The sequence below is a fragment of the Antechinus flavipes genome, chromosome 4, assembly GCF_016432865.1.
Source record: "Antechinus flavipes isolate AdamAnt ecotype Samford, QLD, Australia chromosome 4, AdamAnt_v2, whole genome shotgun sequence".
Classification (NCBI taxonomy): Eukaryota; Metazoa; Chordata; class Mammalia; order Dasyuromorphia; family Dasyuridae; genus Antechinus; species Antechinus flavipes.
The window spans coordinates 337,981,650-338,270,007 of NC_067401.1; the positions used below are offsets into that span (position 1 = coordinate 337,981,650).

The 288,358-nt window shown below is 34.4% G+C and overlaps 4 protein-coding genes across 8 annotated transcripts; 1 reads left to right on the forward strand and 3 right to left on the reverse strand.

Annotated features, from left to right (window-relative positions):
* Positions 1 to 17,798: 17,798 nt before the first annotated feature.
* On the reverse strand, positions 17,799 to 61,478 carry LATS1 (large tumor suppressor kinase 1). The gene is made up of 8 exons (XM_051997925.1): positions 61,262 to 61,478; positions 34,867 to 35,375; positions 30,022 to 30,172; positions 27,710 to 29,229; positions 24,851 to 25,433; positions 22,992 to 23,174; positions 22,639 to 22,745; positions 17,799 to 21,776 (listed from the first exon to the last, which is right to left on the reverse strand). Exons 2-8 carry the CDS (start codon positions 35,215 to 35,217, stop codon positions 21,267 to 21,269), a joined length of 3,405 nt encoding a protein of 1,134 aa, XP_051853885.1. The 5' UTR covers positions 35,218 to 35,375; positions 61,262 to 61,478; the 3' UTR covers positions 17,799 to 21,266.
* Positions 61,479 to 61,631: 153 nt separating this feature from the next.
* On the forward strand, positions 61,632 to 155,015 carry PCMT1 (protein-L-isoaspartate (D-aspartate) O-methyltransferase). 4 transcript variants are annotated; one of them, XM_051997932.1, is made up of 8 exons: positions 61,632 to 61,837; positions 130,524 to 130,628; positions 131,989 to 132,020; positions 138,531 to 138,635; positions 141,357 to 141,477; positions 143,622 to 143,707; positions 148,760 to 148,929; positions 154,172 to 155,015. In XM_051997932.1, the coding sequence occupies exons 1-8, from the start codon at positions 61,795 to 61,797 to the stop codon at positions 154,182 to 154,184; spliced, it is 675 nt and encodes a 224-aa protein (XP_051853892.1). In that variant the 5' UTR covers positions 61,632 to 61,794; the 3' UTR covers positions 154,185 to 155,015. The 4 variants fall into 4 exon arrangements, 3 of the variants coding, with proteins under 3 accessions (XP_051853892.1, XP_051853890.1, XP_051853891.1); XM_051997930.1 differs by lacking the exon at positions 61,632 to 61,837 and adding an exon at positions 108,471 to 108,899; XR_007953653.1 differs by lacking the exon at positions 61,632 to 61,837 and adding an exon at positions 108,473 to 108,899 and having other exon boundaries at positions 148,760 to 152,591.
* Positions 72,318 to 99,244, reverse strand: NUP43 (nucleoporin 43). The gene is made up of 8 exons (XM_051997929.1): positions 98,716 to 99,244; positions 95,482 to 95,604; positions 95,004 to 95,081; positions 93,366 to 93,546; positions 85,766 to 85,901; positions 79,258 to 79,409; positions 77,176 to 77,298; positions 72,318 to 74,151 (listed from the first exon to the last, which is right to left on the reverse strand). Exons 1-8 carry the CDS (start codon positions 98,833 to 98,835, stop codon positions 73,922 to 73,924), a joined length of 1,143 nt encoding a protein of 380 aa, XP_051853889.1. The 5' UTR covers positions 98,836 to 99,244; the 3' UTR covers positions 72,318 to 73,921.
* Positions 155,016 to 163,948: 8,933 nt separating the features above from the next.
* On the reverse strand, positions 163,949 to 258,374 carry LRP11 (LDL receptor related protein 11). 2 transcript variants are annotated; one of them, XM_051997927.1, is made up of 8 exons: positions 257,576 to 258,374; positions 229,223 to 229,380; positions 199,221 to 199,362; positions 193,387 to 193,512; positions 190,824 to 191,033; positions 177,058 to 177,114; positions 171,412 to 171,510; positions 163,949 to 166,102 (listed from the first exon to the last, which is right to left on the reverse strand). In XM_051997927.1, the coding sequence occupies exons 1-8, from the start codon at positions 258,285 to 258,287 to the stop codon at positions 165,948 to 165,950; spliced, it is 1,659 nt and encodes a 552-aa protein (XP_051853887.1). In that variant the 5' UTR covers positions 258,288 to 258,374; the 3' UTR covers positions 163,949 to 165,947. The 2 variants fall into 2 exon arrangements, with proteins under 2 accessions (XP_051853887.1, XP_051853888.1); XM_051997928.1 differs by lacking the exon at positions 177,058 to 177,114.
* Between the last annotated feature and the right edge of the window lie 29,984 nt (positions 258,375 to 288,358).

Sequence of the window (288,358 nt, forward strand, 5' to 3'; positions counted from 1 at the left end):
GGGACGCTGTGACTCCTTTCTGCAAGGCGAAAAAAAAAGCTGTATGAATATGGAGAGACAGAAGCGATGGAAAGGAGTCTAAACAAACGCATGCCCTCACTCATTCAACCGTGGAGCCCAAAAGTCTTAGTGCTGTTTTAATGTAGTACAAACACACACGGGATCCCAAAGGTATTAGAGCAATTTTAATACATTCTGTACAACATAGAGTCCCAAAAGTCTTAGTGCAATTTTAATAGATATATTCTGTGTACACACACACGGTCTCAAAAGTGTTTGTGCAATTTTAATAGATTTGGGTTACACGTGTGTACAGGGAGTCCCAAAAGTCTTGGGGCAGTTTTAAACTTTAATAGTTTTTGGGACAATAGTATGTGCATACATGTATGTAGGATATGTTCTTTATCACAGAGCAAATTCTTGACAGTAGCTACATTCATAGTACTTTTAAGATTTGCAAAGCATTTACAAATATTTTCTCACTTCATCGTGACTACAATCCCCCTGGAGGTAGGTCATATTGTTATCTCCATTTTATAGGTGAAGGAGCTGAGGCAGAGGTTGACTAACTCAGATTCACACAGCTAGTATCTGAGAGCAAATTTGAACTCAAGTCTTCCTGACACCAGGTCCAATACTCTATCCACTGTGCCACCTGGGATGTAGGTTGTGTTCTGTCCGGTTTGGGGGCTTGCCAAGCCCTTTACAGGGCTGCTTTCCTCCTTTGGTGTCCACCTGATCCACCTAGCTTTCACCTGTGGCTCCAAGAAACTGTAGCAGACACAATGGCCATACCCTGGTAGACCATTTTGGCAGTCTCAAACCCTATAGTGATCTAGGGTGTGTCTACCCCATGCATGTAAAGACTTCCCTTGATGGAAAGGGTAGATGAGAATAATTTATTCCAATGGCCATGAAGGCAGGTGAAGCAGTGTTGTGGAGCACTTAAGGCTTCATTACATAATGAAGACACCAAGGTTGTTCACTGCATCTCGAGTCAACTCTAGTAGTCTTGATACTGTCTTGTCACTGAACAATGATAACTGGAAGACGGAGTGAGGCAGATCATTTAGTGCAACTCTATCTCATTTAAATCCAATTTACCTTTAAATCAACATTCTCCACACCATTTTATCTTTTCTATCTATTTCAAAGCCCTGGGGCAATGGGCTGGTGATGAAGCTATCTATTTCAAAGCCCTGGGGCAATGCGCTGGTGATGAAGCTATCTATTTCAAAGCCCTGGGGCAATGCGCTGGTGATGAAGCTATAGGTGCAGATGTACTGGCAGCTTAGTCACGACTCTGTACACAAGTGGCTCAGACCATGGGGTCGTTTTTCTCACTGGGAGCAGCAGTGGGATTCAGGCAGCAGCCCTGGGTGTCTGAGCAGCCTTTTAAGGATCATACTGCTCACCTTCAGATGTGAGGAAAGGCCTAGAAAAGGTGCCCTAAAAATTGTCTGCTTATCCAACTCTAGCCTGATTACCATGGCAAATGGGGATTCACCCTGTGTCAAAACACTAAAAAATGTACACAGGGTGTTTGTTTCTTAATAACTTTAGAATTGATTTATGAGATGGGAGACACTGACACAACATGCCCTTATCAGAGAAGGTGCTGTGCCCTAAGAGCAAGGCAGAATTGAATTAGCTCAAAAGAAATTCGAGATGGGCAAATTTAAGAGAAGCCACCCCAAATGTTCATAGGGACTATTTGTGTCTGACCTGTGGCAGAGCATTCTGAGCTCGTATTGGTCTGATCAAGCCACAGTCAGACACACCATACTCAATTTTAATATATTGATGTCATTTTGGTCCTTTTTGAGAATGAAGAACAACCACCAAAGAACATATATGTATATATGTGTGTACATGTGTATGCATATGTCACAAACATATGTGTGTATATAATTATATTCCTGGAATAGTTATGATTTAATTTGGTTTTGCTATATATGCATTTAATTATACTTAGCATGCATACAATATGCATTGTGTACATATATAATGTCCATCAGATACATACTTATCTTAAAAGTTATTAAAACTTTAAACTGCCCTAAAACTTTTGGTTCATTGTATTATTGTATGTTTCTCCCATATTCACCTCAGATTCACCTTTTCAGAATTAGCTTCCTTTATTCTATTTAATAGGATAGATAATATATAATTTATGTTATCTCATTCAATTCTCATGACAACCCTATGAATGAGATTAATATCCCCTTTTTGCAGATGAAGAACTGACTTTTATGGAGTCACATAGCTAAGGATACACAGAAAGATATGAACTAATGTTTTCCTGTCAGCACTGAGTACTGTTTCAAGGAGCTGCGTTTTACTAGTTTACCAGTTGTTGCTAAACTATTCTCTGCACTTTCCCGTCTTCAGGTACCTCTCCCCATCCACTTAAAATGCTCTCACCTTGACTTACATCTCATTGAAAAAATTGAGGCCATTACCTGAGAGCTCTTTTCTTCTCCTATCACCCAGATGCCTTTTGCTACTATCTCCTCATTCATCCATCTCACACAATGAAATGACCCTTCTCCTTGCCATGGCAAACATCTCTACAAATAAAAGCTTTCTAAAACAGATTTCCTCCTTTATCAACTCTACTCTCATTTATCTTCTATCTCTCTTATTCTACTGACTGCTTCCCTAGTCCCTACAAACATGCCCACATCTCCACCATCCTCAAAAAAACCCTCCTTGATCTGTTTATTTCCACTAGTTATCATCCTTAATAAGGCTCTCTATAATCAATGCCTCACCTTTTTTTTTTTTTTCCTTTCCACTTTCTTCTTAATTCTTTATAGTCTGGCTTCAGAGATCCTCATTCAACCAAATCTGATCTCAACAAAGTTAGCAATGATCACTTAATTGCCAAAAAATATAATGGCTGATTTGTTGTTTAGACAAAATTTCAGTTGTTCAGTAAAAAGTACTTTGTTCAGTTGCTTTTCAGTGCTGTCTTACTCTTCATGATCCCATTTGGAGTTGTCTTGGCAAAGATATTAGAGTGGTTTGCCATTTCCTTCTCCAGCTCATTTTATAGTTGAAAAAACCAAGACAAAGTTAAGTGACTTGCTCAGGACCAAAAAATAGTAAGTATCTGAGGCCAGATTCGAACTCAAGAAAAAGGAGTCTCTCAGCACCTGACTCCAGGTCAGAAACTCTAAACACTATATGTTCCATATAGTGATAAATATAGTCTACACAAACACACACACATACACACACACACGTTTAGGACCCTCTGTGTATGTGTATGTACAAAATATATCTATTTAAATTGCACTGATATTTTTGGGATCCTCTGTATGTGTCTATGTAGACCATATTAAAACTGTACTAAGACTGTAAATGAATGAGAAAGACAGAGAGACAAAGAGAAACAGAGACAGAGACAGAGAGACAGAGACACAGAGAGAGAATGTGTGTGTGTATCTCTCTGTGTGTGTGTGTGTGTGTGTGTGTGTGCAGACTCACCTATTTCCTCTCTCTGTCTGCCTCTCCATATACGTCTAGCAAATCTCAGAATGAGTTGAAGTGGTGAAGAACATTAATGACAATAAAACTTGCTAAACTTTATTTCCTTTTTTGATAATTGTTAAACTAATAGGTCAAGGGAATACTAGAGACATAATTTATCCAGATTATAGCCAGGCATGATGGAAAGGGTAGATGAGAATAATTTATTCCAATGGCCATGAAGGCAGGTGAAGCAGTGTTGTGGAGCACTTAAGGCTTCATTACATAATGAAGACACCAAGGTTGTTCACTGCATCTCGAGTCAACTCTAGTAGTCTTGATACTGTCTTGTCACTGAACAATGATAACTGGAAGACGGAGTGAGGCAGATCATTTAGTGCAACTCTATCTCATTTAAATCCAATTTACCTTTAAATCAACATTCTCCACACCATTTTATCAAATATCTCATGCTATTCTTGTGAAAAAGATGAAGTGACAAAGCTTGATGATAGATGAATTTAGAACATACTGACTAGGCAAAATTATAGAGTAGTCCTTACTGGTTCCATCAACTAGAAAGAGGATTTCTTGTAGAACAACCCTAAGAAACCTGATTATTAAATATTTTTTGTGAGTGACTTGATAAAGATAAATAAAGATGGTATGTTGTTGGAATCCTTACTAACTGCTAACTAATTAGAGTTGATCTAATCTTACAAGAAGATGTTTTGGGCAGAACCTGAAACAAGATACTAAGTAGAACTAATTAATACAAGGCTTGTGTTCACACCTTTACTCATTGGAGTTCAATGAGTTCACACCTCCCTTGAAGCTCTTTGGGCCAGAGAGCACTATGGGAGAAAACCCACAATCCCTCTCTTGAAGGAGCATAAATAGAGCTTCAATGGGCCAGTCAAAGAAGTTCTTCAGAGTGAAGAAGCTACAAGTCGAGATTTCACCGGAATGACATGAAGAGTGGTGCTGGCTCTGGAGGCTGAAGAAAGCAGAGGCAGAAGCAAAGGACAAAGCAGCAAGAGCTCTTGGAACCAAGCAGAGAGATAGGCCTCTAAGCTAACCAGGCTATATTGGAGATAATAAAAGATCTGAACTTTTATCACCTGGCTGAATTTTGAGAAGAAAAAACTTACCACATTTTGGTGCCCGAACAGGGACCGACAAAATCCTGATTCCAGGGAAGGCACCCAGAGAGAACTTTTATAATATTTTAAAGAAGAACAAGAACTCAACATTTGAACTCCAACAGTATGTTAATCATATTTCAAATTGGCACAAAGCTAGAAATATAATGAGTGACAGTCAGAATACAAAAAAATCTTTATAGTCTAGAATTTGGCTGAATCTAATGAAATTAATTCAATAGGGATCAGTTTTTAAAAATCAGCTTCACAAGTGTAACCTTGCCTCAAAGGCCAGGTTAGTCATTAGTATATCTGAGAAAGATCTGGGAATATTTAAGGATCACAAACAATATAACAAGATAATATGACAACCCAAAAAGTGAATTTTTGGCTGCATTGAGCTACATAGATTACAGAAATAAGGAGATAGAACCAATGTACTCTGTCTTGGTCAGATTATATCTAGAATTGGGCTTCTTAAATTTTTTCCACTCATGATCCCTTGTGAAGACCGAGTTAGCACCCTGAATACCTTAGACTCAGCCGGAGTCAGAATAAGCAAAAGTCGTTGGTCTTTATTCTTGGTCTTTAGGGGTTGAAGTTAAGGGAATGGACACAGGAAACTTCACATCTCTCCTCTTCATCTCCTACTCAAAAGTGATTCTGGCTAGTCTTACTCCACCTCCTAGTCCCTCCTACAATTCTCTGTATACATCAATTATCGAGCCAGCACAGGATAACAGGAAGGGCCATTTTCCAATCATATGCTCATAGAGTATTGTCCAATTGGTAATTAGCCTTAAGTGCTGGGTTGTCCGACCTCAGTGTATCAACTCGAGTTTCAGCCCTTTACAATCCCTTTTCGCCTGAGAAATTTTTATATAATCCTGAGAATATAAGTATATAAAATAGGCATGAAAACCAAACATTTACTGATAATAAATCATCATTTTGCAACCCCCACAATCTATTACATGACCCTATTTGGAGTTGCAACCCACAATTTAAGAAGCTTTGATCTGCAGTAAGGTGTACAGTTCTAAGCATCACAGTTAAAGAAGGATATTGATAAGCTGGAAAGTGTCCAGAAGATGAAAGGCTTCAAGTCCACATTAATATGAGAGTTGGTGGAAGGAACTAGGAATGTTTAGCACAGTGAAGAACAAAGTTGGAGAGACATGATAGTTATTTAAGGATTTGAAGGGCTGTCATATGTAGAACAGATTTTTTTTTTTTGGTCCCAGAAGACCAAATTAGAAGCAATGGGTAGAAATTGACAAGAAGAAAACTTATTTGATTAAAGGAAATAATAATTAACATTTGGAGTTATGCAAAAACAATTAGACTACCTGAAGAGAAACTAGGTTCCCATTCATGGAAGGTCATTAAAAAAGAGATTAGATCACCATTTATCAGGTCTCATAGATTCTTTTTAAAAAAATATGATTTGGATTAGTGGAATCTGAAGTTCTTGTTCCTTTCCATTTTGGAAAATCTGGGATTCTAGGTATTTATGTCTTTAGCCTGAAGATTTGTTCCCTTTCAAAAATGCTCTGAAGTGTATATTACTACCACTTCATAAAATACATTGAGCATCTTCAAGGAAAACTTTTGCCCTAAAAAGGTGTTTGATTTGTTCCTCTATTCTAAATGCAGTAATATGTTTCATAAAGTATGGTTTCACTATATATATATATACATACACACACACACACACATATATATTTCATATTAGGTTTGCAACTGACAGTTAATTTGGTGACTGAACTTAAAATAGTAGTTTTAACAGATCAGAGTCCTTTCTTCCACATGATCCATCAAAAGGACTGTTGCACTTAAATACCATTAATTTGTACTTTGATGCTTGGTGAATTCAGTGCTGAAGCAGTCATGATTGAAGACAGTGAAAATCATGTTGAAAAATACAGCTTTCTTATTGCCTAAAAACATGATCATGTCTCTACAATTCTCAAAAAAACCTCACACTTGATCCACCATTCCTTCTAGCTATCATCTAATATCTCTCTTCCCTTTTGTAGTTAATCAACTTGAGAAAGAATGCTAAATATGTAGGTACTTCCACTTCTCTTCCTCTTGGTTTCTTCTTAACTCTACAATCTGACTTCTGGCATCATTATTCAACTGAAAGTTACCAGTGATCTCTTAATTACCGAATTTAATGAACTCTTCTCAGAGCTCATTCCTTTTGACCTCTCAAGACACTATCACCCTCTTCTCTTTGATAATCTCTTCTCTTTAGGCTTTCATACACTAACCTATCTCATTTCTTTTTCTACCTGACTGATCTTTTGCAGTATTCTTTGTTGGATCTTCATCCAGGTTGTACCTGATAATTATGGCTGTCTCCCAAGGCTCAGTGTTGGACCTTCTTCTTTTCTCCCTCCATTCTATTTCTCTTGATGATCTCATCAGCTCCCATGGATTCAATTATTATCTCTATGATGATAGATGATTCTCAGAGCCATTTATCTAGCCCTAACCTCTCTCCTGACCTTCAGTTCCACATTTCCAACTGTCCATTGGATAGTTTGTATTGGATATCTCTCATTCAATACTTCACAGACATCATAAATGCAACATGTCTCCCTGCTTCAAGTCTCTCCTTGTTCCAAATTCATCTTTAAAACATATCTGACATGTCACACATATACCCCTCCCTTTCAATAAACTCCAGGAACAAGTATAGAAAATTCCATTTATATTTTAAAGATCTTTTATAATATATATGTATCAATATATAAATATAAATAATATAACCTGTCCTTCTTCCAGGCTTCTTATACTTTACCTTCCTCCACATACTGTACAATTCAGCAACCCTGGTCTTCTTCCTATTCCTCACTCAAGATTCTCAATCTCTTTATTCCATCTTTCTCACTAGTTGTCTCCCATGCCAGAGAATTCTCTCCCTCTTCATCTCTATTTCCTGATTGCCCTGCTTCTTTTTAAGTCTTGATTAAAATCCTTCCTTATGGAAACTTCCCCCCAAAATTTTCCTAATTCTTCTTAATATTAGTGACTTCTGTCTGAAATCACCTCTTTATACTGTATACATCTTCTTTTATACAATTATTTTCATGTTGCTAGACTGTAAGCTCCTTGAGAGCAACAATTATCTTTTACCTTTCTTTTTATCCTCCAGAGGTTAAATCAATATTTGGCACACAGAAGGCACTTAATAAATCCTTGTTGAAAATCTGGGGAGTTAAGAGACCAAGGGATTGTTTTAGATTACTTAGGAACACCAGGTTACCATATATGCTTTCTTCAGGAAAAGAGTAAGAAAACATTGGATGTAGTTAGTATTGAGTATTGTCACATAAAATGAAATTGACTATATCTTCACAGATAGGAAAGAACTGATGACCATCTAATAATTTCAAAATCATGTCTGTGCAATCAGATCAAAGACTAAATAAAAACAACACCCTAAATAAGTCTCTGACAACTTAAAAAAAAATAAAATGACAAGATACTGTATGATCATGGAAGCTTCACTCTGACTTTGTTAAATGAGATATAGACTCTGAAAAATAGAAAAGAGACAAATAGTAAATCCATTAACTCTTATCAGCATTTCTTTGGTAAGTATTATTTAATGAAAAGTAGTTACCTCTAAGACAACTCTGAGATACCACTACACACCTCTCAGATTGGCTAAGATGACAGGAAAAAATAATGATGAATGTTGGAGGGGATGCGGGAAAACTGGGACACTGATACATTGTTGGTGGAGTTGTGAACAAATCCAACCATTCAGAGCAATCTGGAATTAAGCCCAAAAAGTTATCAAACTGTGCATACCCTTTGATCCAGCAGTGTTTCTACTGGGCTTATACCCCAAAGAGATACTAAAGAAGGGAAAGGGACCTGTATGTGCCAAAATGTTTGTGGCAGCCCCGTTTGTAGTGGCTAGAAACTGGATGGTTTTATAATATATATGTATCAATATATAAATATAAATAATATAACCTGTCCTTTTTCCAGGCTTCTTATACTTTACCTTCCTCCACATACTGTGCAATTCAGCAACCCTGGTCTTCCTTGGACTGGAGAATGGCTGGGTAAATTGTGGTATATGAATGTTATGGAATATTATTGTTCTGTAAGAAATGACCAGCAGGAGGAATACAGAGAGGCTTGGAGAAACTTACATGAACTGATACTAAGTGAAATGAGCAGAACCAGGAGATCATTATACACTTCGACAATGATACTGTATGAGGACATATTTTGATGGAAGTGGATTTCTTTGACAAAGAGACCTAATTGAGTTTCAATTGATAAATGATGGACAGAAGCAGCTACATCCAAAGAAAGAACACTGGGAAATGAATGTGAACTATTTGCATTTTTGTTTTTCTTCCCGGGTTATTTTTTCCTTCTGAATCCAATTCTCCCTTTGCAACAAGAGAACTGTTTGGTTCTGCAAACATATATTGTATCTAGGATATACTGCAACATATCTAACATATATAGGACTGTTTGCCATCTAGGGGAAGGGGTGGAGGGAGGAAGGGGAAAAATCGGAACAGAAGCGAGTGCAAGAGATAATGTTGTAAAAAAAATTACCCTGGCATGGATTCTGTCAATATAAAGTTATTATTAAATAAAATAAAAATTAAAAAAAAAGAAAGAAAATAAATTATTTGATTCTTAAAAAAAAAAAAAGAAAAGTAGTTACCTCAATAAGGAGGCCAAAAGAACAGAAATTATTTAGGGCAGCATACTTAGTCTTCCAAAGCTGAATATATGTCAATCAAAGTCAGTATCAATTGCAAAATATTATATAGAGAAGAAAGAGAATAGAAGATTATGACAAGAAAAGAATGAAAGGATTATTAAAGATTAAACTAGAAGGACAACAGGAACAAGTAGGATCCATATAAGGACATTTTTATAGTCATTTGTGATAATCAATGATGATAAAGGAATGACTGTATCTGAATTCTACCACCTTAAGAAACACATGCTGAAAGCAATACAGTTTCAAAACTGTTTTCAGAATATCTCAAAAGAGAAAAAATCATTTAATAAACAGTGGAGAAAAACAAATTACATGATGATATGAAGAAGGTTTTGTGAGCAGAACCAAGAGAACATTGTACACAATAACAAGATTTATGTGATGATCCCAACTATAACATTTACCTCTTCTCAACAATGTGGTGATTCAAGGCAATTCTAATAGACTTGGGATAGAAAATGCTGTTCGCCAGAGAACTAGGGAGACTGAATACAGATCAAAACATTGTTTTTTCACTTTTTTGTTTTTATTTTTTTTTCCTTCTCATGGCTTTTTATCCCTTTATGTCTGATTTTTCTCACACAACATGACAAATATGGAAATATATTTAAAAGGATTGCATTATTTAACTTAATATGAGATTACTTGCTGTTTGGGGGAAGAGAGAGGTAAAGAAGGGAGGGAGAAAAATTTGGACATAGTCATAAAAATGGGTGCTGAAAATTATCTTTACATGAATTTGGAAAAATAAAAAATACTACTGAAAATTTAATTTTAAAAATGATAAAAAAGAGAGAAAGAGATGGCTTTGGCATGAAGAGATCAGGAATGGCTGCATAGAAGAAGAAGTCACTGAAGTGGTTTAAAAAGGAGTAATTTTAATCAATAAACAAAGATGCATTAAGCAGTACCTACTAAACCAAGCATTGGAAACACAGATAGAAAAAATGAGATAGAACTTGCTTACAATGATCTTATATTCAATTAAGAAGATTCAACACATTCTTAGAAAAGTGAGTTTAAAATCAGTTCCAATTGAACAGAATGAATTGAACCAGCTACACCCAGTGAAAGAACTCAGGGAAATGAGTGTGAACCATTACATAGAATTCCCAATTCCTCTATTTTTGTCCGCCTGAATTTTTGATTTCCTTCACAGGTTAATGGTACACTATTTCAAAGTCCGATTCTTCTTGTGCAGCGAAATAACTATATGGAAATGTATACATATATTGTATTTAACATATACTTGAACATATTTAACATGTATTGGTCTACCTGCCATCTGGGAGAGGGGGTGGGGGGAAGGAGGGGAAAAACTGGAACAAAAGGTTTTGCAACTGTCAATAATGAAAAATTACCCATGCATATATCTTGTAAATAAAAAATTATAATTAAAAAAAGTGAGTTTAGGCTATATTCAAAATGCGAAGTGGTTTGAAAGAAGGAGTAGAGTAACAACCAAAATATTAGGAAAAGTGGCCTGAAGGAGGTAATACTTGAACTGAGTTTTAAATGGAGCCAGGAGTTCCTAGAAGTAGAAATGAAGAGGAAATGGATTCAGGTAAAGACAAAAGTTCAGAAGTAGGAGATACAATATAGGGGATGGGTAATTTCAAAGTATCAGATTTAGAGGTGGCAACAACCACAGAAGCCATCTAGTTTAAGCCTCTCATTTAAAAAAAAAAGTTTTCATTGATGTCATTTTGTTTCTTACATTATTTTAATTTTCCCCAGAATCCCTCCCACTCCCATAAAGTCATCTTATATAATAAATAGTATTTTTTAAACAAAAAAAAAAAAAAAAAGAGGGAACAGTATCAACCACATGGAAAAAGTTCAAAAACTTTCAAAGTGCAATACATGTGGACCTCCCACCTATCCTTGTTTATATGTAGATTTTCTTTCAATGTTTATTCTTCATAATTTTGCAACATTCACCTTTGATTTTTGTATATGTGGTTATTCTCTCCATTTACAGTGTTACAGTAATTATGTGTATTTTTTCTTGACCTTGCTTACTTCACTCACTTTACTCATTTCACATCATCAGTTCATGTAGGTCTTTCCATGTTTTCTCTATATTCATTACATTCATTGTTTCTTATGGCACAATAATATCCCATTTTTTCATGTATCATAATTTGTTTAGCCATTCTCCAATCAATGGATAGCTATTTCTTTGCTATTAGCAAAACTTCTAGCAAAAATATTTTGTATAGATGGAAACTTTCTTATATATGGTTTCCTTGGAATAGGAACTAAGTAATGAAATTTCTAGGTCAGAAAGCATGAACATTTTAGTAAATTTATTTACATAATTCCAAATTGCTTTCCAGAATGCCTGTGCCAAGTCATAGCTCCACCAGCAATGCAATAGTGTGCCTAGCTTCCCACAACTTCTAGCATTTTGTTTACATATCTTAGATATATATATATCTTAGACCCTTATCAGATAAATGTGATATAAAATATTTTTCCCTTTTTGACTACTTCCCTTCTTGCTATGTACATTAATTTTGTCAGTGCAGAGGTTTTTCTCTTTCTTGTATTAAGAATTTTTATCCTTTGTAATTGACTCTATCTCTTGTTTGGTTAAAAATACATCTCCTACCCATAGCTGTGAGAAGCATATTATTTGATTATCTTCTATTTCAGTATGAACTTTATTATAAAAGCCACACATCTATTTAGAATGTATTATGAAATGTTACTTGTCCTTCATTCTCAAAGAGGACCATATCAGGGAAGTGATGCTATGAAATGCAAATGAATTAGATTTGAGGGAGGGAGGACTGTGCAAGGTCATCTTTCCCTTCCAGAGCCATCTCAGTCCAGTGGAAAGATACAGATCAGGATGACTGGAGATGGCCCTGGATGCAATGGAAACTTTGGCTTTTTTAAGCTAAGATCTTCTGTAAAGGGCGGAACTCTGGAGAAGTATACTTGAAACAAGGTGTTAACTCAATGGAATTGATGAGATGATGGTTCTCTAGTTCACATATACTTAGTATGATGATGTAATGGTTCTCTAGTTCACACATATTCAGTATGCTCTAATGATGTAACTGTACTAAGGTATATAAGGGCTGAGAAGGACTGGAAATGAAACTTGTATCTTTGACCATCCTCGTGGCTCTCCTGCCTCCTCCACTAAGACCAAGGACTCAGGCTGGTCCTGAGATCCTCTAGAAAAGCTAGCCAGAATAACAGTCTTCCACAAATTTCATTTTGACTGAGGTTGCACCTATTCTGTGATTAAAGCTAGGTAGCAGTTGAGGCAAAAGAAAAATCTTTTTTATCTAGTCAAAATTATTTTAAAATTAGATATTGTTCAGTATAGGATATTGGACTAAGTCTAATTTCTGGAAGACTTTTCCAATTTTCCCAGCAGTTTTTAATCAAATAGAATTAATTCTTAGGTAATTTATGTTTTCCAATTTATTAAACACTGGATAAGTGAGTTTCATTGTTTTTGATTCTTTCCTGTCTAATTTATTTCTCATCATATAATCTTGTTGCTGTGTACAATGTTCTCCTGGCTCTACTCACTTCATTTAGCACCAGTTCATGTCAGTCTTTCCCGGCCTCTCTGAAATCATCCTGCTGATTGTTTCTTATAGAACAATATGCCATAACATTCATACACCATAACTTATTCAGCCATTCCCTAACAGGCATACAGTGAAGATTTTTGATTACACATGGCATGAAAATGGAACATTAGATAAATTATTCAGATAGTAGTGTGTAGAGGAATTAAAAAAGCAATAGAATGGGACAAAAAAAGTTAGGAAGCTGTTATAATACTCTAAACAAGAGATGATTTAAACAATGTTGTAGGGGGAGTAGAAAGTTAGGAGATACAAGAAGAGGTAGAATTGGCAGGATTAGGAAACCATTTGGATGTGGCAAGTGAGGGAAAGGATACACTTAAGAGATTACCAAGGGTTTAATCTAGAGTAAATGAGATTCTGATGCTATTAATAGAAATAAACATTAGAATGTAAGCTCCTTGCAAAAAATATTCTTTCATTATTTATCCATGTAACCCTATCACCTATTATCACAGTAGGTTTTTAATAAATGCTTGTTAAGTGATAACTTCATAGGATCACTGATCTAGAGTTGGAACAGTCTTTAAGAGGAAATTAGTTCAATCCCCTCATTTTTACAGATGTACTCATTGAGATTTGGGATTAGGTTTCAATTCAAGTTCTTTTATTCCAAATTCAGTACTTTTTTTGAGGGAGAGATAGAGAAGATAATGGATTTAAATTTTGAGCAGGCTGAATTCAGAGTCCTGGCTGGATATCATAATACAGGGAAATTTTGGATAAATGCCACTTTGGAAATCATTTCCATAAAGCACATAATGGAAGTCATGATTGTTAATGAGATCACCAAAGGAGAAGAGAAGTACTGATTTTTGAGGATATTCATTTTTAAGCAGTTGGAAGGAGATAAGAAGTTAGCAAAAATAGGAATTGTCAGAAGGATCAGAAAACAAAGTGAAATTGTGGAAGCTACAGGAGAACCAGATGTCAATAAGCATTGGGTGGTAATATTAATCAACAGTGTTATTTCTGACTTAACGTGAACTGATGCTGAGTGAAGTGAGCAAAACCAAGAGAACACTGTACAAAGTAATGGCAAGAAAATGGAAAATGGATAATTTTGATTACATTTAATTACAAACAAACCAATGCAACCCAGATTAGAAGGGAAGCAGAAAACTGGTAAAAAAAATTTTTTTTTTTTACAGGCAGTGTTTCTGATGAAGGTCTCATTTCTAAAACATATAGAGAATTGACTCAAAATTATAAGAATGCAAGTCATTCCCCAATTGATAAATGACCAAAGTATATGGACAGGCAATCTTTCAGCCGAAGAAATTAAAGTCATTTCTAGTGTATGAAGAAATGAACTAAATCACTATTGATTGGAGAAATGCAAATTAAAACAACTCTGAGATACCACTACACACCTCTCAGATTGGCTAAGACGACAGGAAAAGATAATAAATGTTGGAGGGAATGTGGGAAAGCTGGGACACTAATGCATTGTTGGTGGAGTTGTGAAGTGATCCAACAATTCTGGAGAGCAATTTAATCTCACTGTTGAAAAGAATCAAGTCTATCACAGTTGATCATCACATAATCTTGTTACTGTGTACAATATTCTCTTAGTTGTTATTGTGTACAATGTCCTTGTGGTTCTGCTCACTTCCCTTAGCATCTGTTCATGTAAGTTTTTCCAGGGTTTTCTGAAATCAGTTTGCTTATCATTTATTATAGAACAATAATATTCCATTACTAACATAACTTATTCAGTCATTCCCCAAATGGTAAGTATCCACTCAATTTCCAATTTCTTGCCATTATCAAAAGGTTGCTACAAACATTTTTGTACATATGGGTCCTTTTCCCTCTAAGATCTCTTTGGATGTAGACACAATAGAAACACTGCTGGATCAAAAGGTATACACAGTTCTAGAACCCTTTGGGCATGGTACCAGATTACGCTCCAAAAATGGTTAGATTAGTTTACAATTCCACTAACAGTAATGTTCCAATCTTTCCACATCCACTCCAACATATCATTTTCTCCTATAATTTTAACCTGATAGGTATGAGATATCTCAAAGTTGTTTTAATTTGCATTTCTCATTTCATTTTAACAATGATTTAGAGCATTTTTTCATTACATGTAATTTTTGATTTCAACAAAACACTGTTGTATCCTTTGACCATTATCAATTAATGACTCATAATCTTATAAATTTGGCAAAGTTTTCTAAATATTTGAGATGTGACTTTTATCCAAGAAATGTATCTAGAAAATCTACCTTCCCAAGTTTTTGTTTTTTCAATCTTGGCTCCATTAATTTTATTAGTACAAAACTTTTAAAATTTAATGTAATCAAAATTATCCATTTTATATTTCATAAGGCTCTCTATCTCATTCATTCATAAGTTCTTTTATCCTTCATTCTGATTGGTAATGTGTTCCATGATTCAGTTTTATTATTCCTTTTATATCTAGATCAAGTATCTATTTTGATCTTATCCTGGTAAAGATATTGATCTATACCTAATTTCTGTTGGACTGCTTGCTAGTTTTCCCAATAATTTTTACCAAGTAATGTTTCTCTAAAAGTTCAAATCTTTACATTTGCCAAACACAAGGTAACTCGAATCACTTGCAACTATATATTGTATATCTATGCTATTCCACTAATCCATGCATTTAGTTTTGATAATTACTCTTATAAGATCTGATATTGCTAATATTCCTTACTTTACTTTTTTCGTTGATATACTTGATATTTTGTTCTTGCAAATGAATTTTTTATAGCTCAATAATTTTAGGGAGCAATCTATTGGGATGACATTGAATTAGTTTAATTTTTATATTGGCTCTGCCCACCCATGAGCAATTCATATTTTTCCAAAGATTTAAATATGACATTAAAGCATTTTATAATTATGTTCATGTAGTTTCAGGGTTTTGCTTGGCAGGTACACTCCCAAGCACTTTATATAGTCTACAGTTATTCTAAATAGAGCATCTTTTATCTCTTCTTGCAAGGCTTCATTGGTAATATGTAGAAATACTGATTTGGGTTTATTTTCTATCTTGCTTCTTTATTAAAATTGTTTCAAACACTTTTAAAATTGAATCTCCAGGATTTTCTAACTATACAATATCTCCTGCAAAAGAAGTTTTATCAACTCAGTGCCTACTCTGATTCCTTCAGTCTTTTTCTGCTTTATTGCTAACATTTCTAATACTGAAAAATAGTGGTGATAATGGAAGTCTCTGACTCACTCCTGATCCTACTGGGAAGTCGTCTAACTTATTTTCCTTCCAAATAATGCTTCTTGATTTAGGTAGCAGCTTCTCATCATTTTTAAAGAAACAACCACTTTTAACTATACTTTCAAGTATTTGTAGTAAAAAATGAGTGTTATGTTTAGGCATGTATTGACAATCATGATTTATGTTATTGATACAATCAATTATATTAATAGTTTTCTGCGTTAAACTATGCCTGTATTCCTGGTAGAAATATCACTTGGTCACTATGTATATATAATCTTTATATATATTATTATGGTCTCTTGGGTATTGTTTTATTTAGAATTTTTGCATCTATATTCATTAATGAGATTGGAATATTGGTAATAACGTTCTGGTTTGGTTTTCATGGTTTAGGTATCAGTGTCATACCTGTTTCATAAGGTAGAACTGCACACTGCTTTTCAACAACATTGGTACTTTCCCAATAATGCTACATGGGCATGATGGGACAGCATGATCTCAGCAAGAGCAAAATTACAAACAATCCAAAGGGCATTGCAAGCACATATGTACATGAAACAAGGAACAAGAGACATAGTTAATATGTATGACCAGAAATGTAGGACAATCAGAATGAGAGTCAAGGGAGAACCCAAAAATGCCACTGGTGGCACCAAGACAGTTTTAAAAACAGAGAAATGTTTTCAATATAATGAAAGGATTTTGTATGGAAATTTTAACGAAAAGTACAGAAAAAGACATCATAAAAAAAAAAGAAGATATGAAAGGACTATTATCCACACCAAGGAAATCACACATCCCAGTATTGAAACTTCTATAGAAGACCATATTAGTATTTTTTCCTTGGCTGTAGTAAAATTGATTTGATATTACAGTCACATACTTGTCATCTTTGAGCAATCTTTATTGAACTCATGGTAATATGTATGAACTAGAAATGATGTCACCTGTTGCAATAAAAGAACTGCCATTTGTGACTTCAAGCACAAATGTTTACTACTTTGAATCTTGGGGGAACAGAGTTAATTCTTAAACAATGGATATGCAAAATCATTCTTAAAACTTTATAGTTTGCTAGGATCTGCTATCACTCCACCAGTATTAAAATTTGAGAACCCAAGGCTTTTCATTTTCATGTCACAATGACTAAGGTTTTCTTTGAGGAATAAATTTAACCATGATTATTACATGTAATAATCAAATATATTCACCAGTGAAAAGAATATTTTAAATGAGAATTTTAAAATAATGGATATTTGGAACATTTCACTGAGTAATTAAAGGATGATGATAAACTGAAAGGATGAAAAACGATAAAGACATTTTAGATTGAAAGATGAGAAACCAGAAAAAATCAAGACGATATACATGTTTTAAAAAGTAAAAAGAATTTAAATTAGGATTAATTTGTTTGTAATGAATGAGCTGTATACATACTAAATATTTAGCTAAACAAAATATAACTTTATCACTATAAATTTATTTTACTAAGAAAAAATGATTAATGAACTTTAGAACAAAGTGTTCTGCATTATATTTATGTAGCAGCATAACAATAGTTAAATTTCCAAACATATTACAGAGGAAAAGATTTTTATATTGGTTTTTATTATCCCAGTAGATGTTACACTAGAGAAAATGATTGAGAAAATACAAAGAGATTCATAAAACAGTCAAAAATGTCACTGATTACTGGAAGAAACTATTACATTCAGAAATATTCAAAGAATTTGGTATTGCAAGGCTGCAATTCCTTCTAACAAAGAATAATTTTATAAAACTGCAGTGTTATAAGAAGAACATTTTTAATACAAAATACATATATACACAATACAATATAAAAGTAAACTGGTATAGTGCCTTCCACACAGGAACTTCTTTTAAGGCGCTTCACAAATATTAAACTAATGTTGACCCAAATTATTCTTTGCTTTGAATAATTAAAGCAAACTAAATGCTTTACTTTACACACCAAAGACATACTTTTTCTAAGGAAGGAAGGAGAGATTGAAAGGAAAAAAAAAGAAAGGGAGGGAAGGAAGGAAGAAGAGTGTTTAATGGTACCTTGGGATAACAACAGCAGCATTATCTATGAATCCATCCACTGCATTTTCTAACATCTTAAACATTATTACTGAAATCAGAAGAAACCATTTCCACTCACAGTTTTGCACTTTGCAACAGTAGAAGGAAACTTGTTTTTAAAGTCAGTCTCAAAGTGACTTTCTAGTCATACATTCTCTAGTTTCTATTACAAATATGAAGGTAGAAAAGATACAGCAAGAGGGCCTGCCTTGGAAAGAATGTCATTGAATAATACATAACAATATTTACAATTACATGATTATAGAACACATTTTATAAATACAATTTATATGAATAAATGGGCAAGTTAAAGAAAGACTAAAATCCTTTTTTCTAACTGGAAAATTTATGTCTCTCAGCTGCTGTTTGTGAACAACTTTGTGGCCCTCCCTCCCACCCCCTAGATGTACCACTGTCTACAATGAATCAATATAAACTGAATTTGGCATAAGACTTAAAAATTAAAGTTAATCTGTAGTATAAAGTATTAGAATTGTAGATAATAAAAGTCTAGAAATGGTTCATAACCCAAATATGGAATGTATACTGCTGTGAGGATATTTCTAGAAAACAATGGTTGCATAATTCCCCAAATTGGGAAATTATAGGCATTATAAATGTTTTCTTTCTTTTGGGGAGGTAGGGGACTAATGGATAGGAGCAAAGGGAAAAGAGAGGAAAGAAGAGAGGTAAGTATCTGTTTTTGTGAGAAATTAACAAAGCTAGTTCTGCCCTGTATTGCACCAGAGATCCAGAAGCAAAAGAATTTTAACAAGAGAACTAAACAACCTAGACTGTAAATTGAGAATTTTAGAGATTTACTTATATGAAGAAGCAAGAGCTGAACTGGAAATTCTTTTACCAGCTAATTTGTTTTGCATAGAGTTTTATGGGAATAACTGTTCCATTAAGTGAACAATGTTATCCCATTAAAATTAATTTTCATACACCTCTCTGAGCAAATGTGCCTTAGAAAGAAACTTATCAACAGCCTACAAAAATACAACTTAAGCATTTTTCTTCAGGTAATCTCCTCCTACACCAAAGCTCAACAAAACAAAGTGGTGGGAGTTTCAAACTTGGATCACCAGAAAGGCAAATATGAGGATAACAGAATGTATCATACAGACCTTTTCTATCATACAATAATAGAAATGCCTTGAGCTAAATCTTGGTGAAACAACTTAAAACAAGTTTTACTGTGTCATTCTATCACAAAGGGAATTTTGAGCTTCTTCATGTTTATGCATATGAATTAAATTTTAAATTAAGATTTAATATAATATAATTCTACTTTATTGGTGCTTAAGGAAAAAAAAGTAAATAAAAAATGGCAATTTTAACTGGCACCCTGCTAATACTCTCCATCTGCCCCTTACCTCCAGAGCTAAGCTAAACATATTTTGGGCAGAATTAACCACTAGGTTTTTTTTTGAAAACTAACCATTACACACAATAAGGATGATGAAATAAGTTATATATTAATGAAAATTAAATAAGTTAGTGGAAATTCATTTTACACAAAGTATAAAATAATTTCTTAGCAATTAACTCCCCATCCCACCCCAAAGAACTACAAACATTCATATCCTTTCACCAAAGTTAAGTAGGTCTTAAAGGATTAATACAGTCAAATACATTTTTCTTTTATAGATAATGTTTTTCTAATGAAGTACTATTCTGAACGAGTTCTGGTTTGACAAATAAACCTTATGATATTCTTGAAATTCCCTAAATCAAATAATCTGCTGCATATATATAAAGGAGGATTTCCTGGCTTTTCTGCCTTTAAAGCCCAACACAAATATTATTTCCTCCATGAGGCCTTTCCTTATTCCTGTCAGCAGTGATCTTCCCCTTTGGATATTGTATATTGTACACCATTTTGTACTTCAAATGCACTTATTATATATTATAGTTATCTTTGTCTTTTTATCCCCATATGAAGACCGTAAGCTCTGTAGCAAGAGGGACAGTCTTCTCTAAACTTTGTATTTCTCTGAGTGTTCTGCACATAGTAGGCACTTGGTAAATGTTTGCTGAACAGGATATTCAAAGATAGTAGTGTCAAAAAACCCTAAACCACAGAAACTTGAAAATAAGTTTGCAACTTTGATCAAAACTACAAAAAAACCCATGAACAAATGATAAAAATATTAATCTAAAAGATCTTTTGTATGGCAGCTGTTTCCTTTTAAACATGGAAATATATAAAAAGCATGTAGTAAAATGAAAGGAAAAATTGGTAGTGCTATAACTTTCTAAAGTTTCTAAGCTTTAAAAATATTTTGAATATACTATTAGATAGATGGACTACAATTATTCTCCCCTCCCCCCCAAAAAATTTAACTATTATTTTCACCTCCTTCTGATAAACAATTGTTGCAACCCTGTATTTCCTATTTCCAGGATGTGAATTATCCACATTATCATCAGCCCAGGGAACACACACTGACCAGATGGCTTAATTTTTCTAGCTTATATTGTAGCAAAGAACCAGAAACACCTAGCTTTGTATCAAAACCAAGGTTATGAAAAGAAATCTGTAAAAGTGGGATATATTTCATATTTGGTTAAAAGCAAAGTTAAACTGTTTTTCCAAAATTCCAAAAGTTTTTTTTAATTTTAAAATTACTTAGTATATGTACAAATAGATAACAGGCATCTCCTTTTAAACAAATCACTATTTCCTTATTTTAAGTACTTAAAGTACCAAGAACTGATTACAAAATCCAGTTCATAATTTAATTTTCCTTATAACACTTTTTCCTAAATTACTGATTAACAATGCTGGAATAAATTAATAGTTCAAATAAATTTCCTAAAATTCCAGAAATAAAATAATGCACACAGAGCAGAAATAAATAGCTCTGTCATGTTTGCATAATTTTTGTCTTGAAACCTCATAATAAGTTGAGGTCTTTTTGCAAAATAACTGCCATAGAAATGCAGTTTAATTACTTTCCAGTGTGCTAAACATAAACTAAATCACCATTTTTGACCCCTGTGCCTGTGTGTTGATCATCTTCATCTGACTGTTGCTCCGAGCTTTGTAAATTATTGTACTCATATTCAATAGGCTTGGGATAATTATATGGATAGCCATTATCATCAAAAAATCTTCGAAAAGTAAATTCATAGAAAGCATGCTCAGGATGCTTTCCATTCTTATACCATCCATTAAGAGTGTCATTTATATTCCCTTCATCATTATCCTCACTCCATAATTTATCTGGATCAACTGGGTCAAAATTTGATGTATCTGTTGGGTGTGTGATTTTAGGAATGTATGAAGCAGACTGCTGTCTCAGATCACTAGAGAAATCAATTGCTTTAAAAAATGGATGAGCTTTTATTTCATCGGCACCATTCTTCCCTAAACGGTCTTCTGGTCCTCGACAAAGTTTAATAATTAGGTCAGAGGCTTCTGGACTCAGTTTGGCTTGTTGTGGAATGTGAAGAGCTGTTTGCCAGTTGATAACCTTGAAATATAAGAAAAACAAAGAAACTACTTCAGACAAAAACTTTTATTAAAAAAAAAAACATAACTGAAATACAATTGATAATTGTTGTTGATAATACATCAGCTGAACTCAAAGAAAAAATTCTACAAAAACCTGAGAGCAAAATGTGATGCATTTTATATGTAATGAAACTCAACAATATTGAAATTTTAGTCAGATATTTCCAACCTTTCTCAGTCCTGCCTCTTTACCCTAAGATTTATTTTTTTTTAAGTTTTCAATCATTCAAAAGCTGAGGCCACACTTCTAATAATGATCTTCTCCATAGTTAGCCAACAGTTAGGTGAGGTGGCTACTTGGCGCAGTGTACAGAACATGATTCAGCCACCTTCCCTCTCTCACCCTGGGAATCAGGAAGAAATTAGTTTAAATTCAGCTTCAGGCACTTACTATGTGACTCTGGCAACTCATTTAACTTCCATCACTCATTCTCTGTTTTCTCAACTTTAAAACAGAATAATAATAGCAACTACCTAACCTTCCATGGCTGTTCTGAGGACCAAATGATATAATATTTGTACAGTGCCCTGAAAACTTAAACTGTATATAAATGCTAACTTCTTGTTCTTTACAATGATCCTTGAACAAAAGAACTCTAATCCATTATCAGACTCCCAACTCAGAGAGAAAAATGAGAACTTTATATTTAATGTCCTCTATTAAATTATTCAATCTTTTATTCCTCCTCTTGACTTATTGCTACTATTATGAACTTGGAAACAAAAAAACCCAAGCACATTAGGAAATACTGAACAAGACTTGACTGGATATACAGGTTGACATGCAATAAGATAATTTTTTATAGACCCATTTACTTTACCTTCATTTGTGTTTCCAATGGTGTCTGTGCCAGGAAGGGAGGCTGCCCCACCAACATTTCAAAGAGAATTACACCAACACTCCACCAATCACACAACTGTGTATAGCCTAAAATAAAATGCCAGCATACTACATTAAAGGAAAGTCATACGTATACAGATCCAACAATAGTAATAATTTAGAAATAAATATCATTAAGCACAAGAACATTAAGTTATAAAAATGTTTTATTATTCAGATTTCAATAACACAAACATTTTTATTATATATCTGATAAGGTAAGGTATGTTCTAAAATGGGTTGTTTATTCTACATAGATGTAAACTCATAAATAAATAACAAAAATCATGGTACCTGTTCGTAACAATACTTCTGGAGCAATATAATTGGGAGTCCCAACCAACGAATGGGCCAGACAACGTTGATGTTGGCGTGCTGCTCTTCTCTCTAGAGGTTTCAGTCGGTCACCACAGCGACAGTTGGCTGGGTCACCCCATTCATTACTAAAGTCCATGCTATCTTGACGTGGATGGTCACCTATATGATAAGATTAAAAATATACAGGAAGTTACTAGGTAATAAAGATAAGAATTAAATGAATGAATTGAACTAAACTTTTCAATTTTATAGTTCTGGTTCTAATTCCACCCTTGATGCTTATGACTTAAATGACCTATGCCAAATCACTTATGCTTCTTAGGCGACAGTTTTGTCAACTCTAAAATGAGAAGTAGAGAATAAGGCCCAAGCCAGAACTCTGGAGTACACCATGCCTACATTGGATGGATGAGTAATGGTCACAGAATACCCACAAGGCTATTGTTGCCTACACTTTGGGCCTAGGTTTCTTGCTAATCGTTTTTTTCAACCTTCAGATTTGTCCTTGAACTTCAATTTGGGGAACACTAACATCATTAAAGAGTATAATCAGTGTCAGTGTCTAGCCATTACTTTTGAATTGGCAAGCATTGTGTCTTCTCTTAAACTGATACTTGAAATGACAAATATTGAGTGTAGGTTTATAAATCCTGTACTAGAAGTGCCTTCAGAGACCATATAGTCAAAACTTCTCATTTTAGAGTTGACAAAACTGTTTAAAGACCAAAAAAATATATATCTTCGGATCTATGCTTTAGTGATGTCCATCTGGCAGCTGTGCAGAAAGAGCTTTTTTCCCTGTCCAAAAAGATTCAGTGACTAACTTTTGCCTTTAGGAGAAATACAAAATTTTTTTTTTTGATCTTTGAACTCTTCATTTTTTGCTCCTACTTGTCACAGAACAATCTCACGATATTCTACTTGACAAATTGTGCATTACACACAAACCAGCCTGCTTTGTTCCCCCATGTGACTCTCTATTTCAAATAAATTTATGTATTTTCATGTAGGTTGTTTTGGATATATTTCCTCAACTGCAGTTCACTAAATCCCTAGGTTTTTCCAAAATTCAGCTTAATTGCTACATCCCTTAGGAAGCTTATGTTGATGCTTCCAACTGCTAGTGTCCTAACCTTAGGAAAAATTTAAAATTTATTTTTTTATTTAATTTTGTTTAGAAATTCCATTCACACCTACCTTGCCAAGAAAGAAAGAAGAGGGGGAAGGGAGGAAGGGAGGGAAGGAAGGAAGAAAGGAAAGAAGAAAGAAAAGAGGAAGGAAGAAGGGGAGAGAGGGAAAGAAGGGAAAGAGGAAAAGAAGGGGGGAAAAGGGAAGGAAGAAAAGAGGGAGGAAGAAGCAAAGGACATAGTGATAAAAATAATAATTTTAATATAATAATTCTCCAGTACAATCCAAACTCTTCAGTGTCTTTGATGAGGAACTGAAACCTTTAGAGGAGTTAAATGATTAGCACTGAACTTGTGAGTCAGAAGGTAGGGGTGTGTGTGTGTGTGTGTGTGTGTGTGTGTGTGTGTGTTTAAAAGACCCATTTATTAGTACTTAGCCCTAAACATTTTACTTTTTTGGTGTCTTAGTTTTTTCAGGAATATAATACTTGCATATTACCTACCTTACAGTGTTGCTGTGAGTACTATGTAAATGTAAGTAGTTATTAAGATGACAGTTATTATTATCATTTAAAGTTATAAGGCAGAGACAGGACTAGAACCCAGGGCCTTCGCTACCAATTTTTTAATCTTTCCACTTTATCACCCTGATTTACCAGTCCATATCAATACAGATGAAGGAAAATAGTTTTTATGACTTTTACTTACCACTCTGATAATATTTAGAATCATGTGTCCATCGAAAGCCTGTACAGAGGCCAAAATCAGTCAGTTTAATATGACCATCACGATCAATCAAAATGTTATCAGGTTTAATATCCCTATGAATGAAGCCCATTTTATGAACACTTTCAACAGCACAGGTAAGTTCTGCTATGTAGAACCTTGCCAAATTTTCTGGAAAGATACCCATTCTAATTAGCAGGCTCATCATATCACCTCCAGGAATGTAGTCCATTACAAAGTACAAATTGTCCTTATCTTGGAATGAATAGTACAGGCGAACTACCCATTCATTGTCAGCTTCTGCAAGGATATCTCGCTCAGCTTTGACATGGGCAACTTGATTTCGAAGCAGCACATCTTTCTTTCTCAGAGTTTTTGTTGCATATAAAGCATTAGTATCCACTTTCCTTGCTAGGCAAACTTCACCAAATGCACCTATTCCTAGTGTCTTTATCTTCACAAACATGGATTTGTCCATTTTAGCCCTTTTAAGACGGATGTAATTAGACTCCTTCTGGCAAAGCATCTTTCTCATTTGATCCTGAGCATCTTGGGATAACCCAACCTAATCAAAATAAATAAATAAATTATTAGGTACTGAAAGTGAAAGATTTCCCCCCTACTATTTTTGTTATACATTTAGAAATACACAGAAAAATCAGGCATGTAACTTGAAGGTTAAATGTGGAGTAATTTTTAATAAAGCATGTTAGAATTCTATAAGACACAAGAAAAAAATTAAATGTCAGATGTGCATTTCAAGAAATAGTTAAAACAGGATTTACAAGGTGAGTGTGCTCACAAGATTCTGCTATTAGGAACAAGGACAGGATAATGATGGTCAGCTTCCTTACCCTCCTTAAAGCACTCGCACAAACTAAAACGGTCCATGTGCTAAGCCCCACAAAAGACATCTTTTGACATGCATTCTCATCTGCCCCTCCATGCATATTCCATCCCAAATCATGACTAAACTGTGAGAGACACTCACCCTCCATAAAATGCCCCCAACTTTGAAGTGTGGCTAAGCCCTCAAATACCCCTCTCCTCTCTCTTATTTGAGGTGGCCCATTTTGCCTTTCTATCCAATGCTGTGAAACAGGTGGTGGTGGTGGCTTTTCCTATGTTCTCCTCCTCCAATGAAGAAAAAAATTAGTTTCACCCCAGCTTGGCTGATTCTTCTGCAACTAATGTATTAAGAATGAAAGCAGGTAGCTTCTCCCAGCCTAACCATCTATTTTAATCACCACTTTGAAAGAGAAACAAGACAACAATTTTTAATAGTCAGCTTTCTCCTTTATCTTCCTAGGGAACTAAAACAGGGATGATCTTGACGGTTCTTTATTAAAGTATAATGGAAGAAATACTTCTTTCCTGATGAAAAAGGATGTTTTGGGTTTTTACTTTAGGCTCATTCACTAACAAATATTGTAAAACAATATGCAATCCAACACAAGATTTTATAGAAAGGGAAAGCAGAAAAGATCAGCTAAAAACTTAAAAAAAAAAAAAAAAAAAGAACTTATTAGATGGAGAATTTAAGAGGGAATGACAACTTTTTTCTCCACTAATAAAATAATTAAAAGTTCTATAGAGAAATGGAATTAAATTTTAAAAATTAGAAGAAAATTTAAGACTAAACACTAGTTAAAATATAGCAACCTCATGCTTCTGTTATGATGCATATTTTCATGCAGTTTTAAAAAGGGCGTCATGCTAGTCTTAATATAGAACTGTTGCTCTGAAGTCTTACTTGCCTACACAGTAATGGAGGCTACAGAAGTCAGCAAAGCTTCCAACACCTTAATAGTTTAAATCAGCTATTAGTGAAAGTGAAGAGGAAAAAGGAAAAATAAACTAAGAAAATAAACCTAGATAGACTTTAGTAAGAAATCTTACATAAAGGTCAAAAACATTTTAAAGGCATTTACCAAAACAACAAAATTCAAATGATAAAATTAATATAAATACTGTGAAATTCACAGATTTAAAAATATAACTTAAAGCAAATGGCTTGATCAAGTTAGGTGAAAGTGTTCCTATTTCCATATAGCTGTAATTTAAAGACATAAAACCTCATGAAGGAACTATTTCAGTAAATTCAAAACACATCACAGAGTTTCAATATTAAAACTATAATAAAGGCACAGAGAAATTTATATGCCCAAGCTATAATGATTATCAACATATGTACAAAAAAACTAATTGAATTAGAAGCAGAAAACCACAAACTATATCTCTAGAGTAAGTGGTATCTCTTCATGAGAAAATAAAGTTATTGGTACTAAAAATACAGCAGTTTTATTTTTCTGTAACTAATAAATTATACATGCTATATTGAATCTTTCTAATAAATTGACTGTGAGATGAAAAATAAACAAAAGGATTTTCCTTGTCAAACTTTCAAATGAAATTTAATAAATTCTAACAAGGTCAATTCCAAAAATTTACTAATTCTATTAACTGCTTAATAATGCAAAAGGGAAAAGAATCTTTATGTTTACGGTTTTTAAACACAGCACACTATCATGCAAAATTCTAAAAAAATAATCTTACCAATTTCCATAGTTTAAAATCATGTAAAACCTATATAATGTAATGACTTCAAATTGATGCAAGCCAAAATTCATGAAAGACTGTACCATATGAATAATAAATACAAAATTAAAATGCTATGAAGTTTGTGATAATGCTCAGAAGACTAAAGCTAATCAAAATCAATTTGTGTTATTTTTATATGTCAATAATTTGAAATGTAAATATGCTGGCAATATAATTTTTAAGTAAACATGTATTTATATATTCGCACAATTTCAAAAGAGATTTAAAAAAATTCTTTACCCGCATCATTTCATTTTCTAGTTGTTTCTTACGATGAAGACGTTGGTGATGAGACTTGAGTATGTTTTCCACATGCTGCTCCATGAAGAATTTAAATGCCTGAGGAGAATAACTCTGAATACGAGATTCCCTTCTCTCTTCATCTCTCTTATTTTTCCTAACAGGGACAGGTGAAGTTGTAATCTGTTTCTTTTCTTTATCTCCACTATCAGTATTTTCATAATTCTTTTCCCCTTCATCTTCCTTCGGTGAACAAGGTTGATCCTCTTTACTAGGTTTGGGTACTGATTCATATGGAGGAACAGAGGAATTCTGGTGTAGTAAATGTTTTGGATATGGTGGTGGAGGGCCTTGATAATTTGGAGCCTCAGCAACAGGGGGCATAACTGCCATAGTTGAGGATGGACCCTCAGAAAAAGCGACTGACTGTGTGGTTTGAATTGGTTGTGGAATCCAAGAAGGATGGGTAGGTGCTAAAGCAGTCTGGAGTTCTGGTTTTAAGACACGCATGCTTTTCACTGGTTGCTGAATAGGGGCTGGTGTAATAGCAGTTACTGTTGTAGCTGAAGGCTGAGAATTAGCAGAGTGGGTTGATCTATTTCCTAATGGATTATTGAAAGAATTTGATCTTACTGGAATGTTAGGTTGCCATGCAGGGATCTCATGTCCACTACTAGGTGATGACTGAGGTGGAGCAGATGATGACTGAGGCCAGGATGTTTGTAATGCAGGTACAGTTATATTATAAAGTTCCATATTGTGACTGTTTCTATTTGGCACCATCATAGATGAAGGAATGTTTCCGTTTGTATATGGTGAAGAATTAGCAGGTCCCCCAGGTTGTATCTGTAAAGTACAAGGACTCTGCCCATTGGTTGGAGACAAAGGATATGGAGGGGGAGGCTGACGACTCACAGAGCCACCAGGAACAACATTCTGGTGCATCATAAAATCATTCTGACCACTGCCATTTTGAATTCCAGGTCTTCCCGAAGGAAAGTTAAATTTGTTGTTAGAGCTTTGCATGATGATTGGTTGTCTGCCAACAGGAACAGAATTAATGCCTCTCTGTCCCTGACTAGAAGGATTCAATGGGGAAGTGTTTAGAGGTGGTGGAGGGTAGTTATCCTGCCACGTGCCAGGTGGCACTGGAGAAATACGAGAAATCATATAGTCCATGTTCCCAGAATAACGTTTGGTTTGAGAATTTGGTTCCCATGATGAGGGAGGTGTACCTTTTGGAGGGGGAGTCTGGCCCCTTGGAGGTGGTGGAGGAGGGGTAATACTCCTTACTTGTGGAGGTGGTGGGGGGTTCACTCTCTGTCCATTGCCAGGATGACCCTGAGAAAATGCTGCTATACCAGATCCTGATAAAGGTCTTCCTACATCTGTCTGAGAGTTAGGACTTTCAGAGCGGAAAACTACACTTTCTCCCAGTGGTGGGCCATGTCTTTGAGGGACCAAAGATTCTTTAGAGCCTTTCCAGCTTTGTTTCCGGTTAACTGATTGCTGTACATTCCCTGATTAAGAAAGAGAGAAAGAGAGAGAGAGAGATAAAAAGCCATAGAATTTTTGTAAATTTTGGTCCAAAAATACTGTGACTATTAACTAAAATTTACTTTTTTTCAAATTATGACTGGTAACAGTGACATTAATACAATTCAGTTCATACTTAAGAGAAAAGAGAACAAATGATAATAGCTAGGCACCGAATAAAATTAGAATTTTGCAATTACAAATTAGTAAAATAAAAAACAAAAAATTTATGAAAGAATAGTTTAAAAGAGACTTAATGATTGAAGAAAAAAGCCTTTAAGTCAATCACAGCATCACCCAGTAGTAGCATTTCTGGTACATTATAACTTCCCTTTAGCCTTTAAAAACCCATAATTTCATTGATGTGAGTATTCCTGACATCAGAATAGATTATAATTTTTTAGGCTTCAGTAAACAGTGCTAAAGAATTGTTATGGCTGCAAACCATTCACCTAAGTGTCAGCATTGTAACACTCTCTGTATCCTTAAATGAAAGATGCAGCACCACTGCCAGGCCAATACTCACAATTTAAATTCCCTTGGTATTGCCTTTGAGAATTCGATGTTATGATGACAAATTATAGAGTAAAATTTAATAGAAAAATTTATTACAAAGTTATTCTAAATCATGCTTATCAATTTCTAGAATCATAAAAAAGAAATTCCTTTCTAAAAGCAAAGAAGAAAACTTAAAACAAGTACTTATGTGATAATGGAAGCTACTTGATTAGCTTATATTGTCTTGAAATAATACAGAGAAAAATGGATTAACATACCTGGTGGTTTGGGGCCTGCATTAACAGGTCTGGCAGCAGCTGCAGCCATTTGTTCTCTTCGAGGATCTTGGTAACTCATTTTACTAATAAATTCAATCGCTGCTTCTATACTTTTATTATTAGTTTGCCGAAGTGCTCGTATAACCATATCCTATGTGGAAGTTTACAAAGAGGGAAAGAATTGAATTCTTCTAAATTGTTGAGGAAAAATTTATTGTTTGAAATGTCCTAGATACGACCGTAATTTTAAACACAAGGACCTAATCACAGAAAATGGTCTATTAAAAAACTATATAATCTCCTAATTTAAAAAAAACTCTTGAACCATATTTGAATTTTTTAATATCACTTGTTAAACTCTCTCTTCTAAAATGAACTGCTTTGTTCTTAATTACATTATTTCTATTGCTTTTACTTCATATATAAAGATGCAATATATGTGATTTCATCAATTTGGTAAACTTTCAGTATAGTAATTCCCTCTTCCACATTCCCATATTGGATTTGCTTGAAACAAAGATAGAAGAATTAGCCAGGGCAGAGCATTATATAGGTGTCAGATATCGGATATGAATCCTAATCTTCCCAATTCCAATCCAGCACTCTATTCACTTTGTTATACTATTTCATATTGATATAAAAAACTTAATGTAGTTAATAATAAGATCTTAAGGTAATTATTTAACTTGCTGGAGGTTTTTTTCAGAAGTAAGGTATTTTTATTAAATACCTTCACCATCAAGAACATTTATTAAATATTTAATTGAACATGGCACTATACAGAAAGAACTACATTGTTTTGGTATATCTTGGAGCTTACAACCAAATATACTAATGTAGCTAAAGAAATAAAGACAATAGAAGAAAAATGTGAAAATGATGCATTAAAGAACACTCCTGAATAATCCAGGGGTAGTTGCTGGGGGGCCAAAGCTGAGGATTTTAGTCATGGAATTCTCATTTTAAATCGAGTGATATACACTGGGATACAGAATTGAATTCTGAAAAATATCTTGAGTACCAACAATGTTAAAGGCCTTTTTAAGATAACAAAAGCTAATTAAGTGGTAGACTATACTGGAACTTTTAGATCTATAGACCCTTAAAGTTCTTGCCATATATCAAAATGTCTCAGTCAGTTCTGTTTAATCTAGAATGGTTTCATATTAGAGATATTATTTCATAAGTAAAATGTGATGAAAAAATACTTGCGGTAACATGTAAAGATTGCTACCAAAGAAGACTTAGAATAGCTTTGTTTGAGATAAGCAGAAGGAATGGGCTTGTATTGCAGCATACAAAATTATAAAAATAAGTCCAGAAGACATAAAGTAATTTGAAGAAAACTGAAGAGTATCAACAAGAAAAAAACCTTGTAGAAGTAAGTAGTATTTAGGCAGACTGTTAGGCATCTGTGAAGTAAAAGGTAATGAAGGGATATATTCCAACCAAGATGAAAAGCATATGCAAAGGCATAGAAATGAGAGATAGGTCATGAAGAAGGAACATCTAGCAGTTCAGTTTGAATTAGATAGAGGATAATGATTAAACTAGAGGAGAGTAATCTAAGCCAAGTCTGGAAAGACAGGTTGGATTCAGAGTGTGAAAGGCTTTATGTGCCAAATAAAGAAGTTGCTATTTTATCCCAGAGGCAATATGGAATCACTGAAGCTTCTTGGGAGGTAGGATGACATGGTCCAATCTGTGCTTTAGGAATAGTAATTGGAGAAAGCAGAGAATGGTAGAGACCAATTATAAAATTTTATAAGTTAGACTGATTAGGAAGGCTTTCTTGCTTGCAATTTCCAGGTAAGAAATGATAATCACCTGAACCAAGGATAGCTATATGAGTAATAAAAAGGGGATGATGAATGCAATAGATGCTGCCAAGGTAAAAATCAACATGACTGGATTTGACTAGCCAATTTTTGAAGTGCAGGATATTTGTAAAGTTAATGAATTTTCATAATTCAAAGCACTACACATATGAAATGTGATCTTATTAACATTGTTATGGAGATGATGCTGATGATGACACTATGAAAATTCACATTTATATAGCACATTATAGAAAAAAGAATCTTATTTTTTCTGAATTGTTTACAAAATAAGGGATGTTATCCATGTCTTAAGTTAGAAATAAAGACTATCTTTAATTACAGAAAAAAACTTGATCGGATTTCTTTATTTCTTATTTGGATTCTTTGAACATTTGGCAGAATTTACTTGTAAATTCATCTGGTCATGTTTTTTCTCCCTTTTTAGAGTTCATTCATAGCTTGTTCAATTTTTCAATGAGACTGGATTATTTAAAAAACTATTTCTTGTTCTATGAATTTGGTTATTAACAGTTTTATTTCTTTCAAATATCCACTCATTTCATTTATACTCTGAATTTTTTTAGGCATATAATTGAGCAAAAGTTTTTACTAATTTGTTTCTTCATTTCCCTTTTCAATTTTCCTTAACATTTCTTTAACAATGTGTTTTTTTTTCCTTTCAAAAGAAAAAGATAGGACCAGTTGATGTTTTATGGGTTGTTTTTTATAAATTTATTTCCCCTCTGAAATTCCTAGGTTTTACTGATTTCTTACTTGATTTTCAAAAATTCTATTTTTTGCATTGAATTGAGTTTTCTTGATTTGTTGTTTTTCTATTTTTTAAAAATGTGTATCTACTTCCTTGATCAGTTCTTTCTGATGAAAGTATTTAGAGATATAAATTTTACCCTGGGGATTATTTTGGATATACCCCAAAGTTCTGTCATGTTGTTTCACTGTTGTCACTTTCTTTGATTACAAAATATCCATTCAGCTCTATTACTTCTTTGACTCACTTTTTTTTTTTTAAAGGATTAAATTATTTAATAGCATTTATATTGAACCCTATTCTTCAAAAGAACTATGTCAATGGAAAATTTTTGTGTTATGGTCCATAAAGCATGTGTTTCATTTTTCTATTTTCCATATTATTTTGAGATTTTTATGCTCTAGCAAGAGTTTGGAAAACTATATATGGAAAGAGGACCAAAACTACATCTTCTTCCATTTCCTCTAGCTAAGAATGGCTTTTGCCTTCTTAAATATAATAAAACTTAAATTTAAAATGTAAAACCATTCTTAGCTCGGGGGATGTCTGAAAACAACTGCCAAGTTGGCTTTAGCCTGCATTAGTTTGCTGAACCAACCCCTAGTAAAAAATTTTATAAAGATACCACATATAGCTAAAAAAATACACACAAATCATTTTGATTCCTAAATTGCCAAAGACCTATCACATCTAATTTTTCTAAAATTCTAAAATTCTTAACATTCTTTTGGCTCATCTTTTTGGTTAAATTTATCTAGTTCTGAAAGGGATATTACATTGAAATCCTCAACCATTTAGTTTTGCTATCTATTTTCCCGTGTCCTTTAAACACATTTTCCTTTAAATATTTTAATCAGCCACGTGTTTCTATGCAAATATTCACAATTCCCCCAGCAACATGCATTAAAAAAAAAAAAATCCTTAGATCATCAGAGTATTTTTTAAAATCACTTTTCCCTTTAATCATTATTGGATTAAAAATGCACTATTCTGTAAATTCTGTAAATTACCTAATTAACAAAAACTCAAAAACTATGAGGTATGAACTATATATAAAACAGCAATAACTAGACAAATAACAAGTAGAATAAACTGTTTCTTCTTTATAGTTTGGTGATAAACTTGACTTCACAATTAATTAATACTTAACAATTTTGTTTTTAAAAATTAAAATCAAATCTTGACTATTACAATCTATTGTGGTAATATTCATGGTCAAATTTAATACAATCTCTTTATTTCCTCCAATGTTTCCAATCAAAGTGTATAATAAGGAAATAGGAGAAAATTTAATATAAACCTAAACAAAAGAAATCTAGGTGTAGGAAAAGCTATAAAAGAGATTCTCAGTATTAATAATAAAGATTATGATGTAACAACTGAATTAACTATACTTTTTAAAAATAATAACATGGATGAAAGCTGCCCATCAATGAAAATTTATAATTCCTGAGTACTGAACATACCACTTGACTTCCTCATATATTATTGTAAATTCCCTCCCCCCCCTTGCCATTGCCTTATAAAGATAGACATTTTTACATCATCCTTCATATTCACACAATCAACTCTCCTTCCTCAAACCCTGTACCTGTGGCTGTACAAAATTTTTTTGACTGAAGACTCTGTCCTTTGGATTCCTAGGCTACTCCAGGTAGAATAGAATAAGTCTGTGATCCTTTTTTTTTGTTTGTTTTTTTGTTTTTATTGTATTTAGATGCCAAGGTATTAGGTTCATGGAAATGAATAAATGGTATGAGGACTACAAAAAATTTTTGTGGGTGACAGGAAAAAAATATATATATATATACACACACACACACACCTCAACTAATATTCATGCTTCAGATTCAAATCATTTTTCTATCAAAGTAAATCTTTTGTTTAGAAGGCAATTCAAAAAGAATTTAGCATAACCTATAGTTAATCTTGTAAATATACTTAAACTTGTTAAAAAAAAAAAAAACTGATCTTAAATCCACTTTGAATGAGCCTCTGACATACTGGCTGTTTGACCCTGATCAGGCACTTAACCTCCTGGTGCACTAAGCCAGGAGTCAACAAACTCCTTAGGCAACTCTAAGACTGTAAATTGTAGAGAAGATAAACAATCTTATTGATAGAAGGACTTTTCCTATCTGGAATTTTTCCAAATTAATGAAATTACAGCTCTAATTTCTATCCTTATCCTTGGTTCTACATAAATTTTGGGTCAACATAAATGAAATATTTTAGTGTGTTTTTAAAGGTTCTTACCTCATCAAATCCAGCAATTTGCATATCTTGTAGCATTTGTCGATTGACTTCTGAAGCACTCCTGGTGGATGAACTGGCTTCATTTGCAAATGGGAGTAGAGAGTTTCTTATTTCTTGCAAAGCTTTATGATATGTCACAAATTTGGGTGGATTCCGACCTTGTCGAGGATCTTCAGTTGTCATTTTGCTCATACTGTGCTCAGCTTTTGCAGCATCTGATGGTTTAGGTAAATTTCTAAGAGACTCCCGTATTTCTTGCAACATTTGCCTGCTACTGCCAGTGTAGTTACTGGCAGGAAAGGTCTTAGGCCTCATTTGTCTATACCCTTCCGGCTTTTCCCCTCTCTTCATGAAAACATCTATCTGTTAACCTTCACAAAGGATTCATTTACACAAATATCTGTCAAAACTACTTGGTAGTTTCAGAATTCTCTCAAGCAAAAGGTGAAAATGGTACTTCATAAAGCCTTGAGGTCTGCTGGGTTCTTCCCGGCTGAAATGGTTCAACTCTAAAAATAACGAAAAATTACAGCTATAATTGATTACAATGAAAAGAGGATTGAATCTAGTCAGAAATGAATTATTGTGGGCCTGGAAAAATCACAAGCTCTTCATATTTCATTTTCTTTACTTTAAATGTACAGAAATGTTGCAAGGATCAGTGAGTAAATTAACTTTGAAAAATATAAAGTATAATGCAAATATATCAATAAATTTGCAGTGGAATATCACCAACAAACAATTATTAAGTAGTTAATATATGTCAAGTACTGTACTAAGCAATGGAAATAAATATAAAGGTAAAAAATATTCTTTACCCTCAAGAAGCTTATATTCTAATGGAGAAGACAACAGGTAAATAATTAATATAAATTACAAATAGGGTAAGTAATCAATTAACAAATCAATAGACATTTCTTAAACATCAATTATGTATCAAATACTATATAGGTGCTGAGGATAAAAAGGGACAAAAGGGATTCTCTGCCTTCAAGGAGTGTACATTTTAAGATAAAAACAAATATCTACAAAGCAAGCTATATACCGAATAGAAAATAATTAACAGAGAAAAGACACTGGAATTAAAAGGATTGGAGAAGGCTTGCTGTAAAATGTGGGATTTTAGTTTAGTTGGAATTTAAAGGAAGCCAAAGAGGTCAGTAGTCAGGATGAAGGAGAAAGAGCGTTCAAGGAATAGGGAGGGTACAGTCAGAGAAAATGCCAGGAGGCAAGATGGAGTATCTTATTTGTGGAGCTAGTGTTACTGGATGGAAGAATATGTGTTAGAGACTAAGGTGTAACAAGATTGGAAAGATGGAAGGGGACTAGGTTATAAAGGGTTTTGGATGCTAAAAACCATTTAGTATTTAATTCTGGAAGCAAGAGGAAGCCATCAGTTTACTAAGGGGGAGGGGGAGGGAATAACATGACCTGTATTTTAGGAAAATCACTTTAGTGCCTGAAGGGAAGATGGACCTGGAATGAAAACAGATTTGAGGGAGGGAGGCTCATGAGCCAACTATTGTAATACTCCAATCATGAGATGATGAGGGTCTACAGCAGAATAGTGCTGCAGAAGAAGGGAGCATATTTGAGAGATGTTGCAAAGGTGAAATGAATTGCTGGGCAACAGCTTGGAAATGGATTGGAAATGGAAGGGGGGCGGGGTGAAGATGAGAGAGAGAATGAGAAATTTAGGATGACTCCTGGCCTGACAGCCTGAGGGACTGGAAGGATGGTGCTGCCCTATTTATAATAATACAGAAGATAGGAAGGGAGCAAGGTTTAGAGAAATAGATAATGAGTTTGGAATTAGACATGTTGAAGGTCAGTTGTCTATTGGACATTTAGTTCCAAATGTCTGAAAGACAGTTGGAAAAGAAAGCTTGGAGGTCAGTAGGAAGAATGTGGCAGGAAAGATAAGTTTGAGAATCATCAGTATAGAAGTGGTAATTAAATCCATGGCAGTTGACGAGATGGTGCACCAAATGAAGTAGTAAAGAAGGAGAAGAGAAGAGAACCCAGGGTAAAACGCTATGGTACACTTTTGGTTAGACAGTATGTTCTGGACGAAGATCTAGCAAATGAGACCAAGAATGAGTGATCATACAGGTAGGAGAAAAACCAGGAGAGTGGTATTCTGAAAACCTACAAAATGAGAATTTTAATGACGAGAAAGTGATCAAGTGTTGAAGGCTGCAGAGAGGTGAAGGAAAATTAGGAATGAAAAAGGGCCACTGAATATGGCAACTAGAGCTCATTAGTAACTCTGGAGAGTAGTTTTGGTGGAAAGATAAGATCAGAAGACAGATTGTAAGGTGTTAAGAGAGCAGAGAAAGTGGAAACACCTATTATAGATGGCCTGTTTTTGAATTGAGGCACAAGAGATTGAATAGCAGGGATGGAAAGGGTCAAGTGAGGGTTTTTTCAGATACTGGAGACACAGCATGTTTGCAAGCAATAGGAAATGAGTCAATAAAGACGCAGAGTTTGAAAATAAGTGAAAGAGTGGAGATGACAGAAGGGACAGTCTGTTGAAGGAAATGGAATTGCCTGAACAAGTGGAGGGGTTAGGCTTGTTAGGGAGTAAAGCCACTTCATTATGTGAGTCATGTGATGGAGGAGAAAATGGCAAAAGATACCTAAATGATAGGAAATGAAGAGAAGAGAAGAGGGAATAAAATTTGGCAAGGTTCTCGGTTGAGAGTAGAGATTGGGAAAAGAGGATCCTTGGGAGCTTGAGGAGGATGAAAAGGTTTGGAAGAGCTGCTATGGATAGTGCTAGAGGTAGATAAATATAGGGATATAGGTATATAGATAATAGAGGTATAATAGGATTGCCTACCATAATAATGAAGCCCCAGATGAGGTTCAGAGAGCCACATGAATGAGTATGGAAGGACATCACTAGAAAAAAACCTTTTGCAGAAAATGAGTATTGAAGCAAGCCAAGCAACTGATAAGGCAGAAAAGCATTCCTGGATATATATTGCAGTCAATACAAGTGCTAAGCCTGGAGTCAGGAAGACAAGTTCAAATCCAACCTCAGACACTTTAGGTTGCTATAAGTCACTTAATCTCTATTTAGGATCTCAGTTCCCCCACTTGTTCAATGAGGGTAAGAATAGTTCCTACCACCCAGGTTATTGTGAGGATCAAAAGGGATGATAAATATAAAGTGCTTAGCATAGTGCTTGACATAGCAATTACTGGAGCTGTTCAGTCATTTCAGTCATGTCCAACTCTTTGTGACCCAATTTGAGGTTTTCTTGGCAAAGATATTAGAAAGATTTAACATTTTCTTCTCCAGATCAGTCGAGGCAAATTGAGCAAACAGGATGAAGTAATTTGTCCAAGATTCCACAGCTAGTAAGAATCTGGGGTTGGATTTAAACTCGGGTCTTCCTGAGTTAGACCTTTTGTTTTATCCACTGTGCTGACCTGGAAAATAGTAAGCACTACAAAAATGTTACCTATTATTCCAAGCACAGGGGGCAATCAGGTCAAAAGAAAAGAAAAAGGAGATGATGTGTCACATGCAAAGAAAAGCAAATGGGTCAACTTAGATGGATTGGAGACTATATGGAGGTAAGAACAGTGTAACAAGATTGGAAAGTTAGGATCCAGGTAGTAAAAAGCTTTAAATGCCAAACCAGAGAACTTTATATTTCATTCTGGAGACAAGGAGGAGATAAGACAAAGTAGCCAGGTAACAAGGTACCCATTCACTATTCTTTACATTCAATATTTAGCAACATTAAATACAGTCAGTTCTCATCTTTTGCAGTAGTCATCTTCAATAAATTCACAGCAAAAACAAAATTAGACAGTACTGAACCACTTCTCCTAAGGAAACTACATGTTTAGGTTCTTGTGAATCTCAGGTCACATTTATTTTTAACACTTTCTGAACTGACCTCACCTACAAATTAATGAGGTTCTCTTCCTTTTTCTGGATGTACCATATTGCTGATTCATTAACACTGAACTCACAGCCAACAGCCCATAATTCATGCCTGAATGAACCTTATCTAACACTTGCATTTTCTCCAAAGGCATATTAGTCATCAGTGTAGTACCATGCTTGGGGATCATTTTTAAACAGTAAAATCATTACCCCAAAAAAGAGTTCCCCCCCAAAAGGGACACTAAGTATATTATGCAAAAGACACTTTTTTTCCTTGTAATATTTGTTATTTTTAATCTTTGCTTTGGCCACTAAAAAACAAACAAAAACTCCCAAAACTTAACCAAAAACTTAGAACAGAATCAAATTCTCAGTTCTTGCTCTCCTTAGTTTCCACTAGCACTCCCAAGCAAGGCTGTGGGGAGAATGAAACACGAAGAGAGAAGAAACCCATAATACACACCAGAGAGGAATAGTCAAGAGAATGAATTGCATCTCCAGGGTCAGAGTGGTTACATGAGGAAATGGGAGGAGAAAAGGAGTTCTCCTTAATAAGTAAAAAAGCCAATTCAGCATTCTAGAGAGAAGCTGAAAGTCCCTCCAAATGAGATGATTCTGGACCCATTTCATGTAGTCTGTCCTTTCATTTTTCAAAATTCTTTATAGTAGTTGAATACTAAACTCTGAACTAGGGATCAGGAGAGTATTAGAAAAAGCAAATTCTGACATCAGCACAAACCAAAGCTTCCCCAGGCTCCAAAATACCTATACCAACAGTGTAGGTGCCTTAGTGATTGAATTAAGGGCAGGTCATTAAAGTGAATGGAGAAATGGCATATAAAATTATTAAAACTTAAGGGATCAAAGGAGGGAGAATGAACCTCCCATGGCACAGGGATAGGTATCAGGGTCTAGAACCCACAGCATATAGACAGACACACAGATAAACATACCTGGAAATAGAACTAAAAATTAATAAAAACCCTAAAGAGGAGAACCTCTTATGGATGTTCCAGCCACCTAGCTTGGTCCTCCACTCACACATGTTTATAATATGAGAGCAGAAATCAGAAAGCAAAACACCACTTTGTTCAACCTTAACTGAGCCCATGAATATTATGCTACTCAAATTTTTGGCTGCTTTGCACAGAGGTTGATTTTGTCATTACAAGTAAATTCTAGTGAACAGGAACATAAATAAAAACAGATCTTTCTTTAATAAAATTAATAGTATCTATTTAACACCAACAGGGATAAGCTAGAGGCTTTCCAATAAAATCATGAGTGACACAACGCAATTGTAGAAATGCTAACTCTAGAAATAAGGAAAGAAAAGGCAATTAAAGGAATAAGCACAGATAAAGTACCAGGAAAATTACTTTTCACAAATTATATAATAGTTTATCATCAGTCTTTCTATATATTATCTATAAAACCCAGGAGGAAGAGATAAATTCCATTTAAAGCAACTACAATTAAAAAACAATACTATGTAAAACAGTTGGAAATGTACCTGTCAAGAAATACATGGCAACTATATGAATACAACCATTAAAAAAAAATCACTATAAAAATAAAGGCAGCATGGAAAAAAATTGAAGAAACACTAATTCCTCATAGGTAGATCAAGGCATATGATAGTACTGCCTAAATTTGTTTAATGTTATATCAATTAAACTTCTAAAACATTACTTGATACCTAGAAAAAACAATAATCAAATTTATTTGGAAGAATAAAAGGTAAAAAAATCTCCAGGGAATGAAAAAATGGGCGGGGAGTGGAAAGGAAGGGATCCCAACTATTTCAGATTTCACACTACATTACTAACTAGTAATTAATAAAATAATTTGGTACTAGTTAAGAAATATGTTTATCAGATTATGTACACAATTTCTTTTCAGTCATATCTGAGTTTTTGTGACCCTATTTGGCATGCATTCTTGGCAAGCTATGCTCAAAAAGTTACTAAATTGTGTATATCCATTAACACAAGCAATACTACTACTTGGTCTACATGTCAAAGAGATCAACTATGGAGGAAAATGACCTATGTGCAAAGATATTTATAGCAGCTCTTTTTTATAATAATAACAAACTGGAAACTAAAAGGTTAGCCATGAATTGGCAATAAAATTGATAAATCTTTGGTAAATCTGATTAGAAAAAGGAGAGAGGGAAATCAAATTGGCAGTCTTAAAAATGAAAAAGGAGAACTTTCCACTGATGAAGAGGAAATTAAAGAAATAATAAGGGGTTACTTTGCCCAACTTTATGCCAATAAATTGGATAACCTAAGCGAAATGGATGACTACCTCCAAAAATATAGGCTTCCCAGATTATCAGAGGAGGAAGTAAATTGCTTAAATAGTCCCATTTCAGAAAAAGAAATAGAACAAGCTATTAATCAACTCCCTAAAAAAAAATCCCCAGGACCAGATGGATTTACATGTGAATTCTACCAAACATTCAAAGAACAATTAGCCCCAATGCTTTATAAACTATTTGAAAAAATAGGGAATGAAGGAGTCCTACCAAACTCCTTTTATGACACAGACATGGTACTGATATCTAAACCAGGTAGGTTGAAAACAGAAAAAAAAAAAAAATTATAGACCAATCTCCCTAATGAATATTGATGCTAAAATCTTAAATAAGATATTAGCAAAAACTACAGAAAATCATCCCCAGGATAATACACCACGATCAAGTAGGATTTATACCAGGAATGCAGAGCTGGTTCAATATTAGGAAAACTATCAGTATAACTGGCCATATTAATAATCAAATTAACAAAAACCATATGATCATCTCAATAGATGCAGAAAAAGCATTTGATAAAATCCAACATCCATTCCTATTAAAAACTCTTGAGAGTATAGGAATAAATGGACTTTTCCTTAAAATAATCAGTAGCATCTATTTAAAACCAGCAGTAAGCATCATATGTAACAGGGACAAACTGCAACCATTCCCAATAAGATCAGTTGTAAAACAAGGTTGCCTACTATCACCGTTACTATTTAATATTGTATTAGAAATGCTAGCTTTGGCAATAAGAGTTGAGAAAGAGATTCAAGGAATAAGAATAGGCAATGAGGAAACCAAATTATCACTCTTTGCTGATGATATGATGGTATACTTAAGAGAACCCCAGAGACTCTACCAAAAAGTTATTAGAAACAATCCACACCTTCAGCAAAGTTGCAGGAAACAATCCACACCTTCAGCAAAGTTGCAGGAAACAATCCACACCTTCAGCAAAGTTGCAGGATACAAAATAAACCCACATCATCAGCATTATTATATATCACTAACAAAACCCAACAGTTAGAGTTACAAAAAGAAATTCCATTTAAAGTAACTACTGAGTGAATTTCAAGGGAATTAATGAAAAAAAAAATCAAATGAAGGTGGCCTAACTGTACTAGATCTAAAATTATATTATAAAGCAGCAGTTACTAAAACCATCTGGTATTGGCTAAGAAATAGACTAGTTGATCAATGGAATAGGTTAGGTTCAAAGGACAAAACAGCCAATAACTTTAATAATATAGTGTTTGACAAACCCAAAGACCCCAGTTTCTGGGATAAGAATGCATTATTTGACAAAAATTGCTGGGAAAATTGGAAATTAGTATGGCAGAAACTAGGCATTGACCCACAGTTAACACCATACACCAAGATAAGATCAAAATGGGTTCATGACCTAGGCATAAAGAATGAGATTATAAATAAATTGAAAGAGCATAAGATAGTTTACCTCACAGACCTGTGGAAGAGGGAGGAATTTATGACCAAAGAAGAACTAGAGATCACTATTAACCAAAAAATAGAAGATTTTGATTATATCAAATTGAAAAGTTTTTGTACAAACAAAACAATTGCAGACAAGATTAAAAGGGAAACAATAAACTGGGAAAACATTTTTATAATCAAAGGTTCTGATAAAGGCCTCATTTTCAAAATATATAGAGAATTGACTCTAATTTATAAGAAATCAAACCATTCTCCAATTGATAAATGGTCAAAGGGTGTGAACAGACAATTCTCAGATGAAGAAATTGAAACTATTTATAGATATATGAAAATATGCTCCAAATCATTATTAATCAGAGAAATGCAAATTAAGACAACTCTGAGATACCATTACACACCTGTCAGATTGGCTAGAATGACAGGGAAAGACAATGTGGAATGTTGGAGGGGATGTGGGAAAACAGGGATGCTGATACATTGTTGGAATTGTGAATACATCCAGCCATTCTGGAGAGCAATCTGGAACTATGCTCAAAAAGTTATCAAACTGTGCATACCTTTGATCCAGCAGTGTTTCTACTGGGCTTATACCTCAAAGAGATACTAAAAAAAGGAAAGGGACCTGTATGTGCCAAAATGTTTGTGGCAGCCCTGTTTGTAGTGGCTAGAAGCTGGAAAATGAAAGGATGCCCATCAATTGGAGAATGGTTGAGTAAATTGTGGTATATGAATGTTATGGAATATTATTGTTCTGTAAAGAATGACCAGCAGGATGAATACAGAGAGGACTAGCGAGACTTACATGAACTGATGCTAAGTGAAACGAGCAGAACCAGGAGATCATTATATACCTCAACAACGATACTGTTTGAGGATGTATTCTGATGGAAGTCGATCTCTTCGTTACAGAGAGCTTTAATTGATCAAAGATGGACAGAAGCAACTACACCCCAAGAAAGAACACTGGGAAATGAATATAAACTGCTTGCATTTTTGTTTTTCTTCCCGGGTTATTTATACCTTCTGAATTCAATTCTCCCTGTGCAACATGAAAATTGTTTGGTTCTGCACACATATATTGTATCTAGGATATACTGTAACCTATTCAACATGTAAAGGACTGCTTGCCATCTAGAGGAGGGGGTAGAGGGAGGGAGGGGAAAAATCGGAACAGAAGTGAATGCAAGGGATAATGCTGTAAAAAATTACCGGCATGGGTTCTATCAATAAAAAAGTTATTTAAAAAAATAAAAGGTTAGCCATGAATTGGGGAATGTTTTAATAAATTATGGTATATGAATATAGTGAAATCCTATTATGCTCTAAGAATGATCAAGAAATCCAGGAATATTTGTATGAACTGATCCAAAATCAAACAGAAAGAACTATTTATGGAATACTTTAAAGAACTATGGTGAATGACCATGATTCCAGAGGACTCATAATGTAACATGCTACCTACTTCCTGTCAGAGAAATGATGGACTCAGTACAATATAGATCTTTTCTCCTCCCTTTCCCTATGTGAGGGGAATAGTGGTGGTAGAAAGGAAGGCATAGTCCCCTCAGGGCACTTCACGGGAATAGGATGTACTAAAGGTCTTCCATTCTTCATTATAAGGTAATCCAATCTATTCTCCTCATAGGGTTTCTTGTCAAGTACTCAGATACAATAAAGAGAGATCCTTGAGTTTCAGCTGTGGTGACTTCCTTTGGGACCATATTAAGATACCCACTTCCAAATTCAACTCTTTGTCAAAGTAGAGTTCTATATTTATTATATCTTCTGGTAAAGTAGCTGGGAGCTAAGGGTGAAGAAGGGCTAGACCACATCTACAAATTCAACTCCCATACTCCTCAACAGTGGAAACCAGGATAAAGGATGATAGTATTCATATATTCATTAATTTAACATGAATAAAGCTGTTATCAATTTTGTTAGTTTTTATCTTTTTGAAATCTGTCACTATTGTATATGGCCCTTTTAAAGAGTTTAGCAACAAAAGAGAGAAATAAATATGTTGACAGACAAATCTAGTGAGGGTTTTTTCAGTATGAAGGAGACATCATTATGTTTGAGAAGCAGCCAATAGAGAAAGAAATTAATGACATTAATTAAACAATAGGGATGACGAATGGGCAGTCTGTTAGAAAAAGTGAGGATAGAATGCTAATATCTGTGCATGTAAGAAGAGTTTATCTTGTTCAGGAGAATGACCATTTTTTCAGTCATGTGAGTGATGTCTAATGAGAAAAAAGAAAAGAAAGATCTTTTTTGAAGGGCCTAAATTTTTTTCAGCAAATATGAGATAAGGTTCCCTGTGGAGAAGATGAGTGAAAGGGGAGTCATACAAAGTTTGAGGTTTGAAAAACTCCCCAAAATAAGCATAATGTAGTGAATTGATTCACTAAGGATCAAGATGGGAAGTATAGCCAAGTGCAGAGATGATGGCATAAGAACTACAGGTTGAGGGACTAGAAATCAGTAAGGAAAAAGAAAAGTTTGGAATTCCAAGGCAGAGGATGTGACTATATGACAACAGATTATGATCAGATGAAGGAATTTCAGAGTTCATGAAAAGAGATAGTGGATCAAAGACATGACTACTCTATGTATAGATGTGGTGAGATGGAGGAGTACATCATGAAAAATGAATAAATTGAGGAATTAGAAGGTTAGAATGTTGGAAGGGAAAGGAATATACAGAAGTACACAGAAGTCCCCTACTAAAAGAAAAAAAAACTGGGAGGAAAATAAGATGTGAGCCAGGTACTGAATAAGAAGGAAGGAGAATGTCCTAGAGGTCTGTAGACAAAAGCTAGAAGCATCTTTTTCCCCAAAATATTTTTTCCCAATTACATATATAAACAACTTAAAACACTTGTTTCTTAAAATTTTAAGTTCTAAATTCTCTTATTCTCTCCTCCCTCTGCACACCCCTCAATGAAAATGCAAGCAATTTGACATAGATCATACATGTGTAATCATGCAAAACATTTCCATAATAAATCATGTTGTGAAAGGAAATAGATCAAAAAACATATTGTTACTGTTATTTAAATAGAATTTATCTTTCTATCTCATTTCTGGGCTTTGTTGGTAATGTATGGAAATGCTGATAATTTAAGTGGGCTTATTTTATATCCTGAAACTTTGCTAAAGTTATTATTTCAATAGCTTTTTAGTTGATTCCTTTATATCAATATGTATATTGTCCACAAAGAGTTATAGTTATTTCGTCTAGTTTATTTCCTTCAATTTTTTCTTCTTTCATTTCTACAGCTAGTATTTCTAATATTATACTGAACATTTACTCCTATGCTTTCTATTGTATTTACTAGAAATGAGTGTTGTATTTTATCAAAAGCCTTTTCTATTTATGTTGAGATAATCATGTGACTTTTTTTTTTGTTTTGTTATTGATATGGTCAATATCCTGATAGTTTTCCAAATACTGAACTAGCCATGATATCTTTCTAGTATAAGTCCCACCTAGTATAATGTATGACCTTTGTAATAAATTGCTGTAATATCCTTGCTAGTATTTTATTTTATTTTTGCTGAGGCAACTGGAGTTAAGTGACTTGCCCAGACATTGTTAAGTGTCTGAGACCACATTTGAACTCAGGTCCTCCTGACTTCAGGACTGATACTCTTTCCACTGCACCACTTTTGCTAGTATTTTATTTAAAATTTTTGTATCAATATTCATGAGGAAAATTGGACTATAGTTGTTGAGCCTATAGTTTTTGTTGTTGTTATTCTTCCTGGTTTTGGCATCAGCACATATTTGTGTCATAAAAAGAATTCAAGAGGACTTCTTTGCCTATTTTTCCAAATAGTTTATATAGTATTGGGATTAATGGGTCTTTAAATGTTTGATAGAATGTATTACATAACTATAACCAAAAATAAACAAGAAAGAAGTTGAGATGAATAGATTTTAGAAAAGATATGATAGACATTTCCTTAACTTCTTTCTTGCTTAATTTTTGGTTATAATTATCTAGTTCTTAGAGGGGAAAAGTTGAGGTCCTTCACTATTATAGATTCACGGCCTATTCCTGTAACTCCTTTAAGAATCTGGATGCTACACCATTTGGTGCATTTATGTGTAGTACTGATATTACTTCACTGTTTATGGTAACTTTTGGCATATCTCATATTTAGATCTATTTTTGCTTCTGTTTTGTGTGAGATGATGATCACTACTCTTGCTTTCATTAACTTCAGCTGAAGTATTTATAATAGATTCTGTTCCAGCACCTTGCTTTTACTTTGCATCTCTGTTTCAATTTTTTTTTTTGTAAACATGTTGTAGGATGCTGGTTTTTAATACACTTTTCTATCAGTTTCTGTTTTAAGTTCATCCCATTCATATTTGCAGATATGATTACCAGGAGTTTCCCCTCCACCTTATTTCACCCCCCATCTTTACCCTTCTCTCTCTCCTTTCATCCTGTTCCTCCTCAAAAAATGTTTTACCTTTCATTACTCCACTAATCTTGCTTTCCCTTCTATTAGTACTCCCCCATTCTTTTGTCCCCTTCACATTCATGTTCTCTGTCTATGTATATTTCTTCAAACTACTCTAATAATGAGAAAATTCTTAGGGGTTATCAATTTCCCATGTAACCACCAGTATCTTGATTGGGTGATAGATGTGAATTAAATTAACTTCCAAGTGGCAGAGGTTACTAGATAATGATGGAAGAAGAAAAACCTGAACGTCTCAATGGGGAGCAAAGAGTTATCTAACTATCCAACCATGTTTAGTAAGTAGCAGGATATGAATGAAAGTATGAATAGCATAGTCAGGGAAACTGTGCCAAAAGGGAGTCAAGTCTCAGTCAAGGGCAAAAACATAGAGAAAGGAAAAATTTTAAGATGAAATCTGGTTTACTGAAGAAACAGGCATTTGAAAAAGCACAATGGAGATACCTTTAGCAACTATGAGTAGATTAAAGTCACGAGCAGACAAAGGATAAAGAAAGACAAAAGCCAATTATGATTATATAAAATTGAAGTTTTCCACCAACAAAATCAATGTTGTTAAAATTAAAAGAGAAATACAAATTCCTCTGATATCCAAGATATACAACATTCCCCAAATGATAGTCAAAGGCTTGAAAAGATAGTTGGTCCTCAGTGAAAGAAAAAAAGATGATTAATAATCACGTGAAAGAATGCTTCAAATCACAATGAAGGAAATGCAAATTAAAAAATCTCTGAAGTTCATCTCACACTTATCAGAATGGTAAAGAAGATTTAAATCAACTACTTGGAAGACTAATACACTGTTGGTGGATCTGTGAGTTGGCAAATCTATTCCAGAAAGCAATGTGAAACTCTGCTCCAAAAGTCACTAAACTCTGTATAATCCTCTGACTCAGTGATATATTACTACAATACATTTAAAAAATTATAAAAGTATCCAAAGGGATAAAAAATTTAGAATTTTTTATTGTAGGAAAAGTACTGGAAATAAAATGGATGCCAATCAACTAAGATACAGAAAAATAAATGATGGTATGAATGTAATAGAATACTACTATGCCATATGACAAAAGGAATGGTGTCAGAGAAACTTGGATTGACTTGTATGAACTGATGTACAATTTAGTAAGTCAAACCTAGAAAACAATTTTTAAGACAACACAGTAAAACAAATAAACAAACAAAACCCAATTAGGAAAGATTTAAGAACTCTAATCAGTGCAATGACAAGCCAGAGAATTCATGAAGTAATACTACCCACCTCCTGATAAAAGGGTGATGGGCCCAGAATGTAGAAAAAGACATACATTTTTTGTATGTGGCAAATGTGAGAGTTTGGTTTTTCTTGTACAACTATGTCTGTATGTTATTAGTTTACATTTTTTCTTCTGTTATTTGAGGGAGGATTTGGAGAGGAATGAGGAACACTGCCTCTTTCAAAAGGGTTGCTAGAACTTTTTTTTTTAATGCAAAGCTCATAAAGAATTTTTTGGGTAAAGGCATGCACAAAAGCTTTGAAATAAGATGAAATTATGATATACAGAAGTCTTTTAGAAAGTTGTATATAATAGACATGTAATTTCACATATACTTTTTTGGTTCTACTTTGTATATGGAAACATGTAGAGGACTGTATTGCAACAGAAATATTCTCTCTTTTTGGTATATAAATTCAGAATATAACATTTTTTAAGAAGTATAATATAAAAAGTAATAAAAAATTCACAAAACATTCAATTTAATAGAGAAAACACTGTTTTCAAGGATCACTTCTAAAAAGGTCTCTCATTCACATATCAAAATTATCCAAAATTCCAGGAAAGATTTAACAACAAAGATAACTGTTCAACAATTTTCTATTTATCAATATACGCTTTAATTAATACTGCATATGGTGGTGGGGTGGAAGACACCAAGATGATCAGTAGATTCTAAATAGAAGGGGAATTTCCTAAAGTTGCGGAGGGCATCTGAATTCTACTATTTGAAGATAATTGGTTAAGTGCAGCAAGCCCCGGATTACTATAGTCTCCTGTGAAACTCCATAACTACTCAAACACATTTTTGAAGGAGAAACAGCCTAAAGGACATCAAAGCAATGTATAGACCAAAAAAAGAGATGGAGTAATTACATGGGGACAGGAAACACTAACTGATGGCACTTTATTTGAATTTTCATCATGTCAAAAATCAAGAGAAGTCTACACACTGGATGGATAAGAGCTGCACAGGAACTTCATGCATATATGGGCATGATTAATAACATTTGAGGAAATATACATGTTGATAAGATCACAGATGTTTGAATGTCTGGATATGCCAGCTGTTCCTCATTCTTGAAGCCTATGCCCAATCTCTGGCAGAACTTATAAAACTTGAAAGAGTTCATTTGGCCGGGCAGTGAATTATCTACTGTCCAAGAATCAGACTACTCTGAATTTCAACAACAAAGATGATGTTGTTCAGTTGTTTTAGTCACATGTCTCTTCATGACCCCTAAGATACCAGAGTGGTTTGCCATTTCCTTCTCCAGCTGAGGCAAACAGAGGTCACACAGCAACAGTGTCTGAGGCTGGACTTGAACTGAGGTGTTCCTGATTTAAGCCTGACATTCAATCTACTTTGCCTTCTAGCTGCCCATCCAAGAATAAAGAAATAGATATAAAATAACTAAAAGTGTGTAATCAATCCAACTCATTAAATGTGAAAGGGTAATGATCTCCTTAGATATAGAAAGTATTCACATACATAGCTTTTGACCAGTGATCAGAACAAGATTTAAAAATGACTAATCCTGTTGATTCTAAGCGTATTTGTAATTATTTGCACTATCAAAATATTGGCCTTGCATTATCTGGTTATAATCTAAATATTTTTTCAGGCAATCTTCTTTTAATTTATTTGGGTCTTTCAAATGGTCACAATCTAATTGTACAATCTAGAGTTTAGTTTTGTTTCAGTTATATGAAAACAGAGTATTTTCTACAGTACTGGAAGATCTTTTAAGTCATAATTTAGGTCATGCCTAAATGGTAACATTTTACTTAAAAAGGATTAAATTCCATCTAAGATTGTAGCTGTTAAATTAGACTATTGAAGTCACATTTTTCTAATAAAAAAAAGCTTCAAAAAATATTTTCAGAAAATCATTTGTAAGATTATGAATAGATTTAGGAACTATGGCATTGCTACAATGTGGTCTTAAAAGTTCATGCAATCAAACCATTATATGAATGAGAGTTAACAAAGTTTAGAAGAACCTTTGGCTTTATCTACTAAGTAATCAGGGAGATTGAATCTAGGGCTCTTTATTAAATGTTTATCTTTACTTTCTGGATTTTATATCTTCTCATTTTAAGAAAAAAAAATTGACAAAATACTTCTCTGTAATGATATATGGTTTCTTTCCTTTCCCTTTTCCTTATTCTCAATAGTTTCCCCAGCTTCTACCCTCAGCTTTTTTTTCTTCCTATTATACATTCATTCCCTTGGTAATCTCATTCATTCCCAATAAATTCCTAACAATTATCTCATGAAGTCCACATCTCATCTACCAAGTTTTAGGCTATCACTTCTTGAGGGTACCACAAACACTGCAATGTCCAAAACTGAACTGAATGTTTCTCAAAATGTTTCTGATTAAATAATAATTTACATTTACATACTGTTTCTTCTCAATGTGCCTGGGAAGTGAAAAAGGTTTAGAAATATTTCTTCTCATTTTACAAATGAGGAAAATGGAGTTTAGAAAGATTAAATGATTTGCCCAAGATCAAGAATCACAGCCAAGATTAAACACAGAGTGGATTCTAATGCCAATTTTCCCATTTATGTGACTATCTCCACCATTCATCTCATCTCCCACATTTGAATTTCTTAACATTTTCTTTTTTCCTCAGGTTTCAATCAATTTCCAAACCTAATCAATTCTACATTCTGGTTCTCCAGCAGCTAGTAGCTTCCATTATGAGATCCCTTCCATTTACTCTGTTTATAAGGTGTATGTACCAAATTACTTCCACCTTAACTTCCACATTGGAATATGAGTTTAAAAAAAAAAAAAAAAAAAGCAAGGACTGTTTCTGCTATACATCATAGCCTTAGAACTTAGCATAGTGCCTAACATATATTAAGTGCTTATTAAATGCTTTCCCCCTCTTCTCTGCCCCCCCACCCCCACTGTAATCCTGGAATTGTAATTTAACTTCTTTGAGCTTTAGTTTCTTCATGAGCAAAAGGAGAATATAGTTCCTACTTTACAGTTTACTATTAGAATGATGTGACATGTTGAAAAACCTTAAATGTTGGATAGAAACACTAAGCACACAAATAAACAAATAAATAAATGAAATAAACAAAATGAATACAAAATAATTTCAGGGGCAGTCATGAGAAGGGCAATAATGTGTATTAGCAATTGTGAGATCATCATCATATAGGATATGGAACTTGAGCCAAATTATGAAGGAAGTTAAGAGTTTTAGGAAGTCAGAGGTGAAAAGAATATCCTCTAGATATAGGGGGACAACCCAAAGGCAAAGAGATAGGGTTTTCAATGTCACATTAAAAAGAAGAGCAAATAGTGTGTGAAGGAGAGTAATATAAGTCTGGAAGTGCAGGCTGGATTTAAAATGTCAAATATATATATATTTTAATCTTAGAAGCAATAAGGAACCTATTTTTTTGAGCAGAGAAGTGATAGGATTAGATCTGTGTTTTAGGAACAGTAATTTGAGCCTCTGTATAGAGAATGGATTAGATAAGAGAGACTGGATACAGGGAGATCAATTAAAGGTTACCACAACAGATGAGGTGGAAAATGTTGGAAAAGCTGGATTACCATAGTGATCATTTGGGAGAAGGGAAAAGTTGCAAGAGATGTTATGGAGTTAGAATTGTCAAGATCTGGTCAGATTTGAGAAATCGAAGAGAGAAAAGTCAAGGATGACTGAGGTGGCAAAGCTGGTTGCCAGAGGCAGAAATGAGGAAATTAAGAGGTAAGAACCTTAAGGAAAAGATAATGCGATCTGTTTTAGACATGAGTTTGATATGCCTAAAATACAACAATTTGGAGACATTTAGCCAGAAACTGGTTAAAACCAGGGACTGGACCTGGAGAAAGAAAGGGTTGGATATATACACCAGCATTTTTTTTTTTTTTAATATTGGGATGACAAGTGATCACTCATTTGCTGATCTCATCAGAGAACATGAAGCTTCAAAGTACCTCTTAAATCCATTAAATCTTAAGATCCAGTAGGATAAAATAATGCCCTCAAAAGCCATACACAAAGCTCCAAAACTTAGCAAACATAAGGAAACTAGACTATGTCCTAATACAAGGTAGCAAATTTAACCTACATGTATCCCTAAGATTTTATGGAATGAAATTAGGTCTAGAAAATGTAACTAGATAAATACACTATGTTCAAAAGAAATGACAGGTAAAAAGGAGAATGAGGAAGCACTATATAAAAAAGAGAGTAGACATTTCCAAAATATATAGAGGATTGACTCTAATTTATAAGAAATCAAGCCATTCTCCAATTGATAAATAGTCAAAGGATATGAACAGACAATTCTCAGATGAAGAAATTGAAACTATTTTTAGCCATATGAAAAGATGCTCCAAGTCATTATTAATCAGAGAAATGTAAATTAAGACAACTCTGAGATATCACTACACACCTGTCAGATTGGCTAGAATGACAGGGAAAGATAATGCGGAATGTTGGAGGGGATGTGGGAAAACTGGGACACTGATACATTGTTGGTGGAATTGTGAATACATCCAGCCATTCTGGAGAGTGATTTGGAACTATACTCAAAAAGTTATCAAACTGTGAATACCCTTTGATCCAGTAGTGTTATTACTGGGCTTATATCCCAAAGAGATCTTAAAGAAGAGAAAGGGACCTCTATGTGCGAGAATGTTTGTGACAGCCCTCTTTATAGTGGCCAGAAACTGGAAACTGAGTGGATGCCCATAAATTGGAGAATGGCTGAATAAATTATGGTATATGAATGTTATGGAATATTATTGTTCTGTAAGAAATGATCAGCAAGATGATTTCAGAAAGGCCTGGAAAGATGAAATGAACTGATGCTGAGTGAAATGAGCAGGGCCAGGAGATCATTATATACTTCAACAACAATACTATATGATGATCAATTCTGATAGACGTGGCCATTTCCAACAAAGTTTTTTTTAAAAGGGAAAGAGGGAAAAACCCACAGCAAAAAATAAATACAGAGAAAAAGTCTGAAAATATATGCAATGTTTCTAACTCATAAACATCTCATTTCTCACCAGGCTGTACTCCCCTGATCACTACCAAGGCCCAGAAATCTCTTCATTCTGGAAGCTCTAAAAATGACACCTCAGAAGTACCTTCTGCCCCCGAGGACCATTCCTTTGATTGGATGACCCTCCATTTAAGGAGGGCACTAAGATTAACTATCTCTTCGTTTTCTACTAGGCTGTACTCCTTGAAATTTTTATGCTGATTATTTTTCTTCCTCTTTTCAGTTTTATTTTATGTATGGTCTTTCCTATTAGAATATAAGGTCCTTAAAAGCAAGGACTCTCTTTATATTGGTATTCTTGGAACTTAGCACAGTGTTTGGCACACACAATGGATTTAAATTTTTGGTGATTGACCTTTTACTTTTTTGTAAACGAGTAGGGGAATATGTGTTCTCAAACTTCTTCTTTGTGGTTATGTTTATTTTAATTTTGTAATAACTTTTGATTTTTTTTGGTGGTGATTGTTCTTTTCATTTACATTCATAAAGACTCATCTTCTTGAGTTCAAATCTGGCCTCAGACTCTTACTAGTTGTGTGACCCTGGGTATGTCACTTAACCCTGTCTGCCTCATCTGTAAAATAATCCGAAGAAGGAAATGTCAAACAACTTCAGTATCTTTGCAAAAAAAAAAAAAAACAAAAAAAAACAAAAAAAAAAACACCCCACCAAATGAATTCACAAAGAGTCAGAGTCAGACATGACTAAACAGAACCACAATAAATCATTGTATGTGCGTGCACGCGCACACATACAATTTGGCTCTACTTACTTCACTTTGCAACAAGTACATGTAAATCTTTCAATGCTTTTCTGCATTCATCATAGTTTGTTTCTTGTAGCACAGTAATATTCTATCATGTTCATGTAACATAAGTCAATTGATGGGCATCTACTTTGTTTTTAATTTTTTGCTACTACAAAAATTGATGTTATAAATATTTCAATAAAGGACTTTTCTTTTTTAAAAATAAATTAGTTTCCTATGATGACTTAATCTTCAATTCTTACTATGTTTTTCTGATGCCTTTTGAACTAAAAAGAAATGACATTAAAAAATGATTAATAGCTAATAAATAAGAAGACAATAGAACTAGAGATCCTTGATGAATTCAAATTATCTGACCCAAATAAACATAATCTGCAGGCTCTAAAACAACTAGCAAATGTGATTTCTAAGCCACTGTGAGCAATCTTTGAAAGATAATGGAAAATGGGAAGAGATTAAGAGCCTGCAAATTCTAAACCAGTGAGTTTGACTTCAATTCCTAGGAAAATTCTAGAAGATATGATTAAAAAGGCAGTACTATCTTTAATAATAATAGTTCCTAACCCCTTCACACTTAAACAGAAAAATCTTCACTTGTTATTCTAACAATAAACAATTGCTAACTGGAATTCAATCTTCCTTCTGGTGTCAAATACCAATGAATTTCCCCAGATTTGTCCTCAGATGATATGCTCAGCTAATTAGGACTTGCCAGAACTTAAATTTGATCTAACATATTCAGTCTTTGAAAACATGCATACTGCAATGAAGCATGAGAGTAAAACTTTAAGACTGAGATTAAATTACTATTTTAAAAATGCCTAGATACAAATGTATGGAATTTATAAATTCCTTTTCAAAAGCTCACAGATTTCACATTAAATGACGGGTTATACAACCTACATGTCCGTGTCCACTCTCCTCCATAAATACTGTTAAAACTTCAGTCACATACAAAGAAGATCATAACCTTAAATCTTGCCATCATCACTCCAAAAATGAACATCTTCAAGTTCAAAAATTCTGAAATTCTCTTATCTGACCATAACTTACTGGCTGTTTACCTCTGACTCTGTCTTCTCCTACCAAATGTAATTTTTTCACTCACAACTTACTCTCTAATCTCTTGACCCCTCAATCATTTCTGAAACCACTTCTTATGTTCTAGCCACTAGGTTAACGCTATATGTTCCTCTACCAGAGTCCCGTATCATTTCACCAATCCAGTCTGCCAAGCTTTGGTAACTCCTATCATTCACTACACACTATCTTTATTCCTATACAAATGCTGAAAAAAAGGGGAAAAAATTATGCACTATTCTGATTAGATCCACTATACATTTATGTTAAACAACCTCAACTAGATCCTTATTGCTAATGGACAATCTCACTATATCTCCTTCATGCATTCACTATCATGTTCTTCACAGCAGCCCTACTCTATTTATCTCTTCCCACTTCTCTCATGAGACCCCTGCTCCGCATATTTTAAAAATAATAAGGTAATGCTCCATGAGCTCCCTGCTTTCTTCTCTTCCGCATTCCATATGCCTTTTATCACTATTGTTTACCTTCACATGACGAAGGTCTTTTTATCAAAGCTAAGAAGATCCCAGTCCATCCTGTCTCCTAACAGACTGCCTGTTAGGCACTTTTTTAATAGCCTTTTATTTTTCAAAATACATGCAAAGATAGTTCTTACATTCACCTTTGCAAAACCTTGGGTTCCAAATTTTTTTCCCTCTCTCTCCACCTCCCCTAGACAGCAAGTAATCCAATATAGATTAAACATGTACAATTCTTCTAAACATATTTCCACATTTATTTTGCTGCACAAGAAAAATTAGATCAAAAGGGGAAAAATTAACAAAGAAAAAAACAAGTAAACAACAAAAAAAGATGAAAATATTATGTTGTGATCCACATTAGTTCCTAGTCCTTTCTCTGGATGCAAATGGCTCTTTGTACCACAAGTCTATTAGAATTGGCCTGAATCACCTCACTGCTGAAATGAGTCAAGTCCATCCTAGTTGATCATCACATAATCTTCTTGTTGCTTGTAAAATGTCACTTCGTTTTGTCTCTTCATTTAGCATCAGTTCATGTAAGTTCTCCAGACCTTTCTGAAATCATCCTGCTGATCATTTCTTATGGAACAATAATATTCTATTATATCCATAAAACATAATTTATTCAGTCATTCTCCAAGTGATGGGCATCTACTCAGTTTCTACTTTCTTGCCACTACAAAACATTTTTGCACAGGTCCTTTTATCTTTTTTATTATCTCTTTGGGATACAAAAGCCCACTAGAAACACTGTCAGATCAAAGGGTATGCACAATTTGATGGCCCTTTGGGCATAGTTCCAAATTGCTCCCCAGAATGGTTGGATCAGTTCACAATTCCACCAACAATGTATCAGTGTCCCAGTTTTTCCACATCCCCCTCCAACATTTATCATTATCTTTTCCTGTCATCTTAACCAATCTGAGAGCTGCTATCACTTATTTTCAATCTCTCCCTCTCCACTGGCTGCTTCCCTACTGCCCATAAATACATCCATATTTCTCCTGTCCTCAAAAAATCCTCATTTGATCCTTCTATCTCCTGCTAACTACCATCCTATCTCTCCTGCTCTTTGTGGTTAAACTTGAAAAGGCCATCATCTACAATAAGTACCCTCACTTTTTTTTTTTTTTAATTAACACCTTACAATCTAGCTGGAATTTATCATTCCATCAAAATTGCTCTCTCCAAAGTTACCATTAATAATCTCTTAATTGCCAAATCCAATGGTTGTTTCTCAGTTCTCATTCTCTTCTCTTTCTTCTACCTTTTACATTGTTGATCAACTCTCCTCCTTGACACTCTCTTTTTTGTGGTTTTTTTCTACCACCATTCTTTCCTGGTTTCCCTCCTATCTATCTAACCACTTTTTTGTTTTCTTTACTGGATCCTCATCCTCATTACACTCCCTAAACCAAGTGTCCCATGAGGTTCTATTTTAGGCCCTCTTCTGTTTTTTCATTATACTGTTTTATTTGGTAATTTCATCAGCATTAATGGATTTAATTACTATCTCTATGGCTGATGATTCTCAAATCTACCCAGCCTGCCTCATTCTCTCTATTGATTTCTAATCTTCAATTGACATTCAGTTATGATGAACTGGATGCCAAGCAGACATCTTAACACATCCAACACTAAATATCTTTCCCTTTTCCTAACTTCCTTATTACTGTGGAGGACAACACTATCTTTTAAAGTCACCCAGGATGCCGCATAGTTCTCATCACTGATTCCTCATTATCTCTCACTCTCTATCTCCAATCTATTGCCAAGAGAGCTGTTGATGTCACTTTTACATCTCTCCAAAACTCTTCCTTCTCCTCCTTTGACATTGCCACTACTTTGTAGATGCTTACCACCTCACAACTGGACTAATGCAATGGTTTGATGGTCTGCCTCCCCCAAAGCTCTCTCCTATCCTCTCCATCCCTCATTCAGCCACTAAAGTAAATCAATGATTTTGTCAACCTCTACTGAAAAAACTATTATCACCTCCAGGATTAAATATTAAATGCTCTGTTTAGCATTCAAAGCCCTTCATAAATTAGTCCCCTTCTACATTAAAATTTTCTTATCCCTTACTCCCTATTATGTACTTTTTGATTCAATGATGTCTGTAAAAAAAAAAAAAAAGGCAGTACATCTCTCAGCTCTGACTGTCCCCGTTTTTTTCATGTATAAAATGAAAATAATAACAACAACAATAAGGATTGTATGAAGGTTGTAGTTTTAAGAAAAACATCTTTATAAACCATAAAGCATTATATAAGATTATCACTAATGATAATTGAAAAAAAATCAATAGTATTGTCACAGATACTACACTACACAAAAATTTCTGAGAGCTATAGAAATCTATCTCAGGTTCTGTCAGGCTTTGTACTGAGCTTATTCTTAATTAAAACTTGAATGGCAAGTGTCTCAATTTCTTTTTAGGACAAAATCCTCACTCTCATCACCTGATCAGCCTACCTTTTCTTTCTATCATTCAATTCTTTGATTGTATTCTTTAAAGTTATCCTTCAGAATTCTTCTTTAGCAATATGTTGTTACCTGTTCATATCCATAATGCATCTTTCCTTTAAACTGTGTGATGTTCACCTTTAGTTTGTTTGATTTTTTTTCCCCCCAGAGGAAGTTATGATCATTCTTTTCAAAGAGACAAAAATCTTCATGGTGTAATTGTCTCAATTACAATATTACAATAGTCTATACATTACAAGTATTGTAATTCTTTTCATTCATTTTCAAATAACTGACTGGGTTTTAATTTTATTATGTTAGATATAAACAAAATCTCTAAAGACAAGCACAGATGAATCACTGTAAATTATTCTCATGCTGAAAACAAAATAGGATTGCCATTTCTATTAAGACTCTAACTAAACATATTTCTATATTTAAAAAAAATTCTTAGTACTTAGGCTATCTAAAGTAGGTATATAATCGGCTAGCTAAGTAATCAAAGCTGACATTGCTACAAAAATATAATCATAAAATATTAGAGCTAGAAGAAAAGTCATGGGTAAGTTAAACCCACAAAAGAATCCAAAAATCCCACATACACATGTGGTCGAAGCTTGTCCATGGGATTTTGAACAATGGCAAGACATGTTCAATCAACATTCACCCATCAGAAAGAATGCGCCTTACCCAGCATGTGCCATGACCTAGTTTCCTACAGTAGTGGCTGATCTGAGGAGTACAATGCCACTTCCTTTACTGTTAAGTCACTAAAATTCCTTCATTGCCTTAGGGAGTCAGGCAACCCATTTACCTGTCAAATTTTTAAAGGAAAAAACAACCCTGCTTACAGATAGAAATTACAAATGTGGGCATTTTAGTATGAAGTAAGTATTCAAACTACAACTTCTTTTCTTCTACTTTTCCATGAAAGTGAAAAATGTTTGGAAATCTATCTTTTAGTTCAAAAACACCCTACTAAAATGAATAATTTTGGAGATTTGATCACCTTTCGTAATCTCATCAAAACATACAAATCAAATATTAATCTGCTAAATTTTACAAAGATGGCATTTTTTGATAACTGGGGACCTTAAACTGGGGATATCAAATAAAATTAGCAAAGTTATTAGAGCAAAAATCAATCAGATTGACTAGGATAGTCTTCAGCACTAATCTAATAAAAGAAAAAGGAAGTAAGCTGGGGAACTATTATGATCCTGAGATACTCAAGAATTTAAAAAAAGGTTATAACCAGATCTTATTTACTCTGCTCTTTACTAAAGAAGGTATTAGGTAGACACACATTCCCAAATGTCCTTTACAAAATCATGCCTGAATTAAAGGAGTAGGAGTTTTTAGGGAGGTGAATTTCAGCTCAAAATAAAGAAATGTTTAACAATTAGAGCTGTTCATCAATAAAACTGGCTAGTATGACAAGTCTATATAAAAAAAATAAAAAGTAACAATGTACTCTCTGGTGTACAAGTCCCCTTTCCTCACAAAACTCTCTTAAGTTATATTTTTATTTGCACTTCACAAACAAGAGAAACTTAAATTTACATTAGTGAAATAATTTGTCCATGTTCTCATAGCGAATTATAAAATTAGGAATAACGTTTAGGATTCTAATTCCCAAGTCCCATATTCTTTATACTACACTCCCTCCTCACTCAAAGTGTTCAAACGGAGCCTGGACTGACCACCTAAAAAGGAATGCAAAAGAGCAAAAGTTTTTAATCTCGTTTGTATCATAGATCCTTTTGGTAGTGTAGTGATACCTACAGACCCTTCTCAAAAAAATATTTTTAAATGCACAAAGTAAAAAATATATATAAAAAAAACCCAAACACACTGAGAATATAGCTAACAAAACATTACAAAAAAAATTTTATAGTCCTTAGGAGAAGAACTTGCCAGAGGATTCTTGCACAGGGTACAAACTGAATTTTACAATTCATTCGAGTTCTGAAAATCTGGAAGAACTACCAATTTCCACAGAAACTTTATTGCATGGACTATTTCAGGTTCACATGTATACAAAAAGTCATAATGAATGTATGTTAAAATTTATATTCTATTTTATTCCTTTTTAGATGGGAACCCCAAAAGAAATATTTATTGTGTCCCTAACTGGAAAAGCCAATAGAAAAGGATGACGTAATGTTACTGTAATTGTACTTCTACTGAAATGTAGTCTTTTATATCTAAGAGGAAAAGAGGATTATCCAATATTCTTTTAACCCTCCTTCCTTCGCCTTTTTATTCAGTTGCTTTAATCTTTACCATCAGTTCCCAGATGTTAAAAGTAACCCAACATTACAGAAGTTTTCACGATATTATTTGTAACTCAACATTATAGAACTTTCAAAAAGTTCCACCCAAATAGACTTTCAAGGATTCTTTAATGTGAAGAAAGTGTTTTTAAGGTGAGGAGGTTCTTAGGCTACCATTTCCAATACGAAATACTTCCTAAAAGACAGAAGGGAAAATTACACTGGGTGTAGTACACTTTGTGATAGGGAGGAGCAATTCATAAAGTTCAAAATATTATTTATTGGAGCCCGGGGGAGGGATGAGAGAATTCTTGGTGGTATCCCAGGCACATGAGCTTTAGAGATTCTTATCAAGGGAGCTTTCCTGGGGGAAGGTCCTAGATGGCTATCACGAGGCGATAACGGGACTCAGACCAGATGCCGAAGATGCTCCAGGAAGATGCACTGAGTCAGTCTCTCAGAGGTCCCGGGGCCCCAAGCACGAAGAGATGGGCAGTCTCCCGTCACTACTGTTCTCTGCCAGGATCCAGGGGACGGTTCTGCGTGAGTCCGTCTTCCCGGCCTCTCCTTAGCCTCGGACCCAGAGGCCTCCTTCAGGCACCGAGCTAGACTCAAATTCACATCTTCCTTCACATTCACATTTCACATCACAGCTTGAGTCAATGTAACCCGGCCAAGCCAGGCCCGAGCCGGGTAGCCTTACCCATACCCTCCCGCCGGCGGCTGTGGCCCCTGGACCCCCGCCAGCCTCGATGGGCGTGGGCCGCCGCAGCCACCGCCCCGCCGGCCTGGGCCTCAGGCGGAGGAAAAAGCAGGCCCCACCCGCGCGGCCAGCCCCGCTGGACCTACCTGCAGAGAAGCGGGACTCCAAGGTGGTGATGTCCACGGGCTGGAGGCCCGCTCGGGCTGAGGTTCGAACCCGTGCCGGGACCCTCAGGGTCCGAATTGCGCAGGGACCGGGAGCAGAAGGGGCGCCGCCGGCCAACGCGGCAGGTAGCGGGGTGAGGGAGGGGCCCCGAGGACCGGACTCTCCCCTCAGCGCCGGGCCGCCACCGGCGCCGCCGCCATTTTGTCTTCCGCTCCGTGTCGCCGCCGCCGCTGCTGCGGCCGCACTCCGCTCCAGGTTTCCCGGATGTGGGCATTTCCCGGCGTCGCTTGCGCGCGGCGTGGAGGGGGCGGAGAGGGGGGGGGGGAAGAAGAAGGGTTAAGAGAAAAGAGGGCGGGGGCCCAAAGCACTTGGGGCTTTTCATGAACTCTTCTCTAGGCTCACTGTCCCTCTGCTCCCTAGGCGGGAATGGGGCTCAGCCGGCTATCGACCTTTTGGCCTTCTGGTCGCTCGCAGGGTGGAAAAAGGAGCCTGCCGCGCTCTCTTCTACGCTTCAATGCAGAGACAGGACTTTGACTGCCTCGCTCGGATTCTCGCAGGTGTGCTCCATTCCTCTGATTCCCCACTTCCCCACCTCCTGCTCGGGTCACTGTGAACATCTTTTTATTGAGCGGCAGCTAGGCGCCTCTTACCCCGCTAGGTGCTGCAACAGCACAAACGCCGAAGAAGACTTAGTCCGGTCTTGGAGTCAAGAAAGACTTGACACAAGAATGTCGCTTTGGAGGCGGTCTGATTAAGCCAATCATTTTTAAAATGAGGAAACAGCCCTTAACAAGTTGTCAATTTCCCCAGAGTAGCACAGCTCATAAGAGACAGAGCGGGGCAGAACCTGATGCCAAATCCAGAAGTTTGTTCCCCTGCATCACACTCGATGCCTCTCAAATGGTATTATTCGTTTTGATAGGAAAGTTGAATTCCGAATTAAAAAAAAAAATGACAAAAATCTTGCAAACGCCTAGAGCAAGTATTGATTGCATTGACCCACAAATAGATTTCAGAGATCTTTAAGTGCTAAGCGTAAAAATGGGAGAATGGGTTTTCAGGGAATGGAGACTAAAAGGGAGAATAGGGTACCAGAAATTACCCTGACAGTATAATAGATTTGGGGGAGAGCTAGAGTGGCTGCAGAGATAGCAGTAAAGAAGCAGCAGCTGTGTAGTCATACAGTAGCTGCAGGAGGAAGTCAAGAGTGTACACAAGATTTAAAGGGGAGAAGAGTGGGAGGATAAAAATGCTTCAGCAAAGAGAATCTGTGAAGATGCTAGGAACAACTACAGAAAAAGAAGGCATTGAGAAAGCACGCCTCTCTGTGAAGAGAGTGAATACGAGAAATCATTTAGCTGGAATAGAATGTTATTTGAATATTATGAAACAAAAAAAAAAATGCTGTAAGTGTGCGCAAGGTGGGTAAGTTTTCTCTTTGTACTCACTGCTTGGTCCCAAAGAGCAAGAGAAAAGGTGTGGGGGGCGGGGGAGAGGGTATTATTCATAAGTGCATGAGAACACTTGTCAAAGAAACAGCCTGAGGAGGGGAGAGAAACAAATACTTGGATGCACAGTACCGTCAAGAAGTGTGTTTACAAAGGAGTGTAAAGGAAAAGAGAAAGTGAATTAGATGAGTCAGAAGAGGAACTGGATTTCTGTGCGAATAATCCTGGCAACTGTGACTTGAGGTAGACAGCTGAGCATGAAAGTGAAAGGGCATCCTGTAATGGGTCATCACTGTGCTCTAAGATTACCAAGATACTCCCTAGACATTAGTGATCATTATTTGACGTGGCAGAGTTTTGCCCTATGTGTTTGTGAAAGTGAGTATAGAATGGAGTGCAAATAAAGGAGAATGGACAGTTCTGTGATTGATTTGTAGGAATGACTGAGTGAGGATCCTTTAGTAGTTTGATGGGTGTTTTTGTCTAGCTTCGGATGCCTAGGTAGAATTTTCTACTAGCCTCGATCTTGGTTCATTAAAAGGTTCTTCTGCTTCAGGAATTAGGTTTAGACTAATGTACTTCATTGGTATTTTATGCCTGGAACTCGGTCCCAGTATCTTTCTTAGCAGTGATTCTGCATTTAAAGAACAATGAAGAGAGCTTTATCAAAAGAACTATTCAATCCATTTTTGGTTTTTAATGGCAGTGAATCCAGAACTTTGGCAAATGATTAAGATTAATTCAAGTACCATAACAGATTGGGATTTGCTGCTTGAGAAGGTACAGGGGATTAGGTGTCAGTGACATGTGTGAGAGGGGGTTGGCCTCCGCTGGCCTTCACCATGTGTAGTGATTTCAGAATTGCGGAGCTGCTGTTATAAAGCCTGGCCTTATTCATTTTGTATTGTCTACATATCCCGTAGATGTTCCTGAGGTTCTTGGAGTTTCTCCACAGTAAATTTGGAGAGTATAGGACACAAAAGGGAACCAAACACAGAACAAAAGTGACAATCAATTTGAATGAGAATATCTTAATAATCAGTCACTTCTTTGGTTATTTTGCACTGCTCACTCAACATTGCATTTTTCTCCACTAAAACTTCAATCAGCTCTCCCAAGCTTTTCTTTTTCTTGTATATATTTTTTCTCAAATTAAAAAGTTCCATCAGTTTCAGTACAGATGAGAAGTTGGGGAGAGAGCAAGGCAAGAGATAAATTTAAATGAATATTCTATATGTTTAACTCAGCAAAGATGCAAGCTTTCAAAATTATTTGTCCCAAAGAGCATAATGAAAACAACAGAGCACTTGAGTGCTCACTAAACTCTGTTGACTGGACCTAAATAAACACAGGCATCTCTGAAGGATTTGGCAAAGAATTAAATTACCTTACCACTTTCAGTTCTTAAAGTAGACATAGGTTCATCTATTATGAAACCAGTTTGAAATGCTGGCAAAGGAGCATAATTGTGCATGCAGCAAGATGAATTGAGTCGAAAAACATTTGGTATTGGCTAAGAAAGAATTGGTGAATCAGTGAAATAGTTTAGATACACATGACATAATCAATGACTATAGTAATCTATTTACTATCTGATAAGCTTCCAAACTCTTAACTTCTGGGATAAAAACTCACTATTTCACAAAAATTTCTGGGAAAACTGGAAAATACTATCAGAAACTTAGCATAGACCTACATCTCATACCCCATACCAAAATAAGGTCAAAATAGGTATATGATTTGGGCATAAGTATAGTAGGAGAATAAGGAATAGTTTACATATTCTTTTGGAGAAGGGAGGAATTTATGACCAAACAAAAACGAGAGAACATTATGAAATGAAAAATGGACAACTTTAATTACATTAAATTAAAAAGGTTTTGCACAAACAAAACTAACACATACAAGATTAAAAGGGAAGTACGAGGCTGAGAAAAAAAATTATAGCCAGTGTTTCTGATAAAGATCTCATTTCTAAAATATATAAAGAACTGTATCAAATTTATTATACTTAAAAGCCATTCCCCAATTGAGAAATGGTCAAAGGATATGAACAATTTTCAGATGATGAAATTAAAGCCATCCATGTTCACAGAAAAAATGCTCTCAATCACTATTGATTAGAAATGCCAATTAAAACAACTTTGAGGTACTTCACATCTCGCAGATTGGTTTAAAATGACAGGAAAAGATAATAAATGTTAGAGAGGATGTGGGAAAATTGGGACAATAATGCATTATTGGTTGAGTTGTGAAATGATTCTACCATTCTGGAGAACAATTTGGAACTACACCCACAGGGCTATAAAACTGTGCATATCTTTTGATCCAGCAGTGCCACTAAGGCCAGCAGAGCTTTAGGATCTGAATCCTAAGAAAATCATAAAAGAACCCATAGGTGCAAAAATGTTTGTAGCAGCACTCTTTGTGGTGGCAAAGAATTGGAAAATAAGAAGATGCTCATCAATTGGGAATGGCTAAATGTTATAGTATATGAAAGTAATGGAATATTCTATAAAAAATGATTAACAAGCTGATTTTAGAAAGGTCTAAAAAGTTTGGCAAAAAGCAGAACCAGGAATATATTATACACAATAACAGCAAGAATATGTGATAATCAACTACGAAAGACTTGGTTCTCAGTGGTTCAATGAATATGCTATGTTCACTTTTTTCCCCCCGGCTTTTTTTTCTCTTGTGGCTTTTCCTTTTCTAATTTTTCTCTCTCAACATGATTCATGTGTATTTTAAAAAATAATGTATATGTATAACCAGAAAAAATAAAACTGTTATTTAAAAAAAAAAAAGATGAACTGAATCACTCTAGCAGGTAGAGCCATCTAAGTATGCATTCACCATGGACCTAAAATGGCAAAGTGGCAGTTCAAGTTCTGTAGACAGGAGTTGTTGAAGGTATGGGATGATATAAAATGAGAAAAATTATGTTAGTATCAAATTATCACAGAAATACAAAAGAAAAATCAAACTTAACAGACCACATCAAAGTGAATGTTAGGGAACCAAGTATCCACTTCAGCTAATGCAAGTTGGTACAGAGGATTTTCTGATTCTTTGAGGTCTGTGTCAATGTAGACAGCTACTCCTTCAGGTTATTATTAATAACACTTGGATTTTATACTTGGTAAATACATCCTTTTATTAGCCTTACATTTGTTTATGTTCTATACATTTATATACTTGTGTATGTGTGTACACACACACATACACACACACTTCTTGTCTCCCTCTTCTCACTCTAGTCTGAAAGCTTTGTAAACGGGGATTGTTTCACTTTGTATTTGTATCTCAGTGCTTGGAAAATGCTAAATACATAATATTTACTGGTCTCTACTGTTTATTCTAGATATAGAGTGTTATATAAGTTGTATAGAGTAGGGTTTTTTTACACTTTTTTCACTCTCAACCTCTTTTCAACCAAGAAATTTTTATGTGACTTTGGGTATGTATATATATAAAATAGGGATAAAATCAAAATATTATCAATATTAATTTAATAATTAACATTAATGTTATTTTCCAAAACACATGCATAGATAATTCTGTAACAGCCCTTGCAAAGGGCTTGTGTTCAGTTTCCTTCCTATTCCTCCCCCCCCCCCCCCCAATGGCAAGTAGTCCAGTATGTTAAACATGGTAGAAATGTTAAATCCAATATATGCATACATATTTATACAATTATATTGCTGTACAAGAAAAATCTAATCAAACCAGAAAAGAAAATGATAGAGAAAATAAAATGCAAGCAAACACAAGAGTGAGAATGTTATGTTGTGAATCACACTCAGTTCCCACAGTGGTATAGATGGCTTTTTTAATCACAAGACCATTGGAACTGGTCTGAATCATTTCGTTGTTTTTGTTTGTTTGTTTTAGATTGATAAAAGAGGTTTATTATGGGGTTTGGAAGTAAGGTTAAAGTATAGTTAAGGAAATAGGTAAAGGTAGGAATAAGAAGAGCACTGGACACAGAGTTCCAATGGACAGAGGGTCCTGACATGCCAGGCGTAAGACTGGAACCTCTGCAAAGAGGAGATCCCAGCTTGGCCCCTTTTATAATGGGAAATTTAACTAGGGGGCCTGTGGGTGTAACCCCAAGCTGGCTCAGATCTGGTGGGGCTGGAACAGGTCCGGATCTTCTATTGGAATTCAAAGGGACCAGGTGAATCATCTCATTATTGAAGAGAACCACGTCCATCAGAATGGGTCATCCTAAAATATTGCTGTTGCCATGGTCAATGACCTTACAGTTCTGCTCATTTCACTTAGCAGCAGTTCATGTAGGTTTCTCCAGGGCTCTCTGAAATCATTCTGCTCACCTATAGAACAATAATATTCCATAGCATTCATATACTATAACTTATTCAACCATTCTCTAACTAATGGGCATCCACGCAGCTTCCAGTTTCTTGCCACTACAAAAAGGGATGCCACGAACATTTTTGCAGATGTGGGTCCCTTTCCCTCCCGTAACATCTCTTTGGAACATAAGCTCAATAGAAATACTCACAGCCCACAATTTAAAAAGCTTTGCTTCTCTGTTCATTTGGATGCATGGTGAAATCCAGGACAAAAATATTCTTCATTTATTTGCTCTTTCTGTGTAGATGGACAGGCCAAATTCTGGGTCATTACAAATCACTTCCAGGAAGCATCTTAGATCCTGATGCGATCTCAACATAATATTACTCTCAAATAAAATCATTTGTAGTATCTCACCATTCATAGAGAGAGTCCCTCTCTGAATTAATTCTGCACTGCTTTTCCTCTATCACAGGAGTAACTTTTGGCAAACCTCCATTTCCATTTTATGTCCTGTTGGTTTATTGTCAGTCATTTGACAATGTAATTTATTATATCTACAAAGGAATTTTGAATTATCTTATATATGAATGTTATGTGTTTAAGATGTGATTATTTTTACTGAGTCAAATGCTTTTTTTAATAAGCAAAATGAAATCATATTTGCTACATATTTTAGTCAATTATGAAATATTAGAGATGTAGTCCACTATTAAATATATCTAAAAATCTCATTAAAGATGGCTTCAATTTGTGTATATATAATTCTCATAAATGTTTCAGATGGGAAAATAAGCATTCAGGTTTGTAGTTAGTGAATTCATTTGGTCACCTTTTTTAGTTATAAACAAGATTTTGAGATTTTTTTTCCCCTTATTTTTGGGATCCTTTTTTCCTTTGATGTTTTCAGTGTTGTATCACTTTCAGCAGGGAGGTGATATGTACTTGATCCTCTCTATATATTTGATCTGAATCAGTTACTTTTCTCAATTTTTTAAAGATCCGTTTCTTTTTCTCTAAGCATTTCAAGTACTATGTTATTGGAGTCTAAGTGTGATGAAAACAGTTTATTGAAACGATTTTTGCAAATCTTTTCCATTTTTTGTGTTTGTAGCACTTTTCTACTTCATCCTTGGGGTGTTTTTGTTTGTGAAGCTTTATTTGGCTGCCAAAGGCAATAGGCAATTCATCATAAAACTCTTATGAAAGCCAGGCATGGTAGCACATACCTGTAATACTAGCTACCAGAGAGGTTAAGGCTGGTGGATCTCTTGAGCTTAGGAGCTGGGAACTACAGTGGGCCAAATTAGATATCTACACTAAGTTTAGGATCAATGTGCTAGTCTTTGGGAAGAAGAGCAAGAAGTTTGCACAAAATGGAACAGGTCAGACCTTCTATCCTGAACTAGATCTATAAATAGCCCTCATACTTTGAGATTGGGAGACCAAATTGTTTGCTATTTTATTTTTAATTAAAAAAAATTATAATCGACAATTAGTAGCAGTACTAATAGGAGAGGATAAAACAGTCAAAGAATATTGAAGGAAAATAACAGTTGAATAAATCTCATTTCTTTCTAGTATCTATTATCCGTACCCATTCTGAACAAAAATCCTACCTTTTTTGTCTTTACCTTCATATATAATTCCTTTCTTATGAAGAGAGAGCAATTTAGCCTCACTCTTCATATTGTTGATGCTATATTCCCATAATCATTTCCACTTCTTTAAGTTTTTACCTCTCTACTGGTCCATTTGCTGTATTTACAAACATGTTCAGGTCTCTCCCTTTCTTAAAAAAACAAAAACAAAAACGTCATTCAATCCGCTTTCCCAAACTCCCAGAAAAAGCTGTTACTACCACTTTAATTTACTTCTTGGGCTCTTGAAATCTGACTTCATTACTCAATTAAAACTATTCTCCTTAAAGTTATCAGTGATTTCTAATTAACCAATCCTAACAGTTCTTGCTCATTCTTCATCCTGTCTGCAGCATTTAGCACTATTGGCCCTTCTCTTCCCTTGGATATTTATTCCTTTCAAGTTTTCAGGACACTATTCTGTTTCTCTTTTGTCTCTTCTCACTTCTTGCTAGGTGATTAGCCTCTTAATTGTTCTCCCAGTTTCAAGTGTCTTCCCTTTCCAATGCATCCTCCATGCACCTGCCAAAGTGATTTTTCTGAAGCACAGATCCATGTTTGTCTACTGCTCAATAAATTAAAGTCGCTTATTACCATAAGAATCAAATACAAACTCCTTCCATTTGTCTTTCATCTCCTGTGCTCATCTCCTTTTTATCAAGTTCCCTGTAGGTGTACAATAATTTTCTTTCTTTACATTGTTCATAGTTCTAAAGAAAACTTCATCAGAATAATTGTCATTTTTGAAGCTTTTTCTTAGTCTTGGGGTGACTTCCCCTGTATAATTTTAAACTATAATATCCCTCCTATTTTTCTTTGAACTCTGAAATTTGATCTTCCAAAAGCTCAAGTAAATATCTGACTAAATCTATTTCCTCTCTATTATAAATTCTGTGATGGAATAGTCATCTCTCCATCCCTCCTATTTCCCTTTCACTCCTCCCCACCACCCCTCTTTTGGTCACAAGTTCAAAACAGCAATACTCCTTATTTTCCACATTTTAAAAATGAAACTATCAAAAAGGCAACTGAAACATTTATCAGCTGTTTTACTTTTAGTTTTAATAAATGCCTATAAAATTGAAATCCTTAATCACGATTTCAAAATCAACATTTCATACACAGAACTTATCTTCCACTACCAAACTTACCTTTCATCCTTAATTCCTTATTTGAGGATATCACTGTTCTTCAACAAACTAGGTACATAATTTGTCATCCTTGACTGTTCCCTCTCCTTTACCTTCCTATCTACTCAGATGCCAAGCCTTGTCAATTATTGCTCCAGCTCTTGTGTCTGAGATTCATTACTTATGTAGCCACTAGAAGAACAGCAAATGCTTTGGTTGCAGGCTCCTGAAATTTGGGTGGAAGTGAACCCATATTGTACCTTATCCTTTTGTTTTAAGAGGGTCTACATTTAAGTGGAAATGGTGGCCCAAGTGCTGCACTTGTAAATGCATTCTATTATTATTGCTATTATCATTGACTATTATATTTGTTCATTGGACAAGGAAATTTTTTACTGACTCAAGTTTCTTGTCTTTTTTGTTCTTATAACAACTGATTTACATAGTTTAAATTTCTTAGCACTTATTTACTTTGCACTCATGGCACTTGGTTGTTATTATGGTTGAGCCACAGGGCTGTAGCCAAGCTTGCTACCCAGCCCGTGGTACCACTCTCTTGTGGGTAGCTTCTCCCCAGTAAAGGCAGTAGAGCACAGGACTGTCAGGTGGGAGCCCATGGTGCTGAAGGTTGCATGCTTCTGCAGAAAAATGGGCAAGGCCCTTCCTGCAGTATGATGTAGCTGCAGCATAGAGTCCCTCCCAGCTGCCAAACAGTAGTACTGGAAGGGCACAGAGTAGTTGGTGAATTTAGCAGGAAGAGAAATAGCAGGAGCAGCAGTGGCAATGGTGATGTGAGCAGCAATAGCCAGAGCACAGATGAAGGTGGTGGGGCCCCAGGACTCTTGGCAACCTCAGGGGCCATCCCATAGCTTCCCTCTCCACATCCATTCCTCTCCAGGAAGCCTGGATGATGTGGGGTCAAGGGAGAGTATAAAGGTGTCAGTTCCCCTCTGGAAGTGAATTGGGTCAAGGAAGGGAGGAATCCAGCTGGGTTAGGCTGGTTTATTTCTTTGCCGCTGGAAGGCCCCACTTGCCCCTTTGAGGAATTGGGTAGGGAAAAAATAGTTAGACTAAGATGTACTCTTTATGGAAAAATTTGTTCGGTACTCACTCATCATTTTGCCCAGTTGTCGTGCCTCTGGAATTAACTAATAATGAACTTTGAGGTACCATTATACCCTTTTTTATGTACTCTTAAATTCTTAATTTTTCTGAAGAAGGTATTCATGATAGGTATGCTATGCCTCTTTAGGTCTCTATAGCCTACAATCACCTGGGTTTTTAAACTATTAAACTTTATTTTTCAACTTATTTTTCATTTAATTCCTCTATGTTCAATTCTGCCTTAATTACTAAGTATCAAAATGCATATAGAATTCATATGGACAGTTTTAACCCGTTCAAGAAATCTGTCTACTTTCTTAGCCTCTGCAACAATTGTGGCATAAGATGAAATTACTTTGTTATAATTTTGCACTTTTCACAGGCACTACAAGACAACCACATCCATACAGCCTGTGAAATTTTCTTGTTGCCAAATCAATTTATATAAGGACCTCATAATATAATTTCCTCTAAATTTTTTTTTATTTACTAATACAGTGCTATTTCAATAAGTCACTAAGTAAAAGTAACTTCTTTTTCCTTTCACATGAAAAATAAAGTATCAAGTTTATTATTAAAACTACACATAATTTTGGAACTTTGCATAGTTTAGTTTTGTAACAATCAGTCTCTCATTTCTATAGTTGTGTGGCTGTTATTTCATCTCTGCCCTAATATTCTTATTTTTGAAATGTTAATAATAATGATGATGATGATGATGACTGCCAGGATATCTATGTAACACATCATAGTTTGCAAAGTACATTACTTGTTATCTCATTTGATCCTCAACAACAACCCTATAAGGTAGGTGGCTAATATAAGGATGAGAACATCTGCCCCACTTACCTATGAAAATAGATGATTTTACATGAATACATGAAAGCATTTTGAAAAAATGTAAAACTCAATACAAATGCAGTTTTATTAATAATTAAGTTTGTAATGACATATACCTGAACACTTCACTAACATAGTAATGAAAAAAGCAGTCATGAAAAAGGTTCAAATTTTTAAAAGATATTTAAAAGATGCTCTAAGGCAAAATTTGGTTTTGTTCTGAAAAGATTGGCAGATTAATTATAAGAATCAGAAAACTTTTCATTTATGTACAAGTGCTAAAAATAAACCATTAAAAACTTCATAAATAATAAACTTCTGTGCAAATATACCCTACTATCATGCTTGACTGGTTTCATGCAAATATGATATTAGGTGAAGCAAAATTATAAATGGCAATTAGTTATACATAAATACTGAGGAGGTAGGATGATTGGAAAATATTTTTCTGTATGGCAAACTCTTCTCTGTTCTCTGGAATAAGAGTTAAAAGGAGATTTCACCTAATGTAAGAGAAAATATTGCTAAGAATTTAATGAATACTAAATTAATAAATTATGATTAAGAACATACCTTTATTATATTCAAATACATTTATACTTTCAGAAGAGTTGTCAGGACTGGATACCTGATATAAAATATAAGACTTAAAAAAAATATAAGACTTGAGGGGTTCAAATACAAATTTATTAACTGATGGCCATTACTGTTCTCTAATGAAGAGATTGTCTTAGTTCAAATAATTAACTTCAGTAATTAAAAAGAGAATGGTGATTCATACACTGAACTCTTCTTTCTTCTTCAGTATTATTAGTATTCTAATCTAACATCTCTTTATTCAGATTACTTCATACATGTCTTTAAACAAATTAATGCTCATACTTCATAGAAAAAAGTAGATGTATTCAACTGTTAAGTTTTATTACAAAAATAAATGAAAGATAAAGCAATACTAAAACAACTAAAAATCTGATGAAAATATTTATTTGAATAGAAAAGCTAAATAAAATTTTTTTTCATGAAATGCTAAGGTAAATATATAGTTCTATTATGTCAACATAATAGACTATGACTTAATTCTGAATACTGTTTCATGAAAACTTCTGACTTAATAAACTTTGACAACAAATTTTCATTAGTGTCCTATAATGTTTCACACTGAGAACCCATCAGGTAACCAAATTCATTACTTTTATATATACATTACTCATTGACAAAGAAATTGAGCTTAATAAATTTCCTAACCGCATTAAATGTCTTTGTACAAAATCAGGTCAGGATTTTTTAAATCAAGAAAGTTTAGAATTTTTTAGTAGAAAAAAATGTAAAATATTCAAAAAAAATAAATTTTGTTTTAAATACATGTCAAAACATTACTAAACAAACTAGATTTTCTCATCTTTTTAAAATACTGACATTCCAGATTATAAGACTTTAAAGATAATGCTTATTCCATTAGTTCCAACTAACATTCTTTTTTTCTCAGAAAGCAGACACATTTCATATAGGAAAACCAATGCTGAATAAATGAATAACAGAATAAAACAAGATGTCACTGGCCAGTGATTCCAAAAGAAACAAGAAACTGTTATACTACTCAACAGAAGAATTCCTCTATTACTAGCACAGGTTTGTTAGTTTTAGGTCTAGGATAGTGCCCTTCTGAATGTTTGTTGGATATTTGTTCCATGTACATCAAAATGAAGGACAGGAGGTCTTTTCAGTTGTTAAGGGAAAAGGTAGGACAACTGGAGTTACTTTTTTGACCTCTTTTCACCACTGTTCTCACAATGAAAAATCTTAACATGCCAAATCTTAGAAAATTAGTTTATCTATGCTCATAATTACTTCTTAAACATTACCATAATGTAATATGAAAATTACTGCAAGTAAATTTTTAAAATAAAAGAATTTTTAAAGCATTAACAGTAACCCAAAGATATCTTTGATACTCTTTCAAATGTTCCATCCAAGTCTTACAATTAAGTAACAAGTACACTCAACTATCAAAATCAAAAACTTTTTTTTTCATTCATTTACTAATGATTCCATATTAGAATAAAGGTTCCCATTGAGAAGTTTACATACAAATTGGGATTCAAAAAGTACAATACTGTCAAAATACAGGCAAATCAAAATTCAGAAGTGAGACTTAACATTCATGAGAAAAGTTGTCTAGTAACATAAATTGCTTCTGCATCAGTTCCACAAAGAAGACAAGATCCTAAAACGTCCAAACTGTTGACTGACAGTGTCCTATTTGGCAATAAGCTAGTGATCTCAATACGATCTTTTGCAGGATCCGTGCTGAGCCAAGAACTTATAAGAGATTGGTTAACATTAAGCTGGTTACTTGAAGGATGAGCTAATAATGTACTATTTCTTCCACCTGTGAAAAACATAGTTAACAACTTTTGTAAATGAATATTACATTTGTGACCTTTTCAAATAATATGTATATTTATATTTGAAAGGTATTTGCTATGTGTGTGTGTGTGTGTGTGTGTGTGTGTGTGTGTGTGTATTTTTTTTTGGGGGGGGACATTGGGGTTAAGTGACTTGCCCAGGGTCACACAACTAGGAAGTGTTAAGTGTCTGAGAGCATATTTGAACTCAGGTCTGACTTCAGGACTGGTGTTCTATTCACTACGCCACCTAGTTGCCCCTATTTGTATTTCTTTAATGCTCAAAATATATTAGATTGATAATTCTATCACCCCAAAACATGAACAAGGAAGGGACTTATGGAAATGTACAAATTGCCTGACAATTAATTTGATTAATCTCAAGTACCCATAAGATCACCTTTAAATCTTTATCATAGCAGACATTTTAAACTTTTAGTCATATCAGCCTTTTCCTGAAAATCTACTAATACTAAAATTATCCAAAAAACAAACAAAAATTTCTTAAAAACTAGAGCTTGAAATTATCCACTATGAAATATGTTTAAAAGAACTGCACTTTTAACCATTGTTAGATTACTTGCTGTTTAGGGGAGGAGTTGAAAGGAAGAAAGGGAGAAAAATTTGGAATACAAGGTTTTTCAAGGGTGAATGTTGAAAACTATCTTTGCATATATATATTTAGAAATGAGAAAGCTATTATTAAAATTTTTTTTTACAAATTATCCACTATGGAGTTATTTCATTCTAATCTTTTTTGAAAGGTTTGAGACAGACTGGTCCTAGGACAAATTGTTATCCAAAGATTATTCCTTTATATCCACTGTTTTATATTCTATGAAATAACCGATTTTATAATCTGATAAAAGCATTAGAATGTAAGTTCATCCTATTCAGGAAAGTATTCTCAATACAATAGGGCTATTTACCTCATGTTGTTTTAACATGACTTTGATATTCATGATTAGATCCTTATAGTTTCAATCTTTTTATTCCACATAGTTTGGAGACAATGAATATTTAATATAGTGACATCTGTTGAAAATGTGGTTTTTAAGCTTTTATTAATTAATGTTATATCCAATATCCAACGATTTAGTCTGATAATGGTATGGTTTCAAGATAGCTTATCTCCAGGTTATTTTGAGAGCTGTATTTATGTAAGGGTATTTGTTATTTTTCATCATTTAAGAAAGCAAACTTGTAATGTGTATATTTATAGGCACCAGATCATTTCTTCCTTAAGTATTCAGTAGGCAATAAACTCTCACAGCAGCAGTTTTCACCATTTCCTTGCACAATCTACATTTACTAAATCCAGTTACTTAATGATAATCCTTTTGTGATTTCTGATGGTGATACTCTAATCCTGAATAACCCTCCATAAACCCTTCCACTTCCCAAACAAACCTTAAGTAGCTGGATTTAGTAAATGTAGATTGTGCAAAGAATGGTGGATTTGTAAAGTATCTTCAAAAGGAGTTTGCTTATAGATGAACTTTATTAAATTATTAAGAAGCAGAATTTAAAGGCCCTTCATTGATCATATTTGCAAGAACCCTACCAATAATATGTCAACAGAGAAGAAACTTAACAAGTTCAGTGATGTATACCTATTACCAATCTCTACTATTGTTTGGTAAAGTGATATTACTTATTCCAAAACTATTTTTGTATAATTTTGACTTTTCCATTTTGTCCTTTATGAGTATCTATTGATCTGTTTCCTAATTCTTAACATGGAAATGCTAAGTTTTCGAAAGCTGCCTCAGGATAATGAACCATGTTTTGTTAATATTGTGATTTGGTATATTTATCAAAATACTTTCCAAATCCATTTTGGTGTATTTTACAGCTCTAAAGATATATATCAATATCTACATTGCATTGATGTTAATTACTTCCAATTTATAACTTTAATTTCAGGATGCCAGTAAACTTCTTACTATATCCAGTCATAGCCTTATTGATATCTTTATCCTCAATATGTCTTGCCTGGAGATCAAATTCTTCTCATCCTTCTAAAGCATCCTTCACTCTGCAGACAGACTTATACTTCCATATAGAGATTTAGTCCTGTCCTTCCATAAAATGCCCTAAAACATTTCTTTACTGATGACAATTTGAAGTTCATACTAATGATTTAATATTGAAGGCTCTCTATAGTCAATATACACTATTTTTTTTCAACTTTATCTTAAACTATTCCCTTCCATGTACATTGTTACAGCTAATTTAGATTATCTCTAGTTTTCCCTACTCCACACATATTACATACTTTCCACCTCTAAGTCTCTGTTTATGTTGTTTACTCTGGCTAGAATGTCCTCTATTCTCCCTACCCATCAAGATCAAATGCCTCTTCTTCTATAAAGCTCACTGGAAATGATTCCTTTTGTACTGTATTGAAGATAGTGCTTAAATCTCTTATGCTTTTATCACATTATTTTGAATTAAAGTTGTCTAGAACAACTGTACATAGCTGATAATTAATGTTTAACAGAAGGTATATGCTCCTTTTCACAAACATAATTCCTGATTTTCTTCTACTCCTCCATGACTAATTGGGAAGCAGAATAAATGTGAATTGAGATGATCTGACCAAAAAATCAAAAGCTTATTAACATGTTCTGTATCTCTTCCCCTCTTCCCTTTCATCTTTTCTGATAAGATCGTTAACACCTGTCCAACAGTATGGGGGGAAGAAGCCAATAAAACATAAAAAAGAGCCTGAAGTGTCTAATACTAACCTGCATTATGGAATTTCCTATGAAATTGCTACCAGAAATGTTTAGCTTTGCCCCAAGAATAACGATATATCTATATGTATATAGATATAGATAATATCTATATATCATCTCTCCACATGAAAGGAAAATGAAAGTGATTTCCCTAATGATGAAGATACACATTTTTTCATTTGGCATGGAACAGAAGCAGTTTCATGAGACCATGAAAAAGTCCATGACAAAAGCTCGTGACAAAAGTCTTTCCCCAAGGCTTCTTACCTTGGTGAAAAAGTGATGATTTTTCAGGAACCTCAGTGGAGGCATCCCAATGCCAAAGAGATCCATCTTCAGAGCAAGTAAATAGATGATCTGGGTTGGATGGGTGGAAGTGAACTTCCCACACTACACAAGAAGAGCAGAATAAGTTTTATTTTTGGATAGGCTAGTTCAATAAAAATACTTTACAGCTCTATTGGAATACACTTAATTATTTGTGCAAAAAACTGCTAGAACACAGAGAAAATAACAATCAAAAAATTCTTTGCTTTGGGCCTGGACAGAATGGCAATAAAGGCTATTTGTGGAATAATTCTTGCTAACAGATAAGTGCTTTTAGGCTTGTGATATGCGAATCAAATTAGGGAGGGCTCAAAGATGAAAGTTGTATTACTGAAATGCCCTAGAGTACAGTAAAATGTAATATAATAATTTAAGTTGGCTCACTAGGTGTATATTGCCTATATCAGTATAATTTCAGGAAAATATAAGCTTCTTGAGGAGAAAAATTGTTTCCTTTTTTTGTACTTTCATTTTTTTGTACATTCAGCTACTTTGTAGCTTTGAGCACAATGCCTGGCAAGTAGAGAGGACTTAATAAATACTTGAGGATTGATTAGTTTATTACAAGATTGTGAAATGCTTAAATATCTGGAATTTTCCAGAGATAATTTAAGCTAAGTTCAGGTCCAGGGCTATTAAAAAAACAAGGGGAAACAGAGCCCAAATAGAATTCAATTCAGAAGATACTTTAAGTAACAAGTGGCTTTCTGGAACCAAGAACAGAACTGAGCCTCTAAAAGATAAATTAGCTACAATTAGCTATACTTCGGTTCAAACAAGCCAACCTATGCCTGGATCAAAGACTTGGGCTTTCTAAGACACTAGGTAGGATAACCCACTTGTCAGAGTAATTATACAAATGGTAGCATTAGATACATTCTTGGTATAATGAAAAAGACTGAAGACACAAGAATGTTACTCTTCCAAAAGAAGAAACTGTTCTAAAATACATTTACAAATAACTGCACGATAGGTCTGGAATAAAAATGATAGGGAACAGACTTAAGATTTCATTAAAATTCCTTCTGCCTGGCAGAGTGGGTTGGCATTGTCTCTGCAATTTATTGCCTTAAGAGAACAGCTTAGTGCACTGAAAAGATAAGTGATTTGCCAGTTATGATGTGCCAGAGACAGTCCTTGACCTCAGGTCTTCATGGCTTTAGGGCCAGTTCTATCTGCTTTATCATGTTGCTTCTCACACAGATCTGGTAGATATTCTAATCCTAATTTTCCCAAAACAAAACTAAAGCCCAAATATTCTACTATTTGAAACAATGCCCTACCTCTAGGAATAGAAGGAATGAATTGCTAAATTCTAACTAAATTCTGTTTAGAAGGTTTAGTGTTTATATATTTTCTTTACTAAGACAGGCGACAATTATAAAAAGGGAAATGAGAAAAAAATCTAAAGGTCTGAATGATCACATTCATCTCTTCCTGGGTAAACCAAAACCTTAAAACTTGGAGATGTAACAAGCTGTCTCTTTTCCTTCTAGGAAGGCTATACAGAAAAAAGCCAACCCTTTGATTTCTTTCCTGGGAATAAATATGGCTACAAATAATTTATTATTTCATAGTAGTACTACTAAAAATACAATGAAAGAAATTGTTGTTATTCACTTGTGTATGATTCTTTGTGAGCCCATATGGAGTTTCTTGGCAGATACTGGAGGGTTTATCATTTTTTTCTCCAGCTTATTTTACAGATGAGAGAACGGAGGCAAACAGGGTTAGGTGACTTGCCCAGGATTACACAATTCACGAGTGTCTAAGGCTGGGTTTGAACTAAAATTTTCCTGACTCCAGGCCTGGCACTCCATCTGTTGTGTCATCTAGCAGGCCCGGAAAGAAGGAGCCCTCAATATTTCATGTCCTTTTGTACATATTCTTAGAAAAGTTTTGTTTCTGAAATATATATATAACACAAATGTAAAATGTGGAAAATAGCACAGACTATCTAAAAACAATCTTTTAAAATTATTATGCAAGTCATTAATGGCTTGTTTCTCCAAGAATACTTACTTTCAGCTTCATGAGCTTTCAGCAGAGATACTGGCATGCTACCTTGTCTAACATCCCAAATGCTCAACATTCCATCCTGACCACCTGTGGCTACAACATGTTGTTGGTTGGGATGTCTATCAACACAGTGGAGTGGAACTCTGTCTCCAGTGCTTTTGAAGAAAACACAAAAGAAAAATGCAGTTATATTAGCTTTTTCCCTCTTCATTTCATTTTAAAACACTGACGAAAATTATTTCAAGTGCAAGTCAACTATAAATTATAATTGGTCCCTCTATCTTTAGTAGCCTAAAGTTGCCACTTTCAAGGATTTTCATTTTCTTTGAACAACAAAACCAGCACAGAATATGAGGTGGAAGGGAAATCAGAAGTCATCTACTTGTATCCTCACCTAACAACATATTCTACAATATACTTCACAAATGGTCATTCAGCTTTTGCTTCAGCAAGTAGGAATCTTTATGAGGATTGCTCTAATTGTCAAAGTTTTCTCTTTACCTCAAACCAAAATGGGCTCCTAATTTCCTAACAACTAACTCTACCAAAGTAATTCCAAAATTTGATTAGACGTTCCTTTTAAAATATCTAGAAAACCTGGGGGGGGGGGGGTTAGTGGAATGCACAGTTATTCAGGAAACTTGTTAACTGGTCATTAACATACATCATAGTAACATTTTAGTTTCTGATGCTTCTGTATCTATACTTTTCACACATTCTGTGCACCAGCTCTTTAAAAAGCCTTTTAATTAGTCTGCTCTTCTTAACATAAATTTAAAGTTCTGCTCAGAATCAAGAAATACACTGAAAAAGTAAATTGGACAAGAAATCTTTAAAATATCTGTTAAGTGGTTCAAAATTACTAATGAAATTTCTCGAACTTAACCACTTCTTATTAAATGATACATAAAGTAAAATACACACACACACACACACACACACACACACACACACATATATATATATTTTTTTTTGCCTAAAACCATATGGATTATTTTGGTCAGCAAATTATTCTGTATGTGTAGAAAGATGTAGATATACACACAACATATATTTTGCAGTAATTACCAATTCAAAATGATTTGCAGAAAGAATCCTAAATTAATTATGATATAACTCTCAAAGATATTTATTGAATTGTTTCCCTCTGAAATATCTTGAAATGTAGTTAAAGCTCAATTTTATGTCTCCATGTTCTTCTCAAATTTCTTCTGTATTCAGATCTAGCTATTCTTCTGAACCTCAGGTTAACTGCTATTTTCACATGCTAATTTAATATTTTAGGTATTGTCACAATTTTAACTTAACATTTCCTATAACAATAAAAATGCTAACAAATTACTATGAAAACTCTGAAAACTGTTTTGTACTTCATTATTTATTTACATGCTTATTAATAAGTATTTTATTATCAAACAAGGCACCAGGATACAAAGACAAAAACAAAACAACAAACAACAAAAAACCAAAACTTAAGTGCCTGCCCTCAAGAAAGTTCCATTCCATTAGGGAAAATAAATCTCCATAGTCTACTTGGGGAAATAAGTTCTCATATAAGTAATATACATGAGACTATGTGCAGAATAAATTAAAACAAATATAAGGTACTTAAATGGAAAATAGAGAGAACACTAACAATTGGAGGAATTAGGAAAGGCTTTGTGTACAAAGTAGTATTTGAGCTATGTCTTAAAAGTTAAGAGCTCTGAGTTAGAGGTGAAAAGAGAATGCATTTGAGGATGGGGGACAGTTAATGAGGAGTCCAGTTGACAGGAGGGAGGGCTATTGTGAGAGGAAGAGAAATCCAGTTTGGTTGGACTGTAGAGTACATGAAAGGTAATAATATGTAGTAAGTCTAAAAGGACAGGTTGGGGTCAAGTGTGAAGGGTTCTTAAGAGCCAAATATGTAGTTTATACTTTATTTTAAGACAATGTTTATTAAATAAGGAAGTGACACTTAAGGAAAATAAATTTATGGAGGTTGGATTAGAGAGGCAAGGAAACTTGAGGGGTCACTGAAATAGACCAGATAAGAAGTGATAAGGAACTGAACTTAGGTTGTGCCTACATGAGCAGAAAGGATTTGGTGTGAAATGTTATTAGAGGATTTGGAGTTACTGTTTTGTTAATGTTGAACCTGAGATTTCTTTAGAACATTCAGTTAAAAATCTCCACTATTTGGTGATGCTCAGAGACAGAACTTGGTCTGTATATATAGATGAGTCATCTTCAAAAATTGATAATTAAACGTAGAAGTGATGAGGTCACCAAAAAAGAACATGTAGAGACAGAAAAGGGCCCAGAACACACCCATTATTTTGCAAAGTAGATTACCCCAGAAAAGACAATGCCAAACTTGGATTGAAGACAACCTGAATTTGGTTGCTATTTGGTGATATAGTGTTTTTATATTTAAAGTTCTATTCGAGAATCAAGATAGATGTTGATTTTGTTTATAGAATTAAAGATTTATAGCTGGAAAAGAATATTCAAAGTCTTTCACATTATAGACCAGGAAACTAAAGTAAAGAATGGGTAGTGACACCTGTCAGATTGGCTAAGATGACAGGAAAAAATAATGATGAATGTTGGAGGGGATGCGGGAAAACGGGGACACTGATGCATTGTTGGTGGAGTTGTGAACGAATCCAGCCATTCTGGAGAGCGATCTGGAATTATGCCCAAAAAGTTATCAAACTGTGCATACCCTTTGATCCAGCAGTGTTTCTATTGGGCTTATACCCCAAAGAGATACTAAAAAAGGGAGGGGGACCTGTATGTGCCAAAATGTTTGTAGCAGCCCTGTTTGTAGTGGCTAGAAACTGGAAAATGAATGGATGCCCATCAATTGGAGAATGGCTGGGTAAATTGTGGTATATGAATGTTATGGAATATTATTGCTCTGTAAGGAATGACCAGCAGGATGAATACAGAGAGGCTTGGAGAGACCTACATGGACTGATGCTAAGTGAAATGAGCAGAACCAGGAGATCATTATACACTTCGACAACGATATTGTATGAGGATGTATTCTGATGGAAATGGATTTCTCTGACAAAGAGACTTAACTGAGTTTCATTGGAGAAATGATGGACAGAAACAGCTATACCCAAAGAAGGAATACTGGGAAATGAATGTGAACTATTTGCATTTTTGATTTTTTTCCCGAGTTATTTTTACCTTCTGAATCCAATTCTCCCTGTGCAACAAGAGAACTGTTCGGTTCTGCAAATATGTATTATATCTAGGATATACTGCAACATATTTAACATATATAGGACTGCTTGCCATCCTGGGGGGGGGGAGGAGGGAGGGAAGGGAAAAAACGAAACATAAGTGAATGCAAGGGATAATGTCGTGTAAAAATTATCCTGGCATGGATTCTGTCAATACAAAGTTATTATTAAATAAAATTAAATTAAAAAAAAAAAAAAAAAAAAGAATGGGTAGTGACTTGCTTAGTGTAAAGCAAGAATAAAGAGCTAGGGTTTGATTCCAGATCTTCTGATCTGGATCCAGTGATCTTTCCTCTACACCAAAAATTTTGTCAACTTATAGAACTTTTTTATTTTGTTATCCTCTATAGCAAATGCTGTGATACCAGTTTCTCTTATCTTCACTGGATTCTTTATGTTCTTTATTAGCAGTACATGAGGAAATGCCCAAGAAACCACGAACTATTTATTGTCTTAGGGGATACAATTCTAGCAATTCCTTTATTCACTTCTCTGAAGTGAATCTGTGAGATATCTTTGTATTCAGGTACACTTCTTGTTTTTTTCTAGTTTCACCTATAACCATGTTGTGATTTAGTCTCTTCTGGTAGTATATTAAATTACAAGTCAATGGACAAATCTCTCGTATTATTACTACAAAGGAGGTTTGCACAGGACTAAGACCATTTTAAATTTTTATCTGTTTCATTTAATTTAAAAAAATTTTTTTGTCTCATTGCTATTAGCAGAAAGATCCAACATCTACTGATCAACCTGTGAGTGATGAACCCATCCGAATTTAATTAGTTTTGTCCTTGGACAGCAGACCGTCTATCTCAAAGATCTTCAACTTAGTAAAACCAACCAGAGCTTTCATTCCACTAACATAACTGTAGACAATCTATATTTATTCCTATACCACAACAAAGCATTAAAGTAGGACTTACATGGAAGAAACAATTAAAAACAATTCTTAGTCCCATTTGATTCTTTTGCTTTTGCAGTGCAGAGACAAAGTGGCAAAAAAAAAAAAAAAAAAAAGGTAGAGCTTGCTAAGAATAACAATTTTTAGACTATTTATAAATATTTACTCTAAATATAAGAAATCTGTCTAATAACAAAACATACTTTTAAGAGAAATTAACCAAATCAATATTGATGTTACTCTTAAATAAAACCAGAAAGCATATTGAAACTGTGGCTAAAGAGAAGAAAGCCTTGAAGGTCATTCTTGGAGAGGGATAAAGAAGAAAGCCTTGAAGGTCATTCTTGGAGAGGGATAAAAAGGAAAGCCTTGAAGGTCATTCTTGGAGAGGGACAAAGAAGCTGCCAAAACTGGTTTCAACATATACATACAAAATTAAAAACATTGAAATTATTATTCTTTTTTGCCACTTTGTCTCTGCCACTGCAAAAGCGTAAGAGCCAAATAGTACTATTCAGAAACCTTATGACTGGTCTATTTTCATAGATTTCTTTCAAGAAGAGAATCACAAGATGCTAGAGAGGTGAGCAAAAAAATATCATGACCCAAAATAAAACTATCCCTATCTTAACAGACTGGTTACTGACATGGGAACACTAGATTCTTTTTTTAGTGTTATATTTATTTTTCTTTAAGGCAATTAAATCCTTCCTTACAGGAAGGAAAATGGGGAGGTAAATAACTATTTAAGGATAGAAGATGTAGAGAGGCAAAATTACCCTGGAGACTTAGAGATACAAGAAAACGGACAAGTTGACTTCAGCCCCCTGCCACACTACAAGATAAACAATACAGGCATACCTAGGAAATACTTAAGTTACAATAAAGTGAATCACATCAATTTTTTGGTTTCCTAGTATATAAAGACATTACCTATATTTGGCTCTTTTCAACAATGAGGTAATTTAAGGTAAGTCCAATAGATGTGTGATGGAAAGTGTTATCCATATTCAGAACTATGGAGACTGAATGTGGATCAAAGCATAATGCTTTCACCTCTTCTTTTTCTATTGTTGTTGTTTGTTTGCTTAGGTTTTTTTCCCTTTTGATCTGATTTTTTTTTTTTTTTTGCTTAGAATGATGAATATGGAATATGTTTGGAAGAATTACACATATTTAACTTATATCACATCACAGTGCTTGCTGTTTTGTCCAGGGAGAGGGAGAAAAATCTGGAACACAAGGTTTTGTGAAGGTGAATGTTGAAAACTCTTTGCTTGTATTTGGAAAAATAAAATACTAATTAAAAAAAAAAGAAATGAGAAACCTTTGTCAGCAGGCCTTTTTAACACAATTAGGGAGTGGCCTTATGGTGAGTAGTATAAATGTGCTGCTTTTAAGCCAGTTTCCTATTATCTTCTCACTCTATTGTAATCATTTAAACCCACAACACTATTTTTAAAAAAATAATTATGTATATATTTGGTAAAATGGTTATCTGACATGGCTATGCAGGTTGAATGATTCATCAGCACAGTATGGAAATCAGACCAGCAACTAGAAATAGCAGAAATTAAAATCAGTAAAATCATCTTTCTTCCACAAAAGTTTTCTTCCTAATTTCTTTATTACTGGGAGCAGCACCATCCTAGTTATTCAGGCGCTAAACTTAGGTGCCACCCATGACTTCTCATTCTCTTTATATTCAAGCACTTACAGAGTCTTGTCAATTTTAGATCTGTAATATTTCTTAAATACCATCTCTTCTCTCTTCTGAAATTACTACTTTCGGGGTGCAGACTCTTATTATCGTATATCTACCTAGATGGTTCTACTAACTTACTAGTTGGATCCTCTGCCTTAAGTCTTACTCCATTCCAACCCATCATCCATTCAGCTATAAAAGCAATCTTTCTAAATTACAGATTTCTCCATGTCACTTCCCATTCAAAATATTGTGGTGACACTTTATCATCTCCATGATCAAATATAAAACCCTATTTGGTATTTAAAAGTCCTTCATAAGCTGACCCCATACTACTTTTCAAATATTCTCTCCTACTCTTTCCAAAAATACTTTGTAATAATGTAACATTGGCCTCCCCTTTGTTCATGAACAATTATTATTATTATTATTATTACTTAGTAGACAATTTATTGGTTGAGCTTCTGTGTAGTTAGGCTGGTTTTCTGATTATAGTCTAGTGCCAGGTACAAAAATGAAGCCTTTCCATTTTTGTAAAGCTTTAGACTATTTTATGCTGACAGTCTTCAGAAATCCAAGATCATCCACTACGACAATGTAGCCCCAGGGTAGGGTTTTGGGAGAGGGAAATAAGGAGCAGAAAACAAAATGTATAACAAAACTTACAGTGACAGTATCTGAGAAGGTTCGTTTCCTTGTTGTCTGAAATCCCATATCTTTAACTGTCCAATTGAATTTACTGTAAGAATCTCAGGAGTTCTAAGGAAAGTCACTGCATGGAGTGTACTGCTGTCTGCATTATCTAAAATTTAAAAAATTGCACATCAGTAGTTATTTTTATAAAAAAAAAAACAAAAAACACAAAGCTTGAATGTACATTTCTTCTATTGATTTAAAGATGAAATTCATACTAAATATTCAAACAATTAGGGGTATTATTAGTAAAAGAAGATTTTGAAGCCTTTGATTAAATATATTAAAATATGTTAATATTCTTTTTAATAGTTAATGAAATTTTTTAAAGTGGTAATGCTGGATTTTTAATTTCTTGTATCCCTTTTATTTTTTTAATGTCCTGCAACTGAAAGTTGATCATGGTTTCATAGGCTAGCATAATGTGATTCTTAAGATTTTCTAGAATTTGCCTCCCCCTATTTAATTTAATAACTGTTATTCCTTTAAGTCGGGTCACTCTCCTTGTCTTGTCAACAATAACAAAAAAAATCTTCATCCCTACCCAATATTATTCATCCTCACATTCTTCATTCTTTAAACTCCAGTTCAATTTCAGTTTCTCCCATCAAGATTTTAATGACTCCAATCTTTACATTTGTCCTTTTCAATTCCCTTATTAATTATAGCCAATATCAACAATTTAGTATTTCATTAAGTTTTTTATGAGCAAATACAAATTTTTTAAGATGCATAATTCTTCTATATACCTAGAATCTAAATTTTATCAGAATAAGAATTGTGTCCCTCATAACATCCAGAATAGTTCCAAGCACAGAAGAAATGCTTAAAAAATACTTGCTGAAACTATGCCCAAAGGGTTATCAAACTGTGTGCATCCTTTGACCCAGCAGTGTTTTTACTGGGCTTATATCCCAAAAAGAACTTAAAAGAGGGAAAGGAACCCATATGTGCAAAAATGTTTGTGGCAGCCCTTTTTGTAGTGGTGAGAAACTGGAAATTGGAGATGCCCATCAATTGGAGGATGGCTGAATAAATTATGGTATATGAATATTATGGAATGTTATTGTTCTGTAAGAAATGACCAGCAAGATGATTTCAGAGAGGCCTGGAGAGACTTACATGAACTAATACTAAGTGAAATGAGCAAAACCAGAAGATCATTGTACATGGCAACAATAAGATTATAGAATGATCAATTCTGATGGATGTGGCTCTTTTCAACAATGAGATGATTCAGACCAATTTCAATGCTCTCGTGATGAAGAGAGCCATCTACATCGAGAGAGGACTAAGGAAACTGCATGTGGATCACAATATAGCATTTTCACTCTTTTGTTGTTGCTTGCTTGCATTTTATTTTCTTTCTCATTTTTTCCCTTTTTTGATTTGATTGTTCTTGTGCAGCAAGATAATTATGTAAATATGTATGCTTATATTGGATTTAACATATATTGGATTATTTGCCAGGTGAGGGAAGGAGTAGGGGGGAAAGGAGTGGGAAATTGGAGGTTTAATGTGAGTCAATGTTGAAAAATTGTCCATACAGGTTTTGAACATAAAAAACTTAAAAAAAAAAATGCTGACTGATAAAAATAGGAATGATGTTTATTGTAATGTGACCAAGATTCTTCTTTATATAAAGCTAATTGATTTACAAAAGGATTACTTTAATAGCCATGTTCCATTATAAGCTGAAAACTAAGACATTAGATTAGTGGTCAGCAAATTCCAACATGTGGGATTCTGGTTCACCCTCTTTTTTTTGTACCTCCAGTAAGTTTAGAATGGTTTTTACATTTTCTTTCTTTTTTAAAAAAAATTAAAGCATTTTTTATTTTCAAAAGACATGCATGGATAACTCTCAACTTGCCAAACCTTGTGTTCTAAATTTTCTCTTTCCCTTCTCTCCATCCCTTCCCTAGATAGCAAGTAATCCAATATAAGTTAAACATGTGCAATTTTTCTATAGATCTTTCCACAATTATCGTTCCGCACAAGAAAAACCAGATCAAAAAGGAAAAAATTAGAAAGAAAACAAAATGCAAGCAAACAACAAAAAGAGCGAAAATGCTATTTTGTGATCCACACTCAGTTTCCACAGTCCTCTCTCTGGGTGTAAATGGCTCTCTTCCTCAATGAACAAGTGGACATGCTTTGAATCATTTCATTGTTGAAGAGAGATCCATCAGAATTGATCATTGTATAATCTTGCTTTTGCCATATACACTGATCTCTGGGTTCTACTCACTTCACTCAGCAACAGTTCATGCATCAGTTCTCCAGGCCTCTATCAAATCATCCTGTTGGTTGTTTCTTATAGAATAATAATATTCCATAACTTTCATATACCCTAACTTATTCAGTCATTCTCTAACTAATGGTGATTTTCCAGTTTCTTGCCATTACAAAGAGGGCTGCCACAAACATTTTTGCACATGTGGGTCCCTTTCCCTTTTAAGATCTCTTTGGGATATAATCCCAGTAGAAACACTGATGGATCAAAGGGTATGCACAGTTTGATAACTTTGAGCATAGTTCCAAACTGCTCTCCAGAAAGATTGGATCAGTTCACAATTCCACCAACAATGTATCAGTGTCCCAGTTTTCCCACATTCCCTCCAAAATTTATCATCGTCTTTTCCTGTCATCTTAGCCAATCTGACAGGTGTGTAATGGTACCTCAGAGTTGTCTTAATTTGCATTTTTTCTGATCAATAGTGATTTGGAGCACCTTTTCATATGACTAGAAATAGTTTCCATTTCTTTATCTTTAAAGTGTCTGTTCATATCTTCTGACTATTTATCAACTGGAGAAATTTGAGTCAATTCTCTATATATTTTAGAAATGAGGTCTTTCCCTCTTCAACAATGAGATGAACCAAATCAATTCCAATGGAGCAGCTACATCCAGTGAAAAAACTCTGGGAGATGACTATGAACCACTACATAGAATTCCCAATCCCTCTATTTTTGTCCACCTGCATTTTGGATTTCCTTCACAGGCTAATGGTACACTATTTCAAAGTCCAATTCTTTTTGTACAGCAAAATAACTATGGACATATATACAAACATTGTATTTAACTTATACTTTAACATATTTAACATGTATTGGTCAACCTGCTATCTGGGGGAAGGAGTGGGGGGAAGGAGGGGAAAAGTTGGAACAAAAGGTTTTGCAATTGTCAACACTGAAAAATTACTCATGCATATATCTGTAAATAAAAAGCTCTTAAAAAGAAAGAAAGAAATAAAGCCTTTATCAGAACCCTTAAATGTAAAATTTTCCCCAGTTTATTACTTCTCTTCTAATCTTGTCTGCATTGATTTTGTTTGTACAAAAACTCTTTAACTTAATATAATCAAAATTATCCATTTTGTATCTAATAATGTACTCCACTTCTTTGGCCACAAAATCCTTCCTTTTCCACAGATCTGAAAGGTAAACTATCTATCCTTTATTCTTCTAATATGCTTATAATATCACTCTGTCTTAAATCATGAATCCATTTGGGTTCTTGGTATAAGGTATTAGGTGTGGATTAATGCCTAGTTTCTTCCATACTAATTTCTAATTTTCCAAGCACTTTTTGTCAAATAGTTCTTATCCTAAAAGCTGGAGTCTTTGAATTTGTCAAACACTAGATTACTATAGTTTTTGACTATTTTGCCTGTGAACCTAACCTATTCCACTGATTGACTACTCTATTTCTTAGCCAATATGAAATGTTTTTGTACTGCTTTATAATATAGTTTTAGCTTTGTTACAGCTAGGCCGTCTTCATTTGCATTTTTTCCTTAATTCCCTTTAAATTCTTAAGGGGATGTGGGAATACTGGGACACTAATATATTAGTGGAGTTGCAAACTAATCCAACCATTCTGGAGAGCAATTTGGAAGTATACCCAAAAGGCTATCAAAAAACTTGCATACCCTTTGATCTAATAGTTTTTCTATTGGGTCTGTATCCCAAAGAGGTCATTAAAAAAAAAGGAAAAGTAGCCACATATACAAAAATGTTTGTCATAATCCCTTTTGTAGTGGGAATGAACTAGAAACCGAGTGAATGTCCATCAGCTGGGGAATGGCTGAATAAGTTATGGCAAATTAATGTAATGGAATACTATGGTTCTATAAGAAATGAAGCCTGGAGAGGACTTACATGAATGATGCTAAGTGAAATGAGCAGAACCAGGAGATCATTGTACAAAGCAAAAAGAATATATGATGGGCAACTATAATGGCCTTGACACTTTTCAACAATGAGGTGATATCAGCAGACTAATTCCAACAGACTTTTGATAGAGAAAGCCATCTGCATCCGGAGAGAGGACTATGGGGACTGAATATGGATACTATGTTGTGACACAGTATTTTCACCTTTGTGCTTGTTTGCTTGCTTTTTTCCCTTTCTTTTTGATCTGATTCTTCTTGTGCAGCATGATAAATGTGAAAGTACATTTATTTTTTTTTTAAACTTTTTATTGACAGAACCCATGCCAGAGTAATTTTTTACAGCATTATCCCTTGCATTCACTTCTGTTCCAATTTTTCCCTTCCCTCCCTTTACCCCCTCCCGCAGATGGCAAGCAGTCCTTTATATGTTAAGTAGGTTATAGTATATCCTAGATACAATATATGTGTGCAGAACTGAACAGTTCTCTTGTTGTACAGAGAGAATTGGATTCAGAAGGTATAAATAACCTGGGAAGAAAAACAAAAATGCAAGCAGTTTATATTCATTTCCCATCGTTCTTTCTTTGGGTGTAGCTGCTTCAGTCCATCCTTGATCAATTGAAACTGAATTAGCTCTCTTTATCAAAGAGATCCATTTCCATCAGAATACATCCTCAAACAGTATCATTGTTGAGGTATATAATGATCTCCTGGTTCTGCTCATTTCACTCAGCATCAGTTCATGTAAGTCTTGCCAGTCCTCTCTGTATTCATCCTGCTGGTCATTTCTTACAGAACAATAATATTCTATAACATTCATATACCACAATTTAGTCAACCATTCTCCAATTGATGGGCATCCATTCATTTTCCAGCTTCCAGCCACTACAAACAGGGCTGCCACAAACATTTTGGCACATACAAGTCCCTTTCCCTTCTTTAGTATCTCTTTGGGGCATAAACCCAGTAGAAACACTGCTGGATCAAGGGTATGCACAGTTTGATAACTTTTTGAGCATTGTTCCAAATTGTTCTCTAGAATGGCTGGATGTATTCACAATTCCACCAATAATGTATCAGTGTCCCTGTTTTCCCACATCCCCTCCAACATTCCACATTATCTTTCCTGTCATTCTAGCCAATCTGACAGGTGTGTAGTGGTATCTCAGAGTTGTCTTAATTTGCATTTCTCTAATTAACAATGATTTGGAGCATATTTTCATATGGCTATAAATAGTTTTAATTTCTTCATCTAAGAATTGTCTGTTCATATCCTTTGACCATTTATCAATTGGAGAATGGCTTGATTTCTTATAAATTAGAGTTAGTTCTCTATATATTTTGGAAATGAGCCCTTTATAGAACCTCTGACTGTAAAAATGTTTTCCCAGTTTATTGTTTCCCTTCTAATCTTGTCTGCATTAGTTTTCTGCAAAGTCTGCAAACTTTTCAATTTGATATAATCAAAATTTGTGGAAGTACATTTAGAAAAATTGTACATGTTTAACCTAGACTTGCTGTCTAGGGGAGAGGAATAGGGGAAAGAAAGGAAGAAAAATTTGGAACACAAGGTTTTGCAAGGATGAATGTTGACAACTATCTTTGCATGTATTTTGAAAATAAAGCCATTATTAAAACATTTCTTTAAAAAACAAGAAAAATAAGTTATAAAGGAAAAAGAATATTTAGTGTTAAGTATAGGGAATTAATAACAGATTACAGCACTGCCTACTTTTTTACATGTTTTCTTCTAACATGTCATCCACTTTAATTATCACCTGTATATCCAGTCATCCCTTTCACATCACAATTTTCCCCATTATAATTCTTTTTTTTTTTTTCATTTTTATTTAATGATTACTTTATATTGACAACATTATCCCTTGCACTCGTTTCTTTTCCGATTTTTTTTTCCCCCTCCTTCCCTCCACCCCCTCCCCTAGATGGCAAGCAGTCCTTTATATGTTTCCCCATTATAATTCTGATATAGTGAAACCTAGCACAAGAAATTAAATGGGAATCTTGCAGAAGTTGCAGATAACATTCAAAGATCAGCCAATACAGAAAAAGTTTAAAAACTCAAATGCAAAAAATACATGTACAATATTTTATAATAACCCAAATTTTACAATAAGGTACCGTAAACACCCTATAAAAGAAAAAAATTAGATTTTTCTGGTACAAAGATGGTAGGGCATGGGACAAAATTTTTATGCTGATTCTCCAGATTAGGTATTAAGTGCCACATGGCTAACCCCCAAAAGTGGAAAGAATAACTAAGTCCAAGAAATGTACCTCTAAGTCCTTAGGTTTCCCGTGGTCCAATTCCAATTCTAAGATCCAACTTCACTCCTAATCACCTCATATACTCTAAACTACACACACATAATCCCCAAATCCTCTTAAGCTAGCCTATTAGGATCATAAGATCATAGATTCAGAGTTAGAAAGAGCTTTCAAGATCATTGAATTTAACTTGTTTCCTATAGATAAAGAAACTGAAACCCAGTGAAATGATTTGCCTAGTCACACACATAAATAGCAGAGCCAGAACAGGATCCTGCGCTTCCAAATCAAGAGATCTTTCTCATTACACACATTACTGCATCCTCATTTCTTCTCTATCTCTGTTGATATCACAACAATTCAGCAAGGCCCAAAGCTCTGAAGAGATCTTTGTCTCTTTCTCGTCCTTCAACATTCCTGATGCTCACCGCTCTCAGCCTGGTTAAGTCTTTCTTCCCAAAGTCTTTTATATATGTTCTTTGCTTTTTATTACTATTCTCATTACCATAGTTCAGTCATCTCATTTCTGGACTTCTGCAATAACATTCTGTTCTGTCCCCAAATTCTTCCCCTTCAAATTCTTTTGAAACATTCCTGCCAAATTAATAAAAGCATCACTCTGTAGCCTTCTCTAGCTAATTCATCTTTGGCTTGGCATTGTTTCCCCCAAACTACCTTCCTTTATCTTATGTTACATCTCTAATATTCTGAACTACAATTTCTCAAACACACACTGTGCTTTCTGGCTTCTGCCTGTGGTTCAAGCTATTCTTACTGCCTGTAAACTCTCCTATTTATCTCTATCAAGATATCACTCATTCTTCAAATTCCAGCTCAAAACAATCTCCTCCATGAAGTCTTACTAGATTATCTCAAATAAAAACATGTTGTCATTCCTTTGCATCCTTAAAGCATTTAATTTATATCATTCATATAATATCTTTAATTGAAGTTATTAGTTTACATGGTTTAACTCCCATACTGCAACAATGAGTCCTTTAAGGACAGATTTTCTTGTACATCATTAAATTTCTCATAGCACAGTAGTTCACAGAAACAGGTGACTAACACTTACTGGCCTAAGAATATGAACCAATCATTTCTCTTACCTATAGTCCGCACAGCTTCCTTGTAATCAACTCTGAAGAGATTGATTCTACCATCTTCTCCAACAGTAACAATCTCTGGACTGTTGCATACAATACCAGTACACGGTGCACTCCTATAGGAAGGACTACCTGGGCCAATGTGGTAGTGGGCTCCTACCCATTCTTGGCTGACTGAAAGAGTCTATGTATGATGAAGAAGAGTGAAGAAAAATACCTTTAAAGACATTTGGCAATACAAAAGATCAAAAGCTATCAGATAACAAAACTGTAGCAAATTTTTCTTCCCATGACCTAGTACTTCTAGGTTTGAAGGAAATTAAAATGTCTTAAGTAATCAAAGGCACAAAATGCTTTTTTCTATTTCTCTTCATAGAAACCCTCTTTCTGTACTTTATATTCCACAGAAAATGTAATACTAATGACTAGGAAACACACTTTACAAACCTCTAAAGAAATGTTTTAAAATGATAAAGTAGCATATTTTTCATCATGGAATACCTCTTATTACCAAAGTGGCTAAAAAGCCCTTATGCAAATAAGATTTCCAAAATACTGTACATAAATTTCCGTACATAATATTTCCATTTACTTTATTTGTCTTTCTTTTAAAGAAACAGTTATTGGTTATCCAAGATTACTGTGTTCAAAAATAAGTAACTTTTTTCATCGTGTTGTTCCTGGAAATTACATGATTTCCTGTAAATGATGTCATCAAGAAAATAAAAGTCATAGTTTACATTATTTAAATATATTTCACTCTTTACTTTACTAAATTTGCCTATCATTAAGATGACTTGCATAGGAAGAACAAAAATCAATAGGCTTTTTTTTCTACCTAAAACTTGTACAAGTCTATGCTATTATATGAAGCTACAAGATTTTCCTCCTCAAAGTGCCCTTTATTATTTTCTGAAGGCCAACAAAGTTGGGTCAGATTTCTTAAAGGGGCATTTTGTATGAAGGTTTGCCACTGTCTCAACTTCTACCCCTCAAAGTAAAAATCTAGATGCTACTAGTAGAACCAAATAGATCTTTCCATCCTTTATAGCAAGATGCTCCTATTTTCTTTGAAAAAGAAAGATAGGAACTATAAAGGCAAACTATTGTAGTTATTGACTAAAATGACATATTACTAGGTCTATATTAATAAAATTTTCACTACTTCATGGTAAAGATTATTTAAAAAAAAAAAAGACTGAGTTTCCCTATTTGAACTAGACTGGAAATGCAAGAACTAGCTATGGGCCCAGTATCACTTTTATTGGCATTAGAGTTTAAATCTGCTTTGTTTCCTACTTAGGCCAGTTTGTCTCCCCCCTTATACAACTTGATACCGCCTTTATTTAATGCCAAACTTAGTTTGTACACTCAAACAGTTTAGCCCAATGCATTTCAAAACTCTAAAGTTCAAGCCACCTGCCAGCCTTAGCTTTCTTGGTAGCTGAGAACCACCATATCAAAGAATATTAACTGATCAGAATAGTCTACAATAATATGAACATTTTATAATTTTGATGCCATTCTGGTTTTAGGATTATAAAGTGTAACTTCTTAATTTGTAAGGAAATATTTACATATTAACCTATAAACCTTAGGAACAATTTTATGAATTCAATTTTTGTATAAAATGCTATTTACCTGATTATTTGGATGGTGAAGAAAAATTGTTACACATCCTGTTGATGAAGCAGCTACAATTCTTTCCTGGTCCAAAAACTAAGCAGTAGAAAAATCCTGCTTATTACAGATTCAAAATATTAGTAAAGGATCATACAATTTTACCTAGTGATAAACACAACCACAATTTTAAAGTTAAAATATTATATATTATATGAAACCAAAAATCTTCCATTGTCTATTTCAATTGTATCCTATTCCGTCTTATTTGAAACTATTACACATTGCTTTTCTTTATCAGTAAATGCAAAATAATGAAAGTACTTTAAAAATTACTGTACACACAAAAATATTAAACATAATAAATATTTACATAAATTTGGATTATGCTATTCCTGACCTCAGAAGAGTGAATAATAGAGTAACTCTGGGCTATTTGAATATATTTTTAGAGAAATAATATTTTATAATATTTTAAGTCTTAAAATATCTAGGTTACCTGCAAATCCATTACATCACCATGATGTTTGATGTCACACAATAGCTGATGATCACCTTCAAATCCTCCATCAGAACTCAAATTACCAAAATCTCCAATACACCAGAGTGAAACACTGTTTTCCTGTAAATTAATAATATTTCTCTTATATCAAATTAAGTCCATTTTATAAAATAACAATCTTCATTCACTTCAAATATCCACTATAATTTCTGGTTATCAATTATTTGATAAGTTTAAACCATTCAAATCGTTTCCAATCTGTAGGAACCCTAAGAGTTGGAGGGTAAGGAAGAAGGCAAGTAACTATTTCAATAGGTCCACTAATACATATAGGCATTATTTATTATTATCATTATATATTGTCTCAGATAAGAACACTTATCATGGAAGCACCATATAGGTACCATTTATTATTATCATTATGTATTGTCTCAAATAAGAACACTATTATCATAGAGGCATCAAATTTTTAGAATTCATGAAAAGGTTTTCATTCATTTAAAAGGACCATTAAGCATCTTTATTAAATGAGGGCATTAAGTCTATTAAGTAATAGACTAGGAGCAAAAACAATAGAGATAACAAAATAAGAACTCATAAATGCTTTCAGATTTGTTTGGGATCACACATATAGAAAAATAACCATAAAAAACAGAGTAAGTATATAATAAAGTTATTATTAAAACAAACACAATTGATGGAGCTAAGAACTGGTCCAGCCATTCAAGAATACAATTTAGAATTATTAAAGAGTTAAGAAACTGTGCATATCTTTTATCTAGGGATAACACTAATAGTCTTATATGCAAAAATATTTATAGCTGCTATTTTCATGGTAACCTAAAACTAGAAATTAAGGAGTGTCTATCAATTGGGAAATGACTTAAATTATAGTGTAAGAAATAAGAAATGATGGCCAGTTTAGTAGAAATTCAGAAGACTTTGATATAAAATAAAGTGAAGAATCAGAAAAACAATTTATACAATAGGGTTTGTTTGCTTTTTTAAATATATAAAAACTAACTATTTGAAAGGCAAGAATTCTTATTAAGTAATCATTCACCATGTTTCAAAGGATCAGTGATGAAAAATGTATTTCTCTTCTGAGATATGATAGATTACATGTGCAGAATGAACACATTTTAGAAGTTGAAAAGACATGAATTTGTTTTGCTTGACAATGCATATTAATTACAATTAATTCTTCCTCCTGCTTCTACCTCTACCTCCAGCGGGAGGTAGGAGAGAAAATAAATGCTTACGGAAAAAATCATATTTTAAAAAGTCATGAATAAATTGCAGTGAAAATTCATTGAAAAAAGGGACCATTTTTGGATAGAAGATTTAGGGAAAGCTTTATGAAAGAAAAGGCCTTCAAACAACTCATATTTGGTTCACAAAACACTTTCTTCGCAAACCCTACAAGCTAGCTAAGGCAGGGGTCAGCATGTGAGTGAAACAAATGCTATAATAAGACTTGGTGAATACTTAGTATAACTATCCCTATGCTAGGTCTTAGGGAAATAAAATTAACCCCTCTATAACCCTTATAATGGAGGTTGCATATACAGAAATAACTACATACAAAGCAGCTACATAATGTAGTAGTGTGTGTTCATCTTGAATGCCTGTGAGACCTAGACAATATATCAACACCATGCCAGGAAACTGCATAGCTTCCATTTGCATTGTCTTAGGAAAATTCTAAAGATTACCTGGCAGGACAAAATACCAGACCCTGACAGGGTCCTTTCTCAAACTAAACTGCCAAGCATTCCAACTCTACTGCAAAGAACACTGTCTATTCCCAGCATTTAGCATTTAGTGCCTGGCACTTACTAAATATTTTATCATCTATCTCTTTTCATTTATTCTTTCTCTTCCTTCTATTCCTTTTGTCCTCCATCCCTTCCTTTGTTCAACCTCCTTGCCTCCCTGTTCCTTCCTTCTTCTCTCCTTTCTTTCCTCTCTTCCTTTCCTTCTCTTTTCCTCCCTTTTTTCTTTTTTCCTTTCCTCCTTTTTTCTCTCCTCCCTTCCTTCATCAAATGAGTAATGAAATGATAATCACAAAAACTGCACAAGGAAGTCTGGAAGAGAATTATAAGAATAAGGTTGGGAATTTCAGCTGCTATATAGAGGTTGCTTGGTTTACCAAATTTGGACTTAAATTTGACCAGCAATGAGAAATGATCAAAAACTTTCAAACAGTGTTGTAGCTCAAAGATCAGCTGCTGATTTGAGGGAATCTCTCTCACAAAGGGACTGGCCTGACACAGACTCCTTCAAGTATTCAGTGTCCAGAATGGATTACCGTAGGAAACTTAAGATAACAGATTCTCTTCATTATACAAGTGAGATCCAAAAAACCAAAGTCACATTAAGTGAGCAAGCATTAGAAGAACCCTGCCCTCCCCTCAAGGAGACCTCTAGAAGTCTTGCTATATACCAGACACTGTACTGGTATACTGGGAATACACACACAACATAAAATATATCCACATAAAAACACACATACATACACAAATATATACCTGCATACATATACCCACTATATACACACACACACACACACACACACACACACACACACACACACACACAAAACAAAAAACCACACAAAACCCTCAGTCCCTGCCCTTCAGGGGCTCACATATTCTAATGAAGGTGACAACAGACAAACAACTTTTTACAAGCAAGATAAGTGAAAGATAAATTTTAAGTAATCTCAGAGGGAAGGTATAGGAAGGTCTAGAAGAGGAACCCTGAAGAGCAGAGCTAGATAATTGGTCCTCAGGGGACTCCCCTCATTAGTAAAAGGGAGTTGAGATAAAGACCACTCCAGAATTTATACATATTTATTATCAAACAAATATTGAAAGGTGGCCAGGACAGCGCAGAGAAAGGAATCACTCCGCAGAAGTGTGGTGTAACGTAAAGACTAGAGTTTATTCTTGTGTGACTGGGACAAGAAACCTAACCTCTCTGGGCCTCAGTTTCTTCATTTATAAAGACAGAAGAATTAGAGCGGATGATAACATCCCTCCTAACTTCGTTATCAATGACCAGCAGCAGGGGAAGCTTTAAGCATGGCTTCAAAGCAGGGAACGGGAAGCTCGCGGGGATACTCCGCGTGTGTAAGCAAGGCGGGGAAGGACGGCTGACTCGATGGAGATGCAGCCTGATGGGAGGAGGGAGAGCGCTTTGCGGCAACCTGGCACCAAGGGGAATTACCTCATTGTCCCAAGAGCCAGTGACGAAGGTCTCGGCCGGCTGCAGACTCCCGGGGGGCACCGGCCGCCAGCGAGTTTTACTGATCTTCTGAGACACAAATTTGGCAAAAATCTCTTCCATGGCGGAGAGGTCGTAACTCTACAACGCGCCCAATCCTTGGGCCCGCCTCTTTCAGCCTGCTAGCCACCTGCCCAGCATCCCGATTGGCTAAGAAAAGATACCCGAGATAAGGCAACCGAGGAGAGACAAATTTCTTTTGGTACGCTGCAAAAGTCTTTCGATTTCTGAAGTGTGCTAAAGTGCTGGAATTCTTGAGGGTTTGGGGTGGGACAAAGTGACTGAAGATCCTGGCGCTACCCTTCGGTTTTCCACTCTCCTCTTGAACTTTCTAATGGAACTTCATACCCATGGTCAATATTGTGAATTTAAGAAAGCCCTCCTCTTCATCCCTTAGCCCCATATACCCCATTCTCACTTAGGATCTGTCATTGTAACAATTTACATTTTAATTAAAGCACGATGATAATTAAAATCCAGGAATGATTGGGTGTTTCTGAAAGTAAATGCCAATTTATAGCAAATTTCCAAATTATGTCTTTATAAATTTTAGTTCCTTTTTGTGCTTATACTTTGCTGTTCACCTTCAAAAAACAACTCCCCCCAAAACTGGAAGAAAAGGTCCTCCACTGTTTATTTAATAAACTCAACCTTCCGTGGCTTTCTATTAGTTACAAGAGAAAGCACAGTTCGCTTACTTGGACTTCCCCTTTTGCTTCAAACTGCTATTTTAACCATCTGGGTTGGACTCTCTTACAAGCATCCTTTGCATTAAAAAGACTGATTTGCTTAATATCCCCTTGCATCTCTCTCCTTTCTTTCTCACCTAATTCTACCCTTTCTCACAACTGCCTAACAGGATCTGTTCCATCCTTTAAGAAACAGAACTGTTGGAGTCTAATGTCCCAACATAAATGAAGAGATATTAATACACTACTTGCTCTTATTTCCTTAAGGCAGTAAAATCAGATGAACCACCTCAGGTTACTGAAAAAACTGGTGAGTTCAACTACTGAGATTAGTCAACAACCTTTGCAAAATTGTGAAGTATGGAAGAAGTCCTGGAGGAATGGAGGATAAATGTTCCTTAATCTTCAAAGGAAATGAAAGGATAGAATCTGCTAAGAGGCTAGCAAACTTGACTTAATAGCTCACATTTATGTAGTGCTTATAGGTTTACAAAATACTTTGCAACTATCTCATTTGAGCCTAACAAAAATCCTCTGAGGTAGCTACCATTACCTCATTATAGTTGAGGAAATTGAGTCAGACAAAGATCAATCACTTATTCAGGGTCACACAGCTACTAAGGCTCTGAGCCTGAATTTGAATTTACATTCTTGTTCCAGAGCTCTATCCATTGTACTATCTAGCTGCCCAGGTGACTTTAACTCCTGACCCAGTTCTAAAATATATTATTGAAAGAAGTGTTGACATGTAAAAAAGAAAGTAGAGACCATAAAAAGCCTGCTTTGATTTATCTAGGTCATTCCACATTAATGACAGTTACCAGACTGGTAAGTCAGAGAAAAGTTATAGATTTCAGCAAAACATACAACAAAGATTCTTATGCTAATCTTATAGACATAGTGGAAATATGAAGAATAATTATATAAGTGAAGTGAATTGGCAACTGTTTTAATAATCCAACAAGAAAAGGGGAGTTATTTATATGTCATTTTTATCACTGAGTTGGATAAAGAGATAGATGGCATGCTTATTATATAATTTGCAGATGGCAGAAAGTTAGAAAAGATAGCTAACAGTGAATGAATCGTCAACATCCAGAGTGGTCTTGATCATCTAGAATATTGAACTTAATCTAAGATGGAATTTAATAGGATAAATGTAAAGACATTTGATATTTAAAAAAAAACAATTTCACAAGTTAAGAGTAGAAGAGGCATAATTAGACATCAATACATCTGCAAGAGATCTGCAAGCTCAGTAAGAGTCAATAGCAGTGTGGCTGCCAAGAAAGCTAATACAATCTCAAGCTTTATAGAGTGGCATAGGATGTAGAACTAGGAAAGTAATAGTCTCACTGTACTCTGCCCTAGCAGACAGCATTAAATGTTCTGGGTGCCACATTTTAGAGTGGACATTAATTAAGATAGAGAGTATTTTGAGGAAAACAGCCAGAGTAATGAAAAACCTTGAGATCACCACACTCCAGAGGTAAAAACTGTGAGGAGGGTTAGTCTGAAGAAGAAAAGATTTAAAGGGATTTTGAAAGCTGTTAACAAATATTTGAAGTGCCATCATGGGGAAAAAGGTTTAAATTTGGTCTTGGTCCCACAGGACAGAATATGCAGCAATGGATAGAAGATGTAAGAGAGGAAAATTTAGACTTGACGTAAGGAGAATCCTCCTAATAAAGTTATATAAAAGTGGATGTAGATAGGAGATATTCCTTGTCCCTTGGAGGTCTCCAAACAAATGGTAATTGAATATGTTCAGAGTGAGAAGGGATTCTCATTCAAGTACAGATTGGATTAAATAATCTCTGAGAATACTATTCTATGGTGCCAATTCCGATGTCTCCATGGAAGCTTTTCTTTTTATAAATTTTCAAGTGAAATTATATACAGAATGTAAATTATTTGTAGTTTCATTTAACACACACATAAATGTGAATGACAGGGCTACTGAAGCTCCTATAGTGACAAAAACATAGCTCTCCCATCCTAATGAAAATAAAAATCCTCAGGAAAAATTAAGTTAAAAAGAAAAACATAGAGATAGAGAGAATGCTTCAATCTGTATGCAGATACAAGCAATTTCTCCTCTGGGTATGGATAGGATTTTTTATCCTGAGTCCTTCAGAGTAGGTGTGGATGATTGTACTACTGAGAATAGCAAAGTCATTTACAGCTGGTCATCCCCAGAACATTGCTATTACTTTGTATACAGTACATTTCACTTAGCTTGGGTTCATGGAAGACTTTTCAGTAAAACCAATTATGAAGGAAGCCAGATTCTAAACAGCAGAGATGAGAAAGAAGAGCATTCCTAGTTTTGAGGTTGAGAGACAGTCATTGCAAAGGCACTGATATAAGAGATGAAGTATGATGCAAAGAACAGTAAGGAAGCTAATTGACTAAATCATAAAATGCATCAAAGGGAATAATGAATTAAAAAAAATTAGATAGAAAAAGACTAGATTGTGAAAAACTTTAAATTCCTGATATATTTGGAGTTTATATTTGGTCCTAGAGATAAGGAAAGGCTGAAGTTTATTAAATGAAGGCAGGAGTGAGAAGATGATATAATCAGACCTGAGCTTTTAAGAAAATCACTTTTGGCATCTATATGGAAGATGGATTCGAGAAGGCAAATATTAGAAGCAGATTTTGAATTAGGAAGTTATTGCAATAATCCACATAAGAGATGATGAAGGCTTGAATTAAAGTGGTAGTTGTATGATTGGAAGAAAGAAGATATACTTGAAAAAAGTTATGATGACTGAAATTAGATCTGGCAAATAATTGTAAATGTGGGAGCAATGAAAGCAAAGATGATACCAACGTTGAGAACTTGGGTGGCTAGAAGGATATTGGGGTACCCTTCTAGCTGGATACTAACTACCTCTCTTCCTATATCCTTATAGTGGTGACTGACTGAGGTGGTTGGGAATATAAAAAGCTCATGATGAATGGATGAATAGGGAGTTATCAGCTACTACCATATTAGTTAAGAAGGGTCACACCATCATTTCTCCCACTGTGACCTCCACAGCCCAAGTCAAGTCCATCTGACCTGCAATTCACCTTATAGGTTTCTGAGCTTTGCTATTTGTCCCATTATTATGTCTGATACCTTTCCATCTATCCTGCAACTGAAAATTCCTTTACCTCTCCTATGTAGACTCTGAAATCTTTGAGAGCAGGGACTGCTTTGCTTTTCTATTTGAATCCTTAGCATTTCGAATAGCGATTGGTATATAGTAAGTGTTTAATAAAAAATACCTTTCCATTTCATAAATAAAAAGACATAGCAATATCTCAGCTTGGATTTCCAATTTCCAGGACCCCCATTGTTCACATTCTTGAGTCTGAATAAAGATTCTACTTTATCTAGAAAAGAAGGAGGAAGGAAAAGGTCCATACTCTAAACGTTGGACCTGCTTCTTAGGGGTACATGGTCTAAAGTGGAGAGCAGTTTTTAGGGCTCCTTTGTCTTTATTTTTTTTTTGTATTTTTTTCATTAAAAATTTTTTTATTGTCTTCAGTAACATGTAAAATAACATTTTTTTTGGTTATACATTCATTTTTTACACATTTCCACATAAATCACATTGGGAGAGAAAAATCAGAACAAAAAGGAAAAACCACAAGGAAAAAAAAAAACAAGGAAAAAAAATTGAACATAGCATGTGTTGATTTACATTCAGTCTCCACAGTTCACTCTCTCAATACTGATGACCTTTACCTCTTTTTTAAAGAAACCAAGAGTTCCAACTATATGCCAATAGAAAACAAAACAATTCCTTTCTAACCACATTTTGTAGCTCAATGCAGAACATCTGCATATGCTCCGGTCTTTCAGTATCCAGAAGTAGGTACCCTAGCATCTTCCATGTAGGGTGGCCATATTCCATGTGGCCATTTTAAGTGGCCTAGGAATGCTTAAAACTCCCATTACAATAGGATAAGATGGTGTGAATCATTTGGGATCTGTATAATATAGAAAAGGGTCCACATTGATGAGATCGTGTATCAGTTAGATTAGTGAAGTATTAAGATACATTGAAAATTGATTCCTTAGGACACCTAAAATTATATAACCTCCAGCATGGTTTTTTTCAGTATATATTTAGTATAGTTCAGTTTTTCTACTCAACTTTATTTTCTTGAGGGGTTTCTATTTTTTCAAATTACATATCAATTACTGTGGTTTGGAAAAGTTCAATATATAATTTCTACTGGAGGCTCTGACAAAACTAGGTTATTAGCTACCAGAACTACTACGTATGATGATGACTACAACTACTGCTACTATTACTGCTACTACTACTACTACTATTACCACTGTTGTTGCTACTGCTATTGTTGCTCCTATTTTAGATACTACAAAAATGTCTCTGAGAGAAAACATGGTATGACAGAGAGAAAACCAGAAGATTTGGATTCAGGTTCTGGCATCTACTGTTTTGTGTTGGCTTAGACAAATCATTTAGCCTCTTAAGTGTTCCAGGCAACTTTCCAAGACTATATTAGTTGTAGAACAGAAGCCTATCTACGTTGAGAGAGGGAATTATACTAAGTTTGCTACATCAATAAAATGACAGTTAAAAAGAAAATTGTGTGCTCTAGACAACATTTGAACATTTTTTCCTTTATTACTTTGTTTTCAGTGTTTAATGTCTCACATGTGATGAGATTACAAAAAGATATTACAAAAAATTTAAGATATTTTCTTTCCCCCCCAATTACATGTTAAAACAATTTTTAAACAGGTTTTTCTTTTTAGAGTTTCAAATTCTATTCCTCCCTTCCTCTTTACCTTCTTCCTCTTCCTAAGATGATCAGCAATTCAATTTGCAATAATGTAAAACATTTCCATGTTAATAATTTCGTACAAGATTTGAATAAAAGAAAAATAATGAAAGTGAAAAATAACATGGTTTAGTCTATATTCAAACAATATCAGTTCTCTCTAATACTTCATTAGTTCTTTGGGATTGTCTTTGGATCATTGTATTGATGAGAACAGCTAAATCATTGACAATTCTTCATCAGATAATATTGTGTTCCTATGTATAATGTTCTCCTGGTTCTGTTCATTTCACTTTCTATTGGTTCATATAAGTCTTTCCATGTTTTACTGAAATCATCCTGCCTATCATTTCTTATAGCATAATAATATTCCATTACAAGTATATACTACAGCTTGTTTGGTCATTCCCCAATTGATGGGCATCCTTTCTTTCTTTTTTTCTTTCTTTCTTTTTCCTTTCTAATTCTTAGCCACTACAAAAAATTGCCATAAATATTTTTATATATGTCTTTGAGATACAGACTTAGCAGGGGTATTGCTGGATAGAAGGTTATGTACACTTTTATAGCTCTTTAGGCATAGTTCCAAATTGCTCTGCAGAATGGTTGGATTAGTTCACAATTTTATCAACAGTGTGTTAGTCTCCTGCTTTTCCCATATCCCTTCTAATATCCTTTTTCCTTTTTTTGTCATATTAGCCAACCTGATAGATGTGAAATGGTACTTCAGAATTGCTTTAATTTGTATTTCTCTAATCAAGAATGATTCAGTGCATTTTTTCATGTCTATATATAGCATTTTTTGTTTGAAAACTACCTGTTCATATCCTTTGACCATTTACCAATTGAAGAATGATGTGTATTTTCAGAATTTAATTTAGACTGAGTAATTTAGATTCAGTTCTCTATATATTTATTTGAGAAATGAAGCCTTTGTCAGAGACTTATTGCAAAATCTTCCCTTCAAGTATTCTATTTTCCTCATAATTTTAGTTGCAATTGTTTAATTGTGCAAAATTTTAAAAAATTTATATATTCAAAATTATCTATTTTGTAATGCCCCCTATCCATTGTTTGGTCATAAACTATTCCCTGCTTTCTTAATTTGCTTATGGTATCACCCTTTATGTGTAAATCATATGTCCATTTTGCCCTTATCTTGGTACATAGTGTGAGATGTTGGTCTATATCTAGTTTCTGCTGTACTATTTTCCAGTTCCCTGCAATTTTTGGGAAATAAGTTTTTGTCCCAAAATCTTGGATTTTTGGGTTTTTCATATAGCAGATTACTATGATCATTTATTGTAATTTGTACCTAATCTATTCTACTGATTCACCACTTAATTTCTTAGCTAGTACCGGAATTGTTTTGATAATTATTGCTTTATTATACAGTTTAAGATTTGATATGGCTATACTGCCTTCTTCCACCTTTTTTTTTCCCATTAACTCCCTTAAAATATATAAACATTAAAAAATTATAAAATTCATCTAGAACAAACCTTTTGTTCTAAATGAATTTTGTAATTTTTTTCTACTCCATAATTTTTTGACAATTTGATTTCTATGGCACTGAATAGGGATTAATTTAGGTAAAATTATCATTTTTATTATATTGGCTCAGACTACCCAGGAACAATTAATATTTTTCCAGTTGTTTAGATCTGATTTTTATTTGTGTGGATTGGTAGTTGTGTTTATATAATTCCTGGGTTTGTATTGGGAAGGAGATTCCCAAGTATCTTATATTATTTACATTATTTTAAATGGAATTTCTTTTACCATCTTTTGCTGCTGGATTATATGTGAATTTTAAAAATACTGATATTTTTAAAGTGTCACTCTACACAACCTTGCTTTCCACCCTACTTAACTGCCTATCTTTTGTCCTCATTCTGTTGAGCTATGATTAATATTATCATTTTTCAACCATCCCAATAGTGTCTTCTTCCTCTGAACATTCATGGTCCCTTCTTTGGCACATATCATATATTGCTTTTATTATTAGTCATCTTCTGGTAATGATGTTTTGTATCACCAACTAGATCATAAACTACTGGAAAGCAAGTTTTCATAGTACCTAGCAGAATGCTATTAAAATTAAGAGATTTTCCTTTTTCTTTTTTTCAGTCTATGATGATGCTGGCAGCTATTTTTCAGTGACTGCTTACTAAGGCAGGGCATGCTAATGTAATCCATCTAGGTCAGCTTTGAAGAGGGTTATCAGGTTCCTGAGAAAGGCCTCTAGAGCTTCTCCAGCTCCCCCCCCCTACACTTCCCCCCCCCCCCCCCCAAGCTGAAAGAACATCTTGTAGCAGCAGATAGGTGTAGTAGAAACCTATTAAATTTACAGAATTCTTCAAATGACAACTGTATTTAATCAACAAATATTCATGAAAAAGCTCTAAATAAGACATTAAATTATTCCTGACATCAGAATTTATTCTGTAGCATAGTGCATTTATATTGCACCTTCATGCTATATATTTTTTTCATTTGTGGTCACAAAATCCCCAAGATTGCAAGTAGGTATTGTTTTCCCTTTATTGCAGATTGGGAAATAGATTTCCAGTCACGTTTCTGCGACTGAGAGAGAGCCAGAAAACTTGATGCTGTTGCAGTGGCAGCATCGTGACTTGCCAAATGCTTACTTGCAGCTATACTTCATTCAAAATTGTTCATTGATTGGGTTCTGAAAGACCACCTTATGGCAACCAACTACAAAGCTGGTTAATAAAAGCTTTGGATGTTGATAGGATGCCACAGGCAGGGTTCCCAGCCAGCTCTGAGCTCATCTATAATAAAGCTGATGACAACAGAGCTAGAGTCCAGACCAATTGTGTAACTTGGGATTCTTAATTTGCTGAAAATGCATGCTTGTCAGGGAGAAAGTAACATACACACATCACAGAATAATGTGGAGTGTTTATTCTTTTGAGGATAGTTGATTTTATTTTTATTGTAGCTTCTGAGCCCACTAGCATAATTTTTTTTTTTTTTGCTTTCAACTTTCTTCCCCAACCCCTCAAACTTTGTTTCCCTATAAACAATTTTAGAATGGTTTAAATAAAAGGATTAGGCAATAATACAAAATTAAGGGTAAAAAGTATTTTTTAATTAACCTGTATGTATGTATGTGTGTGCTTGCCACATTTCTAGGTATAGAGGAAAGAATGGGGCATTTAGTGTCAAAAGACCAAAGTTCAAATTCTAATTCTTTTGTTTACTAGGTGTCCTGTGACCTCTTGGCCAAATCAGAATTATATATCTAGAGCTATAAGAGTCCTTAGAAACCATCTAGTTCAACTCCATTTTACAGATGGGGTGAAAAAAAAAAAGGCCTAAGTCACACACTAAGCAAGAGTTGGACAAGATAGATGATCTTTTGACAGTCCCTTCCATTTCTAATGCTATGAATAAAATTTAGCTTAATTTTGATGAAACGACTACACCACCACCACCAAATCAAACGTTCAAATATAGAATATAATCTTAAACTCTTAGCTAAACAAAAAATTAAATAAGCATTTGTTCTTTGTCCCCCTTCCGACTTGGACGTTCTGCTACCCATGTTTTTAGCAGTTGTTAATGCATGACTTCATATAATTCTCACCCTATTTTTTGCCATGATTCATCTTCTTCATTACAAAAGAAGTTTGAAAGAGGACGGATGACAGGTGTTTTAGGTTGCTGGTGGCGTGTTTGTAAGTCAAGGAGTGTGTATCGAATACAAAGGTGCTCTGGGCCGCCTTCTTTCTCCAGTCTGTAGTTTTAACTAAAGGGCCGTGTCACTTTAAACTAAAAAAAGTAAGTGATGGGCAAACGTGGCTTAAGGGAGACCTTCAAGGATGCCTTTCCCCTTGTCTTTCTCTGGGTTGCAGGCTATTTGGAAGCGAGACGGGGGATCCGGCAATAGTAGCACAGGCAATTCGTGACCTTCGGGCGGTTACAAAATGAGCTGGCGTCCCCCTCCTCCTACCAAGACTGCCTGCGAAGCCCCTACAGCCTCAGGGACAGCGCCCAACTAAAGGACGAGTTGGCCATACATGAGAAAGAGCGTGGCCCCCGAGACGCGCTAGTGGCTGCCCACGACCTCGTTCTCAGCTGCCGGCTTCTGGCTTAGATCGTCCTTAAAATCCCCAGGAAGCGGAACATAGATGTCCCTTTCCTGTCCAGGTTTGGGCCTCTGGACTGGCAGTGGAGGGAGAGCTCATAGCAAAGGCTGGATGCCCCTGAGTCGGCAGTGGGGGCGGCTGTAAAAAAGATAGCGTAGGGCCGCTGAGTCAGGCCGGCTTTTTTTTTTTCTCTTTTGCAGCAGCCGCCGCCACCGCCTCCAGCCCCACCCGAGCGACCCTGCCCCGTCACAGAGCGCATGCGCGCAGTAGGGGATGTCGGGAGCGCGCAGCGGCCCCGGGGGCAGTAGCAGCAGCGGCGGCGGCGGCAGCGGCAGCGCCGGGGACGCGGACGTTGACGGGGCGGTGTCGGTGTGGGAGGTGGTCGAGTTCCTCGCGAAGCTGCTGGGCACCGCCGCCGCGCTGAAGCTGGTTCTCTACGTGTTCCAGGCGTGCCTCGCGATGGCCTGGAAGTCCGGCGGGGCCAATCACTCGGAGCTCATCCAAAATCTCCGCAGTGAGTGCCGCCGTAGCAGCTTTCCTTCGCCCGGGGTCGGGAACCTGGGAAGGGGATAGTCGGGGGAGGGACGTGTCACCGCCTCGCAGGTCTCCGGGGCAGCTGCCGCTCTTTCCCGGCGGCGTGGTTGGGGAAGGCGGTGGCGGCAGTCGCGGCGGGTAGGACAGTTGGTGGCGCCCTCGGAGCCGGGCCACACGCACTTGTAATTCCCTCCCAAGAGACCTGTCACCTGGGGGCGATCGGCGGGCGACAGGAACTGGCTCGAGGCCAGCTGGGGGCGGCCGGCGAAGCGTAGGTGGGAGACCCCCACCCTCCCCAGTTGCCTCAGGCCGGGTGGGGCGCGGAGGTGCGAGCACAGGTGGCGGGGCTGTCAGTCAGAGCAGGCGTTCGGTGTTCTCGGGTCTGGCTGCAGAGGGGCGTGCCTGGGTACTGGGACACGCGGAGTCCGCGCAGAAATGTGGGGAGGTGAAGTATGGGCGGTTTGTGATCCTAGACCTCCTCAGGCCTCCCGGGGCGATGATTTCTTTACCACCCCCACCACACCTTGTTCTCGACCTCCCGCGGCCGCTGGAAGATGCTTCTCTGCCTGATGAGCTCGGAGAGGGAGGCAGACTGGGGAGGTGGCGGTGGGTTGCTATGGAAAGATCAACGAGAAGATACTCGGTCTGATACCCCAATCCATATCACGGGTCGGCTTGGGGGAAAAGGTTCGATTTGGGGAAATGCTGCCACAGCCTCACCGCGATTAGTCTTGCCTATGTTCCACCCAGGATCCATCTTAATTGAAAGACCCGGAGATGAAAAGCTTGCAAATGATCCTGAGATAATTCCTGACCACCTGGGGGGTGCATTCTTGTGCCACAATTTTGATTCTACTGCCTTCTTCCTCTCCCTGCGAGTTTTTTTTTCAGGATTGGTGGTTTTTAAAACAAAAACAAAAAAAGCCCTTTATAATCTGTCTTGAAGGCCAAAAGGATTGTTTCTGGTTACCCAGGTCAGTGATCTTGACACCACTTGTCTGTCAATTCGGCATCCTTTTGGCAGTTAATCACTTTCTGCTTTATAGTGTCTTTGAACTTTTTTCTTATTATTCCTTTGGCTCTGTAATTTAATTGTGAACTTCTTGGGGGAAAGGGGATGGCTTTATAGTCGTTCCACATAGCCTTAATAAAAGTACCTTGTACACATATTATGATACTCAGTAAAAGTTTGCTGATTGGAATATGAAGAACACTTGTGTTTTTCATATTTCAAAGTCTGGCATTTGGGCCGATAGAAACAGGGAAAGCTCTGAATCACTAAAGACCCCAATTGAAAGTTCAGCTTTCACTACTTAGTTACCATTATGACCTTGGTGCACTTCAACTTTAGACTCAGAGTTTTTCCCCCTCTAAATTAAGATAATAGGATTAATAACAATTTTATTATGCATGGCAAATCATTTTGAGCACTTGAGATGTATAAATTATTATAACCTTTTGAGTGGGTTTTATCAAATGAGTTTCAAATATATGGAAATACTTTGCCAAGAGTAAAGTTCTCTGTCAAGGTAAGCTATTAATAGTAATAGAAATTAATGCAAAGAGTTTTAAAAAATTCTCACAAAGTATTTCATTTGAAAGTGAACTAGGTTTCATGGCTATATTGCCTTTAAATGTTTCTTCATTGTGACTTGTACAGATGCTTAGATTTTTAATGTTTCATGCCTTTTTTCTGACACGTAAGAATAATCTAAATGCTTGTTCATGAAGGAGCATGTATTTTTTTAAATGTAAAAGAATTGTAATTAAGTAATAGTGTTCTTTTAGTAAGTTATCTCTGAAGATATTTGGCTGTGTAGGAGATTTGTAATCAATCAGGCTCTTCAGTCTCTTCTTTTAGGCCAAATTTGGGGTTAGCCAAGGCTAGATCTTCTTTCCAATTATTTTGTAATTATCTCCATGTATCTCCTATTAGTTCTTAGATGAAAATTTTAAAGATGCTTTCCTACCTAGTGGCTAGGTAATGTTTAACAGAGAATGTTGGCCTAATGTTTATTATTCTTCATTTTAAAATAAGTGATATAATACTTAAGGAGGAAATTATAAAAGATAAATTGCCTTATCATATTTTGTAACACTTGTGCAACTTTTAAGTTTCAGCCTCTTATTGATGTAATATTTTAACGCCTAAGATGTTATTGCTAAGAGGTTAATAATGAGTTTATACAAGTTTGGGGATGAAAAGAGACCTGTAAGAAAAGATGAAATTGGAACCTTTAACAATTTTTAAAAATTAGATTTTGTTTTGAATTCTATTATTTGTATTTTAAAAAATCTTTATTTAATGTTTTTATTTTGACTTGCAATATAAACATAAAATATTTGTATGTGTATTCATAAGTACCATAACCATATCTTTTTTTGTACATTTTAGTGTTTGGGCCTAGATTGAAGACCATTAGCTATGTATGATTGGGGTGTAGCAGTTGGAAAATACTGTAAATGGAATGATAGTTATTAGCATCTTTTTGTGTAACTACATTATAGAGCAGGTCAGTTGAAGTCAGTAAGCATTTATTAAGAACCAGTTATGTGCAGGGAATTGTATGCTTATTCCAAAGTATTCCAACTTTAGTTACTAGGTAATAATGCCAGACTTGATTCAACCAACTTGAGATGTTTTAAAAATTAATTTCTGTGAAAAAGTCTATATAGAAATGGAGACCATAGTAATGTGTGTAGACAATGTACTTATTGAACATATTTAATGTCAAACAATTGTAACTCAAATCAATTTTTTGATTTACTTATACTTTTATATATACTTTTAATTATACTAATAGCTAAGTATCTCTAGCTATTTGGGACATAAGCCAATAAAATAAAAGTAATGTACTTTTGAACTAAAATACTACTATCCATTGACTACCAGACTCACAACTTAGGTGTCACCCTCAATTTCTCACTTAACCACCAGCTCTATCCAATCTTTTGACAAGACCTACTTATATATAAAAAGTAAAGCAAACATACAAATGAAGGTTAATCTTATACTCTTATATTTAATGGTAAATTTGGTGATGGAAGAAGTTTGCATAAATTATATAAGGGGGAATAAATCTATACTGTTTAGTAACCTAAGCTTATTAGATGTAATGTAATAAACAGTGGATTAGGAACCAGAAAACCCTGGTTTCTAGCACTGACTTCCACTTAAACAAGGTATGTCATTTTATAAAATGAAAGAGATATAAACCAGAGGATATCTTAAATTTTTTTCCAGTTCTGAATAGCTTGGGATTCTTTAATAATGCAGCCTTTTAAAACACTGCCTTACAAAGCAAGAGATGTAAGGGGAAAAATTTTTACTATTGTAGTATTAAATTAGGCTAAATGCTACTATTTAAAATAAGAATATCTAAATTACTTTAACTAGAGAACAGTTGATTGCATTTTTTTTGTTTTTTTTTTTTTAAGCAGCTAAAATTGTCAGTCAGTGAACATTTATTAAATGCATACCTTGTCCAGATACTTAGCTAATCTCTGGGGTTAGATACAAAAAGGAGGTAAAAGATTAAGGAAGATAGCAGGCAGAGATGAAGAGGAAATGCTTTTCAGGCATGAAGGGATAGCAAAAGATAATGCCTAGAACCAAGAAAATGCAGTGTCTTGATAATGGAACAGCAAGGAAGTGAGTGTCACTGGATTAAAAGGTATATGTGGTTAGGGAGATATGAGAAAACTGGAAAGGGCAAGGTTAAGAAGGGCTTTGAGGTTAAACAGAATTTTTTCTGTATTTGGTCCTGGAAGCAATGGGCAATCACTGGGGAGTTTATTAAGTAAGTGAAGGACGTGGTTGGATCTGTGCTTTAGGGAGGTGTTAGATTGTAGTGGGGAGACTTGAGACAGGTAAATTCACCAGCAGGCTGTTTTCAGTGTGAAATGAATGAGGGTTGGTATGACCCTGGGTGGTATCAGAGGAGAAAAGTGGACAGATTTGAGAGATATTGAAAAAATGAAATAAGTAGGTCTTGTCAAAAGATTGGATGGAGCTGGTGGTAAGTGAGAAATTGAGGGTGACACCTAAGTTGTGAGTCTGGTAGTCAATGGAAAGTAGTATTTTAGTTCAAAAGTACATTACTTTTATTTTATTGGCTTATGTCCCAAATAGCTAATGAGATACTTAGCTATTAGTGTAATTAAACTGAGGTCTTATCTAGAATTCAGAAAGATGCCTTCCCATTTTATTTAATTTCTAGTGAAACTTTTATGGTTATTCACTTGTCAACCATGCTTTATAGTGCTTTTAATATTTAGATAAGATTAATTTTTTGCAATTTAATATTAATTTCTAATTGCCAAATTGTGTTTCGTTTTTTTGGCTGCATTAATTAAAATGATCAGGTTTATATTCTCCACTGTCCTTTGTCTTAGTTATACTGTATTTAGAGTGCTGGATTTATTTGAGATAGTATGGTGGTGTGAATGAGTGCACTGACCTTTTAAGAAACCTAGATTTAACTTATAATAGTTGGATGACAGAGACAAGTAAGTTAATCTACCTCTGTTTCCTCATATGTAAAATAAGGAGCTATCTAGAATTTATTTTATTTCTTTTAGATCATAAATATTTAATGAATATTCTAGAAACTAGTTATAATGCAGTTTTCATTTTAAAACTCTTTGGCTTTAAAAAAAATTTAATTTTTAGTTCCAAATTAGTCTTTTTTCCTCTGCCACCCATTGAGAAGACAGGAAAAACAAAACATCACAAATATATATGCAATACAAATTTCCATAGCTATCTATAGAATTTATATTGTGAAGCTCAAGAGACTGCATGTAAAATCTTTTGCAAACTATAAAATATGAGTATCAGTGGTTTTCTTAGATAACATATTCTATCTTTCTGACTCAGTGTCTCTTGCTGGATCATCATCATTGTCTCCAATTTGTTTCTCCTCTTTCCACACTATTCTTTCAGGTGATATCAGCTCCCATGAGTTCAGTTGTCACCTTTATGCAAATGACTCCCTTTATGTCCAGACTCAGTCTTTCTCCTGAAATCCAGCTGTGTATCATCACTTTTCTATTGGACTCTCCAACTGCATGCATGTTCCTTAGGTATCTCAGATTCAACATACTCAAAACAATTCATTATTCTCCTCCAAATCTTAGCAACCCTGTTTTTATGATCATCCTTATCCAGATTAACAATCTTTGGAGCCATCTTCAATGAACCTTCATCCTCATATATTAAATTGTCAAGTTTTGTTGATTCTATTGTATTTCTCATCCATTTAATCATACAGCCATCACCTGAGTTCAAGATTGTTGCAGTACTTGATCTAGTTTCTTCTCCTCAGCCTATCATTTCTGTGCTGCATAAAGTACAAATCTGATCTTGCCATACCCCTGCTCAAACTGTTCCATGGGTTTGTCCTTATTCTGGGATCAATGGAAATATTGCAGTGGGTTTGTAAAGTTTCATGGGGGAGAAGGGGGGAATTACATCATTATTTTTGCTAATTTCTAATTGAAATTTAGCATTTCCTTCAATATTATTCTGAGATGCCCATTGGCTTCACCAGATTGTCAAAGGAAAAGAACCTCTGCTTAGGAATGAAATAAACCCTAAGCTCTTTTTGGCTTGTACTCTTTTTCAGTCTGGTCCCAGCTTACCTTTTCAAACACATTTCAGATTACTCTCTTTCATACACTCAGTTACACCAAACTTGATATTATTTTAAAATAAAATTTTTGTAAAAAGCTACATAGGAAACATACAACTAGAATAATAAGAAAATAGATTGCTTAGATAATTTGATAACATTAATTTCAAACAATTTGAACTTGCCTGATTCAGACCATATAAATGCAGGGTGAAGTACCCTACACTGTTTCTTGTATACAACATTCCTCTTTCCTTAATTTGCTCCATTGCTGGAATATATTTCCTTCTCTTGGCCACCTCATAGAATACTTAACTTTATTAAAACCCAGTATAAGTGCCATTTTCTTCTGGAGGTTTACCCTAATTTTTTCTCCCACTTTACTAGGCACCAAGGCCCTTTATTATCCTCCCCCAGAAGCTTTCTTGTATATATATTTTTTAATATCATTTCCTCTGCTCTCATAGAACGTAGGCTCCTTGAGAGTAGTCTTGTTTCATTTTTGTATATGTTTTCTCTAGTGCCTGGAACAGTGTCTGGCAATAGCATGTCTGTAATTCCTTTGTTGAATGGAAGTAAGAGGAATTACAAAGGCCCCAAAATTTCTACTTGGGAGACTAAAATGGGAGCCAGGTGAAGATCAGTCCCAGACAGGAAGGTGAGAGGGGAGGGGTGGTTAATAGGACTTCTATGGAGCAAGGAAGGCAATTGCTCTGCATAGCTGACTAGAGTCAATCAGTTCACAAGCATTTAGTAAACCATCTTTTATGTCCCAGAGACCTGCAATCCTGAGAAATAGACATTTCCAATCTTGATTAGATACATTAGGATCTTGTTCCTGAGTTCAGGATTTGAGTGCCAGCCAGTCAGAGGAAGAAGGTAGGCATCCATCATCAGGATGAGAAAAGCTTAATCTGTATCCTAACTGGTGCCCATTCACTTCAGTCGTCTTTTTACCTCTTGCTCTGCCAGTTGTACACCTCCTTGTCCCATGTGCTTCATCTGCTTACTATTTCCATGCCTTTTCTATGTATCTCTTCTTGTTTCTTCTTCCTAATCCTTGAATAAATTATTTACCTTTACTTTCTAAATACCTTTTCTTCCTTCAAAGCTCAGTTCACATGTTATTTGAGGAGTAGAGACTATTTTATTTTAATGTCTATCCCTAGCACAATGCTTTGTACAATAGATGTTTAATAAATGTTCATTGTAGGTAATAATAGATTTTTTTAAAAAAAAAGACTTGTTTTTAGTGAAAAGGCCTCTAATGTTTCCTCAGGGCATATAAAGCAATCTCCTGATTGATTAATGCATTTTAGAAGATTTTTGATCAAAATGGCCAAACTTAAAAAAAAAAAAGTTTTGAATCAAATAAAGAGGTAAGTTAGCTTTACAAGGAAAACCCATTTAATTGTTCAAATTGCTTTGATTTTATTGTGCTTGAATAACTCATGGAGTTTATTCTCCTTCCTGCCTATTTTATGCTTCCTGGTAGTAAGTTAATCTCTCACTAGAAAGATTTGTCTTTTTTTTTTTTTAATAGCTTTTCATTTTTTTCTAAAATATGTCAAAATAGATTTGTGTGGGTTTTTTTTTTAATAGCTTTTATTTTAAAAATATATGCAAAGATAGTTTTCAACATTTACCACAGCAAAACCAGATTTTTCTTTCTCCATTCCCCTCATTGCCCTCCCCTGGAGTAATCCAATATCTGTTAAACGTGCAATTCTTTTAAACATATTTTCATATTTTTCATGCTGTGCAAGAAAATTCACATCTAAAGGAAAAAAAATACAAGAAGGAAAGAAAAATAAACAACAATAACAAAAGTGAAAATATTGTGATTTGATCCACATTCCCCCATAATTCTCTCGATGAGGATGTCTCTTTCCATCACAAGTCTATTGAAATTGCCTTAAATCACCTTGTTGAAAAGAACCATTCTATCACAAGTGATCATCACATAATCTTATTGTCGCTGTGTACAGTGGTTCTCTTTGTTCTGCTCATTTCACTTAGCATCAGTTCATGTAAGCCTCTCTAGACCGCTTTGAAATCATCCTGTTGTTTGTTTTTTATAGAACAATAGTATTCCATAACATTCATATACCATAACTTACTTAGCCATTCCCCAACTGATGGGCATCCACTCAGTTTACAATTCCTTGTCACTGCAAAAAGAGTTGCTACAAACATTTTTGCACATGGGGGTCCTTTTCCCTTTTTTATTATCTCTTTGGGATATAGGCCCAGTAGAAACACTGCTGGGTCAAAGGGTAATGCAAGTTTGACAGCCCTTTTTGTGTGGTTCCAAATTGCTCTCCAGAATGGTTGGATCAGTTTAGAACTTCACCAATAATGTATTAGAGTTCCTGTATTCCCACATCTCCTCCAACTTTTGTCATCGTTTCCTGTCATTTTAGCCAATCTGAGAAGTGTGAAGTGGTACCTCTGAGTTGTCTTTACTTTGCATTTCTCTAATCAATAGTGATTTTAGGGCATTTTTTTTTCATATGACTAGAAATTAATTTCTTTGAAAATTGTCCTTTGATCATTTATCAATTGAAGAATGGCTTGTATTCTTATAAATTTGAGTCAACAGAAATAATGTAAAAAAAATTTTCCCACCTTTCTGCTTCTCTTCTAATCTTGACTGCACTGGTTTATTTTGTACAAAAACTTTTTAATATAGCCCAAATTATTCATTTTGCATTTCATAATGTTTTCTAATTCTTGTTTGGCCACAAATTCATGTGTTTATTTTTTCTACACTACACAAAATTGGGATTTTATTCTGAAATTGAAGAAGTAGCCAAAAATTTTTGCTACCTTAACTTTAATGATAATAGTAATAACTAGCATTTATTTAGGGTTTACTATGTACCAGGCATTGTGCTTAATCATGTTATAAATATCGTCTCATTTGATCCTCATAACAACCCTGAGATGTAGTTACTATTAAGGTGACTTGCCCAAGGGCCTGCATCTAGTAAATGACTGAAGTTGGTTTTGAACTGATTTTTATGACTCTAGGCCTAGCACTTAATTCACTGTGATACTTAATTAGGTTTTTGGCAGCATCATAATAGCTTATATTTGTCTGATATTTTATAATTAATGTCCATGAAATGATAGAACAAATAATATCTTTATTGTATAGATGGGGAAATTGAGGCTCAAGCGTGTTTAAGACTTTTCTTTCTAGTGAGTGTATACTACCATGCTTATGTTTCTGGTGCTCATTTGAGTTTTTTTCCTTTAATATTCTTAAAACACATTTTATTTGAAAATTGTATGCACTTAAGCAACATAACATTTAAGTAGCAAAATAAGTAATGATGTGAAATAAAATGCCTGTACTATATTGCCATGTTAAAAAAATATCATTTGCTTGGAATTATGAAGTGGCATTTATTACATGATAAGGGTACAAGAACTTTTTTACCCACTCATATCCTTTTTTTAAAAAAAATTGATTAAATTATAAGAGTGGGGGAGTGCTTTAGTAACTTAATCTGGTTTTTAAATTTGATAAAGTCTGTCATACTATTCTTGAGTACAAAATGAAGAGACATAGGCCAGATGATAGGCATAGGTAGGTAATTCAACATTGTTGGAGTTTGTATGTGTTGGAGTACCAAATATAAAAGGTAGTAAAATACCAAACTGGAGTACCAAATATAAAAGGTTCCATATCAGCTTGAAAAGGTCTCTTATAATGTCTTAAGGAGCTCTCCTTTGTCCTGTGCTTCTCCCTCCCCTTTTTAACATTTTTCTTTTTTTTCCTAGTTATACATCTACATTAATTTTTTAAAATACACATTTCTTTATGAATCAGGTTGGGAGAGAAAAATCAGAACCAAAGGAAAAAACACAAGAGAGGAAACAAACAAAAAAAAGAAAAAATGAAAATAGTATGTGCTGGTATATTCAGCCTCCATGTTGCTTTTACAAATTCAGTCTCCAGGTCCTGTGCTAACATATTTTGTTATCAGTGACTTGAATAATGAGATAACATGTTTTGTCAAATTTGCTTAATGCAAAATTGGGAATGATAATTGGATAAATTGGATAACAGAATAAGGATTTAAATGCAGTTTAGAACAGTGATCCAAATCTAGTAAAAATGAAACTATTAATAACTATTTCAGCCATTTAACTTGTTTTGAAAACAATCTGAGCATCTATGATTAGGCCCATGTACTGTATCTCTATTCTATTTAGTTACATTTTAGTAGGGATGAGTATAAACTCTTAGACTTCTGAAGTTTTTATTTTTTTAATTCTAAGATGAAGATGGGACATGCAGAACTAGAAAAAACACTTCCGTCTTAAAAGATCTGTTGATTTTGGTGTGCTTGCAAGCTTATTGTCTCAGTTGATATTTCAGCCCAAAGTGCAAATTTGACTTTGAACTGCATTGAGAAAGGATGGTATCCAGGACCCAGGAAGTAATAATAGTAGTTCTTTTTACTTCCATGGATAGATTACTTCTAAAATAGTATTCCATTCTAGGCTTCATATTTTTGGGAGGGACATGATGTAGAAAGTGCCTAGAGAGAGGGGTGTTAAGGATGGTGAAAGGCTTGAAAAGAATACCATATGGAGATCAATCTAAGGATTTGGGTATATTAAACCTGGAGAAGAGAAGACTTGGCTATGAATCTGTTTTTAAGGTAATTGGAAACAATTCATGTGGAAGAAGGATTAGTTGGGACTATGGGTCTCAACCCCTTACAGGTTCATTTAACTGAATGGTGGGGAATCATGAAAAATTTGGCTACAGTATTTTATATCAAATATTCTACCAAGATTTTATTCTTTATGTAAAAATAAACAAGCCTCTCATTAGTATGCAAATTTGCTTTAATCTTTAATAAATAATAAAATTTATGTATAGCAACTGTTTTAAAATGAATACATTAAAATGATTTATTATCAGTAAATGTGTGATTTGTATCCTATTTTATATACATATACACATAGGCTCAAGTAGAAAAAGTTTAAGAAACCCTTCCCTAGAGCAAAGATTCCTAACTTTTGTCATTCTTTTTGCCCTTTAGTTTTGTAGACCTTCTATTCTGTATGGAAATGAATTTTAAAGTTTATTGTTCATCAGCATATAAAAATAAGAGATTAATTTTTATTTAGTAGATACCGGGTTTTCCTCCATCAACAATACTACTTTTGGAATATTTTGATAGGCTAAAATAGTTATTTACCAAATACTTCCCATATCCTCTTGACTAGTTTCTAGTACCTGATTGTAGTGTTCCACCTTGGGAATTCTTTCCCTAGAGGATACTATTAGAATCTAATAGGTTGAAGTTGTGAAGAAGCAATGAAATGCAGGTTTCTGGGGATATGTGTAATTTATTATGCACTTTAAAATACATATCTAAATATTGGTGTAGTAATTATAACTACATTTAAAATAGTGTCTTAAAGTTTACAAAGTATTCTACATATATGGTTTCTTTGCTGTTAGAAGCAGATATGTAATTGATGCCTAATGAATTAATTGATCCTTATTTTATTTTATTTTCAAAATTATATTTTCGTATTTTCACCAAAGCTGGAAATTCGTTCATGAACCTAATCCTACTTCAATTGGCATGGGAGTTTTGACTTGCTCCTTTTCTGGGATGATCCCATTTTTGGGATGCCTATTAGGCACCTTGTTGGTTTGGGAGATACTTCCAAAGCCCTGACTAACAAACTTTAGTCCATTGGCACTCACAACTCCTGTGCTCTGTTGCTCTGACCAGCCTCAGGTTTCCTAGTAGCAGGAGTGTCCTACTTACTGTGCCACCATACCCAGTTTGTTTGTTTTATATTGTAACAAGTGAGAAATGAGTGAAAGAAATGATTCAAAATGATATTGGGGATGTGAGTGGAATGTTCATCCAACCTTTCCAATTTTAAAATTTGTATGCCTAAAATCTATATTCACTGGGTTTCTTAATTTTCTTTAGGTGGAGAAAATACTTTCTTTGTTCTTCTATCCATCTCTCCATGACTGTCTTATCAGTGAAGAAAATCTAATGTTCTAAAACTAAAGCCATTTATTTTCTCCCTTTATCATTTGCTTCTCAACTTTCTCTTTACTACTAGTTTTTGGGCTGTTTGGCTGACCTATGCTCACAACATTTGAACTTTGATTCTTTTCTTCACAACCTGTTTCCCTGTTATTCTTTCACATAGCCTCTACTCTCCATAATATTAAAAAACAAGAAAGCATTTAAAATTATAATCAAGGCTCAGTGACAACAGAAAAGACAATAAAATTACAAAGCAGTTGTAGGATGGGCATGGCAGATAGTTTTTTTTAAGGGTTTGGGAGAAGGATTCTCAATAACAAAGAAATCATAGGTCTAGACTTTTTAAAAAAGAAAGAAAAAAGATCATTTCACTTCCCTGCTCAAAATTCTTTTCCCTGTAAGAAGGCTTTTAAATTTTCCCCTTGTTAAGTGGATGTATAGGATATAGGAGTGTAATTAATAGGGCTCACCTTGGAGTCAGAAGATCTGAGTTTTAAGTCCTTTCCCTTTCCATGGGCAAGTCTAACCTCTTAACCTCTTGCCCTGGAGAATTCTTTGTAAGACTTAGTTACCCATTTGTATTAATGAAGAGAAACACTGGGTCACATTGATGAAATTTAGGTTTTGATTTTTAAAAATTGAGTTTAAATGCTTAAGCATATGATTCAAGACTTTGTAGTTTTTGTTTTGTTTTTAATTTCCTGTAATGCAAATTTACACTACAAATATGTATGTGTATATGCCTATGTTTTAACTTATGACCTTTTCCTGTGCTTTTTTTTTGGGGGGGTGGGGGGTGGGAGATGTATCAAAAAGATGTATTGACCTGGTATCAAGTCAATAGATAGAAAATTTAGTGACTTTTGTAGGTGGTGATGACAATTGCAAATTGCTTTGCAGAATAGCAATATCATGTCACAGTTCCATTAATAGTGCATTGTTATAACCCCCCCCCAATCCCTCTAATATTTGTTGGTTTCCTTTTTTCCCCCCAAGTTTTGCTGTCCTCATAATTAAGAGATGGAAGCTCAGTCATTTAAATTTGCATTTCTTCTTGTGATTTGGAACTTTTTTTTTTTGGTTGATTATTACTTAATTTTCATCTATTTGAGAACTTGCCTCTTCATATCTCTTGAACTCCTTATTATGACTCCTTATATATTTGCATCTGCTTCCTGTCTGTCTTGTTTGGAAAAGCCCTGCTGCCAAAAGCTTTTTTTACTATTTACTCTTAGCACTTCTTTCCCTCCGTTTTCTCACCTTTAGAAAGAAGATAGTGATGAGAGAGAAGGTTAGTATTCAACATCATTGACTCTTATTCCAAAGGTTCTTAACTTTTTTTCCTTTTTTGATCAACTTTTTGAAGTTGAAGTTTTTTTCCATTGTTATTCTTCTCTCCCATATCACCCTTCCATCTTAACGTCCAGTTTTCTACTCATGGATTTCTCTGTAGAATGTAACTTTTTTCTCAATTAAGAGAGATTTGTTTTCTTTCATTGCTTCTCCCATATTGAAGTAGGAAAAAAAAAAAAAGAAAAAAGTCCTTTTTACAAATGTGTATAGTTGAGAAAAAATCTGCATTGGCCATGTCCAACAATATGTGTCTTACTTCATCGATTATCCCCTCTCAGGAAGTGGTGGCATTATTTCTTCATTGGTCTTCAGGAGTCATGATTGGTCAATTGTGTTCATTAGAGTTCGTAAATTTCACAATTGTTTGTTTCTACAATGATATTTTATAAATTATTCTTCTGGTTTTACTCCTTACTCTGTAATCATTTAAGCCTTTCCAGATTTCCCTGTTTCTCCCTTTTATCCATTATTTTTACATATTTTGTTGAATATTTTCCTACACCAAACTCTGTGCATGTGCACTCACACACACAGCTTCTGCAGATTTTCAGCTGTCCTTCGTTTGCCTCAGCTGAGTATGTTCATCTGAAGCTTTTGTTCCATCCTCCCTTCCTCCATGTTTTTTGTATACTCTTCTCATAAGTAATCCCTACTATGCAGGATAACAAGTTTCTTTCCCTTTGTTTCTTATTTCTACACTAGTAGATTGATTTTATCTTTCCTTTCTTCTCTTAAACCCTTTGAACAGAACCAACCCTCCATTAGGACCTCTATTTTTCTTATTCCATTGCCACAATACCCTTTGAAGACATTGTTTCTGAAATGATACGTGTTTCATCCAATTAGAATGCATTATTGTATGGAGTTCATTACTCATATTTTCCTTGCTATATTTCTACTCTGGACTTTTCAAAGGAATGTATTAAAGCCATCTTTTCCATTAAAGGTTCATTTGGAATGTTAGTATTTCATTGTTGTATGTTACCCTCTCTCTGTTCAGTTACTTTGCCTTTTGTAGGTTCATCTTGCCTCCTGTGTTTGGATTTCAGAATTTTTACTCAGCCCTGCTATCAGTCAGTTAATAAATATTAAAGATACTCTGTTAAGAAGATAATAAGAAAGGTTAAAACCACTCTTTATATCAAGGACCTCAGTCTGAAGGTAGAAGAATACAAAGAGGATAAATTAGAAGCAATCAACAGAGGGAAAGCACTAGAATTAAGAGAGATAGAGGAAGATTTCCTGTGGAAGGTAAAGATTTTTAGCAGGAACTTGAAGGAAGTTAGGGAAGCAGGAGGCAGAGATGAGGAAGGAGGCCATTCAGGCAAAGGAGAACAGACTATTCCATTAGTTTATTTTTTTTTTTTTCCTATTTTGAACCATATTCAGCTTAGTTCTTGACTGGTTCTTTGGACTTTGGATCCGTTCAGGAACTATTTTTAATCTCTTTTTTGTATTCCCAAAATTTAGCGGTACCTGGCAAAAAATGGTTTATTGAATTGCTTATATTATTTTTTTCTATGACCTAGATTCTGGATTTTGGCTGTGACATTTCTAGGACTTTTTTTAGGGACTTCTTTCAGTAAATAATCATTGGCTTCTTCATTTATGATTTCTTGAAACGTAGCATCTAGACCCTTTTTTTAGGATCATACTTTTCAGGGAGTCCATTGATTATTAAATTTTGACTTGTTTTCTCAGATCATTTGTTTTTAGTAGGTGGTAATAGTCTCTTTTTATATATTTTTTTTAATTTTGTGATTTTATTTTAATATTTCTTGTTTTAGAGAATCATTGATTTCATTTTGGTCTATTCTGATTTTTAGCAAATCCTTTGGACAAAGTATAGCAATTTCTATTTAAATTTTTTCTACTTTCAATTCTATACCTCAGAACTCTTATTCCATCTTGGTTCATTTCCTCCCTACCCGTAGGTGGTTCATGTAGTTCTTATGAAAAAATCCATTTTTTCCTTTGAATCTTTGTAATTGTTCTGTTGTTACTCTTCTATACTGGATTTTTTCTGTATCTCTAATTTGGATTTTTTTGTATATTCTTTATGGCAGTTTGTCTTGTGTGTCTATTCATATTTTTTGCTTAGTGGTTGAATTAAGAATTTGCAGCAGGATCTTGAGATCTACTTTTGGGTGGGGGGATGGTTAGGCCTTTTTTGGCCTCTTCCTGGATCAGAAATCTAGCATTGAGCTCCCCTTCCTATATGTCTTTACCAAGAGCCCTCTTGAAGTTTTTAGGGCCCCTTCCCCCCCATTACCCCATTTTTCAGGTTCAAAGTGCTGAATTTTCAGTTTCCTCAAGACCTGAAAATGCTGAGGTACCCTGATCTGTGCACACTACTAGATCCAGACTGATTGCTGTTGCTTTTGGTGCCTTCTAAAGTTGGGGTTATTCATTTACAAATTTAGCACTTTCTTGTGAGAGTCTTCTACTTGTTGATAATGGTTGCTGGCTTTTCTGGCAGGGTCCCCTTTCCTATTGTCTTTAGGCTTTTGCTAACATTTTTTTATTAGGTAAATGGAATCATCTACTATAGGTTCTTATTGTGAATGTATTGATCATTGTTTGGTTTGGTGCTATTTTTAGGTTTTGTTAGAATTTAGAAGTATGTGGGAACTGGACCTTATGTTCAAGTGCCCATGTTGGATAGAAGTTCCTTTTTTTTCCTTTAATTTTTACTGATGCTTTTTAATATTTTTCTCTTTGAGAAGTAGGGAACTATGTACTTCCATTGGTTGTCTGGGACCATTATTAGTATTTTAGTTAATTTAGAGTTTCACTTCCTTATTGTTCTTCTGGCTTTATTTCACTCTAATCATAAAAATCCTATCATATTTTCCTGAATCCGTTATGTTTGTTAGAACTCATTGCATAGTAATATTCTGTTATATGTATATAACACAATTGGTTTACTATAGTCAGCGAGCACCCATTTTGTTTCTAGTTCTTAGCTACCATAAAAATGCTGCATATTTATACACACTGGAAATTTGTTTCTGTCTTTTATCATCTTGTGGGGATCATTAATACTCAGGAGTGGAATTGCTGAATCAATTTAAATGAAGTTTTAGTCATGTTTCTTGCATAGTTTTAAATTGTTATCCAGCATTGTTCAACCAATCCATAGTTCCACCAATAATGCAATCATGTGCTTGTCTTCATATGTAGCCACTTGTTTTTATATTTACTAGTTTGGGAGGGGAGGGGCTGATAATTAAGACACAGAAATTATAATTTGCCTTGCTTTATTAATGATTTGGAACATGTTTTCATATGGATATTTATAAATGCAATTCTTTTTGAAAATTGTTGCTATCTTTTGACTGCTTATGGAGGATGATAATTAGCATTATTTATTTGTATTAATTTCCTTTATATCTTGGATATCAGGCTTTTATCAGTGATGTATGTTATAAAGGTTTTTTAAAATCACGTTAGTTTCTTCTTTTTGGATTGATTTTGCTTGTATAAGAGTCTTTACAGTTTAATAATTGAAATTTTCTATTTTGTTTTATGACTTTTATCATAGTTATAGTTATTGTTATTGTTATAGTTAAGAATTTTATTGCTAGCTCTAGTTGCAACAGTATTTGTTCTCCTTTAATTATTTAATGGAAATGACTTTGTGTTCAGATCTTGTATATGTTGACAAGCTTATTGTAGTATGTGGTGTAAGATGAAACCATTACTGTAATTTTTTTCTTTTACAAATAATTTTCTTCTTTTTATATTACCTGCATTTCTCAGTATATTCCTTTTTCTCCCTTTCCTAGAGGATCATTCTTTATGAATTCCTTAAGAATCAAAAAGGGGGAAAAAACAGTTTAAAGTACTATATCAGACCAATGTACCAGAAAAGTCTTATATTATAGTATTGCTACAGAGGAATGGAAGTGCCTTTTCATATTTCTTCTTTGGGATTGTTTGAAAATCAGTTTTGCAGAATGAATTTTTGATTGTTATTTTTTACATTTGTTCTTAGTGTATATTTTGTTTTTCCTAGTTTTGTTTACTTTGCATCACTATCAGTTCATATCTTTCCATGCCACTTTGTTCTTCATATTCATTTCTTATAGCATAATAATAATATTCAATTATTTTAAAAATTCAACTTAGTTGCCACTTGATTTGCTATTAGAAACGCTTTGGTAATATGGATATTTTGGGATAAATATGTAAATACCTAATAATGGAATCTCTGGGTCAAAGACTATGAGCATTTTAACTATTTTCTTTGATTAACTCCAGTTTTCCCCCCACCCCCCACCCCCCACCCCAAAGTGGTTGGATCAATTCAAAGAGCTAAGTCTAAATCTATCATAAGTGCTCCTGTCTTTTCACAAACCCTCCAACATAGACTATTCCTGTCTTTGGTCATCTTTGCCAATTTGCTGGGTGTGCAGTGAAACCTGTTTATTTCTCCTATTTTTTTTAAAGTGATTTATAGCATTTTTATATTATATAGAACCATTATTACAGAAGTCTTATTTTTGTAAAGAATTGAAATTTTGTGCATATCCCCCATTTTCTAAACCTAATTTATGTCAAACCCCAATTGCTCTATTTTCTAGCTGTTCCTGACAATTAGGGAGACTTTCCCCCTGTAATTTATGTACTTGGCTTTTTAAAAACTAAACTATTGCTCTTAATTGTATCTAATTCTTGCTTATCTAAATGTATTCCATTTTTATAATTTTTATTTTTTAACCAGCACTAAATAGTTTTAATATGATTGCTATTTTATAATATCGTTTGAGGTCTGGTTGTGTTATACGCCTTCTTTATTATTTTGTCTTTTCATATTATTTCTCTTGAGTTCCATTCCTTTTTGTTACCCCAAGTGAAATTGTGTTCCTTTTTTTAGTTATATAAAATATTTATTCTCTTGGTAATTTGCTGTGATACTGTAATCTTTACAGTATTTCCACATCACCATTTTATTGTGCCTTGGCCATAAATTTAGAACCATTATTACAGAAGTCTTATTTTTGTAAAAAATTGAAAATTTGTGCATATCTTGATAGTTACCACCTCCTCCTACCAATTTACCATTTAATCTACCTTATTTTCATTTCTTTATTCCCCAGTTTGACATTTCTGCATGAGCCAAGCAAAAATAAATGGAATTGTTACAATTTTGTTTTCTTTAGAGATGCAGATTGCAATCCATTCATTTCTGGTTATCTTGTGAAAACTCTTGTCCATATCCTTCCATAAACTTACCATAGGGGTCCCTTTCAAGGCATTAATTTCCTTATTAATAACCAATCTAGGATACCATAGGAACACTTTGACATACTTGTCATCTCTCTTACCATGTGACTTGGACATCTTATCTTCTTATACTTCTGATGCTATGTTAGCGCTTTAGAGTTCTCCATTGGTTATATATTATAACCTGCTCACATATGTACTCTGTACTGCCCTTGATTTTCAGTTCTTAACAGATTCTTATATTCATATTTACTGTTACATGGCAATACTGATAGAATGTTGGCATCAAAAAGATGGACTTTTATTTCCAGGAAATGCTTAGGGTCCTTATTGGAGTTGTACAACTTTCTAAAGGGTGTACTCTTCTATCCCTGTGTAACTGTTGGGTTAACTCAATGTCTATTTGTACTCTATCCCAAATACATACTGATAGTCAAGCTGCATGGGGTTCAAATTGATGTTATCTTCATCCATTTGGTCATTCTTATATGTGTGATCAGATCAAAACCCATGAGGACCTATATTTCTTCATCCTTTTTCAGAATTGCTATATGTGCCAATTTCCCTTTTTGAAATGTCCTCAGAGTTTATTTTTGTGAAAATTCCTAAAATATTTGTCTATTATTTTTCCCAGAGTAAACAACAATCATCATTATCAAATATTTACTTATCTATTATGTTTGACTCTTTAAAAGTTCTGAAAATGCAAATTGGACTCAAATATGGTTGGTTACTTTGTACTTTCTAAGTTTACCAGAGATCTTTTGCCAAAATCTAATGACATTTTCATCGGTTCTAATCCTTGATTTCTTTGCAGTCTTTGACACTATCCATTACTCTTTTCTCTTGCCTGCATCCCATAGGTTTTGGTTTGTTGTCGCATTATTGTCATTCTCTTGAATGAAATTATGGATTGTTTTTGTCATTTATTTGTTTGACCTACTCATTCTTTAGAATTAGATTATTTAATTTTCAATTGGTTTTTAGTCTATCTTTCCCTGGCCCTTTATTGAATATAATTTTTATTGCATTGTGGTCTGAAAAGGGAAGCATTTAATATTTCTGGCTTTTTGTATTTGATAGTGAGGTTTTTGTGCCCTAATATAGTCAATTTTTGTATAGGTGCCATGCACTGCCTAGAAAAATGTGTATTCCTTTCTGTTTATTCAGTTTTCTCCAGAGGTCTTATCATATCTAGATTTTCCTATTAACCTCCCTAGTTTCTTGCTTATTTTGTGGTTAGATTTGTCCAGTTCTGAGTGGGAAAGGTTGAGAATCCCCTGCTAATATAGTTTTGCTGTCTATTTCTTCCTGTAAGTGGCATAATATCTTCTGTAGGAATTTGTGTGCTCTACTACTTTTGATGTATCTACATTTAGTATTGTTACTACTTTGTTGTTCACAGGACCCTTTATCAAGATGTCCTTTTCTTCCTTCTATTTTTCTTGCTTTATCTGAGATCAGAATTGCTACCTCTGCTTTTTTTTTTTTATTTAATCTGAAGCATGACAAATTCTTTTCCAGCCTTTTCCTTTTACTTTATATGTGTCTCTCTGTGTCACATGTGTTTCTTGTAAACAACATATTGTAGGATTCTGTTTTTAATCCACTCTGCAATTTGCTTCCATTTTATGGGAGAGTTCATCCCATTCATATCCATAGTTATGATTACTAGTTTTGTATTTCCCTCCATCCTATTTTCTCCCCTGTATATATTTTTTAACCATCTCTTTGATATGTTGAACCTGTTTCTCTAGATTTTTCAGCTACTCCTCTTCCTTGGTTCTCCTATCTTACATGTTTTATGGCTCCTTTTCGGTCTTTTATGTTCACTGTGGGCATCCTCCATCCTTGGCTCTCTTCTTCCTCTAAACTAGTATCATCAGTGCCCATAGATTCGATTATCTCTCTGCAGATGCTTTTCAGATTAATTTGTCCAACCATGATGTTTTCCTGAACTCTAGGTCCATGTTGTGAACTGCTTTTTATATACTTCCTACCCAATATTTCATAGGTGTCTCAAATGAAATATGTCTGAAGTGTTTTCCTTTCTAAACTAACCTTACTCCAAATATTCCCTATTTCAGTTGAGAGTACCAAGTTTTGCAAGTCCAGATGTTACCCTTGACTCATCTCTTTCCCTCACCTCCCAATCTCCTACATCCAGTTGCTTGCCAAATCAGCTATATCTCTTCAGCACAATGCTTGGTACATAGTAGTTAAGTATGTTGACTGATTGATGTCATGTATCCATCCATGTGTCTCCTCTTTGCTCATATCCTCTTGAAATAAAGTTTCAAGACCATAATACTTTCCTTGACCAGATTGTTGTGGTTTTTTAAATAGTTTTCCTGATTCATTTCCTTTCTAATCCACCCAATTTATAGTTGCCTAATTTTTCTTTTCAAAATAATTTTTGACTGTGTTACTCCCCTATTAAAAAACCATCAGTGGCTTCCCCACCCCCCCACCCCATCCCCTGGAACTGAGATAAACTTCTTCACCTGGCATTCACAGCTTTCCAACAATTTGCCTGCTACTATGTTTTTTAACTTTATTTTATATTAATCCACTTCTTGATGTCTCATAGTTCATCCAGATTAGACTGTATGCTTTTGCATAAACTTGTTCTCTGTGCACTGCCTCTTTACCTCGATGCCTCTTCTGATCTTTTTTTTGTCTTTGAGACTGCTCATATATCACTTCCCATTTGGTCTTAAGCCTTTCCTGAATATCCTAACCTCCTTGGTGTTAGTACTGTCTTTTCTAATTACTTTGTATCTACTAATCTCTGTTGAATTAAATAATTTTTCCTAAAAAGTAGGTGAACAAAATTTAAAGCCTTTTATTATATGAGATTTTTTGTTGATTATATTGTTGCTTCTCTCTTCTTGATTTCAAGAACAAACATATTTATTTTGTGGTCTTCCGTAATTCCCACCCATCTGCAGTATAAAAATTAAATTTATGTATATTCATAAAACTCTTTATGGAATAAATATTACAGTGAGAAATTAATTGCTTATTAAAGTGTGGGGAACTGGATTTAGAGAAAGGATCTGAGAGATTATTTAGCTAAATCCCTCATTTTTGTGTGTAAAGAAATTGAGACAACATCTCACAAAACAAAATTTGAATCCACCACTCCAGTTACATGTGTTAAGTCAACTGAGTTAAATCATTTAAATAATTTTAAAAGCTAGTTATCTTATTAATATGTTATAATTTACTTAGTCAATATATACACTTTCCCCCATAATGCTGATGAAAAATTATTTTTGCTTTAAAACTCAATGAAAGGAATCTTAATATTTTTATTGTAAAATTTTTTGCATTACCATATTTCAGAAAATGGAATAATCAAGTCAGAGAAAGTATTTGAAGTAATGCTGGCCACAGACCGTGCTCACTATGCAAAATGTAATCCCTACATGGATTCTCCACAATCAATAGGTAAGCTTTGGGCTGTCAGAAAATTTTGTTCTTTAGTCATGTATTCTTATATGGTAGTTTTTCCAGGTGAAAAGATTCTTTGAGGACTCTGTGACTCATCCCCTTGCTACATTTGTAGTTTGAATTTTGTTCCTAATCAGATCCCATTAGCCAAACTATTTGAAAATTTTCTTTGCTCATAGTCTGATATATTTTTTTTAAATCTTCTTTTTAAAATTTTTAAAAAAAAATATTAAGGTTTTATATGTGAAAACTTTTGAACTTTTTATTGCATATTTACTGACGTAGGGTCATTGGTCATATCGCTTAGAATTCTCTTACATACCACTATTAAAATTTTTATTTTAGCAAATATTTAGAAGACCTAAGAATAACAATAGTTCTTATCTTCCTCTCTGCTTCTTTTATTCTGCATTTTTTAATTTTTGCTTGTGTTTGTTTTTAGAAAGTTCCTTACTTACCTCCTTCTCTGAAGCAGGTTTTTGCTGAACTGCTGAGCCTTGGCAGTAGGCGCCTTTGAGGCTTAGAAGCGCTTCAGGATTCTTTCCACCAACTGCCATGCTTTCTTCTTATGAAGCATTGTAACTCCCCGCAGAGAAGATTATGGGGAGCTTCTGAACCCTGAAGGCACCTGCTACCACAGCTCAGCGAAAACTGCTTCAGAGGAGGAAGCAGGTAAATAGTTGTGGAGGAAGCAACTGTGACAGAATGCAATCATGCTGAGGACAAGATTGTGTAAGTTGATAAGACAGAGAACCAGACAGACTTTGCAAATTCAAGATAGTGCTATAGCATTTTGAGGTAATATAATTTTAAGTTGCTCAAATTTCTAGCTCTATAAAATGATTTTTTCTTCTATAAGTGTGTGGAATATGAAGTAATGAATTGAATTTGGAAAAGTTGGTCAGTGATTTGTAGTCATTTAAGTCAGTATTTATAATTTTGAGAGGAAAGTGAGCAAATTTTTTTTTACTTTGCAAAAATGGATAGTTTTTTGAACAGTGAAATTGTTTTCATTTGTCATCATGGTAACAAATCAGAATGTAGATTTTTGTCTAATGTTAATTTTTGCTAAGTTGTTTTTTGGAGCAATTACACACACAGTAAGTTGTTAAAATTTCTTTCCCAAGGACAGAAAAACAAAATTAAAGTGGTTATTTACAGAAACTGAAAGAATTGTTTGGGCAAGGTATTATTTTTACTTTTAAAAATTAAATTTTCTTTCCATTTCCATCATTGAATAGGAAAAAAATGCCCAAACCTTTGTAATAAAAATGGATAGACAAGAAAAACAGATTTCTGTCTTAAGCTATTATTTTTTGTAATTGAACATAAAAATAGTTTTCTCCTTGTTTTACAGGTTTCCAAGCAACAATCAGTGCTCCACACATGGTAAGTTTAAATTTGATCATCTTTGTAAGTGAGTTAACCTTCAATTTTACTATTTTTAGTGTTTTTGATTTGAGAATTGCCTTAAAATTTTTTGATTTGTTATGTGAAAATTGTACTTACAACATGTTAATAGTATCACATCATTTTAAAAAAATAATAGTTGTTAGAACTTTTGGTTTTAGCCCTCATGCAAAAACTTACATAATTTATATTTAGAAATATAATTTAGTTGTGTGTGTGTGTGTGTGTATTTGTCTTTGTGTGTGTGTGTGTGTATATACGTATATATATCTTTTTATACACACACATATACACACATATTTATTTATTCATTTTCTATTTTGCTTTTATAATAGCTTAAAACTGCACTAAGATTTCTGGTACAATCCTGTATTTTTATGTTTACTTATTCTCTCCCTTATTAAGCTCTTTGTGACTAGAGTCTTTCTCTTCTCTTCTCTTCTCTTCTCTTCTCTTCTCTTCTCTTCTCTTCTCTCTTCTCTTCTCTTCTCTTCTCTTCTCTTTCTCTTTCTCTTCTCTTCTCTCTCTTCTCTTCTCTTCTCTTCTCTTTCTCTTCTCTTCTCTTCTCTTCTCTTCTCTTCTCTTCTTTCTCTTCTCTTCTCTTCTCTTTTCTCTTTCTTTCTCTTCTATCTTTATCACTTAGTACCGTGCTTAGCATGCAGTAGGCACTTAGTAAATATTTGTTTGTTGATTAGAAGTGATATAGTGCAAAGGATAGGGTAATTATCAAATTTGGGGGTTAGGTGACTTGCCTCAGCTAGGAAGTGTTAAGTGTCTGAGTGAACTCAGATCTTCCTAACTTCAGGCTGGTATACTCTATCCACTGTATCTAGTTGCCCTGATCAAATAATTTTTAAAAATTTGATATCTGTATAATTTATCATATTTTTGTCAGGAAAAAAATTTATTGGGAAGGGGTCAATTACTTTTTACTTTTCTGTTACACTTGTATATATATATGTATGTGTATGTGTGTGTGTGTGTGTGTGTACACACACGTATAAGTTTATAGACAATTATTCAAATTACGTTAACTTGTAAAATGGGCTTTATTCTGGGGAATTCAGTTTCAGAGAGGACCTGTGTCAAGTGCTTCAGTACTTTCTAATTTGTGTCCTTTGCTCTGTATGTGTTGTATTTTAGAAAAATAGCTACTTTGATACCTAGTCAAATTTTAGATTGAAGCAGTACCTCAAGTTTAAAGATAAAATCCAGAATGCTCATCACTTAAGTTTAAAGACTAGTTTAACTATAGTAAAAGGGCAAAATTTAGAAGTTAGCTAATGAACTCAAAATAATATATAAAATAAAATGCCTAGATATGCCTGCTTTTTAGTATGGGAGAGTTGCAATATTTCCTTAAGGAAAGGTTTAGTGTCTAGCTCTTGGTCTCTACTACCCTACTGGGTATTTATATAGGATACCTATGGTCTATTTGTAATTATCTGTGTTAATTTAGTAATCTGTTCATGGAAAAAATGAATTAACCTCCTAGCACTATTCTTTTTTCTTTTTTAATTATAATAGCCTTTTATTTTTCAAAATACCTTCTCATATCTTTCAGTTATATTTTAAAAACCCAGTACCTCTGAAGCTTGTAACATTGTTAACTAAAAAAGGGTTCCTACTTGTAAAACTTCCATTTTCTTTTTTTTTTGGTGACATTTTGCCACTTAGAATCTATTAACTTGAACTTCATTGATTTATTTATTATATGACCCTGAAGGTAATATTTATGCCTAAATGTCATTTCAAAAACAAGAGATAATGAACCAAAAGTAATGTTTATGCCTAAATGTCATTTCAAAATATAATGAACCAAAATATGTGATTAGTTAAGACACACATTCATCTAGTAGTAGCATAATTAGCCAATGAGTATTTATTGACTACCTATAGTGTTGAACACAAAATTCTAGTGTTATCAAACATATATATATTGAAGATAAGAAATCTAAGGTTCACTTGAAATTGAAATTATTTTCTACTCTTTTATAGATACAGGGATAAGTACTGGATCTGTGATTTTGTTCCTTCCTTTAATATAGATCAGCACCTTCTCTGCAACTTAATGGCTTTTCTGCCCAAGAGTTATAAGGCTCACTTATAACCTAGGACTTTCTGACTTTGAGACTAGATCTCTTCATTAAGACATAGCTGCACATATTCTTTTATATTTATTGAAAATTATGGACGTAGGCCATCATTAATGTCTCAAAAGTTCTAAGAATGTTGTCTACAGGTTTTTAGCTACACTTTAGGTATGCTAGATTTTTTTTTTTTTAAATTTTTTATTTAATAATTACATTATATTGACACTCGTTTCTGTTCCGATTTTTCCCCCTCCCTCCCTCCACCCCCTCCCCTAGATGGCAAGCAGTCCTTTATATGTTGGATATGTTGCAGTATATCCTAGATACAATATATGTTTGCAGAACCGAACAGTTCTCTTGTTGCGTAGGGAGAATTGGATTCAGAAGGTATAAATAATCCGGGAAGAAAAACAAAAATGCAGATAGTTTACATTCGTTTCCCAGTGTTCTTTCTTTGGGTGTAGCTGCTTTTGTCCGTCATTTATCAATTGAAACTCAGGTCTCTTTGTCAAAGAAATCCACTTCCATCAAAATATGTCCTCATACAATATCGTTGTCGAAGTGTATAATGATCTCCTGGTTCTGCTCATTTCACTTAGCATCAGTTCATGTAAGTCTCGCCAGTCCTCTCTGTATTCATCCTGCTGGTCATTTCTTACAGAACAATAATATTCCATAACATTCATATACCACAATTTACCCAGCCATTCTCCAATTGATGGGCATCCATTCATTTTCCAGTTTCTAGCCACTACAAACAGGGCTGCTACAAACATTTTGGCACATACAGGTCCCTTTCCCTTCTTTAGTATTTCTTTGGGATATAAGCCCAATAAAAACACTGCTGGATCAAAGGGTATGCACAATTTGATAATTTTTTGGGCATAATTCCAGATTGCTCTCCAGAATGGTTGGATTCGTTCACAACTCCACCAACAATGCATTAGTGTCCCAGTTTTCCCGCATCCCCTCCAACATTCATCATTATTTTTTCCTGTCATCTTAGCCAATCTGACAGGTGTGTAGTGGTATCTCAGAGTTGTCTTAATTTGCATTTCTCTGATCAATAATGATTTGGAACACTCTTTCATATGAGTGGTAATAGTTTCAATCTCATCCTCTGAAAATTGTCTGTTCATATCCTTTGAGGTATGCTAGATTTTAATTGAATTAAATGCTAATTTTTTTTTATAAATAGCAATGAGTAAATACTTTTGAAGAAATAGAGGCAGTCAGAATGTAGTACTCCTGAGTATATACTCCCTGTTTTTAAACAATCTCATTAAATTCTACATTCTCATGATCTATAATCCTATATCTTTTCTCCTCTTCATGGCTAAACCCTTGAAAAAGCTACCCATAAGTGGTGCCTCCACTTCCTTTCTTCTCACTTCTAAACTTTCAACAGTCTGGCTTCTGACTTCATCATTAATGTAAAATAGCCCTCTTCAAAGTTACCAATGGTCTGTTATTGACAAATCTGATGACATTTTCTCTACTTCATCCTTGATACCTCTACAGCATTTGGTGCTGTTGATGACCATCTCCTTCTGGATACTCTTTTCTCAGAAAGCTTTCATAATACTGCTCTCTCCTAGTTTTCTTTTTCTTTGTCTCATGTTTCATTGTAGTCTTTTTGGAGGGGGGGAGAAGGGACTGACTGATCTCTTCCTCAATATTACCTCTGCTAATTGTGGTTGATCTCCCAAGCCTCTGTCCTAGGTCCTTTTTTCTTTTTACTCTGTTCTGTCTCATCCAGTTATTTCATTAGGGAAATTTATCCTCTCTGAAGATAATTCCTGATCTAGATATCCTCTCCTAAGCTCCAGTCTCATGTCACCAATGGCTTCTGGATATTTCAGATTTAGATGTCCCAAATTCACTGTTTACAAATTCAGATTTAGATGTCCCAAACTTACCATTTACAAAATGGAACTCATCTTTTCCCCGAAACTCTCTCTTTTTCTGAATGTCCATATTACTGTAAAAGAAACTGCTATTTTCTTAGTCACCTATGCCAGACTTTTTATCTGAACTGTTGAAATAACTATAATTGGTCTTCCTGCCTTGTCTTTTCTTTTTTTCTTTTTTATTTTATTTTATTTTTATTTTTAAATAACTTTTTATTGATAGAACCCATGCCAGGGTAATTTTTTTACAGCATTATCCCTTACATTCACTTCTGTTCTGATTTTTCCCCTCCCTTCCCTCCACCCCCTCCCCCAGATGGCAAGCAGTCCTTTACATGTTGAATAGATTACAGTATAACCTAGATACAATATATGTGTGCAGAACCGAACAGTTTTCTTGTTGCACAGGGAGAATTGAATTCAGAAGGTATAAATAACCCAGGAAGAAAAACAAAAATGCAAGCAGTTTATATTCATTTCCCAGTGTTCTTTCTTTGGGTGTAGCTGCTTCTGTCCATCTTTGATCAATTAAAGCTCTCTTTATCGAAGAGATCCACTTCCATCAGAATACATCCTTAAACAGTATCGTTGTTGAGGTATATAATGATCTCTCCTGGTTCTGCTCGTTTCACTTAGCATCAGTTCATGTAAGTCTCTCCAAGCCTCTCTGTATTCATCCTGCTGGTCATTCCTTATAGAACAATAATATTCCATAACATTCATATACCACAATTTACTCAACCATTCTCCAATTGATGGGCATCCTTTCATTTTCCAGCTACTAGCCACTACAAACAGGGCTGTCCACAAACATTTTGGCACATACAGGTCCCTTTCCCTTCTTTAGTATCTCTTTGGGATATAAGCCCAGTAGTAACACTGCTGGATCAAAGGGTATGCACAGTTTGATAACTTTTTGAGCATAGTTCCAACTGCCTTATCTTTTCTTTCTCTCTTACTTTGCTGTCAAAGTGATTTTTTTTTCTAAAGCATAGGTCTAATCATGTCATTTCTATGCTCATGAAGTTTCAATAGCTTTCTACTTCCAGGATCAAATATAAATTTTTGTTGTTCAAAGCTCCTTCCTTTTCCTGGATTCTTATATTTTACATTCCACATACTTTGCAATCCAGTGACACTGGCCTTACTTGCAGCTTTTTGGATATAATAATCTGTTTTCCATTTCTTTGGCTTTTTACTGGCTGACCCCATTCTTAGTATGCTGTCCCCTCACATCTGTCTTTTACTTTCTCTGACTTCAGAATCTGTTCTAGAATGCTTTTCTAGGTCTTCCTAGGCACTAATTATTTAGTCTTTCCCTAAGAAACTGCCTTCCATTTACTCTGTAATTCTTGTTTATATATCCTTAATTGTTTACATATTGCTTTCTCCATTAATATGAGCTCATGGTCAGGGAACATGGCCTTGTCTTTCTTTTTAAAATTCCATGCTTAGCATTGAATCTGGCACATGGGTAAGCCCTTAATTAATCCTGACTCCCTTTTTTCCTTAAGTAACAGTGTTTAATAATTTATAGAAAACTTCCAAGATCACAAATTTTCAAATGAAGAAAGTGTTTTTAATATGAATCTAAAGGGAAAAATTGAGAATAATTTATAACCAGTACAATAGTTACATTCTTTCTCTATAGATTTACATGTAATGTGTATATGTATTTACTTCATGCATATACATTTTAGAAGTAATATACAAGCCACAGAATTGAAATTACTGAATTCCTTTGTTTTAATGGAGAAATCAAAATAACTGAATGAGGATTATTTTCTATATATTTAGTAAAAAGTTGAAAAATAATAGCATCAATATTACACAAATATAGAATTTTGAGGACATCCATAAATTAAGGAAGAATGAAATGAGCAGAATCAGAAGAATAATTTATGTAGCAGCACTATGAAGATAAACATGGAAAGCTATGAGAAGTGTTATTAGTGCAATGACTGTTCACAATTCTAGAGGATTGATAATGAAAATAAACTATTACAGAGAAGTGATGGATTTGGGATGAGACATTAATACTTTTGTTGTATAAGCCATTAGTGGAATTTGCTTTGCTTGGTTGTATAAGGAATTTGCTTTATTTTCTTTTTTTTTCCCAAGTAGGATTGAAGATGGAAGGGTGAAAAAATAAATTTCTGTTAATTAAAAAAATAAATTAAGTTAATTTTAAAAAGAAAGGTGGAGATTTGCTACAGAAATAAAATATCATGTGACCCTTCCAGATACAGTCCACTATATTACTATTTTTATTTGTTTTACTTGTTATAAGAGAACTCCCACAAAATGGGAGTGATCACAGGATGTTTTGTAATATAAAAACTAAAAATGTGTTTTAAAGGAAAAAGGAAGAAGAAAATTGACCAATTTTATTTAAAATCTATTTGATATATTTAGAATGGTGAGGAAAAAATAATTAAAATGAATTGTAATTATTTTACATCATCATCTCTGTTTTTCTTTGTTAGCATGCATACGCTCTAGAACTTCTGTTTGATCAGTTGCATGATGGAGCCAAAGCTCTTGATGTTGGTTCTGGAAGTGGAATCCTTACTGCCTGCTTTGCCCGTATGGTAAGAAATGTCATTTTTGTTCTGACCCTGAACTTTAGTGATAAAGGTAATTATGTGATTTCATTTAAGTATTCGTAAGTGTGCACAGTACAGTGCCTAAATGCCTTTAAGCACTGCTTCCTAAGGTTTTAGGTCAGAAATATTCTTTACCTGATGATGAACCTTCTGTTGTTTGGGCTGTTCTTGGATGGCAGCATACTTTTTCAACTTGATTCTCTTTTTTTTAAATTTTGTGCTTTGTAGCATAACCTTTGATAATTTAGTCATCTAGGGAAGGACTGGAACCATAACAATGTATTTCTATGTTGTTTTCTATATATGATTTATAATCTAACTAAATTTAAGATATAGATTTGTAAAGTTTTATGAAAGTTTTATATCAAAGTTTTCACTATGTGCACAGTACTTTGGGGGATATTATGGTTTTTATATCCTCAGTGATCTTAAATACTAATGAGGATAGTACAAAAACTCATGAAAATATAGTCTAAATTTTAAAAGAAATATAATGGTGATACATGAAGGTAGTTGTCATCTTATTGAGATGAGTGCTTTTTGGAATACTGTATGTTGATGATGTGATGGTTTGACTTTTAGTCTTGTGGTCTAGAATCTTTTGCTCATTCTTCCAGATATCAGTGGATGCACACTAACCAACACAACAAAAAACAGTTTACAATCAAAATGCCAATTAATTTTATAACTGCAGGAGTTTTATATATATATATTTATAACTGCAGAAAGACTGGTATGCAGCCAGGTACTTGCTCTATTCCTTAGTAGAGAACTTTACATTGAAATCCTGATTATAATCAGAACATGGTTGGATGGTTTTTAAGGAATATCATCAACAAGCTTCTGTTTATGTGTGAGCTCTTTTTCTTTTCTGGCCATACGTAATAATATACTTGCTTGGCCGTTCAGGGCAACCCCACTTTTCTGGATAATACAGAAAAATACTGATAATAACCTTACTTTCCTTTTCCTATACATCTTGGAGAGAGGTAGGCACTAACGTTTTGTTTACACATCATTCCATCTTGGTCACCACATTTGCATTTGTAGTTTTTGATTGACATTTAATGGAGCACCTTCTTTTTGACCTTCATTTCCTGTATCTTGGGGCTTAACTTAATTTTAGATTTATATTATCTCTCTGTTAACCCATTAATAACAACTTTAATAGGGACTGGATCTGTGATTTCATTGGTGAGGAAATCACATTGGTGAGGAATCACCAGGAAGCTTCTGGCAAGGAACTTCTGCCAATGTAGGTCAGCACCTTCTCTGCCACCATGGCCTTAGAGAATTATCGGGAGACTTGAGAGGTAAAGTGCCTTGTTCCTGGGTCACAGCAGCCAGTGTGTATTACAGGCAGGATTTGAAACCAGTCTATAAGGTCTCTCTGTTCACTCTATTCACTCTGAAGTGCTGCTTTATGTGTAGGGTTATCTGGGTGAATGTGGAATGAATTGTTATGATCAAGTGGAAATGGTGGGTTAATCTACACACAGATATACTTTTCTCTAGCTCTTTCAGTTTTAGCTGCCATCAAAAAAGCAAATTCTGAGCACAAGCAACATTTTAAAGAGAGAGCCCTGTTAGAGCCCTTTTATGGGATCTTCTTGGCTCTAGCCTTAATTGTCACCACATCATAAAGAGGTTCCTTTGTAAAATGTGTGGTCACCGGTATATTTGATTAATTTTTATGGTTTATTACTTTTATTTTTGCTAATGATAGCAAGAATTTAAATTAAGAATAAAGAATTTAATTTAAGAATATCTTAAGATTTTTCAGAACTGGAATTTTTAGAATATTTAATCCTTCTGATTTTTTTTTCTTTTTTTTTTTGAAAACTCTGCCAACAATAAATGTAATAGGAATAAGGACAAAACCTAAGTGACAGTAAGTCACATAATAGGAGGAAAAAATATTGACAGATTTTGCTTTACCTTTTATATCCAGATGGTTGTTCTTTTTCTCACTCACCTGTAGAGATTGAACTGGAAGCCTCTTTTGGAGCATTTATGGAGTTTTAAGTTCTATCCTTAAAACAATGTTCAATTTAAGGAATTTGTTCCTCCTAGATTGGGAAGAGGGGTATAAGTATGATCATCTAGCCAAGAAGGGGAAATCCAAATCTCCTCCCAGAAAACCTTCTGGTATATGGGGAGGAAGAGAGAAGGGGGGTTAGTGAGTCAAGGTCTAGCCAGAAGAAGGGGCAAGGAGAAGGGAAAGAATTGGCAGGAAAGTTGGAAAAGAAAAACTCAATGTCATTTGCTTTGCCTGGGCCCTTTGGAGTCTGATTGAACTGTTTGGGCATTTTCTTTGAGTGACTGAAATTTTTTTTGTATATACTATTACAGCATTTAAATTCAATTCTTAAAAGAAGCAAGGTGCAATTTTTTTTTGAGTATTATAGTACATAGTACTGAAAATCAAAATAGAGGAAAATAACTTTGTACATTTGAAGGTTTTAATTAAAGCTATTTCACTGCTGTCTTTTTTTTTTTTTAATAAAATATCATTTTTTAAGAGAAGTTGGCCATGAGAAAGTTTGAGTCAGGTGTGCACAAAAATTCTGTGAAGTTTTTCCTTGTCATAGAAAAACTGTAATTGATTTTTCTCACAACAGTGAAAAGTTTTGGATAAGATAATATATTACTGACATTACAAAAAACAAAAAAAAATACAATAAGCTACCAAATGGCTTTTTTTAGGTTGGTGCTACTGGAAAAGTCATAGGAATCGATCATATCAAGGAGTTAGTAGATGATTCAATAAGTAACGTCAAAAAGGATGATCCAACATTTTTGTCTTCAGGACGAGTCAAACTAGTTGGTGAGTATAAGAGAAATGTAATAAATATTTTTGTAATTTACTACAACTTGAAATTTTTTGCATAGATATATGTAGGCAGATAGAATTTTTAAAATAAAATTTACTTTGGGGTTGGATTAAATAAGTTTAGAGAGAAGAAAAATTTTACTTACCTTTGTTTAGAAGCATTCATTTTAGTTTCAATAGCAAGTTATATATTGGCTATCTTTTAGTTATTTTTTCAATCTAGTTTTGGTTATGTTTTTCCTAAGTTAAAAAAAACAGGAACTTCCATTATTTTGCCAGTGGCCAGCAGAGATTTAAGGACAGAATAATAAACACTAGGATTTAGTCATGTTGGGTTCTGTTATTTAAATAGATTAAATCATGTGCCCTTGTTTGCCTTGATAATTGTGTCCATTCTGAAGATTTATCTCTGTACTCTTGGTTCAGCAGACATAATGCTGTACTCAAATCAGAAGACCTAGTTTTGAATTTTGCCTTAGAACACTTAACTATGTAATGCTGGGCAAGTCACTTAACACCTTTGGGCCTCAATTTTTTCATTTGTAAAATGAAGGAGTTAAATTCAGTGATCTCTTTGGGTTCTTTGAGCTCTAATCTGTGATTCTTTGGTTGTATGGTATTTTTGTCTTACCCTTGTTTGGAGAAAAACATAGTTAACATCCTCTGAATGGCACTGAACACTGTTATCCAACATTATTAACACATAAATACACATATCATGCTAAATTCCAATTGTCTAGGTCCCATTCCTATTATCTTATGATATTACTTTGTTAAGCTTCTTTCTCTAGATGGCTTTGTCTCCTTTGTTGTCTTTCTTGCTAGGGTGGTTTTGTCTCTGTCCACTTAGTTTTGTTTCTATGTAATTGACTCCTGTGATGTTGTGTCTAAAATTTTCTTGGAGCCAGTTAATGTCATTCATTAATTGGCATATGTTGGGTACTGTTTAACAATTGAAATAGTCTTAATGTTTATTATTGAGTAAATACAAATATTATATTGGAAACCACTTTTTTAGGAACTAGGATCCAAGTAGAAGTACAGTGTCTTTCACTTCATTATTCTACACAAATGACTAATCATCAGAAAAACATTTTTATTGAAAACTATTGTTATAAAAAGAACTATAAGATTGTCATTCTTTGAGATTTTAAATTGTTATATTTATACAGTAAAAAACATTAGATGCCTGTGTTAGTATCATCAAGAAAAATTCTCCATGTACTATAATATAGGTACTATAAAAGGGAAATATGTTGATCTTGCAGTCTCTTTACATTTGAGACTTGCAATCTAAAACAGAAAGTACTAATGTGGAAAAATACATATACAAAACAAAAAGCATATAGGATGAAAATATAAAATATAACCTGAATTGAAGGTGTAGTCATCAAAATAGAGAAAAGAGCAACTAGATTGGGAGATGGAAAGATACAATGGGTTAGAATCTGGCAACTATTACTATGGGCATTACTTTTTGAGATAGGATGAAATTGAAGGGAAGTAGTTTTTCCCCTGACTTAAAGGACTTAAAAAGAGAAACACTTCCTTCAGTCTATTTAAGAATATGCTTCATTCTCTATTACAGGAACTTTGGGCCTAAATTGATAGGCATTCCTTTCAGAGATAGAAGTTGTTAATTTGGTTTTATTTGGCTGAGGGGAGGAGGAGTGGGAGGGATATGATTGAACAGAGATAGGTCAGAGAGAGCTATAAAAGAAACTGAAAGGTATTCCAAATTATGCAGAGAAAGCAGAGGATGAAAATGTATATGTATTTGTTAAAGGAGTATTTTGTCAAGAAAAAAAAAAAAACCATACATTTTAAAATAAATTTAAGATCAACTAATTTTCAACATGTGCTAACTCCTCTTATGAACATTTTTGATTAAGGAGAAAGGTCTGATGATAAGATATTTGAACTGAAACTCACAAATTCTGTCTGATATATTTGGTTTTAATATAGGAGATACCATTTTGTGGAAGGGGGGGGATGATAGATTTCACTAGAATAGAGGAGCTTTCCCCATCCTTAAATTTTTGATCTATTTAAAAATTACATCACACATACTAAACATATAAGTTCATAATATTACTTTCTTTGTTTGGATTTTAAAATGAAACTGTTCTTTCTTACAGTGGGAGATGGAAGATTGGGATACTCCGAAGAAGCTCCCTACGATGCTATTCATGTAGGAGCTGCAGCTCCAGTTGTGCCCCAAGCAGTAAGCCTTTTTATTTTTGTCTTTTATTGTAATTAGATTATTTTCCTGTTTATCATCTGAAGACCAAGCTAGTTGGGCTCAAAGAAGCTTGTCACCAGTAGGTTTCCTGTAGGTGATGAATTTTTGTTTCATAGGAGCTCGTAAAGTTTTTCATTGAAAAAAGGTTGTGATTTGAATATGTGGAGGGAATATTATCCACATTGATAAAATCACAGGTCCTAGAAGGCTATAGTAGATTTTTATAAAGGTGTTTTTTTTAGTCTTTAAAATATAGATTAACAACATTTAATTATCTGTTTCACCTAATTTTTTTATTGAAGTAATGTTATTAAAGATTGACTTGTATTTTAACAATCTCTCACTTAGCATATTTTATTTCAAGCAATATTTGAGAACATCTCAATATAGCCCAGGAATTGGGACAGTTCCTTTAGCATTCATTGTAAGGAGACTTTGCAAATTAAATTGTAAGCACTGTGTCCTTCTGATTATGCCAGTCAGAAACTATTTGGCGACAATGATAGTTCATATTTATACATAGAACTTGATAATTTATAAAACACTTTCCTTATTGTTGTGCTTTGAAACTGAGGTTGAGAGGCTGGTCACAGGAATAGGAATTTGAATCCAGGATTTCTGCCTCAGGATCTCAAGCTTTTTTCTACAGTATCATCTGCATCTCAGTATCTGTTGGGCATCATACTGGACAGGTTGCTGAAAAGATAAAAGTATCTGGCATTTGCCCTTCAGAAATTTAGTTTAGATGGAAGACAAAGCACATATAGATAGACCTGACCATATTCTTCCCTATTTCTCATAGGAGAAAATATTAAATATTAACTCCTTCACTTGGAATTTCAGGCCTTCCACAATCTAGTTCCATCTATTTTTTCAGCCTTTTTTTCATACTGTCCCTTTTCATAAACTGTTCTACCCAAAATTGAACAGTCATTCTCCAAATCCTATACTTTCTCTGCATTAGCTTGCCCTCCTTTTGCAGAAACCATACCCCAATCTTAGATTAGATAGTTCTTTTATATCTCCTTTTTAGAAATCTTTTTCTTTTAAGGCTTATGGATCTCCTTCATCTCTAGTTCCTCAGGCTTTTCTTCCTTATCAAGTTTCTTTTTACTTTACTTGCTTATATATGTTCCTTTATCCCAGAGAAATGTAAAGTGTTTGTGGATAGAGATTGTGGTGGTTTTATTTCTTGTCGAGACTTAAAATTTCATTACTGAGGGAGCTTCCCCAGCGAGAAGATCGTTGTCTGCTCTCTGGAAACCTAAAGTCTCAGAGTGTTGTGCTGGCACACTGAGCAGTTGGGTGATTTTCTCAGGGTCACACAGCTGGCTCAAACACTAGAGAGAGAACTTGGGGGCCAGCTCTCACAATGTCAGGAGTGTTTTTCATGTGGGAAGTGGGATTAGCAAAGGACCAGGGACAGGAAGTGCTATGAGCAGTGCCAGAGAAAGGGGGACGATGGAGAGGGGAGAGGAATAGACCTCCATCAACAGAAAGGACATATTTGGGGGAAATATTTATTCTAATGGGAGTTTAAATGCTCCTGTTTGATTTATCACAATAAATAAACATTTATAATCCTCATAGTCACAATTCTCAATTGTCCTAACCCCTGGGAGCTAAGATTTGTCTTACGTATAATTTGAGGGAGTCTATCTGGATGTATTTGTAGCTCCTTGAGGAAAGGGACTGTCTTTTATTCATGATGTATCATTCAAAGTGACTTGCCTCATAGTAAAATATACTCATTAAATTTGATGTATTTGATGAATGAATTAAAATATACTCTGTTGAAGTAATAAAAATTGTCTACTTTTATAAGAAGTTTTTCCATTTGGTTCATAGTGTTCATTCACATTTATGATTCCTTCATCAGTCAATCAATAAACATGCCCAGCTAGGGATAATACAAAGAGGCATAAAGACAGTTCCTATCCTCAAAGAACTTTCAGTCTAACAAGGGAAATAGCATGTTTATAAATGTTTACAAAGTAAGTTAAACCACTCACTATATAGAGAGATCATATTTTTATGTGCAGTCCTTACACTAAGGGATGATGATCACTCTTTATTTTTTTCTACTCAAATCAATAAGCATTAAGTATTTACTGTGTTCAAAGCACTCTGCTAAGTGCTTGAGGACACAAAGATAAAATAAAAATATTATCTCTCCTCAAAGAGCTTACATTTTCCTTGGGGGAAACAACATGAATTGCACAGATATATATATAAGCAAATATATTTACCTGTAGTGTGTTTTCTAGAGCCCCACATTGGGATGACAGAATGTAATGTGCTTTCTAGAGCCCCATGTAGAAGTGCCAAAATGTACTTGTCCAGACTAGCTCTCTGGAGGACCAGCGTGAGTCCTTGGTCTTAGAGGAGGAGTGATGAGGCAGGCACCCACATGGTCCAAAGATGGAGTCCAGGGATGGTCAAATATGGAGTCTATTTATTTCAAGTTCTTTTAGCCTTAAATACCTTAGTATAATTACATCACCACAGCATACTGAGCATGTGCCAATTATAGTACCATTATATCACCATAGCACCCTGCACATGTGCTTACTATAAGCACCCTGCTATTAATATGCAAATACCTCCTTTACTGCAAGTATCTCTGCTTCAAGTAGAATACATCAGTTATCATGCCCCACCTCTCCCCCCATTCCCACTTCTCAGGAAGGCTCAGGAAGGAGCCAGAGTTGGGGAGGTGTGGGATGATAACTGGGGAACTGGGGAATTCCAACAGGGGAAATTCAGGAAGATAATTCTAGAGCCTGTGCAACACAAAATGTGCATTCAAATTTAGGGAACAGTCCATGTATTTGTTTGGCTAGAACATGGGAATGGGGAAGGAGAATGATAGGAAATAAATTTGAAACAATGTGATGAAGCTCTGAAAGCATGGTCAGACCTGTGTCTTCGGAATATTAATAATATGATATTTAGATTATGATTTGGAGGGAGGAAAACCTGGAACCACGGATACCAAAGAAAAGGAGACTGTTGGTGAGAGCCTTGGTGAGAAGTGATAAGAGCTTGAACTAGAAGTGATGGCTGCTTAAGTGTGAAGTAATGGAACCAGCATTTGCCATTATATAGAAGATCTTAACAACTTTCTAGTGTTGACTTAATTCACATTATTTGCAATCATTGTGTGTGTTCATTTTGATCTGCTACCTCTGCCCCTTACTGATTCAACAAAGTCATATTTTTTTTGACATTTTCATAGTTAAGGTTCTTTATAGTAAAGTAATATTCCATTATATAACTATCACAGTTTTGTTCAACCATTCCCCCTAAATGAGTGCATAATGTTTCTTTTTTCTTTTTATTGTGTATTCATAGTATTGTATTACTGTGGATATTTTGTTTTGTTTGGGACCTTTTAATCACTCACTTTCTGTGATAAGGGGTGAAGTGAAATATCCAAAGGGGTATGAACAATTTAGTGCATTTTTTCCCACATAACTCCAAATTGTTTCCAACACATATTTTTAATGTGTTCTATCTTCCTAGAGCTCCAACAGAAAATACTTGAATCTTTCACCATCTTTATGAATTTTGGATGTAAGGCAGAATACAGTGTTTAAAATTGTATTTCTTGTGTGACTAAAGGTTTTTAAAAGTATTTTCTTTTCCATATGGTAGTTGGCAGCATTCTTTTTGAAAACTGTTCATATCCTTTGGTGATTCAACTATTGGAGAATAGCTTAGTCATGCATGTGTTCATTCTCTGTAGAATTTAGATGTCTGGCAAAGGTCTTTAATGCAAAGATTCCCTCTCCCCCTTGCAAAACTTTATTCTTCTAGCTGCATAGATTGTTAAACACACCAACAAAAAGTTTTGTGTATGTTGGGGGGTAGGGGAGGAGGGTTGTGACTGCCAGAATTTAATTTAATCCAGGTAGAGAATTCTCAAGAAATTTCATCCATTGGCAGAAATTCCAGTTTGATTGCAACTGGTCCTATTAGAGAGTGACCTGGGGAGCATCAGGAAGTTACCTAAATTGTCAGTGGTTGCATAGCTACCTACTTCTTTGTGACCCCAAGGCCAGGCCTTTATCTGTTAAGCTAGGCTGCCTCTCCTCATTTGATATGATTAAAATTATCTGTTCTATATTTATAAAGTATCTATTATCCTTTGTCTGGTTTTGTATTTTTCTTCTGAGCATAGTTGTGAAATATATGATCTTCCATCTTATTTTTAAATATGACAGTTTATATTTAGAATAGTTTATTTCTTTGAAATTTGAAGGTACAGTGTGTAAAATATTAGTAAAAAGCATGTTTTGAATTTGGGATTTATTTTAATATCTTGACTACTGTTTTTCTACATAATTAGTTTCTGTTGCAATACTGTGGATTTTGTTTTCACTTTTAGAAACATTATTATAAAAAAAAGAGGGTTGGTAGTCTTTACCAAACTGCCAAAGGCATTCATTACATAAAAAGGCTAAGAATTCCTCTTCTAAATTTAACTTTGTCCAAATTTTCCTAATTTTTTTTAAGGAGTTTTCCTTCAGTTGAAATGGGAGGAGAGAGAAGGAAGGTAGAATTTTTGTCTTGGTTCCTTTCCGATATCAGAATCCATTAGGTGCCCAGTTTTATAAAAGACTATAGTTTGGGGACTAGAGTTTCTATGATAGCTTCAGTGTTATATTTAATCCATTTTTTTCTGTCTATATTCATATATCTGGGGCCCCAGAACTATCTTTTACCTTCAGATAAAGGCTTCCAACTACTTCAAATGAGCACTGATCAGTACTTAAGTTGTCCAGTGAGTCATAGACATATAATTTTGTCATTTATGGTAGAACATTTAGCTTTTCCTTAAAAGGAATTGATTGGCATAAATGACAACCATTTAATTTAAATTCTTACTATGGTTTTTTTTTTAAGATAACTTAAAAAAACATATGTGATTTATATGAAGTGCTTACAGGCATAGTAGATGAACAGTTTTAAAAAGTGAGTGACTAAAAGATCCCAAATATAACTCATGTCTTTATTTTTACTTTATTTTAGCTAATAGATCAGTTGAAGCCTGGTGGAAGATTGATTTTACCAGTTGGTCCTGCAGGTGGAAATCAGATGCTGGAACAATATGACAAACTACAAGATGGCAGCGTCAAAATGAAGCCTCTGATGGGGGTGATATACGTGCCTTTAACAGATAAAGAGAAGCAGTGGTCCAGGTGGAAGTGATTATCAATTCCACTCTTTCTTCTTCCACACGTACAAGGTGAAAGGGTGTGGATTTTAAGCAGTTAGACTACACGGGCTACTTTTGGTCACTTTTCTGCTACTCCATGCTTTGAAAAGTAGTCCTCTGCGTTATGACATCATGAATTTGTAACATTAAAAATGGAGAAAAATCATTGCATGGTCTGTACTTCTTTTGTTTACCTCATAGTTTTGGAAAATTGGGGAGGGATGTGGTAGCATAAAGGGATCTATGCAATTATCTTTTAGAGACTTTCATATTTCCTTGGAGTTAAATGCCATAGTGAAGTCAAGCACAAGGATAAAAACTTAGGTATCAAACTTAGGTTGATACTTAGGTATCAAACATTATAGGCTTTATCAAGCTGGCATGTAGGTTATTTTGGTTTTGACCATTTAATCATTTTATCATTTTAATAATAATTACTACTTATTCATATGGTGTTTTAAAGTTTGCATAGTATATATTTTGCCACAATTCTGAGAAGTAGTTCATATAAATTTGACTTCCCCTACTTAACAGATAAAGAATGGAAGTTCTGAGAGGTTAATTGATTTGTCCATGATCCATTAGGGTCAGATTGCAGGTCTCTTGATCCTCATCCAGCCCTCTGTCCCCTTAGCCCTGCTTCCTAAACTCCTGACTTGGAGAGAGAGAACCAGTTTGGTTTGAGTCAATGCTGAATCTCCCAATTCCAAAACTTTTATTAGTCAGGTTTTCAGGAATGAGTCAGAGCTTAGTTCAGTCTTCCTTGTATCCACAATGGGATATAGTCCACCATGAACTGCTTTGGTTTCCTCACCTGGTTGTGATTAAAGTAATCTTGCCTTGAACTACAGGTCAATCTAATTCCAGGCTTAGAAAGGATAACTCTTAACAGTAGCCTTGTTGCTGTTGACAGTTGTACTAATAGTAATATGTCATATGTCATATAATCATGCAAAATAAGCCTGTCAGCAGTTCCATTTGATTCTGGTATATAATGCAACTATATAAAATTTAGTAAGAAATATGCAAATAATGCTCTCATTAAATCACTGAAACTTGATGAGTAGTAGAATTTTGTTTTTCACTTGTCAAAAAATCAATTTTCATTTTTTTCTCCTGGGGAAACTCACACAATTAATACTTTGCTGTCTAGAATTTTAAAAAGGAAGACACTACAGTTTTTTTTTTTTAAAGAGTATAATTTTGAAGACCTTCAAACAAAACCAGTTTTAAAGGACTTAAGTAAAAGGGAAGGTACTGGATTATAACAAAATTGTAGGATGTTATAGTAATTGCTATTTAAAAGAGTATATGTATTTACTATGGAAATGTTCTGTATTTCTTGGGAATTATTTTATTTCTTTTTTTTCAGTTCCTTGTGTATATTTTATTTTCATTTAATAGTATTTTATTTTTCTCAATTACGTTTTCAACTCAAGATTTTGAATTCCAAATTTTTGAGTTTCAAATTAACATGACATGTACAGTCATGTTAAACAAATTTTGGAGGATAATTTTTTAAAAATTATAGTTCATTTTTTGTTAGATCTGTATTTGATATTTTTGTTTAAATAAGTGCATTTTCTTGAAACAAAAACTGTAGTTCAAAATACAGTATAGTTTAAATATAACTTTGGGATTTAGAGTATATTACAAAGATAAAATCAAACCTACAAATCAAATTCTGTGGGTTAAGAAAAGAAAAGGTTTTCTTTTTCAGTTTGTATTTTTGAGGGGGGTAATATTATAAACTACTTTGTAAATATTGAGAACAGTGAATTTGTTGTCTATATTTGTGGCCAAATGTGCCCATGCTTCTTATTAAAAATCTAGGTCTGGAACAAACCTAGATAGATCATACCATTTGGTTTTTTCCCTTTCTGCCTCTTTTTAGGCAGAGCCATATTTGACCCATCCATGTTAGATAAGGCTCCTTCCCTATTTTAAAAAGATATTCTGAAGAAAGAGTGCTTGTTAACCCTTTTTTGGACTCGAGTGTTTAGCAATCTTCACTGTGAAATTTTTTTAACTTTCTGTTTGGTTTAAAGTTCAGATGTGCTTTTAAAAAAATTACAAACATTTCTCTATATTTACATTCTCTTCTTCCCACTGACCTAGTAAATTTTCTGTTTATAACCAAGAACTCATGGTTCTCCAACAAAGAGGGGAGGAGAAGAGGGTACATATCCTTTTTTCTGAGACCAAGATTGGTTATTATAATCATAACAATGGCTGCTTCTGCTGTGGTTTTGATGAAATTCTTATTTTTTCATGGATATTGAAAAGTTAATAATTATACTTTAGTTGTTCTTAATGCCCTTCATGTTCCTGCAAATGATAAATTTGGTTCTTTAGCATTTTTTTTTCCTCAAACTTTTACATATAAGTAATAAAGAACTGGGATGGAATACTCTAGAGAGTACTGACTTTGTTTGCTAGATGCTTTAATTTGAGTCCTGGCTACCACTAATTTCCTATCTGTAAACCTGTTTCCCAATAGTCATAGTATCTAAGAATGAGATGTAATATCTGCAGAGTGCTTAGTATAGTGCCTTGCACATGGAAAATGCTTAATAGTTAATTTCAGTTTCTTCCCTTTACTTATAGAGGGTGCTGATGGTTTTAGTGGATAAAGTGCTGGATCTGGAATCAGAAGACTTGAGTTCAAATTCAACCTTAGACACCTGCTAGTTGTGGGACCCTGAGCAAGTCACTTAATCCTGTTTGCTTCAGTTTCCTCATTTTTAAAGTGAGGATGATAATAGCAACTACAGGGAATACTTTATTCTCTTCTCCTGTACCAGCTTCAGTGGATTGTTTGTATCAAATGAGAATGTATGTCAAGGACTTTAATTATAAAATGCTATATAAATGTCAGCTATTATTATTCTTAATTATGTAAAGAGTATTTTCTCTGTAGTAACTATATTGGAAGGCCAAAATCAAGGAATTTCTCATGCATGCCTAAGTAGGGAATAAATTATAGTGGAAAAACAAGCTTAAAAAAAGGCACATGGATTCAAGCTTTGTATGTTGAAAGAAGCCCTTGGGTTTTTGGTTAGTATCAGAAGAAAAGAATGCCAAATTAGTAACTTTCTAGTTGAGTCCCTAACACATTTACCTTTAACACATTTCTCAAACTAACATTTAAAATAAAATACCATGCCAGGTACAAAATTAGTGTCTTGTCAATGATATAGACTTATATCTGGGTTGAAAAATTAAGGGGTGCTTCATGGTGATTCCGCTTCTGAGTTGGAAATTCATAGAGTGTAGACAAATGTTTTATTCTAAAAATTTACTCTTTCCAATGTACTGAAGAGTTAATAGATCAAAGTTTTTGACCAGCTGGAAAGCAATTTTTCATTTGTTTTGTTATACTTATTTAATTTAGGAATGCCTTTTGTTTCTTTTGGATTTCAATGCATCATCCGGTGTTTTGCAAAGAATGGATCCTGAATAAATATTGATCTGACTGGAAGAATTCATTGAATTCCATGCATTAATTTCATCATGATTTTTTGGTTATGGGACTTTTAGAAAACATTTAATACTGAGAGTTTTTGTTTTTGTTTTTGTTTTTTGTTTGTTTTTTGTACTTTGAAGGTCCCCTGCAAAAGATGCAAAGTATAATTAATTAACATGGTATGTTTTACATTTGTGATAGTTTAAAAAAAAAACTTTAAAATTTTAGAAAATATTTTAAATTGTTAATGAAGGAATAAAAAACTATACCTCATAATCACACCTAAATCACTTCAAGGAGATTATATAATATATAAAACAGTGGCAAATAATTCAATAAGATCTGCTATCTAGTACCACAGAGATCTTTTAGTATTGAAATGTTTTAAAATGAGTTGACTTAAGTTTATTTTTAAAAGAAAGGCTGTTTTGATGTATGTTAACAGGTTTGTTTTGTTATGTATTGAAACATTTTCAGTGGTTATGAATTCCCTCTAATATCTAATTAGATTTGCTTAATTTTTTTTAAAATAACTGTTGAGATGCATTTTTTATTTTTAGTTTAATAAAGAAGTATTCTAGGTGTATAACTAGCTTGAATATTGGTTCATGTTCATCTAAAAAGTTAACATTTGTCTAGTATCTTAATGTGAATATTTTCAGATGTCTTCTACATGCCTTTAGAATATTATGATTTTCATTTTGCATTTGCAAATACATTTTTTGAAGTTCAAATATTTTTTCATGCTTGCTTGCATGCATGTTTGTGCATATCACTAGATATGTAAACTTAATAAGCTATTTATAATGAAAATCAGTTCTTTAAAATATCTTGTCTTCTGGTATTAAAAATTAATGATAGAATATTGTTAATCACAGAAATATGAACTGATTTTTTGTTATGGAGCAAATAATTAGTGTCTTACTCCAAGACAAAATAGAATTATGTATAAAAGTTTTTTTTTCATTTTAAAATATTTTCAGTTATGATTTAAGAAATTTTTAAAAATAGACACAGCTGATCTATTATTTCACAATTACTCTGTAGGACAAACCTCCCTGAATAAAAAATATTATTTCACCAGTTTAAACTTTAAAAATAATAGCCACCTTAGTTTTCTGGTCACTTGGCCATTTGTCAGATATAAGGTCATTAGAGAGGCTTTTCTGATAGTTCCATTTTAGATTGCATTTTTTATTCCTTCCTCTCACTGGCAGTCGTTGGCGGCACAATTTGAAGCTGAATGAGTGGTTTCTTTTTGGAGCTGATAAAGCAGGTTTATGAAATCAACTGACAGGTATATTGTATGTACAGATGATGGATGCATAGTCTCCAAAACCTTTAGTTTGGAAAAAGATCTATTTTATGTACTTAAAAATAACTAAAGGCTAATTGAATTCTGGTTATACAAGGTACCACCTTTAAAGTAAAAGTCATCAGCAAGATTATAGTCTACAGAAAATGGTCTCTGAATTCAGTGTCTTGGGGGAACAAAATTACTTTGTAATAAAAGTCGTAGGACTAAAAGCACTTGTGTTTTACATTTCACTCCAGAGTAGCATATGAAAGATGTTTGATATTGCTGACATTCATTTCACTTTGGCTTGAATGAAGTTACGGCATATGGGATTTTTTTTTTTTAAGCATTTTGCTATACTTGGGGATTGGTGCATATCTATTAATAACTGCATCCAAAATATGAGAAGGCCATACCCTTTGGGATTAGTAACTTGGTGTTTTTTTTTTTTTACTTCTGCAGGGATGAATTGTAAAAGCTACATCAACTTGACCCGAATATAATATTACAGTGGATCGCTCATCTCCAGTTCTAAGAGCTTTTTGAAAACCAACAGCATCACAACTTGTTTCGAACTTTGTCACACTGTTATAATCAGCATGAAAATGCGTGGTTTTGTGGGTTTCCAGTTCTTTTAAAGAAGCACAGAGTCAATCTAGTAGAAAGGGAGGCACAGAGTATACATTTGTGCATTGTTAATTTTAACATGCCTGCATTTTATGTTCATCTATTTACAGAAGGGGATTTCTGCAAATCATGAAAAACATAGCTTGTGAATTCCGATATTGACTTTGGGGGGGAGGGAGGTTGATTTTTTTCTCTTCTCGGGTCCTTAATTTAGCTCCAATATATTCATTGATCAGATTGCTTCTGTGCATCTAATGACACTATTTATAACATCAAGTTTTCTGTATTCAGATGATTGTTAGATGCTATTAAGAAAATAGAGATGAGCTTCCTTTTTAAAGCTTTTGATGTGGTGTCATAGAATAGCATGTAGTAGATACAATCAATCAGCTGCTTTGTTACCTTTAAAACCAGGCATTTGTATATATGAAACTTCAAGAGATCAAAGGTGATATCTCTTATACACTTGGCTGTTCAGATTGGACATAACTGACATAGTTCCCCTTGATATTTCCTCTTTTGAAATGACCAGAGACTTGTAGCTCAGTATTGTTTTTCTTGTTTGTAATTCATTGCTGATAATGTATATGAATTTAACATGCTGTGTAAGCTGTGTCCTAGTTACTGAACAGTTTATGCAGTGCTGCTTTGCCAAATAAAGTTAAAAGCAAAAACAGAATTGATGGTGGGTTCTTTTTTTAAAATTCAGTTTTATTTTATTTTCAGTTCTGAATCCTCTTCTCTCCCTTCCCTTCCTCATTCATGAGAAGACAAGAAAAACAAAACCCATTACAACTAATGTGTAGTTATGTAAAACAAATTGCCAAATTAGCTGTGTCCTTTCCCTTCCCTCTTCCCCCAAATCCCTAAAAAAGGAAAGAGAAATATGCTTTCATCTGTACTCTTGAGTCCATTAGGTTTTCACCTAGAAGCGGTAGCATGTTTCATCATGCATCCTTAGGAATTGTGCTTGGTTAAAGTGTATTGATCAACAAGCCATTCAAAACTTGTTTATAATATTGCTCTCTCTCCCTCTCTCTCTCTCTCTTTTATATATATAGATGAGTGGTATTTTCAAGTGAAAGGAAAAGTGTGCTTATCAGAAAGGCTGATTAGAATACTTTAAAAAATACTGTTATCTTCTGAAGGGCATTAAAAATTTACAAATATTTTAGAATGTAGCCTTTTAAAAATTTGAGTTGCAGAAATAAAGGTGTCCTCAACTCCAAAAGAATAGATGAACCCAACCAATATCTACCTTCCTTATGCTGTGGGGGCCAGCAATGTAGAACTCTGACAGAAATGGGGCTTCTTAAGGCAGGATAGTCCCATTATTTCCCAGCTTTAGTCTATTTTTAAACATTTTTTATGTTACAGAGCCTTACCCAAAATAATATTTATAAATGTAAAATACACAGGATCAAAAACTAATTATATTGAAATATTAAAAAGCCAAATTCATAGGCCACAGATTAAAATTTCCCGCTGTAAGATCACATCAGATTTTTTGAATCTTTAGTTTGGTCCACTAGGCCTTGATTGGGCTGTTGTCTCACCTAGAATTCAGGAATTCTTATCTTCAATTCAGTTCTTGTTTCCTCCCTCCAACTTTTGCTTATTTCTTAATAACTTGAGTCTTTTGAGGTAGTAAGTATCAAAAACAAATGCAGAAGTTGACAAAGTCATACAAATCCAATTTTAATTACTCTTCAACTTAGATAAAACTTCTGTTGAGTACATATTGCAAGCAAAGATACTGTATCGTGAGTACAAAAATGAATATCCCCAAGAAACTTGTAATTTATGTGGGAAAATAGGACATTTAAAAAGTCTTTTTGACTATTATCCAAATTAACTAAAAAGGATATATGAAGAAAGATTTCTGATGCCAGAGAACTGATAAATAGATGTACAGAATGTGTGTGTGTATTTACACATGTATATGTGTATACATATACACACATGTCTACTGATAGCCATTCAAGGGTGGGATGAGGAGGGAGGAAAGAAAAAATTTACATGTTAATATTTAAAAGGAATAATAAGTTATACATAATAGTTACACAATCATCTTTTTATAATGTTATATAAATGCTTGTTTAATCCATAAATTTAAAAAAAAACTAAATTGTACAAAAATGGCATATGCTAACAGCCAAATGAGACGTTCTATTTATATGTGAAATACTCTCTAAGTCTTCTTTGTGAGCTTTGTCTTCTTTTGTGAATTAAATTTTGAAAAAGGCTATTAGGTTGAACAACTATATTTTGAATAGCTTCACAAAAACCAATTTTAGAGGAGCAACAAGTCAAATGAACAAACATTTATTTAGCAAATACTACCTACCAGGCACTATAGTTGGTTCTGGGAAAAAAAGGCATTGGTTTCAGGGAGTTCACAATCTAATGGGGAAGACAACATGAAAGTTTTAAGATGTATAAATATCAATATATATGTAAAAATATACACACACATATATAAAAGGCCTGTACAAATATCATGTGTACAAATTTGACTCAATTTTCTCCTCATTAATAGCTTGTTCTCAAGTAGTACGTTTGTCTATAACGGCATAGAAATCAACATTTAAAAATTTGCTTATATTGATTCTGAGTCCAGGTAATATGCATTTTAAGAAGCTAAGAATCTGCTACAAAATATAACTATTATACATTATGATATATGTTAGATTTTTGAGCTCTTTTAGGACATGGACTTTTCACTTTTCTTTATATATTGAGCCCTTAGTATAAAACCTAGCATATGGTTGACTTGTCCTTTGTGCTCATATATGACCGAAAATGACATCACTATGTTGGAGTCAAGGTACAATGGCTGTGGCTGATCAGATCAATACAAACTCAGGAGGCTCTACCACAAATCAGGCACAAATAGTCCATATAAACATTTGGAGTGGAACCATCTCTAAATTTGTGCATCTGATTTAAATAAGGACTTAATAAATGTTTATTGATTGATTATATAGAATAAGATCCTGATCTGAGACCAAAATCACAATCTGATAGCTCAAGGTACCTCAGAAGCCATCTGACAGGGTAGCACAGAGGAAAGTGCACTGCATTTTAGAATCAGCATCTGTGTTCTGTTCTGCCACTGTTCCTTCCAGCTCTGAATCTATCATATAAATAAATGTTTGTTGAATTGAGTATAGACCTGACCAAGGTATCTTCTCCCATCATCATCATCATTTGCTTACAATCCCTACTGATGGGGAGCCTGCTCTACTTTGGGAAAACTCCCTTTTCCCTGACATTGTTTAAATATACACCTCCAAAATCCATCTTAAAATTCCTATGGTCTCTGGAGAGACTTTCTCTTTCATTTGACAAACTATGTCTCTAACATAACATGTCCCTGTATGTCTTTTTCTCCAGACCCAGCTTCCTCAGATAGTTAAGCTGAATCTTGATGTGTTAATCACCTCATGGCTGCAGTATTGGGGTATTACCCAATGCATAAGATCCATAACTCCCTTCTTTTTTATTTGGTGGGAAAAAGTTAGAAAAGATGATAAGGCTCATTTTCCAGTAGCTATCAAAATCTTGGTCACCATCCATTGCATGTTTTCCAGCTATGTCTAAAAATATGGTACCAAGTACTGAACAGAATGTTCCATATGTCCTATTGTGCTTATAACTCACGAACATTTGGGGTTTTTTGTTGCTAATGACTCCTACAAGATCATAATGCTTTGAATTCTCAATTATTTGCCCTTATAAGATGGTTATTTAAGATAGGTTTTAAATACTTCTGTTATACAATCTGGGATGACCCACTTGAAAAAAAATTCACTCAAATTACTAATGCTTAAGTATGGGTTGTATGTTCAAAAATGTTTAAACTAATAGAGATATATGATAGTTTGGATACCATTCCTATGATCATCCCATTTAGTCTATTATAAATTGTTTACTCAAAGAGATGCTTAATTTATTCAATAGTAGGGTAGTATTTAGATGTAAAGGGACCTATTTTTTATTTTAATTTCACTGAAATATCAGAAAACTGGTGCTTTCAAGGATTCTTTTACTAAGCATTTTTAAATATTTAATTTAAAGAATTAACAAGCAGTTATTTTTTCTCTCCTTTTCCCCTCCCCAATTGAAAACAAAAACAAAAACAAAAGACCCCACCAAAACTCATAACAAATATGCTTAGTCAAACAAAGTTTTCATATTGGCTATCCCCCCCAAAACTACGCCTCATTGTGTATCTTGAGTCTACCCACCTCCCTGTCAGGAGGCAGGTAGCCTGCATCATTGTTAGTCCCCTGGAATTATGGTATGCCATAATTAGCCTAAGCAATTTAACAAAACTAAAGCTATTGTACTTGAATTTTTCCTGACTTCTATTCTATCTATTGTGTCACTTACAGCTCTCCTTATTAGCTTCTCAATTTTGAGACATAATGTAAATCTTTTTTCTTGTTAGCTTCCAAAAAAAGGTAAAAATATTTTCAAAGTGATATGTGTGTATGCAAACATAAGCATTTGTATATTTACATGCAGGTATTACATGCAGTCTTCTTGTTTTTATCCCCAAGACATAGCTCAGTCCCCGGCATACATAGGTACTTAAAACTTGCATGTTGAATGAATAATACCCAGAAGGAGAAAAAAAAAGAGATGTAAGGCTTGTGAGTTGAAACATGTTGCTCTGAATATTTGACCATTGTTCTTAGCAAATATTTCAATGGATCTGTGATCTCACTGTTATAGGTATTCCCTCCAGGTGTAAGATTTCAGATTATCCATGCTATCAAATCTTGTGTGAAGGTTGTCTATGTCCTTTTATAAGTTTTCTCAACTGGTGCACCCAATACAATGGAGACCTCCTTTTAAATCTCTTGATATTATGTGGGTAACAATGCAGCAAACAGTTTATTCATTTGTTAGCTCTTATTTTTTTAACAGGTAGCATGGAGAAATTGGCCCTCTGGGGGAGAATGGGGTTGGATGCAGTACAAATGACAATGTGGAAGCTTAGGAAAGCATGTTTCCAGCTATGTGTGACTGTGGGGCTAAGGAAAAAGGATGCTAAATTGGAGCTAATTACACAAAAAGGGTTAGTGTTTCATTCTTATGTTCAATAAGAATGTGGCTGGGTGAGAAGCAGGACTAGATTAAGCTGGACTCCCTACCCCCACTGAATTGGGTGAGAAGTAATAGCAGCTTCTTTGTTTCTCAAATTGGCCAGTGGCAGTCATTCATGGTGTTCCCAATCCCTGTGCTTCCCCGAGTAGGAGATGGAGCATCCGTCTGTAGATATCCATATTCAGGGAGAAATCTCATGAGTTCAGAAGATCCAGGGGGTCCCATCAGAATGGAAGTGACAGAAGTTGCAGTGTACCTCAGTGGGGTAGTGGTCCATGACAAAGGGAACATCTTCAAGGGATGCTGAAAGTAATTCTAGGACAGCCCCACCTTTGGGAGCAGGACTCCCCATGATAGAGAAAAGTACTGGCTATGGTTGCTAGAAAAGCCCTGAGCTTCAGAACCATGTGAGGGTTATAATTAAGGAGAGAAAAGAACTTCTGGGCCACACACATTTTCCATATGTATCTCACTACTGTTGTACTGTAAGCTTTAGCCCATTCTTTCTATGAATATTGTATTAATTTATGGAAGAATATACCTCAGATTTTGGGGATGGATATTTTGTTTTAAGTATTTGTGGTATACCTCTTCAGCAAATACCTTTTCTAAAAGCTAATCATTTCTGTCTGATTGTTAATGAGATCACCCTGATATGGGGACTTACAAATCCCCAGCCACCTCAAGGTTACATGAGAAATGTATTTGGGAATGCCAACCAACGAATGCTATTACTCAGTTTAGGGATTCCTCCAATCATACAGGGATTACTATAAATACCAGAACCCATATCTTTTTCTGGCTGTATGTCTCACTGATGGTATATTTCACACTATTTTCATTTCATTATTGATAAAATACTGCAATCTATGTCCATTATGAGGTTCTCAATTGTCCATTGGTGGTCCAAATTTCTTTGGAGGTTGTGATATCCCATAATTTATAATCAGATAGTAAAGACAGAGATCTAAATCGAAATGAAAGTAGGTAAAGCTCATCTCGAAGTATCTGGTTTTACTTGTTTTTCCAAACAAACTCAACACTGTGTAGGAAGGTTACTGATGTAATTTAAAATGTTCATTTTGTCTTTAGAATATTCTCTTGGAATATAATAGAGTAGTGTTCTAGGAAAAATGGGACCTACATTCATCAGCCTGGGACCAAGAGTAAATCAACAACATTATTGTCTAAACAGCAGTTTGCAAAAAAAACAAAAAAAAAAAAAACCCAACCAAAACATCCAAAACTAAAACCCCCAAAATAAAATAAAATCAAAGAACCCTCCAACAAACCCCCAATCAACAATTCTCTCCAAATTTAGAAACTGTAATTCCCAACCATCTTCCCCCATCCATAAACTATTAAGGACCAGTTTTGGAATTAAAATTCAAGCAAGATGTAAAATTCATATGAAATGAACATAAATGATTAATGCTAAATATATAAATATAAGCCTAAAAGCAAACAGACTAAAATATGAAATAAATTTTGCTCTGGAAAATGGGAATTTTCTTTTAAAATTGAAATTATGATCCCAAAGACTCTTCTAGGTGATCCCATCCTCAATGCTATCAGTCAGGTATGATGACAGTAAGATTTTAAATGCAAGTTTTAAATGCAAATTTAAAATGCAAGCCAGCCAACCAACAAGCATTTATGAATTGCCTACTATGCACCAGACACTAACTAGAACCAGGGAATACATAAATAAAATGTTACCTTCTCCCAAGGAGCTGACATTTTACAGGGGAAGACCATATATCCACAAAACAACTACAGTGAATTTTGTATTTAGAGGCACTAGCCATGGGAGTGGAGTGGAGGGCAAGGGGAGACTTAAAACAAAAAAGGCCACATGTATCAGCAGACTTCATTTGAACTTTGAAGGTGGTTAATGGTCCTAAGAAGAAGAGGGATAAGGAAGTGAATTCTAGGCAGATTGTGCACAGGCACATTGATAGGATATAAACGAGGAAAGTCAATAAAGACTTATTTTCACAGCATTTTGGGGACAAAGGTAGAAATCATAGTGTATTCCACCCAAGCATTGGTAGGCAAAATTTGTTCAAAGCTAACTCCAAAGTGGAATTTTTTTTTTTTAATACTAATAGAATTAAGAATCTAAGATAAGGAACAAGAACAGGCAGATGGATCACAGGAGAAAAGCAACAACCAAAGTAGAGAGCTATGCTAAAAAGATGGTCATTGAACAGTCTGAGAGATAGATGCCTGTGAAAGGAGACTGGAGTATTCCATTTTATGCCGTGCCCTTCCATTCTATTAGTGTTTATTAGGAGGGCCTGTCTGCACAGCGTATATTCAGATGACTTTTGTCAGGGAGATCCAGGTTTAAGTCCTGACCTTGAGATACAGAGGCTATATGACGCTGGACAGGTCAGTTATTAACTCAGTATTCTAGGCAACTCTTAAAACTATAAGTTAGATGGAATTTAGGCTATGTAAGAACAAAAGATAGCAATAAAATTTTAAATATTTTTTTAAATGAGAGTAAGTTGCAAAGAAGGTGCTGACCTGAATTGATAGGAGTTTCCAATAATAATAATAATAAGTAGCATTGATATGGAGTTTTAATGTCTGCAAAGGGCTTTACAATTTTATTTCATTTGAGAATTATGACAACCATGTAAGGCAAATACTGTTATTACCCTCATCTTTATAGATGAGGAAACTGAGTTAGAGGTTATTATAGCTCAAGGTCATTCAGCTAAAGCATCTGACCTAAGACTTGAACTGAATGCTTCTTGGTTTCAAGTCTAGAGCTCTGTGTACTGTCCTACCACCCTCTCAATAAATCCAGCTAACAAACTTAGGCTCCTTAATTTCTCTTATTTATATCCAATCTATTGTCATTACCTGATTTTTTAAAAAAATATCTCTCATATATTTTCTCTACTTTCCTCAGACATGCTACCACATGGACCTTCCTTATTGCAATAGTCTGCTAGTTAGTCTGCTTCCTTCAAATCTCTACTCATTACAATCCATCCTCCACACAGCATCAAATTAATATTCCAATGGTATATATTTCCCTATATCACTTCCATATTCAATAAATTTCAATGGCTTTCTATTACTTCCAGGATCCAATTTTCACTGTTTAACATTCAAAGCCCTTCACAAACTGGCCTTCTACCTTTCCAGTTTTCTTATATCTTGTCCTCTCTATTTCCTATTCTATACACATGATACTTTATCCCAAGTTGGTGTACGTCCTCTTGTGTCTGAAATATTCTCCCTTCTAGCACATACCTCTTGGACTCCCTTGTTTCCTTCAACACTCAGATAAAATCTCACATTTTACAGTAAGCCTTTCTTGATTCCCCTTAATGCCAGTGCCTTCCCCCTGTTGATTATCTCTATATTATTATGTATAGCTCTTGTTCCTACATTGTTGTGTGCATATTGTTTCCCTATTAAACTGTATTCTCCCAGTTTTTTATTACGTCACAATCAGCCCTTAGCATGTTGCCTGACACATAGTAGGCATTTAATAAATGGTCATTGATTGATGGACATAAAAATGAACTGTAGCAATGAAATCACAAGTTCATTTCCTTTCCTAAATATTTACCAAAGCCTGCCATCTTCAAGATAGTAGGATACTAAAAGAAAAGAAAATGAAAGAACAAAAAGAAATGAGGAAAAGAAAGAAAAGAAGATGAAAAGGAAGAAGAAAAATGAAAGGAATAAGGTATCTATACCATGGAAAGAAAGAAAAGAAGGAAAATAAAGAAGAGAACGCTCTTAAAGTTAGTGGAGAAATATAAATACAAGATAAAGCAAATTGCAGATAATCTGAGAAACCAACAATGCTAAGGAAGTGGCAGCTGAGCCAGGCTTTGAAAGATGCTGATAGATGAGTAATCTGAGTCTCTTTTTGAACCATCTGGCAGTTCCACCTCTTTTTTCCTTTTGTTGTATTACATCCTTGGATTCTTTTAGCCTTTTGATCCGCATAAAAATCTAGAAAATAGGGCAGTTATCCCAGTTTGACATACTTCAGGAATGTCTCTGGCTATAGGTGATTGTGGAAAGAAAGTCCTTGGGGGTGGTTGGGTGGGTGGAAACATACATTCAAGTATTTTCAAGGCTAGATGTAAAAGAGGCTTAGAGAAATCATTAGAAAAAAGGATTTCAATGAGTATTATTTTGAAAATAAGTTTCATTCATGCCTTCTGCCATTATTTTACCAACATTTCTGGCTATACCATTCCTTGGCCCCTTTTCTATGTCAGTCTGATTCTTTAGCACTACAATGATAGGAAAGTAAACAACTAGCTCTTCTCTTGAAGTGAGTTCTATGAAGAAGATGGATTAAGTAAGAGAAAGGGTTTTGATACAAAGTAAAATGGTGGAATATCCTTCCCTGACTTTTTTTTTTAAACCACTCAAATCTCTTGATGCTCTCCAACAACATCAGCATGTCTACATAGTTATCTAATGCTATTTAATTATATATGTTTTAAATAAAAATAATTTTAAAAGACAAGAATAAAATAGGGTTTATTGGAGCAATATTATTTTACATAGACAGTTTATATACCATGGCAATCTTAAAGTTGATTTTAATTCTTTAAGTACAAAAGATGAGCTACAAGAAGATGCATGCCTTATCTGTCTCAATTTTATTGGCTATGGCTATGAATGACATTCTTATACATGAAAATAAATTGCACAACATCATAGATAACATTTATTTTTCTATAAACTGCCCTTGGGAAAAGCTTAATGCTTTGCTAGGTGCTAAAGGTGTAGTTGGCAAATGTTTGAAGTTTCTCAGGAAGCTGAGATGATGTCTTACTTGCACAATATGTTGAAAGATTTGGCCTGAAAATCAAACTCATGGTTGCAGGAATAGCACTGACCTCAGAACTAGTGTTTTGCTTATATTGGGTTATTGTAATTTGATGATTTATCTCTACGAGAATTAAATTCTTTCAATAGAGGGTCAGTTAGACTTGTGTTTTTCAAAAAAATTTTGAAGACTTTCAATAGACATTCATGGACAATTTTGTTTTTGCAATGCATGACAGTCCCAAATGGTATTTCTGCTCAATATGGTAGCTTCTAGGTCATGTCATCCTAGGATTAAATGAGTGCCAGAATCATATAAATCTTTCAAAACCCTGCAGACTAAAAAAGCATGAGTGGCTGAGTCAGCTGACGGCTATGTCTGAAAATGCTAGCAAATTCTGAAATGTGTATATTTGACGTTGAATGGCTGAGTCCATGTTAAAAAATGATATTTTATAGAGCAAAAGAAAATTTAAAAATTAAATTGTAAGAACTTTTATGTTTTACTAAACCAAGGAACTGCAACTATCTAAAATTGCTTGGCGTCTTTGCCACATTTTGCCTGAAAATACACTGAAAATGTTTTCACTTAAATTTAATTTCTTTGATGGACAAAGAATCCTGTGGAAATGTGGTAAATATGCAAATGGCCTTGCTGTGCTTTTAAGGAGAGCAAGGTGTTAGGCATAACAGAGAACTAATGTGGATCACATTAGAAATTCTCAAGAAATGTTAATTATTGAATCAATGACAGGAAATTAAAGTAAGGAAAATGAGCAAATTCTTTCTATAAACCTCTCTCTTTCACCCACCTCCAATTTAATCTCCTGTTTCACCTTTCCTCTTCTCATTCTATGGCCTCTTCTGATCCAAATTCAAAACAAATTCCCAATAATTATTTTGCCCCACTCTCCAGTTTCCCTACCTGCTCAATGATGCTTGAAATTCATTTAATGGGGAACAAAGCCTTTCTTTTGACAAAGAGAAGATTCAAAGTACAGATCTGCAGGAGAGGTAACATGTTGACAAAGTCATACTAAAGCAGTAATGACTGCGAAGAAATTTATTCCTGAGAACAGGTTTTGATGAGGAGTGAGGAGAAGGCATTGAGTATGGGGAGAGGACAGGAAAAATAAAAAAAGGGGAAGCTAGGGATACCCAAAATAATCTTCACTTACTTTTTAGTTGGCCCTGGTTCTCAATATATGTGTACATAACTATGTATCTATATATATGAAAACATATATACATATATACTTATATATGTGTTGTATGAATATACATATATATGTATATGTATATATCAATGGATGAGGTGAAATGCTAACACTGCCACACAATGGCCATCTCCCTGAGCTGCTGTATTGCCTGCATGAACGGATTACATATCTCTATTTTCAGGCACAGCTTACTATAATCAGTCTTTGACTTATATTTTATTTTAATCCCATGAACAACTATAGACATATCAATAGTTATCGAGTACTGTCAGAGAAAGAGATTTTAACTATAGTTAAAAGGAATAAGACTAAAGGTTTTTGGATTTGACGAGGATTTTTTTTTTTTTTTAATATTCTCAGTGCTCTTAGCACAAGTCCAAAAAAATGTGAATTTCTAGAGTCAAACACCTAGATAAATTATCAATGGAAATACCATTCTCAGCCACTAAGAAACATGTTTCTCATAAGTACATCCCATTTATGAGGTAGTCCGATTCCTCAGATGTTATGGGCCGGGCTTTTTTGAGTTTCTGTCTTACCCATCGAAGTCGGCAAGCAATCATGAAGAGGAGCAAAGCGGTGATGGCCAAACCTAGTGCCAGGGGTAAGACTGCGCCTGCAATAAGGTTCAGAAAAGTAGAGAGGGAGTCAGTAACACGTGGGACTGCCTAGTTGGAGATAGGAAAGTCAAGCCTTTTGAACATCTGAAAATGAGCTCTATTTCACTGCTCAAGTTTCCTGACTGTACTTTGTCACAATGATGCTTTCCCAGTTTGCTCTGACCCACTTAGAGAACACTTCTGTGAATAAAATACTGACTGTACTACTATATTTATGGATCAATGCAAAACCACCCTCATTTCTTTAATGTAAGAGAGATTTCTGAATTATTAGCTATATTTGGGCTTTACAAAGGTTATAGGGGATAAGGTAATAGACTTAGGATTTTTTTCCTGGGTGCTGAAGATAACTCTTTCATTGCTAATGCTGGTCAGTGCCTTCAGGGATTCTACTCTCTGTTGGCAAGTATTCAAGGGATCCTAATGTCAATTCAATTATTATTTGGATTACAGGATGAAAAGTCTGGAGCTGGAAGGACCACAGAGGCTATCTAATTCAATCACTTCATTTTGTGACTTGTCCAAGGTCACACAGGTAGGGTCTGCACCTATTTCTCTCACATCAAATGGAAGTCTTTCCATCATATTACACATTCTGTATCTAGTAATTCTTTCCCCCATTTTTTAGTTTTCCTTTTTTTTCATGTACATTAAATTTTTGGGGGAGGAGAGAAAAATCAGAATAAAAGGGGAAAATCTTGAAAGAAAAAAAAAACAGAAGGGAGAAAAAAGTGAACATAGCATGTGCTGATTTACATTCAGCTTCCACCTAGTAATTCTTAAAGCTGTTTAGGAAATAGTTTATTCATTTAATGAAGTTTTCTGGTTGTGAGAATGAAAAAATGTAGTTGGGATCATACATTCTTTGCTTGTCAGTCCAACTTCCCAAATCCAATACTCAACATCACAAGGCTATACAAGGGCCAGTCTTGGTCTTGCTTCTAGCTCACGATAAACTCTTTTTCTTTTGAATTAACACAGAAATAAATATCTATGCCATTCACTCAGCACTTAGAGTATGGGGGCCTTATTTTATTTTTCTTGTATATCTTGCCACCTTCCTTAAGTACATCAAATGCTCCTCAAGAGCAATGACTGTCTTGTGAATCTTTATATCTTTCTGTATAGGACAGCTAAGTGGCAAAGGGGAGTCAAATCTCCAGCCTCAGAAACTTCCCAGCTGTGTGACCCTGGGCAAGTCATTTAACCTTATTTGCCTCAGTTTCCTTACCTGTAAAGTGAGCTGGAAAAGGAAATGGTAAACCACTCCAGTTATCTTTGCTAAGAAAACGCCAAATGAGGTCATGAAGAGTTAGACGTGACTGAACAAGATTTCATAGACTTCTTATTTTTCTCTATCAACTATTCTTAAACTTACAAACTTAAAAATTCCTCCATTAGATTTAGTTTAGAAAGGTACAGTAAGAGCTATTTTTAACTACCAAGGTCTTGCCAGCTGATGCAACCAGAGAACCAACGAACCTACAGCACATGTCTGAACTGGCTTCATGGTAGGTGGGCTAAAAATAGCCATTAAGCATAGAGGCTTGAGCACAGGAAGAGTTCCTACACTTCTTGAGGCACTCAAATTTCATTGGAATCATAAATAATAAAAACTCATATTTACAGCACTTTATGGAGTATTTTCCTTAATAATCCAGTGGGTATGTAGTAATAAATATGACATGTATATAGAAAGTTGTAAAGCACTTTTATTTTTCAAATAAATTTTAAATAAAATTTTTTATTAATCTCTATCAGACAAATATCAATTGATATAAGTATTTCTATTTGCAAAGATAAAAATAAAGATAGATTGCATCAGAAAATGGGAATCTCTATTATTGACAACATGCCCTTTTTCAAAAAATGCATATAATAAATTTAACATGATCATTTTAAAGCTAAACTGCTTGTCTCCAATTATTCTCTTTTCTTTCCTTTCTGTATTTTTAAAAATACGTCATTAAAAATGCTTGTTCCATTCCCAACTACCATCAACTGTCACTGTTGTTGTATTTCAGGCATGTATGACTCTTTGTGACTCCATTTGGGGTTTTTGTGGCAAAGACACTGGAGTAGTTTGTCATTTTCTTTTCCAGCTCACTTTTATAGGTAAGGAAACGGAAGCAAACAGGGTTATATGATTTGCTCAGAGTCATATATCTAATAAGAGTCTAAGACTGGATTTCAGTTTAGTAAGATGAGTCTTTCTGACTCTATCCATTGTACCATCCAGCTGCCCAACCCCCTGATCAATGTCACACATAAATAGAAATACCTTCTTATGACAAATTTGTATAGCAAAACAAATCTACATATTGGCCATGTTCAAAAATATACACATAAATGTCTATAATATTTTTATATCATTCTGCATTTTGTGTCCATCATCCATCCCCCTGTCAAAAGTAGGTAGAATATTACATCATTGTTCCCTGGAACCATGTTGTTCATTGTATTGTTCTGGTTTTAAGAGTTACAAAAACATTTACCAACTTAAGTTCATTTGACCTTTTTTTTTTTCTTTTGAGAGGCAATCAGATTTAAGTGACTTGCCCAGGTTCACACAGCTAACAAATGTCAATTTTGTTGACATTTTGCAGTTGGGTAAACTGAGGCAGATGGGTTAAGCACAGGGTGAAACAGTTAGTACATGTCTGAGACTGGATTTGAAGTGATCTTCCTGACTCCAGGTACAGCTCTCTATCTACTGTGGCATCTAGTTGCCTCAAGATGGATAGGGAACTTGGAATTATGGTTAGAGGTGAGTAGGGAACCTACTATGAAGTCAAGAAAACCTGTCATTAAGTCTATGTGACACCTGACAGACCACTTAACCCTTCATTTAACCTCTAGGCAATGATTTAAGACTATAAAGTTTGCATTAGCTAAGGAAGCTTCCTTACTGGAGAGTTTCTTATATCAATGAAATCACAGGGGGAATGTCCTGTCCCCATTATTATGTTGTCAGGCATTATATTAGGGATTAAAAATAGCAGAGTGAAATAGCTCCTTCTCTCATTCTCTTAACTGGGGGAGACTCCAAATATAGGACAGTTCTTCTTCAGGGTAGATCAGGTTAGTTATCCCAAGGACACAGCTACTAAGAACATGGCAGTCCCAACTGTCCTTAAGGTCTCTTAGCAGTTAAATTCTCAGTGTCTAGGAGCCTGGAAGTTGTATGGGTGGGGCAACTGGCAAGGTTTGGTGACTCTCCATTTTACAGGAGGAATTATAATTAATGACCCCAATCCATCCAAGTTGAGTAGACTAGTTTATCTAGTTAGAGCAGTGGAGGGTTGGGAAGGAGAGAGTAGGGGAGGGGGTGAAATAGACTGAAGAGTCTGGGTTTCTTTCCTCAAGGAAGGGGATAGGGAATCAGTGGGAAGGCTTAGCAGGAAGGCTGGATGTGTGAGGGGGAGAGCTTTCCAAAGTCCTGAAGGACTTCAGTTTGGGATCGGGATCTTGACAGGCAGGCATGCTGGCTGGCTGGGATGGGCAAGGGGTAATAGAAGGGAATGATCACAGTGCCTGCTTCCTGAATGGAGAGGAGGTCTTGGGGTAAGGAGTCAGGAGCTGCAGATTCCCCACTGATAATTCAGGTAACTTAGATACTGAATTCACATGTATCAAAATGAGAAAGTTATGTAGGGAAATCCACTTAGTGACAGTAAAACAGAGGTGATTGGAAAAAAACCTTTCTGATTTGCCAAATCAGAATTGAAAGACCATTCCTTAATATGAAAGAAAGTGAAATCTCACAGAATGTTTGAGTCAGAACTTCTTCATGTGAATTTTAGTGAAAATGATTCTAGATTGAATTCTGTAGTAGAATGAAAGTTTCTGAAGGATATGAATTACTTTTTTGTTTTGAAGTAATTCATATCCCTCAGAAACTTTCATTCTACTACAGAATACAATCTGGAATATATATATGTAATATTGCATATAATAGGTGATTAATAAATGCTTTTAGGATTGAATTCTCAGGATCTAGTGGCCAGCTAGAAATACAGTTTACTTACTTTTCAACTTGTACAAATTGAAAACTAAAATGTTCTTACTCCTCCCTACTAAAGCAAACCAAGTTATTTTTTAGTGACCTCCTGTGAAATTAAATTCTACTTGTCAGTCACTTGGCAGCTGAGGAAATATTTTTTGTTCTCAAACTATGCCATCAACTGCAGATGACCTAATTTCTCCTACTCTAAATTAAAGAGGATTTTATTTTGTATTTTGAAAGCAAAATGCTTTTGTTCATTGATTTGTGAGGAAGGGGGTAAAAAAATGCTCATTGTGAAAATTTAAAAGATGAACTTTTTAGAGCTCATTTCTATCTAGTTTAGTCAATACATATATATCATTGATAATCTAATACTCTAAACCCAAGGTGAAAGTAATATTTTCTTAATTAGTCAGTCTACAAACTTGACACCATATCATTTTCTTCCTCTTCTTTTCCTCATTTGTAAATTAATGATCTCTCTTCACTTAGAGCATTACAAAATATTAGGATTATATTATCCAGGAAGAATCACTTAACTTTTCTGAACTTCTATAAAAATATGGGGGGAGGAATCTAAATTGGAGCTTAAAAGGGCAACAGAGGCTAACCCTTTTATTTTAAAGAAGTGGAAATTGAGGCCCAGAGAAACAAAGGGAATTGCCTAAGATCACATAAAGAAGGAGCAGCAGGCATGCTACTGAGCTCTAGTCCTCCTTTTCCAAATCAGTCTCTTAACAATGAACCATTCTTCTAGCTCTTGCATCCTAACTCTGTGCTAATATCCTAGCTAACAATCATAGTCTTCTATAATTTTATAATTTAGAAGGCATTTGTACTACTTCACAGGTAGTGCAAATATTATGATCACTATCTTACAAATGAGAAAATTGAGACTTAGAGGGGTGGAATTCTAGCTTCCTGAAAGGTTAGTAGTCTCCTTAAGTACACAATATAATTCATATTTCTATAACGTTTTCATGCTTGTGTTTTCCTCATAGCTAACATTTCATTTACATAAGGCTTTAAGGTCTGCATAGGGATTTAGATCTATTATCTCATTTCATATTCAGAATAACCCTGTGAGGTAGGTAGTGCAAGTACTATTCCAGTTTTACAGATAAGGAAATACAGGCTCTCAGAGCTGAGGGGAAATTTGTTCACAATCATTCAGTCAGTAAGTATCTGAAACTAGGTTTGAACCCAGGTTTCCTGACTTTAGGTTCTATAAAGTGTTATGAAGATATGAGTGTGAACTACTGTTTTTTGCTAAAATGCAGATATTATAATATTTCTTACCTGTTTCGGGGATTGGATGTTCTCCTATTCGATTACTCTTTGACTCAGGAATATAATTTCCTTTTTTCTGGTTTATATCTTTCCCTGTGGAGCTACTATCTGGGGAAAATTAAAAAAAAAAAGACATAAATGCATTCAATTGAAGTGGTACAAGAAACAGATTGATTACTATCCTTTCCTACCCTTAATTCCCCAACTTCTAACCATTTTGGAAAAAGAGAAAAAAAATTATCAATGGAAATATGAGGTCAGGTCTCAAACTCACCTAAACAAGCCAGTATTCTTTTGTTTTTTGAATTTATTTTTGACCTTTGAGTTCAATTGATGTTCTGTGATTATTATTGCAAGGCAGCTGGACTTTGGCAAGTAAGACCTGAGTTCCAATCCTGCCTCCATTTATTAGTTGTGTGGCTTTGAACAAGTCATAAGCTTTTTCAGCCTCATACTTCTTATCTATAAAATGAGGATAATAGTAGCACTATTTCCCTTCAAAGTTGATACCTGTAAATCTCTTTGTAGATCTTAAACCTTATAGAAATGTCAGTTATGTCCATGTAACTTATAATCATGAATAGCTAGAATTTTCATAGGACTTTTTACATTTCAAATGATTTCATATATACCTTTTTATTTTAATGATTTAATTAAGATGGCCCAGAAATTTGGTATTTTCTTGACTGAATTTTCCTTTTTTAGTTCACTCTGATTTATCAGAGAATCTTTTCCTCTATGATTTTAATTCCCATTAATTCTAACATGACTTAGTAAATTTGAGAGTGAGGAACAAATCTCCAATTGATAAAAATCAACATTTTGATTTAATAATTTGTTTATCCATTACTCAACAATGCCTTTCAACTACAAAGAGGAGATATAAAATGCAACAGAAATAAAATTGCGGGATTTCCCTTCATATCTGCAGGGGCCAAAATTATACTGCTTTATTACTTCATCAATATGATGGCCATCTCTCTTTTCACATATAGACTCATCTTCCTGAGTTCAAATCTTGCCTCATACACTTCCTAGTTGAGTGACTAGGGGCAAGTCACTTCATCTGGTTTTCCTCACTTTCTTTATCTATAAAATGAACAGGAGAAGAAATGGAAAACTGCACCAGTATCCTTGCCAAGAAAATCCCAAATGGGGTCACAAAGAGTGACATTATTGAAATGATTGAACAAGGACAACATTATATGCACTAAGCTCTGGGAATACAAAGACAAAAAAATTGAGAAAAACTACTATCCTCACAAAGATTATATTCTATTAGCAAAGATACATGTGTATAAGTATATGCAGAATAAGTGTATACAAGGCAAATACAAAATAAACACAAGGCAATTAGATAAAAGTTAGGAAGGGAGGGCCTAGCAATTGGGGGGATGAGGAAAAGCTTCATAAAGAAAGTGATACTTGAGCTGTATCTTAAAGGAAAAGAGAGAGTCTTTGAAAGAGAGCATTCCCAGGTAAGATACAAGGTCAGCGTGAAGACATAGACACAAGAGTTGGGGTATTGTATGTAAGAAGTAAAGAGCCAGTTTATTTGACTGGATTGTCAAGTGAAGAAAAGGAAGTAATGTAAAATGAGGCTGGAAAAAAGCCAGGTCTTTTTTGTGAAGGACTTTAAAAGCCAAACAGAAGACTAAATGTTTTCTCCTAGAAGTAATGGGTACTTTATTGAGAAGAACAGTGATAAGATCAGGTCTGTGCTTAAAACTCACTTGGGCTTGTTTAAGGAGAATGAATTGTAATGGGGAGAGACTTCAGGCATGAAGACAAATTTAAAGTTTTTTGCAACCGTCTAGAAAAAAAAGTAATGAGGTCCTCAATGAAAGGGGATAGTTGTATGGATAGAGAGGAGTTGGTTATGAGAAGTTTGGATGTAGAAATGACAAGAATTGGCAAATAATTAGAAAAATGAAGTGAGGGAGATCAATGAATCAAATATAATATAAGGATTATGAACCAGGAAAACCATAAAAATACTGGTACTTTCAACAGAGGAGAATGGTTTGGTAGAAGGGTACGTTTGTAGAAGAAAATAATGAGTTCAGTTTTAGACATAATGAGTTTAAGATGTTTTGGGCATAACCAATGGATTGTCGATGATGTGGGACTACGGGTCAGGAGAAAAATTAGCATTGGATATTGCGAGAAATTAATATTTCTCTCTTGTATTTAATAACCAATTATTACATTAGGACCAAGGTTTTTCTCTTTTTCTACTTCCTTGTCCAGAAACTAACAGTATGGGAAATCTCTCTTAAAATTTTAGCCAGGCCAAGATCTAATCAGATGCAAGAAATTCTAAGTTTGGGGTAATGGGTATATGTATTCCTGCTCATTGTGTTTGCTCAGACAGGTTTTGGGGTAAGCTGACTCTCCCTTTTGTTAAGACAGATGATATGAAAATTAGCATCTGACTAAGATTTGAATGACCCGAATCACATATCCCAATACTCTCATTTTAACATAGCTCACTTCCCATTGTGTTAACCAGTCAGAGTTGATTTGGTACCTTTTAGGACTACCTACTCTTTGAAGGATATATAAAATGTGAATCCACTGTCATAAGGGCTCTTTAGTCTAAGAGAGATGGCCAAATAACTGTCCTTTTATTAATAAACCTGCTGGCCTAAGTACAGAAAGGGATAAGAACATTATTATTATTAATGAGCATTACAACAACAGCATAGGCAAGTAAATAAATTTGTAAGCAAATTTGAGTTTAGTATAGTTTTAACAGAATTTTGAGTGTCATGTAAATGTTTTCATAGTTGTAGAGGTGACCAAAAGAATTTAGTTGGGCAATGAGATGGATGATGACAGTTCCAATGATCTTGTGATGAAGAGAGTCATTTACATCCAGAGAGAGGACTGTGGGAACTGAATATGGATCACAACATAACATTCTCACTCTTTTTGTTGTTGTTCACTTGCATTTTGTTTCCTTACTCATTTTCTTTCCTTTTTGATATGATTTTTCTTGTGTAACAAGAGAATTTTATAAATATGTTTACATATATTGGATTTAACATACATTTTAACATGAAAAACATATATTGGATTGTTTGCCATGTGGGGGGATTGAGAGGATGGAGCGGAAAATCTGAAACACAAGGTCAATGTTGAAAAATTATCTGTGCCTATGTTTTGACAATAAAAAGCTTAAAAAAATAGAATTGTTCTGAGAATAAAGCATAAATTCAAAAAGAAAAAAAGAAAAAAGAATAAGATTTAGTTGGGAAAAATATTTTTGTGTTCATCTTTAATACTTGAGGGTATGTATATGTGTATCTAGTAATCAACACACATGTATGAGATCCTACAATTGAAGTAATATTCAATGTCAAGAAAAGATTATAATTCAATTAGAATATATATTTTTAAATGACTAGGTCTCCTCAATTGGACATCACCTAAGTTGGAAATATAGAGAGTATTTACATATTCAGTTCTACTGTTGATTATCAAGGAAGCTTAAACTTATTCTGTTTCTGACCAGTGTCTGTTTTCTTGACTCCTCCTTTGGCAATCTGGTTGCCCACTGCTCCTGCAAGGACTCACCATATTACTATGAGACTTGATTTGGATACCTGATCTTCATAGACCACTATAGCTCATAAATCTCCAGCCTGAGACATCTACTAGTCTCAGTTTTTCCATTAACAGGGATTATAGATGTATATCACTATGCTTGAAAGGATAACTTTCTTTGAGAATTGTAAATGACTTTGTTGAGAAACTGCCTTGAAATCTTATTGTAAAGTCAATAATGGAATGGAGAATGACAAAGGTTAAAATAGCTCTAATGGCCCTGGGAAAATGTTAGTTTTAATGTCTCTCCAGTGGTAATATTTTATTGGCATTGAAGGTAAAGGCCTACAAATATATTTTTATGAAATATGATAGTTATTTTGAAAGGTTAAAGTATCTCAGCTATGGAAACAGTTGAAAAGAGTGTGTTTACATTGAATTGTTGTGTTACTATGCTTGAAATACCTGTTGGAAGGTTTGATTAATGATGTTCCTTGAGGACTAAGAAGAAAACAGGAGATTTCTATAGGTCTCTAATTATACCATGGGAAGAAAGGAAAAACAGAGAAGAGGATCCTAACCTGACCCTCTATTAATTCCTTGCTTTTCCTCCCCAACCATGTTTTCCTAACTTTGCAATAACCTAATCTTTAGTCAATCCTGAAAAAAAGTAGTAAAAATAGGATTGATGCCCCTAGAAAGCCTTTACTTTGAGAAATCAGTTATGAATATGTGATTTTGAGTCTTTTTGTTTTGGGGGAATAAGAGTTTATTAAATCCTGAAATGATGAGGACTTAATGGTAAATAAGAAGTAGGTCAGCATTAGAAACACAATCTTCACTTGTAGGATGTCTGGACAAATTTACTTATCCACATAAAGCAGAAAAATAACTTGTCAACAGGCCAGGCCTAGAGTTGGGAGGTCCCAAATTCAAATCTGGTCTCAAAAATTGGTTTGCTTTGTGTCTTTGGGCAAGTCATTTAACTGCCTCATTTGTAAAGTGATCTGGAGAAGGAAATGGCCAACCACTCCAGTGGCAACTCTTCCTTTCTACTCCTCACTTCTTAAGTTCCCAGCTATCTTTTCAAGTCATATTCAAAGGTTACCTCTGAAGTGGTAATGAACTTCTCTATGAGCCCTTACAAAATACATTTTTGTACCTCTCCAATTCATTTATCATGAAATATTAAGTAAAAAGGTAGCCAAGAAAACCCCAAACAGCGTCACAAAGTCAGATGTGACTGGAGCAACTGAACATTTATTCTGTGTGTGCTAATCTTGATCATTAGCCTGGTTTTAAGTCACTTGAGGGTAGGATTCTTCTTTATGTCCTATATTGCCAGGCAGCTTTCCCTTGTTTTTCTCCCTTAGTCCTCTTAACCCACTGTTTCAACTTGCACTGAAAAAACCAACAATTTATTTCAGATTCATAGCCTGATTTTCCTATTTTGAAAGTAGAAGTATCAAAATGAGAGAATGAATTCTCCAGAAGCTCCACTTAGAACAGACTATTTACAGAGTGATTAGAATCAGGATCTTAGTAATTTAACATCCTATAATTGTCCTCGGCAAGTTCAAGCATTTGAATCCTAGGTGGGCTAAAACAATTAAATCCAACTCCCTTTTGAATCCTCATTACTTCCTCCCTTAGGATTAAAGGGACATTTACAATGGAATCATTTTCAGACTCCTTTCAGCCCTCGGCATAAATCTGGCATTCTCTGTGTGAGTGTGCTGATAGGGTCTGGCCATGGCCTACTTGGCAAGACAAGTTTGTCATCTGGATAAACTCTACTTGGTGGAATCCAGTCACTGTGGATCTTGAACCTGACACTCTGAAATCTCAGAAAGAGCTGGGGCCCCAGCATTAGTGTTACAGATTATATTTCCCACTCATTTGCTTCTGATAGAAATAGAAACCCAGGGAAGCTGCTACCTCATTATCTCTCTAAACAGCAGAAGAAAGTATTTTTCTTCACATGGTCTCTCCTTCCTTAGTCCAACTCCCTACCCCCACCCACCCTTACTTCCCTCACCTTCTCCCACTGATCTCCCAAATTATTTTTGGTCACATTAATAACAAGGAATTGAAAGAAGATCAAACCTGGCTCAGAGTTGGAACGGATTGATGGCTCTGTTGAAGTCTGCTGGGAAACTGCTCCTGTTTAACAAAAGAACAATTGGCTTAAGAAAGGGACACTAGGACAATGATGATCTGTTTTTGAAGTCTCTTTTTATATCTGACACAGTAGCAAAGGATTGGATTGTCTAAGGAATCCAGTCACAAGCCAATGGATATGCAATCTTTTCATAGTCTTGAATATACATGGCTTGGAAGGAAGCCAGTCAATTCTAGAGGGTCAATATTTTGTTTGATTGTTAGGAGGCATGATATGGATTAGCCAGCAAAGGAAACTAGGAGATGAGTAGGAGGAGAGCCAGGAAAGGATAGTGTCATAAAACTCAGAGAAATTTGTGCTCCTCAGTGCCATATGTAATACAGTCTAAAGTCAAGAACAAGGAGGGGAGAGAAGGAAAAAAGGGAAAAAATTTACATGATAACTTTATTATATATTTAAAATAGGAAGCTGTATGTAATAGATTTGGAGTTTTCATGTAGTTTTTTTCTTTGCTATTATGGAAATGCTTGCTTTATTTCATAAATTAAAAATAAAGAAAATTTTTTAAAAGAAAAAAACAAGAATAAATAGGAAAAGAACATCATATATGATAATCAAGGTATCAATGGTAACCTTGGAAAATGCAATTTCAGTTGAGTGATTCAAACAAGTCAAATGGGAAAGTATAGAATACAAGAGATATAGCTAGATCAAAACTTCTTAAATTTTGCATTGCATGTAATTAAATGTGGAGGTTGCAAAATATTTGGCAACAGTGGAACCTTTCTGGAAGTGCAGCAACCAAAAATTGATTCAAAATCAAATGCATAATGATTATGAGATGTTTCTGGCAGGTTTGTCCCTGTTGTATTGTGCAATTTCAATGCAACCTTGGTTCTGAACACACAACATGCACACTGAGCACTGTGCCTGCCCTCATGCCATGCAATGCCAACAAATATTGCCAGAAAGACTTTGGCTCAGATTTGAAACCAAGTTGTGTAGAAATTTCTCAAGTGAAAAGGGGTCATGAGTGTGAAAATTTTAAGAAACCCTGACCTAGAAATAACTTATGAAAAAGACCTGGAGATTTTAATGGAATGGTAAATTTGCCTTAGTTATGGTAGGCAAAAAAGCTAATGTTATTTTAGGTTACATTAGGAGAAGCACAGAATTTAGAATATGGAGGTGACCATCTAGAATGGTTACTGATGTTGAATCATTTTTTGTGTCCCCATTTGGGGTTTTCTCGGCAAAGATACTGCAGTGGTTTGCCATTTTGTTTGCTAGCTCATTTTACAAAGAAGGAAACCGAGGCAAACAGGGTTAAGTGATTTGTCCAAGGTCTCACAACTAGTAAGTTTCTGGGGTCAGACTCAGGAAGGTGAGTCTTCTGATTCCAGGCCCATCTATCACAGCACCTAGAAGTTCACAAATTGGTGTTCACCCCAACGAAGTCAACTAGGATAGTGATAGTCATATCAAGTTGTGGGAATTTATGATGTTAATTTTGTAGGAAAGAAAATTTAGGAGGAATTTGATAATTACCTTCAAATATCTGAAGGGTTGTCACATGGAGAATAGATTAGATTTGGGCTATTTATTCCAGAGGAGAGAAGTAAGAGCACAAAGTGGGCATTGAAAAAGGCAGATTTTAAATTCATATGAGGTAAAACTTTCTAAAAATTATCCAAAAGTTGAATGAACTTCCTAGGGGTAGTTCTTCCAACACTGAAGACTCTAATAGGAGACTGGATTGCCATTTATTGGAAATGTTATTGAGGGGAATTTATATTCAGGTACAAGCTCAGCAGAAAAATTTTGGATTTGTTCATATCCTGACTGTGCTATTTATTACTTCTATGATCTTGAAAGTCACTTCCCAATCTTTGCACTTTCATTTCCTTAATTGTAGAATGAGTCTGGTTTATACAAGGTGATCTCTGATACTAAATTTGTATAATTTTATAATATTTTCTTGAGGATTAGTCTTCTAAATTTGTAAGATCAAGCTTTTTTTTTTTTTTTTTTTTTTTTTTGAGGCAAACTGAATTAAATGACTTGCCCAGGATCACATACCAAGTAAGTGTCAGAGGTCATAGTTGAACTAGGATCCTTGTGACTCCAGGACTCATACTCCATCTATTGCACCACCTAACTGCCTCCAGCTTATGATTTTAAGAGACCAACCAGGAAGTTAAAAGTAAGACTGATTCAAAAAAGAGTATCTGTAGTACTATAAGAAATATCTTTGGATGCTAAATATCTTTCATCTAAATCCTCTAATTTTCAGAATCCAGCAAGAGGAAATTATAATTATAGAGATTTTTAAAAATATTTGGATCATTTCTGGTCCTGATTCACCTAGATAAATGAGATTATGGTGTATATGTTTTTACTCCGAACAGGATTTATAATCTTAGAGAGTTTTTTAAAGTACTTCAAATTTAAGTGATTTGCCCAGGGTCACAGAGACAGTGAGTCAGATTCAAACCCTGAGGCCTGGATAAAGTTAGAAGTTAGATTCAGACGCTGATTCTAGGTTCTTTGTCCACTATACCAAGGTACCTCTCAGGGACCTATCAAGGGAAATAACAATGCGTACAAAGAAAATAGCAAAGCATATTCACAGATTTAGAGCTGGAAAGGACAATTTTTATTGTTGTTATTGTTCAGCTGTTTCCTTGGTTCTTTGTGATTGCTTTTAGGGTTTTCTGGGCAAAGATACTGGAACAACTTGCCACTTACACATGAGGGAAACAGGCAAAATGGAGTTAAGTGACTTGCCTATTCATAGAGAGCTCAATCCAAATGGTTCTCTCATCAACACTAGGGAGGCTCTGAGTTCGTCTTTTCACTTTCACACTCATATTTGGGCATCCTCCTAAGCATTTATTTTAGTAATAGCTTTATAAAAGGAGCATATAAGCAGAACTGGTTTTATGGAGATGGAAATCAGTAATGTGCAAAAACATCCTACAGAGGCTATAGAAATCTCATAAATCAGAAGGCCAGATGGATTATCTGAAACTGCTGAATCCTCTGTAGATCCTTGGAACTCAGTCCTGGACTACCTTCTAAGAGTTAACCTGCAATGGAACTCTTTGCTTATCTTTCCAAAGTGAATTGTGAATGAGGTCACACAGCTGTGGCCACAAGCTCTATTTTCTAAAATAATGGAACAGGAATAAAAGTCAAGAGCCCCAAAATACCAAAGCATTTCTCATAACTCTTTCATTTTTTTTAAGGTGGCTTAACTACCTAATTTTCCCACTCAGGAGAAAAATAGATAACAAATCACAAGCATTTATTAAAACCCTTATGATGTATTTGAAATTGTTGGGGATAGAAAGATTAAAAATGAGTCAAATGCTAGAGTTATCTTCCTGGTTTGTCATCTCTTCCCTTTAACATTTTAGGAGTGTTTGTGATATGGTTGATGAATCAGCATAGGAACCAGAGGAGTGATTAGACATGTAGGAGTAGAACTACAATGGAAGACATTCCAAAAAGTCCCAGAGAAGAGAGATTATAAAGGAGGAGAGGATGGTAAACAGTTTTAAATGCAGTAAAGAAGTCAAGAAGGATAAAGACTGAGAAAAGACTATCAGATGTGGTGATTCAGAGGTCATTGGGAAACTTTGGAGATGATGATCCCAGAAAATAGGTGATTCAAAAAATATCAGCTGCAAAAGTACAGAATAACGGAGGCACAGTTTCAATATGGTCCAAATGAAAAAGATCTTTCTTTTTATTTTTCATTTTTTTGATATTAAACTTATTTTCAATAAACAAAAAAATCTATTTTTTTCTCCCTCCTACCCCATCACCCACACTGGAAAAGAAAAAAGAAAAGAAAAACTTGTATGACAAATATGCATAGTCAAGGAAAACAAATTCCATTATTGTGTCCCAAAAATATCTCATTCTACACCCTGAATCCATCACTTTTCTGTCAGGAAGTGGGTAAAATGTACTGGTCCTTTGGAATCAATGAGTATTTCAAAATGAGAAACATTTATTAAATACCTACTATGTACTATGCTAGCACAGGATTATTCATTGTGTTTATCAGAGTTCTTTAGTTTTTCAAAGTTGAAAACAGGGCATTCTTATGGAAGAACTTCTGGCTCACCTAAATATCCCAGACCTAAATTAGCCTTCAACTTTTCTTTAATGTATATTACTAAAAGTAAATTATTTTGTCTTCACCAAAGTCCCAGATTTATTTTTTGTGTTCTCAAATAAAAAGAATAATTTAAGGCAATTATTTTGCTTCTTTGCTTCAGTCATACTTTTAAAGGTGAATAAGCAAAAAACAAACAAAAGTGCCAAGGTCATTTTTCAGTGGCTGCTAATTTGCTTGGCTGATGATTCTGTTAGAAGAAATATAGTTATCCTTTCTACATCGAGACTTTCCCCATCATGGTTTTGATATATCTCAGGTTAGCATGAGAAATTAAATGGGATTTTTTTGGGGGAGTTTTGCAGAAGCCACATAAAGGCCAGCAGATGACACAGAAAATATTTAGAAATTTTAAAAAAGCATAGAAATATAATAGTATTGTATAATAACATTTTTTATCTTTTGATACTATAATAACAATTCTCTGGTAGGAAGGGAAGACCAAACATTTTTACATGGATTTTCCAGATTGAGCACACATCCCTTTCTTCTTGCTCCTAAGAATTTCATCCCCTTTACCCCATTTGGAAAGAATAATTGTAAAGACATAGAAGTACTTTCCCTCTTTTTCCTAGTCACAGGCTGCCCCTAAGGAATTCACCCAATATTTTCTGAGCACCAGCTATCTGGATTAGCCCCAAGGAAGGTACAAAAGAGGGAGTGAGACACATCTCTCTTCCCTCAAGGAATTTACAATCTACTTATTCCATCAGTAACTGCATGAATGAGTAAAAACTGGATTCTTGAAGTAAAGTGTTTCCATTTTCTTTATAACCACAAAGAAGTAATTCAAGCAACATTGAAATACCCTTGACCATCGCAATGTCACACTAAAATAATTGATGGTAACCTGCACTTGACTGAGACAGGATTTCTGGGCTGAATTACTGAGTACAATTTTAGACTCCTTATTGACCAAAGAGATTAAATGAGATAATGTGTGTAAAACAATTTGTAAATCTTAAAGCAACTACAAAGATAGCAGCGATTATGATTTTGATAGGTAATGTACTAAAGTGGCCAGAGCTGGCTAATTAGTATTTGGAAGTCCTGGTTTCAAGTCTCACCTCTGACACATATTGGCTGTGTGACCTTGAATAAATCACTTCTCAATGACTCAGAACTTTCTAAGTTATAAAGGAGTTGCTGGTGTGCATTGATTTGGGGAGGGGAATTTTCTTCATCAAAAATTCCTTCTATCCTTTCAGCGACAGGTTGGTTTCAGGCAATGTGATTATTCTTATTAGAATCTGATAACAGAGCACTGGGACTGAAGTCAGGGAGACCCACCTTCCTGAATTCAAACCCAGTTTACTGGCTGTATGCTCCTAGGCAAGTCACTCAATCCTGTTTGCCTCAGTTTCCATCTGTAAAATGAGCTGGAGAAGGAAATGATAAACCATTCCAGAATTTTTGCAAAGAAAATCTTGAATAGGGTCATGAAGAATTTGACATGACTGAAATGATTCAATGACAACAATAAATGAGAAATAATGGTATTGACTTTTAGCACTGTGTGTTCTACCATCATTCATTGATAAGTTACATTTCAAAACAATAAAATCAATAAGAAAGTGCTCTCTTTAGATAGCACTTTTTTTTTTGCTAAGTTAGTACAAGTAATCTTAATTACCATATTGTTTTATTGTACTGGAAATATTATTTGAGTTTTATTGTAAAATAACTTCTGGTAAAAGTTCTTTTGACTAGTTATCATATTTTAGTATTAGCCAGCTTTAAAAAATAGTTTACCAGTTTACCAGAGTGTAGAGTCAGTGTTATAGTTAATATTTATATAGTTATTTAAGATTTGCAAAATAACTTCCAAATATTATTTCATTTTTATCCTCATAATCACCTTGGGAAATAAGTGCTATTCTCATTCCAATTTTATTGACAAAGAAACTTAGGATCAAGTAACTTGCTTCAGAATCTCACAGCTGGTCTTATTTAATCTCATCTAAGGTCATATTTGAACTCAGGTTTTCCTAACAATAAGCCCAGCACTCTATGCACTGCACCATTGACCTGCCTTCTAATAGACTACTTGTAAGACTTTTATTGAATTAATTTTATTACCAATGTGCCCTCAGGGGAAGAGAGCAACCAATAAAAGTCTAACAATTTTGATAAATTTTGGGGGGCTTATCTACAAGGCTATTTATAGAGTTATCTTTTTATGGCATCAGAATGCTGGTGACATTCTGTTTTTTGACAAAATGAAAGCATCATTTTGTCCCAAAACAAGGGATGAATCAGTGAATCTTACTATCTCTTCATTAGAAACAAAAATGGCTTTCCACCTCTCACCCTGAAAAGTGATAAATTCTTATGATAAATTATTTTTAAATTCAGAGAAAACAAGAACTCATTTTGCTTTCTACTCCTTAGAGCCCAGAGTTGAGTTATGCAAAGCAGTAAATGCCTAATATTGGCACCTGTTGATTATGATTGATTAAATTACAATTGTTCACAACACATTATCAATAAGTTAGAATATGATGCTTAGATCTTAACAGAATATGATGTGCACTTTCCTTAAAACAAACTTGGGAAAAGACTGTCTTTCTTTTAGCAAAAAAAAAATCAATTTCTTTCACAGTGATAAATGAATTGGTTTTGATTTGGTCATTTATCTCCTTGAGAACTAAAATGCTTTTTTGCTAAAATGGAGAGACAATAATTCCAATACTTTAAATCAGGAATTATGAGCACCACAAAGTGTTTGTCAAATTCCTGTAAGTTAAATCTTCCTTTCTCAGAAATAACACACATACATACACACACAACTATATAACTATAATTTATTGACAAGAGAACAGGAAACTATGATGATAAGAATGAACGGACAAAATCTTATAGCTAATTAAGTTGCAAAAAATATACAATGGACAAACTATCTTGTCAGGATGAACTCTCTTAAGCCATATGCATGGTATGTAATTTACTCTTATTGCCTCTAAGTTTTAGTACTTTTCTGTGTCATAGACCTTCTAGGCAGTCTGGAAAAGCCCTCATCCCTTCTTAATGTTTTAAATATATAAAATACACAGTGATAAATTGAAATCCAATTACCAAAACATTAAAAATAAACAGCCTGGAGTTTTATTCTTAGGCTAGAGTTTATAGCACTTTAAGGTTTCCAAAGCAAAACACAGATCCTGAACTAAGAAACTTTGCTTTTATGCTGTTAAACAGCTGAACTAATGAAACTTAGAAAGAATTTGCCACTCAACATATAAATTTTGTCTCAATCTCTTAAATAAGGTTATATAGAATTGCATTTGAAAAGGACAAAGTTAATCAAGTTACAAATGAAAAAAGTGTCAATTTTGTGTATATATAAAATGGATCCTAGTTGTCTCAGTGATCAGGTTTCTTTTCCCTTGATCGGGTCAGATAAAAAGAGTTAATGACACAGACTATATAATATGTGGCATCTACTGCTATACAGTGAAGTCCTGCCTTTTCACAGAGAGTAAACACAAGACAGCCTAGACAATCAAAGGGCTTTATCTAGTAACAATAGAACTTTATTTTACTTTTAATTTATGCTCTCAGATTTTCTGGTATTTATGCTGTACATATACCAATAAACGAAAGAAAAATACCTAATTTCTTGAGACAGATCTAAGACTCTCCAAGGCTTTTCAGGTCATTTGTTGGGCATATTGTATATATGTATATATAATAACCAGGAGATACTGGTTAGAATAGATAGCATCTGAGCTCCCAGAATCAGAATCCCAGAATTTCAGAATTGAAAGGAAACTATTTAATTATGTCTGTATCTGATCAAGGACCCTTCCTGCAAAATACAGAGCCAAATACTTGGCTGCAAGACTTTTTATAAAGAAATAACCTATATTCTCTCAAAGCATCCAATTCTATCACTTCTGTACAGCTTTAATTATTAAGAAGTTTTTCCTTATGCCAAAGCTAAATTCTGTCATTTTGGTATTTTCCCTTATGTTGCTTGAGGTATGTCTAATGTACTTTCCATTTGAGATAGCTCAGTTATTAGGTATCTATTAGGTATCCTCTCTCCTTCATACTAAATATTGCCAGTTTCTTCAAAAGATCCCTATATAGAATAGACCTGAAATCCTTCCTTGCAGCTGCTCCATATAACATTAATATCCTTTTTAAAAGTGGTATCCTGGTCTGAACACAATACTTTATTTTTTTCTCATTTAATTTTTGAAATTTTTAGATTCACATTTTCCCCTCTCCCACCTCTTCACTGAGAAAACTAGAATCACCAAAATTCCTTTAAAAACATATAAAGTCAAACAAGACAAATTCCTGCATTTTCAGTGTGAAAAACAAACAAAAAAGTGATCTGTATTCTGAGTGCCTCAGGAGCTAAGAAGCATATTTTATCTTGAGTCCTCTAGATCTGTCATAGTATAACACTTAAGATATGGTATGATGGGGCAGCTAGTTGGTGCAGTGGATAGAACACCAACCCTGAAGTCAGGAGGACCTGAGTTCAAATGTGATCTCAGATACTTAACACTTCCTAGCTGTGTGACCCCAGGCAAGTCACTTAACCCCAATTGCCTCAGCAAAAAAAACAAAACAACAAAAAAAAACCATGGTATGACTAAGGCAGAATATAGAGAGATGACCATTAATTTAGTCCTGAAAAAATTCTCTTAAGGCAGTTTAAAATCTCATTCATTTTTCTTGGCTGCTATTTAACACTTATGTCTTATATGTGTATGTGTATTCTCTCTGAGTGTATAGACACATAGCATATAACATTGATGTATTTGTACTTGCAGTCCACTAAAGCCCCCAAATCTTTTTCAGATGAGCTAATATCTAATTATGCCTCCATGATATGACATTTATGAAACTGATCTTTTGAACCCAAGTAGAAGATTGTATTTATATTTTCCCCTATTGTATTTCTTTCTTTCTTTTTTTTTTTTTAAACAAATTTGGCCCAGTGTTCTACCTTGACAAGATTATTTTGGATCCTGACTCTGTGATCCAGGGTTTAGCTTTATTTCATTAGTAAGTATGCCTTTTCTTTTTTCGTCAAATTTTCTGATAAAAATATTAAATAGTACCAGACCAAGAACAAATTCCTAGGGCACAACTGACTTCCAAATTGACACTGAAACTTTAATGGCTGTATCAACTTTCAGATTCTATAATAAAATGATCTTTGAATCTACCAACCTTCACCTTATACCTAGTCATTCAGAGAAATGGATCAAAAGAGAAAACAAATTACTATTACCAGGATACTTTACTTTTAATTTTTAAACGTAGGTATAGCTTCTTCATTTATTACATTAGAGTAATTGGGATTGATGATCAACCCACATCTCAGAATTCTACTTAATTAGGTAGCGTGGGGAGCAGACTGATGATCTTCAAATGAAGATTTACCATTAAATAATTAAATTAAACAGTAACAATCTAAGGGTTTTAAACCATAATATATTTAGTGAGAGCTAGCTTAATGTAGAAATAGTTCTGTAATATTTGTCTTGGGATCAGGAGAGATGTAGCTTCAAATTCCCTAAATTACACTTATTGGATGTGTGGCCATGATTAAATCACTTAAACTTTTTGGCCTCAATTTCCTAATCTATAAAATGAGGATAAAGGATAACAATGCTTGCAATACTTACCTTACAGATTTATTGTGAGGAAGTTCAAATGTAATGTGCATTTGATTTAGTATTTCTATTCTGTAAGTTTTTCCCTTCCCTAACTTTGTAAAGGAATTTTGAAATTCAAGCCTTGTCATTTGTACTCAAAAGTATCCCTAAGCTTTGTATATAAAAGTTTTGGCATTCATTGTAGAAAAAAAGAATGAATTGAGTTGGCAAGTGAACAACTAAGGTCATATTGCAGAATTACGGAGTCTCAGAGTTGGAAGATATCCCTTAACCAGATGCCTTGCCCCAAATTCCTGACAAATGGTCACCCATGGAGGGAGAACCACCTGCATTCTTAATAACAGTTCTGTTGAAATGATGTTATTTACAACCTCTGAAAATTGCCTCTCTGCAACTTCTACTCATTATTCTCAAATCTGTTCTCTAACCCCAGAACAAGTATAATCTCTGTTCGATATGCCAGTTTTTCATATGTTTATAGGCTGCTATGACATCAGCAAGAGTAGCTATGTAGTGGAGTTGAGAGAGTTCTGGGCTGGGAGTCAGAAAAACTCATTTTCATGAGTTCAAATCTGGCTTCAGATACTAAATTTGTGACCCTGGGCAAGTTACTTAGCCCTGTTTTCCTCAGTTTCCTCATCTGTAAAATTAACTGGAGAAGAAAAGGGCAAACTATTCCAATATCTTTGTCAAGAAAATCCCAAATGGTGTCATTGAGTCATATATGACTAAGAAATGACTTGACAATAACAACAAAATGATATTTCCCCTAAATTTTCCAAGCCAAATATCTTCAGTTCCTTCAACAAATCCTATGCACATTTTTAGTTCTTTCCTGGGCATCTTTCTCTGGGCAAATGTTAGTTAAGAACCTTTCCTAAAAGTGGTATAATACTAAACACTAATATTATGTAAATGGGTCTGATCAGAATAGATTATCATCTTCCATATTATGTTAACACAGGTTAATATCATGTTAGCAGTTTTTTTGGTAGTATTCCTTCACATGCGATTGACACATACAGAAATTACAATATCTTCTGTGTGCTCCAAGTAGAGAATTAGGAGATAGTATGAATATGGATATTGTATTTATTTAATATTTATATATATTTAATATTTTCTTTACTGACTTAAAAAAAGATTCTGCTTCCTCTTTTCCCCCTGTAAACATCTTTGATGTGTACCCTTTTGTATTTATAAAACTGATGAAAATAAACCCTAATGTTTATGAAAATGCCATTATTCAGATGCAGTTGCCCAAGACAAGCAGTACTCAGGATGCAAAAATAGCTTAATTTATGTAAGTCTCACTTTGTTCATCTATAAAATAAGGATCCTGGCCTTAATAACCTCTAAAATGACTTCTGGCTTTAAGATTCAGAGAGAAAGAGTCTATGATCTCAGTTTACAAAAACCCAAAAACCCAAACAAATAAAAAACCTCATATCCAAAAACAACAACAAAAGGATGTTCTATATTCAATGTATATATTTTCTAAGCCACTTTAATCTCTAAAGAGGGTTAAAAAATTTATACTTAACATGAATAATGATGAATACATTTATAAATATGAGCAGAAATGGTACAGTTCGTATTCTTGAACGATGAAACCATTATATTAATTGAAACACTAACAAAAGGCAGAATTTTTTGGCAGTATCATGATATTTGAATAGTATAAATAGACAAATTTTTTTATACAATCACAAAACTTTTGAGCTGAATGAGACCATTGAGATCTTGCCAGTTCCCTAATTTTATAACTGACGAAACTATTGGGAAAATCAAATTTTTCTGAGGCATAAGCACAGATTTGAAATGAATCATCCATGTAGAGAAAACTTGAGGAAGATATTTATATAATCATTTGACAAGGAGATGGATAAAATGAAATAGAGAAAAATGCCAGTATATGTTAGTTCATAGGACCATAACGTAGAAGGGTCTGAGTTAGTCTCTTTTCTTATAAATGTGCACCCAGAACTCCCCTGGAAATTTCTAGGGACTCCAAGGACTTGAGCACTTATTGCTTGGGGGCTTTTGGAGATAATAAACGTTCTGGCTTCTTCTGGATAAGTGGTTGCCTAGAGCTGAAAGGATTTTGCAAATCCTGAGGAGTCATTTGGTAGTGATTCATATGACTCTAGTGAGGGTAGAGAAAGATGGATATCAGGATGACCTTGTCTATATGGCAACTGACACAGCGGGTTACATACACAAGGTGAATTTGCACTAGGTTCATAACTTCCTTTGCTCTTTCTGTGTTTTTGTTTTGTTTTTTTCCTTTTCTGATCTCTTGTGAATGAGTATATTGAGATGGCTGTTACCATGAAACTCAGAATTGAATGGAGGCATTGGTTTGGTACCTTGTAACTACTTTAACAATCTGGATAGGAGGGCCAGTGCTAAGCAGAAGCACAATGTAAAATGCCTAATCCACAATACTTATTACTACTTTATGTTTTGACACACTTAAGTATCAATCTTCCAGAAGATTATAACAGTAGTTAAAAGTTAAGTTATTGAATCCTTTTAATTTGTTTAATCCTGTTTCCTAAATGTAAATTTATTCAAACTGAATCCTGTTTAATTGTCCTGTTAATTCATACTTCTAAATTTCTTGTTTTTAGCATTCCTTCTGTGTGCAGGGAGAAAGTATTTCTCCCATTTCTGATTCATATTATATATTTAAAAGAAATAGCAAGTAGTATATAATAGCTTTGCAATTACATGTAAAATCATCTTTTTTCCATTTCTACTGTGTTATCAAAATGCTTGTTTTATTTCTAAATAAGTTCAGAATAAAATAAATTTTAAAAAGAAAGGAATAAGCTATTTATCCTATACGCAATTCATATTATATACTGATAACTTCTTTTACTTCCTGCTTTGGGGACACCTATACCTATGACATAAGTTATAACTTTTAGCAATTTTTTGAACTAATTTATTTTAAAATGGCATGAATAGCCTTATAAGAGAGTGAACTTATAGTCACTAGACATTTTAAAGAGAGAGGCTGGATGTATTAGAGAGCAGGGATTTAGAACTGTGGAACTTTAAAATTACCTTTAAATTGTAAGACTATTATTCTACTCTGTTCAAATGCTAAGTAATATTAAGTTGTGGGGCAGCAAGATGGTGCAGTGGAAAGAATGTTAGGGCTTAGTATCAAGAAGATTAATCTTCCTGAATTCCTGAATTCAACTATAGTCTAATTTCTATTAACTAAGTACAAACAATTGTGAATTTCAAGATTTATCCAAAGCAAAAAAAGAAAAACTCAACAATTTTTGACCCTTCCCCCCAAAATAAAATTGTATATGTTCACTGATTGAATATAAACCTTATTCAGAAGAACAAAGATATAGGGAAAGGATTCATGCATATCAAAGTACTTATAGCAGTACTTTTTATTATAGCTAAGAACTAGAAGGATAAGGGGTGCCTGCCATTTGGGGAATGGCTGCACAACTCTGCACAATGGAATATTATTATGCCATTAGAAATAAAATTACAATGAGTTCAGAGAAAATGAAGAGCTGAGGTGGGGCTGAATGAGATACAAAATTTCAGGCATGACCAATGTGTTGATTTACTGAGCTTAACTATACTTAGTTATAAGGGAGAGTTTCTGTTTGGGACTGCGGAGTGATAGAAATGGGAAAAATTAATAAAATATTTTGGGCAAATGCAGAAAAGGATACAAAAAGAAGCTCAAAAAGGGACATAACAAATAGCATGGTTCTATCATTCCCTTGTTAAATTTAAGATATACTTTAAAAACTGTAGGTAACAGAAATTCCGTTTCTTATACAATTCTTTTCTTGTTCTTTGTATATTGAAAAGTTTGTGTCTGCTGATAATTATAAATTTATATGTAAAAAATTTTTTTTTTAAAGCAGGGACAATAAGTCCTTACCTGGTATTAAAACATTCATTTGATTCTTTGGTCCCTGAGACTCTGAATGGTTACTTTTGTCTGCATTAGCTGATGAGAGCAGCTGTTTCCTTGCGGGTTTCTGGATGTTCTGTGAAGGGAGACTTCTGTCCTCATCTTTAGTCAATCCCACAGTTCTTTGCTGGGCTGGACTTAGTACAGCATGAGTTATTGTCTTGCGGCCAGGATTCACTGAATGAATGGAGATAAATTAATTATTAATTGTCAGAATTTTTTTTTTTTGTGTGTGTGTGTGTAAAACAAACTGAAAAACACTAAATCCTCAGTCTACCTCTAATGATACCATTTTGGAGTTATGCAGAATTCTAAATTCAACTATTAATTTTTTTTTTAATAAATGCCATCATTTCTGGCTTTTAATGGAAAGTTTTTGTCGGATCTTTTTTTCTTTAAGGTTTAATGACAGAGTCAAAACTCAAACCCAACATTTGTAGATTCTTAACCAGTGAACATTATTAATCTTTTTAATATTGCTGTTTTCTCTCTGGGATGTGTTTCTTTGGTACCTAAAACTAGAAGAGTAGTTTAGTATGATTTGGTCTTCATAAATTAAATCAAATATTGGTCATAAGAAATCTGAAAAATTACTTAAAAATAGAATGAATATTTATTTAGATTTTAAGAGTGCCAATTACTTGGGAAATGGCTGAATATGAAGGTATATGAATATAACAAAATACTATTGTACCACAGAAACATGGAGACTTGTACAAACTTATAAGAACAAGAGTGGAATAAACAGAACAATTTGTACAAGAACACCATTGTAAAATCAAGCAACTTTAACAGACTAAAGAATGTTGATCAATGCAATGATCAACCATGATTCAAGGGGCCCAATAATGAAGCAGGCTTCCTATCTCCTGAAAGGGTGGGAATGACTCAAAGCAGAAAACTGCATACATTTTTCTATATGACCAATTTGGGCATTTGTTTTGCTTGACTATGAATATTTTGACTACGCATAAAGATTTTGCTATTGTTATTTTTTTAATGGGGAGAAGCTGAGGAGAGCAAATGAATGGCCAGGGATCTATCTCACTCAAATTTAAAAAAATATATATATATATATATATATATGCTATGAGGACTTTTGGATCAGGAAAGAGTTCTTAAGTATTAAGTAGTGATAGGATATGGCAGAATCAGATATGTGAGAAATCCCCTGAATTACAGACCAGTATTTGAAATTTGATCAACATTTAATCTGACAATCATCACTATTTCACATTTTATATTGTACAGAATCTACAAAATTAAGACTGGAAAATGTGGTTATCAATAACAAAGGATCTAATCATTTACCTTATTTTTAAATTCAGTTTAGTGAACATTTATTAAGTGCCTAGCACATGCAGTTACAGGATAGTCAGGGTGACATAGTGGATAGAATACTGAATTTGGAATTAGGGAGACCTGGATTCAAGTATTTCTATAGAATCTAATTAGTGTGTGACCACTAGCAAATCATATAGCTTCTCTGAGTCTCTATTTCTCTACCATTAAGAAATAATAGGAATAACAACAACAACAACAACTATAACAAATAACAGTTATATCGTTCTTACTATGTGCCAGGCACTGTGCCATGCACTTTACAGTTACTAACTCATTTGATCTTTGTAATAATCCTGGGAATATTATTATTCCTATGTTATAGATGAAGAAACGGAGGCAAGGATGGGTACATGTGGTTATACAGCTAGTAAAACCTGAGTCCAGATCTTCCTCTCATTATGTCATCTAGCTGCCCTACAATAATACTTACTTCATAGGATTTTGTGAAGTTCAAATGAGATAATATGTAATTTGTATCTATGTAATATGTATATATTAATATATATTATAAATATGTAAAAATAATATGTAAATTTTGTTTAAAAGTTTTAAAAAAGTTTAAAGTTTTATATAAATGTTTGGGACTGTCATCATCATGTTACGCTCTAATAACACATACCAAGATGGGAAACCCACCCAATGGCTGTCTGAAAGAAGTTGCTTGTTGTTGTTCAGTTATAAAGTTCTGTCCAATTCTTTGTGCCCCTGTGGACCACAGCATACCAATACAACCTGTGGGAATTTCTTGGTAGAGATACTTGAAGTAATTTGCCATTTTCTTTTCCAGTAAAGGTAGGCAGACAGAGATTAAGAATCACACAGGATCATACAGCTAGAAAGTATTGAGTTCACATTTGAGTTCAGGAAAATTTCTTCCTAACTTGAGACCAGGGATCTCTCCTACTCAGCCATCTAACTGTCTCAAAGAAGATTGCTTTCTTATAAATAATCATGCAGGGGACAGCTAAGTGGTACAGTAGATAGAGCACCAGCCTTGAAGTTAGGAAGACCTGAGTTCAAATCTGATCTCAGATATTTAACACTTCCTAGCTGTGTGACCCTCGGCAAGTCACTTAATCTCAATTGACTCAGCAAAAAATAAATAGACCGATAAATAGTCATGCAGGCATTTGGGCTGTGAATCTGCTTCCCTGGCTGGCCAAGCCATTCCCTCTTGGCCACTCACCACTCTGGCAGAAAGCTTCATCAGATCTGTCAGGGCACTGATCCACTCCATCGCAGGCCAGTGTGATGTCAATACAGCAGCCGTCATCACAGAAGAAATGATAGCGGGAGCAAACTTTCAAACATTCTGTGTATAAAGCAAACCTCAAATCACTGATAAGCTCCAGCTGGAGAGGGGAAAGATAAAAGCTGTAACTTTTAGGGGATGTCTGGGGCAACAAGGAATAAGCAAAAGAACTCGAAGGGATTCAGCTACTGAAGAGAGAATTAATAATTGATCAGAATAACAGGTCCTGGGAAAGTTGGTATGTCTGGGGATGTCAGCTGGCTGAATGAGATGCATTTTCAGAGATGGTTAATGTGTTGATTTATTTTATTGTTTATTGGATTAGATTGGGCTTTGTATGACTATATTCATTCATTTTAAGGGAGGGCTTCAATTTGGGGTGGAGTGATAATGGAAAGCTGTGGAAATGCTCAAAAAATCATCAACATGATATAAAAAAATGGAAGAAAATGAAAAAGTTCAGAACAAGTCAGAACCAAACAATGCAAGTTTCTATTATACCCACTTTATAAAACAATAATAATGAAGATTTATGTAAAGACAAAAGAAATAAAAAATCAAACCAACAAATAAAGAAAAGAAAGATATTGTATCTCCACCTGGCTTTCTAGTTCATGCCTCTAACAATCTATACAAGAATCACTATGGACTTTCCTCTTCTATACATCTCCATTAAGCCCATTTTTGAGGGAGGGACATACTAGAAGGGTGAATACTGCATCAGAAAAGATCATAGATTTAGAGATGGAAGATAACTTAGATTAGGTGACTTGCTAGGGTACCATGTTTTGTTTTTTAATAAGCAAAAGCCCCATCCTCATTTACTCATTTATTCATTAGGTATTTCAGAATGTTACTGAGCTTTCACTGACAGACAATTTCTGCCACTCCTGCCATTTTTTCCCCACTGTATAGATCATATCTCAAAGCTTTGTTCCCAAAAACAATAATAGCTACTATTTATACAGCCTTTTAAAGTTTGCAAAGCACTTTAAAAATAATGTCACTTCATTCTCACAACAACCATGAGAAGAAGATGCTACTTCCATTATATGGATGAGGTAACTGATGCAGACAGGTTAAGTGATTTGCCTAGGGTCATACAGCTAGTAGATATGTGATGTTTGATTTGAACTTGGCTTCCTGATTTCAAGTCCAGCAATCTATCTGCTTTGTCTCCTAGCTGCTCTATCTTCAAGATGATACTTTGATTTGTTATTCAGCTGTAGTTGTTATCTGACTTCCTTGTAACCCCATTTGGGGGTTTTCTTGGCAAAAATACTGGAGTGGTATGTCATTTCCTTTTCCAGCTATTTTTACAGAAGAAGAAACTGAGGCAAATAGTGTTAAATGAGTTAAATCCAGAATCATACAGCTATTAAGTGTCTGAGGCTGGATCAGAACTCAGGTCTCCCTGATTCTAAGCCCAACACTCTACTCACGGAGCTCCTTAGTTGCCTCTGACATTAGTGAAACACTATTTCATTATTTTTAAAACAAACACTAAACCTTACCACATCATGTTTGTACTATATACTTTCCTCGCTAATAGTTTCTTTTGATTAATCTTCAACCTGTGACAACTGCATCCTTTCAATGAATGCCACTGTGTTCCTGGCATAGGGCAGTATCTTGCCAGAATCTCTGGCTTCTTACTAATGACAATTTTATTTTTTCCAGGTGATGAAATCATATTCCTTCCTGGGCTCTCAAAACCTTTTATCTAGTTTATCTGATTAATTTCTAAGGAGAAAGTGGTTTTTTTTTTTGAAGGAGAATTTATCTACTCATAGTAAGATCAGTCTCATTAAAATTTATATGAAACAGGAAGACTTGAGTACCTATCTAGCATCTGTAGTGTAGACTAAAGGTACCTGGCCAGAACCAAATCATGAAGAGTTTCAGATACTTCTAGAAACAAGGTGGCTTAAACAGCTTTTTAAAATAACACAAATATCATATTAGATGGGGAGAAGAAGGTACAGTGCATTTGCCCAAATAAAGCTTCAGAGATTTCTACTCTAGAAAAACAAATGAGTAAATTATGCAGTTGGGAAAGTCAGGAAAAAGCAAAGGAAGATCATGAGGAAGTTAGGGAATAACTGGAATTAAAAAAAAGAGAATAAGGAAAGAGAGCAGTGGTAATAATTGTCATTAGGTAAGGAACAATGGGGCTAGCATTCCAGAGAATTCAAGAAATATGGAGAGAAGCAACAGCTGGAAACACAAAGAATAAAAGGATGCAGAGGAGTTCTGCCATAGCAAAGTCCTTATTAGGTTACATTTTTTTTTCCTAGCCACAGAAACCTTCTAGACAACAAAGAGTTAACCAAAAAAAATTGGCAAATTTAAATGAACCATTTGTCCTACTTTAAGAGCACACACAAAATGTCAGCTCATGTGTAGAAGAGTTACTTAGGAAAACTTCTTAAAGCTTTCTCATTGGAAAATACACAGCTTCTTCATACAAAATCTAATCCCACTGAGCCAGATTTCATTGCACAATCAGTACGGTCTGTTGCCTGCTGCTGTATGATGAGGATGATATGGTAATAAAGTAGCATTGAATCACTACAGCTCTGCCTGAGCTACAAGGTCATTATATGTTGCAGAATGATGAGCAGTGTTCAAAATGTTTCCACCTCCTGTTTTCAGTATCTCAAAGTATTTTACTTCCAGGATCTGATTCCTAGAGTCTTATTCATAAGGCAATGATAAAGCCCCAGCTGTAAGAGTGACTCAAGAGAACATTTGTGGTAACTACACTGTTAGCTTGCTTTGTAGAGATATACAAGGCCATTGGAAAGAAGGCGAGGATATGGAGCCTGAAGCTGCTTTTTCAAAGGACATTCATTTCATTCTGTCCCAAGCAACTTCAAAGACATTTTCTCATTTATAATTGCCAAGTTGCTACTGGAGACTGTAGAATCTGGCCAAGTGAATGGATAAAGGCAAATAAACGCTTGGCTAGTTGCCGGCCATCTGTCTATCTTAGGCTACTTTCTCCCTGCCCCCAACACACACAGAGTCAGCCAGTGAGAAAACAATGCTCCCATATTGTTAGAAAATAAACCTTTACTAATTTTTTTAAGGAACCAGGAATATATTCACCTATTATTTCACAGGTGGACAGTGACAAAGCCTAGTTCTAGGCTCCCTAGAATCAATATTGAATTTGGAGCTTGGCTAGTCATGTGCCTGAGAGAGCCCTCTGACTCTGATACATACTACTCAGAGCAAACCCAACATTTGATGTATGTATAGGACTTGAATCACAAATCATTTAGAGTAACTCAGGTAACATTTATTCCTGAGAATAAGGTGTCAGATCCTTCTTGAGAGGAATTCTAGTGAAGCTAACCTAGGAAACAAGAAGCTTGGATTCAACTCCTAAAGTTCATTAAACAGTTATGTGACTTGTGGACATACCACTTAAACTTTTTGTACCTTAACTACCTAATAATAAAATGGGGATAATAATGTACCTTTATTATCTCATAACTTTTCAAGCAAATAAGATTTGTTAAAAGTTTATTATGTGCCAGGAACCAGGCTACAATTCCTGTGATACAAACAAAAGTAAAATTTTAAAAGTCCCTCCCCTTAAGGAGCTTACATTCTAATACATTTAGATATGTCCAATAATTTATAAAGCAGATGTAAGGAACATTAGTGGTATAAGCAAGCACAGCTGTCAGGGTATGGAGAACAGGAAAAACATTGTTCAGAAGGTGGTGCTTGACCTGAATGCAGAAGGAAACTCTGTATTCCAAGTGAAAAGACCTTTCCTACTTTATGTGACCTTGAAAAGGCACAGAGATGGGAGAAGCCAGTTAAAAAGCCAGCATGATTGGACCACAGAGTGTGGAGAGGAGTAATGAAGAAAAAACTGAATAGGTAGGATGCAGCAAGGTTGTAAAAAGCTTTAAATACCAAGCTGAGGAGTTTATATTTGATTTTAGACGTAATGGAAACATCTGGAGTTTATGGAGTTTGAGGGAGGGGACATGGTCAGATTTGCTCTTTAGGAAAAATCATTTTGGCAGTGATAAGGAGGATGAATGGAGCAGGGAGAAGCTTGAAGCAGGAAAAGCAAATAAGAGGCTATTACAATTCAGGCAACAGATGATGTGGAGCAGTACAAGGAAGGTGGCTATGGTAATGAAAAGAAAGAATTGCATGTATGAGAGATGTTAGTGCTCTTTAAACTATAAAATGCTATATAAATGTGAGCTATTATTATTCTGATTTGCATCTAGAATATTCAAATGTGTACCCATGAGATTGTCAGTTTCTACATGGAAAAACTGTTAATCAAGTGCCCACATCTGGACAGCAAATCTATTGATATGGATATCAACTGACTTATGAACTGTCAGCCTAGTGGTGGTGGCTCATGGGTAGAGTTATGAATTTTCTTACATGCTCTCATTGCTGGAATGGAGAAGAGTTGTCTGACCTGTTCACACATATCCCAACTCTATAGAAAGCTTAAAATATAGATGGCTAAGGAGATGGTCAACAATTTTTTTACCTTATATCTTTAGCATGTTAGATAAACCTTTTGTGATAAAATTTGGGGAAGACATGAACAAGATCTGCATAATTTAGGTAGGCTTAAATTATGATCAGCATCAGTGGAGATTCTAGTGAAAGAAGATTGTCAGGCTCCATAAGTTTTGAAATCTTAGAAATTTTTTTTCTATATGCATGCTTTGATATGAGCTTAGAATAGTTATGGAAAAATTATATTTATATTCGAATCCTTTTCTCCTTATTTAACCCATTGTGTTAATTCCTTTGCAAATAATGGAGATTCAAGACTGCCAAAGGCTTGCTGCAATTTTAGGAAAAGTATGCAACTCTCTTCATAACTCTCTTTACTCTCCCAATAAGGCTTAAACAACTTCAGATGTTTCACTTCTCCAACTTCAGAGCAGCCTAGTACCATTTGTGATCAATGCAAGCAACTTACATTGATTGTTTTATTATATGCATTTGATGCTTTCATTTTAGAAAAAGGGGGGTTTTAGAAGATAATAAAGGTTGGTGATTATTCAAAAGAATGTTAAAACAGTGAATTTCTTTGGATTTGTATGTTGCAGATTTTAAAAATTACTACAGCTTATATGTTACTTATATCTAATAACACAATCATTATTATATGTTAATGTGATAGTAATGCAATATTCTTAAATAATTAAAGCAAAACAAAATCTTGGCAAATATGTCTTATTTATTTTTATCCATTTAGAATTAAATCTTGGCAGAGGCTCTCTAGGAAATACAGATGTATTCACACACAAATATGTATATGAATATATATATATATATGGGTTGTGATATATAACATTTATATAGACATATAGACATGTATATGTGTAATGCACACATGTACATATATATCTATACATATACATATTAAATCTATAAACAATCTTTCATTAACATTCTTTCCAACAAGAGGCCAAAAATTTAGGAGAAGTTCTAAAGATCAAAAAGGATGGGGCTACTATTAAGCCTTAAAGCTATCACGCTCTATTAACCATCTCATTGTAAGTTTCAGAAATAAGGACCTCTTATTTTGCCCATACTGAAGTGTTAATCATCCTGAAATGATATCAGATCTGGGGTTCCAGAAAATAAAAGAAGAAACTATAAAAACCCTTATACTTGTAACATAGGAAGTCTACAGATCTCATAAATAATATGGCTTTTTTTGTTGTTGAATTATACTCCATTGATACTTTCATTTTTCTCCCCCTCACCTACTGCAGTTTGTGCCTGGGGGAGGACAGTCACGGAGACATTGTCAGAGCTCCTTTGACCAGCAGTGTCTGTCACAGTCAGCTGGAAGATGTATACTCCTTCTCGCAAATGGGATAGCTTCAGGATTCCTGATTGAGGTACCTGATCCAAAAACAGGAAATATCACATTTCACTTTGAAAAATTAAGATATAGAATTAATGTCAAAATTATGAACTGGCAATCAAACTGGCACGTGCTAACTCATTTCTGTTACTATGGTATAATTTAACATTTGTTGAGCATGAACAATAATATTCTGGGTCAGTGGTTTTCATGCTTCTTTTGATCTTGCATCCCTATTAGCAAGACATTTTTAAGCATTCTATTCCCAATCTGTGTCCTTATTTATATGTATGTACTACCATATCAATAATTTACATTCTAATGCTTACACAAAATAGAAATTAAAAGAAGATGAGATAAAGATGAAATAACATCTGATTTTAGTTTCAATAGCAAGTTACTACAGTTGATAAGAGTAAGGAAGCAACATATTTAGACCTATGCTTTAGGAAAATCACTTTGGCAGTTGTGAGGAAGATATATTTATAGAAAATAGACTTGAGGCAAGAGTCACAAATATTTTAAAAAACACCTGTGGAAATACATGCCTTTTGATCCAGTAGTGTTACTACTGGGCTTATATCCCAAACAGATCTTAAAGAAGGGAAAGGGGACCTGTATGTGACAAAATGTTTGTGACAGCCCTGTTTGTAGTGGTAAGAAACTGGAAACTGAGTAGATGCCCATCAATTGGAGAATGGTTGGGTAAATTGTGGTATATGAATGTTATGGAATATTATTGTTCTGTAAGAAACAACCAGCAGGATGATTTCAGAAAGGTCTGGAGAGACTTACATGAACTGATGCTGAGTGAAATGAGCAGGATCAAGAGATCATTATATACTTCAACAACAATACTATATGATGATCAATTCTGATGGATGTGGCCCTCTTCAACAATGAGATGAATCAAACCAATTCCATTTGTTCTTCAACAATGAGATGAACCAAACTAGTTCCATTTGTTCAATAATGAATAGAACAAGCTACACCCAGAGAAAGAACTCTGGGAATTGAGTGTGAATCACTACATAGCATTTTCACTCCCTCTGATTTTGTAGGCTTGCATTTTTGATTTCCTTCACAGGTTAATTGTACATCATTTTAAAGTCTGATTCATCTTGTGCAGCAAAATAACTGTATAGATATGTATACATATATTGTATTTAACATATACTTTAACATATTTAACATCTATTGGTCAATCTGCCATCTGGAGGAGGGGGTGGGATGAAGGAGGGGAAAAAATGGAACAAAAGGTTTTGCAGTTGTCAAGGCTGAAAAATTACCCATGCATATATCTTGTAAATAAAAAGCTATAATAAAAAAACAAACAACAAACAAACCAAAAACGTCTGTGGAAATAGTGGTATCAAACTCCAAGATTCTAAAAAAATAATGATAGGATATATATATGAATGTATATATACACACGTACATGTATAGATGCACACATATGAATCATACACAAACATATTTATATGTGTATATATACATTTTTTCTATTTGCAAAGGGCTTTGCAAATATTATCTTGTTTTAGTTTCACAACAATCTTGGAATATAGGTTAACTAAGTTGCTCAGGGTCACACAGCTAATAAATCTCTGAGTCAGGATTTGAGTCAGGTCTTTCTGGGTCCATTACTGAATGCACTATGTCATCCAGTTGCCTAAAAAAGAAAACAATCCTCATGTTCATATAGTTTAACTGAAATGTCTATTATTCAAGAAAAAAAAACCCTGAAAATTTAATTTCTATCCTCATTTCTGCAAATAGAATATGTCTCTCCTTTTTAAGTGGATTCAGTAGGACTCAATGGAATATTGGTAAACTCCATAGAGATATAATTACCTCATTAAGTAAGGGATCATAGGAATATAGGATTTAAAGCTACAATCATCTAGTTCAACATCTTTATTTGAAACCAAGAGGGGATAAGTAAATGGCTTGACCAGAGTTGCGACGATGACCAACTATTATTGAGACCTGTGCTTTAGGAAAATTGATCTGACATCAATGTTACAGGAGGGAGTAAAGAAAGGTTAGTAGCCCATTGTAGTAGTTCACATCAGGGATTTTGAGAGCCTGAAGGAAAGTAGTAGCAGTGGGACTGAAGGGGAAAAAAAGATATATTCTAGAGAAATTGTTGAGATAGCAGCAGTAGGACTAATTAGATGGGAAAGGAGCAAGAGAGATAGAGATGGCATCACAATTTTGAATATTAGATAATTGGGAAGATGATTATAGCATTAACAGAAATTGGTTGTTTTTATTCAGTTTTTTTAGTCTTGTTTGAGTCTTCTTAATTCCATTTGGGGTTTTCTTATCAACGATACAAGAATGTCTTGCCATTTCCTTTTCTAGCTCATTTTATAGATAAGGAAACCAAGGCATACAGGGTTAAGGGATTTGCCCAGCATCACATAGTTAGTAAGAAACTGGATTTAAGACCTAACACGATCCACTGCACCATCTAGCTGCTTCTATATGAACAAATACACATTCTATTAATTCTCCATTCAGACATGGACCTGCCTGCTTTTGGATCAGTTTTATAGTTTCCCATGTGCTGTTTTTTTTTTTTTCTTCTGTTCTCTTTCTCAGTGGGATATAGGATAAGGAGCTGTTAGCATCCTCAAGTAGAATTGTAAAAATTACAGGCAAAAATATGAGAAACAGCTCACCTCTCCAGAAGTCTCCCTGACTCTGGAGAGGATCCTCTAGGATCCAGTCATAGATCTTTTATCTGTATCTTCTATCTTCTATCTGTATCTTCTAATTTGGACAAATGACTCAATCTTTCTTGGCCTTTTTCTCCCTGATTTCTCCCAAATCCTTTATTTGGCGTAGATGGCTTCTAAGCCATTTAAAAATATATATATATTATCTTATCTTAATTGGTTTTTTTATGATTGCTTTTATATATAATACCTATGGGTAATTAATGAAAATTATTTGAGGTTCTTATTTACTTGCACTGAAGTGTTTTGGCTTATATGACAGAATAAACCAACTTGTTCATAAGATTTCTTATATCTTTTCTTTGCAGTTTTTGTCTTTATGGACCTCACCCCCAACCCCCAGGCTCTGAAATAGTACTAGGTAATAAAATTTAAATTATATTATAATTTCATTCGGCATTAAACCAACATAGACCTTCTGTTTTTGCATGCAGCACTGACATTTTTTTCCCAGGTGCTCACTATTCTATATTTTCAGTTGTCAATCTGAAATTAAATCAGATTTGTTATCATTATGAGATTATGTGTCTTGTTTGGAGCCCTTCTCTCATTCACACAGCCACCTTCCTGGTTCTATCCCTCATCACCTCTGCCTGAACTATTATAATAGCCTCTTAATAGCTCCCCTTCTGGCCTCAAGCCTTTCTCTGCTCCATTCATTCTCTTCACAGCTGCTAAAGTGATTTTCCTAAAGAGCAGGTCTAGCCATATTGCCTCCCTCACACTCCATAAACTCCAGATGCTTCCTATTTTAGACAAGGCCATAGGGCCCCAGACTATTAGAAAATGTGGAAAAACTATTTCTATCTTAATTTTGGCAAGTTTCTGATTCATTTTCCCCATTTTTTTCCCCTCTGGGGTCTTTTTTCTGTGTCCAAGAGTAGGTAAAGATGTGTGTGTGTGTGTGTGTGTGTGTGTGTGTGTGTGTGTGTGTGTGTGTGTGTGTGTGGGCATATAAGATTTGGGCTTGGCTCCTGCCTCAGACACTTATTAACTATATGAAAATTAGTACTCCTATGAATGGTGGTACTCAAAGTGTGGTCCTAAGAATTCTGGAGGTCTCTAAACCCTTTCAAAAAGTCTACAAATTCAAAATTAGTTTTTATTTCTAATGTACTAAATTTCTATAAACATAGTCCACAAAAACAAAAACTCTTTGGACAGATTCTCAATAATTTTTAACTGTTTGAGAACTAAAGTTTGAGAACATCTGGAGACAGATTTCTTGGTTCAAATTCCACCCCTGATCATTTTAATTTAAAAAAAAAGTCCAAACTTAAATTCTCCAAATACACAGCAGAACAGGGAGAGAGAATTGCATATGAAACAGTAAATTACCATTTCCTACAATTTTTTAAAAAGTATATAATAAATTCCATGTTGTTTTTAAAAGTCTAGTTTTTACTTGTGCTTTCTTTCTTTCTTTCTTTTTTGTACTTTCTTTTAAACTTCCTATTCTCTTTTGTGCATAAAAAAATTTCTGTTCTCTGGCATATTACTACTACCTCTCTTCTTCCACTCTCAAATTTAAAAACTGTAAGAAAGAAAACCCCTTTATAATAAATAAGAATAGTCAAGAAAAACAAATCCTTGCACTGGCCTTGTGTGTCCAAAATATTTATGTCTCTTTGTGCACTTCTGGAGTCCATTTTCTTTCTGTCAGGAGCTATGTAACATATTTCATCACTGATTAGAGTTCTAAAGTCTCTCAATATTAAGTGTGTGTGTGTGTGTGTGTGTGTGTGTGTGTGTGTGTACAATGTTGCGCTTCTGTAAATTGTTCCTCTCACTTTATCTAATGTCAATTTATAACACTAAAGATTCTCTAAAATTATCTCTATAGGTCACTGTTATAGGACAATAATATTCATAGATCACCATATGGTCAATCATTCCTCAATTGATGGACATCTTCCTTCAATTTTGTTTGCTTTTTATTTTTTCCCTTTTAATCTCACCTCCCTTTTAGGATCAGGAAGTTAGTTTTGCTTATACCTATTTACTTCTTAGTTTTCCCTCCCCACCTCTACTTCTTCCCTGCACAGTTTCTAAGCAGAATGTGCGTGTGTGTGTATTTGTGTGTGCTTGTTCAGTCTTCCTTTTTCAGATGAGGAGCTTTAGGTGATGTCCCTTCTTTCCACCCCTTCCTTCACATTAGTATACCCATCTTCTTTTAAGAAATGTCAAGTTCCAGTTCCATCTTTCTCCTTTCTTTAAGAATATATATTTTAACCTCCCTTCTCTTTTCTCTCTTTAAAATCTCAGAACAGAACCAATGTACCTTCAGGATCTCTGTTTTTCTCAATTAACTTCCTCAATGCCCTTTGAAAATATGATGATTCTGAAGAAACATTAGTTTCTTCTTCCTACATCAGAATTAACATTTAATCATCATATAACCTTTTCCTTCTAGCCTTCGCTTAACTTATATAGTTACATTTTAAAAGTTCCACTCAGCTCTGATCTTTAAAACAGAATACTTGAAAGTACATTAAAAATCCAGTTTTGCTACCTATAACATTCTACTTACCTTTTCAGGGAAAATTATTCTTGGTTACAAGTCTGCTTGTTTTATTTTAGAATATTTTATTCTGACATTTTCTCTTGTTTATAGAAGAAACTTCCATGATCTTGACTATGTTTCCTTGGTACTTGAACTGCTTCTTTCTGCATGCTTAGTGCATTTATTTATTTATTTATTTTTGGTGTGTGAGCTCTGGATTTCGATATGATTAGGATTTTTTATTGTTTTTTTTTTTTTTCAGAATGGCATCGGTGAATTTTTTTTCTATTTTCATTCTGATTTCTGATTCTAAAAGATCTAGGCAGTTATTATTTATATTTTTTTGAAATATAGTATCCAGGATTTTTAAACAATTAGTTTTCATATATTGAATTGCTTGCCATCTAGGGGAGGAGATGAGGGGAAGGAGGAGAAAATCTGAAACACAAGGCTATGCAAGGGTCAACATTGTCAAATTATTTGTGCATATGTTTTGAAAATAAAAAGCTCAGGAAAAAATTAGTTTTCAGTGAGTTTCATGATTTTTAAATGATCTCTTCTAGACTTGTTTTCCAGACTAGTTGTTATTTATATCAGATGTGTTACATTTTTGCAATTTTTGCAGTCTTTTAAATTTATTCACATTTTTTTTATTGTCTCATGGAGTTGTTGATTAATGTTGGACCAATTCTAGTTTTCAGGGGATCTGTTACTTGGGCAAGTTTTACTATTTTTTCTTTTAAGTTCTTTATTCTCCTTCCAATTATGTCCTAAAGAGATTTTATTTAACTTTTCATCTCTTGCTTCATTTTTTTTTAAAGTACTGACTGATTCCCTTCTTCCTTGTGGGAGAATCTATATGTCTACAGTTATTTTTCATATTGTTCAATGTTTTGTTTTACTCATTTCTCTAGTCTTAATTCCTGATTTGAGATTTTGTGTCAGGGTGAGGTTAGCCCCTGCTATGCTTTTGGGGTTGTGTACAATTGTCCTTCCTAAGTTTTGTCCTGGTTCTGCTAGGTTCTGATCTCTACTTTCTCAGAATTATTTCTGTTTCTCCTTCCTGCCAATATTGAAATTCAGAATGCTGGATCTTTAGGGCCATTTATGGTATCTCAGAACAGAATGCTAGGAATCTCAGAGTTCCTGAGCTTGGGGTGTCCTGATTTGAGTAGTGCCACATCATTCCAGAGACTTCTAGGGTCCCCACTTGGGGCTTTCTGATTACTCTGGGTGCTTCTGGCACTTATTATTTCTTTGAACTCAAAAACCACTTAATTTTCTTAGCCTTCAGTTTTCTCATTTATATAATGAGGGGTGCTAGATCAGATGACCTTTGAGGTTCTTTTGGTTCTAGATCTTACTAAATTCTTAAAATTTACTCAGCTTTAGTTTCTTCAGTAAAATAGCATAATAATAGCATCTAACTCAAATGTGGTTGTGAAAAACAAACAAAATAATATGTGTGTGTACATATGAGTTATCATTACCAGATATATGTGCTTAACATTATTTTCCCTTTTAAAGCACAATTTTTGCTTTGTTGTTCAATTGTTTTTTTGGTCATGTCCAACTCATCACCAATCTATTTGGGATTTTCTTGGCAGAATGGCTTGCCATTTCCTTCTTCAGCTCATTTTAAAGATAAGGAAACTGAGGCAAACAGGGGTAATTGACTTGGTCAGCATCATCAGCTAGTTAAACGTCTGAAGGCTGCATTTGAATCCAGAAAGATGAGTCTTCCTGACTTCAGGCTTAACGCTTTAATCACTATGCCTCCTAGCTGCCCAATTTTTACTCATTCTTCCAAATGTCTATTATATACTTATCCGGTGATCCCAGAAATTGTTTTAATTCTGTAGGATGATTTTGCAAGTATCAAGGGACAACAGATATTGCATTGGCCATTTAAATACTCAATCTGTTAGAGAATATCATTAACTATTATATAGTTTTATACACACACACTTACACACACACACACATATATATGCACACATACATACATATATAAAACTAACCACAGTCAGTATGGAGGAAATGCATTAATTGCACAGGAGTTTTTCTTGAACATTTCTTCCTGGATAAAAATCCATGCCTGTTACAATAATCATCATTTGTTAATTTGACAATATATTTGTTGAACTCCCTGGAGTACAGATCTATTATTTAATTTATTACTCTCATTATATGCTGATTTTTATTGGCAAAAGTCTAGAAATTGACATTGTGCAGTTTCCAGATAGAACATGCTGTCATTACTATGCCTTGTAATGTAAAGTATATTGTGAATCACTAGCTTTATTACAGATTTTTAAAAACTAATGTGTGAAATTTTATACTATTTCTGTTTACTGAAAGGAACAGTAATTCATTGTGAAATGATTTCCTTTCACATCAGTGAAAAAAGACAACATGGGCTGTTAGATGGTGTGGTGGATAGAATGTCAGTCCTGTAATCAGGATGACTCAGCTCTGAGTTAAAATATGACTTCAGATACTTGCTAGCTGTGTGATCCTAGTCAAGTCACTTAACTCTTGTCTCTGTTTTCTCATCGGTAAAATGAGTTGGAGAGAAGGGAATGGCAAGCCACTCTAAGTATCTTTGCCGAGAAAACTCTGCATGGGGTCAAGAAGAATTGTACACAACTAAAACAATAATAGCAGCACTAAAAACAACAGCTAAAGAGTAGGATTAGAACCTCGACTCTCTAATGTGTTACAAATTTATGGTTTGGCCTTCAAAATGATTTTAGCTATTTTTTCTTTTTAGATGATTTGTTAAAAAACTTGATAGTGTTACTCATCAATAAAATCAACTAAATTTATATTTTGTTTAATCTATCCATCATACTAATATTCATACTGTTCTCCTAGTTCTGATTTTTATTTTTGCTTTGTATAGTTTCATGAAGGTTCTTCCAGATTTTAAAATATTTGTCATGCTTATCTATTTTAATTTCATTATAGGAATTCATTTCATAGGATTACAGATTTAGAGCCAGAGGGAATTGTAAAGTCATCTGCTATTGTTCCCTCACTGCTCTAATGAGATAGTGAGGTATAGTGAAGTCAAATTACAGGTATTAACCTAGCAGAGCTGGGGTTTGACATTGGCATGTCCTCTGATTCCAAATCTAGCAGGTATTATTCTATTTGATGATGATTCTATTTAGTGTATCACAGTTGTTTTATTTATTTCCTTATTATTAGACATTTTGCATGTTTTCAGAATTTATTTTTTATACTTATAAATAATACTGCATTGCCTAAAATAAATACAAAATAATATAAATACTGAAATGAATTTGTGATCTCATCAGTCTGGATGTTTCCTTCCTAGTGATACAGCTTCTGCTATGTGACTCATCCATGTCTTGTCACGAATTCACCATAGGAGATCAATCCAACAATCTAGGGGCCCTCAATTTCTCCTGATACTGAGGCCATGCCATTGGAATTCCTGGGCTGTTCACCTGTCTGTCATCCTTTACCTTATTAACTCTTCTTATTTTTTGATCATATGTTTCCCTGGTGACATCTTTTATTCCAATCCTTCTCTGAAGTTTCTGATTTGTTACACATTGCAACCTATTCCCATAAAAAACATTCCTCACCATTGTTTACCACTTACACTAATGTTCAAATCTTCAGAGATTGCTGAGTCCCATGGCACATGTGACATAGAACAGTTTCTAAAATAATACAAATATTACAAAAAAAATCTTTGTATCAAATCTATTTGCTTCTCCTTCCCCCACTAATACACTCCTTGTAGAGTTTTAGCAACAGAAATACTGGGTGAAAATGTATTATTATTGGGGAGAGAATTCTGGAAAGATAGCAGAGTAGGTCAGAAAATCCCAAGCTCTCCAGATCTTCTCAATCAAACAATACAAAATGATGTCTCAGGATAAACGTAGAATAGTTGGTCCTCCTGGGATAATCTGAGAAAATCAGAAGAAAGATACCAGGGCAGAGGTTTGGTGATGGCAAAATATAAACTTCTTCAGACTAGTTCTACTGAAACAAGTGGTGAGCCCTGGGGTTGGGAGATAGTCTCAGCCCCAGCCACAGGAACTTTTATTTCTCAGACACTTTGGGAGTCTGGTGTCTGAATTGGGAAACATTGAGGGAACCTCTGCTGATAAGGAAAAACCAGGTCCCAGGTGTGGTGCTGAGACATAGCTCTGGGTGAGAATCTAGAGCGTACCCATGTTGGAACATGGGTTGTGGGGCACTTACAGGAGGGCTGAGTTCTTAGCTTTGAGTTCCAGATCAGAGGGGAGGACTGACGAAGGACCTGAGACTAGAGGCATTATTCTCTCCCTACCCCCTCTTCCTGCTAGAGTGATTATATCTACAGGCTCTTATTAAAAAAAAGGATTGAGCAGGCAAAGGAGAAAGGACCCACCATAAAAAGTTACCATGGGAATAGGGAAGACCATAGTTCATCTTTAGAGAAGGATACTAAAGTTTTAAAAAAGCGCCTCTCTTACACCAAAGAGGTTCAATAGTTTTTAGTTACTGCCCAAAAAGAATTCAAAGAAGACTTTAAAAATAAAATAAGAGAGATTGAGGAAAAACAAACAAAAAGAACAATTCAAGAAAGATAAGATTATGAAAAAAAAGTCAACTAACTAGAAAAGGAGATCCAGAGTTTTTATAGAAGAAGATGACTCTTTGGGGGCAGCTAGGTGGGGCAGTGGATAGAGTACCAGCCTTGAAGTCAGAAGGACCTGAGTTCAAATCTGATCTCAGACACTTAACACATTCTAGCTGTGTGACCCTGGGCAAGTCACTTACCCCAATTGCCTCAGCAAAAAAAAAAAAAAGAAAGAACATGACTCTTTGAAAACTGAATTGAGCAAGACAAAGTCAGTGAAGTTACAAGTGACCAAAAAATAATAAAGCAAAATATAAAGAATGAAAAATAGAAGAGAATGTGAGACATCTCATATGATCTGGAGAACAGGTCAAGAAGAGAGAACATAAGAATAAGTGGACTACCTGAAAACTATTCCACCTCAAAGAATTTTGATACAATGATATAAGAAATAATTAAAGAAAATTGTTTTTAAGTGTTAAAACAATAGGGGAAAGTAAAAATTGAAAAAATCCATCCACCACCACCTAAAAGAGATCCTACAAGGAAAACCTAGAGAAACATCATTGCCAAATTTTGAAATCCCCAGATCAAAGAAAAAAATTTATATGCAACAAAAACAACAACAAAACATTTCAAATATATTGGAGCCACAATTAGAATGACACAAGACCTACCAATAGCTACAAAAAAAGACTGAGGTCTGGAAATACTTTACATTGAAGATCAAAAGAACTGAGATTGTGGCTGAAAATACTGTATCCAGCAAAATCAAGCATAATATTGAATGAAAAAAATGGATATTTAATGAATTGCCAGACTTTAAGGATTTTGTTGCAAAAACCCTGAATTTCTTAGGAAATTTGACAAATAAGAACCAAGAGAAATATAAGATAAAGATCAAAGACTAACTTTAAGTGACTCAATAAAGACAAATTGTTTATATTTTTTTAAATGTGGAAATGTAAACGATATGTCCAATGTCATTATTAGTAATTGGATAGTTCAAAAGAAAGATTAGGATAGAGCGGAGTATGAAGTGGTTCTAAAAAGCAAAACTATGTAGGAAAAGGTAAAAAACAGTAATTATATTATACAAATGAGGTTTGAGAGCAAGAATTGACATAAAGGAATTAGATGGATAAGGAGGATTGGTAGTTCTGAAATCCTATTCATATCAGAGGGAACAAATATCTAGATGGGTATGAAATTCTTCAAAATTATAAAGAAATAAGAGGGGGAAGGAATATTTTACAGTGGGGGCCATAAAAGGGTGTGTATATTAATGGGAATGGGATAAAGAGGAAAAGAAAGGTTGGGGGGAGACAAGATAAGAGGAGGAGGTAAGGTAAAAATAAAGTAGAGGATTTAGCAGAGATAGAAAGCAAGAGATATATACAAACACAATAATGATCAAGTTAGAATTTATTAGGAAAAAAGTAATCATTGACCTCAGACAAAGTCAAAACGTATGTATGTGTGTGTGTGTCTGATGTATATATATGTATATATATATGTATTTATGGTTGGTTATTTGCTGTCCTTTGTTCTTGAAAAGGACCAAAATGACATTACTATATTAGAGTTGAGTTACGGTGCATCCAACTGTGGCTGATCAGACCAATATGAACCTGGAATGCTCTGCCACAGGTCAGGCACAAATAGTCCCTATGAACATTTGGGGTTCTCTACCTTTGTGTATCTCGAGTTTCTTCTGAGCTAATTCAATTCTGCTTTGCTCACACACAAAGCACTTTCTCTGGTAAGGTCACGCTATGCTGGATGGTTCTGTGACAGTGTCTCCCATGTCATGTAATTGATTCTAAAGTTCATGTACATAGATATATCCTTCTTTAACTGTAGCCTTCTTGGGGGAAATGGAGGGGAGGAAAGGGGAATAAAAGACTAAAGTAAAAACTGCACAGCAGAGAAGAAAAAGAAAACCCACAATGGACAGTCCTGAATATAATATGTTCTATTATATGCTTTCTTGAAATGGAAATTTATTGTTACATATTTTGAATTATCTTTTATGATCTGCTACATATAAGGCAATTTTTTCTTTTTCTATTTTGTAAGTTCTACATAAGTTCATTTAATAAAAAAATGTAATCTAACATGTGCTATTTGTCAAATTACTTTTCTAAGATGGCACACACTTTTGTCATCACTGAATTTTGTTTCTTTTGTCTTTTGTCAGTTTTGCAAATTAAATAATTAATTTGATGGACAGGCTAAATCAAAGTTGTTTTAATTGATTTTTTTATTATTAGTGGTATTTTTCAAGTAATAATTACCAATTTGCTTTTTCAATTTTTTTATTAACTATCCCTATGAACTAGATATTGTCTATTGACAGTTCCTTATATATTTTAGTGTTATTTAATTTAAAATATTTTTCCCAATTCAATATAAAACAATTTTTTACATTTGTTTTTTTTTTTAAACTTTGAGTTATGGATTTTCTCCCTCTCTTCCTACTCCCCATTGCCCATTGAGAAGGTACATGTGAAGTTATGTTGTGAAAGAAAATTTAGATTCCCCTTCCAAAAAAAAATTTTTTTTCAAGGAAAAAAATATGTATCAACCTGTATTCAGACCAATCAGTTTTTTCTTTGAGTATGGAGAGCATTTTTCATTGTCTAAGTCTTTCAGAGTAGTCATGGATCATTGTATTGTTGAGAATAGCAGTCATTCATAAGTGATCATCCCACAACATTACAATTACTTTGTACACAGTATATTTCACTTTGCTTGAGTTCATGGAGGAATTTTCAGGTTTTTCTGAGAGCATCCTCCTCAACATTTCCCATAGAACAATAATATTCTATCATAATCAGATACCACAATTTATTCAGCCATTCCCCAATTTATAGACATTCCCTCAATTTCCAATTCTTTGCCCTGAGAGCTGCTATAAATATTTTTGTACATGTAGGTTTAACTGTTTTTCTTCCTTCCCTCCTTCCCTCCCACTTTCTCTCTTTCTTTTTCTTTTCTTTTCTTTCTTTCATTAGGCAATTGGGGTTAAGTGACTTATTCAGGGTCACATAGCTAGAAAGTGTTAAGTGTTTAAAGTCGGAAATGAACTCAGGTATCCTGACTCCAGGACTAATAGTTGCCCCTATTTTTTAACATAAAATTTGTTTTTCAGTCAACTGTATTTTTTCTTTTGTCTTATTGCCATAGCTAAAATTTTTAGAATTATGTTAAATAATAATGAGGAGAGAGATACACTTGTTAATGCATTGAGAAAACTTCTAGAGGTCATCTTTTGCAAATAATATTAACTTCTGATTTTAAATGTGCTTTTGATAATGTTAAAGAAGGGATCTTTCATACTTATGTTTTTTAGAATTTAAATATTTTTGAAAATGAAATCCTTTTTTTATATTGACTGAATTTTTCTTCTTTCCTGCTCCTCAGATCCAAGATCTTATAACAAATAGTTTTTTTAAAAAAGAAGTTAAAAAAATAAAAAGAGGAAGAAGAGAAAATAAATATAGCCAAGCAACCAGTACATAAAAATATCTGATATTATATGCAAAGTTCTATATCAGTGAACCCCTACTCTGAAGCAAAAGAGTAGAGGGAAAGTAACTTCTCACATCTTTTGATTAAGGCTAAGCTTGTTCTTTGTAATTTCACCACATTCAATTTCAGCTTTTTTATGGTTGCTGTTTCTTCCATTTTCATTGTTGAAGTCATTTATTGTTTCCCAATCTGCTTATTTTATTTTTCATTGGTTCATGTAAGTCTTTTATTGTGCACTCTAGAGTTTGGGTATCAAGACAATGTTATTCTTGTAAAAGGAGATTGGTAACATGCCTTCTGCTTCTATTTTAGAGAATAATTTTTGTTGAATAGAGATTGGTTGTTTTTTTCTCTTTCTTTTCTTTTTTTTTTACTCAATAGTATTTTTTCCCTCAATTACAAGTAAAGGGAGTTTTCAACATTTATTTTCATAAGATTTTGAGTTTCAATTTTTTTCTTCCTTCTTTCCTTATCTCTTCTCTTCCAAAGACAGCAAGCAATCTAATATAAGTTATATGTGTACTTGATTTTTCTTTAAACCTTTGAAAGAATTCACTAAAAACGTGATTTTCTTTGACAGTTTATTTGTGGTTTACTTAATTTCTTCTGAAAAATTTCTGCTCTCTGTTATCTATTAATTTGGATATTTTAATTTTTGTGGATATGTACATGATTTCCCTGGGTTCTTAGTTTTGATGGCATATAAATAGATATGGTGGTTTTTTAATTATTCACTTTATTTCCTTTTGTTTTGAATATACCTTATCAGTTTAGCTAATGATTTATATACTTTGGTTAGTCTTTTTTTTTTTTTAATCGGCTTTTAGTTTTATCAGTTTTATATTCATTGATATACTAGAATCCATTATTCTTCACCATATATATTTATATTTCCATATACAATCTATATAATATGAAATCTTTCTATAAATGTATTATAAAATCTACGATTTTATCTAGTTATAGAAATCTATGACTCAAAATAGCCATTGGTGTTATGATTGGAACTGCATTAAACATAGGTTATTCCAAAAGTCTTAATATAGTTTTAAACTTTAGTTAAATTAAACTGTTATGCACAGAGACTTTTTGGAACACTGTATATGAAGTATATTGGGAATATTGTCACTCTTATTGCATCTGTTTGTGTTTTGTGTGGGAAACTGGGTGGTTCTGGACCTAGTTGAATAGATTGGTATGTGGATGTGAGATAGGGTGGATTATTCCCTAGATAGTAATTTTGGGCATTGCTTGCTGAGGATTTTTATGTGGGTGGTGACAGGGAATTTAGGCTGTATAATTGAAAATACAAAATGGAAACAAATCAGTACAAAAGTAGAACTGAGAATAATGAGTGATAGTCCGGGAACCAGGGCAGCCACAAGAAAACACACACATACATTAAGGAAGATTTGCTTTGGATTTGGCAAGACGTCTTGCATAGATTGCAGTGATGTGAAAGCAGGACTGCGCTCTTAATCAGATTATTGTTTCAGTGCTGAATGAACTACAAATAGAAACGGGCTAGGGATACATCACAGGCCCAGTTTTTATTTTTCTGTTTTATCTCCTCCCATTTTCCTGTACAAATTCAATTTTCCAGTTAAAGTAGGTGAAGTGTTATCCCACAGTACATCTGGCATTTTCCTACCTCTGAACCAATCCTTCCTCCTAGAATGTTTTTTCCCCCAATGTTTGCCCATATAAATGTGTTGATTTATATGAACTTAATGTAGAGGAGGAAATTTTTTTTATTCAAGAAGACCCTTTAAGTCTGAGTTTTTTCCTGCTAAATAAAGAGCTTAATAGATAGAGAAATTTAAATTTTCTACACCTCCCAGTCAGCTATATGACCACATAGATGGCATATACTATAGAAAATTATCTTCAAAGGTCTTTTAAAAAATTATTATTCTGAACTTGACAAGCATCCACTAACATGAATCTTTCTACATAAAATTAATAGGAAAAAGACTGTATGTGAAACTACAAATTTCTCTTTTATACAGGTATATTTAAAGTATGGATAAAACGTTTAACATGTTTCAAAGTTGTTGCTTGTATGTCTGTCTCTGAACTTCCATCTCTTCTCACATTCAGTGGTACTTTATTGTCTTCTTTTATAATACCATTAATCGTTAATTCCTCTCCTGTTCCCAAGCTTCCCCCATCAAAAAATGAAAATGAATTTTTTTCTTGTTATAATAATCATCAAGCAAAACAGGTCACATATTGTCATATCTGAAACATCACATTCCACAACTCTAGTTCATCCATTCTTTGTCTGGAGGTGGGTAGCAGGCTACATTATCAACTTCTGGAGTCCAGATTGGTCTTTACATTGAACAGTTTTTAAGCCTTCCAAGTTGTGGTTTAAATTAAAAAATTTTTTTTTACAATTTGTTATTGTTGCATAAATTGTTCTATTTGTTATGCTCATTAGTTCATACAAATCTTTCCAAGTTTCACTGTGCCCAAGAACTATAAAACTGTGCATACCCTTTGAGCCAGCAGTGTCTCTACTGGGTCTGTATTCCAGAGATCATAAAAAAAGGGAAAAACATACATATGTGCAAAAATGTTTGTAGTGACAAGGAAGTAGAAACTGAATGAATGCCCATTAACTGGGAAATGGCTGAATAAGTTGTAGTTTATGAATGTGATGGAATATTATTGTTCTATAAGAAATAATGAGTGCAGCCTGGAAAGACTTACATGCACTGATGCTAAGTGAAGTGAGTAGAACCAAGAGAACATTGCACACAGCAACAAGATTATGTAATGATCAACTGTGATGGACTTGTGTCTTTTCAACAATGTAATGATTCAAGTTAATTCCAACAGACTTGTGATGAAAAGAGTCAAAGCATCCAGAGAAAGAACTATGGAGACTTAATGTGGATAGAAGTATAGTATTTTCACCTTTTTTTCTTCTTATTGTTTGTTTTTTTTCTTTCTCATTTTTTCTCTTTTGATCTGATTTTTCTTGCACAACACGACTAATGTAGAAATTTGGAAAAATTGCACATGTTTAATCTATATTAGGTTACTTGCTGTCTAGGGTTGGGGGAGGAAGGGAGAAAAAATTGGAACACAACGTTTACAAGGGTGAATATTAAAAAACTATCTTTGCATGTATTCTGAAAAATAAAAAAAATTTATTTTAAAACATCTTTCCAAGTTTCTCTGAAATTTCCTTGGGCATTTTTATGGTACAAAAATATTCCACTACATTAATATGACATAATTTGTTTGGCCGTTTCCCAGTTGATGGGCATCTTATTTTCCAGTTCTTTGCTAGCATAAAAATTGCTGCACTAAACATAATGATATATATATGGGTTGTGTTTCCTTCATCTTTGATCTTTTTCAGGTTAAAGCTGAGTCATGGTATTGCTAGGTCAAAGTATATACACATTTATGGACTTTTGGGGCATAGTTCCAAATTACTTTCCAGAATGGTTGAACCAGTTCATAGGCTCCACTGACAATGCATTGATTTGCTGTTTTTTTCCACAATCCTTCCACATTAGTCATTTCCTTTTTTGGCATTTTTGTCAATATGATGAATATGAAATGGAAACTTAAAAGTTGTTTTAATTTGCATTTTCTTATTATTAATGATTTAGACCATTTTTCCCCCATAAGACTTGGATTATAGCTTAGATTTTTCTTTTCCTTCAGAACTGCCAGTTCATATCCCTTTACATAGCTTTTGTTCTTTTATATTTGAATCGATTCCTAATAGACATTAGAGATCAAACCTTTATCAGAGAAACTTCCTGAAAATCTCTTCTATCTTCCCCTGCTCTCCCCCATTTCACTACTTCCCTTCTAATTTTAACTGTAATTGATTCTGCTTGGGCAAAAGCTTTTCAATTTTATATAATCAAGAAGAAACTACATGGTGCATTGAATAGATCACTAGTCTTGGAGTCAAAAAGATCTGAGATAAAATTTGACCTCAGCTATTTGACACTGGCTGTGTGACCCTGAGCAAATCACAATCCCAACTGCCTCACAAAAACAAAACAAACACTTTTATATAATCAATTTGCCCATTTTGTCTGTTGTAATCTTCTTTATTCTTTGTTTGGTCAAAAACTCTTTCCTTAGCCATAATTATCAAAATATCTCTCTCCATTGTCCTCTAATTTGCTTAAAATTGGACCTTTTACATCTATTCCATGCATTCATTTGGAGTTTATTGTGATATAGTATGAAATATTTGTTTAAACAATTTCTACAGCACTATAGAAATTTTTGTTGAATAGTGAAACCTTACTGTAGTGGTTGAAGAATTAGTAAATTGGTCTGTCAGTCAGTAAATAAAAGACTTTTTATAAGGCAGACATTGGGTATACAAAGAAAGGCAAGAGAGAAGTCCTTGCTACCTCACTACTCACATTCTACTTGGGGAAACAAAATGCAAATTAATGTGTACAAAAAAGATATATAAAGATAAACTGGAAATAATCCTTTGCTTCGTTATGCTTGTACCTAATTTTTTTTAATTGATTGGTTTTTCTATTTTTCTTAACCAAGAGCTAACATTGAGATGATCATTGCTTTGTAGAATAGTTTGAGATCTGGTATTACTAGATCTCTTTTTTTCCTCATTGATTTTCTCTTTTTACTTTTTTCCTCAATATTCTTGACCTTTCGTTATTCCAGATAAATTTCATAGTTTTTTTTCTAGCATTCTAAAGTAACCTCTTAGCAGTTTGGCTACCATGTCAGTGAATAAATTGATAGGTAGTACATTTTTAAAAATTATATTACATGGCCCATGAGCAATGAATATCTTTATTATTATGCAAATATACAGCTATACTATCTGAAGCAAAAAAAGTAGAAAAAATATAATTCAGGATATTCTGAAATTCATCCTCAATCAGATAAATAACAAATTTAAATATTTAAGCAAGAATCAATACCAGCACTAAAATAAAAGGAGAACATGTAGAATTTTTTTAAACAGAGGAGGAAGTAAAGCTACAGTTAAAGATTGAGAATAAAGGATGATAAAAATTATAAATATAGAAATTATAAACAAAATATAAAAATCAATAGAAGCTATTAAAACCAGAGTTATTACAGAAAAAATTTCAGACAACAGAGATTAAGTGGAGAAATGAGTTCACAAAGTTATTCAGTTATTGACATTATTATAAATTATGCAAATTTTAATGGCAGACTACAGAACATAGTGCATAGACTGCTCGACTTGGAGTCCAGAAGAATTGAGTTCAAGTTTCATTTTAGACATGTCCTTATGATATGATCATGACAAAAAAACCTTTCTGAGTCTTATGTTAATTATCTATAAAATAGCTACCTATATCACAGACTTGTAAGGATCAAATTAGATATTTACATTGCAAATCTTAAAGCACTTGATAATTTTCAGCCATTGTTAATATCATTAATAACTTTGGGCTTACTGTCATCTCAGGAAATTAAGAAAAACAAAAAAATTAAGTATTCCAATTTCAGGAAAAATTTCCCCCAAATTATAAAAAGAGTAGCAATATATGCTAGAAACAATTTAAATAGCTACAATCTGGAAAAATTCAAAATTAAACTTCCTAGGCTTATTATCATTATATCATTGTGATAACTCTTACTCTATAGTAGCAAGTCATGACATAGTAAAAAGAATGGATATAAGTTCCACACAGAGGAATTAAATAGAATATGATGGGTCCAAAATTAATGAGAATGAGTCCAAAACTTTTTTATCTAGCAAAGCTTCATGTGATGAATGAAGGTAAGAGATGAGCCATCTATAAAGCATATGGACTTGGAAAAGTATGTAAAGAGCAGATATACATCAAGAAAGTTTTTAAGCAACCTTAAACTTGTAAGCCCCAAAGTTAAATACTTAAAACAACTTATATCTCTCAAAAAGAGACAAATCAGTTACTAATTAAGTTTGAGAACCTTTAGAATAATGTTACATCATTAAACATTTCAGAAGTGTGTCACAATTAAAAAAAAAATTTAAAAAGGATGAAAGGGGGACAGGATAAAATTTTGCTCAGTCGTTTTTCAGTCATGTCCAGCTCTTTGTAATTTTGGATTTCTTATTTGGGGTTACCTCAGCAAGGATACCAGAATGGTTTGCCATTCCTTCTCCAGCTCATTTTACAGATCAGGAAACTGAGGCAGAGTTAACCGACTTGCCCAGGGTCATGCAGTTAGTAAATGTCTGGGGTCAAATTTGGAACTCAAGAAGTTAAATCTTCCTGACTCCAGGCCCAACACTCTAGCTACCATCTAGCTGCCCCCAGGGCAGGATAATCCTAAAGCAAATCTGGACAGGGAGTCCAGAGAAATTTGCAAAGTTAGAAACATAAAACACAAGAACTTTGTTACCATAATCTAATTAAATTTGTTAGTAAAACAATAAAAGTAAGTTTATATCTTTCTGGTAAATTGAATAATGATAATTTAACAAAGAATAGTAAAAGAAAGTAATTTAACAGTCATAAAACTAAATAAGTGGATTGAATTCTTCAATAAAAAGAAAGTCATGTTATTGGTTAAAAATTAGGATCCACTATATATTGTTTATAGGAAGCACATTTGATCAAGTAAGGTTTTCTTAAATTATATACATACACACACACAAGATTTGAAGTTACAAAGTAATATTATATAAGGTGGAGAAACAAGAAAAGTTATTTCAATCCTTCTTGCATTAGTTCCTCTTTCACTATGGTATCTTTGAGATTACTTTTCATCTATGTTATAAATACGTTGTATATATATATAATTAATGAAATGTTGTCTGTCCCATTAGGATGTGAACTCTAAGAGTTAGTATGACTTTATATATAATTATTATTAAGCATATTTGGTTTACATCTAATCAATGTTACAAGCTCGACTGGCACAAAAATTTTTTTTTCTCCTTTTTGTATTTCTTTCTCTAGCAACTGGTAAAGAAACTGGGCCATAGCTGCTTAATAAATGTTTATTGAATTGGAAAAAAAAAGAGTTAGTGTGCCTTTCTTAGCACCCTTAGTATTTGACATGTTTGGAATATATTAACTGAGGGTTGTATAATGTTACTACTTTTTTTATTTGACATAGTTTTATAAATGTTAGCCAATCCCTAGAAGGTATGACAAAAGAAAAGGATTGCATATGGGCAATTTAGAAGTTAAAATATTTTTATTTTTGGTTAGCATGATTTTATGTCCAGATACCCAAAATACTCAAACAACTCAAAGTAATAAATTACTTTAACAAATAGGAAGATATAAGATAAATTCACACGCACAAAAATGTGTTCTTATAAACTATCAAACAAAACCAAGAGAAATTGATAAAGACATTTATAGTAATGACAAAATGCCTCCAAGAAAGGGGCATTAAACTATTTCAGACAAATTGAAGACATATGAGGAAAATTTTAAAAGATTTTTGACAAAAATCAAGGAAAAACTCAACAAATGGACAGATATTGCCTGTATAAGTCAAGAAAAGTAGTAAAAATGTCAATACTTCTCAGGTTAATATAGTATAGATAATGAAATATCAATCACAATATCACTACTGCACTTCATAATACAATATCTACAGCAAAGTTTATATGGAAAACAGAAAGAAAAAAATATATATATATATATGAACAAGGTAAGTGATTGACTTATTCTCTTCCTCTGTCAGGAAGCTATTAACACATAATTCCCACACTAGGAAGGAACTTTTTATCAACTCCAATTTTTCATCCCCCCAACCTCTGGTATCTTCAAACAACCTTTTGAGATACTGATTAGCATTCCTTTTTTTTTTTTTTTGCCCCCTAAGGCAATTGGGGTTAAGTGACTTGCCTAGGATCACACAGCTAAGAAGTGTTATGTGTCTGAGGTCAGATTTGAACTCAGGTCCTCCTGACTTCAGGGCTGGTGCTCTACCCACTGCACCACCCAGATACCCCGATTAGCATATCTTTAGACAGGTCTAAGGACCTGGTCTGCCAGGTACATTCCATCTGATCCTGACCCTTCCCTCTCAGTTTCCCCCTTTATTTCTCATATCTCTCTGAGAAAACCCCCCAAAGCTGCATTTCCACTATAAAAGACCTAGTTATGATGAAGATCTTTGCTAAATTATTTTCAGGACTAAGCTTAGGTCTTTTTCTCTTCCTCCTCATAATGCCTTCTTTCTCCATAACTGCATCTTGATCCTTACTCTAGCTACACCTGTTAGTCTAACTATATGCTCCCCCATCTTTATTTCTTATTTGCCACTCCTGGTGCCTAGTTTATTTCTTATTTTTGTCTGTAACCTCCTCCCCTAAATAAACCTGATTTTTGCCAAAGAGAATGGCCATTGTGAATTTGTTACATAGTTATTTCTAAGTAGGAATTGTTACCCTGACCCCATCAGTAAGAGACCTAATCTACCAGATTTCATAACCTATAATTACAAAACAATTTTTTTTATTTTTAAGTCCAGAAGGGAAAGAAAGATAAGTAGATTAATGGAACCCAAAAGATAATCCTTACATACACACAAACAAACACACAAGAATACAGAGATGATTGATTCTAGGAAAGGTTTTTTTTTTCTTTTATTATCACTGATAGAAGAATCATTATTTTTGTTCAATAAACACTACCAGGAAAATTGAAGAGCTGCACAGTGAAAATGGGTTTTGATCTATTCCTTTCCATGCTGTTCTGCACTATAGATTTTTATATATAGATTTTATTTTTCATCCTGGAAGCTCATTCCAGTCCTGGAATTCACACAGTGGAAATGCCTTCCACTCCTTGGCCTTCTGCTCTGATTGGATAACTTCTCTCAGAGCATCCATTTAAGGAGGACCTCCCCCTTCCCCCACCAGCTATGTTTCATTCCCCTGTAGACTGCAACACAATCTACATTTTCTCTACAAGGTGCACTCCCTCCCAACAGGTACATTCATTCCCCAATATCTTCTCACCCTCCACTTCATCATGAAACCTTCAGTTTCATTTTATGTATAGTCTTCCTCCATTAAAATGTAAACTTCTACAGGGAAGAGATAGTCTTTCTTTCATCTTGTATTTATATTCCCAGTATTTAGTATAGTGACTAGCACTAGTAAGTGCTTAATAAATGCTAGTTAACACATTATTTTAGCTGATTCACACAAGGTACTATAGTTTTTATTTTCCCTATTTTTATAAATGAGGTAAGTAAGGGCAGTCTTTGACATGTACTGGCTATGTAATTCAGGACAAGTCACCTTTGAGTGTCCTAGGCATAGCAGAACAGATATCAATGTAAATTAGCAAAGAGTTTCCCCAGTGAATTATCTATACCAATGAAATCATAGGTCTAATCATCCAGTCCCTCCTCATTATTATTGTATAGTAAAATCAATGGGGTTTTTTGTTATCCATTTTAAGTAAGATTCTGAAAAACACTTTGCCAAATTCTTGAAAACAAAATAGTTGTTAAGTATATATGAGATAAAACAATGATTTCCCCCCAAATCCCATCCCCTTTTCAAATCCAAGTATTTCCCTAAACATATTTATCATTAGACTGAAGTTAAAGTGTATGGAAAACTTTGATACCATGATTTTTAAAAAGTTACCTATCCTATAGTTCAATGCTCCTGATGTGTTAGCAGCAACCTGATCATTTTCATCTGAACTAATTCCAGCCTAGACTAAATACACATTAAAGAAAGGACATTTTCTTACTTCAAAATTGCCAGCTACAATTGAATAGAAGCTCTTTATGTAAACTTGTCCCTCAACCCAGGGGTTCAATTATATTTAAGTCACTTTTATCTTGTGGAAAAACCAGGTGTCAGGTAACACTAGATTTAAGGTACATTTAAAGAATGGTTTCTTTCTTTCCATGCTTATGTATAGCAAATAAGTCAACAAAAGAATGGCAAAAGCAATGATTACCTGAAACTTCTGTTACTAAGCAGTAAAACTATTTCTCTCAAGAAGTGTATTATTCCTGTGTGATGAAGTAATTCTTCTCTTCCTGTTAATGGAGTTTGTGAATTGTTAAACTACGTTTAAAGTGTTTTAGACATTGTATAACTGCAAAGTGATATTTAAAAAAAAAAACCTTTAAAAAAATTTGATGGTAGAGTGGGAAGAGAGGAGGTACTTGAGAAAATAGGCAAGTGAAGAAAGCTTGAACCCCAGGAAATATAGGAATACTAATAGAAGGGATGATTAAGGTTCCCAGAATTTGAACTTGGGGAAAGATAACAGAAGGGGTACAAAATTTGAAAATTGAAGAGAAAGGGAGTCAATTCTACACACAGGGCTGACTTTAAGCTTCAGGCTTTTATAGGACTTTTCAGATGACACAGCTGTTTAGAATTTAGGGTCAGAGAATTTTACAGCTTGAAGGAAACAGACAATTTATGGTTTTGAGGTTCTCAATCCTTTTTTAGTGTCATGGGTCCCTATGGCAGTCTGGTGAAACTTGGGGAACCCGAGTCAGAAAAATATTTTTCAATGCATAGAACAAAATACATAGGATTGCAAAGGAAATTAATTATATTGAAATACTGTTATCAAAATATTAAAAATCTCCAAATTTCACCTAGGTTAAGGACTCTTTAGGTTCTAATAATGATAGTAATACTAGTAGTAACTATAGCTAACATTTATAGAGTACTTACTATGTGCCAAGTAATATGTTAATTATGATCTCAACAACTCTGAAGGGTAAATGCTATTATTATCCTGATTTTACACATAAGGAAACTGAGGCAGACTTTATAGGGTCACACAGCTAGTTAGTGTCTGAGGCTGAATTTGAACTAAGGTCTTCCTGATCCAGGCCCAGCACTCTTTCCACTGTATTACATAGTAGCCCTATTCTAACTTTTTTCATGTTACTAAAGAGAATGGAGGTGAATAGAGATTAAATTTGCTCAGGTTTTCAATCTGTATTTTTTGACTCAAGTCGAGCTTCTGCTATAGCACTGGGCTTAGGTTAGGCTAGCATTCTTCACCTAAAGATGGAAACTGCCCAAAGCTGAATCAGGGATAGGAATAAGGCTCCCAACAAAAAATCAAGAAAGTTAAAGTGAAGAATATGGTTATACCTTTGTAAAACTACAGATGTATTCACTATTTCATTTAATATTATTTTTGCAATAAAAAGTGACATTTATATACTTCCCTTTGAAGCTTGTAAAGCACTTTATATGCATTCTCACTTAAACTTCACAACTTGACCTCAAAAGAGATGGATTCTCAAAGATTTGTTAGTGTCCACCTCAGGGAAGGGGTTATTTAGATTGTCTTAGTTGGGTCTGGGTTAGATTGGTGGTTCCCTTGGAGGGAAGGTTTCTTTCATCCCTCCCCACCCTTCTATGAGCTGCTCCTAATTTTCCAGAGTACATTTCTTCAGAGCTTGGTAAGTGTTTTACTGTTAAGTGGTATAGCAGGTATATCTCCCCTTCATCTGGAGTCTTTTGGCCCCAACTCATATCCTTATCCCTCCATTAAGAAGCATGATCGAAAACCTCAGTATTATATAGAGAGAGCTCTGGGTTCTCAAAGTCTGTGTCAGTTAATATAAGCCCTGGCAAGTTGCACCAGCCTGAGAAAATTTTAAGTACATGTATACAAAGTAATAGAAATATTCTGAGATGACCAGCTGTAAATGACTTTACTGTTCTTAACAGTACAATGATTTATGATTACTCTGAAGGACTTATGATGAAAAATCCTATCCATACTCCGTGAAGAAACTGATGTCTGAATACAAACTGAATCATTAAAAAAAGAATTTTAAGTACAGTTTCAGTAACAAACTGTACCTACTCTGGCTAAGAATGGCTAGGCTGGTTGCCAACAAGTTGGCCATGGGCTGATAACATCCTATAAAACAAACAAAAATACAAAATGTACTTCTGTTCTGTACTTCTACAGAGTGGCAGAAAGGGAGGCAAAGAGAGGGAACTAGAGAGGATATTTTTAGATTGTCCCTATTTATTCATCCAACTGGTGGTACACTAAATGTGAAATCTCTATCCAATTACCAATGGAATGCTATCAGGAATTTAGAACCTAAAATCTGTGAATTTAAAATATTTTTTTGATAGTGATATTTAAATATAATGAGTTTCCTTTGTAGTCTTATGTATTTTATGATATATGTTTTAAAACATTCTGAAAATAGATCTATGGGCTTCACTAGCTTGCCAAGAACAAAAAAGAGTAAGAACCCCATTGTGTGACATTTCCACTAAAAGTGAAACTAGAAGATGAAAATAAGTTACAATTAAGTAGAAAGACCACTTAAAAGTTCTCATGGAGAAGTGAATAAAGGAGTTGATAGAGATATTTTTATCTTGTGCCCAAAGGCATCAAAACCTCTCCATCATTTTATAGGACACTTAGTTATCTTCTCTAACATTGATCCAGATGAACATAAAAAAATTATTGTGAATAATTGCAATTCAGATGCCAATATCTGTATTGGATGAAGAAGTAGAGGAAATCTGTGAAAGGCTTGAGAAGCTCTCAAAACTAAATGAATGAGATTTTGCTATGAAGTAATTGCATTGTGAAGGAAGGCATAGAAAATAACAAAACAAATCAAATTAACAAGAAGCTAACTCTTTGTAAACTATTTCTCTTACCTGAATATTGAATAAAGTTCTTTAAGAAGAGAAATGGGAAGCAACAAACATGGTGAAGTCCAAAGGACATCATAAAAAAATATAATTGCCTTTATCTTTGTGGAGAGGAAATTATTTGTTATTGACATAGGAGTAATTTTTGAATCAACTGTTTTATAACCTCAGCCCTCATTAATTTAAAACAGCAATATAAATCAACATCAAGTTAGAAGAAAGGATAAGGTACTTTCTGCACATAATTCCCAATTTAACCTATGTAAACAACTCTCACGCAAAACTCTTGCTCTGATTGGTAAGGGTTTCTCTGTCTCTTTGCTTTTCTGTTTCTCTGAACTTCCCTCTTTGTTTGTCTCTTGAGTTTGTTTGTAAAATGGAGAAGAGAGCATTATTTTGAGGGGGAAAGGGAGGGAAGGGAGAAAAGAAAGGAGGGAGGGAGAGGAAGAGAGGGAGATGGATAAGGAGAGGGAGAAAATAAGGAAGAGGGAGAGGCAGAAGGAGAGGGAAAATATGATTGAAGGGGGTAGGGAAAACTGCCATAATTGAACATAAGGGATAAGAATAAAGGTAGAACTTGAAGGATTAACTTTGGCTTTTAAGAATTGGCTTCCTTCTCATAAGCTGAAGAAAAATAGAAAAGAATGAGGAATTATGTTGAGGGGATTTGAGATATAAAATTGGGTAGAGAGAAATCATGCTAGATAACCTAAATTTTCTTGGTTAAGTATAAGGTAAAGTATCAAAAAGAAAGGAGAGGAGTGATAATGGGTTCTACTACCCACCAAGTAAAGTGGAAATTCCTCTATCTAGCACTTTGTGCTCTTCTACACCAGTCTTATCTCAGTTCTGTCTTTATACTTTATACTCAGTCAGATTGGAAAATCTTTTGGTTCCTTGAATATCATGGTCCTATTGTTTCCATGCCTTTGTTAGGGGTGTTTCTTATTCCTGACATGACCTCTCTTCACTTTTTCATCAATTGAATTGTTGATCCTTTAAAGCCATCTCCTCGGGGAAATCTTTTGTGTTGCCTCTGGTTGATAACAACCTTTCCTTCTAGCTTGACTCATACAACACTTTGTTTTATAATTCTAATGTGCTTATTGTGTAATAATGGGAACTTTCACTGATATCCCTCTCTTATTTTCTTTACTAGACCAGCACTTCTTAATTCAGTTTTGCATGCTTCCAAATGGATATTTGTTGGACCTTATGTGAGCCTTTTCTTTCCTACAACATACTTTCAGCAAATAAATATTTATTCACTTATTGGACAACTACTATGTTTAAGGTACTAAATCAGGGGATGATGAGCTATGTGAGAAATAGTTTATCTTCAAAGAGCATAGGGGAACTTGCTAGGGAAGATAGAATACACATAATAAAATAACAATATGTAAAATAGAATTAAAAATACATGAAGTATGGTATTTTATTTAAAAAATCTCAGAAGGTAGCAATTACTTTTGACTGGGAGGGTAAAGGGCAAGCTTCATTGAAGAGGCTTCATTTGATCTTGGTCTTAAAAGATGAAAAGATTTTGATTAGGCAAAAATGGGAGGTGGGAAAGGATATAGAGGAAAGGGATTCTATGCTTAAGATAGGGTGTGAGCCAATATGTGGAAATGTGAAAGGTAAGGATCAGATCAGAGAATAGTTGTAGTCCAATATGGCAAGAACGTAAGAATATATAAAAAATGGTATAGTTTTGAATGGTAGATTTGATACTCATCCAAAACATAGATTTCACATCAATATTGGGAGAGGTTCTGTTTTGGTGGTTGTTTCCCATGGGACTGTGAGTAGTTGAAGACAAGAATGGTTTCTGGTATCATATCACTAGCCAAATTCATGCCTGATAGCATGAAGGAAAGTAAATCTTCTTGGCTATTTCTAGGAGAATCTGTTGAAGAATTGGATTATTTACCCATTGAGGTCCACAAGACTGTGTTATATTAAATCACATATATGAGAGAACTGAGGGATGAGAGTACACTGATACTCCACTTTGAGCCCCAAGAATCTAATTGCTTAGAGACTAGACCCTGAAGTTAGCACTTAGGGAATAGTCACTTAATTGTTACAACAGCATCATTAATTATGAAGTCCCCTTATATAGCTTTGGCTGAGAAAAGTACAATTGACTGAATTAAGTATAATTTATTCTCTACATGGCTAGCCAATTTGGCATTTGCTGGGGATCAGTAAAGTTGACATAGAAGGCTTTCTATAGATCAGCACCATTTTTTTTTTTTTTTTTTGGCACAGGGGGCTCGACTCTGATCAGAAGTTGCCAGGTTTCATCCAAGATTTATAATGACTCAAGAGAAAGGTTTCCCACTTACTCCATCATTAAATGAGGTTTTCATCTTATAATTTTGAACATAGTGCTCCTCAAAGAACGCATTTTCTGAAGAATCTCTGATGAAAGAACGATTCCCTTTAGCCCTATGGGTATTTACATATTCCTAACCTGTTTTTAATAAACGCCTCCCTAAATCCTCTATATTATGGAAAGCAATGCTTGATGTCATTATAGCATCCCATCAGGCTTTACCAAAGTCACATAGGGCATGGCAGGAGTCTTTTGATTTTCAAGCAAACTCTTGACCAGAATCAGAAGGTGTAGTGGGCTGAGGCTTGAGTTGATGCACTGAGGTCCCAAGCACATGAGGCTAAATAGTAATTGGACCATACTCTATTAATATATAAGCTTGGAGAAAGAATGGCCCCCGCCCACTCTTTGTGCAAGTCCTGATGTGTTGTATAGGAAATGACGATTTTGGTGGGTGGAGGCAAGGGAGTGGAAAAGGAAGGGGAAGGAGAGACTTTTGGGATTGCCTTGCCACGGTTTGCTCAGCTCACATCTCTCTCTGTTAGCTGGCTTCCTGTCGTAACTGTCCATATTGCTATCGCAATCTTTATTCATCTCTTCACTTCAATAAATATTGAAGATTTTTCCCTTAACCTGAATTTCTGACTCTGGCTGATTTTAAATACGCGGTCATTACAAGAAGGGATTGATAAAGCCCTATTTTTTTTTTTTTAAACCTGATATTTAATATAGCTTAACTGGGAGAACCTCTTATTCAAATTATTTAGTAGTTAAAGAGCACTGAATTTGGAGAAATAGAGCCCAGACTCAAATTGTAGCCCTGTAGTGTGATAAGTAAGCAATTCATTTACTTTTTTTGGACCTCAAATACCTTATCTGAAAATTAAGGGGATTGGATTAAATTCTTTCCATTTATGCTTTAAAACTCTGATCCTTTAGATTTTGCTAGGTTTAGTCCCTGGGAAAAGGCCTAGCTTTCTTGTATTCATGATATCTCCTGCATTTCTTGGGATTATAAATAACCATGCAATAGTTAGAATTATATTTATTCAAATTGTCTTGTTGCAATTGACTTGGTCAAATGATTTTGTCCTCGCAGTCTTACATGTTTCCCTAATTATAAAATAACTGAGTTGGACTACTAGATGTTGCTTTTAAGTTTGTTTAGTGACTCTTTGGCAAGAGATACTATACTCCATTTTTTGTATAGGCAGAAGCAGTATTGGATTTTTCTTAAATAAGAAGATCAAAGAAAATACAGATCTTCCAATGGGGATACTTAGGGCAGAAACTTTCTGAGTTTCCCTAGGACTGAATACTATAATAGCTGATAGAGAATGCTCCCATTTTTAGAAAAGCAAATTTCCTAAATTATTGATTAATTAGTACAAAAGCTAATTTTGTATAAAACATGCTAATTTTATTAGGTGAATTTTATATCTGCTTTTGTTGACTTTAACCAGAATAAAATGACAATAAGAGGCAGTGTAACCAGACCAAACAATACCAGAATTAAAATTTGGCCAGGAACTACGTTTATACAATCTATATTACCTTCATATCCAATGATGAGTCACCTTGCTGCAAAGTCCATTCGTATTTAATGATTGCATGGTCATCTGTGCTTTCTCGGCCATCCAAAGTCAACCAATCTGTAGGCAGCTGCAAAACTATGTCTTGTCCTGCCTTGCTATGTGGAGGTTCATCATATTCTAAGAAAGAAAAAAAATATATCAGTGAAATAGAAAAAAAAAATTACCTCCTTTCCATGGCTAACTCCTTACCCCTAGTTTGTTTCTCTTCTCAAAATTCTGTTTCTGATACTCCTTTCTCTAAATCAGGGTTCTTAATCTGGGATCTGTGCACTTTTAAAAAATATCTTGTTCATATTGCAGTATCACTAAAATCCTATTTGTAATCTTATGTGTCTTATTTTATCGATTTAAAAATATTTTCTGAGGAGTGCATAGACTTTACCAGACTGGCAAAGCAGGCCAAGATACCAGAAAAGGTCAAGTCTTTCTACATAGTCTGTCCCTTTTTTAAAAACCCCATCTATGGGGCAGCTAGATGGCACAGTAGATAGAGCACTAACCCTGAAGTCAGGAGGTCCTGAGTTCAAATTTGATCTCAGACACTTAATACTTCCTAGCTCTTTGACCCTGGGCAAGTCACTTGATCCCAATTGTCTCAGCAAAAATAAAAACAAAAATCTCATCTATGCCTAAAATTTCTTTTTTTTAAATTTTTATTTAATAATTACTTTATATTGACAGAATCCATGCCAGGGTAATTTTTTTTTACAACATTATCCCTTGCACTCGTTTCTGTTCCGATTTTTTTCCCCTCCTTCCCTCCACCCCCTCCCCTAGATGGCAAGCAGTCCTTTATATGTTGGATATGTTTATGCCTAAAATTTCATACCACCTCTATGCTGATTACTTCCAAATCCTTATCCCAAACTTTTTACCTTTCTTTACCTTACCCAAAGACTTCTACTTCTAATTGCATGCTTAATAGACTTGATATTTCAATTGCACCTCAAGTTTGATATTCCTCCAATGGAATTCTTCACCTTTGCCTCTAAAGACTCTTCTTTTATTCCTTCCTACCCTCCTTCCAGTCACCTAGGACTGGATACTTAGAATCATATTTGACTCACCCATCTCTCATCTTTCACATCTAGTCAGTCCTATAGATTCTCTCTGTGTCCTCTCTATTACTACTGCCACTAGATAAGACCCTCATTACCTCTTAACCATGAAAATTCATTTCAACAGTCTTCTAACTGTCCTGCTTATTCCTGTTTACTTCTTTTTATTAAAGCTTTTTATTTACAAAACATATGCATGGGTAATTTTTCAACATTGACCCTTGTAAAACTCCAAATTTTTCCCTCCTTCCCCTCATCCCCTTTCCTAAATGGCAGGTAATCCAATAAATGTTAAATGTGTTAAAATATATGTTAAATCCAATATATGTATACAGTTATCCTATTTACTTCTTAGTATGAAAAATTACACTATCTTTTTTAAGGGTCATAGAATCTTAGATTTCAGGCATCTAGCCTTTGCTTAAACAATTCCATTGATATAGAATATTAGTATTTCATAGAATAGCTCATTCTATTTTTGGAGAGTTCTAATTGTTGGGAAAACCCTTCATATTTAAGCTCTTGCCTACCTTCTATTATTGGCCTTAATTCTGTCCTTTGGGACTTCATAGAATGAAATTATTACCTCTTCCACATCACAGGATCATCTGAAGGCAGATGTCACTTAGTGATTTCTTTTCAGGCTAGGCAGTTTCACATTTTTCAACAGTTCTCCATATAACATCTTTTTGAATTCCCTTACCATCTTGGACATCTTTTCTGTATACTTCAGCTTGTTAAGGTTCCTTTCAAAATGAGGATTAATATGGCATGGTGGATTGTGTGCTGAACTGAGAATCAGTTCAGAGAATCAAATGATGCCTCTGGTACTTATTAGCTATGTGAAAATGAGCAAGTCACTTAACTTTTCAGAGATCTAGATCTAATTCCCTAATGGAGTTGTCCTAGCAAAGGCTAGATGGCCTCTTTGCAGGGATATTCATCTCTCAAGTGGAATACAGGACCATGTTATTTTTGATGTCCCTTTGGACTCTAAAATTCCTTAATACTTAGATTAATCAGGCAGCAGAAAACAGTATGGATTTTTATACTAAGAAGTAAAAAGAATATAAAATAATACCTGCAGTTTTGTCTCAAAGGATTGTTGTGAGGCTCAATGGAAATTATTTATTTAAATATATAATTTATTTACTTATGCTTCACAAACTTTAAAAATATATCACAGATATCAGTTATTTTTAGTGTTTGCTAGTGTAAGCATTATATTGCAGGTGTGGTCAGATTAGCACAGAGCTCAATATCTCCATTGAGTTAACTACCTATTTTTATTAATGTAATGTAAAAATTCTTTCAGGTACCCTTAAATCTTATTCCCTATAGCCTAGTCACATCTCTCTAATCTTGTATTTATGAAATTGATTTCTTGAGTTGAACTGCAGTACAATTATTTGATTTGGTCTTTCATTACAGTCTTTTTGGATCCTGATTTGATCAAAGTTGTTATCCATCTCAGTTCACTTTATCTGCCAGTTTGTTAAGCATGCCAGCTGAAAAAATATTGAAGAGTCCTGAATCTAATGGAATAACATTAGAGTCCTCCCTCTAGCCTCAGTGGATTTAGATGGAAGGAATCTTAAAGATTATTTAGTCTAATGATATTACAGATCTTATTTTACTTATATTACAGAAAAGTGAGGCCAGGTAATTACTAATAGAGTTAGGATGTCAACTTATATCTTCTGACTCTTAATACAGAATTCTTTCCTTTTACCTCCAGCTGAAAGTGTAATCTCCTTTGCCTGAACTCCCACAGTACTTGGTTTATAGCTCTCTTATAGCATTTTTCCCCCAAGTTCCATCTTATGTTTATAATTTGTTTTCCTGTCACCTTCCAAGCTAGATTATGAACTTGTTGAAGACATGATTTTTTTATTTCTGCAGGTCTAGAGCATATCCTGTGTGCATTTATATTCTGATTCATGCTCTAGTTCTTTATCAATTCATCTTTTCTCACTAGCTAAAATACAAACTCCTTGAAATCAAGGACCATGTTGTTCATCATTGCATCCTCCTGGCAACTAACATAATCCTTTCAAAGTGGTAGGTACTCAATAAACATTTGCTGAATAAGAATATTACTCTCCCTACAAATATTATTTGTCATTGAACATTAAACAGTTTTCTTAACAGAATGGAGGTACTCATAAAATGATTGTTGGTAAAAAGAATTGCTGCTTATTAAAATCTGCTGTATTAATGGCTTTTCTTTTAAAAAAAATTAGTATTCTGCAGAAATATTAAACACCCTTAGATCTAGCAAATAATACTGTTATGAATCCTATTGAAGAAGACATGGGGAGCTTGGTTGTCAATAAAAACAAACCACTATTACCAGTACAGACTCATAGTGTTATATTCTATGATTATTCAAATTTGGGAAAGTACCGTTCCTTAAATTAAATTTGTAGTTTAATTCATATAACAAAATTTTGTTATATGCCTACATGGGATACATCATTTTCCCCTTGTTATTTTATACTTATCAAAAATAATTTTTAGGGCAGCTAGGTGGTGCATTGGATAGAGCACCAGCCCGAAGTCAGGAGAACTGGAGTTCAAATCTGGCCTCAGATACTTAACACTTTCTAGCTGTGTGACCCTGGGCAAGTCACTTAACCCAAATGCTTCAGCAAAATAATAATAATAATAATTTTTAAAAGTGTATATATGTATGCATATATTTGTATATAATTCTATAGCTCTTTATCTTTAGAACTCCAGATTTCTAGTCTTTTAACTTATTTCCTCCTTCTCCCTACTATATCTCATTCAGTGCCTCCTTGCTGTGCCTCACACAAGACATTCAATCTCTATTTGGCAATTTTTAGTTCTCATCCCCTTCACATAAGGAATACTCTCTCTGTCCATTTCTATCTCCTGGATCCCTTGGTTTTCTTTTATTCTAAATAAGATCTCAACTTCTGTAAGAAGGTTTTCTCAGTCTTCTTTAATTTTAGTGCTTTCCAAGATTCTCTCTCCAATTTATATTCCTTTTTCCCAAATTTTCATTTGAAAGTGATTTGGTGAGTTAAACATAACTATTAGAAAGTTGTGATTGATAGAAGCTACATTTTGTATTTTACAAAATAATATAAACAAAGTTAATGCCCGTCGTTTGGGAAATGTCCAAACTGTAATAACTGAAAATGATGGAATGCTGCTGCACTGTAAAATAGATGAATACAAAAAACACACAGTGGAATAAGGAGACATGAACTGTTACAGAATGAAATAAGCAGAGAATAGAAAACAGTATACATATAAAATGATTCTAGTAATATAAATGGAAACAGAAAGATATTAATGATGAAGCCTGACCCTGAAAAAGAGAATGTTTTCTTCTTTCTTTGTAGAGACAGGTGATTATAGATACAAAACACTACATAAGTTGTTGAACTTGATAGAAATGTTGATTGATTTTGTTCAACTTGTATTTTATCATAAGGGATAAATAACTTTTTGCATAGGAGAAGGGATTAGGGATATTTTAGAAAATAAAGGTAATATAAAAACAAAAGATATCAATACAATTCTTTAAAAAGTTAAGGTAAGCCAGACAGCAAAATGATACTTCTAAAATTAAAAGAAATTTACAGTAAAGATCTGAATATATAGTTCTAAACCAGAACAAAGGTAAAAAAGATATAAGCAATTTTTGAAAGAGGAAATATCAGTTCACAATTACATGAAGAGGTTCAAACTGATAATCAGAGAAGTGGTAGATTAAGACAAAGGTGTCATTTTACAGTTAAAAAAATAAAAAAATATAGTATAAAATATAAAATTCAATAATTCAACAATGATGGAATTGTGAAGAAATAGATGCGGTGCTGCAAACCAGCATAATATAACCTTCTGAACTATTATAATAGACTGCTGCATGGTTTCCTTACCTCAGATTTTTCCCTCCTCCAGTACAGGCTCTATTTACCTGCCATACTGATCTTTCTTAGGAGGAGATCTGACCATGTCACTAACTTTTCAATAAACTCCAGTGGCCCTTTATCACTTTCAAGGTCAAATACAAAATTCTTAGTTTGACATTCAAAGCTATTCATAACCTGACCCTCACAACTTTCAGTCTTTTAACTTATTTCCTCCTTCTCCCTACTATATCTCATTCAATAACTCTGGTTTCCTTTTTGTGCCTCACACAAGACACTCAATCTTTAGTTGGTAATTTTCAGTTCTCATCCCCTTCACATATGGAATACTCTCTGTGTTCATTTCTGTTTCCTGGATTCACTAGTTTTCTTTAATTCCAGCTAAGATCTCATCTTTTGTAAGAAGGTTTTCTCAGTCTTCTTTGATTTTCCAAGTTTATTTCTCCAATTTATATATTAGAAAATTTTGTTTCTAATTACATGTAAAAATCTTGTATATATCCTTAATCTTGTATATATCCTTAAACATATTGTTTCCATGTTGTTTTTCCAATTAGATTGTGAACTCTGATAGATAAGGATGGATTGTATTTTGCCTTTCTTTGTATCTCCATTGATTAGCATAGAACCTGACATAATGCTTAATAATTTTCTGACTTGAAAAACAATGTAGCAATATACAGCAAGAATCACAAAGTTGATCATACTTCTTGACATTTTGCTTCCAGTATGAATTTATTCTAAAATGTATAATAAAAAGAAAAAAAGCCTTATCTGTACAAAATAATTCATAGCAGCTTTACTTATGAAAGAAAAAAAAGACAAAGACTGTTGGTTTAATAAATGATGAAATATTAATATAATAGAACTCCTAACTTCCTTTAAAATTTCAGCTCAAGGGCCACTTCCTTTGAGAAGCATTTCCTGATTTCTTGGGTGGATAGTTACTTTCACCCAGGAGTATTTTGAGATTCAAATGTGGCAATGTATAAAGCATTTTGCAAACTTTAAAACACCATATAAATGCTTCTAGTCACTAAACCATCTACTGTGGTGATGACTTCCTTCTCTGATCCTTCTTCTCTACGGCTGTTGGGCTTAAGCAATATTTATAGAGTAAGGCAGGGGTTTGCTAGTAAACATTCAACAACCGTTTTAACTGGAAAAAATAATGTATTTTTTAATTTTAATATTTCACCTGCATTAGTAACACTTTATTAAGTCTAGACATTCAAACGATAAATCAAGTCCTAATTTGTAGGAGGTATAAATGCTCATACTGAGAATTTAACAATTGAGGGATTAGAGTTGGTTCTACTATACCTTTAGTCTTATTCTTTCTTAGTTTTGTCTTTGTACTACATCCAATGTCTAATGCAGTGTCTAGCACAAAGGAGATGCCTAATAAATCCTTATTGTGGATTAATAAAGCCACAGTTGATGGACTGTTACATTATCGTAAAATAGCAAGCAAGAAGCATATAAAGAAAAGAAAAGAAAGACTTACATGAAGCCAGATCACCAGAATCAGCACTATATACAGACTATAACTAAACTTTAAAAATGAAATAAAGCAAAGCCAAAGGTATTGGAACCTTAAATGAACTTCAGTAGGGCCAGAGAGCAAATGCTTTTTTTTTTTGTTTGTTTTTTAATTTGTTTGGTTCTTCTTTGTTTACTGCTTTTTATGTCTTCTATTATGTAAGGTTTTATTCTGTATTTTATATGGAGTTCTTTTGATTATTTGTTGTTAGTTATTATATTTTAATATATTTTAAAAATAAGCTAATCCCTATTCCCTTTACAAAAATAAGTCCACAGAAAATATCAACAACTTAAATCTTCACCTAAGTTTTTTAAAAAAGAGAATTTTATATTTTTTCTAACAGGCAACTAATATGCAATATAATTAGATGAGTTTTTGCTTCATGGCAAAACTAATATAATAGCAAACTAAGCATATGTTCATTCTTGTGACTTTGTGTGGTATTTAAAAATTTAAGGCTAATTATATTCTTTAAAATATTAATATTGTGTTGAAGTGAAATTAGGCACATTAGCATTTGAACACTCAATAGTGAGAGAAATTATTGTTAATAACTAATGATTTGAGGAGATCCAGAGTTCCCTCCCTTTTCTAAAGTCCTGAGTTCAAAAGTTCATTTCTTGAAGGAAATATCCTTCATTATCAGTAATAACTGATAATGAGATTGGATTAGCTTTCTTGGAAATCTTATTCAGATCCTATTCAAGTGGGGAAACTATAGTGCTCTACTCAGGTTTTGGGTGGGAATAAATTATTTGAATAGATTACCCAAGGGTAGGGGTGATCTAAGTATGACATAATGTCACTTTCAGCCCTTCATTGTAATATTTATTATCTCATTAATTGTTAACCACTCACAATTGATTGCCATCTGATGGGAAACATCCCTTTTCAATAGGCATATAAGCCGTGCCCATTGCCATGATTGTCTTTGGTCTAAGAAAGAGATGACCAATGACCATCCTTTTATTAATAATAAAATAATAATTTCATTAATAATTTATTAATATACATGCTGGCATTATTAATAAAAATGATTAAATTACCCAGAAATTATCTCTTAAACTTTTAAAACATCATAATAGATAACTTTAGCATAAATTTTAATAGAAGAAACATCATGTCATAAGAAAATAATAATGGTGATGATAGCTAGCATTTGGATAGCACCTACTCCGTGTCAAGCGCTGTGTTGAGTGTTTTACAAATATTAACTCATTTGATCATCACAGCAACACCAGAAGGTAGGTGCTAATGAGAAAATGTTCTGCTTCTTAAATAGCATTTTTACAGCAGATTTACTATTTCTCTCCTACTTCCCACTAACAAAACCATCGTTCAAATTTTGGTCTTGACTCACCTCTGTTCTTGTCACTTTGATTTAATTTGACAATGCTCTCAAGTTATTTCTCTTATCACTGAGATGACTCCACTCCATTTCCAAACTCTTTAATCATACTATTTAAGCATGACCCATTTAAGGGTATATGGCCCTAACCTCCTGTCTGTTAACTTAGGTAGTGATGTATTTACAAGAGCTGTGTGTGTGCGTGCACTACTTTAGTTAAATTGCAATTTTAACTTTCAGTTATAATCTTGAATCTAAGGTAGTATTTTAAGATTTGCAACATTATTTCTTCACAGCAGTCCTGTGAGGTATGTAATAGAAACATCTTTTTACAAATGAGGAAACTGAGGGTCTGAAAGGTTATATGACTTGACCATGGTTGCAATTACTCAGAGGCAGGACTCAAGACTTTTCCCCCCACTCTTTCTAATAATGTGGTCTCATAAAAGAAGTATTAAATAAAATGGAAAATGGAAAATAGAATTGGAGCAAGAGAGAACATCTGTTCCCAATGGTTGCTTCCCCATTCTCTTTTTGTAGGTGTAAATGCTGTCAGACAGTCTCCTACACAGCACAGCAAGGAAACTGCAGATGCCTATTCTATAACAAAGAATTAAAGTGAATTTATAGTTTGAATGTTTATAACTATTGGCTATGCCAGTCACTGTCTTTAATGGCTTCCTAACTATTTCCACATCTGAACCAGGGCTCTTCCCTTACTGACTTTAAGATAAAACTTCTATTTGGTTTATATAGCACTTTACAATTCACTCCCAGCCCATCTTTCTTGCCTCATCATCCATTATTTATTGTCTTTTCTGCAATCTTTAGTCTTTCTTCCTCACTCATTGCACTTCTCTTGCCTCTGTCTTTGGAAGGCAGTCTCTCATGCCTAAATGCACCCTCCTAACCCCTCTCTTATGAACCCCTTAATTCCTTCAAGATGAAGCTTAAGCATCATGTTCTATATGAAGCCCTTTAACTACTCTTGTTTCCAGGGGCAACTAGGTAGTGCTTATGGATAGACTCAAAGATGGTCTCAGATACTTACTAGCTGTGTGATTCTGGGCAAGTCACTTAGCCTAGCTTACCTCAGTTTCCTCATCTGCAAAATGAACTGGAGAAGGAAATGGCAAACCAGTCCAGTATCTTTGCCCAGAAAACCTCAAAAGGGGTTGTGAAGAGTAGAAACTGGACAAAAACAATCTGATGTTATATTTATTTTGTATATATTTATATATTATCTGGAGAAAGGAAGGAAACAAGTATTTCTTACTTGAAGTCAGGCATTATGCTAAGTACTTTACAAATATTTCTCATTTGATCTTCATAACAACCCTGCGAGATAGGTGCTATTATTATCCATATTTTACATCTTAAGAAACTGAAAGAGATTAAATGACTTGATCAGGATGACATAGTAAGTTGTGAGGTCATATTTGAGCTCTTTACTCCAGATACAGAATCACTGTTCTACACATTGTGTCACCCACCTGTCTGACCCAATAGAATGTAAACGCTTTTAGAGTACTGATATTTTTGTCTTTGTATTTTAGGGTTTAGCAGAGTATTTGCAAATAGAAGGTGCTTGATAAATCCTTGCTCATTTATTACTTCCCACTCTTCTCCATAGTACCAAAAATGACCCTTACCTCCTCTTACTTTGTAGCTTATACTCTCTCCTTATAATCAGGATATATATTTATATATCTATATGTTTATATATAAAGAGAAAGGGATAGATACATGGATATCCTATAAATTAATATAATCCAGAAATAAGCCACTACTCAAGTTACTTTCTGTGCTTAGAACATGGTCTTTCTCCCTCTTTCAAAGATTTTAATACTTAAATGAAGGGCTTCTAATTCTTTTTGTCCCTAGAAAAATGTCTCATATACATTCCTTTATTCTATATTCAAAATGAAAGGAAATAAATTCTAGAGTATTTTTGAGTATTCACACAAGAAATAAAGATTTATGCTAATAGAAAATATAGATATTTTCCAAATTTTTCCTATCCTCCATGACACAAGTTTGGAAACTCTTGATTTATACAAAATCTTTCTTTACAGGATAAAGATATGTGCTCATTGACTAGAAAAATGTATTTCTATCTTTATTCAACAAGTTTTAATTGAGTTCTATTCCAGGCACCAATTTTTGACTGAGTGGTACCTTAAATTATTAAACTCAATCACTTCATTTTACAAATAAGGAAGCTAAAGATAAACAATTTAAGCAATTTTCTCCAGATCATAAGCTAATTTATTGCAGGGCTAAGACTAGATTTCAAGTTTTTTTTACTCACGGGTTACCTCCCTGAAAACTCGTAGCAACATCTTGTTCTACCTGTCTACACTTCTAAATAATAACAGCCTTACATTTATAGAGTGCTTTCAAGTTTTTTTTTTTTTATTAAAGCTTTTTATTTACAAAACATATGAATGGGTAATTTTTCAACACTGACCTTTGCAAAACCTTGTGTTCCAAATTTTTCCCTCCTTCCCTCCATCCTCTCCCTAGATGGCAGGTAATTCAATATATGTTAAATATGTTAAATCCAATATATGTATACATATTTATACAGTTATTTTGCTTTCAAGTTTAAGAATGTTATTCCTTTTAACATTCCTACCCAACACCTCCTCTGTCCCTGAAATCATGAATGAATAACAAAGCATGTCTTGAGCATATGTTTCTTGCACTGTGAAGTAGAAGATGAAATGAGATATGAAATAGAGATATGAACTGAAAAAAATTGAGTTAGTCCCTGCTCTCAAGAGAATCACGTCATGTTCAATACAGCTGTTTACCAGGCAGGGGACTTTAGAGGGTATATTTTAGGAAGAATTTTTTTTAAAGTAAGATTTCTAACAGTTCAAAGTATGGACAATTAAAACATTGACTTGTAACAATTTGGCTACCTTATTCATCTAAAATATTTTACCCCCATATTTTTCTTAGTTTTTTGAGTGACTAAAGTGTCACTTTATTGAGATGGTATTAAAATTTAAGAATTAGAGCTTCCCTTCACAGATATAGAAAAAATGTTTTATTCCTTTGGGAAAAAATAATTCTAAAAATAGTTTGTTAGCTAGAAAATCATATCTTTTTCTGGGATATAAATAATGAGGAGGAGGAGGAGGAAGAAGAATATTGAGTCAGCTGCAAGCTTCAATATTTTAAATCTCTCTTTGGCTTGAAGTAGTTTATTTGGCTTTTTAGCTTTTTTGACTTAAAAGTTTTAAAAACTTCAGATATTAAAATGATAAATGAAAAATTTAGCATGTGTTATAATATATTTGTTTCATTACAATAATTGTGGTGGCTATTAAAGTTCAAAGTATCATATATTTAGAGTTGGAAAAGACTTCAGAGGTCATTTATTTTAATTCTATCATTTTGCCGATTTGAAATTGAGGCACAGAGAAGTTCAAAATAACTTGCCTATTCCAATAGATTTGTGATGGAGAACCATCTGCATCCAGAAAGAAAATTATGGGGACTGAATATAGATCACAACATAATATTTTCACCTTTTTTGTTGTTGTTTGCTTTTCTCTTTTTTTTTCTTTTTGACCTGATTTTTCTTGTGCAGTATGATAAAAGTGGAAATATGTATAGAAGAATTGCACATATTTAATATATATTGGATTACTTGCTGTCTAAGAGAGAGGGTGAGGAGAAGAGAGGGAGAAAAATTTGGGACACAAAGTTTTGCAAAAATAAATGTTGAAAACTAAATTTGCATGTATTTTGAAAACAAAAAGCTACTATTAAAATTTTTTTTAAAAATAACTTGTCTAAGGTAACACATACAAAACTACCATGAGAGACTCTGGCTTTCTGACTTCAAATTTTTCACTTTGGAAATTTCAGAAAGTAGAACACATAAGCTTTTTTTGTTTAAATAAAACAATTTATAACCTGTTTTCTGAATAATATATGTAAAAGCACTATACAAATGAAAGTTTATTATTTTGGTCTTAATATCTCTGTTTCTGCCTACGGCACAACTATCTTTAGAGTCATTGTTGGTCTCAGAATGAAGTTCATTTCTTCTATATCCCTTGAGTTTGTTGTTTGATATCTGACTGTCCCCAGGGTAGGGGATTTTCTTGGTAGAGATACAACAGTAGTTTGACATTTCTTTTTCCAGCTCATTTTACAGATGAGGAAATTGAGGCAAGTAGGGTTAAGTGATTTTTACCAAGGTTACCCAGGTAGTAAGTGAGGTTGGATTTGGACTCACAAAGATGTTGAGTCTTCCTGATTTGAGGTTCCACACTGTGCCATCTAGCTGCCCTCTCTATCCCTTATCTTTCACATATCTAATCAGTTGTCAAATCTTGCTCATAGAATTTTAAGTGTAAAACTGTAAGAGATTCTAAAGTCCAGTTAGTACAGTTCCTGCATTTACTAATGAACAATTAAAGCACAGAGAGATTGTGACTGACTCAGGATCATATCAGCAATTTGTGATAGGGAAGAGATTGGAACACAATTCCTCAGACTCCAAATGTATTGCTCTCTCACAATATCATGCTGTCTTTTTGAAAACATGCTGGGAATTGAATCTTGACTTTGCTCTTGACCTCTTCTTTCTATACACTCAAACATCATCGATTTAGGCTTTTTGTCATCTTTTGCTTAAACAGCTTCAATAGGCCTCCCTACATTCAGCTTTTGCTCTCATTAATCCATCCTCCCACAAAATTATCCAGGAAAAAACCCAAAACAATACAGAATCCATGTAAGAAAAAATGTTTAAAGAAAGAGAGACCCAGCTTAGTAAAATAACTCTGAAGGTATCTGGATGAAATTGAAAAGAGAATAACAAGCAGATGAATGATAGAAAAGTATCTATGGAGATTTCTATCATAAATCCTTTTTATTAGCAATATATGTATATATAGATGTATATAGAGAGTTTAGAATAACCAAACTATATTGTAACATTACAGTTGGGTTTGGCTAGAAATGTTATGATGAGAATGATGATAGAAAAATTTGCTTGACTAAATCGTCTATTTTTTCTTTCTTTTTTAAAAATAGCTTTTTATTTTTTTAAATTTATGCAAAGATAGTTTTCATCATTGACCCCTTCAAAATTTTGTATTCCAAATTTTTCTTCCTCTCTCCCCCACATCTTTACTTCTTTAGACAGCAAGCAATCCAGTACAGATTAAACATGTGCAATTCTTCTAAACATATTTCCACATTTATCATGCTGCATAATAAAAATCTTATCAAAAGGGAAAAAAACATGAGAAAGGCCAATAAACAATAACCAAAGAAGGTAAAAATACTATGCTTTGAGTCATATTCAGTTTCCATAGTTCTCTCTGGATGTGGATGGCTGTCTTCATCACAAGTTTATTGGAATTGGCCTGAATCACCTCATTGTTGAAAAGCGCCAAGTCCATCAGAATTGGTCATCAAATAATCTTGTTAATGTGTACAATGTTTTCTTGGCTCTACTAACTTCACTTAGCATTAGTTCATGTAGGTCTCTCCAGGGCTTTCTGAAATCATCTTATTGATAATTTCTTATAGAACAGCAATATTCCATAACATTCATATACCATAACCTTTTCAGCCACTCTCCAACTGATGGGCATCCAATTCCTTGCCACTACAGAAAGGTCTGCTACAAACAATTTTGAACATTTTTTATGATCTCTTTGGGATACACTGCTGTGTATCCCAAGTAGAAACACTGCTGAATCAAAGGGTATATGCACAGTTTGATAGCCCTTTGGGTATAGTTCCAGATTGCTCTCCAGAATGGTTGGATCACTTCATAATTCTACCAACAATGTATTAATCTCCCAGTTTCCCACATCCTCTCCAGAACTTATCTTTATCTTTTCCTATCATCTTAGCCAATCTGAGAGGTATAAAGTGGTACTCAGAGTAGATCAAGTCTATTTAGAAGTGGTCTAGGCTGTGAGTGAAACAATTGTGAGGGCCCTGGGGAACCAAGTTTCAAATTGTCTGAAGAAGATACTAAAATATGGGGGGACAATCTAAGACATTGTTATAACCAAAAAGATGAACAAGAGAACATAAATTAATAACACTTGTCTATTTCTCATCTATATAAAATTTCTTTGGGAATAATAATACATACACTGAAGCTATTCTTAATAAGGATATTAGAAGGGAACAAGAAAGGCTTTGTCGGCAATATTCCAAAGAAGACAATTCTTTACAATCACAGAATTGATATAAAGATGAAAAGAATATTGTGCTTATTATTTATTGATTATAAACAGATTTATGCTATAGAAGGAGGGGGGGAATCAAACAATTATTAAGTGCCTACCATGTACCAAATTGGATAAGTGCTTTATGAATTTTATGTCATTTGCACACAGTACTCTAAAGTCCATGCTCCAAAATGCTCTCTCATTCATGTAAAAATTGTATAAGATTCTTAGTAAGATACAGCAAGAAAAATAACCTCATTCAATGACTCCCTAATCACTAATATCAACTGATGTATATAAAAGTGAGAAATGTATGCTTGCCAAATTATTTGCTACTGACATGAATGAGATCCAGATTGGAAGTCAAGTCAAAGTAGGATTTCCACTGGAATATGAAGTTTTCTATTTTGCCCCAGTTTGGGGGATGATTATATCAAGACCTGGAACACTGCCAATTTTTTTTGGATGTTATCCATAACTACTCAAAAGTGTATGGTAAAAACCAAGTGAAAATAAATATTTGTTCTGTATTTTAATTACATGATATAAAATTTGGTAGACAATCTAGAGCATTCATTAGTAGAAATATCTTGGGCATACTACAAATGGGCCTAGAATTGAACCAGAGTAAGTGGGATGAACTGCTTTGGAAAATTATGAAATTCCTTTAATAAACTCAAATTACCCATGAAACAAAGTCCAGTCTTTCCATTGGCATTATATGGGTACAAATCATGAAACACTTTAGTTTCCAAAGGCTAATGGGTAGGAACTCATTGAGACACATTATAAACAAGGAATTATGAAGGAGGAAGGGAGAAAACACTGTGATCCAAGAAGCATATATGCAAAATGAACTGATTAGTAACATGATAAGAGTGAGAGATAAGAAATGGATAGCTTGAGAACTCCTGGTGTTCTAGGCATGGATCTGATTTGATGAAATGAAATGCTTGGAGTCTGAGTATGAAGACAAATAGTTATTTACTGAGATAGAAAATGGTTCACAGTGATAAAGAATGATCACAGCTTCTGAGTAGAGGCAACATGTAAAGAGAGTTGTCAGTCAAGATTAGTGATTTGTTCTTTGAAAGTACACTTCTTTTTGGATGGTTCTTCACCCTGTAATCTATGTCAACACCCAAAATTATTTACCTGGTAAGAGTTCCTTATTAACTCTAGCTGTACCATATCTGCACTATAGACTAACACAATTTTCAGCTTACTACAACTAGTAGCCTTCCAATCTTGCAAGAAAACTAGGAAGACCCACTCCAAGTTAGGTAGAAAACTCATGGGAAGACATAGACAAGTCACCGGTTGAACTGGATTGGTGGAGGCAATAACTACACTGATCACAGATCTATTTGAGTACAATTAGAATTTTTGGTACCAAATGTGATCTGAAGGAACAACAACCTAGTAGGACTTTCAAAAAGTAATAATCTATAATATTTAATCTACAATGTATAATTGGGCAAATTACTCTGTTGTGAAAAAATTTATATTTTTTAAAACAATAGTAATGTTAGAAAAAAGCTTTATTCTAGGCACTGGGTTGCTTACAATGGCATGGGAACGTGGACTTCCTCTTTAACTGCATGAAAGGCTGTGTTAACCAGGGAAATAATTGTGAGGCACAAAGAACTTGAGAGGCTTCCCTCACTACTATTACCTGATCCTAGGACTGCCATGGCTCTTCCTCTCTTCTAAGTCATTCTTCAAAACCCCTCATCTCTTCTGGTCCTATGTTCTTCTACCAGTTTGACTATATGATATTTAGATTGTAATGGATTGCCTATTTTCTGGCCTTGGGACTCATGTGATAGTGGGAATTTGTGGAATTAATAACAGTAGTGGAGTATTCTAAAGTCTCTGTTTCTTCCCCTCCCTTCCTTGATTATACCAGGTGCTGGAATTCCCAGCTATGGCTCCATTTCTGAGAGACCACTTTTTGAAAAGGTCTCAAATTAGTATTATTCATTCATTCATTTATTTGTTTAGCAGGGCAACTGGGATTAAGTGATTTGCCCAGGATCTCATAGCTAAATAAGAGTTAAGTGTCTGAGGCTGGATTTGAACTCAAGTTCTCCTGACTCTAGAGTTGGCACTTTATCTACTGAGCCATCTAGCAGCCCCTATTATTCATTTATTAAATAAATAACTTTAGTTTGAAAGCATGACTCAATATAACTTATATGAGGCATTTAAATATAACTTGATTTTTTTCTGAGTGATATTAATATCAAGAAAACGATGATCCCTTTCCTTTTATTGTATTATATTCTATATGTAGAAATACCCCCATTTGTAGGTGTGTATGCTATTTACAAATAGCCAGATATACTCTTTCTAAAAACTAAAAATCAGGAACATGAAATAAGGGGTTTATTAGCTCTAAGGACACTTCTGGGTCTGACATTCTATGATTTAGGAAGTTCAATAACTTGTGGCCAGCAACTCTGAACTGAGATAAGCCAAAAATTCAAATTCTTGTCTGGGGTGAAAATCCAGACCACTTGGCTTTCTTCACCCCTAAGGCCTGAATACTACACAATCTGTTCTAAAGGATTGTGGTAATTAGAGATGTTGGCTTGGGAAAGGAAAGGAAGACTGGGGTTTGTAAGTGTATATGAGGTGAGCTAGGAGCTAGGAGCTAGGAGAAGAAACAATTATAACTGTCCAAAAACATCCCTGGTTTGTTGGGAGACAGTGTCTTCAAGCAAAGGGTAAATGGTTGCTTTTCATTTATGTTGTAGATAGGAATCTTATTCAGAAGTAGAGAGGCATACATAACTTCTGAGATTCATCCAACTCTGAAATTCTAGGTTCTGTTGTTCTTTAAGTCAAATGCAATAGAATGTAAGCTTATTGGATTCAGATATTTTTCATTTGCTTTCAGCCTCATTTTTTCATCTATAAAATGGAAATATTAATAGCATTTATCTCCCAGAGCTATTGTGAGGATAAAATGAGATATTTGTAAATCATCTTGTAAATTAAAGTGCTATATAAATATTAACAATTAGCCTTATTATTCTTTGTATTTGTAGCCACAGTGACCTGCACACACTCATTTAATAAATATTCACTTATTTACAGCCTCTGATTATTGAGCAAAGGAAGACAGGTGTGCCCTTTAGTTCAGATTTAGGTAGAATACATGACAAAGTACTATTTATAAAGAATAAAAACCTTCCTACTCAGAATCAGAATGACATTACAACATTGAGCTTAAAATGAATGAACATTACCAGGGAGATTTAGGGGAAGATCAATCATTTATAGCATAGACGTTTAACTTGGCTGTTGAACAAGAAAAATATCATTCAATTTAGATTTTATATCACTGCAGTTTAATGGAGCTGAATGTTTGTTTTTCTAATATATTCTCATTAAAAATAAATAGTTGTTGAAACTGAGGTAAGTTATGAGTGATAAATTATAACTATTCTGGCTAAATAAAGAAAATACTTCTTGAGATATTCTATTAAGCACTGTCACCTTAAATGTGCTTTATTGAAATTACTGTAAAATGTGCTTTTGGTAGGTTACAAGATTGCAAAACCACAATGAATACTATGTATCAAAGCAGGAATCAGCTGTGGGGGGAAAAATAGAAGAAGAATAATTTTTGTATGCTAAATAAAAATGTTTTCATTTGCTTCTTGAGGTTTTCTCAGGAAAAAATTAGAAACTCTTGTTGTGTAAAGGAAATCACAGCTTTAAGAAAATTTTAATTGATACACCTTCTTAATTATTTCCTTAATTTCCATATGCTTAAGAGAAATAAACTAATTGACTATTCATTTAATCCTACCAGTACTTTTCCTACTATTGGAATTCTAAAGATATTTTATAGATATAAGCATAACTTTGCTTTTCTTAAAATTTCTAATTAATCATATTTCAAGAAATCTTTTAATTTCCTCTTTGTTACTACTGGGCTTATATCCCAAAGAGATCTTAAAGAAGGGAAAGGAACCTGTATGTCCAAGAATGTTTGTGGCAGGTCTCTTTGTAGTGGCCAGAAACTGAATGGATGCCCATCAATTGGGGAATGGCTGAATAAATTGTGGTATATGAATGTTATGGAATATTATTGTTTGGTAAGAAATGACCAGCAGGAAGATTTCAAAAAGGCCTGGAGAGACTCACATGAACTGATGCTAAGTGAAATGAGCAGGACCAGGAGATCATTATATACTTCAACAACAATACCATATGATGATCAATTCTGATGGATGTGGCCATCTCCAGCAATGAGATGAACCAAATCAGTTCCAATAGAGCAGTAATGAATTTAACCAGCTACATCCAGCAAAAGAACTCTGGGAAATGAATATGAACCACTTCATAGAATTCCCAATTCCTCTATTTTTGCCTGCCTGCATTTTTGATTTCCTTCACAGGTTAATTGTGCACTATTTCAAAATCCGATTCTTTTTGTACAGCAAAATTACTGCATAGACATGAATACATATATTGTATTTAACTTATACTTTAACATATTTAACATGTATTGGTCAACCTGCTATCTGGGGGGAGGGGATGGAGGGGAAGAAGGAGAAAAATTGAACAAAAGGTTTTGCAATTGTCAATGCTGTAAAATTACCCATGCATATTTTGTAAATAAAAAGCTATAATAAAAAAAGAAAATGTGGCACCTAGATTTTTTTTTTTTGGTCCAAGGACATTATTTTAATTCTTTCAATATCCTTTCTTCATTCTCTTTCTTTTTAATATGCTCAAAGTGTACCAATTTTGATCTTCTCCCCTCTAGTATGTTTTCACTTATTTATTAGTCTTTTCCCATTATATTAATATGGCCTGCTCAATAAATTGCAATATATAATTTCAAAGTGCCTGATGTGCAAGTCTTGTGCTGAGTTTTGGGAATACAAAGAAACAAGTACCACAACTATAAAACAGTTCCCGTTTCCAAGAGGCTTACATTCTTCTGGGGGATGTACCAAAAAACAAGTAGAGAACACTAACAATTTGAGGGTGAGGCAGGAGTTTAGAAATGCTTCCTTGAGGAGGTATCCCATTAGCTGAGACTGGAAGGAAACAAAGGATTCCAAGAATGGAAGATGAGGAGAAAATGCATTCCAGGAATGAGGTAAGGCCAAATGACAAGGTGTGGATGGGATGCTGAGTTCTAGGAATAGCAAGTAGGCCAGTTTGGCTGAAAAGTAGCTTGTACAAAAAGGATTTATGCAAAATAAGCCTGGGGAGTAGGCTGGAGCCAGATTGTGAAAGGGTTTAAATGCCAAGGTAATCCTAGAAATAGAAAGCTATTGAAGATTTCTGAGCTGAGAGTGACATGGTCAGAACTACACTTTAGGAAGATATGTATTAATTAAATTCAATTAAAAAAACTATAGTTATCTTTTCTATACTGTGACTTTCCCCATCATAGTTTTGATATATCAAAGATTGGAATAAGAAATTAAATGGGAATTTTTTGGAGAGTTTTATGGAAGCCACCAACAACACTTGAAGGACAGTAGATGACACAGAAAAAAATTCAGAAACTCAGAAATACATAAACTAGACACACAATAGTGTATAATATCAACAAACCATATCTTTTAACACCATAATGATTCAGACTTCTCTGGTATGAAGGGAGGGCCAAAAAAATTTCTGCAGATTTTCTAGGTGGGGGAGAGGGGTAGAAATAATACCTATGATGTGGAAGGGATAACTGTATACTTCTTTCTAGATCTTTATATCCAAGAACATGTTGTATCTCTGTCTCATTGATTCAATTTACAAAACATTTATTAACACCTCCTATGTTCAGGACATTGTGCTATATGCAGAATATCAATGGTTATAAATGATTGGCACATACAATATTACAATACATTTCATGAGGGTAAGGTGTATATTCCCTCCAGTTTTAATCCACTGTGTCATTAACAAATAAAGAAAAATAAAACCTGAATTTTATATAAATATATTAAATAGATATTATTTGAGATATCCACAATATCTACTATGAATATGATTTAATGAGGAGAAAAAAGATCCCTGACCTATGTTACTTATTCAAGTTGGTACAGAAGACAGAGCTGTATCAGATACTGAGAAGATGAAAGGGACCATGAGACTATAGGGCAGATATTGTTAACCTAGCATCCACCAACCTCCAAAAAGGTAATGGATAAAGTTCAGAATATCCATGAATTTTTTTTTTTTTAGGAAGGAGGCAATTGGGGTTAAGGGACTTGCCTAGAGTCATACAATTAGTAAGTATCTGAGGGTGGATTTGAACTCAGGTCATATATATATATATATGTGTGTGTGTGTGTGTGTGTGTGTGTATACATACATCCACATTTATATATACACACATACATACATACATTTGCTGAGGCAATTGAGGTTAAGTGACTTGTCCAAGGTCACACAGCTAGGAAGTGTTAAGTGTCTGAAGCCAGATTTGAACTCAGCCTCCTGCCTTCAGGACTGGTGCTCTATCCACTGCACCACATAGCTGTCCTAGATAATTTTATATGAATAAAATTAGAATGTTTATTAATGAAACAAGATCAGTGACACTCCTGAATGCCAAAGATCCCTCATGGTGTTAGGCTTACAGTTTATATGCTCTTGGAAGAGTGGGTGTTCTGGATGGGACAATCAAGTCTGATTAATTTACAAGTAACGAGAGGATCAATATTACTATGATGGGCTGGGCTATATTTCAATGAGGATCTTGAGATACCATGACTTGGATCTCAAGTCTTGGCCAAAGAGACCTGTCAATTTCCTTATCACCTGTCTGATAGGACAAAGGAGAATGCACATTTCCCCAGATCTGAGTAAACATAATGAGCAGAAATTCATCCAGATAAATCTAGGATTTGTTTTACTGTTTTTGATTAAATTTGTAGTTTGAGTAAGTCTTCGAGAGTCCCCACACTGGTTAATTTCTGGATGAGAAAATAGGAAAAGGGGGAAGCTTTGGTTCTGATTCAATAAGTAGTTATGTATACAGATTATCTTAATGTCCGGGCTAGCTTTCTGGAGGTCCTTCAGATGGGCCTTGGTTTCAGCAGGATAGACACCACGAGAATGATCAAGAATAATCAAAATTCTTTATACTGACCTTGCCCTGAACTTAGTGCAGGAGGCATGAAAGCCACCATGAGGATGGTCAAAGATAGAATATCCATCTTCTAAACCTTTTTAGCCCTTATATACCTTATTGTAATTACATCATTAAAGCATACTGATTATGTGTGAATTAGAGAACCATTATCTCATCAATTCCACTGAGTTAAGACCTTGTTTCAAGTATACTTCTCCAGAGTTCTGGCTCTCTACAGATTATAAAACAAAGCCCCAGGAAGAATGGTGATATAACATTCTGATGATATTTACGGAACATCAGTAGATTATTTTTATAGGAAAATTGGGTTCTAGTTAAGATGTTTTGAATGTTGGCTTGGTTTCCAGGCTAGCCCACCACCATCCATTAAAATTGTAATTGATTAGCATATTTGTTCAAAATTACTTGACCACCTTTTAGCATATTGTTTCTTTTCTTTCTTTTTTTAAAAATATATTTTATTTTATTTTATAATAACTTTATATTGACAGAATCCATGCCAGGGTAATTTTTTTACATTATCCCTTGCACTCGCTTCTGTTCTGATTTTTCCCCTTCCTCCCTGCACTCCCTCCCCTAGATGGTAAGCAGTCCTATATATGTTAGATATGTTGCAGTATATCCTAGATACAATATATAGCATATTGTTTCTGTGGAAAGATATATTCGACTGTAAGTAGGCATACTGAGAACTCATTCCTTTGTGCTTGCAAAAGCAGGTTGAGATCAAACAGGGTAGTTTCTCTGCTAAACAGGAATAAGAGCTTTCCTTATTCTCATTCATGTTTTATTCTAAGAATACTTCTCAATCACAGTCTGCTCTCTCTAATCCCACTTTCTGTGAATTGCAAGCCTCCCTTTGTTCACTTCCCCTTTACTAAGTTATCACTTGTCCTTTTTCTGATCTTGTGTTCCTTTCACCTAGATCTAGAGTTTCCAACTCCATGGCCACCCATCTGTCTCAAAAATAAACATGGAAGACCATTTCCTTAGGTTTTCAAACTAGTTATTACTAGGAAAGTTAAAAAAAAATACAACTTGTGATTTCTTTAGTGTTGGGAATTCCTCAAGAGGAAGCCTCTTTTGTGAATGCAAATGAGAGACTACTCTGCAATTTAAGAGTAGTTGATATTGACTTGTTAGGTGCCTTGCTCAGATAATATGCATTTGAAGGAGATACACAACTCTGACACTTGAATTCTGATCTTCCTGATTATAAGGTAGGATCTCAGGATCACAGATTTGGAGTTGAAGAGTATCTTTGAAATTCTCTCCCTCTTTTGACCTACTCATTTTAACAGATGAGGAGAGAGGCTCAAACTGGTTTGCTGCCTTGCCTTATGTAGATAATAAGTGATGGGTAGAATTTGAATCCAGATTTTCTAATTTCCAATACAGTGTTCTTCCCACTGTATACAAGGGTTAAAACATCAAACTAAAGAGACTGATAGAGAATTTAACAAAGTTTTAATTGTTTATGGGAGTAGCTTAATCCCAGCTTCAGTGAAAAAATATTTATTATGTATACACCTTTCACTTCCATAGATCCTTCCTGTCACTATTTCTGTAAAGTCAATCTCATCTTCTAAAATGTCTAATGTTTTTTATACACCCAAAGCTGGATTCCCATGGAGTTAATATTATTCATTTTCAGAAAAAAAAAAAAGTTTTACTTGAGGTATCTACATCCCCTCACTCCCAAGAAAAAATCCTTCCCCTCCATAATTACCTCCTAAGAATTGGGATCCTAGACATAATAAAAAGGAATTGGGAGTCAGTTATGCGCAAAGAATTGAAAGGGGGTTATTTAAACCTTAGAAATTCCATATGTGTCAGTTTCTAGCTCTATATCTTTAAGCTTTATTTATTAGAGTTTATTTTGGAAAGTCGTTTTTGATTACTTCCTTACAACCAGTCCTGGGCAATACAACTCTAAATCTGTACATCTTCATGAGAATGGACATCTTTCTGATCATTCATCCTTCAGATGTTTTGAATGAGGGCTATATAGCAGGCATCAGAGATAAAGTTTAGTGCTTATAAACTGGTCTACAGGTGCTTGGAAGATGACAGTTTAATTGGAGTTGATTTAATTGATGTAATATTCTTGAACTGGAGGTAAACAAATTATTTAGGAGGAATGGAAGGCTCAGGGAAGACAGGCAGTTTAGTATGTAGTTATAGTGCCATGGATTAGGAATTTGAAAATATGGATTCTAGAGCCCATTTTGCCACTAACTAGTGGCCTTGGTTAAGTAGTCTTAACCTTTCCAGATTAAGATTATTGATATGTAAAATGAGAAAATGGGATTTGGTGATCTTAAGATTCCTTGTTATTCTAATGTTGTTTTTGTTTGTCATTCTCAGAGGACCAAAACTTCCCAGGGTGACACCTTGAAATGAAAGTGAATTGGATTTAAATGAGGGAGGGCTGGGCAAAGTCAACAGCTTCACTTTCTCCTCCAGAGCCATCTGGGTCCAGTGGCAAGATATAGATCAGGATGACATGATTATATATACATTAAAGATAAATATGCTTATTCTATGGTATTAAAAAAAAGAAAAGAAAAGACAGATAGGTTAGCCAGAGCAAATTTCTATTAGAAAAAGAAAAGTGACCTTTTGGTAGTAGATTATCAAAGTCTGGATATTCTAAACCTTGGGGCAATAAAGCAAAACTGCCAAAGCAAAAAGCCTTCTGGCAATTACTATGATGTCAGTCAGAAAATTAGAATAGCAGGCCATTAATGGATCATCAAACATATTCTTAAAGTTAAATGGAAGAAGATTTATAGATTTAGAGTCTTAAGAATTAAGTCCAACACCCTCATTTTACAGATTCTTGAGGGAAGATCTTGTATTGGGAGTTGAGTGGGTGAGTGGTACTCAAAACAAGCTTCCTTTAGGGGATGGCACATGAGCTGAGCTTGAAGAAAGACAGGAATACTGTGGAGCTGAGAGAAAAAGACCATGCATTCTAGGTATGAGGTAAAGCTTATATAAAAGTGCAGAGAAAAGAAATAGAATGTCACATACAGCAATCAGACCAGAGAGGGTTAAGTAGTTTACTTGTGGTTGTTGCGCAGAATGTCGGAGATAAATCTCTTGGTGAAATATTTACAAAAGGAAGGGATTAGTTAAGTACCTGAAACAAGAAAGAAACCTTGGGGAAAGAAATTATAAAAATAAACAAACAGAATAAAGTGCATTGGGATATGTACAACACAGGATGGTGGGAGAAGAAAATTAAGTACTATGACATATAGGAAGATGAGGTGTGACAAATAAAGCACAAAAAGATTGGGAAGGGAGGTGGGGGATATTATTCAATTCATTCAACTGAATAAGCTTTTATTAAGCATTTACTAAGTGCTAGTCACTATGTTAGTCAATGAAGGCACAAATACACAAAGAAACCCTGAAATGATTTTTGCACTTGAGGAGCTCACATTCTTTTGGGAATATGGAACAATACATACATAGGAAATTTAAGGTAAAATATATTTACAAAATAATTTCTGAGGAAAGGGTATTAGAAACTGGATGGGTGGGTAGAACTCAAGAGAGGCTTTCAGGAGGTGGCAAATGAGCTGAGCTTGAAGAAATGAAGAGAGTCTGTGAAGCAGATTTGAGAAGGTCAGGCATTCCGGGCATGAGGGAAAAGCTTGTATAAAAGAGATGGAATGTTATGTACTGAGAACAGCAAGCAGGTCACTTGACTGGAACTCACAGTTCTGAAAGGAGAGTCATGTGTAAAAATCGAGGAAAGGTAAGCTGGAGCCATATGGTAAAGGGCTTTAAATGCCAAGCAGAGAAGTTTTATTTATTTAATCCTCTTGGTAAAAGTAAGTCACTGAAGTTACTTGAGTGGGGGGAGTAAAGTGGTCAGACTATAGGAATATCAATAGGTTCCTGAGAAGGTTGTTTGACAAGTTGCCCATATGTAGCTGAGGGCTTGCAGTTGAGAATTGTGCAGATGAGAATAAGCAAAGATGACTACAAGATGCAAAAACGGGCATATGATATTGGAACCAAAGCTAGCACTAAGTATTCCTATCAGATCTTTGATTGTACAATTCTGAGGGTCAAAACTAAAAAATCAAAAGCAAACGAAAACAGAGATTGTTCATAAAAAGAGTTAAAAAAGAACATTTTTATTATTATTATTTTAAAATTTTATTTATTTAATGTTTCCCCCAGTTACATTCAAAACAATTTTTCAAACATTTGTTTTTAAGAATTTTGAGTTTAGGTTCTCCCCCTTATCCCCACTTACAATTAAGAAATCACATGTAAAGTTATGCAAAACTTTTCCACAGAAGTCAAGCTGTGAAAGAAAACACAGAACTCCTACTCTCAAGAACATAAAAGTCTTCAAGAAAAATTAAGTTAAAAAGAAAGACAGAAATAGAGAATGTTTCAATTTATATTCAGACACAATCAGTTCCTTCTCTAGGTATGGACAGGATTTTTCATTATAAGTTCTTCAGAGTAATTGTAGACAAAGCCATTTACAGCTGATCATCCCAGAACATTGCTATAAATTTGTATATAGTATATTTCACTTTGTTCATGGAGGACTTTCTAAGGGTTTTTTTTTTTTTTCCCTGACAGCATCCTATTTATCATTTCCCAGAGAGGACTATTCCATCACAAACACATACCACAGTTTATTGAGTCATTCCCCAATTGATGGACATCCCCTCAATTTATAATTTTTTTTTGTCCTAAGAAGAGAGCTGCTATGAATAGTTTTTGTACATATAGGTCATTTTCCTTTTTTTTTTTTTTTTTTTCAGAATCTCTTTTGGTATTTATGCTAGTAGTGGTGTTGTTAGGTCAAAGATATGCATGAATTTGCAGCCCTTTGGGCAAAGATCATATCTTTTGATCATTTATCAATTGGGGCATGGCTCTTATTATTATTATAAATTTGACTCAGTTATTTCTGTTTGAGCAATGAGGACTTATCAGAGAAACTTGCTTTAAATTTTTTTTTACCATTATTATTGCTAATTATATTTTTCCCATTTACTCTCTCTTTTCACCCTGTTCCTCTTCAAAAGTATTTTGCTACTGAGCACTTCCTCCCACAATATGCCCTATCTTTTATTACCCTTCCCCTTCCCCACATCCCATTCCCCTCTTATTTTCCAGCAGGGTAAGGTAGAGTATACATGTTATTTCCTATTTGAATCAATTCTGATGGGAGTAAGGTTCACTCATTCCCCTTTTTATCCCCTTCTTCCTCTCCATTGTAAAAGTTTTTTTCTTGCCTCTTTTAAAAAATATTAATGAACTATAAAACAAAACTAAGGAAGCCTAGGAGAGCTCACTACATTTGTTGAAATAGGACTAGATTACAGATGAGAAAAATGAGAATGTCTTCAAATGGATGAAATTATTCACTAACTGTTTGGGAGAAAAGAACATATTGAAAAAGAATATGTGAAACATGGTATAAAAGAGGGAAGTTATAGAATAACGTTTGTCAGAAATGAAGAAGATTCTTTTTTGCAAAGAAAAGTTTTAAGTGTAGTATGTCCTTAAGTCAGATCTCTCAGTATGTCTTCCAATGAGATATCAATGTGGTATAGGGGCAGCTAAATGGTATAGTGCATAATCAGGGAGTCATCTTTCTGAGCTTAAATCTGTTCTCAGACACTTCTAGTTGTATCACCCTGGACATATCACTTAATCCTCTTTGCCTCAGTTTCCTCTGTAAAAGAGGCTGGGATCTCTGCTAAGAAAACCCTAATGGGGGTCACAGAGAATTGGTTAAGATGGAAAAACAACAAAAATAGTGTAATGAACATTGGCACTGGGGTCTAAGAACCTCTAGGTTCAACCTCTAGGTTCTTCCTCTACGTTTCAGTTTTAAAAGAAAAGGATGGACTAGATAGCTCCTCCAGCCCCTTGTTCTTGCAGATCTTATGATTTCCTGAAATTGTGAGCCTCCTCATCTGTTAAGATACATTTCCAGGTTGATGTGAAATTCAGATCAATTTCTAATTAAGCTAAAAAAGTGTTTTTCTTTTCTGCCTTCATTTCCCTTCTCAATAGATCTTCTGGGTTGCCTTATGTTTTGTGATTCGAGGTCCAACAGGAAGAGAATATTATTCAACCTACTCACACTTGACATTTCTGTAAAAGCACAGTCATGGGTTTGTTTGCTTCCTAATACTTTTTTTTTCTTCTGAGACCATATCATTTATATATTTTAAGGCTTTATTCATAGCTAAACGGGGAAAACTAAAGTACGCATGAAGTAAACTCACGGAATCAGTAGTAATTTTAAAGGTATTAAAAACAAAAACACCTGACATAAGATTTCTGTTACTATTATTTACTGAAGTACTGTCCTCTCACTTCAACAAAAGAATAACAGCTGGTAGGCCATTACCAAAATGAGGTACATATTTTTCTTCCCTGCAGGAAACAATTACAGGTGGAATCACGAGAGCCATATTTTAAAAAGGCAATGGTGATTATGAAAATCAGCTGTAATCACACAAAGCAGTTCACCTACAGTTGCACTTGTGACAATTACACTTATGTCCTATCTAATTACACTGTCACGATTCAGTATAAAAAGGAGATTGTGGGTGTGTTTTTAAAATCTGATTCCTCTGCTTCATTTAAAAATCTAATTTCATTCTTTAAACTTCCATCAAAACCCAGGACCATCTGGTAGTGCTGGTTCGCTTTTTGCTAGTTCACAAAATGAAACAGGGTCTTACTGAAACCACAGTATTGATAGGAACTTCTCACAGAATGGCCAACTACTAATCACTTAGGGGGAGCCCAGTTGGGAAAAACAAAAACAAAACTAGAGAACAGAAAGCACACACACACACACACACACACACATCCCTCCGCCCACCCTTTGATCACTCTCTGAGTTGGCTGTGTAACCCACCACCATTCAGCCTCTGCTTAGTCTGAGAGCCAGTGAGGCGAGAGATTCCGGATAAAACAAGGGAAAGGACACGATAGATAAGGAGAATGGTGGAAAAGTATCAAGCTATGCTCCCACCAAGGATAACAGGAAAGCTGATGGAGGCGGGGAAGGGAAAGGGAAAGAAAAGCCCGAAACTCTTTGTAGAGGTGCTCTTACCCAGGGGTGTGGATGAGGCTGAGAAAGCAGCTTCTGCAGTCAGAGTTGAGCTTTGCAGCGGCTTTTTCCGGGCCCCTAGGGATGCAGCCGGCCTGCCTCTACTGCTTCCCAGAGGCCCTCCGGGGCGGGAGGTGATGTTGCGATGACTCTCTGTGGCCGGGCTCAGACTGTAGCTATTATAGCCCCTGTGCAGCGAGAATTTACAGACGTTGCGGCCGCGGTAGGTACAGTTGAAAAGGTAGCAGTGCAGGTCGCCGGCGGCCTGGGGCTGGGGCAGCTCCACCACTGCCACCGTACAGAGGGGCTCGGCGCAGCAGGCGGCCACGCACTGCTGCCAGTCCCGGACTGCGGCGGGCGCCGTCAGGAAGGTGGCCCCGGCGCCGAGCGAGTCCTTGGTGCGGATGATGGAGTCGGGCTTGACCGTGTAGCCGCCGCCGGGGCAGCCGGCTTCCGCCCCGGCACGCTGCTGAGGCGGCTCACGGTTGTCGTCGCTGTCATCCCGCTCCCGTACCGGCGGCTCCTGCTGCAGCTGCTTGCGGAACTCTTCCAGCAGCTCCTCCACGCCCGAGATGGACGAGCGTAGCTCGGCCAGTGGCGCCGAGCGCTGTCCGTCGGCCGCCTGGCCCAGCAGCCACACGCCGAGCAGCAAAGGCAGCCCCAGCCACTGCACCTGCTGGCCCCGCGTCCTGCTGCCGGGGGGAGCCCAGGCCATGGCTGCAGGCCCGGGGATAGACGGAGCACCGAGGCTGCGTGCGAAGCCTCCCAGGTCGCTCGGGCCAGTACCGAGGAGGAGCAAAGGAGATCGAAGACGGAGGAGAAGAGAAAGGAAGGCAAGGAAAATGCAAGTGAAGTGCTGTTCCCCTCACTCTCCAGAGTCCCTTTTCACTCCAGCCAGTCTGTCCCGGGTTCAGTGTATCCCGCCTGACGGCTTTTTCTGCACCGCGGCCCGAGCCACCTCCCTGGCCCGTGGAGCAGCCACCCGAGGCAGCATGGCCTGGCCGGCGGCGGCAAGACTCCTTTTTGGGGGGCTGTTGTTGATGTTGTGATTCCCAAACCTCTCTTCTTTCTGGGCGCACACCCACGCGCCTGACGCGGCTCCGCTGGCGTTCTCCCCTCCCTCTCTGCACCTGCCCGGGAGATGGGTCTCGGTGCTGTTTGCCGCCAACAGACTCAATATAGTGCCAGGAGACACTGAACTGCTGGCTCACAGCCCCTGGAGGCTCCTCCCTCACTCCCCTCTCCTTTTCACTCTATCCACCGCCCGGGTCTACCTCGGTTCAGTTAAAGGGAGGTGGACACTGGGGTGAAGATCTCCCCAACCCTGCTAACGGAACCAGAAGCGTTTTCAGGTCAAGGGCAAGGGGTGGAGCGAAATCTGTGATTAAGATTCATTGAGGCTTTATTAATAATCTATGTCTCCCAGCATATGAGCTCTGTAATGGCAGCAAGACATAATGAAAAGAGCACTGAATTAAAAGACAAGAATCCTGGGTTCAGATTCTGACTTCGGATTACTATTTATATGACTTTGGGCAAGTTCTTCATCGGTGAAAAGGAGAGGGGGGGCAGGAATAGTTAGAACTCAGACTCTGAGTAAATTACATGTAAATTGATCCTTTGGAATACATATGTATACACATACATACATATACGAATGTATGGATATTTGTTTCATTTATATGAATATATTATCAGAGTCAGAAGTACCTGAGTTCAAATACAGCCTTAGACATTTACTAGCTGTGTGAATCATCAGTCAAGTGTGACATAAAGTAGAAAAAAACCAAACAAAACCATAACGATTTAATCTTAACTTATTAGGTGATATAGTATGATAGAGCATTGGACCTGGAGTCAGGATAGACCTGGATTAAAATCCAGCCTCAGACACTTACTAGATGTGAGACCCTGGGTAAGTCACATAACCCTGTTTGTCTCAATTTTGTCATCAGGAAAATGAGCTAGAGAAGGAAATGACAAACTACTCTAGTATCTTTGCCAAAAGCCAAACCAACTAAAAATCCACCTCACATGGGATAGTGATGAGATGGATGTGACTGAACAATAATAAATGCAACAATTAAATATTAATGTAGCCTAATGACATTTATATAAAATTTACAATTATCTTATTTGAGCTTTGGATCAACTCTGTTAGATAAAATGATATTATCCCTGTTTTGCAGATGAGGAAACTGAGTGACTTCTCTTATCTAGTAAAGTTACTAGCAATTTCTGTTTAGATTGTTTTGCTTAATCAGTGCTCTTTGATAACTGTTGTTGCCTAGTACTCTTCCTAAAATTTCTTTCTGAAACAGAAATCTCTAAGCTGTTCATGAATCAAAGTGTACTAGACTGAATTTGATCTCTCTGCATATTATCATTGCTCAGTCTGTATGTACCATACCTGGAGGATACTGCTGGGGGACTAGCAATGAGACCACTAGGAGTGCCCTTTTGTATATAGTGATGTTTTTGCCAGTAGCCTATTTGAAATTATCCCCCGTATTTAGTATATGCCTAGAACATTTGTTGTTGTATTGTTTCAGTTGTGCCCAATCCTTCATGACCACCTACTGAAGTTTCGTGGCAAAGATAATAGAGTGGTTTGCCAATGTCCTTCTCTAACTCATTTTATATATGAGGAACTGAGGCAGACAGGGTTAAGTGACTTGCCCAGGGTCACACAATTAGTAAGTGTCTGAGGCAGAGTTTGAACTCTGATTGTTTTCTTGATTCCCAGATCAGTATACTATCCATTGTACCACCCAGCTTCCCTGCCTAGTACATAGTAAGTGCCTAAACAAGTCTTTATCTCTTTTTATGTTCACTAGGTAAGCTACTTTTCAACATACTGCCAAGACTCTTAAACTCAACCCTGAATTCCTGCTTTTCAATTCGTATTCTTATATTTTCGGTACTCTGATTGGTTCTTAGGTCTCTCAAAGACAAATATAATAGCTTGGTGCCTACTCTCTGATTTTCCCGAGTACTTCCAAATAGATTAGCTGTCACTTGTTTCCTTCTGCAATCACCCTAACTCCTTGAAGGTGAGAGAGAAAATGATTTCACACAAATGGGAAGGAACTGTGCTTGTTTTTTCTTCTAAGCCCTGCTATATAGTTAGATCGTGATTTTGCCTGGTTTTCTGAATGCCTGAAGTGGAGAAACTGCCTATTCTTGTTTAATCTTATCAGTTAAAGGTACAAAGCATCCACCAGTTCTCTATCTCTCTCTTTGGATTGAGGTATTTGAATGGGGAGAGACTTTGACATTATCTTTTATTGTTCCATATTTTATGACCTTTCTTTTGGGCTTCCTTTAAAACTTCCTTTTCAAAGAATTGGGTAGTGTGGAAACCATTCCCTTCCCCCCACCCTTCCAGCCCCAATTTCTTCTGTCCTCTGGTCCTGCTGAAGTCTATCCCAAAATGTGGACTTGAATTTAAAGTCTTGTCCATGATAGTTCTTTTCTTCCCTTATTCCCAAATATATTGCTTCTCTTTTGCCCTGTACTTAAAGCTAGAAAAACATTGGTCAGCTTTTTTCAACTTTTTGACCTCATCTTGACCACTTGTATCCGATCCCTATAGTGACTTTGATCTCAATGCTGAAGATGGAATCATAGAAAGGACGATGATTTCACCTTTTTGAATCTCATTTTGTGGAATAGTATTGCCAAGATCTTTCAATGTGGTTAGGAAAGTATTGTCTAGACTGCTATGGGTACCTCAGCCCTGGGAAAATTGAAGTCCTTAACAGACTTCTAATCATTGCTTTCCTACCTTCTCTTGACTAGTCAAAAGCTTCTCTTTCCTACATTGAATCTTTTTTCCCTTTCTTTCTTGATAATATCAACCCAGTCCAATTCAATAGACATTTATTTGATATTTTTTCCCCAATTACATATAAAACATTTTTTTAACATTTGTTTTTAAAACAAATTTAAAACGTTGAGTTCCCAATTCTCTCCCTTCTTCCTCACTTCCATTTCCATTGAAAAGGCACATGTGAAGTTATGCAAAATATTTCCATAAAAGTCATGTTGTGAAAGAAAACATAATCTCCTCCCCGCAAAAAAAAAAAAAAAAAAAAAAAGTCTAAAGAAAAAAAAAGTATGTTTCAATTTGTATTCAGATAGAATTAGTTTTTTCTCTGGATATTCTTCCTTCTTTTGTTCCTTTGTTCCTTCATTCCTTCCCTTCCTTTCTTTTTTTCCTCTTTCCTTTCTTCCTCTTTCCTTCTTTCTTTTTTTCTCTTTCTTTCTTTCTTTTTTTCTCTTTCTTTCTTCTTTCTTTCTTTTTTCTTTCTTTCTTTTTTCTTTCTTTCTTTCTTTCTTCTTTCTTTCTTTCTTTCTTTCTTTCTTTCTTTCTTCCTTTCTTTCTTTCTTCCTTTCTTTCCTTCATTTCTTTCCTTCTTTCCTTTCCTTCCTTTCTTCCTTTCCTTCCTTTCCTCCTTCTCTCCCTCTCTCTCTTCTTCCTTCCTTCCTTCCTTCCTTTCTTGTATGGGGTAGAGGTAATATTACTAGACTGTTAAAGCAATGGAATGCTATAGATTGAAAATTTCAATAAGAGATTTGATAAAGTCTCTTGATTTAACTGTGGGCAGAATGGGAGGAAAATTTAGGGTTAGGGTTAGGGTTAGGGTTGTGTCATTATTCCAGGTCAGTGGTTTGAGCTGAAAGGTGAAAATGAGTATAACTACAAGAAGACAGAGTACCTCTCATATCACAATAAAAAATGCTAATTTGAATTATGTAACATTTTCTACAAAAATTCATAAATGACAAAGAATATGGAACATTAAATGCTAAAAATTATGAGACATAGGATTTGGCTACCAACTATTTAGAACAATCCCCTTAAGAGCAGAAAGGATATGCAGATAGAAAGTTAGAACAGAGGCTTTCATCTATTTATTTATTTTCATTCTAGGAATTCTTCTAAAAAATTGTTAACATATAACCCCCAAACCCATGAAGGAACCGGAAATGAAACATAGTCCAATAATCAATTAAATGCATATTATTGTATGAGAAAAGGCTTGTAGGAGAGAGAAGATTCTACAATGGAGCAGAGAGGTTGAGATATTTCTTCAGTTGCTCAAAGGAGAGAGAAAAGGGGTGAGGTAATATAGTTTCTAGAGGCTTTTTGGGGAGGTAATAGTATAGGGAAAAGAAGACATCTTCAATTACAATAAGCCAGGGAGCACAGTATTTAAAAAGTACCCAGTTTTCAGCTGCTGTTCAAGGCTGGTCTGGCTTCTGTAATCATCTCCAAGTCCACCTAGAGTTCACTTAGCAAAAGATCACTAGTATGTCAAACAGCTCTGAGTCTTGGAAATCCTTCTAATGAGCTCCATTATTCTGTTCCCCTGTGAAGAAAAGAAGTTCTAGTATATAGTGTAGTCATTACAGAACTCATGTCCACAAATTTAGTATTTTTCCCTAATTACATGTAAAAACTACTTTAAACCTTAATATTTTTTTTAAAAGGTTTTTTTTTTTTGAGTTCCAAATTGGTTTCCTTTCTTCCTTGCTCCCCTTACCTGATATAGATTCTACATGTGCAGTCATGTTAAATATTTTTATGTTAGTCGTATTGTGAAAGAAAAGATAGACAAAGAACTCAAGAAAAATAAAGAAAGTAAAGAAAAAATATGCTTCAATTTGCAGAGTCCATCAGTTCTTTCTCTGGAAATAAATAGCATCTTTCATCATAAGTTCTTTAGAATTGATTTGTATTATTCTATCGCTAAGAATAGCTGTCATTAACAGTTCTGCTTTTACTGTATACAATGTTCTTCTGGTTCTGCTTAATTTCTTTGCATTAGTTCATGTAAGTCCTTTCAGATTTTTCTGAGAGTATCCTGCAGACCAGAGGTGTTTGACCTGTGATCCCCAGACTCCTATAGATTTCCCGTGGTGGTGGGGAAGGTGTTTATGATCTTGGATGGGAAAAAATTACATTTATCTTTATTAAGCTCTAACTAAAATTTAGCATTTCCTCCAATTATTTAAAAACTTTATTCTGAGAAATGTAACATAAATATTTAAGAGTGAAGATCTTAGATTCTAGTGGAAATTTACTACTCTGTTTAACTTTATGCAATCTATTCATGACTCTTCAAGGATGATTGGGGTTTGCACTAGATTATATAATTTGTCACTAGATTATATAACTTGCAATCCTTAGCAACTTCAGGTCCCCTAGTTCTTGAGTTATTGTGTGGAAGAGTTGACCTTCTGGGAGAAGTTAAGTATATTTTCATTTCTTTGTGTCAGGCAAAGATGAAGACCCCCAGTAAATGACAGTGAAACAGAATGTACATTTTCTTATTTGATTATATAAGGACGTCCATGTGGTTTGAATTCAATTTAGGTTAACTAATTTTCTATTCCTTGAAATCCCTAATCTAACCTTAAACAAGATTTCATCCTAAGATTAGCTTTTCAGCAAAACTATACATTCTTTTTATTTTTTTAAACAATAGCTTTTTATTTTCAAAATACATGCAAAGATAGTTTTTAATATTCATTCTTGCAAAAACTTGTACTCCAAGTTTTTCCTTCCTTTTCTTCTATTTCCTCCCCAGACAGCAAATAATCCAACATATGTTAAACATGTGCAATTCTTCAATACATATTTCCACATTTATCATGCTGCACAAGAACAATCAGATAAAAAAGAAAAAAATAAGAAAGAAAAAAGTAAGCAAAAATAAACATGGTGAAAAAACATTCAGTTGCCACAGTTCTCATTCTGGATGGAGATGGCTCTCTCCATCACAAGTCTATTGAAATTAGCTTAACTGATGAAAAGAGCCATGTCTATTAGAGTTAATTATCATACAATCTTCTTGTTTCTGGCTACACATATTTTAGAAGGAATGAGAATAATTTGAAAATTTACACGAATCTGAGAAATATAAAACAGAGAAAGGTCAAATTAATTTTAACATGAATTTTGACATGAAAAGTCAAAAGGAACAGAATATCATCATCAAGTTAAGTTTGAAAATTGACAGATTACAGTGATAATTAACTAGCCTCAATGCAATTTCATCAACTAGCTAATATCACTGTAAACATATGAAAAAAATAATATATTGTTTTGATTAATTGCTGAGTAATTTGAGGGGGGAAAAGAGGAATATTGTCTTTCTAGAAATCCTAGAATGCACTATCTTCTCAACTTTGTGTTCCAGGATAATTATTTTTCCATTATAGTTTGGCCCAGGTGTTACCTGCTTCATGGAGTCTTTCCTGATTGCCCCAGTTATTGATTCTATTTCCTTATTTCTATATATGTCACATTATCTCACTCAGTGAAATTTAATTTTCTTGAATGTGGGAACCATTTAATTTTGTCTTTGTATTCCCAGAAGCTGATATGGTATTTTGCATGTGGTAGGTGCTCAATAGTAGTTACATCTATTTGTTTGTATATATTAAAATTGGAAGTGATTAGTATTAGTGATAGAAGAAAGGTTACATTCTTTTCTGATACAATAAATAATTTAATGAATCATGATAAAGAATAAGTCAAACTTAATATTACCACCTTGGCTATAAATAAATTGAGTTACCCTAAAAATAAAAAAGGGTTGTTGAATAGATAAAAAATTATAATTAAGATGCTATGATTTATTTAGAAAACTCAAATTTCCAAGAGATTTTTTTCCAGTTTTTTATTTTACATTACATGGAACTCCCAGTATCAAAATTCCTTCCACTGATATATCTGTATCTTATGACCTTAGAGCAGACATTCTTAATTTGAGGTCCATGAATTTACTTTTTAAAATAAAATGTTTTGACAGCTATATTCCGATGTCATTGTTTCCTTTGTGATCCCATTTAACTTATGCATCTGAGTCCATAGACATCATCACATTGCCAAAGAGGTCACAAAATTGTTAAGAACATTTGAAGATAAGAGTTTTTGAGTTTTATCTATCCCTCGTATCTTGCATATTATAGTAATTTCATAGGTTTAAAAATTTTTTTTTAATTGAATTAAATGGCTGGCATTTATATGGAGTGGTCCTAAATAAGGGTCTATTAGGATTGTCTAGACAAAAGGTAATTAGGGCCTGATGTAGGGTGGAGGAAGTTAGTGAAGAAAATGGAATAGATATGAGAGATATGGAGATATAAGCAAAAAAACAAAACAAACAAAACAAAAAACCTTGCAAATGACTGAATATAGGGAAGGAGGGAGAAAAAGAATTAAAGGTGATTGAGGTTTTTATTCTGAGTGACCAGGAGGATGGTGCTAAAAATGAACAGAAATAGGAAATTTGGGAGGGGCCAAAGTTTTAGGGATGATATGCTAAATTCTATTTCAGATATATTGAGTTTGAGTATTGGTGAGTTATCTAGGTTGAAATACTGAACAGCCAATTAAAGCAGATCTGAGGATAGATATTTAGAATGGATAGATAGAGTTGGGAGCTATTTGCATAGAAGTGGTAATTTTAACTATAGGAGTGGATAGAATTATCAAGGGAACAAATGTAAATAGAGATGAAACAGAAAGAAGACAACGTGGCTAACTTGTTCTTATTTTTTGATCTAGCTATAATCATTCCTGAGGATAAATACTTCAAATTGAGAACAAAGACAATATGCTCTAGTAAAAGAATTGTCCACTGGCTCATTTATGCTTCAGTAATATGAATGTCTCCTAAGGTTTTCTTTTCTTTTCAGGTATATTGAGTTTGAGGTGTTGGTCGACATGTTCAGCAGTTAATCAGAGATGGAAAAGTAGAGATATTTGAAGCAGAAGTATTTTCTTTTTTTTTTTTTAATTTAATTTTATTTAATAATAACTTTGTATTGACAGAATCCATGCTAGGATAATTTTTACACAGCATTATCCCTTGCAATCACTTATGTTTCGTTTTTTCCCCTCCTTCCCTCCCCCCCCCAAGATGGCAAGCAGTCCTATATATGTTAAATATGTTGCAGTATATCCTAGATACAATACATATTTGCAGAACCGAACAGTTCTCCTGCTGCACAGGGAGAATTGGATTCAGAAGGTAAAAATAACTCAGGAAGAAAATCAAAAATCAAATAGTTCACATTCATTTCCCAGTGTTCCTTCTTTGGGTGTAGCTGTTTCTGTCCATCATTTATCCAATGAAACTCAGTTAAGTCTCTTTGTCAGAGAAATCCACTTCCATCAGAATACATCCTCATACAATATCGTTGTCGAAGTGTATAATGATCTCCTGGTTCTGCTCATTTCACTTAGCATCAGTCCATGTAGGTCTCTCCAAGCCTCTCTGTATTCATCCTGCTGGTCATTCCTTACAGAGCAATAGTATTCCATAACATTCATATACCACAATTTACCCAGCCATTCTCCAATTGATGGGCATCCATTCATTTTCCAGTTTCTAGCCACTACAAACAGGGCTGCTACAAACATTTTGGCACATACAGGTCCCTTTCCCTTTTTTAGTATCTCTTTGGGGTATAAGCCCAATAGAAACACTGCTGGATCAAAGGGTATGCACAGTTTGATAACTTTTTGGGCATAATTCCAGATTGCTCTCCAGAATGGCTGGATTCGTTCACAACTCCACCAACAATGCATCAGTGTCCCCGTTTTCCCGCATCCCCTCCAACATTCATCATTATTTTTTCCTGTCATCTTAGCCAATCTGACAGGTGTGTAGTGGTATCTCAGAGTTGTCTTAATTTGCATTTCTCTGATCAATAATGATTTGGAACACTCTTTCATATGAGTGGTAATAGTTTCAATTTCTTCATCTGAAAATTGTCTGTTCATATCCTTTGACCATTTATCAATTGGAGAATGGCTTGATTTTTTATAAATTTGAGTCAGTTCTCTATATATTTTGGAAATGAGGCCTTTATCAGAACTTTAATTGTAAAGATGTTTTCCCAGTTTGTTGCTTCCCTACTAATCTTGTTTGCATTCATTCTGTTTGTACAAAGGCTTTTTAATTTCATATAATCAAAATTTTCTATTTTGTGATCGGTAATGGTCTCTAGTTCATCTTTGGTCACAAATTTCTTTCTCCTCCACAAGTCTGAGAGATGAACTATCCTATGTTCCTCTAATTTATTTATAATCTTGTTCTTTATGCCTAGGTCATGGACCCATTTTGATCTTATCTTGGTATGTGGTGTTAAGTGTGGGTCCTTGCCTAATTTCTGCCATACTAATTTCCAGTTATCCTAGCAGTTTTTATCAAATAATGAAATCTTATCCCAAAATTTAGAATCTTTGGGTTTGTCAAACACAAGATTGCTATGGTTGACTATTCTGTCTTGTGAACCTAACCTTTTCCACTGATCAACTAATCTATTTCTAAGCCAATACCAAATGGTTTTGGTGACTGCTGCTTTATAATATAATTTTAGATCAGGTACAGCTAGGCCACCTTCATTTGATTTTTTTTTTCATTAATTCCCTTGAGATTCTCGACTTTTTATTGTTCCATATGAATTTTGTTGTTATTTTTTCTAAATCATTAAAATATTTTCTTGGAAGTCTGATTGGTATAGCACTAAATAAATAGATTAGTTTAGGGAGTATTGTCATCTTTATTATATTCACTCGGCCTATCCAAGAGCACTTAATATTTTTCCAATTATTTAAGTCTGACTTTATTTGTGTGAAAACTTTTTTGTAATTTTGCTCATATAATTCCTGACTTTCCTTTGGTAGATAGATTCCCAAATATTTTATGCTATCAACAGTTATTTTGAATGGAATTTCTCTTTGTATCTCTTGCTCTTGGATTTTGTTGGTGGTGTATAAGAATGCTGAGGATTTATGGGGATTTATTTTGTAGCCAGCTACTTTGCTAAAATTATGAATTATTTCTAATAGCTTTTTAGTAGAATCTCTGGGGTTTTCTAGGTATACCATCATATCATCAAAGCAGAAGTATTTTCTTAATTGAGAGTTTTTCTTCTTATTCTAGTGATATTGATTTTTTATGTAAAAGCAAATATATTTATATAATAATTTTGACATCATTATCTTTTAAAAATAGGTTCAGTCTAATCATGAACAAACTACAATTGTTTACAATTGTTTAAGCCTTCCTTTATTTTTATAAAGTGTTTTGTAGCTGTATTTACTCCAAACCTCAGTAGAGCAATTAGATGTTTTACACATGTTTGTTAAATGAATGAATTCTCTTAAAGCAACACAAGAATTTCTTTGCTGATAGCTGTCCAGTATTTGAATCAAGAGGAGAGATTTATGGCTGAGGTGCCAAAGCAGACTTCCTTTCTTGTACTGCTTCAAAATCAACAGGAAGCATTTTCATTGTGATGGAAATGAGATGACCATCAAATTGTGGCTGAGAATTTCCAGTCAGACCTGACTCCTGGTCCTATACCAAATCACAGAGATGGAAGAAATCTCAGAGATCATCAAGTCCAAATTATAGGCAAATTAGGAATTCCCTCTTTAGCATATCCAATGAATACTCATCTAGTAATGATTTCCAAGGATGGGGAACTCACTTTTCTAAAGAACCTTATCTCATCTAAGATTCAACATTTTAAAAACTGAACCAGTCATCTATCCAGCCTATATTCCTGTACTTTTTCATGAGCTTCCCTTTCATTTTGGGTTGAACCCTCAGAGTTTCTCTTTGAATCTTCCTTTCTTCTCACCTTCAGAGCAAATTAATTACCAAGCATTGTCATTTCTATATCTGTAATATCTCTTACGTCCATCTTTACCTTTCGATTCTTTCTCTGGCCATTCCAGCCCAATTTCTCACCACTTTACCCTAGACTATTATAAAAAGTATCCAAATTGCAAATTGGTCTTTTTAATACTTCAATGTTAAGCCAACTCCCATTATCTTCAGGCTTATCTTCCTTCTGTACATCCTTCATATCACTGCTTGAGAATTCTTTTTAATTGACAATTGTTATCACATATTTTTTATTGTCTTTCCATTGTCTTTCAGATAAAGTAAAAACTTTAGGTTCTGATATTCAGGGTCTCTATGATTTGACTTTAACTCCACTTTCTAAATTTATCTCATGTTACTCTACCCTATTATTCTGAATTTAAGCAAACTGGACAATGCTGTTTCAACCCTGTTCTAATCTGCCCTCTCCCATCTTCCTTGAGAGCTACTAATTAGATGGCACAGAAGATAGAACACTAAGTTTGGAATTAGGAGTCCTGAGTTTAAATCTGCTAAGCTAGTAGCTGTGTGAATCAGTGCAAGTCATTTAACCTCTGTCTTCCTCAGTTATAAAATGGGGTTAATAACAGCATCTGTATCCCAGGATTGTTATGAGAATACAATGAATAATGTTTATAGAGCATCTAGCCCAATGCCTGACATGTAGGAGATGATTAATATACTGGATTCTTTCTTTTCTTCCATTCTTTGATAATTTGCCATATCTCTCAAGGTGCAACTTTTTCTACAAAACCTTCCCTTAATCCTATGTAGATGAAAGTTATCTTCCTACCCTTAAATTTTGCATGGGACTTTGCCAGTGTTATTCCTTTGAACTTATTACATTCTCTTTTATATAATATTTATGTATATCTTTTCATATGAAAGATGTAAGTAGTTTCCAAAGCACTGAAAATATCACAAAGGGTAATGGGGAAGTGTGTGATGGCTGTGGCCAGGCTGCCACAATCAAAAACCAACTCTGAAAAAATCTGGGATGATTGGAAAAGAACATGGACTGCATATGTGGTAAGGGCAAAAGCTGACTATGGACAGGAAGATTTGGGTCCTCCACCAATATCCTTGTCATCGTAGGAGAATGAGATGAAGGCTTTCAGTGTATTGGGTAGAGCCCCATGATGCACACATTTGGGAGGATACAGACAAGAGCTTCACAAGGTAAGCAGGCCTGGGTGATTTGTGAGTTGTATTGTAGGGGAGAATATCCAAAATGAGATGATCATGATCATGATGAGTAATAGATCCATTTGAGTCTTTATAACTATTCCTTTCTCCCTACACTACATTGACCCCTTTCCTCCCTCCCAGCTTGTAAGTGCTACAGAATATTTTTATAAATTGTAGGGCTTCATCAGAATTTAATTATTGAAATAAGTTTGAACTAGCTGGTTTTAGTCCAAGATAATTTAGAACCTTGCTTTTGTCATTCACATATTGACTATCATTATAATGTTTTAAAATGTTTTCCACTTTGATTGTCTCTCTAATCTTCATCACAAGCTTTTGAGCCTATGAGATAGGCTCTGTGGAAAGGAGCAAAGCTCCTGTTGAAGAAAGTCTTCTTCACTAACTGTCCTGTCCTTCCTCACTATCTTGTAAGGCAGCAAATGTATCTTTCTACTGTATGGCAAAAGGATCATTTGAGGTTAAGTTGAGATAATGACTTACTATTGAACCACCAAGATGTCTTGTGAGGAAGATCTGGGCTGAATTGTTTTTATGATCAAGGATTATTTATAATTATTTTATCTAAGAATTCTATTTCTTCCTTCTGTTTAACACTGATCAAGAATGAAATATATTTATTTTCAAAGTCTAAGCATCAGAATTCCTATCACTAGATAAAAGAACTTCTAAATAAGAAGTGACTAAAATTATAAGGACTCATTGATCTAGAAAGATGAAGGCTAAAAAGAAATTATGATTTCGTAAGCAAATTCATGAAAAGCAGGATATGGTAAGCATAGATTTTCTCCTCTCAAATCCTCCAATGCTAGAACTTGAGGAAACTAAATTTAAAGCAGGAAGTCATATTCTATCTTCTTCATTTTACAGATGAAAAAATCAAGGTCCAAAAGATCATATAGCTAGTGTCCCTTAATTATTGGTGCCCTCTTTTTCCTCAAATTACTAAGTATGCTTGTGTACATTTTTACAAATATTAGAAAATTTTATATTTATTTATTAGGGTTATTTTGGAAGATTTTGAAAGATTTTATTGTGGCACGAAATAGCAATGACATATCTAAAATGGGGAGAGAACATGACTAGAGTGTTACACCAAAACAGAATGCTGATTCATAGGGAGACTGAGGATGATTCATCAATGCCTGTGCTGTTATTTAATGATCAGCTCTGTCCTTAATCAGAGCCCAGGATAGGGCCTAATGAAGATAGTGGCTTGGCAGAATTCCATGAACACCCATGGCTTCAAATGTCCATACACAAATACAAAAGTATGGGCAATAAACAAGTTGAACTAGAAGAACTAAAACAAAGTGAGAAAATTTTCCTCAAAGATATTACTGAGATATTATAGAATAAACCTTTGACTAGAATATGGATCTGTATGTTATATTTTATTCAAAAGAAACTAAATAGGTAAAAGGGTAAGGTGATAGTAGTGCTATATACTAAAAAAAATATAATTAGGTGAAGAAATCTAGGTATCAAAAAAGCTTTGTGAAGAGCATTTGAATAAATAGAGATTAATGGAGGGAGAAACATTAAAAAAAATCATCAAAGTATTCTATAGACCAGGGCTTCTTAAACTTTTTTCACTCATAACCTCTTTTCACCTGAAAAATTTTTATGTGAACTTGGGTATATAAATAAAAAAAAACATTTCCTGAAACCAAATTATAATTTTGTGATTCCCACATTCAATTATGAGGCTTCATATGGGGTTGTGACTCATAGTTTAGGAAGCTGAGCTAAGGCTACTTGGATAAAAAGAGGAAATAGATGAGAATTTGGGAAACAGCATCATCCAGGAACATAGACATGATGTTGAAGTGATAACAGACTTCAGTTATCCAGAAATCTGTTAGAAGTCTCCCTCTGCCCAAAGCAGAACAAATACTAAGTTCTTTATTTGCCAATCATAATTTATCCTTCAAAAAATGGAGGAACCAGTGGTGATGAATTCTATTCAAAATGGGATTTTTGCTAAAAGGACAATTGATTGCTAGGGGTAGAAATGATAGGACCTTTGGGGAGAAGTGAACAATATTTCACATATTTTGTGACAGAGTAGAGAAAACTGGGCATAATCTGATATGTACACTGTATTCTCTATGTTTTAGGAGAATGAATTTCAGAAAGATCATAAAAAAGATCATAAAAAGGATCTTATGGATTAAAATACATAGGGAAAGTTTGCCACAGAGATATGGGAAATTGTAAAGAATAAAATACAAAGACCCAAAGAGATACATTTTTGATAAGGAGAAAAAAATGAGAGTTGTCTAAAGTGGACTTATAAACCAAAGTAGATTTTTTTAAAGGAGGAATTTTCTTCACTAGGAAATACCTAGTGTGGAGACAAAATCAGACAATAGAAAATAAATGTAAAATTATGATATAATAATACTATCAGAAATGCTAAAGCTCAAAATAAGTTGTGCTATTGAGAAATACTAACTATAACAAGTTTTTTCAACCCTAACTATCCCAAGCAAGAGCCTAATTCCATCCAGTTTTGATCTTTCTCTTTCCCCAAAGAGAGTTGAAAAAACTTTTGTTATCATAACTGACAATAATAGGCTTGCTTAATTTTTTCTTCTGTCCTTGATCAGAGCCCAGGATAGGGTCTAATGAAGATAGTGGCTTGGCAGAATTCCATGAGAATGCCTTCTTTACATGAAATTGTAGGACTGAAATAGTAAATGGGGAATTGAAACTGAAGATAAATAAGGAGATAGTAAGAAAGCCCTTAGATGTCCTTTGTGGATTCAAATCACCTGGGCCAGAGAAGCTATATCCTCAGGTACTGAAAGAATTGATAATTGTAAAAAACTGAGCTATGGCTAGTGATATTTGAAAGATGATTGAAAACTGGAGAGGTAGTAAAGGAATGAAGAAGTACAAAAATTGTCTTGATTTAAAAAGGGGGAGGGCTGAGGGAAAAAAAATGAATTTGGCTTAAGTTCCTTGCAACATTTTTTTTTGAAATGTATTATTAAAAAGATAGTTGGTGAACATCTTGAAAAGGAAGAAGTGATCATAAAAAATAGCACAACTTCACAAAGAATAGATCTTGACAGTTTCATAGATTTACCAAGCTAAGTCATTCATAGTTGATCATTATATAATATTGTTGTTATGTGTATACAATGTTCTCCTGTTTCTGCTCACTTCACTTTGCATCAATTTATATATGTCTTTCCAGGACTTTTTGAAATCATCCTGCTTGTCATTTCTTATTGCAAAGCTTCTTAAACTGGGAGTTGCAACCCCATAAAGGATTATGTAACTGAATGTGGGAGTCATGAAAAATATGGTAGCAGTAAAAGGTATCAAAAGGTATTCTGCTAAAATGTAATTCTTTATGTAAAAGTTAACAAGGAATCTAGCTCATTAGCATGTAAATTTGCTTTCATCTTTAATAAATGGTAAAATTATATGTATATCAAAAATTGTTTTACAATAAATTTCTTTATGATTTATTATCAGTAAATGGTTTTTTTTTTTTTTTTTGCTTATCTATTTTGTACACTTACATACCTGTGGTCATGTAAACATTTTTTGGGCAAAAAAGGGTTTTGAGTGGAAAAAACTTAAGAAGTCTTGTCTTATAGCACAGTAGTATTCCATCACAATAATATTGCACAACTTGTTTAGTCATTCCTTAATTGATGGATATCCTCTCATTATCTAGTTCTTTGCTGTAACAAAAAGAACTGATACAAATTTGTTTGTATATATAAACACACACACACATACATATACATATACAGAGAGAGAGAGACTTTTTTCCTTTTTAAAAAAAAATTTTTACTGACCTAGAAAAAATAACAACAAAATTCATCTGGAAGAACAGAACAAAAGGTCAAGAATTTCAAAGGAATTAATGAAGAGAAAAGCAAATGAAGGTGGCCTAGCTGTTCCAGATCTAAAACCATATTATAAAGCAGCAGTCATCAAAACCATTTGGTACTGGCTAAGAAACAGAGAAGTTGATCAGTAGAATAGGTTAGGTTCACAGAACAAAATTGTCAATGTTTATAGCAATCTAGTATTTGACCAACCTAAAGACCCCAGCTTTTGGGATAAGAATTCACTATTTGACAAAAACTGCTGGGGAAATTGGAAACTAGTGTGGCAGAAACTAAACATAGACTCATACCTAACACCCTTATTCCAAGATAAGGTCAAAATGGATTGATGATCTAGATATAAAGAATGATATTATAAACAAATCAGAAAAACATAGGATAGTTTACCTCTCAGACCTATGGAAGAGGAAGGAATTTGTGACCAAAGAAGAACTAGAGATCATTATTGATCACAAAATAGATAATTTTGATTATATTAAGTTAAAAAGTTTTTATACAAATAAAACTAATGCAGACAAGATTAGAAGAGAAGCAATAAAGTGGAAAAACATTTTTACATACAAAGGTTCTGATAAAGGCCTCATTTCTAAAATATATAGAGAATTGACTCAAATTTATAATAATTCAAGCCATTCTCCAATTGATAAATGGTCAAAGGATATCAAAAAGATAAAGAAATTGAAGTTATTTGTAGTCCCATGAAAAGGTGCTCTAAATCACCATTGATCAGAGAAATGCAAATTAAGATTAACTTTGAGATACCACTACACACCTATCAGATTGGCTAAGATGACAGGAAAAGATAATGAGGAATGTGGAAGGGATGTGGGAAAACCGTTACACTGATACATTGTTGGTGGAATTGTGAATGGATCCAGCCATTCTGGAGAGCAATTTGGAACTGTGCTCAAAAAAGTTATTAAACTGTGCATACCCTAAAGGATCCAGCAGTGTTACTACTGGGCTTATACCCCAAAGAGATACTAAAGAAGGGAAAGGGACCTGTTTGTGCCAAAATGTTTGTGGCAGCCCTGTTTGTAGTGGCTAGAAGCTGGAAAATGAATGGATGCCCATCAGTTGGAGAATGGCTGAATAAATTATAATATATGAATGCTATGGAATATTATTGTTCTGTAAGAAATGACCAGCAGGATGAATACAGAGAGGCTTGGAGAGACTTTTATGAACTGATGCTGAGTGAAATGAGCAAAATCAGGAGATCATTATACATGGCAACAACAAGATTATTTGATGACCAATTATGATGGATGTGACTCTTTTCAACAGCGAGGTGATTCAGGCCAGTTCCAATGGTCTTGTGATGGAGAGAGCCATCTGCACCCAGAGAGAAGATTATGGAGACCAAGTGTGGATCATAATGTAGTATTTTCACTTTTATTTGTTATTATTTGTTTGAATTTTGTTTTCTTTCTCATTTTTTCCCTTTTTGATCTGATTTTTCTTGTGCAGCAAGATAATTGTGGAAATAGTATAGAAGAAACGTACATGTTAAACATATATTGGATTGCTTGCTATCTAGGAGAGGCTGGGGGAGGAGGAAGAAAAAATTTGAAACACCAGGTTTTGCAAGGGTGGGTATTGAAAACTATACATATGTCTTGAAAATAAAAAGTTTTAAATGAAAAAAATATATACAAATATGGAGAAGAGGAAGGAAGGAGGAAAGGACATTTTGTGAATCTAACTCTAATCTGAATTGAATAAAAAAGAGTTGAATGGAAGGAGGGACTATTGAAATATATTAAACTCAGAAAAATAGGGACAAGAAGGGGATTTATCAATAGGGAGAGCAGAATCAGAGAGGTAGCAGCCAAAAGCAATTAACTCTGATTTTATAGTTATTGTTTGCAAAATAGGATATTTTGTGTTATGTGTTAATGTATCAATAGGGGATTCTCATAGGACTATGGTTTTTTGGAAGAGACATACCTGTCAACAGAGATCTGAGGACTATGGATTTTGATCCTCAGGAAGTCACATAAGAAGTCAAATAGAAGAGCAAAAAGATTATTAGTGTGTTAAAGAATGCTTGATGAATTAATAGCCTCTGCTTCTTAGGATACAGATTGGAGTTTTATAATGTTTCAGGCTCATTTTGAGTAGACAGCCAATCAACAGCATTCTATAGTGGTTTAAGATAGAAAAACTAAACAAACTATTTCACAGAAGAGAGAGGTAAACTGTAGGGTTAGAAAGGAGGGAGTATTTGGATTGCATTTAGCAGGATTTATTATTAGAAAACATTCCATGTTCAAGGACAAGAGACAAAGGGAAAGTAACCAAATACTTTGCAATTGTTAAAGAAGTCTGTTTAGATAAACCTGCAGGGTTGAAGTAGCCATTTAGACAAGACTACAGGATTCTCTTATCTAAGAACAAGTAGTTATTACAACAGTGAACAGGACTCTGATTTACCATTTCCTTGCAAAGTTTGTTATATTCTGTCTTTCCTTTGGTAGCAGTTAGTGACTTTCTACTATTAGGTTCCTATGTGTTTGAGGAATTGTAAAATGATATGTGATCTCTATTTTCTGAAATAAATAAATTTTTTTTTTAATTAAAGAATGATGGTACATCATGTCACACATGGTCTTCTTACCAAACTCCTTATTTCAAACATATGGTCAGTTAATCTGTCTCAGTTATAACTGAGAAATAATCATAGAATTTGAGAGTTGGAAAGAAGCCCCAGGTCACCTAGTCCATTTCATCTGTGAAAGAAATTTCTTCTGTAACAATCCAACAAGTCATTGGTCTCTGCTTGAAGACCTTCAAGGAATTACTCCTCCTCTCTGAAGCAATTATTTTACTTTTGGACATCTCTAATCTTTGGAAATTATTAAATTATGAACCCTAAATTGACTTTGTAATTTTTTTACCCATAAATCTAGTTCTCTAATCTCATCATCATATACTTGCTGAACAAATCTCATCCCTTCTTCATCTATAGTTAAAGGGCTATAGAGCCTTTTGACCACTTGAAAACAGCTATTGTATTCTCCTAGAATCTTTTCTTCTTAAGTCTAAATCATAATTTCCACAAATACCCCTTAGTTATATTGTATAGTTTATATATAGATATGTAACAAAATACACAAGATGTATACAACAAAATACACAACAAAAAATACACAAAATGTAAAGGACTCCTTTGAATCCAGGAATAAATATTGAAATGTAAAGCACTCAACTAGCCATCAGCTCCCCAGGAAGGGAGCTGAACTTGAAGTTGCTATTAGAACAACTTTTTGACATTTTGGTAGATTTACTTTTCCCACAGAATCCTAAATAGTCTCTGTAGGGTAAAAGAAAAAGGAACTGTTTCTAAAGAGCATTGCCAGCAACAGGTTTATATGATGATCAATTCTGATGGATACGGCTCTTTTCAGTGGTGAGTTGATTGATGCCAGTTCCAATGATCTTGTGATGGAGAAAGCCATCTATACCTAGAGGAGGATTGTGGAGATTGAAGATGGATTACCACAAATTCTCACTCTTTTTTGTTGTTTGCTTCCATTTTATTTTCTTTCTCATTTTTTCCCCTTTTGATCTGATTTTTCTTGTGCAGCCAGAAATTGTATAAAGATGTATGCCTATATTGGATTTAACATTTTTAAAATCATGTTTAACATATATTGGATTACATGCCATCTAGGGGAGGAGGTGGAGGGAAGGGAGGGAAATTGGAACACAAGATTTTTCAAGGATCAATGTTGAAAAAAATTATCCTTGCATATGTTTTGGAAAATAAAAAAAAACTTCAATAAAAGAGCATTGCTATAGATATAGTAGCCACAGGAGGTTGGAGGGATGCAAATGGTGAATAACATAATGAGGTACCCCACTCTCCCCACTGTCCCCACCTCTATGGGCAAGCTAATGATTCTGGAGTCAGAGGACCTGGGTTCAAATCCCAGCTCTCATGCAGATGACATTTGTGACCATGGGCAAATCATTTGACTTTGTTTCTTTATCTATAAATGAGGGGGTTGGAGCAGAGGACCTATGGGGTCTTTTCTAATTCTGTCTTTATGAGCCTGTGATTTCTCAGACTACATGCAAATACATGTCTACACTGCTATCTGCTTCTGATATGTTACCATCATTGCCCCAGGGAACTGAGCAGGTGAGAAACTCCCTTCCTTCCTTTGTGGTGCTCTGGAAAATGGGACTCACTGGAAAAGACTGATGTTGAGGGAAATTGAAGACAAAAGGCAAAGGGAATGGCAGAGGATGAGATGGATGATGTCATGGAAACAAGACTGTTCATTATTGAGCTACTCCTCTTTCCACAGATCTACTCTAAGCAATTTGCCACTGGCAAATTTGATAAGCATTTTTTCTCTGCCTTTAACCACATTATTTAAAAATAAACAAAAAGCAAACAAAAAAAAATCCCACAAATGTGGAATAGAAAGAGGCCAAGGACAGATTTTGTACTTCTCCACTAGAGACAGTTTTCCAGTAATAATAAACATTATTTTTTGGATCTGGTCATTTAACTGGTTTCCAAATTCTCAACATTGTACCAGCATCTGATACACATTTTCTTCATCTTGTTGATGTGGCTATCATGAAGGACTTTGTAAAATGCCTTTCTGAAATCCAGGCATATGATATCTATGACAATTTCCTAATCTCCCAGTTTAATAACACTATTTAAAAAAGAAAATGTGAGTAGTCTAGGATGACATGTTTCTTGATGAGCCCATACTGGTTTGTTCTGACTATTGAGTCTCTTTCTCAATGCTTACAAACCATTACTGTTACATTGCAATCTAGTATTCAGAAATTTAATCCAATTTTCTTGGGCTATAGTCTGAAGACTCTACTTTTTTCTTTTTTTGAAACATTGGCAGATTTACCTGTTTCTAGTCAAACAGCTCCTTTCCTGCTCTCTAAGATTTTTCAGTCGCTGCTGAAATGAGATCAGCAATCATATTTCAGCTCTTTCAGTACTCTGTAATTAATCTAGGCCTGGTAATGTTAACTCATTAAGGGCAATTATAAATTCTCTTAACAGTCATCTAGGATTTCAAATCCTTATTAAACATTTTAATTCCATACATCCTAGTTTCAGATCATTCTTCCTACAGAGATAAACAGAAATAAAGAAATGTGGAGAATTCTGCCTTCTCTTTATTATCCACAATCTCTAACCCATCTGTTACAAATAGTAAATCTGTCTTCTTTGATTTTCTGCTTGCTTCCAATTTACTTCTAAAAGACCTTTGTGTTGTCAGAAGAGCATAGATAGAGAGCAGAAGTTATTAAGAGAAACCACCTTGTTTTATAGATGAGGAATCTTGGGGGCAGAGAAGTTAAATTTCTTACCTGGGTTAATAAAATTAGTTTATGTTTAAGTCAAAATTCGAACTCAGATCTTCATGGTTTCCATCTATACATGACAGAAAACTGCCTAGTTTTAGGGTTCACTGGCCCCTACAGTCAATTGGATCAGAATTCCAGGACCTCTGACACATTCATGCAAGAGCTCAGAAGGACTCTCCAAGGACAGAGCTCTTGATGACTTTATGAAACAGAATCCTCCCTGCCTAATTCTTTGGTGTTTCCCATGTTTTTAGTTTTCAAGAAATTTACAGGACATACACAACACATTAATAGATGCACCAGGAAAACCCACCAGGAAAACAGACTTTCAAAAACTACTGCTCTGTCCCAAAGGGATCTTAATCATTTGTTTTATTCTTTTAAACTATACAGTTCAATGTGGTCAAACACCAGCCCAGAAGCCCAGATGTTCCAGGCTTTTCTTATCATTGACAGTTGTTTCAGAGTGAGAGAGACACTGATGTTCTCATTAATGTTTCTGCTGGTGATTTTTGTCTACTTGCTCCTTAAATCAAATGCCCTGACCCCTCAATTGTGGTAATACAATTTACTTCCTTCATTATTTTAATTTCAGTTTGAATTTCTGTCTTCTTGAATACAATAGGAACCTTGCTTTCACAGAGGACACCGTCCTTTTTGCTGTTTCTGTAACAAAACACTCCATTTTCCAACACTGGGCATTTTCACTGGCCCTCTCCATGTCTGGAATGCTCTCCATCTTTATCTCAAACACCTGAGTTCCTTCAAGTCCCAGCTAAAACCCTACCTTGTATAGGGAATCTTTCCCAATTCCCCTTAAATCTAGTGTCTTCTCTCTATTAATTATTTCCAATTTATCTTCTTTAAACTTGTTTCTTCAAATTTTGTGAATTGTTTCCTCCCCCATTTGATTGTGAATTCCTTGAGAGTAGGAACTGTCCTTTGTCTTCATATTCCAGCCCTTAAACAATTCCCATCACATAGTAGATATTTAATAAATTTTATTGATTGACTAACCCAGTCTCCAGACCATTCACCTTTAAGGATTTTCCTAATAATCATTATTAGTAGGTCTTAAGATAATGAGTTCATCAAGAGTTATTTTTCATGAAGCAAAATTTGGGCCCTCAATAAAAGAAGTTTATATAATAGATTTTTGGACTCTGGTCCTGTCAATTCACTCTCCCCTTTTTCCTTTTTTTCTCACCCCTTCACCCCTCAAATGAGACAGTAGAAGAAAGGCGTCTACATTTGGATTTTTAATAATGCCAATTATTCCTTGTCTGACCTTGGGCAAGTTTTCTTTTAACTTCTCTGGGCATGAGTCTTATTATTAGTAAAATGAAGAGATTGGTGAAAATGATTTTTAAAAAGTGCAAAATCATAAGTAATGCAAATAAAATTTAAAACTTAAAAATGAGTCTATGGTGCCACCTAGAGGTCGCTTGTAAGAATCAACCTTTACCAAAGTTGCATTTACTTCAATAAGTGGTGATCTCATCTATGTTGCTATTTAATCCATTGGTACAGATTTTAATTCCTCTGTCTTTTTTCCATGTTCTTTCATACAAGATCCATTCAGTTTACTGGAGACTTTCCTTTAGGATTTTTTTTTTTTATTTCTTGGGTACTAGTGGAATGGTATACTTTTAGGTTAAATACACAACCTTGTGTTTTTATTGTATATTTATGTATATATAAATTGTATTTATGTATATATAAATGCATGTAGATATATATACATATATGAATTTATTTACATAATTATATATTATACACTCAAGGGTATATAAATAATTTGATACATACCTAAAGGCGTATATATATATATATAACGTAACATAATAAATATATGAATATTATATAAAATAAATATTAAATAATTCCTATTGGGATATATTTATCCATTAATCTCAGGGGTCATAGTTACCTTATTTAAAATCTTATTACAAGTTGTAAATTATTAGGCAAAAATAAAGTTAAGGAGCACAAAATCAGCACTACTCTGAGGGGAAATGGGAGAAGTAAGATATCAGTTCTTTGGGTTCCTCTTGTAAATACTGTTTTTTTAATATAAGTATTTGGAGAATACTGCTCCTCTATCAAGGTCAGGTGTGGGAGCCAAGCATCTTCCCTTTCCTATGGTTCCAACATTCTGGGAGCCTCCTACTCAAGTAAAAGCTGGAAAGGAACATAGGAACAACCCAAATATCATTATATTTAAACCAGAGATGGTAGATCCATGGAAGACACTGGAAGACCCATGGGTCAGGAGAACTTCATCATATTTCCACGGGTTAAGGGAATCCTATTACCATGATGGAGGGAGTGGGAGGGAAGAGGACAGCTGCTATAAAATTCCAACTCTACATCAATAAGCTCTTTTATCTTGTCACCTTACAAGATGGTGTTCAGGTGCCAGATATGTGTTTCAGTGTTAATTCAGAAAGAATTCAGACAAACTCAGACAATCTCCAACCCAAGCCAAGGCGTTTTAAGGAAATTTATGCCCTCAGTGTGCAGGTCAAGCTTCCCGAAGGAGTCAGCAGCCCAGCAAAGCAAGATGAGAATTTTTATAGTGTAATGGGGCTAATTAATGAGAATTATGTAAAATTTGAGGTTCTAGGAGGAATTTGCTAACATGGAGAGGTCCTAAAACCTTGGTGGAACTGCAAAAGTAGTTACCCAGAATGTATACAGAAAAGTTCATTTAATGGGGCATTAATGCATATTAATTAATTATGTATGTTATTATTATATGAATAATAATGTATATTAATGTATATATTATAACTAGTATAGACTCACTCAAGGACACTTGTAGATGCCATGTTGGGGGAAGATTTATTGAGGTTTGCTATATAATGTCCTGTTCTGCATCCTGTTGGTGCTACTTTCTTATTGGCTGATTTCTGTATTATATTTTGAGGAAATAATCATGTGGCAAGCTTTTGATGTGGTTACAGAATATGCTGGCCTGTTCATTCTAGTGAGACCCATGATTAAGGATTTCTGTGGGGCTTAGAGCTGGGGGCAGGTTTGGGCTGGGCTAGGCTGAGAGCAACAATCAGAATTCCATCAGTGGGATCAAGACTGTTCAGGTCTGGGTATGGTTAGTTGTTAAACTCCCACTTCTTGGTGTCTTGAGAAAGCTCCCTCATTTTATCATCCCATTTCTGGACCTGGGTTTTACTCACCATTAACACGAAGAGGAAGAGAGTGATATGTACTAGGAACAGCTTGCGTTGGATACTGTATTTTAAAATTGAATTTATGATTGTCCTACCTAAATTCCTTCTTCTCTACCAGATTTGTGACTTCTTGAGTCTTCAAATTTTCTTTTATTTCTTCTTCTGGTTCATCTTCTTCTACATCTTTTATTAAATTCTAGGATTATAAAGACAAAAAACATAGTCCAGGTCTTTATTCTTCTTACAGCCTAATAGGAAGGAATATAAGACATAAGCAAATGGCTTTGATAAAATATAACCTATATTAAGGCAAAGGGAAAGCTAGACAAACTGCTCTTAGAAAATATAAAAAACAGTTTACATTCAGTCGGGAAATAAGGAAAAGTTTCATGAAAGGCTTCAGTTCTTCTACATCTAATCAGTTTCAAAGTCCTATCATTCTATTAACACAGCATCTCTTATATTTATCCCCTGGTCTTCTCTCAAATTGTGACCACATTGTTCATTGAAGCCCTGCTTGGAAGTCTCCTGCTTGGAAAAAAACCTAATTGGTTTCCTTGCCTTTGGTATTTTCTTGCTCTAATCTATTCTTCACACTTGGGTCAAATTTATCTCCCTAATGCACAGGACTCATTCCATTCTCCCTCACCTTCTACTCCATCCCTTAAAAAAAACCCCAAAACACTCCCCTCACAGTCAACTCCAAAATCTTTTCAGTGACTTCAGTTTTATCTAAAGAATAAAACACAAGCTCTAATCTGGCATTTAGCATTTTAAAATTTTCTAGCTTTCTTGTCTTATTTTACTCATTTTTAATGAAATCTACATTTCACTAAAACTATTGGCTGCTTTGGATCCCTCCTCTTTCCAGATTCTTGACTAGGAATTCACTCCTTCCATAGCTATACTTGTTGAATTTTTTTTTGCTTTCTTCAAGGCCCAGAAAAGATTGACATTGAAATATTTCATGAAACTTTTCCTTATTTCCCCTGGCTGAATGCCAACAGTTTTTTATATTTTCTAAGAGCAGTTTGTCTAGCTCTCCCTTTGCCTTAATTTAGTTTATATTTTATGAAACTCATTTGTTTCTATGTTGTATGACTTCCTATTAATCTGTAAGAACAATGAAGACAGGGACTATTTTTTTTTGTCTTTCTACTCAATAAAAGTACCTTACATAAAAAAAGCTAATTAGGCAGACATCTAGGATGCTTTTTTTGGGAGGGGGGCAATTGTGGTTGTGACTTATCCAGAATCACAGAGATAGTAACTGTCTGAGACCATATTTGAACTCAGGTTCTCCTGATTCTAGGGCTGATGTTCTATCCACTGTGTCACCTAGTGCCCCATCCTTTGGCATCTCATTCTATAGAAATGATCATGAGTTCAAAAAGGCTATACCAATTAAGCATTTGAACTTGGTAAAGTTCTACAAAACTAGAAAGCCTTGTAGTAAGAAAAAAGTTATAGATTATGCCATTATCTACTTTTTAAATTCAGCTCAGGTTACCATCTCCTCTGGGAAGCATTCTCTAATTTCTCCAGTTAATGTTCTTCTCTTTTCAAATTATATTGAATCTTCTTCTAGGCTACTAAGTTTGGGGAGGTCATTATTACATTTTAAAGTAATTAGCTTTTTAGTTAAAAAATATCCTCAAAGACTATCTACCAAGATATATGGGGTAAATTAGCCCCTAAAAGAACCCCATTGCTAGTTCCAATTGAATTAGAATGATTCTTTGTAGTAATTTGAATGGAGGATATTTTTGTGAATTCTAGGAATCTTAAAATGAGTAGATTTTTTTTTTCTTACCCATTTCAGTTCTTACGTTTGGCAGGAAAAACTTTCCTAAATGAATGATTATGGAAAATATCAGCATTTGTACCAGAGAGGGAAAAAGAGAGTGAAGTCTAGCAAAGTCTAAAATTTTAGGCTCCTATTTTTATGAAAATAGGCCCAAAGTTAGCCATGGGATGAGTTAGATTTTCTATTTCCCTTTCTCTCTCAACTAATTATAATGTCCTATGCCTGAAAAACAGATCTGTAAGTGCAGCAGGTAACCTTGTTTTTCTGCAAATTCATCATCCCAGAAATGTCCCCTCCCCAATAAAAGAGCACTTGTAACAATCATAAGAAATGCTCCCCTGCCCTGGTTATGAGTTCATACAAAGAACAAAAGTGCCCAAATTTGTTCCAGGCCTTAATCTCTGGTTTAACTTTGCTAAATTAATCTCCGTCTTCTAAATTATGCTTTAGACACAGTGAACAGGTTAATATTCACTCAGGGCCATTTGATCAATTTGTCATATATAAGGGTGTCATGCATTTATGAGATGGGTCCGTAGACAGTTATTCAGGGCTAGAATAAGTCCTAATGTAGAAGGGTTTAGATCTGTGTTGGTGGATGACCTATCCAGAATAAGGAAAACATGGATCCTTCAACAGTTAAATATATCAGAGGTACTAGATTGGAATAAAAACAATGCAATTTGAGGAAGAAAATGACACTGAAAAATGTGGGAGGAGGGATAAGACTATTTCATAGAAGAGAGGGTATTGGAACCACCTTGAAGGATTTAGAGGGAGAGTTGATGAAAGGATGCACTTTGTGTATGAAGGATGACTGATGAAAATGAATGAAGAAAAGAGAAAGTTGAGTTTGGGAAACAATATGATAGGATCATATATCAACATCTGAAAGGGACCATGGATGCCATATAATCCTTTTTTTTTTTTTTTCATAAGTGAAAAAACAGAAAACTAGTCAGTTGAGGTAAGCTGTCCAAGATCACAGGTTTAGTAGTACATTTTCCCTTGAACATAAAGTTCATGTAGGGCAATAATGAGAAATAAAACTGGAAAGTCAGGTTAGAGTTAGATCATCATGTGTCTTAAATACTAGGCTTATCCTAGAGAAAATAAGAAATTAGTAATAGTTTTAGGTCAGGTGAGTGATAATGTCTGACCTGTGTCTTAGTAATGTTATTTTGGTAGCTGGTGGAGGATAGATCAAAGAGTGCATGTACTGAAAGCAAAGAAACTAAGAAGATATTGCAATCATTTATATGTGAGGTAATGAGGTTCTGAATTAGGATGGTAATGTTGGAAGTGGGAAGAAAAAATGGATGTGTTGGCTGCTGTGAAAATAGAATTGTCAGTACTTGGCAACTGGTGGGATATATATGGCAGATAAAGTCTGGAGAGTCAGAAATGGAACCTGGTGAGGAATGAGAATGGAATCCAACAGAGACAGTATCCAGCCCAAGCAAGTCAATAATTAAAAAAAAAAAAATCAAAAAGGATGAGGTTTGAGAAAAATCCATTGGATTTAGAAAAGAGTCCATTGTTATGATAAAAACAATTAACATTTATATGGTACTTGAAGGTTTACAAAGGACTTTATGTATATGGTCTCATTTAAGTTTTATAATAGCTCTATGAGGTAAATACATCAGGTATTATTATTCTCATTTCACAGATGAAGAAATTGAAGCTCAGACGGACTTTTAGCCTCATACATGACCTCATAGCTTGTAAATGTTAGTAAGTGTTAAAATCAAGTTTTCCCAACTCTAGGTCCAGTATTCTTTCTAGTACAACAACATTTCCAACTACATCATTAGTGAAATTGAAAGAAAAGATATATAGATAGGTGAGCTTTAATAATCTCAGAGCTCTCATCCTATTCCTTCCAATGATTTAGATTTGTACAAATTGAATTTAGTAGCAGAGACATGGGCATCCCCCCAAAAAAGTAATAGGTGGAGGGTCCTGGGAATCCCTAATTGCTCCTCCTTTTCTCAAATTAAAAAATGGGCATCATAAACAGGAATTTAGGAATAATGCTCTAGGCTGCTAGATATTAAATTGAGAGAAGATGGCATTCATGAATGCAGAGCCTTGATGGGGGAAAAACCCCCTTGTACCCCAAAACAGGAAAGCACAGAACTGGAAGGAATAGATGAATAGCACATGCCCAGCTTGGGACTGGGACAGAGTTACCATACTCCTGCTACTAGTGCTGTTTCTTAGCTTGCCTCAGAAACTTGGAGCTATCTCAGTCATGGGAAATGGGCAACAAAATAGAAAGGTAGAATGGAAATCTTTGACCTCATTACCATTATTATATTTCATAAAAGGAGGTCTAAATGAGTCATCCTTGAATATTTAAGGACCAAGACCTTCTTCTGTACATGAGGATAAATGGCTTTTAAAATATTACCGATATTATCAAATTGATACTTCTTTTTTTCCAAATGTGTGGTTACCACCAGTAAGACATACTGAACCATTGAATTAAATGATTTCTAAATTCTTTTCCAGTTCTAAAACCCATGGCCAAGACTGTAACTATGAGAAAACATAGGAATATATATCTTTTATGATTTTAGGTGTTGGGGTGAAGAGGTCATCGATGATTTGTAGGACTATCAGTAAGGCTTGTTCTGACTAACAAAGGCAGTGATTTTTGTTGTTGGCAGACGTGCAAGGCATGTAGAACAGGGAGTGGAGGTGGATGGCTCAGTTAGCTTTACCTAGCACTCCTCATTCTTATCTCTACACTTATTTGCATTCTAATCAAGGAACATTGTTAAAAATGGGGGATACTCATCACCCTAACCTTCCCACAGCTTCCCATTTTTTTAATGAACTACCCAAGATGGATTATGGGGGATTAATATTCAGTGACATATAAGGATATTCAGGCTATCTCATTTGGTAAACTTTAGCCAATGTAAATGTTGACACTTTGATTTCTGTTCAATTTAATTTTCCATTTCCTTAAATGCCAGCCTATTAATTTCTACTTATCTTAGAGAGCTAGGGAAAGTTTAAAAAAATTCTATAGCCCTCTTTCATTATTAAAACATCTGTATTCATTATAGGCTTAAGAAAAACTCTACTTGTTAAAATAATAACTAACTTTGCAACCTTAAGTGCAACAGATATTCCCAGATAGCTCTTGATGATTCTCAATGAAGCCCTTTATGTGTGAGTATTGTTTTCCAGAATTTGCTTAATGATAGGAATTATCAAGCCTGTGACTACATAGATAAGTCATTAAATATGTATTTACCATCTTGAGAGACAAACTGAAAAAATAAAAAGCATTGTGCAGCCTGAGATGGGTCTTTGAATCTCCAGATGAGCAGTCAAACTACAGATTAGAAAAACTCACCTCATATGACTCGGAGGCATTTGGGTGCACTGAGAACACTTTTCTGCCTAGAAACTGCATAATTGACTGCTTAGCTCCAGAGCCCAGACACCACGTGATCCAGTCACAGTCACACTGAGCATGGAGACTGGCAGGGTTTTGTGCTAGAAAGAAATGGTTTAAAACCTCTCAAAAATATTTTCTTTGGCTGATGGAGATGAATAACATATCCTTTCATTTGTAGAATAAATGGCTTAAAATTGGAAGCATACTGAATTGGGCTCAAAAAAATAAACAAAGCTATAAACAC

Coding starts and splice junctions, on each gene's coding strand:
- LATS1 (XM_051997925.1), bottom strand. CDS start 35,217: ATGAAGAGAGGGGAAAAGCCGGAAGGGTATAGACAAATGAGGCCTAAG. Junction 23,175..24,850: donor TTCTAAATATTATCAGAGTG/GTAAGTAAAAGT, acceptor CTTATCATATAG/GTGACCATCCACGTCAAGAT. Junction 22,746..22,991: donor AGAAGTATTGTTACGAACAG/GTACCATGATTT, acceptor ATTTTATTTTAG/GCTATACACAGTTGTGTGAT.
- NUP43 (XM_051997929.1), bottom strand. CDS start 98,835: ATGGAAGAGATTTTTGCCAAATTTGTGTCTCAGAAGATCAGTAAAACT. Junction 79,410..85,765: donor CCTTCTCAGATACTGTCACT/GTAAGTTTTGTT, acceptor TTTCTTCAAAAG/CACTGGAGACAGAGTTCCAC. Junction 74,152..77,175: donor ATCATCACTTTTTCACCAAG/GTAAGAAGCCTT, acceptor TGTTTTTCACAG/GTGGAAGAAATAGTACATTA.
- PCMT1 (XM_051997930.1), top strand. CDS start 108,659: ATGTCGGGAGCGCGCAGCGGCCCCGGGGGCAGTAGCAGCAGCGGCGGC. Junction 130,629..131,988: donor GGATTCTCCACAATCAATAG/GTAAGCTTTGGG, acceptor CTTGTTTTACAG/GTTTCCAAGCAACAATCAGT. Junction 138,636..141,356: donor CTGCCTGCTTTGCCCGTATG/GTAAGAAATGTC, acceptor GGCTTTTTTTAG/GTTGGTGCTACTGGAAAAGT.
- LRP11 (XM_051997927.1), bottom strand. CDS start 258,287: ATGGCCTGGGCTCCCCCCGGCAGCAGGACGCGGGGCCAGCAGGTGCAG. Junction 199,363..229,222: donor ACTCATCATTGGATATGAAG/GTAATATAGATT, acceptor TTTTTGGATCAG/GTACCTCAATCAGGAATCCT. Junction 193,513..199,220: donor CCAGGCACAAACTGCAGTAG/GTGAGGGGGAGA, acceptor CTTTATACACAG/AATGTTTGAAAGTTTGCTCC.